Genomic DNA, 288,358 nt, shown 5'->3' with positions numbered 1-288,358 from the left:
TTTTTTATAGTGAAACTACCAGGAATAAAGCGGCAAAGGCAATTTTTTAAAAATTCTATTAGAAAAAGGATTTATTTTTTGTTTGCTAGTTTAAGAAATATAATAAAAATAACAATTTTTAGCAGATTTCCCGCGTTAAAGCAATGGAAATTACACGATACACTGTAAAAGAAGCACCCCTAGTGGTTTCTAGAAAAGCACAACGGAATTTAGTAGTCGTTCTAATAGAAGATGAGTTCTCATTTAAATTATATACAGTAAACAATTGCGTTGAAAAATACTGGCATTCAGGGTGCCGTTACTTTTTATCGTAAAAAATCTTTTTTATCGGAACATGTTGCGAGCAAAAAATCTGATATACCGTCATTTTTACAGTAATAATTACCATAAAACCACTGAATTCTCATAATTCTCATTACTCATCAAATAAATATTACAGTAAAAATTATGGTGTAATATTTTACGGTTTTTTTTTAAAATTTGTTTTCTGAAGTAATTATATTAACGTAATCTATTTCAAATCTGAAAACAGTTTATTAATGCACTTTTTAGTATTAACCGATTGCATCTTAAAACTAGCATTCTGCTTCCTTCATGGAAAGTAAATAAACGTAATCTGCTAAAAAAACTGAATCTACATCACAAATGAATATAGTTTATTAAGTGTATTTTAGAACTAATTCTAATTTTTGTAATTCTGTAAACGTAAATAAGCATAATCTGCTACATAAATGTGCTTAGTTTATTTACTTTGTCTTTAATATCTGCTAACTCTAGTTAAAACTAATTTAAACTAATTTCCTTATAGTTTTCAAATAATTTTATTCTATTAGTGTTTTTGTAAAAACCAATAAATGAAGTTTGTTATCAACTAAAATTTTCTTTATAACGTTATAAACGTAAACTATTATATTAACGTAAGCAACGTATTATACATCGTAAAAAGTTCCGAATCAAATAACGTTGAAAATTATTATAAAATCCATTTACGGTAAGTTTTAAAGTAAAATCCATTCTTATCTTTAATATTTCATTACCTCGTGTTTAAACTCAGATAATTTTAAATATGATAATTTTCTCAGATAAAAATGAATTGATCAAAGGGAACTAATAACATTATAATTTAAAAAATAAATAAGTACCGTAATACCAACATTTTCACGATTTACAATTTTTATAAATCGTATTAATTTAAATTCCTTTCCTCTGGCACTTCCTTTCTTAAAATATTAAAAAAAGTAACTAAACGCTATGAAAGAATATCACTACATCGTAACAAGCTTTTGATACGTATTGTTATACAAAAATATATTTTAAAAAACTATGGAAAGCTGGTGTAAGAATTGCAAGACGTTTTAATTTTCATGCCTGCTTCGTTAAGCAAAATTTAGCGAAATTATACAATCTAATAACTGCAGAGTAAATAATGAATATTTCTAACAGTAGTTTAGCACTTTCTTCTGTATAAAATAAAAACGCAGTATACTTAAGCTTTATAAATGACATTTTTTAATTGTAAATATTTAGTAGTTAGTTTTAATAACTAGCAATATTTAATTTATAATTTTCACATGAAAATTTAATGTTTAAATAAGAAAAAGATGCAAATATCACATATCTTCTTATAATTCTTTATAAATTCGTTCAAATATCTTGATTTATGTACGACATTAATTTATATTTTGTTATATTAAATAGAGATGCAATTTGTAGTAATAGGCACAATATATTTTACACAACAAAGAAAATAACAGCTTGTTTCTAAATTTCCTTTTTACTTAAGTTTTGAGTATTAATTTAAAAATGTTATCAAATGCTCACCTTAATCATTTATGTTCTTAAAATATGTATTTGAAGGAAGTATAATAACCTCTCATGAGAAATGAAATGTATTTTTTTCAATTTTGATTTTCTGGAAAAATACCATTTAGTTCTCTAATGTCATACTATATAAAGAATAATAACAGAGCTGTTAAATACAACGCAAAAGTAAATGGAAATATTATATTTCCATTCAATCCGTTTTAAAAAATGAACAATTTTTAAACTATGACATTACTTAATAATGGAATCTAAATTTGTCTGTGGTAAGATCCGACACAAGTTCGATGTGTAATGCACGTGTTGTTGCACAAGTAAATAGTGTTATGTAGGCTGTGTCTCTTGATTTCAAACATCGAATATTCACGGGTCCAGCAAAATCAATTCCTGTGGTAGTAAATGGAGCAGAAGGTACAACTCTTTCAGGAGGTAAAGAAGCTTCGATTTGTTTTCCGCATTTCGCTTTGAACAGCTTGCAAGGTAGGCATTTGTGAATAACTTGCTTTATAGCTTGACGTCCTCTTAAAATCCAGAAGGTTGAACGTAACTCGGACAGGATTATACGCACACCTAAGTGGTGAAGTCGTATGTGTGCATGCTGGATCAAAAGGTGGACAAAATAGTGTTTACCATCGAGCAATAAAGGGTGTCGAGTGTCAGAAGAAATGTTTGAAAATTGCAGCCTTCCCCCAAGGCGCAAATAATTATCTTCGAGAAAGGGATTGAAACAGGAAATTTTGGATTTTTTCGGCAGGGGACGTTCCGCTTTTAAGGCATTTATTTCAGCTGAGAAACATTGATTCTGTACAGTTTGTATCCAATAGTTTTTAGCTTTCTCTATTTCATTACAATTCAGTTCATGAGTTATGCGTTGCTGAGTCTTACAGTTGTATACAAAACGTAGTATCCAGGCAGTCACACGAAGAAGTTTCGTATAAGAACTATAACGAGATATGTCTATGATGGGTTCTGTAGTTGCAACGTAGGAGGATTGAAATTAGGTTTTTCGGGATTCAGCTTCAACTAAAGGTTGTGTACGTGTAGACAAAACTTTGATAGGCCAAGTTTCTGGATCATGTTTCAGCCATTTCGGACCGTGCCACCAAGATTCTAAAATCGATAACTGTGATGGAAAGGTACCACGAGTAAGATGATCCGCTGGGTTATCTGTACCGGGACAGTGGCGCCATTGTGCTGAAGTAGTGTTTTGAAGGATTTCTGTTGTTCTGTTGCAGACAAATGTTTTCCACTGGTTGGGATTTCCCTTTATCCAACTTAAAGCTACAGTAGAATCGCTCCATAGTATGGCAGTGTGGGTATTCATGTTCGTTTCCCTGCAAAAATACTGGAGTAGGCGTGCTCCTAGTAGTGCAGCTAACAATTCAAGTCTCGGAAGGGTGACCCTTTTGAATGGGGCTAGTTTATTTCGACTGCAAATGAGATGGATCTCTGTAGAAATATCATCTGCGTGACGCGCGTACAAGCAAGCACCATATGCACGTTCCGAAGCGTCGCAAAACACATGTATGGTAACGTCGGAATTTTCGGAAAAGCCAATCCATCTTGGGATGCATGTTTCATTCAGATAGTGTAATTCATTTATCCACTTGTGCCACTGCTGTGCTACAGATGGAGGTAATAGTTCATCCCACTGAATACCACTAAGCCATGTATCTTGAAACAATATCTTCACAACTACTGTAACTGGAGCAAACAAGCCTAGAGGATCGTAAAACTTTGACATCAGCTTCAGTAGTAAGCGTTTTGTTACTGGTTCTTTACATGCTTGAACAATTTTTGTCTGCACATCAATTTGAAAAACATCCCTGTTAGTATCCCATTTAACACCCAAGACTTGCGTGATATCCTTAAACGAGACGTTTTCTTGTTTCCACATATCTTTCAAAATCTTAGAATTTGTAGTCCATTTATCTAATGGTAGGCTAATAAGTGATGTAAGTTGCTGCAGTTCTTGGTAAAGAATCAGAGCTTCAGTATCCGTAGACGTTCCCGTAACAAAATCATCCATATAGGTGTTATTCTCAATGTGTCTAGTTGCTGTAGGATATGCTTGTTTGTGTTTTGAAGCCAATTCGCGAAGAGAAGCTGCTAATAAAAATGGACTAGAGACGAGTCCAAATGGAAGACGTGTGAATCGATAGGTTACAATTTTATCTTCAGTGCAGAGTTTCCCATCAGGAGTATATGTAGTATTGTTCCAAATAAATCGTGTTGCATCTCTGTCTTCTTCTGCTAGAATCAGCTGCAGAAATGCTTGTCGCCCATCACTAGTGATTGCTATTTTAGAAAGTCGAAATCTCAACAATATGGCTAAGATATCAGGAAGAAGATTTGGTCCTACTTCAAGAGCGTCGTTCAAAGATGGGTGACCTGGAGAATGTGAAGATGCATCAAAAACTATACGCCACTTAGTTTCTCCATTTGTGATTTTCTTTACTGCGTGATGGGGCAAGTAATATAAACGTTCTTCATTATGTGTTTCTGAAACAACTTCAACGTGTTTTTTATCAATGTAATCTTGCATGTGCTCAATATATTTTTCTTTGAATTCTGAATTTGCATGCATTTTCCTTGTTAAAGATTTAAATCGTTGAATTGCGACTTCATAATTGTTCGACGAAAGTTGAACTTCTGGTTTCCAAGGCAATTTTACAACTCTTCTACCATCGATGATTTCAAAAGATTGATGAAAGTTCGTTAAGAGTTCAGAGTTGTGAGGACTTATTTTTTGTTGTGTTGGTTGTATACCAATGCTCTCTAAGTTCCAGAAATTTCGCACCACATTATCTAATTCCTGAGTTGAAGTATCCACATCAACATTATGAACCGTTGAAATGAAGGAAACTGTTGCGTGTGATCGAGTTCCACTAAGTACCCAACCAAAACTTGATGGGACCAAGGCCAGAGAATCCGACAACCTGACTGGAGCTTCAGAATTCATAACAATCCAGTAGTAATCTGCACCGATTAAAATCTCAATTGGTAAGTTCGACAATGAATCATCTGGATCAGCAAGTTTCATTCGCTTGTTTTTAGCAAAGAGTGAAAGATCCGTTGATGAAGGTAGGTGTGATGCATATTTGTTGGAGCTTTCAAATGCAGTAACATTAACTTTAGATTTGTCCCAGATACTTGATAACTGAAATTTGACTTGTCTTCGCATGTAGCCAACATTAGCTGGGGATTTGAAGGCTTGAATGTCCAAATGTCTGGTTGAAATTACTGGAAGTTTTAAAGTATCCACAAGATTAGAAGAAACGAAACTAGATTGACTTCCACCATCCAGTAGACAACGTGTCAGTTTTGTAATCCCAGTGGGCCCAGTAATGAAAACTCGTGCAGTTTGCAAATGAACGAAACTGGAAGACGATACATCAATTTTGTTTGTAGATGTAGCCGCAGGCTGCTCATTGGTTAGAGGTTTGCATATTGATGTATGGTGTTTTCTCTTGCATTTGGAACAGACAAATTTTTCTCTACGAGGGCAATTTTTTTTGTTATGTCCTCGGTTAGTGCACAAAAAACATCTATTACTGGTCTTCAATTTCTGTATGCGCGCGTCTATGTCCGTTACAACATTGCACTGTTGAGGCCAATGTCCGACAGTTTCACAGAAAGGACAAAATGGTGACATTATTTTACTTTTGGTAACTGATTTAGAATTCACGTTAAAATTTTCTAAGGAGGATTTAATAGGATAATCTGGAGCAAGTGAACCTTTAATATTACTTGCAGTAATTGATCCCTCGACCTCTTCTGATAAAAATTTCATTAATTTTGAAATATCGGTTTCACCAAAATTTTCACGTTTGGCATGTACAATCCAGTTACGACAGATTTCATGAGGAAAAGCACGAAGTATTTTAGGAGCCAAAATTCTTCCGTATGATTGAGTTTTTTCTCCTAAAGCATCTAAAGCCTGTATTCTTCGATTACAATCAATATATAACTCATTTATTGCTGCTGGAGAATGATTTTTGACAGGTTTTAGGTTTTCTAAATAATCGAGATGAGCCTGTATTATTTTATCTTTATCGCCATATTTCGATTTCAAAATATTCTTTGTTGTTGCATATGTTTCTGCAGTTATATTAATTCCATCAACTATTCGCTTTGCTTCTCCATCTAAATATCCCCGCAAAAAAACATGCTTGTCAACCAGCGATAAACTTTCGTTTTTGTCGATACAGTTTTCAAAACGCTCCCAAAAACTATGGAATTCCTCGATTTCGCCGTAAAACGTATTTATTTTTATTGTAGGCAACTTTACTGTAACATTTGAAGGCGAAGCTGAAAAATTATTTATATTCGCAGCTGTTGGCGATGTTTCAGAGATTGAATTCGTGTTCCGATTCACTGTTCTTTTGAAATTAAATAACGCCAAATGAGCATTTTCTGTGTATCTTTCGCATTCTATTATGTCTTCCTGATATTCTTCATCATTTAAAAAATTATGTATTTCATCGTCTGCCAAGGTTAATTCTTTTATTTTATCTTGTAAACGTTCAATATTGTATTCTTTTTCAGTTTGTGTACTAGCAGCATCGTTCAATTTCGTCGTTAGTTTCGTAATGGCGGTACGTAGCGTTGTTCGTTTGCGTTTAAATATTACAAGTTTTTCACTACCGGTAGCCATTCCAATTCAGATTTTTGACGAAAGTAATTATAAAAGGTTCAGTATGACTTACCGAGTTATTTCGGCACCAAATGTTGGATTTTGTTGAGAGCAAATCAGACTGAAAGTCACGTAGAACAAACTGAAAACTTAACTTTTATTTACATAAAAAGAATATAAAAACAATAAGACGTTGCCAGCACAGGAAACTCAAAACTATATCTAATCTCGAACTCAAACCTCAACAATGGAATCTGTATAAAATATTTATATGTTGAAAAATGCAATGTAGATCATATATTTTTGTAACATTGTTTTGCAAGGGTTTTAGTTATTGCGTTATTAGCTACATTTTGTTAAATAGTATTAAATATTCATATAACATTTGAAATTTAAGTTTAATATCTTGAGTTCTGATATAAATTTAAGAACAGTTTTTACGAGCAAAAATGTATTAAATAAAGAAAAAGAAATACAGTTTAAAAAAAAAAGCTTTTTTCTCTGTTGAATATATTTTTATACTATTATATAAGTCTCGTGTAATAATATAAAAAAAAGCTTTCAGAGTATATGATATCTTTCAGCCTCGTAAAAAAATATATGTGAAAGAAAAATAACAAGCATTCGTCAGAAATGAAAAGAAAAATAACTGGTCACATAGAAAACTCCTGAACTTAAGTTGAAAGAAAAATATGACATTTTCCGAGGAAACTTACGAAATTTTTTGACCGACAAAAAGAACAAACTTTCTCTTAGCTCAATAGTAATAAGGTCAACATTTGATCTTTTAGGATTTTTCTGATACCCGAAGTACTGTTGTGAAGAAAAGAAGAAAAGATTTATTCAAGAGCTTAGGAGTTAGAAGAAAAAACATTTGCTGCATTTAACGTTTTTTCTATTTTATTTTGAAAGAGGCTAATTTTTCTTTTGCAACACATAAGCTTATTCGTCATATTTTCCTTTAAAAAGAACTGCGACAAATTCTCAGATTAATTTTTTTTATGGAGATTTTAATTTAAAAAAGTTCAGTTAAATGCTAGATATTTAAATGCCCTTTACTAAAATAAATATTTGCATAATAAATAAGAATAAAAGAAAAAAAATTTAAATCTAAGAAAAAACATTGGTGGTAACCTATTTTTGGAAAGATATTTTGAATTTTTAAGAAATATTGTAGAATAAACTTAATAAAATATTTAATTTAGTTTAAACGAAATTGTTTTTTTATAAAACATATTTAATTGTTGAAAATTGGTTTAAGAAATATAAAACAAATAATTTAAAACGTACGCAGATAAAGTTATAATAATAATAATAATAATAATAATAATAATAATAATAATAATAATAATAATAATAATAATAATAATAATAATAATAATAATAATAATAATAATAATAATAATAATAATAATAATAATAATAATAATAATAATAATAATAATAATTATAATAAAAATATACATATTATGTATATATAGCACAATAAATAAATACCAAAAGGATAAGTAGTTACGTTTATTTATCCAAAAAACATTATTTTTAAAATTTAATAAAAAAAACAACTCTTCTAAAATTTAATAAAAAAACAATGGATACCCAACTAAAGTAATTAAACTCTATATAAAATCATTGAGTTCATTGCATGCTATTATAAATACATTTTCTAAAATATTCCTTTTTAATTTATATAATTTTTTACTTGTGCAAATCCGTTTCGGGCAAATCCGTGGTTAATTATTTAAACTTATGCTACGCTGCAGCCTTTTTACCATATAAACTGAAACCGAAGTTTGTCGAATTTCAATTACTACTTCATTGATTGCAGTAGCTGGAAGTTTTCTGTTTCACTTTCTCGTGACGATAGCCTAGAATTTTCGTTATTTGCTTTGGCCTCCCTGAACATTTTCGTGTTTCGTATTTCTCTTAAACGGGCCAACGTATACGTAATACTTCATCTCTGAATCTTCAACCTTTTAGCATTATAGCCTTTTTATGATGAAATTGGTGTTTTTCTACGCAGTTCATTGAAATATCCTCGTCTTTATGAATAATTAGTTACCTTACAGGAATTAATAACAAAATAATATTAAATCATATATTGTTGTTGTTGTTAATTTACGTCGCACTAGAGCTGCACAATGGGCTATTGGCGACGGTCTGGGAAACATCCCGGAGGATGATCCGACGACATGCCATCACAATTTTGATCCTCTGTAGAGGGGATGGCACCCCCGCTTCGGTAGCCCGACGACCTGCACTCGAAGTCGAGCACTTTACGGTAGCACAGTTTAACGAGGACCAATACCGCACACCCTCGATCCCTACGCAGACTGATCCAAGTGGTCACCCACCCGCACACTGACAGTAGCCAGTGATGCTTGACTTCGGTGATCTGCTGGGAACCGTGTCTTAACGATCAGTTCACTGCGGGATAAATGCAAAATGAAAATTAGTTTCATGTAATAAAAAAGCAATAATATGATATAATCTTTAATATACTCACCAAAATTTAATCTTAAATATTAACAACTTGAATTTTAAACTCGCAATAATTATGCAAATAACGGATTAGTTTGCACCTGTTAATACCTTTGTTCATTGATAGAAGTTTATAAGCCCTGTAAATTGAAATTTTGGATAACACAAAATGTATTTTGTTATGTTCATCAATGTTATTTATGAATGTAACACAACGTGTTTATATTCATTAATAACATTCCAAAATTAAATTAAAAAAATGATATTTATTTAAAATTTATAATAGAAATTATAAAAAAGGGTTTGGGCAAAGATTTTTGCGCGCTGTGCAACAAACTTTTACAAGATAAAGGGTAAGAATTTTTTGTTCTTTCTCATGCATTTATTAAAACATCTTACTTCGAAATTTATAAAAAAATAATGTTTCGAAAAATTTAATAATATTATAAAACAAATAATACTTCGAAAAAAATAATATTTAAAAAAAATATTTGATTAACAATTAAAAGAATATCAAAAATAAAAATACACTGCCATACAGGGAAGTATGTAAGCCTTTGGATAATTTTAATCTCAAACGCCATAACATATTTGACCAAAAAATGAAGAACTAAAATATTCAAAATCTGCACATTTTTAAAAATTACGAAACATGAAAACAAGATTTTTATGCTCAATATACATAAAAAACACTCTCTCATTTTAAAGAATGAACTACATTTTAAAGACGTTTTAGGTCAACTTCTGATCCATTCATTTTAATGATAAATGAATCTAGTGACGGCTCATCGAGTTTCCAAAGAGCTATAAAATTATGTCAAACTGATAAGAACTTTTTCGTTTAAGTTACTATTAATGATCTTGTTAGTCACAGGGTCAAAAGATTTGATACAGTGTCATTTTATCTATCTCCAGCTTATTGCTATTTGTCTTAGAAGTATTATATACTACTTGCCTTTTTATTTCTATTATTTGTTAGATATTTTTGAAAGTGTTAAGCTCAAATATTGTTTAAGTGTAATGCAATTCTAAAAGAGAAGCTATGTTTAACCACATTACTGAGAGAATAAGTTCTTATGCAGGAAAAATATTTTTCTTTCAGTGATCTATTAAGTATGCTACAACTAGAAAGTGGTAAAAAGTAACTTGGTTTCATTTATGGTGTTTTATCAAGAGAATGAGGTAGGACAAATGGGTTTGAAACTCTAATACTGTTATCTAGATAAACTATGTATGATTTCTATGCATTTTTTTAAATGAGTTGAACGAATCAGATTACAGGACGAATAGTTCTAGGCTACAAGCTTGCATTGCTTTTATGTACAAAGAGTACAATGATTGAATTATGCCTATTTATATTTTTGACACCTCGTTGCTATTTAGGCAAATGAGATATTGTTTCTTGTTTATATTTTTACACTCAATTAAATAAGACTAAATCCGAGTTCTGGACAGGTTACCGCTGAGTGAAATGTTTCATTTATTCATTTCCATATTTTTCATACATTAGAAACTAAAATTTTTAAATAACATAACAGAAAAGTGTGACATATTTTTAACAGCATATAGTAGCTGTGATACGTTTTTGTGGGATTAAAAGTCTTTTTAAAATGGAAATATGACATTTTTTTTCTTTCATCATGCGCGTAGAGTGTATCAATTTTCAATTTTTTGTCACTTTTTCATAAGAAAAATATAAGCATGTTATTAAATTGTGAAATATCCTTGCGAGAAATTTTAATTTTTTAAGTATTTAAAATACAAAAGAAAAATTTTGTGCTAAAATCGCGTCTATTAGATGCCTTACAGGATATTTATAAAAAATTTACCATTTGCAAAAGTTAAGTACACTTGGTTTTTAATTGCGTTGACATTTTTGTTTCCTAATTTGTTATTTGCTTCAGTGCCAAGAATTATTTAAAATTTCTGGCAAGTTTAAATTTTGAATAATTTAAATAATTTCTCAAAGAAACCATGAATTTATGAATCGCGTTTGCTGCTTAGTAGAAATGAATAAGGTTTCCATGAATCGATTGAATGTTATATATAGTAGGGAAAATTTAGAATAAAAATCAATCCACTTTTGAAATTTATATGGAATGAATGGAATTACTTGAGCGGAATAAAATTGAATTCCTTTATGGTTGAATGTATTTATATGAGAATCCCATGGCATCTTCAAAAATTCTTGGAAATATAAAACCTCTCTGTCGCGTCATATGTTCCATTCGAATTAGTGATTTGTCAGCTTAGAATTGCTTAGAAAACAAATTACTACAAAATTTCATTTAAAATAAATCATGCAAGATTTTGTGGTGATTTTAGCTTCAGGGGATCTCATATTCTTTCAGAAACACTCAAGTGTATAAATTTTGTGGAGAATTTTTTAAAAGTCTCCTTCAAATAATCTGTAAAGCTAATTGTACTTTGTGGTGTAAGTATTAAAGTAAAACTATAAGTAATCGGGTAATACTTTTGTATAAATTTAAGAATTAGTTATTTCGTAATGACGGAACACGTTCACTTAGTTTATTGATGGCAATTAATTTAATTGCTTCCTATTGCAAATATTGAAGAATTATTTGCAATAGGAAGCAATTTCATCCGCCTTCACAAATTCATTGCTTCACTACATTAAAATTTAAAAAAGATAATTTGCAAAAAAAAAATTACGGGAAAGAAACAGGAATTACAGAAAAGAAACAGGAATTACAAGAGAAAGCAGTCCGTAAAGAATCGTATTTTGTTAAAAATTCCGAATCAATTTAAATTAAAAAATCCAAATTCCAAATTAAAAGTACGGCACTCATGATGCCAGTACTTTTTGCCGTAAAATGTATTTTTACCGAAACATGTTACGGTACAAAAAATCAGATAAACTGTAATTTTTACAGCAATAATTACCGTAAGATCACTGAATCACTCTATTAAAATAAATATTACTGTAAAATTTGCGATATAATATTTTATGGCATAAAGAAAGTTTACGAATCATGCATCCGAGATGCCGGTACTTGATACCAGGGCTCGAAAAACCGCCCGTCCGCCCGTCCTCGGCGGTCAAAAGTTCCCCGCGGACAACAAATTTCTCGAATCCAGCGTCCGCGCGGACGGCCATTTTCCCGTTAATGTTCGTGATACATTTTCAATTTTTGTTATCTTACAAGAGTCTAGCGCCTCACTTCTAAAATGACCCTCTAGTCTCGAAATACAGCAACATGCTGCGCATGGTGGAATTGATGTTTTCTCTGTCTGGGAGTACTGCACCGGTTGAAAGGGGCTTTTCAGCAATGAACTTACAAAAAAACACATTACTTACTGGTCTTAAACAAGAAGCGTTAAACGCATTAATAATTAGGTTTTCCATCTACCTAAATGGAAAACCTCTTTCTGATTTCTGTGCAGAAACCTCTGTAAATCATTGGCTTGATTGTGGAACTGGCAAACGTCATATTTGATTCATTTAAAAAACGCTGTACCCTCGGGTAAATTGACATGATAATTGACAGATAACTTAACCTTTGTTATTTAAATTATTTCATCAAAGAAATAAATTATTTCATTATAGAAATACTAGGCTTTACTATTAGTAACCTAGTATTTCTCTTATTACTGTGTAATGTAATCCTAGTATTTGTAATCCTAGTAACTACTAATTCATTGTACAATTTATATAAATGTTTTTTATTTTATTTTATTTTATGACCGCCGTTGAACAGTCGACCCAATTTTTGGGTTTACGACTACAAATGTTCAACGCCGTAGCCTTGTAATTTTGAACCAATCCAGAAGACAAGGAAACTTCTGTATCGGTACCCCCAGAGGTATTGATTTGTTATGGGAACATGGAGGACTTTGAGACTCGACAGATTTAACGTGCATCAGTCACCATTTACTACACGGGGAGTCTTCGACCAGCAGGGACCGTACCCACGAACTCTTGGACATGGGCCCGGCACCCCACTGACCAGGCTATCCCGGCCTAGTAGAGACAATTTAATTTTACATAGATAACTAGCAGCGTTACATTACAGCCACAAAGAATGGACATCGACAATAACAGTACAATATAAAATAGCTAGCCACGTCACAGGTATTATTTTTTTTTCTTTTTTTTTTTAATTTTTAATTTTTTTTTTTTTTTAAACATTTAACATAAATGGCCATCACGGGTAGCTGAAAAGCTCCGGACTCACTGTCTGTCCCCAGGGACTGGGAGCAGGGTCAGTGGTGAGGCTTGTGTGGTATGTATGTTTTGTTTATGTTGTGTTGCGTGTTTTACCTATTTTTCTTATGAGTAGTAGTTGAGGCAGTGTTTTAGCGGATCATGATATAGATTACTGTTTTTTATTGTGTGTGCGTTTATAGACAGTTAAGCCATCTCTTGTTTGTGTGGATCGAGCTTAAGTTTTTTTTTTTTTTTTTTTTAAAATTTTATTTGCCTCACGGACAACAGCTTGTGTTGACTGACTGCCTGCCAAATGCTTGCTGGTCAGGGGTGGGGCCAGAGTGTGTTTTTATGCTGCAGCAATGGTTTGCCTGGAGCCCTGACACCTCAACATTGTATTTGCTGCCAGTATTTTTACAAAGTTATTATAAGGTTTATGACATATTGTCTGTGATGTTTCTGGTTATGGCTAGAATATTTATTAGTTTTTGCATAATATGCTTGTTTTTGAAACTGTCTGCAAATATCGTTCTGCCTTGTTCATTGGGTTTTTTGAGGTGGTATGATTCAGTTAGTGGGCAGTCATGTAGGTAGTGACTTGGGGTACCTGTGTCATCGCATGGGCATGTGTCTGTGTTTATTCGCTGCATCCTGTGTAAGAATGAGGGGAAGAAGCCATGTCCTGTAAGGAATTGTATTGCTGCTGGATGGCCTATGAGTCGGTCTGTGTCTACTTTAGGATAATATGATTTTGTTGTATAGCCTTTTTCATTTTCGTCCCAGTATGCTTGCCAAGTTTTTGTGTGATGTTTTTAAGTTTATTTCTCAGGCTCGATGGTGGAAGCAGAACACCGCTGGGAATCCCGTGACCTGCTGCTGCGTCTTTAGCCGCTAAATCCGCTGCTTCATTGCCTATGTTACCTGTGTGCGCTGCCACCCAGTGTATTTGTGTGTTGCATTTTCTGACTAGGTGTTCTAGTTGTCTTTGTGTTGTTGCCACGTGTGGGTCTTTTTGTTTCGTTTTTCTAATAGCGTGTATACTAGCCAGACTGTCTGTGAAAATTGTTGCATCTTTGCAGCTGTGTGTCTCTAACCAATTGATGGCTTCTGTGATGGCTAAAACCTCTGCTTGAAACACTGTGTTTTCTTGTTTTAACGTAAATTTGTATGTATCTGTATGTTGGTTGTTGTGGTAAACACAGAATGCAGCTCCCACGCCATTGTCTGTTTTGGAGCCATCGGTGTAGATTTGTACCGTCGTTGTTTTGCTAGTATTAGTACTTGTTGGTAGGTTAGTGTATTTATGGCTAGTCTTATGGGCCGGGTGGACCATATGTGTTTTTATCTTTTGTTGATAATCACCCGCTTTTATATTGTATTGTGTGTTTTCTTGATTGAATCTTAGTGTGTTAGCTAGTAGTGCTTCTTTTTGGATTTGCAGGTGCAATGGCGGTAAACCTGCCAGAACATTCAGACCTGGTGTGGGTGCTGTTTTGAATGATCTTGTTATTCTGACTAGTAGGGGCCGCTGCACCTTGTGCAGTTCTTTGATCGCGGTTTTATTTAGTTCCGTACCCCAAGCTGCTGCAGCGTACGTAAAGGCCTTTTCTGCTACAGTCTTGTACCAATGCTTGAGCATTTTAGTATTAATGCCCCAGGTCCTTGGGGCTAGTTTTATGAGATTGTTGTGTAGTGTTGTGGCTTTTGTTCTTAGTGATTTAATGTGTTCTAGGTAGTTTAGATGATGATCCAATACTATACCTAGGTATTTGATGTGATTTTCCGGTTTTATTGCGTTACCGTCTATTTTGATTATTGGTTGTCTCTGCTTGAAAGGATTATTAAAAGTGATGTAGTTACACTTGTTAATTGACAGCTTTAGGCTTTGTGCCTTACAAAAGTTGCTGAATTGCGTCATTGCCTCATTAGCATTTGATTCTAGGTGTTTCCTTGTTTTGCCTGAGACAATGAAGCTGTAGTCATCTACAAAAGCTTGTGTTTTAACATGGTCGTGTTTGAACTGTTGTAAAAAGATATCCGCAATGATAAGCCATAGTAGAGGTCCTAGGCAGGAGCCCTGTGGACAACCCTTGTAGATATCGATTTTAGTTATATCGGTACCACCGTTGAACTCAACTGACCTGTGTGAGAGGTAGCTGTTGATTATGTTTGTGAGCTGAGTCGGACAGTTTATAGAATTTAATCTGTGTATTATGTGTGTCCACTGTATGGAGTCAAAGGCGCCCTTGATGTCGACCGATATTAGAGATTTATAGTATTGCCGTTTACAATTTTTATTCTTTTTGGCTGTTTTGGCCTCGCTAATTACAGTTTTTAGAGCCGACTCAGTCGATCTGCCTTCTCTGAAGCCAAATTGGCAGTCGCTGAGTTTGTTGTTTTTTTCCAGGTGATGGATCAGTCTCTGATAAATAATTTTTTCCAAGAGTTTCCCTATTGTTGGTAGAAGACATATGGGCCTGTAGGCATCTGGTTGTGTTAGATCTTTGCTTGGTTTTGCGAAATAAACTACTGTTGCTGATTTGATGTTGTTCGGAAAATGGTTAAGCACCAGACATTTATTGACCCAGTTAGTTAAGATTGTTGGGTCGGCATCAAAGACCCTTCTCCAGATCATGAAGTCCAGCCCGTCTGGACCTGGGGCTTTTGTTGTTTTGAATGCGAATAAAGCATCCTTTACCTCGTTTTGCTCGACCCTGGGTTCTGTGTTAGTGTTGTTTTGTATTCGAGGAGGCTGGTCTGATATGTTTGCGTCTTTGTCAGGGAAGTGATGTTTTGTGAGGAAGGTCATTGCCTCTTGTTTGGTTGGTTGACTAATATTAGGAATATGTAATTTAAGGTCGGTTGGCTTGAAGAGTTTATTATGGGCCATTTTAAACGCAGCCCCGTAGTTATTTGTTTGAGTATTGCAGAATGTCTTCCATGAGTGCTCTTTTGCTTTGTTGATTTGTTTTTTGTAATTTGCTTTGCTTTTGCTTAGTTCCAGTTTTATTTGTACTTTTAGTGTGGGGTCCTGACAGTTGTTGTATCTCTTACATAAAGCTCTTAGTCGGTTCCTATCGATTTTTAGCTTGCTATTAAACCATGCTGGCTTGGTTGGAGCCTTGGAAGTTTTTAGCTTGTAGATCTGCTTTGAGATTTTGGTAACATTATTTATTAGTTGTTTGGTGTAATTATCTAGTTCTGTTGCTGTTGCAGCTGCTTCGCATTCCTTGTTGAGACTGTATGCATTGTTTTTAATTAGTCGTGTGAATTTCTTATGGTTACCGAAGTTTGTTTTAAGTCTGTTGGTTGTTGGTTGAATAGTTTCTCGGTTTACGTTGAAAATGATATATCTATGGTCACTCGCAGTATGTTCGTCACTTATGAACCAGTCATTGACTAAAGTTGCACCCTCGCGGTTACCAATAGTAAAGTCCGGGTTGCCTTGTGCATTGCTTGTATAAAAGGTAGAAAGGTTACTGTGTGTGTTTAGCCTGATCAGGTCGTGTTGGATCATATGATCGATTAGGATGTCGCCTCTACTGCCTGTATGTTTGTAGCCCCACTGTGTGGACCTGGCGTTGAGATCTGCACATAGAACCAGGGGATAGCCGGTTATTTGATCTTTCCACTCATCCAGTGCTGCGGACAGGTCTGCGTGGGGTCTAACGTACTGCGAGCCAATGACAAGATTGCCTGATTGTGTTTTTATATTAGCAAAGACAGCTGTTTGGGTGTTCGGAAGAAAATTGAGTGGTATGCATTTTGTGATTACCAGCCATGCCTCCTTATTTTTAGAGTGGTACGTTTGCCATTGATTAGGATAGCCATGTAGGCGGTTGTTTTGTTTATATGGGTCCTGTAGAAAAGCTATTTCTATGTTGTTGTCCTGTATGAACCTGGCTGAGAGAGCAGTTGCTGCTCTGCAGTTGTTTAGGTTTATTTGTATGCATGTGATGGACTTATTGTGCATTTTTTGTGTGTTGTTTGCCATGATGTAAAACTAGAGTGAATTTGTAGTGTTTGGTTTTTATGGGTTTGCAAGTAGCTTAATGCAGATTTTGGGACTGGATGAACTTGTGTGCTATTTAGTGCTTTGGAGGATTATTGATGGGACATTAATTATTATGGAGAAGCTGGTATGAGTGACTGATCTTAGTCAATTAAGAGTTGAAAATGATTATCTAGCTAATGGGGCAATTAAGGTAAAATGATGTAATAATAAGGGATTGCAATTGATCAGGATTAAATTGCCAGCAATAGTAAACAGTAGTATTAAACTTGTTTAATACTAATTAACTTATTAATGAAACTAGTTAATTAAATTATTGTTATTGAGAGGACTATTTAGGTTAACAATTTAAATGATTGAAGTAGTTACTTACCCATTTAAGTAAACAAGATCATTGAAGACCACAAGAAGGGGAAAAAATATATTGCTGTTATTAAAAATAAGAGTGGGTCAACATGTGGAGGCGTTCATCATAGAGATTGGCATTATAGTGTGTTATTTTAGTTATCGGACTGATGATGATTAATTGGTAATAGTAGGCCTGATCTGGGAAAACAAAGTTAATTGATAAAGGATTAAATAAATTAGAGAACAGTAATAAAGGAGTAATGATTTAGATTGATAAGAATTAGATTGATATTAATTGATTGATAACGAGTTTAATGAGGAATGACCATTATGTCTTGATTATGGCTAGTAGCCATATTTTGATTGTATGTACTATATAAATGTTTGTAATAAATAAGAGAAAATTATAGTTTTATTTATTTAGAAGTGGCAGGTTAGTTTCGAAGGAGGACGGGTACATTGTTAGATAAGCCGTCCTCGGGAACGGGTAAAATTTCTGAGTTTTTTCGAGCCCTGCTTGATACCATAATTTGATTCGGATTTATTTAACAGTGTATGTACTAAACTGGTCACTATGGTCATTACTAATCTACATACTCAAAAAACATTGAAACATTATACCATTACCTTAATACTCTGCAGAGAATTACTGCTACCTTAATAAGGTGTTAAATAGAATCATATTTCCTCTCAAGGTGAACCACTGTATCATGCAAGCAAGTTTAACAAGTGCGATAATTGTGGTTCAATTTAGCACCATACATGCTAAATTGAACCATAAGTTTACAGAAAATTTGAAAGATATTATTGTTTAACATTACCGAAAATTTCTAACCATGTACTTAATTCTAACAGTTTAACTTTTGACCAGATGGTCAGTGGTTCACGCGATGAAAGATCACTTACATAATATGAAGGAACTGCATAAAATATGCGAAAAATTTAGCAACGACTATGATAAAAAATTGGAAATAGTACGCAAGAACGTAATCATCTGATGATATCATGTGTCTTCACAGTTTGGGAAAACTCATCTCATTTTATGCAATACCTATAATCAAATCTACTATAACTTGGTGTAATAGTGCAGTGGATTCGACATTATGAACATGTGACTCCTTTTCCTACATTGCAAAAAAATTGTGGATCAAATTATGGTTTAAAGTACTTTGGGTGAATCATGCGTAATATCTTGGTCCTAAAATCTGTTTTTACCATGAAATATCATAAAGTAATTTTTACAGTAATATTTTTTTTTTAATTACAGTGTTTCAAGTGAATCAAAAATTGGGAGAAGAAGTATATTTTCAATAAAAAAAGTGGGAGAAGAAGTATATTTTCAATAAAAGAAGTGGGAGAAGAAGTATATTTCCAATTGAAAAAAAAAAAGTGGGAAAAGAAGTATATTTTCAATAAAAAAAGTGGGAGAAGAAGTATATTTTCAATAAAAAAAAAAAAAGTGGGAGAAGAAGTATATTTTCAGTAAGAACAAAATATTTAGTAACCATGTAAGGGTTTTCGAATCCTATAGATATGCATTAGGAAGGTTTTGTAATTGTATCTAGAAAAATAGATTGATTCTGCACTTAAGTCAATGTTGTGTAATGAAAAGAATAAAGATAACAGATAAAAATTATCTTTATTCTTTTCGCTAGAAGGATAATTTTCTTAGAAGAATAAAGATAAAGATTTATATATTTTATTTATTGAAAGAAAAGATTAAGGGATGTACTAATTTAGGTTTTAAATGATAAGAAAGGTGTTTTGTATATGTTTGCATGAAATGCCATAGATTTGGATGGTAATGAAATTAAAGTAGTTTGGAAGTAATGAAATTAAACTATCTAAGCACATTTTTATAAAATTGTTTGATGAAAAATAGATTAAAATATTTTTTAAAAATTATTAATGGAGAAATTATTAATGTGAAAGAATTTTTAATTGTTTACTTCAATGATGATAAAAATTCTTGTTATTTTATTTGTAAAAAAATTAGTATTGACAATTTCATAATTTGCGAATTCAAAAATAATTTGTTTTTATTCGATTAAATTGGTTGAATAATTTCTAAATTATCTTTCTAAATTACCTTTCTGAATTTTACTTTTTACTTTTCCAGTAAGTATTCTTCCGATTTTGTTCAGATTTTAAATTTTTGCTTTCAAAATTACATTTTTTAGAATTAATAAAAATTGTGTATAGGGCAAATGAACCAGTGAAGGAACACTCCCCAGTGAAGGAACATTTCATATATATTGATTAATAATAAGAGTTTGAAGGTTTTTCTTTAGATTGATTGGTAACAATAGCTTACTGCCAAACAATAGGAAGTCATCTAGCAATATTTTGGATTACCTGGTCAAATAGACTTCTCTGGAAAAATTTTTGAATTTGTTATTATCTCTGCAACACCTTGTTTCTTTGAAAAAATCATAAGGTGAGTGTTTGTATTTATATGTTTGAAGTAGAATTAATTGCATGTAGTAGTTTTATTTTTCTCACTGTGAAAAAGAGAATTCAAAATATAGTTATTGAAGTTGCGCTTTTTTTTTTTAAGCATCATAGCATAATAAAGTACTGAGATAAGGGGGTGTTTATTCACTGGTTCACCAAACGATGAAAAACCAGTGAAGGAGCAAGTGTTCCTTTACTGGATTTTTTTCTAAGTTAATGAAAATAAAAGATAAACTTTAATTTTCTTGTACCTTTAGTGATGTTCCGCATCAAAAGTATGTTAAAAATACGAAAAACCACTTCTAACCAGTGAGGGAACAGGCATGTTCCTTTACTGGTCATAGATTTCCCAGTAAATGAACAGTATGTGTTAATATGTTGACACTTTAATTTTCAATTCATGATTACAAAAAAAAGTTAACATTTTCCAAGTATTTATATGTTATAATTTCGAGAATAGGCTTGTTTTTAAATATTTACTACTTGTTATTTGAACCTCCAAAGCCTTAAAACAATATTATGTAAGTTCTCTACAATTTGTTTTTACATAATTTGCAATTAGTAACAAATATGCTGACACTGTCATTTAACTAAATTTACGAATTTTGAAATTAATATGATTTTTTAAAAGGCAAGCGAAGCTTAAGTGTTCCTTCACTGGTTAGTTTACCCTACCTCACAATTGAATTTTTTTAAATTAATCGTTAAATTAATTAATAATAACATAAAATATCTTAAAGGTCCTCTCCCCTTATATTTACGACTTATAAGTCTTAAATTTTATTTCTTTTAATGCAACTGTTTGTTTAGAAAAAGTACGCTTTAGAGTTATTTTCTTATTTAAATTATCACAACTCTAGTTTTAATTTGCAACATAATCTCAAGTAAGTCTTTCAATACATGGCATTGTAGTAGGCAAAATCTCACTATAGATTTCTATTACCCGACGCAAAAATTTTTTCATTTCTTTTCGATGTTATTGAAAAAGAATTGAAATATCTAGTGTGGGAGCTGTCATAAGCAAGAAAACGTAAACATACAAGTTTATAAATTTCCGAATTAAAAATCTTTTCTCATGAAAACAAAGAAAAGCTTAAACGAAGTGTGCTATAAGTTGGAAGGAATTGAAATTTTAAAAGCAAATAGTTCTTATCAATAGAGTGCCATGTTTTAATTACAGGTCCAATAATAATTTATTCATTGTAATTGTTGTTTGCAGAAAAATTAGTATTAGTCGTGTTGTTTTGCTTTTAAAAGCAAAATTAACATTTATTCTATTACAAGGCATTAATTTCAATTTAACTTTATAACAGTTATGTTATTTGATAGCTTTGCAGTGGCAGCTCAAAGTTCTGAAATTTATAATTGTGTTTCTAACGAAGTTCCGAATTTTTAATAGTAATTGTTTTTAAAAGCCATAATTTTTGTTTTATTTCTCTAAGTTCATCTAATAAATCCTTTATTTTAATTTTTTGAAACTCTTTATTTGCACAACTCATTATTGACGAAATATTTAATTATTTAAAAAATAATTAAGTTTAAAGATTTTAATAATTGATTTAAATTTTAAAATTTTTTCATTAAAACACATTTCTAACGAGTTTATCTTAGTAGTGAGTGAAATAATCATGGTTTGCTAAGTAAACCATGGATGATTGCATAGTAATCTTCGGGGTTGGGGAACGTCAGCGAACAGGGGACGGATCTCACTTGTTAAGGAGTGGAGCCCACTTGTTCACTTATTACCCAAAATGATATTCAATAAAGTTTATTGAGATTTCTTGTAAGCACTGCATATACAATTTTTTCTTTTAAATTTGATCTAATTTATTAAATCAGTTAAACTTGTCTCTATTCTTGAAATATCGAACAAATTGAAATAAAATCTCCGAATATAATCTCATTAAAATATTCAAGTTATCTAGCACTAAGTTTTAATTATATGACTTATATTCCAATGATATAACTCGAAAAATGAAATAAATAGCTATCTGAAGAGTTTAGAAATGCGATTTATTCATTCAAATGTAATCCAATTAAATCTCGACACGGCAGTCTTCAATAAAGTCAACATTTAAATTAGAAGCACATAATTAGTGAATGCTCATTAGCTTACATTTTTCTTTGAAGTGTGCCTACTCCAAAAAGCACATATACATAACTCATTAATAATGTAATTCAAAAATATCTGCTATAGGAAAATAATAAAAAAAGCGTCTAATTAGATTACAACAATAACAAGATTCCTAATAAAAAAAAAATATACATGTGCTGTTTTAAAGAGATTTTTTCGCTTTTTTTTAACGAACAACTTTAATTAATTAATTGCAAAATACAGAAGTATGATGCATAAAGAATACATTTTTACTATTTTGCTTTTTAAAAAAATTACATGCATTTTTTGATTAAAATTAATTACGAATATAGCAATAATAAAAGAAAATACGGAGACAATTTTTGCTGTACAACTGTAATTGTAAGTTATCATTCAATACTTAAGAGTTTAATATTGTTTTATTTTATTTCAAAAGTAAATACATGCTTCATCGCATTTAAAATGTAAACACATACATTACTTTGAGTGTAATGCTTAAAAAAAATAGGCATTTTAAAACCTCGAATTCTTAATTTCGTAATATCCAGATAATATTTAAAGGTCCTGTTCAATTAGTAAAGAGATTCAACATCCTCCATGTTATTCCTTGAGGAATTATCTATAGGAAAGTTTATCTGCTTTTTAGTATATAGTTTTACATAATTTTTTAATATTTTTGTAATATTTTGTAATATATTATATTCGAGAAATATTTTTGTTTATTTTATTCATTAAAATGTGTTTTATTGATCTTAGCTATCAAATTTTAAATTTTAAGGTGGTAGTGTTTTAATCTTTTAAATATTTAAATATGTTTTAAAGTTTAAAACTTAAAAATACTTACAAGCTAAAATATAAAATTCGTATACTTTCGTTCAATAAAATAAATTTCAAAGAATGAAATAAAACAAAAAATATTCAACATTTTGATTAAATACTTAATAAATAAGGGAATTACGGGCATATAACATGGAGGAACAAGATATTGAAGGGGACCCTACAGTTTGAAATACTTGAATAAAATTTTATTTTCGTAAGCCTAGGAAGTGTTAAAAAATGAATTCTGAGTCTCAAAACCACTGTGTTTGTCAATGCTGATGTGCCAAAAATGACCGTCAATTTAATGAATGAAGAATGGAATGTTTCTGCGTTCTGCTCAGGGAACCTATTTTTCCATTTGCACTAATTTTAAAATAATTTACAAAGCTCGTCTACAGATGACGCTACTGTCTAGAAAAACTTGTCAACAATGCCCATTCCTAATCTAGGAGACCATCCTCAATACATTTTTGTTCGGACGTATGGAAATGTTTTACACAGACTGCGTCAGACCGTTAATGCAGGTGGCGGTTTTGCCGAAATCCTTTTATAGTTTTCTTTAGATAGCAGCGCAATTTGTTAACGAACTTTTGTGAGAATAAATTATTTAGTTTGTTATGTAGTATTAAACCGTAACTATTGATCTCCTTCCGTTCTTCTTTTATTGTTTTTCAAATCCTCTTTCATATTTTGGACACTCTGTACTGCTGGAAAAAGCATCCTTTTTTGCAATCTTTTTTCGTGTTTTTCCATTGTTTTCTATATTATTTTACTACTAGAAGAAGAATAATATTAGTTCATTTTGTTATTTACTAATTGTTCGATATTAAATGAACAGGTTAAATGAACATATATGAAATTCATTAGGTATAAATTTACTGTTACATATACACCGAAGAGCCATTACATTATGACCACCCTCCATCTATAACAATGAGCTCACCAAGGTTTTCATGATTTCTCGCCCAGGAACAATGTTTTCATGGGGCACAATAGGACCCATAATACTTATAGAACACACCCTGACGTCTGTAAGCTACTTGAACATAGTTGCAGACCAGGTTCACCCATTCATGGCAACAGTTTTTCCTGCGGGGGATGGTGTTTACCAACAGGATAATGCTCCATGTCATAAGGGTCTAATCGTCATGGATTGGTTCGAGGAACACTCCAGTGACTTTCAAGTCATGTCTTGGGCCCCAAATTCACCTGACCTTAATGCAATAGAGCATTTGTGGTCCTACTTGGAAAACCAAATTCGTGCAGCCACCCTACCCCCTCGCAATGTGAGGGAATTGCAGGACCAGTTGGTGAGCGCTTGGTACCAGATACCTCAGACTACCTATCAGCACCTTGTGGAATCAATGCCAAGGCGGGTGCTAGCAGTTTTGAGGGCTAAAAGTGGTCCTACATGTTATTAGCAGGGTGTTTATAATGTAATGGCTCTTCGGTGTATAATAAATAAAGTATTTTATACCAATTATTTAAAACACATTTTGATGATTAAAAAAATGATTAATTATTATATGGAAAGTTTTTAATGTTCATTTGATTCGGTAAAACATGTTTAAAACATATGCACCATCTGATGATTAAAAAAAGATTTATTATTAGAGGATAGTTTTTTTATGTTGATTTACTTAGTTAAAATATATTTAAAACAAATGCACTTAATGCTGATTAAAAAAGTGATTAATTATCATATGAAAAGTTTTTAATGCTGATTTAATTAGCTAACTTTAAGTACTTGAACCTTAGATAAAATTCTTCTTGGAAGCAGCGACTATGATCTAATAGTAAACGACACAAAATTCACAAATATATTTTATTACTGTAGTTAAAGTTGTTCATAAGTTTTGATGTTTCGCAAAAAAATGGTCATCGAAGATTATGGTCTACTACTGCATTAAGTTTTGTTTGTTTTTTAATTAGTTTTTAACGTGGTGTTTCGAAGCTCTGTCACCGAGGAAAATAAAAAAAAAAGCCGAAGTTTAAGTGCCTTACATTTAAAGGAAAACTATGATTTTAAACTACCAGCGGGTGACCGAGCTCCGCTCGGAGAAAACAGGTATCGAAGCTAACTCGAAGATTTAAATTTTCAATTGTGATTTATCAAAACAATACATGCCATAAGAAAATTTGTGAAACCATTGGTGAAAAGATAACCGGTTAAAATGCATCATTGTAAACTATCTAAACAAAGTTTGGAAAGGGGAACTATTCTATACAAAGGTAAAGTTTGAAAAGTCATAGGAAATAAAATGTAATTGATAACAAAAAATTATACAATTAAAGAAATGGTACAAAGTGAGCAGTGTAAAGATTGAAGTGTGTTCAAGTTCAATATTTTTGACAAATTTATTTAGAAAAATCAAACATATATGCATACATAAGAAACATATTATAAACCTATAACAGCATAAACATAATAAACATTAATCATCGATTGCGAAGTTTTCCATGTTGTCCAGGTAGTTTCTTGTCGGAGAGGCAGGTGCGGCTGGTGAGTTTCTCTTGTTCAGGACTTCCTTCCATACGACGTTTCGGGTGTGGGTTGGATTCTCAGGAGGCAGCAGGACCTTCAACGCACTTTGACGCTTGACTCTTGAAAACGCGACGTAGAGCATTCCGTGCACGAAGACCGTCGTGAGGAGAAGCACGCCGACGAATTCGAATGTTTGGCCTTGTGACTTGAGTATCGTAATGGCGAATGCTGGAGTAACTGGGAATTGGTGCCGTTGCATAGTTGCGCCAAGCTATGATTTGCTGGAGTCGAGCGTGATCCTTGGAAGGTGTACTTGTCGGCCTGCGTGTTCACCGGTGATGATCTTAGCCTTGATGATGTTGTTGCAAAGTTCGGTGACAATCAATCGTGTTCCGTTGCACATTCCTTCAGAGACGTCCAAGTTTCGGAGAAGCATGATGATGGCGTTCTTCTTGAGCTTCAGATTGTGTGGAGGCAAGTCGGCGATGTTGATCGAGTTCAGGAATTCAGGCGCGAATTGAATTCCCCCTTCATGTTGATCCTTTACCGAGTCGAAACTTGTGTATGTCTTCTCTTCGCCTGGAAGCATAGCGATAATTTGCTCGTTGATCTTGTCCTTATCGTCGTTCAATGGTGCAAGAATAACGCGATTCTTCATTGCTTCGTAGTTCCCACTTCTGAGGCATGGTCCGAAGATTTCATCGATGAGGTTACCACCAGAGCGAATTTCTTCTGGGACTTCTATTTCACCGAGTTCATTCGAGTTCCCCGTCGCCGAGCTTTAGCAGGTATTTCGCGAATTCTTCTTCTTCGGGATCAACGCGCATGTTCTTTTCGAGCGAATAAGTCTTGAAGTGTTGCCACAGATGGCTTCTCTTGATCAAAAGGTCGAGTATTTCGCTTTTGTTGGCACGTTGTTGAACTGGACAGCACTGTCGGAAGTCGCCACCAAGCACCATGACTTTGCCTCCAAACGGAATGTTGTTGCAAATCGCGCGTAGGAGTTCGTCGATGTTGTGCAAGCCGAATTTTGACATCATCGGAGCTTCGTCCATCAGACACATGTGGGCTCCTTTGAGTGCGTTCGCCTTCGGTGATCCTGGTTTGATGGATGATCTTGAGTCGGATGTAAGCGGGACTTTCAAGCCAAAGGTTCGGTGGGTTGTTTGACCACTCGGTAGAAGAATCGCTGCTATCCCGGTGTAAGCCATGCATTTCACTTTCTTAAGCCTTCCGGTAACGATGCGATACAGCGTGCTGTAGACGAATGTCTTCCCGGTTCCTCCTGGTCCATCTATGAAGAAGCATTTCGCAGCAGGAGTCGGGTCTTCAAGTGCTTGGATTATGGTGTCGACGATTTCAGCTGCTTCTCGTTGAGTTGCTGGTACATGCGGTCTCCGATAGCTGCTGATTCGTCGACGTCGATCATATCGTGTTCCAAATCTTGCTCATAGTTGTCGATGTCTTCCATGCCATGTGTCTGCACCCAGTATCGGAAGTTGCGGCCTTCGGTAGCTTCGGTGTTCAGCTTATGCGCGATGATTCGGTAGGCACGCTTTATCGCTTCTTCTATGGAACCACCAGTGCGTCTTGCTTCTCGAATGAAATCTTCCGCGAGGTCCTCTTCAAGTATCAGGATTGATTGAAAAAATTCGGGTGATCCAAATCTTCGCACTAATGCCATGGAGTCTTCGAAATTCTCGGTGTATAGTTCGTTCACCAGGAGTTGAGACTTGGCTCCACCTTCTCGGACGCAGAGTTCATTTCAGCGCTGGAGTTAGAAGAGAAACATCTCCATTGTTGAAATTGAGACAACCCTTAATTTGCGCCAAACACAAAAAGTGAATTCTTTTTCAGTCCCTTACTTTGCTTTATCATCTGCTATTATACCTTTTGTTACACCAGCTAATTAAATATACTTTAAATTTAAAAACTGTTGTTCTCCCAGCGAAATGTCTCATAAAGGACAAACTATTCACTCAAAAGAAAGAAATATCATAAAAAATGGCGCAAAATATCATCAAATTTATGAAATATTTATTGTTAAAAAAATGCACATAAAGTTTACGAAATAATTATTTTTGCCAAACGATCGCCAAATAGCAAGATTGTTCAGGATTGCTCACAACCTTCTCCCAAAAAAAGTGAAATAGTATCGTCCCATACCACGTGATGAAGGCGGAGCCAAGTGCCAACTCCTGGTGAACGAGCTATACCAGCGCGTTGATCCGGGAAAAGATGACGGTAAGATGGTTGTTTCGCCAATTGCAGCATCTTTTTGCGCAGCCAAGCTTCTGAGCATGTTGTGAACTCCGGCGTATTTCTCGGCTTGAATTTCACGCTGATGGCTCTTTTTCCACTGTATGCGATCTCTTTCGACGCGAATGTAGGTGTCGACCACGTATTGCTGGAGTAAGCGTCCGCCAAAGTGAAGTGTATTAAACTCGACCAATCGTTGATCTATTCCTGCATTTGTGCAATCGATCGGGAGTGGCTTGGCATAATTCGGACGGTAGGCGAGTCGGTTACAGTCTAATTCTGCGCGTGTAACATGATTTCTTGATGGATAAGGCGTGTGCAGCGGCATTCCAACATAGAATCCAAAAGTTCCTCTCGGGTAGAAAAGCTGGTAGGTAAAATGCTCGACGCGACCATCGATGTTGCTTAGCTGCGTGATTTTTTTTCCGCGTTCTCGCAAGACCATTTCATTCTCTGGGATGCTTTGATCGGCGTTGAGAGTCAAGACTGTGGCTATTTCGTTTACAACTGGTGCGTTGAATCGTCGAGGATCGTCGCCTTCACGGTTTGTAAAGACGAGGTGGACATTGGGCGGTTGTACTCCGGCTGCGATTGCGCGTTGGTTGGTTTCTTCGATCACTTCTCTCATCATCATAAACGATTGGGCGAACGGGTTGTTAAAGCGCATGATCTCCTCGAGTAGTTGCAATAGTTCTTGGCTGAACTCTCGGTTGAGCTCAGATCGCGCAGCTGTAGCCTCGTCCGGGTCCATGAAGTACATTTGGGCAAACTTCGGCTGTTCAAATCCACCTTGCGGGTCTTGAGTCGGGAGCGTTGCCAGGTTGATCTTGTGATGGACTTGACCACCGGCGATAAACGCGTAGATTCCATGTTGATTGACGGTTCTTTCGTCGTCGACTTTGAATGAGGCAAGTGCAAAGCAGGCGTCGATGTTGCGGATCCTTCTGTGGAATTCTTCCGATAGGCGGTGTTGTCGTGCAAATAGAAGCGCTAATTCGTTTGGAAATTCAGGCATTGGTAGTTTGATTCTTCCATGTAAGCAGCAGTCGCCAAATGAATCTACGTGTATTTTGTTCTTCACTCTTTCTTCTGGGAAATGCAAAGCGCCATCGTGGATGCAAGCGACGTTAAATGGACCAAGACTTTGATATTCCACGTCGGAAGCTGCAGCATTTTTGTAGGTTGACGCAGGCCGAGATTTCGCAGCTCTACGGAGTCTTTCATTACGGCGGAGTTGTTCCTCTAGGCGAATGTTGCGGCCCCTCATTGTTTCGTTTTTTCGTCTACGTCTTTCATAATCGCGGTATTTTACTCGTTGAGATGCATTAAGTTCCATCAATATATCCGAGATTCGTTCCTTGCTACGCTGCTTGACTGCTCTTGTCGGGCTCAACGGCGTTATCATCGGGTCTTGGATATTCAAAGCGTGCATATTGGTCGAAGATGTGAAAGATGCGGCTTGAGATGGTCCCGACATGTTCAATTGGTCACTGTTCACAACGAATTCGTAAATTTGCTTCCGTTCATCCGCTTCTTGAAAATTCTTGTCCAGGAAAAGGCGTCGATGAGAGAGGTATTGTCGAGCATAAAAGACGATGTAAACTCCGCAGGAAGACGCGTCATCTTGGTGGTTGTAAGCGTTGCGAGGTTTCACGATGCATCCTTTCAGCTTTTCATTCGTAATAACGGTATTCAAAACGTGTCGCAGTATTTTTCTCAAAACAGCATCGATGGGCAGCGGGTTGTCGACTGGATCGCAGACTAATAGTTGACGTTCTCCATAGCTTGCTTCTTAAATTCCTAGCATCCAGTGCTCGCCTCTATCCATTTGAGCTCTCTTGTGAATGGGAATGAGTAGCACGTCGAATCCTTGTTGAACGCCGTATAGATAGTTGGAAGCCTTGTTCTGGTCGCTGATATCGTTGAGAAGAGCCATTCCTTCATAAGCGCCATTCGCTGTTGTAACGTAGAAGCGTGCGACAAATTCAGGGTGAAGTACGGCAACTTTGACGGTCGGGTAAGCTTGTTCGGCGTAATGGAGAAGCATTCTGACAATGACGGTATCTTCTAGTTGTCCATTTGCGGGTAGAATTGAGTTTATCGCTTGTTGTTCCAAAATTCCGGCTCCTTGAAGAATTTCATGTAGAGGTGCGTTCTGCATGTTGAAAATGTAGCTTGAAATCTGATGAATGTTGAAATGTCGGACTTTGTTGACGGTGATTTTAACACAAAAGTTAAACTTTTCTCCACTTTGATAAATGTAAACTAATGCGAACCTTACAATTAAATTATAAATTCCTTCGTATATATTATTGGTTTAAGTTGTCGAAAATTAATATTTCAATTGTAAGGTTCGCATTAGCATACATTTATAAGAGTGGAGAAAAGTATCTATAGCCATTATGACGAACTAATAAAGTTTGAAAATATCCTATCTGTAACTCCGAACTGCTCGACCGTAGCGTTTCAAAACCGGCGCCAATCGATTCCTCGTGGCCAAAAACCCCAGACCCCCAAGTTTACCGGAGTTTATTAATTCGGGGCGATTTTCGACTTGGCAACCATTCCTCGTATTATAGTATAAGATACATATAATTTTGCTGTAAAGAATTATCTGGGCTTTAGAACGAAGAAATATTTTCAAAGTTATGAAACTTTTTCCAAAATTGCCAATTTGGCTTCATTTTCGGCGTGTCGAAGAAAATTATCAAAATAGCTACCTTATTCTTTGTTATTGCAAATTTTTAGGAGTTCATATAATACAGCATTAGAGTAAGTTTTTAAGTGCTAAAAAATTAGATCACAAACCTTTGTTCTCTTCACAAAGCTGTGGCTGTTCTCCACATTTACGCTCCGCGACATTTTCAGAATAACCATATATAGTGCTAACTTTAGATAGGCTGAACTTGTCCTTACAGTCAAGAGTAACTGTTACAAACTCACAGCAATTATGAAAATAGCATATTATTCGCAAATAAAGTATAATTTCCTGTGACGAAGCCATCAGAAAACAACCGTAGTGAATTGTAATTATAATTTTTAATGTTATGTTTTTCCTTTTTTACAATGACCATACAAAGTTCAAATCTTCTCCTAATCGAAATCCAATAGTTTAGCTGTTAGTTAAGACTATTTTAAAGTCAGAAATTATGAAATATATTATTTAAACAAGTTCAAATAATCATCAGTCACTAAAGTCTGCATAACCTAGTGAGTTGTTTAAATCTATTGTATCTAACAGCTAATCAAGACCTTGAAATATCTATCAGGTAATAAAATCTATTTCTGATCTTGGAGCTATTTATTTTTAAAATAACAAATAATACATTTTACTTGTCATCAAAAATTATAGTCTATGTATTCCAATAGTAATTTAAATTTATGATATCTGTAAGCCAATTAGTCAATCAAATCTATTAGAATTATTTCCATAAGCAATTGACATAAAGGAAATTTAATGTGAGTTGCTTACAGCCCTTAAACTTGAACTGATTCAATTATGAATATTCACTTTCTATTCACAATGATTCAATTCTAATTCTTCTTAATTATGAATAATTATATCCATTTATGATCTATAAATCGGATCACTATTTTACTATTATAATTCATAAGAAATAAATAACTGAAATATCTGATAATTATAACGAAATTCTTCTTAAATAAGTTATCACTATTTAAAAATCATCAATCAAAATTTAATAAACTAATGACCTTTAATCCTAATTGATAAAAGGTCATTGATATATTTATTATTTAATTGCCATACTAATCAATTAACATATATCATTTGATGCTACATTTTGTACTGTTTGTCAATTGAAAATTGTAAAGCTTTTAAAACTTTGAAGTTTAAATATATTGTTCTGAGTAGTTTATAAGTATGTGTAGAGAAAAATACGAAGTACTTTAAATTCTGTTATGGTTTGGGACATAAGGTGGTTTCCGAGTTAGCCCCTAAGGTACTGTTTCCTGCGAATTCAATTTCACGGAGATTTCAACGATCAAGTAACAGGCCTTGAGGGGGAAACAGAAAAATATATAAAAGGATATATTCTTCTTAAAACTTAACTATTGTATTTACCAGACCTGAATTATCAATGAATAAGGGAAAACTGAAGTTTTGATCCTAGTGCCATGGAGTAATTTGGCTCATAGATGCTTTTAACAATTTTTCCTCTTAATTTTCGTCTTCACGTGTTCAATTAAAATAAGTGATTATAAATGAGCAACCGAATATTAAGTGTTTAAAATTAATTAAAACTTATTACACCAATTACAATAACAAATACACACGAAGAGATAAGTTCTGGTAAAATTATCGTGCTGTATTACTGTTATTATATTTCTGGTAAAAAAAACTATAATTCTGGTAATAAAAAGAGCACATGCGGTAATTAAACCATTCATCCGACAATTTCTTCATTCATATGGTATCTTCTGGCCGAAAATTCTGCTTTTTGAAATTACAGTTCTTATTATCACTCATTCAATAAAAAAATACATAACTGAAAAGCAAATTTTATTGAATAAATGGTTTTTGCGCCATGTTCCAGGGTGTCAGGAGTAAATTACTAAATTTTACCAAATTTATAAAATTTTATCACATGTTGTAAAATCATATTTCATTGCTAATTTCACCAAAATCATTACCAAAGCGCCATTTCAAAAATTACTCCGATTTTTGGTGTTCCCATGCATACCAAAACACGCTACATTTCACCATATTCTGGCAGTTTTTTCTCAGTGAATGTTACGAATTTCTGCCTGACGAACTGAATTGGTAGGCAATGGATTTGTATGGAAGGCTTATTGGGTAGCCTAACAAATATCACATTATCATATTGTTAATTTTTATTATTTATAACTATTAAATTCGATTCTTTTTAAATATAAGCTTTTTATTCAATGCACCATTCTTCCTTGAAACATTCTGCAACAGTGCGCGAAATTAAGTAAAAATATATTACTTTTTTAGTTCCTTATGTTTGATGTTTGATCTTTTTGTAACATGACACAATAAAGTTGATTCAAAACATTTTGTAAATTCACACTGTCAACATTTTGTGTCACACTGCACGAATGCAATCCTCAAATATTTGCAGTGTTTTCGATGGTTCATAGTAAATGCCTTTAATGTAACTTTATGAAAAGAAATAACATGGTTTAAGATTAGGGTATCTAGGTGGCCATGTTATTAAGAATAAATCACTACTACCCGCACTCCCAATCCATCCGTTTTGAAACCATTTGTTTAAGGAAGCTCAAACACGGAACAATCAATGAGTTGCAAATTAATAGATCTATTTTTTGATTATGTGGATGTTTATCGATCGAAGGTGGAAAAGAAATGATTATTTTTTTTTTCAACAGAAGGATAATAAAACTGAAAATTTTAATAAGGAACTTAAGGAAAAATATTTTTACTTGTAAAAATTTTTTTACTGGATCATATCTCGTGGGCGGAAATGTGTGTCTAAATAAGGGGCAAATTTTGGTTGTCTCTGTTACTTTTTTCAGTAACTTAAGACGGATAAGGTTGCTGTTCGTCCACAGAGAAAAAAATTCTAGAAAAATTATCGTACTGTATACTAATGGCATTATTGATAATGAAAAAACATCTGAAATAAAAAACCTAAGTATACGATATTTGAATCATTCATTTGGTAAATTTTCCGTTTATATTGTAATGGTTAGCCAGAAATTCTGGATTCAAAATTATAGTTCTTATTACCACATATTTAGTAAAAAATGCAAAACTGTAAAGTAAATTTAATTGAAAAAATATTTCTTATGCGCTAAGAAATCATGATAAAATTACTAAGTTTTACCACATTTACGAAATTTTATCACATTTACCAAATTTTAGAAGATATTTATTGTTTAATTTAGTACCAAAAAGCAGTATTCAGTACCAAAAGCATTTCCCAAGCGTTTCAGTAAAAATTTAGGAGCTATTTATCGTTCCCCTAGTGCCAGAAACACCGTAAATTTTAGCCTATTCTGATAGTTTAGATCACATTTTTGTTCTCAGTGTGGAAACACCAAACAGTTTTCGTGTATAAATAACATATTGCTTAAACAAGAATATGAAAGCGGCCTAGCGTCTGGTGAGCAAGTGAAATGAGCTCTGGTCATGAAACGTTAAAAAAAAAAAAAAAAAAAAAAAGAACAGCGGAAGCTGTTCCGGTGGATTTGGCAAGCGATATCAAGCAGGATGTGGTAACTGAAATTTAGGGCAGAAATGGAGGAAAATACGAAATATTTTGATGAGAAGTTCTGAAGAAAATTTTGATTCCAAGCAAAGACGCAGCAAATGAATAATATATGGTGGTATTTGTATTGTGTTCAAAGAGTTGGCCTCGTACTATTGGAGATCCCGGTTTCGAATCTTGCCTCGGACATTATCTCTCTGTGTTCTATCTGTCCTCGTGTTGTTAAAGTGACATTGATCTACCCACGATAAAGTGATTATTAGAAAAATAAGATATATTAGCCACTACGAATTTTTTTTTCTTTTTTGGAAGAAAATAGAATGACGGAATATTTTTTTTCTGATTTTGATGAAATTCGTTTTCCTGAAGAAAGGAAGATAATTATTTCATCATTTTGATGAAATATTTACTCGGTGCATATACCAGAAAACAGTTTCGTCAAAAGCGAAGAATGATAAGAATAAGACTTCTCATGACAACTGAACATTTATTTTTTACAATTAATTAGTAATTCGGTAATTTTTTACTTACTATATAACACATAACTGTAATTTATTCCAATATTTTAGTGCAAAAAATCAGCATATAGCTTTAGAGAGAGGTTTTCGTAAAGAAACCGAGACTCTCTTATTTTAAAAATCCAGCATTTTTCATAATTTATTCTCTCCTACACAATGTAGTCGTTCTAAATTCTGAACTACTAATTTGAAATTTAATGTTTAGATTAAAAATATAATGTAAAATCGAAACATTGCGAAATAAGAGAAAAAGTAAGATCAAATTTTCTTTTCTTTAAATTTTTCAAATGAAGCCTGTTGCTTGTCGTAGGAAAACAAATTACCTTTCTCATTATTTTAAAAGAATTGTGTTTAAAAGAAGCCTCCAGTGAAATGAAATTTCTTCAGACGATAAGAAAGTTTAATTAAAGATAACTAGATTATGAAGAAAAATTTTGAAAAGGCTTTGGTTGTGAAACTTAATTATTATGTTCGATACTACCCGAAGGGATATATGACTTAGTTTTGGAAGAAATATATCTGACTAAATTCGTATATTTTGTATATTTTTTTTTGGTTAATGTTTTATTATTGAAAATTTTGCAAATTGCCTTCGAAAATTTCTCTTGCAAACAATTATCATTCTAATGCCATCGGCATTCACAGAATTCGGTATTTTCGGTAACTTCAGTTTTAATATTATACAGAAAGGTGAACTTATTTATAATACCTTAATTGCTTTCTTATTTTCACGCTTTTATTGTTAATGAGTTTTTAGTGTTTATTGAAACTCAAGTAAAGTTTTCGAAAACAAATACTTGATTTGAAAGAATTATTATCGAAGATTTTGAAAAGATTATTGTAGCTAATTATTAAAAACAAAAGTGAAGAAACAGTTTATTCAAATAATAGAAACACTTTATAATAATTATATGGAATTTATTATAATTATTGGAATTATACACACAATTTATAAAAATTATTAAAATTGTACCGACAATTTACAAGATTGCACAAAAAATTTTAAAACCATCAAGTTTTTCCGTCTACTTTGTTACCAGAATTCTCTGAGTTCGATTAAATCAGTAAATTTAGATTGGTTACTTTATCATTTTAAGGAATTAAGAGTAACTTTAAAAGTTTTTGCAGTTTTTATTGCATTAATATTTTATTGTGCATATTTAAAACTTAAATGGATTTTCAGAACAAATTTAACAGATTAGTGTTTGAATGTTTTGTCATGAAATAGTTCGTAAATTAATGGTTCGTAAATTAACTCAATTACCTTTTTGAAACTTTTTTTACCCACATTATTATCAGTATAATCTTATATCGGCTTGTAGCAGAATACGAGTGGTGGTGTAACTTCAGTTTGATTATTTATTGTTCTATAGAAATGCTACTTTTAATTTTACAACCACCTTATTATCTTAATATTATTTTTTTCAAATCAGTTTTGCTATTTTCAACTCACTTACAAAATTTTGATTTATATATATATTAAAATAATTTTAAATATCATACTTTTTAATTTGGAACTTCACGCACAGGCTTTTGCACATAATATTCTACCTAAAAATATCGTCTGCACAATTCTGAAAATTTAAGGTTAGTCTCACTAATCCGTAAGATTGCTTCATTGTACAAGAAAGCAAACTAATAATTAAAAAAAAGTTAAAGTGCTCTCTTTTATATTTTGTGCTCCATCCATGATATTTGTGGATATGAAATGTTTTCAAAATATTAATCAGTTTATCTACAAGTGTATGAAACAAAATTATCAAGAATTAGAACAATACAGTCCGAAGTTTAAGGTATTAGTACAAATGGAAGAAAGGCATGGACAAAACTATCAGAATATGGTAAAATTTGCCACGTTTATGGCTCTATGGGAACACCAAAAAGCAGGGTACATTCAATCGAAGCTCTTTGGTAAAGACATTTACTAAAGACATTTACCGTAAAATTAATAATAAAATATGGTTATAAAATAAAGGATGGAATTTGTTTAATGTATTAAACTTTGCTAATTTTATCACTATACCTTATAGTTTTGCATAAAAACCATTTTTCGGTTAAGCTTACCTTTACAGTTTGGTAATTTTACTAAATGTCTGGTAATAAGAACTATAATTTTGGAAACAAGAATTTTCCGTAAACCGTTATCATACGAACCGAAAATACTAAAAAAAGGGTTTGAATACCGTATATGTATATATATATATATATTACTAGAAATGTCATTACAGTACAAGTACGGTATTTTCACTAGAATATTTTCGCCAACTAGCTAATTTCAAAATATCTTTATAAAACTGGAAAACAGCATCATAGCAACATTATTCTAAGTAATATTCTTATTCTAAATTAAAGTTTGAGAACTATTTATATGTAAACTACACGGTAAGAAATTCCAGATCAAATTATATTAAAAAGTATTGGCCCCCTGGGTGCATCATTTGTGAAATCCATTTTACTGAAAAAACTATTATTACCGTAAAATTTTATACCGTTACTTCTACAGTAATATTTATTTAATTATAGTGATTTATTTATTTTACAGTGAATATTACTGTGAAAAGTATGGTATATCAGATAATCATGGTACATCAAATAACCATAAATAAGATGGCATTCAAACTGTAGACTGTGAAAAAATTCATTTATTAACTGCCTTCTCCTAATACGATTTAAAAACCTGAATTTATCGTACCAACAGGGTCTACCTTGTGAAGCCATTTTGTTCCTTAGCAGATGGGTACATACTAGAGCCGAGAAGGCTTATCTGCCAATCTCATTTACTCATAGATGGTAGTGCCATAAATTTGCTTAACTCGAAAGATATTAGTATTTGCCATCTCTAACGATAGGTGAAACAGTCAGATAAACTCATTAAAGCGTATTCCACGGCTCACTTGATAAAGCACAACTCATCCTCAACTTAACTACAATTCCCATGACATAACGAAAAGTATAGTTTCAATGTCCTGCTAAAGTTCGTTTTTTTTCATGGTTTTGAAATCATGCTAGTTGTAAATGGTTGAAAAACAGTATAATTTTGTATTCATGGCTTTTAACCATACTAGTTGTAAACGGTTAGAAAACCGTAAAGGAAAAAAAATCTTCTTTACCGTAAACTTTAAGGTTAATTGGATTGACAAACTGCATCCGGTTATTTACCTTAATTTCAAAAGGAAAAGTCTAGCAGCGTTGGATATTAGAGTCAGCATGATTTTAAATAAATTTGATTATGAAGTATATCCAAAGTGGATTCAAGTGGGAAAAAATGGATTCAAGTAACCTAGTTTTATTATAAGGAAAATAATTTAACGGTGTTACATGGAACACCTTATGTATTTCGTTTGAAAAAAATGAGATTGGATTTAACTAACTGAATCTAATGTTTTTAGAAACTTTGAGTGGATTCACTGATTGAAAGTAAAAAATCGTGTTCTTAGTAAAAAGCAAGCAAACATACGATTGAACTTAGAAAGAAATGTTGATTCATTTACTTCAACTCCTACCTCAGAAGAAACTCTGGAACAAAATTAAATTGCTTCTGGTTCGTGATCATACTTAACATTTTAGATCATCGTTTACCTTTCCTTTAAAATACTTTTTTTCTTTCGGTATCTGAAAGCTCAGTATGCAACTTAAATTAGGATACTTAATTTTTTATGCAAAGAATATCTCATTTTTATCCAACAAAAACAAAGTTTCCATCTTAAAAACATCCTTTAATTAACGATAATTAGTTAATCAAATATTTATCATAGTACCTTATTCATTGGTGCATATTTAATTATTTTTACGTATGTTATCTTATTTTATTATTATGTTATTTTATTGTTATGTTGTCTTTTATTTATTATTAATACTTAGGCCTAATTTTAAAGAATAATTTTTAAAAATAATGAAGTTAGAGAAGCCTGCTTTGTATTATTATAATAGTTGATTGAAAGTTGATGTGTTGTTTTAATTTTATTTAAGTAATATTAAGTTTTAAATACTTTATTTATTCGTTATAATTGCGTTAATTCCCACACTGTAAATTAACAAAGATATTAAAACATTACAAAATAGAGAAGCATATTAAAACTGTTTCGCTAATTTAAGGTATTTATAACGATACATGATTAAATAGTTATCAATTCTGAAATCTACCGTTTGAAGGAAGTATAAAACCACAAATTTTTTAAAAGCGTTTCTAATTTTGCATTACTTCAAAGCTTTGCCTTATTTTAATATGATATGATTGGTACGCTGATGTAATTGACATGATTATGTTCTTTATGGAAGAGCTTAGTGGATAAAAGATTTCAATAACATTTTTGAAAAAAAAAAGAAAGCTATTTCCTGGAAAAAGTTCCTTTTTTTACCATACTTATAGATCATATCCTTCATAAAACTTTAAGTCTTTAAATTTTCTACTAGAGCGTCGTACAAGAGCTGCACAATGAGATATTGACGACGATCTGGAAAACATCTCTGCGGGTGATCTGAAAACATGCCATAACAACTTTGATTCCCTGCAGAAGGGATCTCATTTCTGAAGTCACTTCTTCAATTTAGACATTAATCTGAAGGGGAAGAAAACTTTCTCCAGATCCAATGGTACTTTTTAGCAATAGACTGCAGGAATTTCGATTCCACTGATTTTACGAGCACGTATATCGTATGTACTCGGTGATTCTTAGAGGAATCGAGGATCAAATCTATGTCCCTCCTGATTGGAGTTCGGGTCTCTTACCATTGACAAGTAACCACATAAAATCATTCTTTTGTCGACAAATTAAAATGATTAGCGTGTGAAAGTTTTAACACGAACAGTTTGAATCACTGTTAGGGATTTACAGATTTTTTCAGTTGAAAAGTTATACATAAAAAAAGCAAGTCATAATTTTATTTCCTATTTTTTTTAATCTTCATTTCCTATAAAGAAAACCAACTCAAATTTACTAAACTTTCATGATACATTAAGAATTTGTATAAATATCATGGTTGTCGATAAGTATAGCTGTTAAAAACTTCAATTCTGGTGTCTGCTCTGTATTAATGATTTACATGCAATGGGTATAACCATATTACATTTCTATAACTCTAAATTACATCATGCACTAGGTGGTTTTAATGGAATTAAGCGGCTCAGTTAATCTTGACCGACAAGAAAATTAAATTATTTTAATATAGGTTTTCTGCAGCCCAATGATGTTTCGGTACTAATTATATGTTTGTTATACATTAGTGGAAATTTTAAAAGATCAAATTTGTTGTAAATTTTTTTTTACTAGTTCAGAGTTCACCATAACTGTTAGTTAGATCCTCGAACTATTAGTAGTCTGTGAAAAAAAGTTTACTTATGCGAAAGAATTGTTAACGAACGATAATTTTTGGTTTAGTAGCATCAGTTAACATTCAATCAGCGTGTTTTCACAACTTATCATTAGTCAGATGGAAAGTGATTTATTACGCTTATTTTAATTCAAACAAATTTTAATTTGTTTTTTTTTTCTTCTTATCCTTGGTTATTATGTTTATTAAAAATTTCATTGAAAATATACAGTGTTTTCATTCAAAAATTTGTCACTTCGAATAACTTTTTAATTAGTAAATTGAAAAAAAAAACTCTGATGCACTAGAATTTTTTTTGAAGGAGGCATTTAAAAACTCCTATTAGTTGGAAAACAATCCCTCTTCTCCAAAAAAATGAGTTGATGCTCTGAGTATTTATATTTTTATGCTTAGTAGCAGTTTGTGAGAATCTAAATATTGGCAAACTTTGTACTAGTTCGTTAAAAGTTTCTTGCTCGATAAGCGATTAATTCTCGCAAATTTATGTTTATTTATATATTTCAAAAACATTTTATTTTTTATTACGCTGAACTAACTCTCCATCTCTTTCACAAACGCATTATAATAAAACAGCTCGTACGATTGGGCTGTTAACAGTGAGGTTAACATTGATGGTTAGTGTGGTAACAGTGAGTGTTAATAGTTAGGGCCTGATAGAAATAAAATCTCGCAAAACCTGGCCTTGATAGAGTTAAATTCTTTTTGGACAGTCTGTATTATGTTCTGCATTTGGTTTCCTTATGCTTAGTAAACTGTTCTCTTAACTAGTTATGCTCTATCTATGTAATACAACCCTGTTAAAAATTGCAGACAATGCAGAAATTGCAAGTACACTGTTAGAAATTTCTCAGAAAAATAGTTGAATAACAGTTTATTTAATTGTTATTTTACCATATTTAAACAAAATAGTCAAATAACCATAAATAAGATGGTAATCAAACTGTTAATAATGAGAAAAAAAACGTTTATTTACGGCTATCACCTAGTACGGTTAAACAACTAGAATTTTATCACCTTATCTAAGCCTACCTAATAAAGCCACTAAGTTTCTTACAACTGCTTACATATTGTAGCCGAGAGGGCTAATCTGTTGGCTTCATGGCCGATAATACTGGGGTTTGAGTTCCATCGTTGACACCACAATATTCCTTCCATCCCTTCAACCAATGAAGATAGTTTCCAGTGTTCTTTACATCCCAATTTGTGTCCTGCACTCTTTAATGCCCATTACCTGACGAAAATCCCAACTTCTGTTTTTAGCTAAAATCCTTTTTATGGTTTTGAAACCCTTCCAGTTGAAAATGGGTAAAAACTGCAAAGTTTTGCAATCATAGTTTTATAACCGTATTATTCATGAACGGTTTTAAAATCGTAAAAGTAAAAATATGTTCTTTATCGTAAACTTCACAGTTAATAGAATGGACAGCTGCCAGTTATTTTATCATAATTTTAGAATAAAAATTCTAACTTTTTATATTTCAAATAGGTAATGCATATTTTATGAAGATAAAAAATCATTAAACAATCAATAAAATCAATAAAAAATCAGTTAAACACCTAACTCATTTAATATATTCTATTTTCCATAAAATATGTTAAATAGACAGGTGCTTGATGTTAAATAGAATTCTAAATGCATAATAACAGGTGTGGGTACAATATACAAAAGTGAAACTTTTTTAAAATGCTATGTTTTCATAGTAAAGATCATTGCATTCCATTATCAATCGTCATAAAATAAAGAAGAATATGCAAATTTGAAAAGTATCGAATTAAAAAATATTTTTAACAACATACAAGTCAAGAAATACGTTGAAATTCCAAATGTCCTGAATTATTATTTTCCTTTTTTTCAATTATTTTTAAATGCAGTAATCCGTTTTGATTGGCATACATTGCAAATTTAATCCGTTAAACACTTTGCATTCAAAAGGATTATTTCCTCTCAGACTTAATAGCTTTCATGAAGCTAAAATAAAAATAATTGAAATAAAGCAAAAAACATATTTAGTTTTTTTTTATTTCATTGAAGTTAATTGCAATTAAACAATTTTTAAGAAAATGAATTTTTAAAAATGTAAACACTTCTTTTCAAAACTTGTTTTTGCTCATTCTTCAAAAAGAAATATAATCTCGCAAAATATTTTTCTTCGGAATTAAGAATTTACTTTTTTTTCTGTTATTTGTTTACATTTTATTGATACTCAAGAGTACTTATAAATACCTTTTAAAGTTTTCACTTTTATATGTTTAATAAAGCATGCATTATTAATAAAAGTAAGGCGCAAATCAAAATAACTAAAAGCGATACCTTAAAGAAAAGTAAATACCATAAGCTATCCTTTTTGCAAGTGGATTTTTTTTTCGTCAGAATAAATATTTCCTAGTTTCACTGCTTTTCTTTCAGGCAATTTTTTTTCAAACAAAATTTCTTTTTATATGTTAATATTTCATTATGTATTTACTTTCTTTTCATACATAATTTGCGTTTCAGTTTTATTATAGCTTCAAGTTTGCTTTTCAATCTTATAAGCATATAAATGAAAATCAAATTAAAAATTTGAGAAAGCAAAATTCTGCTTCTCTTTCAAATAAAAGAAAACCCCACATTCCAATTTTGAATTAATTTTCTAATTTTTTATGAGAAAATAATAGATTTTAAAAGCATACATAATATAATGTATTTAATCAGCACTGTAATTACAATTCTGGTAAAAAATCGTAGTTTTGATTAATAAACCAAAATTTATAGTATTTAAAGCATTCATTAAAATTCATTTGGAAATTCATAAGTTTGGACAGTAACGGTTAACCAAAAATGTTGGTTTTTAAAATTATACGTCTTACGAAACTTACCACATTTACTAAATTTTATCCCGTAATATAAAACCATATTTTACAAAAAAAAAAAAAGAAAAAAAAATCAAAATTATTACTGATGCACTTCGGCAAAAAATTGCCGGTTTTTTGGTGCTCCCATAGAGCCAGAAATACAGTGAATTTTACTATATCCTGGTAATTTTGACCATATTTGTCCTCTCAGTGTTCTAATAGCTTTAACTACAAACTACTATTAAACTAATATTATAATACCTGTTAATTTTATCCTATCTTTTGATTAATAATTAAGGAATACTTTTGTCTGAAAATATCATGTAAAAAGAACAAAATATAAAAGAGAATACCTTAACTAATGATTAGTTTTACATGTACAGTGCTCAAATGATTATCCTTATTAACTTTTGATTTAAAGATCGGATCTTCACGTTCAGGGAAAGGACACAATCTTAATGACTCGAGAGGGAAATTTGAAGTATACTAATTAATTAGTGCAGACTATATTTTAAGTTACGAAATCAGACACAAAAATATACTTTCTCTGAATAAATATATATTGTTCAACGGATTCGGATTTTTAACCCCAAAAAATAGGGGTAGTCACAATCTGGGAAATACGGTTCCAGTAGTTTGGTCGGGAGAACACTCCCTTAATGTTAATTTTACTTTTTGGGTATTTCGCCCTATCTCGAGAACTTTTAAAAGTGAATTGAAAAATTTCTGCATGCAGTTATAAAATTCGTTTATTCAAAGATATATAATTCTAGTATAATATAATTAATATAATTTTATGATATATAATTTTCTTATTACTTATCAAAGATATATAATTAGATGAATAATTTCTGGTAACAATTTATTATTTTTCATTACTTTATTTAATAATGATCGAATATTTTTTTAATTGAAAGGTATGGAATTTTTACACCATTTCAAAGTATGTAATTGTAAATGGCAAAGTATAAAATTTGAGAGAAATCGGTTTAATAGATATCAAATTTCGAATATCTGATATTTTTGAAGTTTAATTTCTCAAGACTATTTCATCAATTTTGCTCAAATTTTATATTTTGTCATGTAGAATTACTTTCAAATGGTTTAAAAAATTGAGCACCTTACACTTCAAAATTATTTTGACCAGTTAGTTTCTGGAGTCTTTCAAACTACCTCTGAATACCTTTATCTCAAAGATGATAGAAATATTAGTCCTTTTACCTTGCGCTCACGCTGTAAAAAATTCTGAATCGACTTACTGTAAAAAGTATAAGTAACCTGAGTTTAGCAACAGTAAAATCCATTTTACCGTAAAATTTTATCAGTTTATTGAGAGTAGCTTGAAAGAAATGAAAAAAAATCCTCAGTGAAAGTATTTCTTCCTCTTTTTTCCTCTTTTTCTTGGAATTTCTTGTTACAGACTACTCTATCAGTGAGACTTTAGAAACCATTGATTAATCGAAATCGTTCGGACATCGGAGATGAATGACCAATTCTATAAATTTGTTTGATTCCCCCAGAGGACACTTGACCAAGATAAATTCTATATCACTGCTATTTATCTAGCATTCATCAAGGGAATATTCTAGATAAAATGTTAAACCTTTCTAAATTTGTTACATTTAAAAGGACACATTGATTCCTATTAGGGAGATTTCATCTTAAACTTACAGTAAGCGTGCTTTTGTCGGTAGAGTTTCAAATTCTGCTCGCTACCTCCCATAAACCACACAATTGCTTCGCGATCGTTTTTGTTTCTTGAAATCAAAATTGAAACTTATATAAAAGTATGGATTTTGATATTAAAAAGTTAGAATTTTTTGTGGATTATTTAAATATTTCTTTTTTCACAGACATTTTGTTTCAAAAAACTTCATCAAATTAGTCAAATTCAGAAATTAATAATAGGTTATTGATTGAATATTAATATAACTACATGCTTTTAAAAAATTTTCTGGTTAGAAAAAATCGCTAGTTATCGAAAACTAGTAACCTTAAGGGTTCCATGTTGAATTAAAAAAAGAAAAAACTCCATAGAATTTGCCAAATTAGTAAATTAATAACGATTTATTGATTGAATATAAATATAATTACGGATATTACTCGGTTTAAAAATGGCAATCGCTTCAAAAATATATAAATCGAAAATAAAAATCGACATGCTTCAAGTGCTTAAAATCAGGCTCCTTTTAAAGACTTGCCAGATGTAAATAAGAAGAATTAGTAGTGATTTCAAATATAAAACGCAAAATTGCCATTGAAAAATGGAAAAATAAAGGTGAGAAAAACTAAAAAAATCCGCAGTAGTCAAGGAAAAAAAAAAATGAAAAACAGAACAGACATAACCTCAACGGCGGAGGGGGGCAAATCAGGGAAAATTGCCCTTCCACGCGCTACGGAGAGTCGGTGAGAAACTAATGTCGTTAGCATGATTGTTAATGTGAATTCTTACTCCTTTGATAACGACATTAGTTCTTACCATATCGTATGGAAATAAATTTTACTATGATTTGTCCTCTCTCTGCCACTGAGGCTTTTCCTGTTCTTTTTTTTCATTTTTTCTCTCTCTAGGCTACTGAGGATTTTCTAGTTTTATTTCTAACCTTTATTTTACCACTTTTCATTGGAAACTGTTATATTATACGCAGAAGAGCCATTGCATTAGGACCACCCTCCATCTATAACAATGGGCTCGCGCAGGAACAATTTTTTCATGGGGCGCATTGGGATCCATAATCCTCATAGAACAATCCCTGACGTCTGTAAGCTACTTGAACATAGTTGCAGACCAGGTTCACCCATTCATCGCAAACAGTTTTTCCTGCGGGGGATGGTGTTTACCAACAGGATAATGCACCATGTCATAAGGGTTGAATCATCATGAATTGGTTCGAGGAACATTCCAGTGACTTTCAAGTCATGTCTTGGCCCCCAAATTCACCTAACCTTAATCAAATATAGCATTTGTAGCCCTACTTGGAAAACCAAATTTGTGCTGCCACGCTACCCCCTCACAATGTGAGGAAATTGTAGGACCAGTTGTTGAGCGCTTGGTACCAGATACCTCGGACTACACCTATCAGCACCTTGTGGAATCAATGCCACGACGGGTGCTAGCGGTTTTGAAGGCCAAAGGTGGTACTACATGTTATTAGCAGGGTGGTCATAATGTAATGGCTCTTCGTTGTATATTATATTTTAATTATTAAATTATAGTTTTCAAAATTATTGCTAGTTATAAAATATCGTTAGCTGTAAGAATTTCCTTGTATCTTACCCGGAACCACATTTTGAAAGACGATGATTTAGAAGCCTAGTTATTACGAATAATATAATTAATTCTTTGTGTAATTGAGATTCTTAAAATAATATATTTTTCAAAATATTTACATTCCTGAATAGTTGAAGAAAACTTCCTTTAGAGGCTGGGATACAATTTTCTTTATCGTTCATGAGTATTTTAATTTAGTACATTTAACTTCAACATAAACAAAACTAATTTTTAAAAGGTAAATACATATAAATATTTGTAAAGTAATACTTGTACACGCATAAATATTACGGACTACACAAAATTCTTCACTTTATTTTTCTTGAAGTTATCAAGATAGTTAATCTTCCCCATTCTTTGTAGACTTAAGGAAATGTTTCTAATTTACTCAAATTTAAAGGATGGATAAAAATATTACATTTTCTCTCCTGGAATATGTAATTAAGTAGAAAGGGTGATAAATTTCCACAGCATCTTATTAGCTCATTTTCTTTTAACATATTTCATTCTTTTATCTCAGCAGTTTGTACTAAAGAATGTACTTTTCATCATGTTAAAAAGTTAAGAACATAACTTCATTCATTTTGCGTCACACGCGCATAATTTATAGTTGCATTCGAAAAGGCTACAATTCACAGGATAATTACATTACGAGAAAATGATTCATAAGCTTTTTGATAGCATAATAGGGTATATTAATTTAAACATTTCTGAAAATAAGCGTCGTTTTTATATAATTTTTCTTCTTAAACTTAACGAGAACTTGCCTTTTAAGACTCAGAAGGATTTAAGAAAAATAGTTGCTCTAAAAACACATTATTTTAAAAAACAGAAAATAAAATAAATGCAAGTCAAATTAATTTTTTGGTTGAAAATTTGTCAAGTTCACAAAAAAGAGCTTGTGTTTAAATGTATTTTATTAAATATATTTTGCATGTTTTTCTTTTCATACTTAAAAAATGTTGGGGTAAAATCGGAGCTGTTTGAAAAAAAAAACGAATAAAAATGATCTTTATATTAGTTATCCATTAAACGCTCGTTTCAATATCAGTTTTTTTTTAAATTAATTAATTCTAAAAAATATTTTATAAAAAAAAAATGTGAAATGATAGTATTATTTTCAATAAAATTTTTTACGGAATTAAAAGTCATTAAAAGGAACGCATATTATTCCTTTTAAAACAATTTTTTCAAGCTCATTAGAAAACAAGCGTATTTTTCTATCAATAATTAAGTTTAAAAAATAATTCCTAGATAATTTTTGTATTCTGGTTTTAACAATAAACGTTTATTAGATTCAATTCGTGCAGAGCACTTCTCTATAATTTTTGATGTGCGAGGGCCTGCTCATCCAATTTTAAAGCTTGATCTTGATGAATGATCTGAGGCTTTGGAATCGTGTTTCATTCTTACTGGGGATTCCCTTACTAATGACATGTGTTTTTCATTACCACACTAAAGCGCTTGGAAATGCAACCTGTCATGATTTGCCTTTCTTGGCTACTGTGATTTTTCGATTTTAGTTTATCACCAATATTTATCTTTTTTCTTCTTCGACAATTTTACTTTTTCTGCATAAATTTTTTTCCCCCTCATTCACGTGTAGTGACATTTAAAAATGGTTGGATACACTTGAGAATAGGCTCTTCAAATACACCACAGAATATCTCATTTACGTGTTGTTGCCATATCTATGACCCCATGACTCATCTATAGGCTGTTGCTTCCTAAAATGTTCTTGATAATGCCTGAAACATTTTTGTGTAGCATTTTCTGTTATGTTTCGGTCAAATACAGCATTTAACTGAAATATATAATTTTGCAAAATATTGTGAAATATTTCATCAAGACTGCAGAATAATCTTTTGAAAGTCCCTTTTCGATGAAACTAAGAACAAACTATAAATGAAAGTTTTTAATAAATATTTAAAAATATCGTTGATATGTCTCATTTGATGTTAAGATAGATTAGAGCTGTTTAATTTCGAAAACTAAAACTCGAATCTTTCTGATAGATTGAGATTTGACAAGACATCCATTCATAAGTAATTTGGGAGCAGAAATTTGGAAATCTGGATGAATGTTAATCGAGATTTTATGCAATTATGGTAAGATCTGCACTTTAAGAGATGTTTTCGACTCAAATAAATAGATTGGTGTCCTAGAACATTAAAAATAGATTTAAATTCTTTTTTAATTCATGTTTTCAATAACTCGAGATGAAATTATTTCAATAAACGCCTTTAAAATATTGTCACTCTTAGACATTATAGTTGAAATAAAAAAGTTTCCAGAATGTATTTGCGCAGTTCCAGGTAGTTTTTAGCTAGTTTCTGGATTGTAAATTTTTAGGGATGTACTTGTATACTGCAAAATTCTAAAATGTTAAATTCTTACTTACAAATATTACATTACCGTATTATTCTTACACGGAAAAAATTCTGGTAAAATTACCGTACTGTACATTAGTGTCATTTCTGGTAAAAAAAATAAGCAAACATAATTCTGATAAATGAAACAAAAATATATTGTATTTAAAACACTTATTTGATAATTTCCCGTTAATATACTTTTACCACACATTCAACAAAAAATTCAAAACTGAAAGCTAAGTCTAACTGAATAAATCGTTGTTATGCTCTGCTCTAAGATATGAAGAAATTATCGAATTTTACTACATATATTAAGTTTAATTCAATAATATCGAATCATATTATATTATCAATTTTACCAAAATCATTTTCAAAGCTCTTTGGGAAGTACATTTGGTGTTTACATCCATCCATAAACAAGATAAATTTTACCATATCCAGATACTTTAGACTATGCTTTTTTTCCCCAGGATAGAGATTAAGAAATCTAAATGAAGATTTCCGACAAAGATTCAGAAATCTTAAAGAAAGCCAAAACATATTTTGTTTGCCGTCGCATTACAAAAGGGTTATATTTTATGATGATGTAACCATTGTTTCAATTTTATAAATCACCAAATATGCCATTATTACAGAAATACCTTTACGACCCTTTTCAGCGGCTAAAATTTCTTTTCATACAGATTAAACTATGAGACTGATTTAAAAAAGAATAACAATGCATATGACTGCATTTTCTAAACTTCATATATCTCAGATCCCTTTCATGATCTCCTATCGAAATGTATGGATAACTTGTTTTTATTCCCTTTGGGGACTTAAACATCCCATATATCCTACGGTTACATCGGGAAAATGGGTTTTTCGTGCCGTGTCATTTGAACATAAGGCAAATGTTTCTGCTGCATTCGACGAGAGAATGAAACTTGCTTCATCTATTTTTGCATTCCATTTTGAATAATATGTCTTGCGTGGAAAAATGCGGAAGAATCTTTTATTTACGAATTGAAAAAGGAAAGATATATTTTTGAAAATGTATTATTTTCTTTTGAAAGAATATTCTAGGTCTATATGAGTTTACAAAAAAGAAGAATAGTCAGAAACATGTTATTAAATAATAACTATACATTCGAAAAACTGCATCTTTATGCAAGCAAGTTATTACGAGTTTTTTTAAACTCCATGAAATTCTAAAATGATTTTAGAGTTATTGCTAATTTAATTACTGAATTTTCAAGAAATTTTTTTTAAATATAAATTTTGGTTTAAAAGTTATTTGCATATTAAAAATAGGAAGAAAAAAAATATTCGTATGGAAAATTAATGTAAATAATGATTGCATAAGAAGACCAACTATTTATGTAATAAGGACTTTACAATTAAAAATATTTAAAACGGTTATATTTTTTATCTTATGTCTCTGAGCCGGAATAGCCTGGTAACTAGAGCGTAGGACTCGCGTTCGTGAGAACGTGAGGTCGAATTCTACCAGCCGAAGAATTCCCGTGTATTAAAATGGTGACTAGTGCACTTGAAATATATCGGGGTCACAAAGTCCTCCAAGCTCCTATTACAAATCAATACCTCTGGGGAAACTAAATTGGAGTTTGATCGTTCACTGGTTTAGGTCAAAATTACGATCCGATGATGAATGAATGGAGTATGGTATGGTCCTTCCTGTACAACGGGCTGTGACGTGTGTGTGTGAGTGGCTTAAGCCATATTCTTAGACATAGATGGCGCCAATGCAAAACACGAAACGCCCCCTCTGCCATAAAAATTTCGGTTGATTTACAGCCGGTTTGCTAGTATTGGCAAGTGGCATAAGTAACAATAACATCTTACGTCCAATGTCTTTTATTTTTAACAAAGACTAATATTTGAAACAGTTGTATTTTAGCTAAAGCTGCCTTAATTCAGAGCCATGTTTTTATTTGTGTAAACACTAGGTATGCTGAAACAATATGTCCCTTTGTTTTATAGCATACTTTTGTAACTTTAATTTAGTGGACAAATTTGGAAAAGAATCCAGTATACTTTTTTAATTAAATATATCAATTTAAAATAATTAATGTAGTTAAATTTAGAAATGGGGTAAAATAAATAAAATAAATATTAGTTAGGTAATATATATATCCTTAATATCAAATCCTAAACTGTAAAAAATTCCGGACCTAATTACGGTAAAAGCTACCAGCAACCTGAATGAAGCATCTATAAAACTCATATTATCGTAAAATGTATTTTGAAGGTAAAATTTTATGCTGCAGTTTTCACAGCAATATTTACTTAGTTAGAGTGATTAAAAGATTTTACTGCAAATAGTACAGTATATTTAGATTACGGTTTATCAGATTTCTGTTCCGTAAAACTTTAAGGTAAAAAATACTGACTTCCGATATTTTCCACCATAATTTAATGCATAATGTTTTTGCAATGTATATAGAAACAAATATGTCACAATACAAAACTACTCAGTTAGGGCTGTTTTTCGAAAGCTCCGTCGTAATATGAAATGGTGTAGTTTTGGAAATAATATGCTATTTTCATACTGCTGTGAGTTTTCAACTGTTACTCATGACTGTTAAGTCAAGTTTAGCTATTTGAAGCCAGCGCTGCCTACGCTTATTTTAAAAATGACATAAAATGTCAATATGGAGAATAGCCACAGTTTTGTGAAAATGGAAAGCGTTAAAGGTCTAATTTTGTAATATTTAAAAATTTACTCCAATGCTGCATTGCCAGGGCTCATAAAATTTATAAAAAGGGAGAATAAGACAGTGATTTTGATAATTTTAATCTAGGTGAAGAAATGTCGCCAAATTAGTTATTTTTTTAAAAAAAAAATGCATAATTTTAAAATATTTAATTTATTTGTCTGCTTTAAAGCCCAGATAATTCTTCAAGGCAAGATTACACCGAAGAGTCATTACATTATGACCACCCTGCTAATAACATGTAGGACCACCTTTAGCCCTCAAAACTGCTAGCACCCGCCGTGGTATTGATTCCACAAGGTGCTGATAGGTAGTCTGAGGTATCTGGTACCAACGCTCACCAACTGGTCCTGCAATTCCTTTACAATGCAAAGGGGTAGCGTGGCAGAACGAATTTGGTTTTCCAAGTAGGACCACAAATGCTCTATTGTATTAGGGTCAGGTGAATTTGGGGGCCAAGACATGACTTGAAAGTCACTGGAATGTTCCTCGACGATTCGACCCTTATCACATGGTGCATTATCCTGTTAGTAAACACCATCCCCCACAGGAAAAACTGTTGCCATGAATGGGTGAACCAGGTCTGCAACTATGTTCAAGTAGCTTACAGACGCCAGGGATTATTCTATGAGGATTATTGGTCCTAATGAGCCCCATGAAAACATTGTTCCTGAGCAAGAAACCATGAAAGCCTGGACGAGCCCATTGTTATAGATGGAGGGTGGTCATAATGTAATGGCTCTTCGTTGTATATATATAGTTTAAAATCATTGCATTGCTTCAAGTGTAAAACTTAACTATGGATTTTTTATTTTCTTTGGTGACAGAGGTTTGAGAAACCATCCTAAGAAAAATTTCGGTCAATGAAAAAGATTTTGCATTTTTCATCGATTATTTTTCTGTTCTCCATAAGTAAGATATGTAAGATGACTTGTTGACGCTGCTGCCTTCAGCATCCTTCACCAGGTTTTCTCTCACAGAATCATAACTACACGGCTTCCTATTGCGTAATCTCATTCAATGGGTGGATTAAAAAAAGCATGCTGTATTCAAAGAACAAATAAAAGGGTAAAAAATCATAGCCAGACTTCACGCTTTGCGTCACTGATTTGCTTCATCCGTAAAAAAATAAGTGAGAGAAATGATTTCTAAACAATTTCACGAAGGTTGGTTCACAGGTGCCCACTGGGTAACGTAAAATGAGTTGAATAAGTTCAGTGGCGAAGAATAAAGTTCAGTGCCTGCTATTTGAAAAAAAAAGTTGTTATTTTAAAATTACGGTGAAGCACCCGGCAGTAGTCTGTCCATCCAACTAACCGTAAAGTTTACGGTAAAGAGCAATTGTTATATTTATGGTACGGGTTTGAAATTGATTACGAGTACTTTTGTTTAAACAACATGAACACAGAACTATGAGTTTCTTTTACCATTTACAACTACTAAGGTTTTGAAACAGGAGAAAATAAATTTAACTAGACATTGGAGATGGGCTTTTCATTAGGTAATTAACATTAAAGATAGGCTGTATTTGAGTTTTCAAAAATTTTGTTTAAATGTAACGTAGAATGCGGTTTAATTAGTTTATATGTTTACTTCATCCATTGTAAAAGATAGGAAATACTAGACTTTTTTGTGTTAAGTGGCTTTATGATGTTGTCATCTGTGCGTGAATGAAAGTATCGCATTCTAATAGTCTAGGGTCACAATTTAGGGAGTGCAGGATACAGGAAACTCTTCCCGTGTTGAAGGGAATGGAGGAAATAATGTGGTGTCAATGTTGGGACCCATACCTCTGTTCTGCCAGATTGACAGATTAGCCTTCTCGGCTGTAATATGTAACAGACTGCAAGGTTATATATTGTAGGTCTAGTTGTTGCTATAAAGTTTCGGTTATTTAACCGTCTTTGGTAAAGGCACTTAATAAACGGTTTTACTCCCAATTAACAGTTTGATGACCATCTCATTTATGGTCATTTGACTCTTATGTTCGAATATGATAAAATAACAATAAAATAAGTTATAAGCTATTTAACCATTTTCCATTGGAAATTTCGAATAGTGTAGTTTGAAAGTGATTAAAGTTTATACTTAAAAAAGTACTGTTTTTTAATTATGCCTATATATACGTGTCCTATGTTACCGTATGAAGAAGAGAAGTATTTCATCTTGTGTATTATTTTAACGCTGAATCGAATGAAATCAAAATCAAATTAGATAGGACCAATAGTTTAGAAGTAATAAGAGTTATAAAAGTTCAATGTAACTATACCTAGTTGTGTGATGGCATGGCTGTTTACACAGTATTGTTTTTAGTATCACTGTTTCTTATGTATTTTTTTCCGCTAAATAAAGTTTTGAAATTATAAGGTGTTTATGCATAAAGTACTATAAACGAAAAATTCAAATTCACTCATAACTTTTAAACTTATTAGTCTAATTTACTCATGATATGAAAGCATAAATTCAAAATTGTACTTTTTATGCATAATATTTTTGTACTTTCATGTGCATAATATTTTTGAAAATGTACTTTTTATGCACTTATTCATAGCTTCCGAACTATTCGATCTACTCCATTAACTTTAATGTTATCTCATTCAATTTCGTACAGCCAAGTCTGCAGAAAATAAAACGTCATTTCATTTGTTTAGATGTGTTCAGACGTATAATCAAATATTGAGCATTTTATATTCCATATTTACTAATTCCGTACCTGCAATTTCGATCTATACATACAATTAAGGTTATCTTCTAATTATTAATCTATTTTTGTCCAAATATTAATGTTATTAAATATTTGTTAACAAATAGCTGGCATCGGAATCACTAACATTTAACAATTTTAGAATATATTTTTTTTCACTAAGAAAACTAGGTCAGATTCGAGTAACAGAATGAGGAAGATTTAACTTTGACGTGAAGATAAATAGTGTAATATTGAACAACATTTCTAAACTCTTTTTTTGAATTCGCTTCCAACATCAGAAGACACAATTCAGATGAAAATCACGCTAGAAAGAGTGATGCGGATGGAGCTACGTGTACTAGATATGCAGATATCTGTAAGATATGCACTGTATTTCCATTTCACTTTCAACTGTTATTTCGGTTCAATGTCATCATCAAAAGCTTTAAGACTTTCATACTGAATAAAGAAATAGTTCAAGAAAAAGGATTTTTCGACTAAGTACAAATCTTTGCTTTAGAATATGGAAATAATGTTTTATATTTGAAGTTAATTTGATACGGATGAATGAAATTGATTTAAGAAATAATTTATTGGTGGATAAATGAAGTGAAATTTGAATTTTATACACCGAAGAGTCATTACATTATGACCACCCTCCATCTATAACAATGGGCTCGCCCAGCTTTTCATGGTTTCTGATTTTAAAAATTGTAGTCCCTATTTCCAAACATTTAAAATACAAGACTAAAAAGTAAAATAAATTATTTTTATGCCATGCTCAAAGACATCATGACGAAATTACCAAATTTTACCACATTTACGAAATTTTATCACATATTATAAAACAATTTTATATATTTCATTTTACCAAAATCATTACCAAAGCACTTCGGTAAAAAAAAACAAACTTTTTAATGTTTCCTTAGGGCGAGAAACACTGTAATTATTTTTCACTATTCTTTTAATTTTGACCATACTTTTTACCTCAGTAAAGGATATCAATCTAATATATATTTCATAGATATGCTGTAATCATATGCGACTTTTAGAGAGAATAAATGCCAAGCAGTTTTAGAGAATTTTGTTGGAAAAGTAATTTTACATGGAAGTAATAAGTTGATTTCGTTTATTGTGGCGCCATCTGGTTGAAATTTTAATCGCATATCAAGGGCATATCTGGAAACTATACTAAAGAAAAATTTAAAAAAGCAATGTTAATTTTGGTATGAGAGTCCCTTAATACTACATTTCTTTAAGATCTTCAATTTAGCATGCAATATTTTATAAGTAGAATTCTAATAATTAATATTACTTATCAGGAACTATAATAAACGAAGAAAGTTTCTTTTATAAGAGAAAGAGCTAATGAACGTTTTATGAATAACAAAACGTGATTTTATTTACTATATTCTTCATTTATTTGTTATATATATTCTTTAGAAGTTTAATAGTTATGAGCTCCAAAAATGTCTGCCTTAATTATTTATTTTATGACTCTTAAGTCTAATCAAAGGAATTTCATCGTGATATAATTGTCCCAGTTTTTTAACTTCCAAGAATGAGAAAATATTTTTTAAAAATTTTCAGTAATTTTTATCCGAAAAATATTTTTTTAAGTACAATTAAATTTATAATCGTTCTGTCATACTTATAAAAAAAATTTAATTATTATTTACACAGTTTTTACGATGGTCTAGCTTACTCAAAATATTTTGCATTATTCAACTATGTATTTTATTTTACTCTTAAGCCCTTCCCTCTCTCTCCAGCAAAAACTACGGGGTTAGCTTTCGTCTCCTATTTCTCGTGCCCGTGATATTTCCTCATTAGAGAGTTCAAAAGTAATGCACCACAAAGTTTTAAATATATCCATATCGTGTGATCGATTATGTTTATTTTTTATTTTGCCCACTAACAGGCTGCACCAGTGTAATTTGAATGTTACTGAAAATAGTATTTTACTATCCATATATATGTATTTGTGATAAGTATTTCGCACTCTTAGCTCTGTTACTTACACTCTGTGATTACATGTGGTTTGTGTTCTGTGCACAATATAAAATTCTTTATTGTACACATTATGGAGTCACAGTTACATGGATATTTTAAGTACCTATGGAGTTTTAAATTTCAAGCCAAAAATAACGAATGAATGTATATATTGTACATATGCATTTTTCTTATATAAGTTTCTGGATTTAAAATAAAGAGCACTTTTATTACAGTTTTCTGAAAATAATAAGATTGTTAACGGGTTTTAAGGGTAGTTAACGGGACTTTTTGACTTTTAAATTACTTACTATTCTTTAAAACGTATTTTAAAACTGTGATATCAAACTGTGGTATTTCAAAAAGAAAAATTCAATGACTATTGAATTGCTCATCAATATTCAATATTATAATATAACAATTCAATAACTTTATTCAATATGATTAGTCCATGTAATTAATGATCAATGTAACTAATTCAAACCATTTATTCAAAATATTTTTCAATAACAGCTATTCAACTATGTACTTACTTTTACTCTTGAAATTCATTTTCAAATAACCTTTACCTTTTTTTTGCTTTTTTACTTTTCTTTAAAAAGTTTTTCAAAACTATGGTGCAAACTGTGATATTTCAAAAAGTAAAACTCGTTAATTATTGTTTAGAAACTGTATTTGATATTATATTCTCCAACCATAGCTTTAAAAAATGCTCTTACTCTTTTAATAATCAAAAGTGCTCAAATTACTTTTAAAGATATATTGCACCACATAACAGGGTGTGTTAAAAATGTTAAGGATATTATCTTTAAAAAATACTTAAGAAAACCTTACGTTATAAAAATTTTATTTCTATTTTGAAATTTATGGCCAGATTAACAAGCTCAGTTGGGTAAATATTTTACTTGTTTTGACGTAAGAGACGTATTTATGAGAAACTGCTTCCCAGATGAGCAACCCGTCATTATGTTTTGGTCTTAAAATTAATCAAGACAATATTTCGTTATTATCTTTATTGAATAAATAGAAAGAAAATCAAAAAATGCATTAAATTTATTTAGCAATTTCAAAGCAGCACACCATTTACACGTATGCAAACAAAAATAAATGTCTGTGATATAGTATATTGCTTAAAATCAAGTAATCAAATATAACTAGTGAAAACTAGTTAGCGCATTATTTGAAAATTTAGAATTAGCTTAAAATTATATTTAATTATATTTAGTTGACATTGAAAGCAACATTAACAAAATACAAAATGAAATTGATTTAATTTATTTAATGAATTTACTTTAGTTAGTTAATTTACTTATTAGGATGTAAGAGACGAAATAAATGTGAAACTCTTTCCCATTTGAGCGATTTCTAATTAATTTTGCATTATTAATTTTTCATTTAAATATAATGCAGGGAATATTATTAATATTATTATCATTTCATGAATAAATAAAGAAGCAAAAGCTATTACTATTGCCTTTATTTCACATTTTTAAAAACAACACAACAATTAAACTTTTGCAAACAAATACAATCGCGTATAACTATGTCTAATTTGAAAGAATTAGACAAAATAATTAGCATTTAATAGTGTCATAAATAAAATTATAATTCATTTTAAGATGCATTTAGTTGAACATTCAAAACATCATTTACATTCTATACTCATTTGAGAATTGGAATATGTTTATTTATGCTATAAAGGATATACTAAAATTAGTTTTAAACTGCTTTTGTTTGGCCTTAGAAGCAATATTAATCCCATTAATCTCATTACTAATCTCATTTGTAAAATGGATTACGTTTCCTTAAAAGTTATGGTTTCTTTAATAGTTTATACATTTATTTACGTTCTTCGATAGCTTATACGTGGTGTTAAAAATTAGAAGTAGCTTTAAACTAGTTTTTTTTAAAGTTTTTATTTAAAATAAGATTAATAAAATGTTCTCATTTGTAAAGTATTATGATGTCAATTTAATAGTTTACTTTATAGTGCTAATTAAAATTTATTAAATATTATATTTATTTGCCATTAAGGCAGCATTAATAAATTACACTGTTTTGAGAAGTATATTAGTTTTACATAACTGTTTAAGTTTATTTAAGGTTAATAGTTTTATGTATTAAATTTAAATTAGTTTTAAATTACAATTATCTGATATTAAGGGGAAATTAATAAACTAAACTCATTTGTGAAGTAGATTGCATTTATTTACGTTCGTAGAATTAAAAAAAAATTAGTATTATCTTCAATAAACATTTAGTTGGCTTTAAAAACAAAATTAATGAACTACACTTATTTGTGATGTAGATTCAGTTTATTAAGCAGATTAGGCTTATTTACTTTCATAGTGTTATGAAGGAAATTAGAATTGGTTTTAAACTGCAATTGGTTGTCATTAAAAAGAACATTAATAAACTGTTTTCATATTTGAAATAGATTACGTTAATTAAATTACCTCAGAAAAACAAATTTTTTGAAATGAATGCAAACGAAGGTAAAAGTTTCGGAGAGTTATTTTAAATGTCACTTCCTTTAATTGGCTTTTAACTTTAATTGTAAAACTATCGTATATGTTTAACAACTTTCCTCGCCTCGTTCATCTTCTCTGCTGGAGTCATTGAAGTTTTAAAAATATACGAGTCTCTGCAATATTGGATAAAGTGCCTGAGGAAACGGGCCATCCAAATATTTCAGTGTTACGCAAAAATAATTTTTCGTCATTAATCTATTCTTTCAAAGGATATGCATCTTGTATTGGCAAATTAACTCGCAGATGCATCCATCAAAAATATTTTTTCGATAATTTCAAAAGACGCTAATGTGAAAACAATTGGACGTTCAGCTAATGGCAGAAACATATGTTTTTTTCTTCACTTTTTAAATTATTATTTTCATCGATCAGTGATAATAAAATTCATATGTGATTTAAAAAAAATGGTTGACTGTATTTTGTTTTTTTTGAAATGTGTTAATGTAATTTCAGAAGTTCCGTGCAAGTAACAAAAAAATTGTTTTGAATGGTGAATTGCTATGCTTTCAATAGGAAATTCAATTCAAGAAAAAATGTGATGAATTAAATGTTTGAACAACAGGAAATTATTCTAAACGAAGGTGTCTTTTTTATGAAAAGTAAACCAGCTTACCGAAATTCATATTGATAGTTAGAAAATTATTTCTTCAGAAAATACACTCTAGCAACTAGATAATCATATTCGATTTTCTGATTACGCTTTTACCGTATTTCGTTATTCATGAAGTAAATATTTCAATTGTAATGAACGAAAATGATTTAATTTAATAATAAACTGCATTTATTTATTTACAAAACTTTATTATATAAATAATTTCGTATTTCTTTGCCTGAAAAAAATTATTAACTGAGTAATGATTGTTTTGAAAGGTGTTTAGATACGTTATATTGAAATACATGAAATATTTTTAATTGTGTTTCGATTGAGAGTTTATAAGAAATTAACTCATAGAACAACAGTAAATCCTAGGTGAGGCTTTAATTTCGGACACATATCAAATTGCGCTTTTAAGAAAATGGATACAGTTCGAAAAACGTGTTTAAGGAAACGGATTCAATTCTAAAAGTGGTTTTAAGAAAATGGGCACAGCTAAAGATGTGCGTTTTATAAAATGGACAATATTCAATTTGTGTTTTAGAAAATTAATTGAGCTGACAATGCGGTATGACAATGCATTATTAGAAAAATATTTTCCTTCACTTAACACGTTGAAAAATTTCGAGACAATAAAAAGGTTAATAACTATTTACTAAGTCGCGATGGCTCGCGGGATAGAGCGTTCGCCTTCCAATGAGGCGAGCCGGGTTCGAATTCCTGTCGATGCGAAATCCACATCCAGCTTGCACCGACCACAGTGCTGACGTAAAATATCCTCAGTGGTAGACGGATCATGGGTTAGAGCCCCCTTGCCGTCAAGCTAACCGTGGGAGGTGGTCTTCCTCTCCATGTAACGCAAATGCGGATGAGTTCCGTCAAAAAGCCCTCCACGAAGGCAAATTTCTCCTAATACTCGATCCAGGAGTTCCTTTGTTTTCCGCATTGGGTTCAAAATTACAAGGCTACGGAGTTGAACATTAGTAGTCGTAAACCCATAAAATTGGGTCGGCTGTTCAATGATGGTTATAAAATAAAAAATAAAATAACTATTTACTTAACTGTTTTTTTTCATCATATTCAATCAAAACAGTCGAATTACCATAAATAAGATAATATTCAAACTGTTAAATGTGAGAAAAATTGTTTATTAGCTGCTTTCGCTTTGGTTTAACCAGAATTTTTTCCGACCAACTAGGCTGACCTGATGAAGTCACTTAGTTTTTTGCGGATGGGTACATAATGTATCTGAGAATGCTAATGTGTCATTATCCTGACCGACAGAACGGGATCCGAGTTTCAGCGCTGACATCAAAATATTTCATTCCATTCCCTTTAACACTAGTAGAGTTTTCAGTGTCCTTTCAATTTTTGACCCTAGGTCATTAAAATATGATACTCACAATAGCAGCACAACAAAGGTGTTCAATTATCTCAAATGTCCAATCAAATTTTTTTTTGCAGTTTTGAATCCAAGCTAGTTGATTGTGGTTAAAAAATTGTATAAATTTGTATTTATGTTTTTTAACCATACTAATTACAAACGGTTTTAAAACTGTAAAGGTAAAAAACTAAGCTGTTAAATAAACAAAGTTAATTGGGCGGACAAACTGCTGCCGGTAATTTTACCATAATTTCAGTATGAATATTCTAACAGTGTAATTAAATATAAAGAAAGATTTTTCTTGATATTTAAATTAAAATATTTTTTTAAAATATTAAAATAAAAAAACCCCTTTGGGTTAACATGCAGATTAATAAATACTTAAACGATTTTATTTAAAATAATAGTTATTTAAAAATGTAATAGCGTCATGTTTTTGTTAAATTAACTTTTTTATTATTTTTGATTATTGGCTTCAAATTCAAAATGAATCTTTTTGATCGCTAAAACGCTAAAAATAACAAATAATTTTAATTAATAAAATTACACTAGGTGAAGTGTCAATTAGCAAAATACAATTAAAACAGTGTTTTTAAAATTCTTAAAATACAAAATTGTTCATTATTATAAAAAAAAGAATTCAGTTTACATTTTAAAATATTTGCAATTGAATTATAAACTTCGTGCTACATTTTATTATTTAAAACTAAATTATTAGAAATGATGTAGCCTTACAATTCAAAATTCGAATATGAGAAGGATAAAATATAGCAAATAAATCGAATGATAAAATATAATGAACCATAAGTGAAGAGCTAATGATTTTTATAATTTTGTGCAAAAAGATTTTGATTTGCTTAATTGAAGCACAGAATTCTGTTAGTTTCAAAGACTGAGACTACTATATATGACAACAAAAAAGTTTACTTTCATATGATTATAAATTATAATATGCTGTCTATGTTCATTTATGTAGGTTTTCTTTTCAACATAAAGTTTCTGAAAATTCATTTAATAAACAAAAAGGAGAAATATGTTAATGTTTTGGAGTATGTAAACTAATCAGTTTTCTAACTGATAGACTCTGACTAATGGTTATGGCAACCAAAGAAAACTTATACTTATATAATAATTAATTACCATTTCATATATATATATATATATTAGAACTTAATAATTTATTTGAAATAGTTTCCAAAATTAAGTTTAGCATGAACTTTTAAATAAAAAATAGTTTGTAGCAGAAAAAGTTAGGAATAATTCATTAGTCTTTTTCAATTGAAATGTAACAATGTATCAGGAAAGTAATGAATGAAAAATGCATCGATGTATAAAAAATCTTACTAATTATATACTTTCATTGAAAACCCATTTAGCTTAGCGCCACAATCGACATTCGTAAATCATCGTTTAACTTATGTTTCAAAAGATTAAAACAAATAATGAAACTTAAATTAGTTTTTCGAAGAAAAGTAGAAAAAAAATTAAAACGTTAAACGAAATGTCAAAATAAATGTTTAGTCAAACTAAAATGAGCATTTAATGGAAATTATATCAATTTTTCTTGATTATCTGTACAAAAAAAAATTGATCTGACTGAAACTACAAGCTTTGCTCATTAATCATTTTTCTTTCTAATTTATTCAAATTTTATGCGATGGATTTCAAAACTAGGCTTTTAATTACTTTTACATAAATGGATATCTATGTTCAATATTGTACTTTTAAAATTTTAGGTCATAGATATATATCTCAAATGCACTTTTCAGTGCTGCTTTACCTACAAAAAATTTTTTTATATATATATTTTGAAAATTTGATATGTTGAGAGAATAATGCAATACAGAATTAAACAACAATGTATCGATATCTTTAGCTTTTAATTAAAAAAAATCTTACCATTCTGTGGATTGTAACTTTACAGAGAAAAAAAAATCTGGTTATATTACCGTAGTGTATGGTAATGACACTTTTAGTAAAATAAACCATAATTTTGGTTAATTAAATTAAAATGTGGGCAATTTAAAGCTAGTTTTTGGTATTGTTTCTATTCAATTAGTAAAGATTAACTGGAAATCCTGGTTTTCAAAGTTATAGTTCTTTCTATCACACATTTAATAATGATATGAATATAAAAAATTGATTTAACCGAATAAATGGTTTTATGAAATTTTATAAAGCGTCATGATAAATTTGCTGAATTTAGCTACATTTTCCAATATTTATCCCTTATTATAAAACTACATTTCATTCTTAATTTTACCAAAAGGCTTCGGTATAAATTATCAAGTTCTTTGGTGTTCCTATGGAGCCAGTACCATAGTATTTGTTTTCATATTCTGGTAGCTTTGACAATACTTTTTTTTTAAAGTGTAGTATTCATTACTGACATTCATCCTAAATTTATTTAAATTCTGTTAAACTGTTTGATCATCAAGAATTTATAAAAATATGGGTATTAAAGTGTTAAGACGTACTTTTTATATGTATGCATTTGATGACATATAGTTAATTTAATTCCGTAAACAGAATTTTTATGGAAAACTGCAGGTTATGGCAAATAAAGCTTAAAATTAATTTTTTGTTTAAGAAAATTCTTAATAAATTTTAATATTTGATGAGTCCGCATAGATTATTTCTAAACCTTTAACGAATATCTGTCAAGGAGAAATACTAAATTAAACATGTTCTAAAATAACGTTTAATTTTGAACAAGTATACAAATTTTTAAATTGTTTCCTAAATATTATAGGGCATAAAATGATTTGTTAAAATGAGTATCTAAAACAAAACTGAAATTTTTTTTTTACAAACAATGAAAAAATAATTAGGCAGTACTTTTGGCTAACCCAAGTGTACCGATTACTCAAGGAATTAAAATTATGTAATAATATTGGCCTTTCCTTATAGTTGTCCTGTTTATTTTCTTTTACATATGCTAATTATAAATGATAGTTTACAGCCTAGGTATCAACCGTTTTTTATTCTGTGTTTTTTATTTCTTCTATGACAACTCTGGTATGGTAGCTATAACGAAGGTAAAGACATGACTAATGGCCTAGCTATTTTGGACACAATTGGGTATACCGATGGGATTTAAATATTTAGATATATGTACGACAATTAATCAGCCACTTATTTTGGAAGGTGCTGAATTAATTTCTATGACCTTTTCTTCTCGGCAATTTGGATCTTGGCTGCTTAAATTATTACATTTAAAATGTTTGAGATAAACACAAAATTATTACATCTGTTACCTTCTGAAAGCTAAACAAGAAGTTGACGTTGCACAGGAGTTGGGTGACAACAAAATGAAATAGGTTGAAACGTTCGCTAAAATGAAGTTAAATCTCTTCAGGGGGCAAGAGTGAATAATTGTTGAATAGATTGTGAGTTGCTACTGCTATACTTCATATCTAATACGCAAGTAACAGTTGCAGCAACTCGCAAGTTTTGGACTTTCTGGTAATGAATAGCCAACGCTATGCACTTTACTCGTTTACGACGCCAGTGGTCCTAATCAAAATTCTGTTTTAATGGAAAACCAGTTTTTTTTAGTTTTTTTAAAACTCTTTTTGGTTGTTGAATTGTCTGATAACAACGTATTTGTTTCAGCAAAATTTTTACTGCTACTGCAGTTGACGCAATTGAACATTGGTCTTTATATTGAGAGAGAGAATATTTATGTCAGACATGACAAGGAACATCACAATACGTATTCCTGATATGTGGTCACTGATGACAAACATTTCATGGAAATGGATTTTTTAACCAAAAATTTTAAACTCTTTTTTTACTTGCATAGTTGCATAGATGGGTATACATCCAATATGGAATTCCAATTATTTCCCAATACTAATTCCTAAATCCTCCACCCAATATTTCTGGGTTTCGTATTTTCAATTTTTATATCCTAGTTTCTATATCCTCAATTCTCAAAATTTCATATCTCTTTTCGTTTATTTATTTTGTCACTCACAGTTAATTTCGCTGTTTATTAATTTATTCTTCAAATTATTTATCCATTTATCTGTCAACTTATCCTATTAAAATGAATTTTGCTTCTCTAACTCACTGTTCTACTGATACATTCATAAATTTACTCACCCAATTATAAACTAAGTAAGAATATCTTCCGCAAATTAAAAGTGTATTTTATACTAAGTGTAATTTTGTAGTAATTTTCTCTGTTGGTTCTCTTATGGTATAGTAAGTTCAACCAAATATTTTACCATATTTAAACTAACTGATACTTCTAGAAAATTATTATGCTTTTTGTTGCCCACTGAGTAGCATTTTATCGACATCTATTTCTTTTTTTTCCATTTTAGGAAATTAAATACTGCATCAAATTATTATAAAAAGTACTGGTGCCATGAATGCAAGTACTTTTCACCGGGTGATTCATTTTGCCGTTGAAGTTTAAAGATAAAAAAATTGATCTATCGTAAGTCTTACAGTAGTAATTTATACAGTAGTATTTACTGTAAAATCATTGTAATTGAATAAATATGTATGCAAAAATTTCAGTATAATTTTATGGAAAATATGAATATTACTGTAAATCAGATTTCTGCAGATGCTGTATTCTGGGTGCCAGTATTTTTTACCTTAATTTGATCCGGAAATTTTTACAGCTTACTTTTACCTAAATACTTTTTTAGACGTTTTCTCACATAGCATTTCACTTTCTTGACAATTTTATAATTATAAATAATATTTATAAAATACCCTGAAAATATCTGATGAATGATAAGAATATTTCTTTCAGGATTTAAGGTATTATCAGTTGTTAAAATCTCTGAAATATAAATTTTATGTTTATCTTAAGACGTGAATGATAAGTTTAAAAAAAGTGAGATTTAGGTATTTTTTTGATGTACATTATGAATTTAAGATGCTGCAAATCTTATTTTTTTATAAAGCTGGCATAAAAAAAAACTTTATTTGTCAACATTGTAGACATGATAAAAAGAAAAGATTTTTCCCTTTAATATTTTCTCGTGAAAAGAGTTATTCGATATGTAGGAATAACTTTATCCTTTGGTATCAGGTGCAGAAGAATGTGAGATTTGAAAAGAGGATAAGGAAGAATCTAAAAATGTTTGTGTCTTTCAAAATGTGTTTTTTATTTATTTTAAAGCATTAAATTTAAAGGAATTTGGGGAATTATATTAAAAGAAATCAACTTTGAAGTAAATCTATGAAGTTTTTGAAATAACGCATTTCAAATAACACATAATCCCTTTCTGCGCAAAATGTATGTCCTGCTTCAGAACCAAAAACACGTAAAAAATATTTATGTCTTAAAAATATAAGTTTTGTGGTATAAAATTTAAAGAAAATATAATTTTTCTCATAATGTGAAACTGTTAATTTAGTTTCTCCAAAATAATTTTATTTTCAAATATTATTTTACGTTAAAAGTAAAAATTCTAGTCCAAAGCGCATAGCACAATTTTTAAAAAAAAAATTGGCGAAAACTATTTAAATTTTAAAAATGTAGGTTTCGTTGTGCAAATTTAAGAAATTATTTTTGAAAACGTTTATTTTAGCAGAGAAAGCAGTCAGAGGGATATTTTTATAAAAACAATTGATTATCAATTGCACTGTAAAACTTTTTATTTCAGTTCAAATTACGGTATACAGTACAGTTTGGGTTATCATCCGTAAAATTCATTTTAATGTAAAATCTATTTTTTTCATAAAATATACCGTAATTTTTACAATGATGTTTATTAAATTCGAATGATTTAGTGACTGTAAGATAATTATGATTGTAAAATATACAATATATCATAATTTGTGTTAATATGTTCTAGTAAAAATGTATTTTAGGGTATAAAGTATTAGCACCCATAGTGCTGGTACTTTTTTCCATAGTTTAATTCGCAAAAATGTTTACAGCGTGCCTTTTTTTTTTAAAAAAAGAGCTATAACACAAACAAAAACAAATAACCCTTTTTTAAAGAGCGACATACCTTGAAATATTTTAGGGCCTAAAAATAGAGGTTTTGTGAAGCAGACTTGTGAAATCCATTTCGAAAATCTTCCTTCTAATAATGTGTAAAGTGACGACAAGTTTTGATTAAAAACTATATTTTTGAATGTCATTTATTTAAAAAGTTATTGTTCTAGACCATTGTTATGGTACGATTTTAATGTTTTCGAAAGTAAGTTTTTTTCTCCATTCAAAAATTCATTTTAACTTCTATATGATTTCTAAAATGCGTCATCTCATTTCGATATTTTTGTAATGTTAAATGTTTCATTTCATGTTTAAATATTTCATTTTTGTTTCAAATTTAATCTTGTTCAGATCTGATAAAAGAAAGTAAAAATAGCATTAAAATAAGATTTCATGAAACAAATTTCTTATGGTATCTTAGACTATCTACTTTGAAAGGTTTAAGTTGCGTTAATGAAAGCGATCTTCATTCCTGATAAAGGAATGTTTTGCGCAATAGACTGATACGTAATTAAATTTATATTGACAAAGTCTCACTAATAGGAATTAGCCTCAAACACCAAATTTGTTGGTGGAATGGCTATTAATTTTTTTAAATGAAAATCGGTTTGGCGATTATGTCATTCAGACTTACTGCGAACACATCTAGTGATTGCCAGGCAGAAGGTTGGGTATAGATTTGTAGTAGAGTTTTGTTACAAGTTAGATTTCTTTAGGCAGAACACTATTTATTCAAGATTTTAAACTATTAATCAGGATTTATGATATTATTCAAAATCTTGTTTACACTTTGTTCATTTTCGATTAATTTATGTCGAAAAAATAGGTAACAGCATGCACGACTGCAATTATATAATTGCTCTTAATCGTAATGTCAAAAGAAACTTTCAAAAACGCAAATTGCCTTTGCAGAACGGAGGACATTTCCGAGTTTTAGGAAATTTTTTATTGGTTTAGAGCTTTTAGTAAACAGCAATTCTTCAAAAATTAAAATATTTGAAAAACTTCGCAGTAGGAAACCTATACATAGTATATATGTCGGACATTTTCCATAGCGACTATGCGATTGTCAACGTTCAGTGGTGGAAGTCAACAACCACCGATTTCTAGTTTAAATATTTACTGAGATATGGTCATTTTTATTAAATACTAATTCTTTTTGTCTTATGTTTTTTGCTATAACATTTAAATATTCTATGAAATTAAATATATTTTTTATAGAAATTTAAATTCAATTATAAAATTTTTGTTTTAAAATTTGAAAATAAAATTTAAAACTGCTAAAAATATGAGTAGTTAAAGTAGTTATCTTATACTGCACATGAGAGGAAGAAAATTAAAATGTGTTTCTTATAATGTTTCAGTAAATCAAATTTGGCAAATGAAAAACAATTCATTGAAAAGTTTCAAGCAATTTACCAAGTAGCTCTTGTACTTTCAAAACGAAAGCTCTAAACGATAACGGGTTTTTCTCAAATGTTATTTTGTACTATTACACGAGACATATTAAAAATGACACCGACATTGTGAGAGGTCATTCCTATAAAAGTATGTTTTCGTTCTATATTTCTTTCCTTATACCATCATATTTTGGTGTCAGGGCGATAATTAAAAAGTATTATAATTTGTTATTGAACTTTGTCTTATGTGTTTTGTCTTGAAATTTATGGAAAACCTCTTGTAATTTTCAACTTCTTTTTAAAATGCACTGAAACTACTTAGAAATTGGTTGACTTTTTTATGTTTACAAGATATTCAAATCAGAGTTTCTTCTACTACAAAACTATATTGTCATTATAAAATTATAAAAAAAATAAATACGTTTTTGGGTATAAAATTATACGCAATATAAAAGAAGTACTTTAAGTATTCATATCTTACGCTGTTTTTAACGATTTTTATCAAATATCACATCAACAAGTTTGAATTAATTTTAAATTTCTAAAAAACTTTTAGCAGAATTATATTAAATAATCTTAAAGTAGTGGCAAAAAAAAACGTACGACAAAAAATTTGCTTTTTTTGATAAAAATGTCCTTATTTAAAATTTTTAGAATATTTAAATTTACATATTTACTTTGATATTTACTACATTTCTAGCTTAAATAACTATATTTTTAAAAAAAATTCTGCAAATTTTGCAATTAAGTAGACGGTTCAAGTTACAAGCTTATTTTTCGATTTTCTGGTTCAGTGTGCTATAAAATTTTGGTTTCATGATTTATTTTTGTAATTTATTGTCTGTCTCTCAAACCTCTGGATGGTCTAAACCTTATTGTTAAGTATGAAAAATTGTCTGAAATAAACTTGAAAAATAATCCTTGAAGCATTTTGAAAAAAATGTCAATAACTGAAAGTGTCTTTCCCATTATTGTAGGGTTCTGTATTAAATGTCTCATACGTGTTTTTAATACTATGTCATATCTTTTCCTTAATAGCTAAGGGCGTAGAAAATCGGCTTCTTACAAAGAGACATAAATATTCAATTTTTCAGTTAAAAGATTATGTTCAGGGTTTAGGGAAACAGAACTCATTTAGGCAATCTCAAGAGTTCCCTAGAGACCATATGGCGTTCTCTGTTAAAACGAATCTATATGGTTAAAGTTCTCCTTTTGGATGACGTTCGCTTTCGTAAACGAAAATTTCACAACCAGCTTTTTTTCAACCTTTTCTTTGTTCGTTGTTTCGCTATGTGACGATATTTTAATTTTTTCATAGCTATTTGCGATGCTGGAAAACGTCAATTGAACTATTATATTATCAGATATGAACGTAAATTGGCGAATGAAATTTTACCTATTTTATTGAATTAGTCCAATTTTATTGTAATTGACAGCCGTTGAATGACATTTAGTAATAAACCGGTAAGAATCAAACCTGAGCGGAAAAATCCCAATGGATTTTAAACTATATTGAGTTCATTGGCAAAATTTCACAAAAATTTTCCCAAATGAAACTTTTCGATTTTTCAGAATTCGGTACAAACAACTCAATATTTTATCTGAAAACGCATTCAATATGTAACAAATTTGTTGTTCAATGGTATAAACTAGCAACCTTTTGCTTTGTTTAAAGCTAACAATAGCATATCTAGCGCTTTGTAATCGACTTTCGATGCAGTCTTTCTCCAAAGTTAAGTATCATAAATGACTCAAGTTGAAGAATGCAATCCAAACTTTTGTTTAGTCGAGAAGGAGTAAAACCGTTAAGGACTATTGGAGGATTGTCTCGCTTTGCTGATGCTGCAATTAAAATTGATTTGTTTTCCAATATGTATTGTTGAAGTTCTGTTTTAAGTATGTAGCCATGTTTAACTTAATTAGTATTTTCGTAAATAACATGGTTCATATGTTTCTAATAACATATACTGAATATACTTATAACTTTTTATTTAAAAAAAAATTAAAAAATAAACTTTTTTTCATATTTTCAACAAATTTGTTAGCATATAAAAGAGTATTTTTAGAAAAAATATTTATTTATTCATAAAATATGTAATTCATACCACAGTCATGTTTCATATCAAAAAGTAGATAAAATTTAAGTATATGAAAAATATTTCTTATTACATAAAATTTTAATGAAATTATGACCATTTCGTGCATTTTTATTTTATAGAAGCCGCAATGTGGAATTTTTAACAAACAAAGCAGCTATATGTTAGAAATTACTCTGAAAAAATGGTTAGATTACAATTTATTTAATTATTATTTCACCATATTCAAGTGACATTGTCAAATAACCATTAAAAGACGGCATTCAAACTGTTAACTGTGACGAAAACAGTTTATTAACTGCTTAGACTTAACGTGGTTAAAGAACCAGGATTTCATAGCACCAATTCGGCCCACCTCTTGAAGACACTTTGTTCCTTACAGATGGGTACACATTACAACCGAGAGGGTTAATCTGTTACTCTCATGACCGACAGAACGAGTGTTTGAGTCCTAACGTTAACACCACAATATTTCATCCATTTCCTTCAACACACGAAGAGTTTCCAGTGTCATGCACTTTTCAATTTGTGACCCTGGACTATAAGAAAATGACACTCCCATTCACGCACAGATGACAGCACAATCATGTTCCTTAATACAAATTCCACATTCCTCGATTGATGTGATAAAACAAAACTCAACCACATCCTTACTCTAATTCCCATTACCTAACTAAAAGCCTAGCTCCAATGTCTTTTTAAATTTATTTTACTAACCATAAAGCAAATTCAGAACCATACTAGTCATAAATGGTTTAAAATCTGAGTAGTTTATATTAATGATTTTTCAACCATACTAGTTGCACATGATTTCAATATCATAAAGATAAAAAATGCTCTTTACGTTAACCTAATGGTTGATTTTGTGGACAGACTAATACTGGTTATTTTATCGTAATTTTAGGTGAAAACTCTAAAAGTTACCCACCGAAATATGTTAAGTTGTCATCAGCAAAAACTAATAAAAGTTATTAATAACATGATATTCTCTTAAGTATACGAATTTGCACTTGCGTAATAATTTAAGCTTAAAATATTTTTATTAAAAGTTCTATTTTGTTTATTATTGAAAATTATAAAAAGTTACTTGTTATTATAAGGGATCCTGCTTTAATTGTCCAAAAAAAGGGTAAATTAACTAAATATGAGACAGAACAACATTATTTTATCCTTTTTCAGAGTTAAAGAGAGTTATTAATTATTTTAGTTCTTAAAGATCGTTTTATGCTTTGAGTCTTAAAAAGTTTTTTAATTAGCAAAATTATCTGAACTCATTAAATACGTTGTTAAAGTTATTAAGGACCTGAGGTTCAAATTTTATCCCAATAAATGTGGAAACAAAATTTGCATTAATACAACAGAAATATGGTATTTTAATTCTTAATTTTGATGTTACAAACTTTTTAAGGAAACAAAATTAATTGCAAAGCCCTTCTAGTTTTTTTTGTATTAGTAGAGATTTGGTTTCATAGATTTAGTTTTTGATTCTTGATGGGATAAAATCATTATCATTTTACGGGGGGCTAAATTACTGATTTTACTTTGCATTTTACTTTCATCATTGCAATTTTATCCATAAACTTGCTTCTATTTAAATTTTTATTTCCTATTTTAATACTATAATAACTCGGTAAATGTTTCCGCCAAAAATATTGTTTAGAAATAGTCCAAAAAAATAATTGCTTACAATGATTTACAAAAGCAGCAATTTTTAACAGTTATATTGTAATTAATATTTCATTAAAATTCCTTGACTTAATACAGAAAAATATTAGTTTGCTGGCTGAAATGTACAGTGGTTTTATTAAAAATTAAAAATATATTTACATTTTAATAATTGTAAAACTGTAACTAAATGTGCGTATCAAAAAAAGCTGCTTAATAAGGATGAACAACCCTTCAAAGGAATAAAAATTTTTTAAGCTCTTATATTTGAATAATAATAAAATCAGAGATATCAATAAAATAACTGAGAATAATAGTGAGAAGGGATAGTAAATAAATTTTAAAGATGAACACCATTAAATGAGAGATAAATAAACAACTCGCCTTTAAATACCTTGTACTTGTAACTTTACTTAATTTTATGCGGTAGGGAGTCAAAGATATTTAGATATTTCTCTATGATACTACTTTATGTTCAATGAAAGGAACGTAACGGTAAGACTGCAATTACCTTTTTATGATATATAAAGAATCATTTCTTAGTCTATATGTCATTATCTGTGAGACTTTTTACCCTTAAAACATAAACATCCTTTTAAAAGCAGCATTGTCCCATGTTTGATGATTTGTTCAAAAATAAATATTTCATCATAGCGTCTCATATTAAAACGAGAAGGTACGAATTGTACTTACAAGGGAAACAAACTTAAATAACTTTCGATGTTAAGATTGGTTTCGATGTAAGTAAGTCAAGTAAAGAGCTCATAGGAAGAACGTTCTAAATAACAAGATGGTGAAATTAATAATATTAGTCTTAAAAATATACTTTAACATCAGAAAACTGTTTTGAAAACACCTTTTTCCGTTAAAAATTGTCTTAATGTCATAGCATTAAAAATTTATCATAGGTTCAAAAATATATTATAAGTCCAAAATATATTATGTGATCAAAAAATATTATAGGTTCAAAAAATATATAGGTTCAAAAATATGAAAATATTATAAGTTAAAAATATATTATAGGCTCAGAAATGTATTATAAGTTCAAAAATATATTCTAGAGGTTATATTCACTCAGCATACCGATTTTTATTCCTTCAAAAATTTGTATTTTTTAGGCTCTTCCTTCATATTAAGCTCTTCATTTATTCAACCGAAGTTTTCTTAAAATTTGAATAAATATGTTGTATACATGTCAAAATTGGATATTGATTTTTGGATTTGAATTTTTTATTTTAAATATGTATTCCGTGTAGTTTGGAAGTTTTTATTAAGAATTACCACTCTTTTCTCATTTCTTTTCGGTTCATACTTCTTCTAATTTAGATAAACCACTAATTGCGCAGTATCCAACCTGCACGAACAGTTAACGGAGGAAATTAGAAACAAAGTTTCTCAATTTTTTCTGAATGATTCATGCAAAAGAGTCATTTTTATGTTATTTTTAAGTTTTGTGATTTTCAGAAGATCTTTAGAATTAAGTGCAAATTAGAATAAAAAATATTGTATTTTATTATGAAAATTTTATTAAAAATTTACTGCCTTTTTTTCGACTATTATTTGTAACGTTTAATTTAATAACGATTGTAACAACTATTATTGAAACTTAACTATGACTATCTTCTTCTTTAAGTGTCATGATAGGAACGGTGGTTTCCGTGCTATCTCAAATAATCTTACCAAGCCTAATCATTTGCTGGTAAAGAACCTCCAATTTTAGGATCAGGTCATTTTTGAGATATTATTTAGCTGATGCTTTCTTTAAAATCAAATAAAAGTACATTTAAATTAGGATATATTATTATTGGGACTGCCTGAAAAAAACTTCAATATGGTCGTTATCTACGCAGTTTATTGGGTTTGAAAGAAACAAATTGACTTTCTATATGTTGCATAACCGCACAGTTAGAGTAACGTTAACTATCGATGAAAATTTAAAATAGAGAAAAAATGTTAATAAAATGACTGGAGACTCAGCGGAAACACAAAGAAGAAGTTTAGATAAAAAAATTTCAGTGGTATTTGAAACAAAAAAATACTTCAGTCTACGAATATTTTCTTAGACAAATAATAAAACTTGTCAGTTGTTTCCAAGAATAACAATTTTGAATCGACGAAAAGGGTAAGTGTATTCAAACCAAAACCTATCTGTTCTGATTTTCAATGCATGCAAAACAGTTCTTGCTAGAAGAGATTTGCCTCACTATAAATTTAAAAGAATAAATTCTCTTTTCTTTAAGAAAATATTTACATTCTTGAACAAAGACGTGTAGTTTTTTTTATATCGAAATTGATTGCTGCGAAAACATTTTTGTTAAATGTTGATATAAAGTAAAATGTCTATTTTATTTACTGGTGACAATAAAAAGTGTACAATTTCCATATATTTCCAACATTCAATAAATCCCGCTTTCATTTTCAGATATTAAGTTTTTGAATACTTCCATGACTTTAAATTTCAGTTAACTTTAATCCACTCTGAATTCACATGAAAACGTAGTATCCTGAACGTTTGATTCACGTAATGTTTGTTTTTCTAAATGCAGTTTTTAAAGGTTTAAAAAATGAAAGTATTCATTGTTAAAAAGTTACGTTTTCTAAATGTAAATGATTGGATTTGATAATAATTAAAAAAAGGTGGAACTTTTTTAATTCTCTTTAATTCCCTTTCAATTCACGTAAAGACGTTGTACCCTGATAGTTTGATTCATTTAACCTTTTGTTTACTGCAGGTACAACATGTGAGCAACAGGTGGTGGTACAACATAATACAACGCAAACAAAGGGTTCAAGTTTGTTTTACAAAACGTAATTTTTCAGCGTTTAAAAACATTTATAGTATTTTATTGTACGCATCGTTTAAATACGTTTCATAAATATAAATTATAGGTTTTAATAATAATAAAAAATGATGGAAATTATGGAATTTATAGAAAAATAATGTTCACGAAACTAAATATTTTATTCGTATCTGATAGAAGTAGTTCTGATATATTATTGAAAGTTTTTGAGCAATCTGTTTAATCTCTTCTATCTAAGCTAATACCTTTAATTTAAATCTAAATATTATGATTAATTTCATTTCGGTATCTTTTACACATCAATTCACTTTGTTAAGTATTGTCTGCGTATTTGTTTAAAGATACAATGAGATATAACTTTCGAATTTACATGAAAGAATGATAAGCCAACCCTTCCAAATAATTCATTCTGCGTTACGATAGTCCCGCAGGTGCGAGTTGTCCACACTAAAGCTCATTACTGTTACTTAAAATTAAATGCAAACATAGATTGGGGTGTTATTTTATGCCAGAAGTGATATTTGTTTGGATGTCGTCACCGCAAGCGTGAAGGGAGCCCCCCCCCTTCCGCCTCAGGCTAATTTTCCTACTACGTGCTTAGGAATTATTTTAAGAGTAATTTCAGGTGTAAAGTGTAGTTGGTCTTGCACTCATATGAATATTCAAAAAGTAACTTAAGGAGAGCTGGAATGATGTTCTTATGGCATAAAATAACCATATTTGTATTATTTAGCTGTAATTTTGGTGCAACTTTACATTTGTAACGCACTCAGTTAAAACTCTATGTTAAAAACTCTAATGGTGTCATTGAAAATTTCGAAATATATAAATTTAGGGATGTAGACATTTTGAATATTTTGAAATTTAAGTGAAATAGCGATGTTTTTAATTTAAAAATTACTACGTATCGCTTGTTTAATTCCCCCAAAAATAATAGCATTTAACTAATTATTAGGAATAATATCCAGTATTTATACACAAAGGGGGTTACATTTCACAAGTGTACACGATCATAATGATGAGCAATGATTCTTTTATAATTATTTCTGAAAACAAGATATTAAAAACTTCTTTTCTTTTCTAAGGAAATATTTCAAGTGCCATTAAGGAACGATTTTGTCAAAAAATAACTTATTTTTTTTACTGTTTAAATACAAAACGCGAAGGTTATTCAGAATGTTTCGCAATATCGAAAAATTCGTAATTTCGAAATTGAATAGGCTGTAGTTAGACAATTGCTTAGTAAATTGTTTATTAATTTAACCTTAAATTTAAAAATTAGGGACTTCAATTATACGGCATTAGGCATAAAGATTTGTAATTGAAATTATTAATTTTGAAACTAACTAAGTATGATATTTTTGTGTTGAAAAAACATTTTGTTTTAAAATTTAAAACTCCGTGTTCATTTTAATATTTATAGTACAACATGTAATTCGCATATTTCATAACCCTGTTCTTTTATGTCAAATTTCCCTGCGTTTCAATAAAAATAATTTTTGTCTGTCTATATTACATTAAGGTGTCTATAATATATAATACATAATTAATAATATATAATAATAATATATATTACGTGTAATTAATATTAAGGTGTCTAAACTTTATACCGCTTTCCTAACTAAACTATCGGGACCCTATTTCCCATAATGCATCTTCTTCTTATATTTTGAGGATTTGAAATCAAAATCCGTCCTAAAAATATATGTTTATTCAGAGAAAGTATGTTTTCTTGTCTTATTTCATAACTTAAAATATTGTCTCCACTAAATAATTAGCTTATTTGAGGTCATTTCTTTAAATCATTCCTTCTAGTTCGCGATGATCCTACTACTAGATCAAAAGTTATTAAATACTGAACATAGCGCATTGCCTTCTTTCTTTTTGGAATGACGGTAAATGCAAATAGATCTTAATCAGTTACAGTTTCGTAACTATAACGTATATTGCAAAAAATGATATACACAAATAAGAAAAAAATATATGTCAAGCGCATGGTTTTAGTCGTTATTATAATTATCTTATTGTAATGTTTGTATATGTTATATTGTAGTGTGTTGTAGTATGTTCAATATGAGAGCCTTATGTTACACTACAAACTTTTAATGTATAATCAAGCTCCTACAGCAAATTTTATAATTTTACGCAGCTAATAGTTTCTTCCTAATGAAACAAAAATATATGAATTAAATCTTTCCATAATTTTTGACATCAGTGATTCATAACCAGTGTTTTTGATGAAACCCTAAGAACGTAATGTCCAAGCATCTTGGTGATCATGCATGAAATTACTATTATCCGCACGCAGAGGTTACTGAACGTGTTATTGCGATGTTAAGCGCCAATTAAAAACATGAAAAATACAAAATTGAAAAAATTATATGAACCTGATTACAGATTAGATGTTTTCTATGCAACAAAATGATTCAATATTGAGTATTTACTACTAAAAAAAGATCCTTACATATTTTTCTCAAATTCTAAGTATTTATTGTAAAATGTCATTATTGAAAATATAAGCATTCAAAATCTGTTCATCCATACAAGCTAACACTGTATATTGAGGGTCATAATCACAGAATACCCTGTAAAACAAAAAAGAGATATCTCTAAAATGCTTGAACCTCGTGATAAAATAAAGACATGGACTTGTAATATTTATTTAGAATTCGCTATAAACTAACAAACATATCTTGTTTCTTAGCGCAAAACTAACTTCAAAGTAATATTTATTTTCATATCCCTCAGGAGGTCTCTATAAATGTTGTTATAGCGGTCTCCATTCATCTCAAAGGTCGTAACGATGTCGATTAATCAAGGGATTGTTAGGAATCCCCACCCTAATACTCAGAAGCTTGAAACAGTAGATCCGAAGACAAAAGATTTAGGGAGTATATCTTCCGCTACTAAGTGGATTTTTCCCTCTCCCGCGAGGCTTGCTTGACTGCAATAAATTGTATACAGTGATATTGTTCCTGTTTCTGGTGAAATCATTGGACTAAACGAAGTTTATGTATGTGAGTCCTAAAGGAATATCTCTTGTAATAAATAAGTTGTTATGCAAGTAGCATTCCCACACTTAAGAAATAAAGACACATTTATTATTAAATATTAAAGTGTTTAAATGTCTATAAAATAAATGTATACTGTTATTTCATTTTTTCAAATTGTATTTCATAATGTCTGGCAGCTAAATGGATGGAAAACTCAAAATAAGGCAACTTTAACGTTTGGTATATATATATATATATATCTATATATATATTTTAGTTGTTCGTATCATTGTCATAAATAAGTAGGGCAGTTTTTATGAATTTTATGAGTTTCCCTGAAAAGGTTCTCTTTAGTTCTTAGAAAACTAATTTATAAATAAAACTAAACTATTAACACGAAATTTTTTGTGTTTTGTTACTTAAAAAGGCCAAAAAAATTATATTTTTCAGAAATAAAATAAATAATAATAATTTAGTTACATACGATTGAGAGTAAAGGAAAAGATTTCATGCTTTGATTAGAATTTCTGAATTATTTAGTTCAATCGAATTAATTAAAATAAATACCCCGCATCTTACAAACACAGTAAAAGCAACTTTCCATTTTAGTAAAATATGCATTAAAGTGCTTGGAAATTTCCGAAATATTATTTTCTTTAAAACTTCACGACTCTCCTAAAGAAGAATTTTCCCTCGAAATAGTTTGGATAAAATTAAGAATTCACGTTTGATGTAATGGGTGAGAGGTACTTGATCTCATTAAATATGAATAAGAGTTTGAGCTCAGCTGGCATAGACTTTGAGTGCCTTAAGTGTTCGCTTTTTTCTCTCGTTAATTTGCAGCAGCAAGAAGTTGGTAATCCTTGAAAATTTGATTTAGCTTACTTTTAAAAAGTTTACGAATGATTTCAAATATTTCAAAGACGTTTCGCTTAACGAAATAAAAAGTATTTTTATCATGATTAGCCGTTTGCAGTAAACTTGAATATTTATGGACGAAGAGAGGAATGTAAACTAATTAAGATATTATTACAAACAGCATTAATTTTTCTTATTACTTTTAGTTGATTTTCTTACGTGTTTGCATGGAATAAAAATCAATGCGAGGTGGAGTTTTGAATGTTTATTACTTTGTAACAAATGTTTATGTTGTGACGCTAAAAATTAATAAAAAAGAGTATTTTAGTTTGATACGAAATATGTATGTTAGCTTAAATAAAATTTTATTTTAAAATTAGTGTTCACGAATAGCGGTAGAAGAAAGGGGAGTATATCAAAAAATTTTTTTCGATTACAAATTTTATTCTGATTAAAGCTATTTTTTTTACAATTTAAAAATTATTTCGATAATTTAATTGTTAAGAATTATTGAATCTTTGTGATATTAATTGATTATAAAATGTAAACATTTAAAAAGAAATCAAATTTAATATTTTATGAAGTAAATAAAACCTTTTGCACTACTATATGCAAAACTTTTTCTTATCACTCAAAAATTTGTGATATATCAAAATACGCAAAAAAGTGAAATTGACATTACGGGTTCAAACTTTGGTCCGCTCTCCTGAATACAACTGTGACCATATTTCTCAGATTATGACCACTCCTTATATTCTGAGGGTCAGAAATCCGAATCCATAGAAAAACAAGGTATGTTTGTTAAGGCAAAGTAAGCTTCTGCGTCTGATTTCGTAATTCGTCTGTGCTAATTAATTAGCATATTTGTGGTCACTCTCTGAAGCAATCAAGATTGAATCCTAGTACGTGAAATTCCGACCATTAACTGATAACTTATTCAAGATGTTTCGCTTATTTTTTTGAGCTGTATAAGTCCATGATGAAGCAATTTGTGTGTGTGTTTTATGCTTGTATTTTCAAATTCAAAAAGTGTTTGATTAAAAATCTCGTTGCCTGAGCAGCATAAAATATTACAATTTCAGTGGTTCGTATAATTGCCGATAATAAATGAGACAGTCTTTATCTTACCACCCCTGCAAAGGGTTGTTTCTTATAATTTAAAAACTAATTTATAAGTGGAACTGAATGTCAACACAAAATTCGCTGTCTTTCATTCCTAGAAAAAGCAAAAAAAGAAAATTTTTAAAGAAAATAAATAAATTATGTCTTAATAATTTAGTAACATACGATTGAGAGTGAAGAGAAATATTTCAAGTTTTGATTAGAAATTCTGAATTATTTAGCTCAATCGTATTAATTAAAATAAATGTCCCGCATCTTTCAAACACAGTAAAAGTAAATCTCTATTTTAGTAAAATATGCATTAAAGTGCCTGGAAATTTCTACAATATTATTTTCTCTAAAAGTTCGTGTCTTTCCTTACCTTCCTAATTTTCCCTCGAAATAGTTTGGATGAAATCAAGAATTCACGTTTGATGTAATGGGTGAGAGATACTTGATCTCATTAAAGATAAATAAGCGCAACTGGCATAGAATTTAAGTGCATTAAGTGTAAGTATTTTCTTCTGACGTTAATTTGCAAGAGCAAGAAGTTCGTATTTGATTTGACTTGCTTTTAAAAAGTGTACGAATGATTTCTGATATTTCAAACAGGTTTCATTTACCGAAAAGAAAAAGTATCTTTTTATCATGATTAGCCATTTGCAATAAGCTTGAATATTATGGAAGATGAGATGAATTTAAACTAATTAAAATGTTATTTCAAACAACATAAGCTTTTTTAAAATTATATTTAGTAAATTTTCTGTTAATTAGTTTTGACAAGTAAAGTAAGGTAGTATTAAGAGAGGAAATATGAGTAGCTTTTTTAAAATTTAAATCTTATAGTTATTGGAAATAGTTTTCAAATATCATATATTGTCTTATTTTATGATGGTTCCCGCAGATGATACTTCACTTACACTGAAAAATCTAATTTAGAGAGAGAGAGGGAGAGGGAGGAAGAGAGAGAGAGGGAGGAAGAGAGAGAGGGAGGAAGAGAGAGAGGGAGAGAGAGGGAGAGAGGGAGAGAGAGGGAGAGAGGGAGAGAGGGAGAGAGAGGGAGAGAGGGAGAGAGGGAGAGAGAGTGGAAGAGAGAGGGAGAGAGAGGGAGATAGAGGGGAAGAGAGAGGGAGAGATAGAGGGAGAGAGAGGGAGAGAGAGGGGGAGAGAGAGAGGGAGAGAGAGGGAGAGAGAGGGAGAGAGAGAGGGAGAGAGAGAGGGAGAGAGAGGGAGAGGGAGAGAGAGGGATGGGGAGAGACAGAGAGAGATTTCATCACACCGTGGTTTTGAATTATCATATAAAATTTTATGAATAAATATAGGAGTACTTAAATAAGATAATTTAATATAGGAGATAATTACTCGACCTTTTAACATCAGATCTCCGTATTTTCTGATTGCTATAATATTTCTAACATGTCTGATTCTAATATTTTCTCAAAGCTACAACTGATGTTTATCAATCCGGTAAATGAATTTTCAGGCTTGATAACAAAAAGTTTTCTTCTAAGGTAAATCTTTTCATCATTGATCAAAAAAAATTGTTTGCGATTAATTTTCTACCATTTTGTAATTTAATGTTCCAAAAACGACATTGCTTACATTCACTTAATATATTTGCAAAAAAGATGAAATTAACTAACTAAACCATAAATGTAATAACAAAATTTAAAAAAGGAGAAAATAAAAAATGCAGCATTCTGATTCTCTTAAAAAACATTAGATACTTAAGGTTATCATTCACCGAGAGGAGGAGCAACGAACAATGTTATAATATTCAATTTTGTTCAAATTTGATGAAATTTTAAGTTTAATATTGATAAAATAATAAACAAGAAAACTAAGTAACAAAAATATCGAAGTACATAAAATTTTGAAACCGGAATATCAACCTTAAATCAATGAAATAGCAATGCATATTATTTTCTTAAAGTTTGTTTTAACAAAGTTAGCGTATAAAATTACAAAATTAAAGAATAATTAGCTAATAATTTTAATTTAAATTGTAAATATTTGAAATCTCCAAAAATAAAAGAAAACGGAGTAAAATGAAAATTTTCGGGAAGAGAAAATCAATACGATTCCAACAAAATCACATTATTTCATACTAACTAAAAGGAAAACAGGTATGTTTAAACTAAAGTAGAAACACTTTAAAGAAATCATTTACTGATAAAATAAAATAAAATAAACTTATTATAAATATCTCGAAAATAAGTGCATTTTAAGTGCTATTTTCAGCAAGCAAGCGAGAAAAAAATATTTTAGAAAGGGAAAAAATAGGACCGCAAAAAGTTTTTCTTTCAAAATTGCCTTACCAGACTCCGGGGAGTTCCTTTTATTCGGCGCCCTACCCAGCCGCTTACCAGGTTTACACTTCGGACTGGTCCTGATGATAACTAAAACTGATAATAATGTTTTACAGAAAGAGTTTTATTATTTTAAAAACCACACATCGTTCTGAAGAAAAAAAAGAGAAGTTATAAAAGTTAAATTGTAATTTTTAATCAGTATCAAAATATAAAAGAATTCTGGTCAGGAAAGATTCAAAAACCATAACAAGAAAACAATTGTTTTATTAAATGTTTGTTTCTAAATACATTCACGTATAAATAATAAATAGTGAATTAACAATCAACCAGGTCTATAATCAGAATCTTGAAATCATAAAATTAATAAGAGACGAAACCTTTTTCCTCTTGATGCAACGTTAGGTGAGAAGTATAAAGAAAAGTTTAACAGCATTAAACATCGAAATAAACTATTTTAGAATACATAAAAGAATTCATATCGATTTAGTTCATTATAGTATCTTTTATAAACCAAAGGAAATAAATAATATTAATTTAAATCCTTACTTTCAAGCAGAAAATTTAAAGAAATAAAATTTGTGAGTTAATTTGCATGCTTCGTAAATTAAATTAAGGTGTTATTAATTTAAATTTTCGAGCATTTTATTTCAGCACTTTATGTCCTTCGTGGTCACTCTTTGTATGTTAATAGAATTTTGTTTCGCAAACAGAGTGGAACAAAATTTCGTGCAAAGGAGTATAATATGCGGTGGAACTTCGTTCGTGCGGATTTACTTAAAATTCCGTGAAATTTCAAGTAGGAGAAAAATATATTTCAGTAAAGAAATATCTTAATTTAAAATGAAAAATGTTCCGTGCAAATAAAATGGAGTTTTCTGCATCACAAACATTCGTGAGAATGTCAGAATTTTCAAAGTAAAACAACACTTATGCTATTCTTCTTTAAACTCATTTTGGAAGAAAAATGTTCTTTAAGCAATCTCTAGATCTGTGCAAGCTTTAAGATGCTCACGGTGCATGCAGATTTGGAGAAGCTATGAGTTCATATTTTTGGAAGAAATATTAAATAAGACGTTCAGAAAAGAGATGGAGTTTAATTGAGCTGTACAGTGGATTAAAAAAAGAGAGAGATATTACCCTGAATAACTTTCGTTCTAATGATCGGATTTTCATGTACTAATTGTCAATCTCAATGGTTCTTGGGGTGACCTCAAATATGCAAATTATTTAGTGTTAACTAATAAATAAGAAACGGGATAGGGCAAAAAAACGCTAAATAAACATATACATATATTTTACAAATTTGAATTCCTGACACATAAAACAGAGGAGGGGTAGATAAAATTTTGAAAAGATTGGTGTAAAAAATAGGTGGAGTGGAGGCTAATGAGTTTTACAGATTTGGCGACAGTCCAAAAAAAAGACAACAAAAAAAAACAGCCAACCAAAGTTGCCTCCCAAATGAATGTTTTAAGATAACCCATAGACTAATTCAAGATAAGAATACTTAATTTTACTCTGTTGCTAAGTAACCAAGTTCAGACTATAAAAAAATTGAGATAATGTTCTGTGATCGCTCGGAGATCTTTATTTATTAATAGTTATTAGAAAATATCTCGACGTTTCCAGGCAACAGACGATTTTTCAGCTGATTACGGACAAAAAAGCAAAGATTTGTTTCTTTTTTTTAATCTCCTTTAAAATGAAAATTTGAATCGATTTGTAAATTATTTATGATTTGCTAAGGTTTTAAAAATTGAATATATGAACTTTTAGTCTGACATTATATGGGCTTTTTATGTTGTTTTTACTTTATTTATACACACTAAAATCAAATTTACAAAATTTATTATAGCCCTATACAAAATTTTAGGTATAATCATTTTTACAGTTTTAATCGAGTCTTCTAAGCAAGAAATATTGAAGAAACAATCTATTTTACAGCTTGGATTGAGTTTTTTAAGCAGGTTTAAAGAAATAAAAAGGGGGCCTGAAAAAATGTAGATTGTATAATAATTCTGATGCAGATTCACAACGTTTTATACAATTTACGATATTTCTTTTTTCTATAAATGTAGGAATTACTGAAATTTAAGTGGCATTTTAAAAACATTAAAATATGTTATGTTTATGAATGAATTTGAAATAATATGTTGCCTATTGCAGTATTCATTGTTTAAAAAATCGGTTTATTCTGCCAGATATTTGGGTTACATGGGTTTCTTTGGATGACGAAAATTCGCAAATAGCATCCTGATTTTTCGATATATTCTGAAATTTATTTTCGCAAATTCACCATAAAAGGTTTCACAACATGTTCTTCAATTACGATAAGCTACATTTATCACCAAATACAGCTACTAAGATTTCTTTGTTTTCTTACATATATCTGATACAATAATCTCCTTTTAAATAGAGTTCGCAAGGTCCTTTAGATACTGCAATGGTGGCACAAAAACTTAAAAGATAAAATATTCAATTTAATTAACTCAAAATATCTGGTCAAAAAATTTTAATTTTAAAGTTATGGAAAACTTCATAGTTACAATATTGATGATACGGTTCTCTTACTGTTTTTTAAAGACCACATGAATATTAAGATTATATTTACTTTTGCGTGTATAAAATCCTTATCAGAATAATGATCAGGACCCAAACGCAAAACAGTATAATTGATGATAAAAACTTCACCGACTTCAAAAAATATGAAAAGAGAAATAAATGTTGACATGTTTCCAGAATTCAAATATAAGCGCCCATTTTCAAGACTCGTGAGGTGTGAATGACTTGTGACGTCAATTATTTGACGCTCAAAACATGTCTACTTTTATTATCATCTTCTTTAAATAAATGATGTTTTTATCTTTTCGATTCAGTTTCTTGGGTATATTCATTTAGTAACACAGTATATTAAATTACTTCACATGATATGAAATTAAGCTTTACGTAAGATAAAGGCATAGGCTCTTAGAGTGAAAAAATAATAATTAGTCACTACTTTCTAAAAAAAAAATTAAGCAGTATAATTTTTTTTACTGCTAGTCTTAACATTTTTTAAGAACATAAAAGAATTCCATTTACAATTGAAATTTCAAAAGTTGAATGTGAAAATGGAATGTTCCCCAGCACCAGGAATCAAAATTAAATAGTTAAAAGGACAGCTATTCAAAAAAATTAGCGTTGCCGTCCTACTCGAAGTTGTTTGAAAATGTATTTTTTATTTATCGATTCTGAAGTTTATTCTACATATATTTTAGGGCATACTTTAAGCACACCTCGATTGAGTTTATTTTTACACCCTTATTTGCTTAAAACTATTAACTAATTATCTTAAAATAATTTATTCATCTATATGATTTGATGCATTTATAGTATAATAGTAAATAGGACTTCCTTAACCTTGATACCGCTGTCATTAAATTAGTGAAATAAGCTTAGATAATTAATAATAGTTCAATAGTTTCTCGCTATAGCTTTCAAGGAATAATATGTTTCGTCGAAATACATTTCACTTCTGGAAATAACGAAACTATTGAGTAGGTTCCTCAAAGCAATATCATTCTTATTCTCTTATGACGAAATATTGGAAAAATTAGTATTCACAGTTTCTGTAAAAAGTATGTTGACCTTCTCGCAGCGTTTTTTTTATCTAAATAAGTTCAAAAATTGAATATTTTTTATTGCATTTTATTAATCAGATGATGATTCTAACACTGGCTTGACTTCGGACTCCTTTTACAAATTTCAATTTTTAGTATTTGCTGTTTAAAAAAATAAGGCATTTTTCTAATGACAAATTATGCTATAATAATATCTTGTGCTAAAAGTTGAATTGTGAATGTTGTAAATTGTGCATAAGTTGAAAAATAATTTTAACAAAAGTACATTTTTTAACATCTCTTTATAAAAGATCAGCTTTCTTAAAATTAACGGTGTAATATATAAGTTTAAACGTCAAAATAAAATTGCGGTTTGAAATTGTTCATTTAAAAAACAAAGCAAATAGTTGTGGTTTTTTTTGAGTTGCACTAATATGTATTTACTTTTCACAAACCAAACAAATAAAGAACAAAATAAAGTAAATAAAAAAATAATTAGTTTGTTCAATTTTAGAGAAAAGGGTGAACTCAGTTACTACAATCAGTCAGACGTTTTACGCTGAGTAATTTTAGCATAGAAAATGTTCTTAAAATTTTATACAGTAAACTGACAATAGTTCTGAGACTCGAAAAAAAACTTATTAATTACTTACAAAGAGTGTTAATTGAAAGAAAAACTTTAAGTACCAATAAAAATTAAACAAAACAGTTTAGTATATTATCGGAAAAAATCTACGCTTTAGCCTAAAGAAAGAATTAAAAATGTAATGAAATAATTAGTTGAATAATTCTGAGAATCACACGTAGACAGGTAATTAAAAATTTAATTTAAAAATTGAGATATTAGTACAACATTTAAGATACTAAGAAGTTTTAAGACGATAAAAAATTTTGGCTACGTATTCGATAGCTCTTTAGGTTCGGTATCTTTATACTCCTTGTAGTGACTTATAAAACATTAATTTTATTTCAGATAATCTATGTGAAAGTCACCAGAAGAAATGAAAAAATTCAAACAATAATTTATCTTAATTTTTCTAACAAAATAGTATGATCAGTAAATAGTCAGCTGTTTTGCGTGGAATAATTTTAAACAACAGAATGTTTTTTTTTAAATTTCTTAACAAGATTTTATTCTCAGCTAGCAGGTGACAATTCTAAGTTTTCTTTTAATAAAAACTTGACAATAATTTAAAAAGAAAATTTACTTTAAAGGAAAACCTAAATTAGAATACTAAAAAAATTGATTAGTTCATAAATGAAAAGCTGACATACGTAGTAGCGTAAGGATTAAGAGTTTTGAAAATATTAAATTTTAATTGAATAGTTAATAAAATAGTTCTGAGAAACACGCGAGGACAGGTAATTAAAAAATTTCTTGTTAGATTAAGACGATATATAGGATGTTGAGAAATTTTAAGATGCTTAAAAATTTCGACTACGTATTTGAATTAATAATTATAAAATATATATTGAATAAATTGATAACTATATTATTCAAGATCTGAGCATACGTTAGTATATTTTTTAAATTGTATAAATTATTGGGAAAACAAGCTGAAAAAATATAATCACATTCTGTCAAAAACATGCTTTTATAGAGCTCAACATTCATTGAATAAAATGTTTTTCATTCACTGAAATGTCTTATTCAAATTACTTTACAAAATTTCAGACGACTTAAAAAGAAACATCGTACTTTATAATTTAAAAAAAAAGGATTAGCAATCGGTTATTAGCAAAAAAAATGTGTATGAAATTTTACGCTACACTGGCGGAAGTCAAGTTCCTCGTAAGAGAACCACATTTAAATATTAATCGCCCCATTTAAATATTTCTTCATTATTGCCAAATTATTTTTTTAAAAATAATAATTTTGATTTTTCTCGGCTTCTACTAAATAAGGACAATTGAAACTTTAAATTTTTTAATAGAAAAACATGTAGATTTATAAGGTATAAAAAAATTCATACCTCATAATTCAATATTTTTTCTTCTTTAATGAAATTAAATAATAAAAATTAAATTTATTAAATAATTATTATAAATTATTTTTTGCATGAAATTATATTTTGGTAAATTGGATTTATGACTGGATGCATTTTTTTAAATTGCTTAATTAGTTTTAAAAATTTGACTAAAAACGAAAAATGTGAAATTAAGATTTAGGGGTTCCGTACTTTGTTCGCTCTCCTGACCAAATTATGGAGACCATATTCCCCAGATTGGGCTACCCTTCTTATTTTGGGGGTCAAAAATCCAAATCCGTTGAAAAAAGATATGTTTATTCAGAGAAAGTACATTTTTGTGTCTATTTTCGTAACTTTAAATATTTCCTTTCCTTAATCAGTTAGCATATTTGAGGTCAGCCATTCGAACCATTCAGAATGTGTCATAGAATGTGAAGATTCGATCTTTAGATCAAAAGTTATTCAGGGTTGTCCGTATTTTTTTGGCTCACTGCATAATAATTTGTTCTCTTCTTAATCGTGTTATTGAAATTTGCATGCGGAGAAAAGAATTAAATTCGTTGTTATTCTTAAATTCTTAACTATACTCAACTTTGTAAAAAAAATCCATGTGAAATGATTTTGAGGCTTATTTTTTTTCTTCTCTTCTTTAGCATTGAAAAAAAATATTCATTTTAATTTAAAATGATAAATAGCAACCAGAATGTATTACTCGGATATTTGCTTTAATTAAAAATCATCGCTACTTGAAACTTAAAATGAACAATGGCTGCCAGAGTAAACAAGCAAGAGATCAGATCACATAACATGCAAAACACAAAGAATTAATTTCATGTTTTTGTCTGTTTGCCTGATTTAATAAAAATGACTTTGAATTCTCCAGGGAAATTAAGTTAGCTCTTTTATTTTCTTGTTGATACTGAAAAAAAATGAAAAGAATATTTAACAAGGAAATTAATCAGAATTCTTTATTAGCTTGTTTTTTAAAGTTGCATATGACCTTTGTTTTCTCGGAACAAATCGGATATTTTTTGCTAAAAAAAAATTCTGTTTTTTGTTGTTGCTAAAAATGATGCATTAATTGTTACATCAATTAACATTAATTCTATAGATGGAGTTCTATACATGTTAACATTAATTTGTTTTTCTCATTAATAATCTCAGTTATTCATTTGTTTACTATAAAATGAGTATAAATATGTGAGAATAAAAGTATATTTATTCGTAGCTAAAATTTGTATCCCATTTTATTTATACACATAAAAATCGCAAACTTATGTAAAAGCATGAAGCAATAATTTTTTATTTATTTATCAGATACTCTTTCCAATTAAGAATTGTTAAAAAAAGTTTTAGTTCTAAACATAATCAAATTATTTAGTTTATGTATTAACCGTGTCAAAAATACAACGCTTTGAAAATTTTAATTCTTGTTACAAGTTCTATTCTCAAACTATTCATTTGATTACGTAAACATGATTTATAGAAATATTTTTACAGTTAAACATTAGAATGCCATTAACAACAAATAATAATATTACAATAAATAATAATATAACACATTTTTGTGTGCATGTGCTGTTTACCGAGCTCACCATCACCCTCTTCTACTCCATTTCCTTTATACTTCAAATATTTTAAAAAATTGTTCTTTAATATTTAAAATGATTTGTTCATTAGGAAATACTAAAAGATTTTACAGAGAATTGTAGTGTAAAGGAAGATTTTGTTGTGAGTGGATAAAGGAAGAGTATGCAGATTATTCTTATTGTATATGTTAATTATCATTTATTATAGAAAAATTGGTTGTTTGTTGGAAAACAGTACTTGAAGAAATATACTGATGAAGAACCAATCGTTGAACAAAATTTCTGTCAATTTGTCCATTTTCCTTTTAACAATGATAAAGATAACTGAATTCAAGAGGCAAATTATTGTAAATGACGAGTCAGATTGGATTATTGATAAAATAAAAAAATTTGTTTTTTACTAATCTGAAGATCCAAGCATTTTTTCCTATAAAAACGGATATTATAACAATGAAATTAGTAATTTTGAAAATAGCCCAGATGATGTGGCGGCAGGGGCAAGTCCCACAAGACACCTCTATCCGAAAAGAAATCAAAAATAAAAGTGACGTTAGAATGTCTTTTTAGAGAATGAAAGTTAAGGGAGCCTTGGTGACTCAAGGTATAGAGCCCTCGTCTCCCAATTAGTTGTCCTGGGTTCAAATACCAGCAATGGCTAGTCGGTACGAATTTCGCCCCCGGTTCGCACCGACCACAGTGCTGACGCAAAATATCTTCAGGGGAAGACGGTTCATGGTTAAGAATCCACCTGCCGTCCGGCTATTCTTGATGGATTTTCTTTCCATGTAACGCAAATGCGGATTAGCTCCACCTAAAAGTCCTACAAGAAGGCAGATTTCTCTTAATACTTGATCCAGGAGTTCCCTTGCCTTCTGGATTGGTTAATTAGAAGGGTATGGAGATGAATATTGGTAGTCGTAAACTCAGAATTGGGTCGGTTGTTCATCGCCGGTTATAAAATACAATAAAATAAAAGTTACGAAAACCATTTATTGATTATTAATTGTTTTAATTTATAGCCAATATTCTTTTTCCCAGCTTTACGCCTTTAAGTGAGTTGGCGGAAATGAAAGAGGGAAAAATAAAAACAATATAATGAAAGTAGAATATTTTTCAGCCATGAAACGGATTTTGAATTCTATGCTTATGTATAAGGAAGATGTAGTAGGATTTTCTAAAAATAGGTTTTATTCTGAACTCAAGTCAGAGTTATTGAATGAAACGTTTACCGGTTAAATTTATGATTTTTATTTATTGAGAAATAATAATTGAAGTGAAACAATAACTGAATGAAATGAAATAATAATTTCGATTTTAATTGTTCTCGACACGAGGAGTAAAATATTTAAAAAATTAAGTATTAGTATGAATAAGGCATTTAAAATTTCCTTTACACATGACATGCTGAATATTTACAGATTCATAGAAGATGAAATCCAACGTTTCCTTTAAAAAAATAAAGTATTTCATTATTGCGCTTGATTAACATTACATGACTGGAATTTCAATAGTTTTTTAATTTTCGAATTTATGACTTGCTTCCCAAATACGAAATAGAAGAAAAATAAACATTTCTCTTTCAATTGTAAACGTTCGATGCGATACCCCTTTAATTAAAGAAGAGAATCTAAACTAGGTTATTGATTCTCGAAGTACAAGATTTAGCAGCAGTTTAAAGAAAACAGTCAATTATAGTTTTTTAAAGAGTGCGTTTCAAAAATTAGCTTTTTGTTTCATCTTATTTTTACTTATTTAATTGCTTATCTTAGATTTTTTTGTCGCGTTAAATCAAAATACTCTTGCACACAAATAATAAACTTGCGGTATTAAAGACAATTGGAAAAAAAAATATATTTTAGTACTTTCTTAATGTTTCCTTAGTTTTACATTTAAAAACTTTCAAAATATCAAGAAATTTAGAATGTACAATTTTCTTATCAATGCTTAGTTATATGACTAATTTGATTTCGTCTTTTGATAGTATCTTGAAATTAATCTTGATCTCTTTATTATACTAGGGGTGACCCTAAATGTTTTTTTTTTTACGAAATTTAAGGAGTTTATTGTACTTATCCAGACAAGCAATGTTTACTATGGAGCATAAGGTTGCATTCTACTCTAAGAGGCAGTAAAGAGTTAAGTTGAATTGTGTCAAGCAGGAATTACTCATCGCATCGGAAGTAGCGGACTCACCGGACCTCAATGAATACCCCCTAGAACAGACAAGGTCTCAGCCAGGGTTTCTATTAACAAGAAACTTGGAGCCATTATGGCTCAGGGGACAAAGCGCTCGCCTTCCAATCAATTTGTAGTGTATATGATTTTTTAGGTGGGTTAAATAAGTCTGTTTAGTTTGTAAATAAATTTAGACTCTCTCCGTACAAAACTAATTAAGCTTCTTTTATTTATCTGATGATCAATAATTAAATAAAAGAAAAATTTGAATTTTATTGAATTTAGTTAGTAAACTCGCAACTCACAATAATTGATATTTATTGATTTATATTTAGCTACAATATTACATTTAACTGCAGCATTGTGTTTTGCTTTAATGTGTCCTGCTTACGATGGATGGCTTATTGTTGAATTTTTCTCGTAATTAGTTCTTACTTCCAATTTCTCTTAATGATACTACAAACAACAATAATGACATGCAATAGAATTTATGTCTTCACTTCTGAATGAGCAATTTAAAATCATTTATCAGCCAATCGGTATAACACATAGTATTGTTATTATTTAGTTAAGGTTAAACTGTTAACTTTTAATGAAAAGTAATACCATGAAATTAAAAAAAAGCACATTTACTATTTTTATTACTGTTTTTATCGAAGGTGAAACATAACAGTTATATATTCTTTTATCGAACAAGAGTAAAACTTTCTCTTTACAAGCATAAAGTAATTTTTAGAGCTTTATAACATAAAAACTCACAAACCATTTATTTTTGATTTCATTTTCCACCTCAGCTAGAAAAATAAGATGAAACAAAAAAATATGTTTTTTTCGTCGGCGTACCATTATTAAATTCCGAATGTTATGTTACATTTATTTCTTTTCCGTATATTTTTTTCATTTCTCTCTTTCGCCTAGCTTTCATTCACAAACTTTCTTTTTGGGCATTCTCATTGGAATGTAACCATTTTATCAAGAGGCGAAATTTTTTCGTTTGTGAAACATCATATTAGAACGTTACTTGAACTAGAAAACATAAGTTTCTTTCTGTTATTTCTTTTCTAGTGTAAGAATAATTTTTTTCCCAAGTAAGTGTTTTTAAAACTTATATGCATTTTAAAATTATATGTGCATATTTTTTGTGTGTTTATTCCTTATAAACGCAAGAAAGTGATTAAATAACCTATGTGCTTTTGACTTGAAATTCTATACTATTTTACCTGTTTCATTGTTGTGCGTTTGACTTGAAATTCTTTACTAGCTATTCGACCGATTTATATGATTTTTTTTGCCATGTAAAATTACATTCTTTAAAATGATGTAAAAATTGTGTAGCTTACAATTCAAAAGTTTTCTGACCATTTTTAAGTAAAATGATAAATATTTACTTCAAGTCACACTTTGCATCAAATTATCTTTCCATAAACGAATTTTATAATTGCGTGCAATTTTTTTTTAATTCCCTTAAAAAGTTTCGAGATAAGGCAAAATACGCAAAAAATAAAATTAACATCAAAATTAGCTTTAAGGGTAATTCAAACTTTGACCATACTATAGGGAATATATGTCGCAGATTGCGGTTACCCCCTATATTTTGGGGATCAGAAATTTGAATCCGTCGAGAAAAAGGTGGGTTCATTCAGAGAAAGTGCGTTTTTGTGTTTGATTTCGTAACTTAAAATATCATTTGTACTAATTAATTAGCATATTTGAGTTCATCCCCTCGAACTTTTAAAATTGAATCCCAGAACGAGAAGAGCTGATCATTCGATTAAAAGTTATTCAGGGCGATCCGTTTTTTATTTTGTGCACTGTACACCTAATTCAATGTGGAAAAAATTGGGATTTGCGTGATATAAAGCATATACACAAACACCCAAATACTCTGCCTTTTTTGCATAGATATGTCACCGGTGAATTGGAATGTCTCTTTTCATACCGTGACGTCATTTTTGGGGCTTATTGCTATGGGCATTGTATTATGCTTGTAAGAGCATTTGAAAGTGACATAAGCATTCGTGAGCAGTTCTCGTTGGCTAATACGTTTTTCTGATTAGCCGTTGTAAGAACTGAAACATTGTAGGTTAGTGATAGTTACCAGAAGTTGAGACCTCTATTAAATTAAGAAAATAGTAATAGGAATCTATCAAGATTTATAGATTTTAACTGAAGCTTATAAAGTGACGTTTTTAAATTAAAGGCAGCTGTTTCTCTAGCATTAAGGTAAAAATGAAAAATGATCCTTTTTTTAAAATTTAAATCCTTGAAAATTTAAGAAATGGCTGTAATATTATCATTCTCCCTTTAATGCTTTAATAGACACGAACAAAATATTTCGATAAAGCTTTGTCCTTTTTAAAAAAAAAAATTATTATCAGGGGTGATAAACACCTAATTTTTCTAATTCATATAGCTGACTGGTTTAGCTTATCAAGTTTAAGAATTTTATGTTCGCGGCTATACCTTTTTATCAATAGTCATATCAAAATTATATAGTCTTTGCAACAGCAGGATTCTTCTAAGATAATATGTAGGAGTGAATGATAAAACAAAATCAAATCTAGAGCTTTAACTTTGCAACGTAAAAAATAAATAACGCGTCATCTGATTTAATTTTGTTTGGTTTCCCCAATCAGACTTAGTGGTATTGGCAAGTGGTATTATAAACAACAACAGCAAGAATAAAATCTTCTAATTTTACATGCCATAGGGATTTTATCCTATTGTTTTATCTTAAAAGCGGATCAGTGCTCTAAGAATTTTAAATTCAGATATTTGTAATGTTTGCAGAATTATTTTTCTCCAACTAGTATCAATCTAGATATCAGTCTACTTTTCTAGAGTATTTGTTTAATTTAACATTTTGTTATTTCATATAGATACTCTTAAACGAAAGAAAAATTCAAGAGCAAGACGAAAAATTAGTTATTTTAGTCCAATAAATTGAATTTAGGTTCAAAAGAATATAAATGTGCAAGTCGAACTAAATTTACCTAATTGTTCATAGTTTTAAATAAGACTAGTTTTTAAAATTAATTGTACGATGTAAGAAAAAGAAAGTGAAAGAAATATAAAGCAGTACCAAAGACGTAGTAATTAAGAATGACAAACGAGAGAGTGACGTTAAATGTTATTTCAAATTGATTTATTGGCGGGCATAACAGTCTATTTTTAGTAACTTTACATTAATTTATTTAATAGTTAATTACAGTTAATTTACTTAATTGTTATTTTCAATATTTAAACAAAACAGTCAAATAAACATAAATAAAATGTTGTTCAAACTGTAAACTGTGAGTAACACCGTTTATTTAGTGATTTCACCTAATACAGTTTAACAACCAGAATTTTATCGTATGAACTAGGCCTGCCTTATGAAGTCACTTAGTTCCTTGCAGCTGGATACATAGTCGTTAGGGCTAATTTGCCACTCTCATAATCGACAGAACAGGGGTTATAGTCCCAGCTTTGACACCGCACTATTTCTCTATTCCCTTCAACCCTTACCAAACGAAAAACCTATCTCCAATGTCCAGTTAATTTCTTCTTTGCGGTTTCGAAACCATGCTAGTTGTAAATCTGTAAAAATCCGTAAAGTTTAGTATTTGTGATAGATTTAGCGATGATAAATGTTTATATAAATGTTCAATAAACGGTTTCAAATCCGGGAAGGTAAATTATTACAGTTAAATGGATTGATAGACTGCTGCCGTTCATTTTAGAATCAAATTTGACAATTATTATAAATATTATTAGATAGTAATTTCAGAAAGAAAATTCTAATATATATATAGTTCAAAATGAAGATAAAGCAAAGGAAAATTACAGACATATGAAAAGAAAAATAATAATGAAAAAATTACAAACAACATAAAAAAAACCTAAATTTTTTTTAAAAAATCCGGAAAATAAAGGATAAAATCTTTTCATCAGCCCACACAATTATATCCGCAAAAAAGAGTGCTTTCTGATATTGTATCAATATAGCCAAAGCAAGAGATATCAATACAATAGTGTGAGAAGCACTGAAATTTTTTCTTTGCAGAAATTACATCAAATAAAATAGAACACAATAAGTAAAAATAACACTTAAAAACAGAAATAAGATCAAATAAAAAGAAAAAATAGAATAAAACATAAACATAATCTATAAAGCGAGTAGCGAATTCAAATGTACTTACATGAACGGGAAATTTTTCAAGAATAATTTAAAAAAATATTTTCGTAACAAGATTGCCAGATTGCAAAATATGAAAAAAAAGCGCTAATTGAGCGTAACTAGAGGAGTTTTGTTGTAAAGTGCCGTTCTTACTGCATTGCTGCAGTTCGTTTGATTTGTTAGTTATCAAGGATGGGCCCGAAATAGATGTGCACAAAGGTAATATTATACTGGATAATTTTAAGAAGTTGACCGTAAATAATTTTAGAAAATAAATATTTATTTAAGAAAAAAATATAGAATAGAAAAGAGAAACATGAATTGCACATAATGTTTTGCACATAATTTTAGCCACGGATTTGCCCGAAATGGATTTGCAAATGGAAAAATTGTATAAATTAACAAGGAAATTTATTAGTAAATAATTTTGGCCACGGATTTGCCCGAAATGGATTGGCTCGCGGAAAAATTATATAAATTAACAAAGAAAAATTTTTAGTAGATAATTTTAGCCACAGATTTGCCCGATATGGATTTGCACATGGAAAAATTGTATAAATTAATAAAGAAATTTTTTGAAAATAATTTTAGCCACGGATCTGACCGAAATGGATATACACATGGAAAAATTATTCAAATATATATGTATATATATATATATATAAAAGAAAATTCTAGTATATATATATATATATATATATATATAAAAGAAAATTCTAGTATATATATATATATATATATATATATATATATATATATATATAAAAGAAAATTCTAGTATATATATATATATATATATATATATGGGTCATTCTCACAAAAACAGTCATTTTCATGTCCCCAGTATATTTTATGTTTGTTTTACAACTTACGAAAAAATTTTTTTCAGGGAAAGTGTCCTTCAGAATGCAAGCTAACAAAAGAATAAAAATAAAATTATCAATTTTTATTTTTTATTGATTTTAGGTAATAAAAATATACCAATATGTCATTCCCTCACTTGTCCCCACTGCTGATTTAAAAAAAGAAAAAAATTGTTTCTGAAATAAAAAATTTTTTTTTACTAATTTGTGTTTTTTATTTGAGAATATTGAAATATAGAATTCAGAAAATAAATTTTAAATTTAATTTCTGATAAAAATATTAACACAGCACTATTTTAAACTTTGTCCCCAGTGTTTCGCGTCATTCCCTCACAACAATGTTCTTATCACCTGCAATCATCTTAGAATAAAAATATTTTAATAAAAACTTCAGAAGTTATATAACAACTGGCATCATTGAACAAAATTGCAGTATGTTTCCATCTTCTACTTAAAGAAGCTTTGCCGTGGAATAAATTTGAATGAATCAAACCGGGTAAAATTTTTTACATTTGTCATTCCCTCATGTCGTTTTTTAGAGTAAAATAAAATACAACTTCATCGAGAAAGTGGATAATTATATGTTGCTTTCTTGTATGAATATAATTGTATGTGATTGACTTCAGAAATTAATAAAGCCTAACTGTTATTTTTAAATTTTATTGAATTCGTCATTCCCTCACTAGTGTATAAAGTGAGGGAATGATTCAAGATGAGTATATTATTAAATTTGTTTTTGTTCAATCGTGCCAGCCAATTTTATTTCCCAAACCTGTAAAAACTATTAAATATATAAGACTAAATTATAATAAATATTAGATATACTTAGTATGTTATCATTTTCAAACTTTAGGTAGATGTAACTTAGATAAAAACATGTATTAAAATAAAATATCATTCCCTCACTATTAGTGTCAGTCCCTCACTTTTTAAATAGTGAAAATAATTAATTTACTTATTAATTAATTTGAAAAATAAATTAATAAATTAATTTATTAAACTAATTAATTTATTTATTAAATTAATTAATTAATTATTAATTATTATAAATTAATAATTATAAATTAATAATTATAGATTAATTATTTAAAAAATTAATTAATTTAAATATTAAGTATAATTTATAGGATATATACTTTCTTTATAATGCCATTACATATTTCTATTAATATAGAAAGTTTCAGAGCTTTTTATTCACTTTACTTTTTTGGGATTTTATGAACTGAAAAATGACAGTTTTCGTGAGAATGACCCATATATATATATATATATATATATATATATATATATATATATATATATATATATATATATATATATATATATATATATATATATATATATATATATATATATATATATATATATGTGTGTGTATATATATATATATATATATATACTGTTGCTGAAATTTGAGGTTTCATTTGAAATTCAAATCACTTTAAGCTCTATTTTATCTCCTACATTACATTATTGCTTTACATCCATCATCGATTTGGAAATCTTTTTTTTTTATCTCTTTTGTTTTGATATCAAGAAACAAAAAGCGGAAACAATGTAACCACCGACAAAAAATCTTTTATCGGAAAACATTTATCATCGGCCATCTTTAGTGAAAGTAATTTAGGAACAACAACAAGTACTAGGAAATTTATATCGTTTTTTTCTCTTAAGGGATAAAAATATCTGAAACTATCTCCACCTGTAGGACAATTTTTATCAATGCAGCAGATTTTATCTAAAAATTGATATTTGTACTTTTTGCTAGTGTTGTACACGTGAGTTATTCCGAGAACAAAATGAATTTCTGGATTGGTATTAGAAAAAGAATATTCTGATATTGTCAGAAGAGCTGTGAAACATCTCATGTCATTTGTTTCAAGCTATGCATGCGGATTTGTATTCTGCGACAAAAACAAAATACTGGAACATATTGGATGCTGAAAATGACATTAGGTTGCCTGTTTCAACAGCTATTCAAGATGGAAAAATATTTTGTAATAAGATATAATCACAGACAAATTATTGAAAAAAATTTTTTTTTATTAACTTGTTATAATATACTTTTGTTTATTAATTTAATGCTGAATGTATTGTAAATTTAATAGTGATTCCTAGTTAGCGTATTTATAGTGTAGTTTAAAAAAAAGAGAACCAATTCTCTATCTTACAATTCGTCCTCTTATTATGTGATAAATTAATTCTGTAAATTTAAGTTCAAGAATAATTGAAAAGTATTTTCAAATTTAAGATTCCAGACTATAAATAAAATAAAAAAATAAATGGTGGCATTGGGATACTTGTTTTAAGGAGCGTTCATACTGACATTTAGAACATTAGACTTGTATGTTAACTTTAATTGGTCTGAAAACTGGATTTGACTCATAATTAATAAAATGCTGAAATTCAAATATGTGATCAATTATGTGATAAATTAATTTTGTGAATTTAAGTTCAAGAATAATTAAAACGTATTTTCATTTTCAAATTTAAGATTCCTGACTATAAATAAAATTAAAAAATAAATGGAGGTTGTGGAATACTTGTTTTAAGGCGCGTTCATACTGACATTTGGAACATTTGACTTGTCTGTTAACTTTAATTGGTCTGAAAACAGGATTTGACTTATAATTAATAAAACTTTGAAATTCAAATAAAAATTTTAATTTATAAAAAATATTAACATTTATTGAATAATATTAGTTATTAAATTGAATATTTAAGGATTTTTGTTAGTTAAAAACTTTTTAGCCATGGACAAAATGGAAAAAATATTAATCTATATAACAAAAAGATTTTATGTATATGGATTATTTCCTTAACTTTAATACATGATTAAAACCAGTTTATATCGAATTTAATTACATTTCTTGGATATCCGCTGTCTTTAATCAAATTGTGGAAAAGTAAGTTTATTTGCTTTTTGTCTAAATAAATATAACTACAAATTGTTTTCATTCTATTTATTTGATTGAAAATGGTATATAAATGAAAGTTTTTTTAAACATTTGATTTCCATGTGATTAGTTTTTTTAATATTAAATTTAAAGTCATTCGTTTTATCGTATATGTCCGCAATGCAGGTATTTCCTTCTTTTTTAATGTTTAATCCAAAAAATAAATAAATAAAATTAACTTTATAATTATGATTATGAAGCAGTATTCATTCCCCGTAATAAATATTATTAAACAAAATCTCACAGTTTTGAAATTTAAAGTTAACTAAATTAACAACAAATATAAAAAAATTGATATTTAGAGAATAAATTGTTTTTTAACAAATAAGAACAAATGAGAAAGAAGTGACAAGGCATTAGAAATTAGAACTGTATGGTGATATATATATATATATATATATATATATATATATATATATATATATATATATATATATATATATATATATATATATATATATATATATATATATATATATATATGTATATGTATATGTATATGTATATATATATATATATATATGGGTCATTCTCACGAAAACTGTCATTTTTCAGTTCATAAAATCCCAAAAAGTAAACAGAATAAAAAGCTCTGAAACTTTTTATATTAATAGAAATATGTAATGGCATTATAAAGAAAGTATATATCCTATAAATTATACTTAATATTTAAATTAATTAATTTTTTAAATAATTAATTTATAATTAATTAATTTCTAATAATTAATAATTAATTAGTTAATTTAATAAATAAATAAATTGATTTAATAAATTAATTTATTAATTTTTTAATTTATTTTTCAAATTAATTAGTAAGTAAATTAATTATTTTCACTATTTAAAGAGTGAGGGAATGACACTAATAGTGAGGGAATGATATTTTATTTTAATACATGTTTTTATCTAAGTTACATCTACCTAAAGTTTGAAAATGATAACATACTAAGTATATCTAATATTTATTATAATTTAGTCTTATATATTTAATAGTTTTTACAGGTTTGGGAAATAAAATTGCCTGGCACGATTAAACAAAAAAAAAATTTGATAATATACCCATCATGAATTATTCCCTCACTTCAGCGTCATTCCCTCACTTTATACACTAGTGAGGGAATGACGAATTCAATAAAATTTAAAAATAACAGTTAGGCCTAATTAATTTCTGAAGTCAATCACATACAATTATATTCATACAAGAAAGCAACATATAATTATCCACTTTCTCGATGAAGTTGTATTTTATTTTACTCTAAAAAATGACATGAGGGAATGACAAATGTAAAAAATTTTACCTGGTTTGATTCATTCAAATTTATTCCACAGCAAAGCTTCTTTAAGTTGAAGATGGAAACATACTGCAATTTTGTTCTATGATGCCAGTTGTTAACTTCTGAAGTTTTTATTAAAATATTTTTATTCTAAGAAGATTGCAGGTGATAAGAATATAGTTGTGAGGGAATGATGCGAATCACTAGGGACAAAGTTTAAAATAGTGCTGTGTTAATATTTTTATCAGAAATTAAGTTTAAAATTGATTTTCTGAATTTTATATTTCAGTATTCTGAAATAAAAAACACGAATTTGTAAAAAAAAAAAAAATTATTTCAGAAACAATTTTTTTATTTTTTTAAATCAGCAGTGGGGACAAGTGAGGGAATGACATATTGGTATATTTTAATTACCTAAAATAAATAAAAAATAAAAATTGATAATTTTATTTTTATTCTTTTGTTAGCTTGCATACTGAAGGACACTTTCCCTGAATTTTTTTTTTCGTAAGCTGTAAAACAAACATAAAATATACTGGGGACATGAAAATGACTGTTTTTGTGAGAATGACCCATATATATATATATATATATATATATATATATATATATATATATATATATATATATATATATATATATATATATATATATATATATATATATATATATATATATATATATATATATATATATATATATATATATATATATATATATATATATATATATATATATATATATATGTATATATATATATATATATATATATATATATATATATATATATATATATATATATATATATATAACATTCAGTTGCAATATTAGTTTAAGTGGTTCGGATTGATTGTTCTAATTTGAACTAAAATTACGTTTTGTCTGTAAACTTGAAAATGAGCTTGATTCATTGATTGTTATAATGGGAAATCTTACTAAAGGTCATGGACCTTATTATAAATTTAATATAAATAATTTAACATAAATTTGACGTTTGAATAAATTACACGATATATTATATAAACATAGAATATTTATTATATCATGTATTGTGATGCAATAATTGGCATTACATATTTCCTACCTTATAAAATATATTTAATTACTTAAACTTTTTTTTTCTAATCATATTAATTGAATTATATTTAAATTAAATCAGTACGTTAATCCTTATAAAAGAGAGCATTGGATTTTATTCTTTTCTTACTGATCAATGTAACTTCTTATTTCAATAATATTGTAGACTCATTAATTCACTGCCGCTCCTAATCGAAAACAAAAATATGTTTATAACTCTTTATTGTTAATTTTTTACTGTAAAAATGTTTCAGTTACATGGTTATAATAATTCTCACAGTCTTGTTGGTGATCACCAAGGTATTCTTGAGCCTAATATTGATTATGCGGGGTTGGTTTTATTTTGGCTATGTTATATTTCGATAATTCGCCAATTTGGGATCTTATCTCCGTACTTCTAGTGTCCGTTAGGAATAAATTCATTCACTTTCAATTTAAAATTTATCTCCCAGTCCCAACCATTGTATATCATGCTGACAAAAACTCTCGATCTGGGAGAGTGTTTTGTCTTGATCCTTTTAAGGGATTTTCTTTTCGTTATGATTTTCATATTTTGGATATGGCCATTTTTTTAAATATACTAATTCTTACTTTAATAAATCAAATTTTTACTTAAACGATTTTATTCATTTCTCTGAAGACAATATTTCAAACACCACTATATGGCGATCATCAACATCATAGGTATTATAATGATTAGAACAAATTATTCGACGCACTGTAGTGTTTTAATAATTACATGTCTTGCACGAGTTTATAAGCAATACTTTTGTATTTAAACTCACATGCAATGGGTTCTTATACAGGTGATTTTTTATATAACTCCCATTTTGATTTTTTTAACGTATTGCATTACAATATTAACCGATTGATACACTGATGTGAAAACCGGTTTCAACCTAGTAAAAACAATAAAGTTGTATAGTATCAGCTGATAATTAGGATTTTACATAGAATCTTATAGTGCGTCTAATTTGGCGAGTGACTGTAATGTTAAGAAAATTTTATTCAATTATTAAATTTTATTCAAAAGTTTACAGTTTGAAAACCAAGAGCTATTAAATAATACTAGTGGGCTGAGCCCCCTGATCGCTAACGCTCGCCAACCCCCCAATATTACTACGCAATCTTATATGGTTTGTTTCGCTCGCTACTAGCTTAGGTACATTGCAAGTACACTAAATTCTAAGAATTCAAAACAATCATTCAAATCCATATAACAACTTTTTTTTAAAAAAAAATTACATCTTTTTAGTAAATATTAAGTCATTAAAATAAATTTGAATTCAAATAAATGACATATAATTCGTTAAACTTACTAGAAATATGCTATAGAATAAAATCTTAAAGCGTAACAGCACGACTGAGACTCATTTTTCAATGTATAACTAATAACAATAATAAAACAAATAAATTCGTGATATAAATCAAAAATCGTGAAATAAATTCGTAAAATATAAATTCGTTAAAAAAGCTCCTTCGACAAAATACTAAAATAGCGACGAAGACTACTCACTTCTGCCTAGTTTAATGTTACTTCAGTTTCCGTTTTTAAAAGCACTATACGTTGAACCATCTCACCTAGATTTGGCATGTGACATTTTTAGTGGCAATCATTGGTCGATTTTCTAGCGCTGCCATTCGGGGAGTTGTAATGAGGTTTTTTTTGTCGCCGTCTAAGAGAAATATATATATATACATTTTAAGTTGGTGTAATGGTAATAAATCAGTTTATTTTATTTTTCGCTTACCACAGTCAAAAATCGTATTTTTCTTTAAAATCTAATTTGTAGCATATTATGCCAGTCGAAAAAAATTTCGCTCGGTCTCCTTTTTACAGATATGTTATTGAAAATACTAAAAAGAATTGAAGTCCTGTAGCAGATCTTTTACGTTTAAAAAAGCTCTCTTTCCGTTAAACTTTTTATTGCAGTTATTTCAAAGCAAAACTTTTGAACTTCCAATCCAATCTGAAAAAGAAACTCTAAATTGATTTTTTTCCCTTTTTCTTAAATAACATCATTTTTCGGAAACAAGGAAAAGCATTCATCCGATGAAATTTATTGCGAGCAAAATCTTTTCTGACAGGAATCTGTTTTGCATGCATTGAAAGTTATAAAAGACGAAGAACTGCATTTAATATGTTCTGGGATTTATTCCAGATTGAATACGTTTCTTTTATCAAAAATAGAAGTTTATTAAAGTAGGAAGAAATAAAAGATGTCTGTATGCAACTTAAGTTAAGTATATAGTGAGTTTTTTTCATATTTTCTTAAAGTTTTTTTTAAAAGTTGATTTCTGATTATAAAGATATGAACAGTGTGGTTCATAACATGAATCGTATTCACATCTTACAGAATTTGAAAAAAAAATTAAAGGAGATTTAAATTAATTATTATTTTCAAAGTAATGTATTCTCAAAAATATTTTAAATATTTTCTATATGAACAATTTTTTTCTACTACAAATGATGAAAAATTGCAAAAAGACAAACATTTTCAAAAAGTCGGTTTTATGATACCATATATAGTTCCACAGTTGCATATTCAGAGGCTTCCTTCATAATTAACTTCGTTATTAATTTCTATTAACTTCAGTGTCTATCCTGCACTGTCAGAAACTTCGGGGGGGAAAATAAACTAAATAGCAATTTATTTATTCGTCATTTTAGCATATTCAAGCAAAACAGAAAAATCACCATAAATAAAATGGTATTCAAGCAGTTTTGTGAGAAAATATGATTAAATAACCAGAATTTTACGGTACTAACTAGGCCCACCTAATGAAGAAATTTAGTTACTTGCAGTTGAGTGCAAGTTATAGCCGAGAGGGTTTACGGGGGTTTCAGTACCAGCATGACACTACAATATTAACTAATTTTGATACTACCAAACTTCAATGGTCCATTACCTAACAAAAAACTTAGTTCCTATGTCCAGTTAAATTCTTTTTAACTGTTTTGAAACCATGCTAGTTGTAAATAGTCCAATAACCGTATAGTTGTGTATTCATAGTTTCTAAACTAAGCTAGTTGTAAGCGGCTTAAAATCGTAAAGGTAAAATGCTCTTTGCTATTAATTTTGCGATTATTTGGATGGACAGACCGCTGCCGGTTATTTTTCCGAAATTTGAGAATGAAAAATCTGACATCGTAGTTTGTCCCTATGGTACGGAAAGGACAATTGAATTGTTATATATAGAAAAGGCTTCAGTTCTGCGAATTACTCTTATTTTTGAAAAAAGCTAAAAAGAAAAATAATTACCGCTTTTTCAATCAAATATTTCCTTAAGAATTAGTATATTAATTTTAATATCAGCCTATACAGATTTCGTTTTTGCATTTTCACTTATTGTGGAAACAAAAAATCGTTTCTTTTTTGCTTTGATCGAAAAGTAGCCAGAAGGTGCAGAGTTCTTTCTCTATACACAAATTCAATTATTGGTCTCGCAATATTGTCGTATTGTTGACAATGAGCTCTTTGCGAAGTACACTCCTTATTTTGGGTTTTGAGTTGATAATAATTTTTTTAAGTGCTTTCCTATCATGTGTCATGCTTGTGTAATCATTCGCTTCAAAGTTCAGCTGCGGAATGATGTCATGAACGAGGAAGAATGATGTAATGAAGACTAAATCTCGTCTTGTCGATCACTATAAATCTTTGTCAGAGGATTATGATGAAAAATAAGTCAAAAATTAGCCATCCCTGCTATAAAAATATTTTCCAGACAGGCAAAATACGTATTTGTCCGAACGGATTAGGGCGAGATATTTATTTCTTTACTAAATATCGAGACTTGGTGAGACTATCTGCAATGGATCATGCATGTTGACAGAAATGCTCCATACTACTACACACCTGATTGGTTCAAAACTAACTGCCTGTATGAAATTCCAGTTGTAACTTATTTCACAGTAAGTAGTAACTTCATTAATTACTTTTTCTATACTGTAAAAACAAACATGGTAAATCTTTTACTTGTATTTGGTGCAAAGTTTCTCCTTTTCCCAAAGTGAAAGTTGTTAAGTTAGTTAAGTGAAAGATCATTTTATTTTAGTTACACCGTAAAGTGTGATGTATGACCAAGAAATACTTGCATGGTGCAACTGACTGCACCAAAATTTGGTAAGAGACATAAAACTTTTACGGTGACTGTAAACTGAACTATATTTGCTTACGGCGCCATGATTTCCTTACCACGTTGTCTCGGTATATCGGAACATCTACGTGTGTTGTTTCAAGTATCAACTTATTTAGGTAGGTAAAGGTTTTATTTGCAATCATTAAACCTTATATCTTTTATGTTTGCTTTTTAAATTTGTTTGGCTGTATAAAATGGTTAGAGGTGTGTCATAAGATAACATACTTCCGGAAAATAGTTTTGTTATGGTAAATAGCAACCGTGATCTGCATTTGAGTGGTTTAAAAATATCTAATAATGTTGCAACCTTCCTCCACTTCTATAAAGGAAAAAGAGGAAAGAAAATGAAAATAGGTGTTTTATTTCTTCCAAACACCGACTTTTGGTGCAACCATCTACTGATATTCAGCCAAAAATATACCAAAATATGGTAAAATATGGTATGAATACCAAAATATGGTAAAATGTGATATGAATACCAAAATATGGTAAAATATGGTATGGATACCAAAATATGGCAAAATATGGTATGAATACCAAAATATGGTAAAATTGAGCTCCATTCTATGCGAAAGAATACCAATTTCTGGTGTAACGTTACTCAGAATTTTTATCAGTGTACATGTGGTTCTATGGTTCGTTGGTTAAGGCTTGTGGACGAGTCCCTATTTTAGCACACATGGAATTTTTAAATCGCTTGACTAATATCTCCAGCCAAGTGAGAAAAAGTCTATATTTGTACTGAATTAATGATCAATAACTTCCGGAAAAGCCATCACTATCTTCTGAAATATATTTAATTTGATTCATGAGGAATACAATTAATTTTTTTAACGCATTTTATCGCTGAAAAATATGACTTTTGCAACCTAACTGAAATTTGTAACAATTTTGGTATTTTTATTCGAAAATTCAAAATTTTGGAAAAACACTTTGCACACCAGATCTTAATGGATTTGAAAAAAAATATCGATAGTGTTTATGTTGATAGGTCTCTTTTGCTGGTTATTAGTTTTGCGCTACAAAAAAGTGAAAACGAGAAATCCTTGTGTATATCCAGCAATGGTCCATTACTTCACAAACAGAGCGTCAGTATGGGAAATACCGGGCAAGTGTATACTGGGAAATAGGATTTGCAGTTTTTATAAATAATATCTGGCAATTTCTAAACATTTCATTGTTTTTCTCTCAATTCAAAAAATAAAAGTACGAACCTGTTTGTTACACCAAAATATTACTTTCAATTAATACGAATGAATCATAATCATACTAATAGCAAAATCATATTTCAAAATTTACTGCTTTTTTATTTTGGCTATAATCCTTTCCTACTTTTAACTTTGCAGGTAACATATACAAATTAATACGAACATTATAACACTTTTGAATCCATCATTTGTTTTAAATATATACCTCCTGAATTTTCTGCATTAAATTATTCAAAAAAATCTTTATTTGATAATTTATACGGCTTATTTGAATAATGTTACTTAAACAAAAGAATTACAATCATATGTAATCATTTCTGAGATGTAGTTAAAGAGAAAGGGTGATATATTTTCAAGGTATCACCTTTTCCTTTCACCATATTTTACTCCTTTAATCTCTAAGAACACAAGGCGTGTTCTTTTCATCCTGTTAACTTCCACTCCATTTCCTCTGCCTGGCACGTCCATAAATTAAAATCACCATACCTGAGAATCATATGCTAATTTTCTTAGAAGGACACAATTCATAACCTTTCCCGAAAGATTTAATAAGATCTATGATCAATATGTTAAAAGCTGCAAAGGTTTCATGAAAAACTCTCATTTCCCATATTTCTTTATGAATTGCATTTGCTGTAGAATACTTTTTATGCAACAGAACGAGTTATAATCTATAAAAATAGTATTGTGTATCGAAGAATAATATTTTAATGGTGTGTAAGAAATTGAATACTTAAAGGGAATACATATAGATATTTAGTCGTGATGATTAAGTGCTGTACGGTACAAATATTATCGAATTGAATACGAATTATTTTCGAATCATCTTAGCTAAACCATCATTATCTTAAATTCATAAAATCTCTCCAGTCTTACAGGGATCATGGGTTAGAATTCCCTTTGCAGTCAGATTAACTACGGGATAAAATTTTCGTGGTTTCTCTCTTCAAGGATCAAAAATGTGAGTTAGTAACATCAAAATTCCTAGTTTATCCCAATGCATGATCCAGGAGTTCTATTGTCTTCTGAGTTGGGTTCAAAATTACAAGACTGTGCAGTGTAACATTGGTAGGTGTAAATTCAGAATCGGGTCTGCTGTTCAGCTTCGATTATAAAATAAAATAAAATCTTCATCTTAAATGTTTCTTAATTTTTCTTTCGTTTAACATAAAGGTTAGAATTTCAGACTGCATCAACAGATTAAAAAATAGTTTAATGTAAGAATTAATGAAAGTATTTTTTCCGTGTATATAAAACTTAAAGCGTAGTTCTGTCTTTTGCATTTTTATGTGGCAAGTGTTTATTTTTTCTTCAGATACATTAAGACGTATGCATACATTGAATTCACGTATTTATATGTAAGCATTTGTGCTAAAATATTTAGTTTTAATTTTACAAAGACGTATCCTCCGTTATTATTTTAAAACCAATTAAATGGTAGCAGGGAAAAATTGAAAGAATTAATTTGTTATTATAGTCGGTCATTATACATTCAATGAAATGCATTCTGGTACGGTATTATTGACGTATTATATTTAATTTAACTTTATTCCAACTTCACTTGAAAAGTGTTAAATTTTTAATCTGTGATCCACCAAAAAATTTGGGACCAGGATAGCCTGATCAGTAGGGCGCTGGGCCCATGTGCGAGAGTTCGTAGATTTGAACTCCACCGGCTGAAGACTGCCAGTGTAGTAAAATGGTGACTGATGCACGTTAAATCTGTAGAGTTGCAAGGTCCTCCATGTTCCCATAATAAATCAATACCTCTAAGAGTACTGGAGCTTGATCGCTCTCTGATTCAAGTCAAAATTAGGATCTGTGGATGAATGAATGGATGTATGAATGGGTCCACCCTATAAACGGGCATGACGCATGGGTGTGACAGAGTCAAATTCTTGAAGTCAAATTCTTGGCCATAGATGGCGCCATTGCAAAACAAGAACAATCGTTCCCCTCTTCCTTAACAAGCATACGTCAACAACAACCAAAAAATTCACGTATGTATAATTTAATTTTAGCTTCACATTATTCTGTTTCTAAAACCAAGTTTAGTTTTTAATTTCCCAAAAAATTCAATAATTACACTAAAAAACAATTATTTTTCTTCCTGGTTTTAGGATTTGTAACAAATCGTAGATACTTTCGTATCGCTGAAATCAAATTACTTTCTCTTTCCAGTTACAGTTTTTTAAATGATATTTCAGTCTATTTCTTGTCGAATTATACCAGTTTAAAAATTTTAAATTAAAGTTTGTTGCATTAATGTAGCAACAAACTTCAAGAGGAGTTAGGGCACATCATCAGGATTGAAATTGTCTGACCGGAAATGTCATAACATCTCTCTAGGGGCACTTTCTTATAATGCCATAAAAGGGGAGCGCCACAAGCCATGTATAATGACATTCCCGAGTATGGGTTCCTATACAGTTCTAATTCGGGTGATGTACCCTATCTCTCCTAAAAGTTAATCGCAACATTTACGTTACTCCACGCAATATATAACGTTTTTAAACTTGAACATTTCGACAATAAATAGACTAAAATATCATTTTAAAATCTGCAGCTTTAAGAGTCAAACTAATTTGAGATATAAAATCCCCACACCCGAATTAAGCATGATCAAGCACTTGTATAAATGCAACAAAAAATTTGTTCCCACCTGTTATTCATTCAAAGTATTAATGATTAATATTTTGTTTTCAAATTCATAAATTTTATAGCTCCTTATGCTGCACCCGCGAAAATATACCGGCATTTGGAATCATTTTATTTGGCTACTCAAGAGGAAGAAAAGGTATCGGCAATCCAGCCGGAAGCTATTAATTAAATTTTAATTTTTATAAAATATTGGCTTTCCCTTTCCAACTGGTTAAGATGCATCTGATTTTAAATCTGTGGCTTTAATATGGAGGGAATGAAATCTATATATATTATTTAGCGAAACACTTTGTATAAAATGGACAACAGTAAAAGAAATCAAGGGCAGAACTATTTTCTGTTGTCCAGATTATATTAAATTACTAATTTCAAATGAATAAATATTTCAAGGCATTATTTATATTAAATAAAGTGAGAATATCAATCGAAATTCTCGCAGTTGTCAAATAAAAGCAATAAATGTAATGTTTCCTTTCTTCAAAACTCATTTAAAGAGTGAGAAAATGTTTCAAGACGAAGTTAGGAAAATATTGACACTTTAAAGCCAGTACTGAGCAAAATATTTATTGGAAAACCAATCTGTTTTAGCTACAATAATGATTAAATTGACTCTCAACAGAAAGAGAGAGAGAGAGAGAAACAAATCCCCAATATTCCCTAGGAATTTTGTTTTAAAGCTGACAGTGCATTTCTCTTGGATTTATCCAATCTATAAGCCTTTAATTTCATCGTAAGTCTTTAACGAAATTCGATTTCCAAGTGCTACATTCTGTGTTATTAACGTCGGTTCGTGCTGAATTCTGTTTCTAAAATGAGGCTGGGAAATATTTACAATTGAATTTATTTCATAAAATGATATCGATTGAAAACCAAGTGAAGTTATTTCGTAAATAAATAACGAGCATCCGATATCTAAGGGGATAATTTAATCTCATCAACTTCTAAAGAATCTACATCCCGTATTGATGAAACTTTTGAAGATTTGTGTAAAGTTTCGAATCAGGAATTTAACTAAATTTTGTAAGGAGTAAGAATATGAATTATTTAAAAGAACATCAATAAAATTCTTATTCGATGTATGATAAGTGAACTTCTTGATGTTGTTCTGAAAGGTCATTGTGATAAATTTCATTTATTCTTTATTATCAACTATCCTTCGGAAGTCAATTGAATTTCTCCACATTTGGAATATAAAGTTTCTATGAGGGTGTTAAAGCCTTATTTAATTATTAAAGTAATTTTATTTAATAAAAATGAAGTTAAGAAGTTTACATTTGTAGTCGGGTAACGTTTTAACCCACTAACTGTTTGGAAATTCGAAACATGTTGAACCACAATAAGGTTCAAATTTGCAGTAACCGTAATATGGTGTTAAGTAGAACTATAAAATTTTTATTTGTAAACTAGATTAAATATTTCTGTAGTTTTAGTTGAATGGAACGTAGTTCAATTTTTTAACATATTGTTAAAGTCACCGCATTGGAGTAACTAAAAATTGTAGCTTGTCATGACTCAAAGTCAAAACATCAGGGTTCACATTAAACTACTATTAAAGGCCCTAGGGTACATTTGATAAATACCACTTTTTTAAATGGTGACATTTTTATTTATCATTTTTATTCCTTAGTATTGATATCATATATGTACCTCATAGCTTTACAAGATACACCGAAGAGCCATTACATTATGACTACCCTGCTAATAACATGTAGGACCGCCTTCAGCCCTCAAAACTGCTAGCACCCGTAGAGGCATTGATTCCACAAGGTGCTGGTAGGTAGTCTGAGGTATCTGGTACCAAGCGCTCACCAACTGGTCCTGCAATTTCCTCACATTGCGAGGGGCAGCGTGGCAGCACGAATTTGGTTTTCCAAGTAGGACCACAAATGCTCTATTGGATTAAGGTCAGGAGAATTTGGGGGCCAAGACATGACTTAAAAGTCACTGGAATGTTCCTCGAACTAAACCATGACGATCCGACCCTTATGACATGGTGCATTATTCTCTTGGTAAACACCATCCCCCGCAGGAAAAACTGTTGCCATGAATGGGTGAACCTGGTCTGCAACTAGTATGTTCAAGTAGCTTACAGACGCCAGGGATTGTTCTATGAGGATTATGGGTCCTAGTGTGCCCCATGAAAACATTGTTCCTGGGCGAGAAACCATGAAAACCTGGGCGAGCCCATTGTTATATATGGAGTGTGGTCATAATGTATTAGCTCTTCGGTGTATATAACAGACGTTAAGCTATTTAACATTTTATTTTCTACATGCAATTGGGGTGTTGTTAATTGAAATAAAGTATTTAAAAAAAACTAAATGAATTAAATGTCATACTAAAATCTTGAACTTTGATGGGTAACGCTTTAACCCATGGACTTACTAATGTTTTCCTATTGAAATTAATATTATACCATTGAATAGATCGATTTATAAGCTTTCCAAAATTACAGTATATGTAATGGCATTCATTGACAGAAGGAAGAATCACTAAGAAAAACCTACAGCTGTTCATCCCATCTCACGACCGGTAATATAATAACTTAAAAGCTACGACCGGCTGTGTGATAACGGTATGAGCTAAAAGGTTAATTTAAGCTTTCAGAAATCCTTTAACCTGAAAGGTAGAGCAATTTTATAGATTTTGATACAAAATAGAGATCAATGCTAACACTAGTAGGAATATAAAATTGTATAATCATTGCAATCCTCTCTAACAATGGAAAAAAAGCTTTGCCATAGCATATTATTGCAAAAACAAATATTTCAAAATGCTAAAAACCTTTAAATTACGTTGAAATGAAGGTTGCAAAACAAAATCAAATTCTTGGTAAACAGACAGTACTTCAACGTAATTAACATTGCATGGCCCCTTACTTCATTCGTCGATAAAATGGAAAATATTCATTATGTGTTCATAAAATTTCTATCTGACAATTGTGCTTAATAAGCAATTTTAAAAACTAAATTTTTACTATTCGAAATGTATGTACTGTTATATATATAAAAGAGAACTTTCAAACTTTTTAAAGAATATATATGATTTTCTCTTTCATTAAAAAGCATGCATAATGACAGAATAAAGTAGTAAAAAAGATGTATTTTTTTTAAATCCAAGAAAAAACCGATATAAAATGTTTTTTTCTCCTCTTTTTCCTTACAGAGGCATATATTTCCTGCCTAATCAGATAGCAAAATCAGAAACTACAAATGAAATGTAGTCTCTTCGTAGCAGAATCTTTTTTATTTGTTTTAAAAAGGAATTGTTTCTCTCTCTTCGTTATATTAACGGGAATCTTGGGAACAATTTATTATCTCAAAAAACTCTTTATCTATTTCTTTTACACAGATTTTTTTTTGGTCGAGTTAGTTTTTCAACAGCCTTTTCATATTTATGAATCCTAAATGGGCAATATAATTTGGTATATTGCTAGTTTTTCATAACGTATAGTTCCTTTATCTTGAGCAAAGATAATAGCTATGGTTCCTTCTTTTGGTAGTTCTTTTTAATTCTTTTAACACATTAAAAATGAGATGAGGTACAGAAATGCTGAAATTTGTTTTGTGTTTCAAGCGCTATTACTGGTTAGAAATAATCGATGTTGATTGAAATTATTAAGATTTTTATTTACTTTCTTATTAAGTAATTAGATCTTAATCATTCCATTTTGGAAACATATAATTTAAAAAAAAATTAAAGCAATTGACTAGAAACGTTTTTTTCGTTTTTTATTGTGAACTAAAAGCTTTTTTTACACAGTATGTTAAATTGTAGGAAAAAGCTGCTACCAACTGGAAGCAGGTGTGCCGTTATAAAACTATTTATTTCCTTAAAAAATACTGTTATTTGAAGACAGACGTCCGTTTTTTAAAGCAGATAAATACTGTTTTTTTGACAAACAAACTCAAAAAAACTTCTTTAAACAAAAAATATATTAAATAGCAAAGCAGTATTGTGCTTTTCTCGGCTTAACAAGTTGTAACTAGTTTGAATGAATTTAACACAGGGATATGATATTTCACATTTTTGAAAAATGCAAGAAATATCTGAAGAATTTCAATTGGAGACATTTAATATCAGAGACAGTAAATCCATTAAAAAGAAACAGAAACGAAACTAAAAGAATTGAACCGTATTTATAAATGTTATTTTAAAAATAAACTTAAAATGTTATTTTATTAGATCCATTGAATGTTCGTGTTTATGTTACAGAACTGTCGATGTATTTTGCTGTATCTTGAAATGTTTTATATTGTACAAAAAAGGTTACTGCATGTTATGAATCATTATCTAAAACTCTGAGTAATAGTTTACTAAATTTTTGAGAAAAATAAGACTGATTTTTTTTATTGTATCATTCGATTAGTTTAAATATTTTTCTGTTTCTCAGCTAATATTGCTCTCGATGTTTATTTCTAGCAGCAATTCATTACATTTTTTTCTATTATCTAGTAACTATGATAATTAATATTGTTTTAGATTAAAACAATTCACATTCGTGGCTTTTATTTTAACCACAACACATGCTTACTAAAAACTCCTTATGCCATACGTTAAATTAAAATGTGTTCATAAAATTATTTAATTTTAACAAATTAATTAATTATTAATTAGGATCATTCCAAATAATTAGGATACAAATTAAATAATTAGGATCATTCCATAAGCATAATAACTACTGTGCTAATTTTTTTAAACATAAATTGCAATATGTCATTTTATTTGTTTTAAAGATCTAATAGGAAGATATGGTATCAGTGTGGGTATATATAATTTAATACTCATGTTTGGAATAGAATAACACATGGTTATGTCAGAAGTCTGAATTCAGGTAAAATATGTTACAAATATTTCTGTTATTTTTTATGAATACTGTTAACTAATTTTAGACTCTGTTTTTTACGAGAAATAAGTTTTAAATATAATACTTTTTAAGTCACTTAAAATAAAGTTTAAAAAGAAATACAAAACAATATAATTATGTTCAAATATTATATAGTTTTTGGTGCTCTGTTAGTCGCCAAAATGTCATTTTTTCTATTTAAGGCATTCTTGCTCTTACTATTTCCTTATTTGATAGATAGTCAATCGATACTTATAAAAATAATTATTTTATTGTAATTAAAATCTGAAATTAATGTGTGAGTAGTGAGACAAATTAAATTATGACTAATGTAACTTTGATACACTGCTAGAAAAAGTATGATCAAAAGTACCGGTGAAATTTTCCATGCTTCTGTCACTATGGACAGCAAAAGAATGCGCAGTGCCTTGGTAAAATATGGTTTTATAACATGCGATAAAATTTGTTAAATGTGGTTAAATTTGGAACTTTTATGATGATACCTACGAGCATGACACAAAAGCATTTATTTTCCAGTTAAATTTTTTTATCGGCAGTAAAATTTTTAGAAACTGTCCAATTGATTTCAAGATATTTAATAGTGAGCTACAGCATAGTGAACTACAACTACATTATTGCAAGCTCTTACTTTTGCTATTATTCCGTATAACTAATACACTGGGGAACAATTTTTTTTTGTTTTCTGTTGCAAGATTTTTTAAACATATATAAGATACTTTTTCACCGCTGAATTCAAATCTTCAATCAGTTTCTCTTCCAAAGTTTAAGTTTTTTTAAAATGACATTTTTAGTCTATTTTTTGGAGAAATGTTTAAAAAACGTTATATAAAGCAAGGGCCCTCACAAGTTCTTGGAGAATAGGTTTGAAGGTGACATAGTTTCAGGAGAAATAAAATTGCATAAGAACACATTCCAAGAAATGTCGTCATATGCTACTAGCGGCTCTTACCTATTATAAATTGCTTCTTCATGTGCTTCTGAGCAGGCCATGGTGGTAAAGCAATGATAGCCGCTTACAACGGTAATTTGGGGCATGGGTTTATAAATAATTTTTATCCCGAAGATATGCTTAACTAACCTAGAAATTAGCAGCAATATTTACTCAACCAAAATTTAAATATAAAGGACTAGAAATAGATTAAAATTGTCTTTTATAAAAAAAATCTGTAGTTTTATGAGCAAAGTAAGATTTGAAATTCCCACACTAAATAAGACAATATCAAATTTATGTAAAATGCAACAAAAAATCAGTGCTATTATATATTGTAACCAACTTTAGTTTTAGAAACTGTTTCGTGTATGAAAAGACATAAATATGAATAGATATAATAATCTGTAGTTGTTGACTGCACAAAACAATTAAGCTAGAACGTTATCTTCTGTAATTGTGTCTCCTCATCTTTAAACTCCGAAACATCTTGGTTCACCAACCCATAAGCATTGTTAAAACTAGCATTTCAATAATGCTTTCTCTTATAGTAAGTTTCCACGTGAATGAAACTTAACATTCATTTCTGTCACATTGCATTACATGTTTTACGACGTAGAACGGGATAACGGCGCGTACAACTGGATACTTTCGTGAAACTAAGTCATCTTTTACGACCTCCCATTGGAATGTGCCTGCATAGCGAAGATGCCATTTCATGGCCGACCTCTCAAGAGATATTGAAATGTCGTGTAAACTTTTGGTAATAGAAGAACGGTGCGTTTTTGAACTACGGCACTTTAGTATAAGCGATATATTAAAAAATCTGATTTAAAAAATAAAATATAATTAGGTTTCAGGTTCAAATTAAAGATTAATGCTTATCTTGTAAACTCGTAAAAAAAATCTTAAAAATAATAGTATCTCGTTTTTTTTATTACACGAAAATCACACATTTTTATTTATATATATATATTAATATATATATATATATATATATATATATATATATATATATATATATATATATATATATATATATATATATATATATATATATATATATATATATATATATATATATATATATATATATATATATATATATATATATATATATATATATATATATATATATATATATATATATATATATATATATATATATAATAAATAAATAAATACAGGAAAACGCTAAGAAAGTTGAGAAAAACAATAAGTACTTTTTATTTTATTTTATTTTATTATCTGTTTTTACATGTTTTTATTATTTTTACTTTTTATGATCTATTTTATTTGTAGTTATTTTATAAAAAAATTTTTTGAGTGCTCCTCACACTATTGTATTAATATATTTTGCTTTGGCTTTATTGATACAATATCAGAAAGCACTCTGTTTTGTGGATATAATCGTGTGGGCTGAAGAAAAGATTATATCTTTTTTTTCCGGCTTTTTTTCCGGTTTTTTAATTAACATTTCACTTTTTTTTTTTTTTTTTTTTTAAATAAAATGTTGTTTGTTACTTTTTTTACTTATTATTTCCCACCCCCCTTTCTTTCATATGTCTATAATTTTTCCTTGTTTTATTCTTCATTTTGAACTTATATATATATATATATATATATATATATATATATATATATATATATATATATATATATATATATATATATATATATATATATATATATATATATATATATATATATATATGTTAAAATTTTAGAAAACAATATGCAAGGAAAGAACTCTACGAAAAACCTTTTAAGCAATGCTTTTAACTTCCTTAATGATGCAATTTTTTTCGTCCCAATTGATGTATTTATAAAAAAATATAAATTATTGAGAAATCAAAGGACAAGTAAATAAAAAAGTCATATGAGGGAAAGAAGTATAAATGTAGTAGACATATAATAGAAGTTTAAATATTTATAATTATTGCTTAGGCCTTTTCTTCGCTATTTTGATTTTTATCTGCTCCTTTATTTTTTATTTCAATCATGAGTGACTTTGAAAATAAATACCCTTTAGTTACTGTAAGATTTTTCTTTAAAAAAATAATAATAAATTTAGTTTTGTTATAAAGCTGGTTTACTTAATTTAGCGTAAAAAAATATTCGACGAAAATGTTGTATTGCTAAAAATTTCAGCTTTTAAAATGGTTAATTTTGGAGTTTTGTCATTTATATTAAGAATCAAATCTAGCAAAAAAGTAATCTTGCTCTATGGACTAAATTTATCAGAAATGTTAAGCAGCAAATTGCGCTTAAAATTTTTTATCGGAAAGGCTTATTAACTAAACACGAAAATAATGAGTTTATTATTTGATTTATATTTGTTGTTGTAGTATGAATTTGCCGCAATATTTTACCAAATAAGTTTCAGTTTTCATAATCTTTATTTTTTGTTTTTTTTCTTAATGGAAACTGGTTTTCACATTCAGAAATAAATTTCAATTAATTCAATTAATTTAATTCATTAACTCATCTCTGAAAATATTTATTAATTTTACACGAAAATAATGAGCTTATTATGACATTTATATTTTTTGATGTCTCATTAATTTACCGCATTAGTTTGACAAATAACTTTTAGTTTTTTACAATCGCAATATTTTGTTGTTTTAATAGGACTTTGTTTTCTCATCTAGAAAAAAAATTCAATTCATTTAATTTATTAATTCAACTTAATCACTTCATTTCAATCAATTCAACTAATTCAATTAGTTCAGTTTGATAGTTAATTCATTAAAAATAATGAAAATAGGAAGCATAATTTTAACAACACACGTAAAAGAAAATGATGAAAAAACATAAACTAATCTGTAGTTCCTCAAAAAGGGCACAGAAAAGAAATATAAACTGAGTTTTTAATAAGAATAAGATATAAAAAAACATATATTCATTTAACTTTTTGCACATCAGTAAATTCTCGCTGCTTAAATTTTCTTTATTGAAAGCCAGAAAAACAGAAATAAAAATTAAGGATATTAAGTGCTGAATTCATTAACACTACAATACACGAATCATTCTATTTTTCACGTGTAAGATATCACGCTTTTTTATTTGCTCCACAGGGAGTCTTCTCAGCATCGACAAATATTGAACCTTACTTTGAATGCAAATCAACTGAAAATGTTTTCATTATGATGGTTTTTATTCTGCTTCCTAAATTATTAAATTTTTTCTTCATTTGAATATGCTAAAACTTGAGTATTAAAGATTCGCCTTTTCAAAAAAACTTGACCCTATTTAAACTTACAAATAGGAGAAAAGATTTGAAATAGCTAAGATTTAATATTAAGTAAACTCAAAAGAAACTTCAAGTTGTGTGTGATTGTTGTAACAAAAGAAATGAAATGAATGAGAAATAATATTTGCCACTAAATTTGCATTAAATTAAGAACAATTAAAGTTACAAAACAATTTCAAACCATATAAAAAAGTTTTTTCATTAAATCCAAAAAGACAAAAAACAATTTTGTTTTTTTAAAAGTACTTCCGATAGTCGAACATTTTAAACGTAAGTTATCTTTGTATGAAAAGCTTTACTTAAAAAATTCGAAACTAAACGTCTAACAATAATACAAAAATTAAGACGCAAGGAGCATAAAGAAAGAAAAATACAATAAAAATATTATTAAAAATTGAACGTTAGTTCAAATTGCTTCAAACGCAAAATTGTTAATATAAATGTCAAAGTATTTTTGAAAGCTGTTTTATTGATAAAAATTTCAATATTAAGAGTCGGATATAAGTTTTCTTTACTTTTTAGAATTTATTTTTTTGAAAGCGTGATTTTCAAAATTTTGTGCACCCTTGAACGGATTCTTTTTAAAACTTATAGACTCTTTGAATTAATAGGATAGATCAATGCTATTTACTAAGAGCATATCAAATTGTTAAGTTCCGCAGTGGACTGATCGTTAAGACACGGTTCCCAGCAGATCACCGAAGTCAAGCATCACTGGCTGCGGTCAGTGTGTCGGTGGGTGACCACTTGTATCAGCCTGCTTAGGAAACGAGGGTGTGCGGTATTGGCCCTCGTTAAACTGTTCTCCCGTAAAGTGCTCGACTTCGCGTGCAGGTTGTCGGGCTACCGAAGCGGGGGTGCCCTCCCCTCTGCAGAGGATCAAAATTGTGATGGCATGTCGTCGGATCATCCTCAGGGATGTTTCCCAGACCGTCGCCAATAGCCCATTGTGCAGCTCTAGTGCGACGTAAATGATCAACAACAACAACAATCAAATTGTTAAAACAATATGTGTTTTAAATATCACTTAGCAAATCTTCCACCAACTTCTTAATTCTGCCATGAATCTTTAAGGGAATTATTTTGTTTGAATGAATTATGCTTTCATTAAACAAAATATGTATTAAACAGGGATACGCTATTTTTTATTTATTTCTTCAATGCTAACAAGAATTTCAAATGGAAAAAGCTGAAAGTGCTTGAATTGAAAAAGCTCTACATTTACCACAATCTAAATTTTCTTTTAAGCAAAAGACTTCAATATCCGAATTTAAGAAATAATAAAGCACCTCATAGTAATACAATTCCTGAAAATATATACACATCTTTTATTTAGAACAGGAAGACAAATGTGACTCAGATGATTGCTTCAGATTGGGTTGATGTTTCAGAAAGAGAACATACTTACCTATTTGGAATTCTTTTTTTTAAAGCAGTGTCCACTTAGATAAAACCATCTCCCGGGATTTCTTAGTGTATAAAATTTATTTTGAAAACATTATTCCTTCTCGTCTGTGAAATAAGAAGTGAAGAGATGATTTAAAAAAAAATAAAATGCATAAATTTCGAAAGAAAAATTTTCTACAATAATGTCATTATCAGTGTTTTGAACTGAAATTTAAACAAATTCAAAAGAAAATGAAATAAAACTATATATGTTATGTAATGGTGGATTTTCAAACAGAAATTCGAAATATTCTTATTTAAAGTTTGATAAAAATGTAAAATTTCACAAATAGATCTTAGTTTTTAATCTAAAACATCGCTAACATTATGCAAAATCTATATACAAAGTTTCAAAGAATTTTATTATAAACTAAATTTGTATTGCGTGTTATCGTTAGGAGATTTTCTCAAAATAAATGTTCTTCAAAAAATATATTTAAATGCAATAAATTTCTGACAACGAAAAAATTAGAAAGTTTAAAAATAATTTTTGAAGGCGAATTTCATTTGTCATAAAAATATAATTATAATAAAACTTACTAAAAACTCATTATAATATATTATATATTATATAAAAGCTTAAAATGCTCAAAGTAAAACAGAAAAAATTTTTGTTTCAATTTCTTAGTTTCGGTTTTTGGTCTGTCAACATACGATTAAAAAACTATAACTTAATTTTTAAAAATCCGAGTGAACATTTCTAAGGGGTTTGTAAAATGAATGAATTAAAATTCAAATATAGATAAAGAAAGTTTTTTTTCCTTAGAAAAAAACAATTTTCTCTCAATCGGATATTTTAATCACGCTGAATATTTTTTCATGCTAATAAAATACAGGTAAATGAAAGTTTGTATATTTGTCTTTGGTTGCAGTGATATAGATAGTTGGAAATTTAAATGCAAGCGTAATAATTTTCAAGGAGTCGCAGGAATTTTCCCGAATGTTTCACAACAAATGTAGTTGAAGGAATCGTGTTTAAGTTAGTTAAGGAACATTCATTCTAAACTATTACTAGTTCGAATTCCATTTCAGCAAATACATTTTTATGTTAAAATTACCTGCAAAACTCAGTGTAATATCGAAATTCATTACTCAAACCAATTGACTTTTTAATATTTATTTTAGTTTTTAAATTTAATCTTTTGATTTGTAAAATGTAAATATGTGTGTTTCAAATAAAGAGAGAAGCGATAAATGAAATCAACTTCTTATACAACAAAAAAAAAAACAACTGTAAATTCTCCCTAAAAAAACATATGCGTTAACAAGAAAAAAAAACTGACCACATGCTGCTGCTTTTTTACATACTTTCTTAGTATAATTGACTTTTTAGCTGTTCTTAACGAAACAGCTTTTCTCTGTTTTTAAGCCTAATCAGAAACTGATTAAAACTGTCAATTCAAATTCTTGTTTTTAACATGCAACTTTGCTTACCATAAAAGAATTTTTTCTATATCATTTTACGATTATTTACTATGCTAACTTCTACTTTTCAAAAATTATTTTGTGATTTTGAAAATTGTGATTCGACTTCATTGTCGAATTGATACTCTGTCTGATTATTATCTGTCTTTAAATGTAATTTTCTGGTAAGTTAAATTGCTACACATATTATTATTGTGGACCTGTTCAGTTATAAGCGTTTTTACACTTTAATACTATTTCAATAAGACTTTTAAGTTGAAGACAAATTAAGATTTTTTTTTCATAACCCATCACTGGAGCTGCCGTGGGCTTCCATCACTCGCCTTCCAATGAGCTGACCCAGGGTCAATCCCGGACGTGCTTGGTCAATTACATTCTGCTCTCGACTTGCACCGACCACTCTGCTGAGATAGTCTTTTTACAGACTTTTTTTAATTTTCTTATTAAAATGCAAAAAGTTTATTTTTACGTGACTTAGTTTTTTGCTAAAATAACAGCATTTGGTTAAAATAACAGATTTATTTTTTCAGTGTACAGTTAATATTAATTTATGTCCGAAGGATGATTACAATTATGAGACACATTCAAATTAAAAATTGTAATATTTTTGATAATTTATAATAAATTATTAAAAAGAAAATTTCTGTAGACACTTGGTTGGACATTTTATCTTTGCATTGCTAGCGAAGTAGTACCGATTTCAAATTGAAAAAGCTTTGAACCTTCCTTGCATTTTACCATGACAGATCTTCTTTAAATGAAAGACTCAATTCTATGTACAAGTTTAAAAAGTAAAAACACGCCATAGTAATAGAGCTTATGAAAGTAAATAAATATCTTTTTCATAAAACTGGAAGACAAATACGGCTAAGTTAAGAGAAATTCCATAATAGCTTCAGTTTGGTTTGATGTTTTAAAAAGAGGATATACTTACCTTTTGAAATTCTTATTTTAAAGTAGTGTCCGTTTAGATTAAACAATTTTGAGATAGTTCTTTCAGTATAAAATTTATCTTGAAATTATTATTCACTCTTGCCTATTAATCCTTTGATGCAGATGGGACACCGGTGTCTCTCACATATAGATTTTTTGACGTTCTAATTAGAAGTAAAAATATGCTTTGGTATTTTTCAATTTATTTTGAAAAAACAAGTAGAATTGTTACTAAAAAACCTGTAGATTATCGGAATTACGTTTGTATTATATTATAAAATGCAAAAAACTTAGTTAGAATTTTTTAATTAGTTAGAATTTAGAGTAATGGGTAAACTAAAAAATGTTTACTAATTTATATTTAAGACAAAAATAATCCATCTAAATTCGTTTAATACAAAGTATAATATTTATATAATTCGTTGATACAGATTTCAAAAACGCTTTCAAATCTTTAATGTCAAACTTGTATTTTAACCTAGAACGTAAGAGGGATAATATATTATGACGCTCCATGGTTACTTCATCGCAAACATTTTTTAAACTTTCCTCAGATTAGCAGTCGTCCTTAGCCCTAACGTTTTGCTTATATTTTGTTCTACATGAGATTAACTGGGTTACAGCACACATGGGATTTACTGGCAGCAACGAGGCGGATCAGGTGGCCAAACACGCAACTGAGCTCTGCTGGGTGGATGAAAGCACATATATAGAAGAAATCTCAATCAAGCAAAAAATCAAATAAAGTACAATCAAACAACGGAAGGAAGACTGGAAGATATCAGAAAGGGGTAGGCAGACATGCACATTTTCCAAAGATCCAACATTAAGCTATCTGAAGTCCGACTTCAACCTCAATCAATTACTAACTGGCCACTGAGTATTCGGGTATTCAGTGCATGTCAACAAAAACATTTTGGTAATACAACATCATGCTATCATGCTCATATTGTGGAATGGTTCAATATATCACTCCCTTGTTAAGACATTGTTCAAAATACAACACTTCCTGGAAAATATATGATTGCTACTGACCAACATCAATGGATCGCTAAACTGAACCGTCTACTAACCGTCTACCGAAACTGAACCGTAGTAGGGTAAACCAACCAGTGAAGAAACACTACCCAGTGAAGGAACATTTCATCTATATTGATCAAGAATAAGAATTTGAAAATTTTTCTTTAGATTGATTGGTAACAATAGCTTACTGCCGAACAATAGGAAGTCATCTAGCAATGTTTTGGATTACCTGGTCAAATAGACTTCTCTGAAAAAATTTTGAATTTGTTAAAATCTCTGCAACACCTTGTTTCTTTGAAAAAATTATAAGGTGAGTGTTTGTGTTTACATGTTTGAAATGGAATTAATTGCATGTAATAGTTTTATTTTTCTCACTGTGAAAAAGAGAATTCAAAATATAGTTATTGAACTTACGTTTTATTTTTTTTAAGCATCATAGCATAATAAAGTACTGAGATAAGAGGCTGTTTATTCACTGGATCACCAAACGATGAAAAACCAGTGAAGGAACAAGTGTTCCTTTACTGTTTTTTTTCTAAGTTAATGAAAATAAAAGATAAACTTTAATTTTCTTGTACTTTTAGTGACGTTCCGCATCAAAAGTATGTTAAAAATACGAAAAACAACTTCTAATCAGTGAGGGAACAGGCATGTTCCTTCACTGGGCATAGATTTCCTAGTGAATGAACACTTTTGTTGACACTTTAATTTTCAATTCATGATTACAAAAAAAAAGTTAACATTTTCCAAGTATTTATAGGCTTGTTTTTAAATATTTGTATGGCGTATAAATTTATAAAGAGTATTAAAAAATAACCAAAATTAAGTGTTCCTTTACTGGGTGTTCATTCACTGGTAAGAGTTGTTCCTTCACTTGGTCTTCTTACTACTTGTTATTTGAACCTATAAAACTTTAAAACAATATTATGTAAGTTCTCTACAATTTTTTTACATAATTTGCAATTAGTAACCAATATGTTGACACTGTCATTTAACTAAAATTACGAATTTTGAAATTAATATGATTTTTTAAAAAGCAATCGAAGCTTAAGTGTTCCTTCACTGGTTAGTTTACCCTAGAATAATACTATTTATCTACATACAGGAACAGTTCCTGCGTGTATAAAAAATTATCATTCTACGTTTTTAACATCTTTGTATAGACATACTTTAATTTAAAAATGTCCCATGTTTATGTAAGAAGTACGAAACACCAGCGTAAATAGTGATGAAAGTCAAAACGTAAAATAAGATTTTCTGTCCAGAGATGCGCAAATTGACGTGCTCCTTATAATGAAATATTGACTTCCTCTATTTAAATATATAAGTTCTACATTTTGAAAAGTCCTATTATGCAGTTGTATATTTTAAAATTAAGAAAAAGCTTTAATATTTAAAAAAAGATAAAACGCATTTTAGTTCCTGCGTCTAGACGAAAAGTCTTATTTTACGACTTTACTTTCTTATCGTGGTACTCTATTTTAAGAAGTCCTATTATAGTCCTAAACTTTAAAAAATAAGAGAAAACAGCCTTAATATTTTTAAATGAGAAGCTTATCTGTTTCGGTGTCTGGACGAGGAATCTTATTTTACGAGGAAAAAAGTACCACTTGATGTGGCAAACGATAAATATTCCAGTAACTAGATCCTTTCTATTTTCCCTTATCCTTTATTCCCTCACATCAAAAGGATTGTAACAGGCTGTTAGATTTGTTACGCCTTTTCCAAACCAGTTGTCCTGATTAACGAGCACGAGGGGCAAAAAATAAAAAGGAGATAATGAACCATGACTGAAAGGGGTTATTCTTCTGATCTCCAATAAGTAAGAAAGTATAATTCTCGCATAAAATGGATACTCCATAAATTGTTCCCTGGGGAGAACATATATAAATCTTTAGTATACATTTACCATACTGATTTCATATTTATATGTTGTATGTTATGTGCATTATTTGATATTGGAGAAAACTTCATTATGATAATAGTTCTATAGCATGATAAATATAATGTGTAGGTTTTGTTAAATTATGTAAAAATAATCAAAATGAAAGAAAATTATGAAAAAGCATTTAGAGCTTAAGTATTATGATATTGAATATTAATTTTATTTTGCTGAATGTACTGAGATTATATATATCCATGATAGCAGTGTAGGGTAGAAAAAATACAAAATATTTTTCTGTTTTTGCTTTTTAAACATATTAAAAGTATACATTGTTGCAAAAGTACCGGCACACAAGGTGCTAGTGCTTTTCACAGTATTATCCGTTTTTAACGCAAAATTTAACTGAGTGAAACAGTTGATATGTCGTAAATGTTGCAGTATCTAAGTGTAAAAATACTATAAATAATGAGATAAAAAAGAATTTTAGGGTTACTACACTTAGGCTGCTAGTACCTTTTACCGTTATTTGATCCAAAATTTTTCGCAATGTAAATAAAAATTGCTGAAGCATTTTCATTGGGTAAAATTTAATCGAATTTTTCTCATAGAATTATAAAAATGCGATTCCTTTATGTGCAGTTTTAGAAAGTTAGTTTCGTAGTTCGTTTAGTGTATTGATGAACATCTTAGAATAAGTTTTAGCGTAATTTATCTTAGATTTTAACAGCATCATCCGAATCGGGTTTTCTCAGTTAAAACAAAAATTAAAGAATATTTTAAAAACTCTAAAAGGAGACAAATGCAAATCTAAAATTACTTACTCCAAATTATTCAATGCATCATTTTATTGTATTTTGATTTTTAGGAAATATCTATGAATTTTTTTAGAATTTAAAATTTTTTTACTAATCTTCTAAAACAGTTCCTTTACTTTTTAGTAGTACTGTTGAGTGACATTATGTGATAAAAAATTTTTTAAGAACAAAAACAACGAGAATTTAACATCCAAGATTGATGAATAAGACAATTATCAAAATACGCTGATGAGCCATTAGAATACGGATGGACAATGCTGTAAAAATTGTGTAGCATTGAGCCGCAATTATTTATATAAAAGTGCTGTAATAAATACATATACAGCATAAATTATTTCCAATGAAGGCATGAGATAAGCATTGATTAACATGCCGTCTATCGCAAATAAATAGCTGGGAACTCGATGTAGGGACCATTAAATTTATAAAAGTCACAGAAAACTTAAAATTTCACTTTCAAGAAAAATTGTGGAGGAAAACAAAACTAATAATTAAACTTATTTTCGCAGCTTTTTTTTTTAAAAAAAACTGACGTTTTTAATCTACTTTCGGTCGAAATATACAAGTTTAAAAACGTTAAGTATAACAGAAGGTAGTATTAATGATGCAACAAACTTCTAGGGTAGTTAGGGCGCATCATCAGGATTAAAATCGCGTAAAAACCAATGTCCAGAAATAACGTCATAAACATAAGGGAGCTCTTCTTCATTATGGATAGTTTGTCAGCTTCTGAACAAGTTATAGAGAAAGTGTATTTTTTACAAGTTATAGTTATAGGGGAAGTACTCTTTCTCAGCGTTTGACAACATTTCCAGGCGTGGGTTCCTGTGCAGTTTTGATACCGATGATTCCCAATTCATTTTACTAAACCAAAAACTTTCCTTGAAATAACAGTAATTGCTACAACTAAAAAAATGCACACGAAACAGTGTAAGTTTCTATCTATGATTGTACAGTATAGTGTTTCGTCGTCTTCACTCTCTATATGTATTTCCAGAATCTTAATCAGAAGTAAAAATTAAAAAAAGTATACACATAAAGGTGGCAGATTAATATTTTAGTGAGGTAAATACTAAACTACTGTCGATATCTGATAAATCAGAGTAAAGAAACATGGGTGTAAAAAACACCAAAGCTAATTTATTGGAGGTTGAAAATTGAAGGCATTTCAAACAATTATTTGTCTCCATCTTAGTTTCCTCTCAATATCAAACCTGTTCAATGGTTTATCACATTCATTTTCCTACTCTGTGATTTGTCAGATTTTTACAGTTTTTTTTCTCACTTAAATATTAATTTGCTACCCTCAACGTGTGTACTTTTCTTTCTTCACTTTTGATAAAGAATCTAAAAATACGGATTATGATTCGGTAACGAAAACGAATTATGGTATTTCAACTGTTAATTAAAATACTTAATATCTTAAAAAAATTAAGTAAGACGTAATCTAAAGTTGAAGTGTTTGAGGGTATGTAATATAGAATATAAGAATATAAGATTTTTCTGCGTATTAGACTATGTTGTTAAAGATATGTGTTCTTAATCTAATTTCAAATAAGTCAAACCATTTTAATTTTTTTTTGTCTTTTTTTTTGACAACACAATATTTTATTAAAGGTCAAACAATAATATAAATCAAATTTTGGTACATAATAACAACACAGTGTTTATAATAGCAACGTTCATATCGACTCAGTAAAGTTTATCATGAGTCAAAAAAGTTCATAATGACTTAGAAAAGTTCATAATGACTTAATCAGGTTTATAACTACTCGTCAAAGTTCAAAATGACTCGGAAAAGTTCATAATGACTTTATAAGGTTTGTAGTTACTCATCAAAGTTCATAATGACTCAGGAAAGTTCATAATGACTTAAAAAGGATTTTTGGAGACGCATCAAAGTTCATAATGACTTATAAAAGTTCATAATGACTTAATCAAGCTTATCAACTCATCAAAGTTCAAAATGACTCGGAAAAGTTCATAATGACTTAAAAAGGGTTTTTGGTAACTCATCAAAGTTCATAATGACTAAGAAAAGTTCATTATGACTCAATAAATTTCATGATGACTCCATAAAGTTCATTATGAAATAGCTAAGTTCTTAATAACTCAGCAAAGCCATAGTTAAGTCTGTTAAAGTTGTCAAAGCTGTTAAAGTCGTGCATTTATTGTCTTGGTCTGGTGATGACTCCATCTAGGATAGTCATAGTCATATAATTCACATTCGCTTATAACAGCCAGTAAATAGCTGTCTTATGAAGGAGCGAAAGCCCTTCTTTTTCTTTCGCGCCAAGCGCTCTTCAAAGCTTTCTTCTCTCGCCAAGTTTTTCTTCACTTTGGAAGACTTAGCTAAAAGCTTCTTTTCTCTCCCATCAATAATATAGGTATGAGGGCAACCATCATCGCTGAAATTAAAGGGAAAAAATATAAATTTTCTTGGGTTAGTCTTGATTGTTCTATTTTGTCAGCCCTTGTGTAAAGTGCTTTCAGAAATTAATAAATATAAATTGTACAATTTTCCTACTTATTTTATTAAAGTTTTCTAATTTTGTTTAAGGAAAATCAGTCAAATTTACACTATGTAAACATTTTCAGCTCTCGAAACCGTTTTTTCAAACATTTTCTTCATTCAAACGTAATAGCGTACAATGGTGTTTTTTCATTAGTTTATTGCTGTTACTCCTGTTTAAAGTATCATTGAAATACTTTCCGAATTATGTCAAGTGAAATTAGTTATTCAAAATTGGATACTATTTCTTTTTTTTATGCCGATAAGTAATGAAATCTCAATATCTTTATTTGGGAGCATATACCTTTTGCTTACTCATATATTAAAACTTTTTAAAAAGTAAAAGAAAAAAGTGAGAAAAAGAAATGTATGCTTTGACTTTGTACATTAATAAATTCATCAAAATATCTATTTTTTAAAATATAAAGTAAATTTAAACCTATCATATATGTTTTTGATCTGTAACTACCAAAGTCCTGACAGTGTTGATTAGTTTGAGTTTGCAACTCAATGAAAAAGAAGCAGAATAGGTTTGAATTCATTTCAGAGTGAAAAACTGCATGCATGATAAGAATTATCAAAACATATAGAAAATTCTATTTATTTATAAGAAAAAATAAGTTAATTTACAGTAATTCAAAAATTTTGTTATAATTAATGATATTAATTATTCAATATACACACATAAAATTTGTAATTATGATTGAAATAATGCTATAATATTAGTTTAAATTACCTCTTTATAGTAGTGCCGATATTAATTGCACCTGTTATTTCCTTTGGTTCCTCTAAAGTTGCCTCAACCTGCTTTATTTCATTAACCACATCATGAGTTTCAGAGCTAAAAGTGTGTAAAGAAAATTATCTTTATGTATAAATATCTAAAGATAGCAAAGTTTTTTCATCATTTTGATTTTGTAACTCGTATTCAAAATATATGATGGTAAATTCATGTCTAATGTAAGTTTATGTTAACGCTGTTAAGTTCAATATTTTTTTTTATTGTTTTACTAAAAATTAATAATTAATCCGATTTCTTATGATGATTTTCAATTTCTGTTGTGACACAATTTTTATTCTTTTAAATTTTAATATCAATAATTTTTAAAGTATTAAGCGATTTAAAAACTATTTTTCAAATAATAATTTTTAAAATAATGAAGTAAGAGTTCTATCTTTTTTCTTAAAAACAGTTTTTTGAATTTTATAAAAACTTGTTGTTTTTATTCCAAACTATTTTTCGTTATATTCCATGAATAAATAGAAAGAATTTAAAGCTGAGAATTAAATAGAAAGCGGTATTTTAAATCTACAACGTGTGTGTAAATCATAATAATGAATTTAATAAGATACTCTTTGTATGAAATAAAACCAATTGAAATATTTAATACACATTTTTATTTTCGTTGATTCTTGTCTTTCGTTGATTCTTTTAATTCAAATTGTCGTGTTGTTTTTTGCGTTTTCGTAAAATCTAGACTAATCGAAGGTAATCAAATGAATATTATATTGAATACTGTTAAAATTAATATTGAATATTGTTTAAATAAAAATTTGAAAATAATAAGTTAAATATTTTTAAAAACAACCTCCTCACAGTAGGATAAGAATCATTCGAACCATTTGTTTGATTTTGACAATCCACAAATGCCTGAGTAGTTTCATGTTCTGTTTTAATTTCAACCTCCGTGTCAGACATTATATCACGGAAATTATAGAGAAAAAACAAAAAGTGTCCTTTTTTTAATCAAGATTTTGTTGCAAATTATATTTAAAAAAAGTTAAAGTGGATTTCGCTAGCATTTATTCAAATGTTTTATCATCTTAATTAAAAAGAAAGATTATTCTTTTTTAAATTTTTTAATATTGAGCTTTAGCATTGCATTTTATTTAAAAAAAACTTCGCTGTAAAACAAGCTACTAAAATTCGTGAAACATCGGTATACTCTAGAATTAAAAGAAAGTTTTAATATTTTTTTAAAAAAACTTCACAAAAACTTATTTTTTGTTGAATAAAATTTTTATCTATCAAACTTAGAAATTTGAATTAAGAGAAAATGACATTTTTAAACAGTAATACAAGCTATATTTAAACTATAATATATAACAATAATAGTAAATTTATTGAATACATTTTTGTTTTCATAAGTAATAATCCAATTAAAATCACTCATGTCCGTTTTCCTGCCGTAAAACTAAGGAATTGAAATTGAAGAATTTTGTCTTATGGCAAGCTATGGAAATACGTTAAACATTTATACGCTCTTATCTACATACTTAAAAGTAATTTTTTTAAGACATCGCAAAAATTTGTTTTTGTTGAATCCTATTCTTATCTATTCACTTCAAAAATGCGAACTTAGTGAAAAGTGGGGATTTGTTTAAGAAAACAGTACTATTATATGTAGCCAAACCATAATAAGTAATAGTAATAATAGTAAATATAATACGAATTCTGTTTTTTTTTCGTAAAAAATAAATCAATTAAAATCATTCATGTACGTTTTTGCTTTGTGAAAATTATTTTAAATTCATACTGAGTTGATTCATATGTATTCATATAATGTTCACAAATAAAACAATCAGATAAATGAAAAACTCAGAAAATTATATAAATACTTATAAAACTATTTAATTAAATATTACGATAAGAATAAGTGCCAAAAATATAAAAAAGTTACCTAGTCATAGCAGAATCACTTTCCTCAGAACCATTTATTTGATTCTGTTCCTCCACGACTACCTCATAAGTGTTTTCTGCTGCTTCAGTTTCCTCATCTGAGTCAGACAATTCCTCACTAAAATTATAAGAGAAAAACAACAACATATTTTTTTTCTCATCAGGTTTTTCTTGTAACTTATATTCTACTTAGAAAATTATATAAATACTTATAATATTGCTTAATTGAATATTACGATAAGAATAAGAGCCAAAAATATAAAAAAGTTACCTAGTTATAGCAGAATCACTTTCTTCAGAACCATTTATTTGATTCTGTTCATCCACAACTATCTCATAAGTGTTGTCTGCTGTTTCAGTTTCCTCATCTGACGCAGACAATTCCTCACTAAAAGTATAAGAGAAAAACATCAAAAAAATTTTTTTGCCATCAGGCTTTTCTTGTAACTTATATTCTACTCAGAAAATTATATAAATACTTATGAAACTATTTAATTAAATATTACGATAAGAATAAAAGCCAAAAATATCAAAAATTACCTAATCATAGCAGAATCACAATCCTCAGAACCATTTATTTGATTCTGTTCATTCACAAATGCCTCATAAGTGCGGCTTTCTGCGTCAGTTTCATTATCTGAGTCAGACGAATCATCACTAAAATTATAGGAGAAAAACATCAGCAAATTTTTTTGTCACATCAGGTTTTTCTTGAAACTCATATTCAAATTATTGTTAAATGCTTTTTTTTTTGCATTCATTCAAATGTTTTAAAATGTAAATTTTTAATAACGAATTTTTTCTTTTTAATTTAAATTAATAATTTTTCTCTTAATAAATAGTTCAGTTGGTTTAAAACTCAAAAAAAAAAAAAAAACAATAAAAATAAATAGAGTGAGAAAGAGAGAGAGAGGGGGGGGGGATATAGAAACGAAACACCTTGAATAACTTTTCATCCACAGAACAAAATCATTCTTAATGGTTCGAGAGGGTGACCTCAAACATGCTAATTAGTGCAGACTATATTTTAAGTTGCAAAATCAGACACAAAAATGTATTTTCTCAAAATAAACATATCGTTTATTCGATGGATTCAAATTTCCTCTCCTAAAATATAGGGAGCAGCCGAAATTTGAGAAATATGGTCCCGATAGGGTGACCAGGAGAGCAATTCAAAGTTTAGATGTTAGATGAAAATCACCAATGCATCTTTTAGTGCCGCACTTGGCAATAGGTTTCTCGAACCGATTTTGTAAACCGGTTTCAAACCTTCCATTTCGCAATTTGGTTTATAGTCTTGAGTTGTTGTTTCAAACTTTTGATGGGTTAGATAACACTGTCAATTCTGTATAACTTGTTCTGTTGGCTGGTCTTTTCAAATATTATTGCTAGTCATTTTCTTTTTCAAATATATATTACGAACTGAATACAAAAAGGATATTAAATAAAATTACCTATTAGGATCAAGATTAGGCTTTTTGGAACCCTCTGATGTAAAAGGTTCGTCCATAAATGGATGATAACCAATAGATCCTGATCCTTTTTCATCATCAAAATTGTCTGCTCCTTCACTATAATTATAAATGCAGAAAAACTTTAGTGTTTTATTCAGTTTAATATAATAACTCATTTTCAAAATAGTTTAAAGTATATTTCATTCGATAATTTTTGAAGATTTTAAAGTAACACTAAGATTGTTAAAGTAACACTAAGATTGATAAACGCTAAGATTGCTTTCGTTTTAACTTCACTTTCGTCGGAATAATGTAAAATGTGTTTCTTCCGCTATCATTTAAGGGCTTTAAAATGTATAATATAGACTAAGATTTCTTTCGTTTTTACATTATTTTATTTAAAAAATGTGAAGTATATTTCATCTGCTATAATTTAAACGTCATTAAGCTTATAACATAAACTGAAATTTCTTTCCTTCTAATATTCTATGTTAGATATTTAAATTTCACAGAGTTATTTTAAATTCGAAGTGTAAATTGAACTGCTTCAGGAAAATTTTTTTTTTTTGAATTTATACAAGCGCTAATCTTGCCTAATTCGGGAATAGTAATTTCCAATCTGAAAACGGTTTTGACCGGAAAATCACTGTATTACTTTTTCAAAATGATATTTTTATTTTATTTTTTGTCTGAATGTACAGTGCAAGTCTAGGTAATGAATGTCGCGATTCAGGTCTTCCAAAATTTATGATCACACTCCATGGTAACAGCAACCCCTGAACAGAATATTAAGGCCAAGCAATCCGGACTCTCAAACACAAGGAACGGTGCCACATAAGGTCGATAATATGTTCTTATAGTCCTTTGATAGACAAATCCGTGAAAATCCGTGAGAACTTATAGGTTTATACACTTACATTCACACTTGTCTGTACCTTCAAAAATAGCATTTTAGACAAACATGTGATAGTAAAGTATGGCATCTTCAACTGAAATATATCATCATTCTCTTCCTACGTGGCAGAGAAGTGGAAGAAGCACTTAGTAATCACTTCGGTGATTAAAAAATTCTGAATTTATTTTTGAATTACATAAAAACTCTTGATTGTAGAGAGAAACCGATATCAGATTTGAAATCAGTGATGCAAAATTAAGCAACATCCGTTCAAATATCTCATGGAATCATTTCTGAGTGTTATGTTTTGAATAATTTTAAACATTAAAATTTCTGAAAAATAATTATTTATATTTTTGAATTGATCTGCATTTTTAATCAAAAAAATTGTTTAAAACTAGATTTTGTACTGCATCATTTCTTTGCGGAGCATCAATTTACACGAGATACATAGCGTTTACATTGGAATATATTAATCGATAACACTTTCTATAAATTTTTTGACTAGTTATTTAATTTGTAACAATGTTTTGAATGCCAAATAAATTTATCATAAGACTGCTTTTCTGTGAAAATATTTATATCACAAAATTGCATTTTGAATAATTTTTTTAGAAAGTATATATATTTTTACATACCCACTATCAGTTCCAGAAGAACTAGAGCTCGTATATCTTTCCTCAACCTCTTCACTAGCTGAAATGACAAATCAAATTATATTTTAACTTAACTTGTTTAAAAATGTAAAGAATGCCCAAATTAAAAGTAGATAGAGTCAGAAATGTCGCAGTGATAGCATCACCCCCTTAAGGCTATAAATCGATGTAGGAGATGCAAAACATAGATTGCATTTAACTAATTTGGCAGTCACCTGGGAACTTAAGAATGAATGTAAAGTAGTTCTAAGAAGGATGGACAAAGGAAAAAACCAAGAATAGTAGTGATAGTTTCATTGAAAAAAAATTATTGTAATGCAGACGCATATTATTATGCCATGTTTTTTGTCTATGGCAAACACTGCCAAGGAAATATTGCTGTAAACAGTGTATAAACTTTTTTGAAGAGCGTAAGAGTATGATCGGATATGTCAAGAATCAAACAAGAAGAAACCTTGATAGTCTGCAAATAAGTCTATTGCCACAGTTGCTGAAATGATTAGAGGAACTGAAAGACTTATGATTCGTGACAGCTTCGCATCACTTAGTGCAAAAATGATACTATTCCTTTTTCTCTCTACAAGTTGTCGCTTTCTCTCTTTAAATATACTTCGAATTTTTTCCTTCTGGGTGCATCTTTCTAAGTTCGACTTGACATTCACGTTAAATACTTTTATTAACTCCTTATTGATACGCAGTTTACGGAACACTTCTCTTTCCTTCTTTTAAAAACATCAATATTAACTCTGGCATCGTTTCTGCGTATTTCTTCATAACACTTGTCTATCTTTCGTTTGAGTTATCCTTATAAATTTTGTTTTGGTTTCAATATATTTCCAAAATTATAAAAATATAGCAATTGGAAATAATTGAAATGAGATTTTTCTTTAAGAAAAAAAAAGATTTTTTAAAGAAATCCTGTTATGTGCAACATGCCAAACTTAAAAAACTCCAGCAGACAGAGTTTTTGGGGTGTTTGATGCTAAGGAAACATGAAAAAACCCATTTTAAGGGGTGGAGTTTCCAATATTTCCTTCACCGACTCCTATCAAAATTGGCCTTAATTTTTTATCCCATATTCCTACTTGAAATAGTACTATCTCGTAACCATAGTTACTCATAATGTTCCAGACGACTGGTGAGGGAGTTCTTTAGTTAAGCAGACTATAATGTTTATTAATATCATTATTGAACAGTTCCCATTAACAAAATTATTTTCTAATAAGAAGAAAATTTGTTTTTATTTTCTGCAAATAAATTAATTTTAAAGACTAAGAGTTTTAAACAAAATTCGAGTCAGAGGCAAGCAAACAATGCCCCTTGGATTTCGCTCTGAAACTTGAAGCTTTTACTGTATATAAAATTGTCCCCTATCCTATTATTGTTCTCCCGATCGCCTAAGATTAGAAATTCTCAGTTTTAAGTCGCTTTACTTGCTTTCGTCAAAAATATATACATAAAAAAATAAGAGGGGAACGTTATCGCAATTTTTTTTAGAACCAAAATTCGAGTTTAAGACAGGTTATTACTGATTTAATTATTGATTTAGCTACATAAAAATATTTTAAATGCTTTTTGTTCAGAAACTTCATTCTCTATTTTCATTTGAATACTTTTATTTTGCGTTAAAACGGACATTCTCCAAAAGCTTTCATTAACTAATTAATGCTTTGACGCAGATGAGACACCGGAGTCTCTATTATATATTTTTTCTGACGTATTGATTACATGCAAAAATATATTTTGGTACTTTTAATTATAAAAAAGCAATCCAATATTTACTAAATCTATTAGATTATGAAACTATTAGATTAACTGACTTGAAACTTTTACAAATAATAGCAAAAATTAAAATAAAATTTTAGATTTAATGATTTAGAGGTCTTTCGCACAAAAAATTAATCATATGAATATTATAATTTACCATATGCTAGTTATTTTCAATAAGTTTTATATTCATCCTAACGATGTTCCAGTAAATTCTTAAAACAAGTTTAAAATTGCAAAATCTATAAAAGCACAATTTTAACACTTACGAAAAGGTCTCGGATGTTCTCTAAGCTGTTTTTGCCAATAATTAATCAAAGCAAAGCGATATAATTCACTCATTTTAGCAAAGTTTAAAGCAATTTGCCAAAAAGACGCTATTCACTCAAAGTGGCTTCAATAAGAATGATTAAAAAGTGTTAAATCAAAAACTAATTTTACATATTGTTGCTGGTTATAACAATGACTTTTTTAGGAAATAAGTTTTATTAAGAACCATTCAACAATGTCGGACAATACACATTTCGATTAAATTTTCCAGAGTATTGTTGGTAATAATTTGAAATCTAGTTGTTCTAAACAATGAACACGATATTGTAAATAGAAATATATAAAAAGTAATGAACAGTATTTTTTAAATTTTTCTTAAATAAAATATATATCTAATAATAAACGAAATAAAGAGAATATCTGAAATAAATCGATGAACGTGATGATATTAGTAAAATAATGATATAAAATTGTTAAAAAAGTTAATTGTTGACATTTTTAATAACAAAAACATCAATATATGTAAAGATATTAGTTTAAAAAAATAATTTTCAGCGCTAAAAAAAACATTTTTTATAAAGAATTTTTTTCTTGAAAAGAATGTTTATTTCAAAACATTTGAGTTAAAACAAAAGGAAACCTTATACACTTTTGATCACTGAAATGGATGAAATTTCAAAAATAATAATTATTACATATTCATTGACATTTATAATATTGATAAATTTTAAGATAACAGGCTTGAATGAACATGACAGAACCTGCTCTTCAGTTTCTGTCAAAATCACCTGATGTCCTATAAAATATATTTTCATGTGCTCAATCGTTTGATTAATTAATTAGAAAAGTCTTTGTAGAAGAAAAATAATAGTTTACCAGCACGTTTCACGTGTTTCTTGTGAATTATATTAGAGATAGTATTTCTGTGAATTTTGTACTTCCGAGAAGCTTCTGCAATCGACATACCACCAGCAACTGCTTGCAAACATTGTTGCAGCTTTTCTAAAGTGCAATAACGGTAGTTTCTCGTTCTAGGTACTTTTTTCTATAACGTCTGACAATTTTTCTGTCGAAAAAATTCGATTTCACGGTGATTTCAACGATAAAGGAACAAATCTACTCTCTTAAAATGAAAGAGTTATTTCCCCTACTCAAAAAAGAGTTAAATTTTTTTAACTCCACTTGAGTGAAATACATTCTTATTTGAGCGAAATTCTTCCTTTGCATTAACTCAAACTTGAGTGGTATTTATTAAGCAATATTTGAGTGCTTTTAGCTCAAACTTGAGTGATTTATTTATTATTTAATTGTGTGCGAGATATAAGCTGGAATTTCTATCGTTTTATTTTAAAAAGTAAACGATAATAAATCTAAATAAAATTGTTATGTTCTGTGATCTAAATAGATTATGTCTTCCTTTTTATTTTACGTTTAATTCTTTTTTTCTGGAGAATATGTCATTTAATATTTTGAATTAAGAAGAATTAAAACAACTTTTAGTTCACAGCGGTATTTCTGAAGAAGACGCTGTTTCACTTTTCAGTAAGTAGATATACTTTGTTGTTTTTATTTTGAAAATACTTTTATTTTGAATGTGTTATATACACATTCCATTTAAATTAGCTGTTTTTCAGCGTTTTTTAATAAAATATACTATTCTTTTTAATTATTTGTCAAAAAAAATTTTTTAAATTGAAAGTGTTAAATGTGGATGATTATGAAATATTAAAAAAAATTGATTCCCTTCTAGAATTTTTGTCAAAGCATGTGGGAATATATTATATCTGATAAGAGTTTTAGAATTTTTTCAGATTTCATATTAAAGTTTTAACATTTTATTTTAATATAATAAATTTATATCCATGTTTTAGTTTTTTTTATGTATAATTTTGGTACAAAACATTTCTGGATAATTAATTTCATATCATTCTATACTTCTTTTATAAAAGATATTTACGAAATTATTGCTCATACAGTCTATAATTGCTGTTATTTAAATTGCTTTCTATTAATAAAGTTGACTGTCTTCCTTTCATTCATATTTAATTGGAATTCAGAATCAATACTATCTTCTTATTTCATAAAGTATTTATCGCATTATACAAACTATTTTTCCTTTGTCGCTAGCATAAAAGTTCTTACCACTTTTCTTCAAATTCAATTTTCGAGGCAAAATTGAAAATGCAGAATTAATATTTAATTAAAAGTAAAATGCTAATTAAAGTATTTGAAAATGCAAATGAATTAGAATTTTACAATAGTTATAGATTAATAGTAAAAAAATAGGAGCAAATTTAAAAGTAATATTTATTATGAGATATAGTTCAATTTGAATTTATATACCTATATCCCAGCTGAAAATAAACTGTAGTTATTCTACAGAACTGAAGTAATTTCGTAGTTTTTCTAGAGTTATTAAATTTTTATAATGTTTTTTCTTTTTGATTATATATTAATTTCTTACAATTAGGTAAAAATTCTAAACATATATATTGATAACGGAAATAACGTATACTATCTATATTCATAATGTAACGGGTAATTTATTTGTAGCACTAGATGGCGCTACCCCTCTATCCAAAAACGGACGAGCTCTGTGAACCATCCTGGTTCCCCTTTTCCTACTCATTTTGAGTAAAAACTTTCTAGTTCTTTTTGTTAGTTAATGTTATGTTTTTTTTACTCTTTATTGTTAAATGTGATTTTATGATTAAAAATATTGAGCTCATAGTGATGATATTTTTATTTCATCCTCTTGCAATTACCATGCAAATTTTACCTCTTGCAAATTTTACAATTGGTGCCCCACGTTGGGCGCCATTTATGTAGTGTAACGAAATATCGGCTAGCTCAAATATGCTGTAAATTGCGACAAAAGTGACTAAAAGTGCACTTAATAAAGAATTTTAATTAATAACCACAGACACAAACATAAATTACACTTAAACAAAAAGTAAACGAAAGAATTAAAATTTAAGAAATCTCGGGGATAGGGAAAAAGTCATGTTAAAGGTTTCATATCTGAACTTGAACTGAGTCTCGGTGGTGAGGACATAGGTGGCACCACAGGGCATCGCTTGGTTGCTACAGATTTGCTACAATAATAGTTAAAATTCATAAAATACATACTTGATTTAATTGTAATTATTTATAATTCAGAAGCGATACAATTTAATTAATTTAAAATGTGCCTAAAATTAGGTATTTAAATATTTCTGTATTTTAGTAATTTTATTAAAAATGTCGTTTTCATTAATTTTCATTATTTATTTCTTTTTGACTTAAGAAAACTATGTTTGAGCAAAGTTTATGGTAAAAACAATATTAAAGTAAAGTCAAGTAGCTAATGTTAATTAGTTAATTTTTTTATTCGAATTCATACTAAGCTAGGATTATTGCAGAACAAAAATTATACTTATTTTTTTCTAATCAAAACAAATATATAGTTTGGATTTTAAACAAATTTATATCAAAAGAGTTTGCAAAATTGAGTTTGAAAAAGGGTATTTAATCCAGATTTTTTAGCTTTTAACGTCCTCTTCAAAAATTTATTAATTTCACTTAGTTTCAGAAATTTTTCTTAAAAAAATTTAGGCAATTTAAAACAATATACCTTTTTTATTGCTTGAAAATAAAGCTTTATAAATTAAACGAATAAATTTGTTCGAAAAAAAATGACTCATAGTATTTTCAATTGAACCTAAAGGAGCATAATATTTATAAAACTGCTTACTTTAAAAATTCGTTTAGAGCTCCTTTCTTTTAAAAATTAAACTTCAAAGAAAAATGACGTAACTTAGGGGAAAGAAGAAAAAAAACTCAAATCTACAGTGGTTAAGAATTTTTCATAAAAGAAACCTCTTAAGTAATAATTCATTTAATTGTTGTTTTACCGTATACAATCAAAATAATTGGATAACCACAAAATGCTGCTATTCAACCTGCTAACTCTGAAAATTTTTTTTAACTGTGTTTTCACCTTATTTGATTTAACAAATTAAAACTTTATCCTCGCCAACAAGACCCAGCTCATGAAACTAATTAGTTCTTTGTAGCCGTCTTGTCACAGGACTGCAGCCGAGATGGTTAACCGGTCATTTTCAAGTCAGACGGGAAGCCAGTTCGAATCCCAGCCAGTGTCGATATGCTCACAGCGAAATCTTTCACAAGTACTATATTATCTAATTCGATATTTAAATTCAATAAACGTTAAGATAAAAAAAAATCCTATCTAAGGCTTTCTCTATCAAAAGGAATTTTTTTTGAAACGAAAACTATAGTATTTTTTATCGCTTACGATAGATGGCACCACTATATACAAAAATTTCGAATATTAACAGTAAAAATTTTGACTGCAATTAACAAACTGAAATACTGAAAATCGCTCAAACACGAGTTAAAATCACTCAAGTTTGAGTGAAATTTTTTTCACTCAAATTGAGCTATTTCCATATAACTCTTTCACTTGAGTGATTTTAACTCAAGATGAGAAGGCCGGTTTTTTCTAGATGAAAGAGTTAAATAGCACTCAAGTTGAGTTATTTTCACTCGTTCATTTTAAGAGAGTAGAAGGTCAAGGAGAACGATATATTTGAGGATATTCCTTCTTATAACTTCGTTGGTGTATGAACGTGACCTGACATTCAATAAAAACAGAAATTTTTTTTTTATCTCGGTTGTTACAGAGTTATCTGAGAATTCATTCGAAATTTCATTTGCTTCAAATATTATTGGCCTGACAAAATGAAGCAAATAAACAGAAAGCAGAGAATAGAAATAAAAATAGGAATTTTACTAATATTTACTCATTAAATATCTAATAAGTAGGTTTAAAAGTAATGGTTGCACCTATTTTGAAAATCTACGGAGCTTATAGGATTACAATTTAAAGTTTAAAAAAAATTTTGATAAGTTTCGGATGAAAAGAAAAGTAAAATATATTAACTATAATTATTATTTAAACAAGTGTACTACCTCGAATAATATTCTATTGCTAAATGAAAAAAAATTACATTAAGAATAATTAAACAATGTTAAGCTATCAGGATATAATAAATTTTATAATAACGATATAATAGCGTATTTTCATACTCATACTAATGACATTAGGTTAAATAAATTCGTTAAATACTGTGATAACGAAAACAATAATTAAAAAAAAAAAAAAAAAAAAAAAAAAAAAAAAAAAAAAAATATATATATATATATATATATATATATATATATATATATATATATATATATATATATATATATATATATATTTTATTTATATAGAAAATTGAAAAAAATGATTCAAATAGACTTTTTTCGTTTCACGTTTTGAACGTAGGAAAGATAGTGAGATGTATAGAAATAAAAAGATGGTAAACCCATTTTAGGGAGAGGAGTTTAGATGAATTAGATGAGTAGAGGAAATTAGATGGTAATTAGATGGTAAACTTGAAAATTTTATTTTTACATAATTAATTTTTGGGAGTTTTGCCTTGAAATTTTAAACTTGTGCTAAATAGCGAAGTAATATGTAGTTTGGTTTGGCTTATTAGCATGATTTTTCGAAACTCTTTCGCCAAAGAAAATAAAAATACCTTACACCATGAAGTACCTTACACTTGAAAAATAAACTGACATTTTACTTTTATAAAACATAATGCCGTGAAGAATTATCGGATCTTGCGAAAAGAATTATCGGAATGTGCCAACAACTAAATTATCTAAAATTTCTGAAAATTTTTAAGAATCACCAATTAGGCGACATTGTTTTAACTAGATGAGAGTTTCAAAATCTCTGCCTTATTCTGAGTTTTTGCAATTTTTTATGAGAACAGATAATGCAGCATTGAGTAAGTTTTTAAATATTAAGAAAAATTAGACCTTAATTATCATTTTCAATCATCTGTGATTTTTCTAATGATTTTGAAGAAAAAAAGACAGCTCTGGCTATAGGTTGGCTGAATTAGACCCAGCAGTCATGAGTAACTGCGGCAAACTGACAGCAGTTAAGAAAATAGCATATTATACAAAAAAAAGCATTGTTTCATAAGACAACGTAGACTTCGTAAAACAGCCTTAAATTTTGACTGGCCAATAATGGAAGGATAAAATTACATCAGAAGATTAATTTTTGCTGAAAGTATTTGGTTGAATAAGTCAAAATAAAAGCTAAATCTGTTCAGGAAATGAAGAAAAAAAATGTTTTATTTAAATTAAATATAGAAGCGTTATTTTGATCGAATAAAAATTATTTAATTTAAGTTAAAGTGAATTAACTGATTAAATGTGGCAGAATATTGTTTCAATACCAGAATTGGAAACATTTAAAAGTATGGTAAGTATTACGATAGCACATTTATAATGGTTTTATGGTAAAATTGGAGGAAAAGAATTGTTTTATTATCATGATGTTTGATAAGAAATTTTATACTGTTAAAAATTTCTAGGAAAAAATAGTTTAACAACGATTTGCTTAATCCCTAATTTATTATATTCAAACAAAACAGTCAAACAACGTTAAATATGAGGGTATTCAAACTGTCTACTGTGAGAAAACCGTTTATTAACTGCTTTCATCTAATTTTAATGCTCCAAATTTTATTAAGAACCTGAATTTTATTGCACCAACTAGGCTCATCCAGTAAAGCCAATTAGTTCCTTGTTAATTGGTACATATCAGCATTGGAACTGGGTGTTAAAATTTCTCATTATCATGACTTACAGAGGGGGAGATTAAGTCCCAGAACCCACCCTCCCTGAGAGGAAACGGGCGATTCCACGAAAAGTGGTCCTGAGTGACTAAATTTTCAAAATTATCGTAAAATCAAAAACGACACAATTTCGGAATCTAGAAGATGTACATTTTTTAATAGTTATGATAGTTTTTTGAATTACAAAAAATATTTATGTGAATTCTAACAAAAGGTGGAACACTATGAATTTTAACAGGAGTTCTCTTCTTTGTTATGTTATATTCCAATGGAGTTCTTAAAATATTAAAGAGCAATAAAATAGTTTTTAGTAATAAATGTAACTATTTTACTCTTTTATCATTGTTTAATGTATTTTTCTAATTTGGCATAAATTTTTTTGCTTGTTTGAAAGTCGACTAATCAAGATAGTCTAATTTCCCAGTAACACACGTAACATAATTTTGCATTTTTTTTCTGTAAAAACTTTAGTAAAAAAGAAAATTTAAAAATCTTTTGTTTTATAAATTAAGAAGGCAAGATATGCAACGGAAAAAATTCTCGAATTAAAACTGCCAATAGTTAAAATTTTATAATTAATTTTATTCAAGGTAACACACGTAACGAAAAGTTACGCGCGTTACTGTTATGTGTGTTAGAGGTACTTATACACTTTAATTATTTATTTATTTTCAATAAAAGATTTAAATCATGTTCGGACATTTTTTATAACCGCCGCGCAACTTCAATGCCACAAATACGGAATTGTAAGATTGTGGTTTTTTGTAAAATCAGGTCGGTATAAGCATTAATAAAAAAACAGCATAGTAAGACGATAATTTTGAAACTTTTGGAAATTGTTTTCCCAAACTTCTATTTGTTATACGTTTATGTTTAAGTAGAAAATTTCGACTGCATTTGCTAGATTATTATAAAATGGATAAGCTTAAAATAGTGTCCTTATCTGGATTTAAAAGAATAAGAAGATGAAGAAAAAAAGAAAAGAGCATAAGATTCTGGACTTCAAAGGAAAGAAAATAAAGAAGTAATGAAAGTTAGACTTGAACTTTCAAAACAGATTGATAATGATGTAAAAGGTTCACCATTAAGTATTTCAGATGAACTTAATTATTAATAAATGGATTTTCTTCAAAAGTTAGATTGTTTATACTATGCTTGTATTGAAACAAGAGCTGGTTCTCTGGATTATTACGGGGAAAAACGGGCAATAAAACGAAAGAACTATCTAAGAATGTTTCTAAGAGAGGCTAATATTGATTTTTGTCAGTTGCATCCTAAACATTGTTTAATTTTCCATATTTAGTGCTTTATGACTAAAAAGTTATTGCTACTGTAAAACTTAGAATCAAAACAAATATCATGAAATTTTTATTCTTTAACTGGAAGGCTAAAATTAAGTTTATGACAATACATGGTGATGGTAGAAGTATTTATGTATATAAAGTAAAAGAAATTTTGGATCTAATTGCTGGAAGGGTGCTTCTGATACTTACAAAAATTTTCATTGCTTGTTATAGGTTTCTAACCATCATTTATTGTAGTTTGGTAACGATGAGAAAAAGATGACAATAGCTCACAATAAAAAATATATAATGGCAAATGTGCAAGAAGAATGTTTTGAAATAACTCTTGAAAATTGGACTAACTTTCAATAATACGTAAGAGTTAAAAGAATCCGAGGTTATATTTTCCAAACAAACATATCTAGCATTAAAACCAGGGAAATTCAAGTTGACTTTGCAATGGCATTTCTCTTTTGAATATCAAAACGAATTTCAATCAACATTATGCTATCCAGCCACAGTTCCATTATTCACAGCAGCTGTTGTGTTAGACGATACTCTCCTAAAGAGTTTAAAATAGAGTCCTTTACAATATTTTCCTAAGGCAAAGACAAAGGTGAAACAATGTCTGCACTTTTATTTTAAGACTGTTTAAAAACGATTCTACTTCAGAAGATGAGCTAACAGAAACCTTCTGTAGTAATAAGTCAAGTTAAGAATTTAAAAATAAATATATGGTTGAATTATTTCATATTTTGTCAATCAAAATATAAAAAAAGAGATTAATTTGGAAATATTTTACGATATCACATGCAGAAGTTCCTTCTATGGGATAGGTGTGTAGTACAAAATCTTGAAAGCGAAGCAGAAAGCAAAGTTATTTATATCATCGTGTTGTTATACAAAAAAATTTCTTTGCTATCCTGTGTTGTTTGCAAAGCTAACCAATCAACTCATGCCTAATACAACAGTATTATATATTAGCCAAAAGGAAATAAAGATATTAATTGAAAAGATCAATACATGGCAACGGTAATATAAAGCATAAAATCTATGCATAAGTATCGTTAGATACTTGAATAAGATGCATAGATGCACATTGTGGCACACAAATAGTCAGTAAGTCAATTTCTGTACCCTCCTGATCAGAAGTGCGCCTATAACTGAAATTAAAACGACATATGCTCTATCTCGGGAACATTATTGACGCAAATGCACATGCTTGTAAACTTAAAATGCAATATTTGCATAAAATAATTGGAAAATATGCATATTTTTGTTTCCAAACAGAAATTATTTTGAAGGAATAGATGTGCCTAAGATTTGCTATGTTTTACTCTCTAAACCAGTATAAAGAAGGGCTACAACCATCTTTCCAGACCATTAACTATTTTATTTGCTAAAATAAATTGTTTTTCTTCTGCTAAATTAAAATAAATAAATGTTTTAGTGCATCATTTATGACTTCTCAGTTGAAATATTCACAGAGGGTAACTCACGTAACGTTCAGTTAACACACGTAACGCACCAATTTCACCAAAATAAAGAAGTTTTTACTGTTGCAAGAAATTTTTAAAAATCACTAAACACAGCTTCGATATTGTATCTCTCTATAAAAGAAAATATCTTAATTTTTTGCCTTTATACTTCACAGAATTAAATGAATATATTCAAAGTTTTAAATATCTAGCATTATAAAGGGTAACACACGTAACAAAATTTCAGAAATTTTTTTTTTCAACATCAAATTAATTTGCGCCTTCAATCTTCGTTTTGAAAACTTACAACACATATAGATTTAACAAAAAATTAAGAAAAACATAAAAAGTATCTAGCAAGTTTATTATAATAAGTGTTAAAGTTGAAATATGTCGTGTAAAAGTAACACACGTAACGAAAGAATCGCCCAAACATTGACACCACAATGTTTCCTCTCTATAAAACACAATTGAACCACAACCTAATTCCATTGCGTATTACTTAACGAAAGGCCTAGCTCTAAGGTCCAGTTAAATTTCATTTTTACGGTTTTGAAACCCTGATAGATGTAAATGGTTGAGAAACCGCATAGTTTCATATTTATGTTTTTTTAACCATACTATTTGTAAACAGTTTCGTAACCGTAAAATAAAAAAAACCGATCTTTACTATAAACTGTGCTGTTATTTTTACGGACAGACTGCTGCCTTTAATTTTACCGTAATGTTAGAATGAAAATTCTAACAGTGCATAATTTGATAGATGTAATTGGAAAAATAAGAAAAACTTGCAATGAAAAAAATGCACGTAGTAAAATTACATCAAGAATACAACAAAAAGTAGAATAAGTGCATAATTACAATAAAAAATTCTTATAAGAATTTGTGCCAACTGCCGGCTTTGAACCTCCGTTTTGTTTGATTTCAAGCATTTTATGCCCACATGGTGTCAGTTTCTCTTTAGATATAAAATTTGTTTTGCTATGTCGAAGTGAAACCATACCGAATTGGCCTTTTTTCTCCCATTTAAATTCGAAATATTTAAACGAAAAAAAAATTAACTATCATTTAACTCCGAATAATAACTTTAACGGAATAATGATTTTTCACTGTTTTCCTTTTAAGTAAATTATACCATAAACATATTTTAAGAACTATTTCTATCCTATTGGGAAAACCATTGCCATCAATTTGATGAAAAAAGAATTGTAAAATAAATATAAAAAACCTAATAATTTTCTCGTAATTTTAACACGATTCTTCCGCAAAGAAGAAAACCATGTCGTAAACCATTTTTTTTAAAAAATTTACTTTTGAGGGTTGTATTTTTACTAAACGTGTAGTAATAAGAACTACAATTTCGGAAAACAAAATTTCTGAAAAGCCTATACCATGTTAACCATTAAAAGTATCAAATAAATGCCTTAAATACCGTGAATATTTGGTGTATTTTGATCTGAGCTGCGTTTACTGTGCGTGTGTATTTTCATCTCAAAAATTTCGTTGTCGAGTTTTTTTCTATCCGATAATATTTCAAAAATGCAGTGATTTTAAAATTCCGTAAACTGAGTATTCTCCCCGATGGAGGTCACGGACTGGAATTCTTAATTTTCATTATTGGTATTTTTAATTAGCATTTTATTTTTTGCTTATTAAAATAAGTTAAAAAAATATTTGCTTGCTTAATTTTTGCTTAGAGTGTTTTGAAGAAAATGCGAAGAGCAACTTTTTTTGTGTTTTGTGAATATGTAATGTATAAAGTGAAACAGACAATATCGTGAACATTTTACGTGTCTGAAAAATATTGAAGAAAACAAATTATATATTAAAAAAGGAATGCACTTTATTAACAGTGCTGTGACTACGTCCACAACGCTCATTTTAAAGTGATATTTTAATAGCGTGTTTTTAGTGCAAAAATACAATCATTGAATAGTGATTGAAAAAAATATCACATTCGTTTTATCAGCATTGGTGTGTTAACTTATGTTTTTATTTCCTTAAGCATTTGTGAGTTTTAATTTACAATTACAGCTTTTATAAGTTCTAAATTTGGTATTATGTACAGTAATTATTTTTTATTCTATATAAAATCTATGAAACAGAACACATTTATTCGATTTTATTTTTTATGAAATCCACTCAGAAGAATATATTTTTATCGGATGTGCAAAAAAAATAATAAGTATTTACAGTCAATGAATCTAGTCTAGTAAATAATTCTAAAGTATTTCTTAAACTTCAGTTTGGTTAAAAAAATATGATTTCTACTTGTCAGGAAACGCTTGGCTACAGAGGACTTTTAAAATATTTTTGTACCTATATGCTGTGGAAGGACAAAATAATGGATACACTTCTATACTAAAACATCAGATCTCTCACATTTCTACATATTTCTCAGGAAATACTTAAAGAATCATTTTATAACTTCAGAAGTATTTAGATCATGCAATTTCTCGCAATAATCAATAAATTTTAAAGCTTTTAGAGGCGTGAGAGCCCGACAGTAAATTGCAAATCGAAAATAGTGTTTTTGAACAATCTATGCCAAAAGATGTAGCAGTAAATTTGTAACTTATAAAACTTGTTTGGCCCTTATATGCAATCATTGCACAATATTTTGCAAGCCTATGTTAAATGTTTATGGAGCTATGGACAATTTTTTTAAATATCTAATTTTTTTACTTTACTTTTTTCTGCTACGACTTTAAAAAAATACTATAAAAAAAAGAGAAATTTAAAATTTATTACAGAATCTTTGCTTTAAAATGTTTAAAAAATTTGTTGGAAACTGTGCAATATATAAGTAATTAAAGTAGTTATTTTATACAGCGCATGCACTCAAAGAAATTAACTTTTTTTTCATAATTTCGTAGTGAATCGCATTTGACAACTAATTATAAAAATTCGATATGAATATCTTAGAAATTTAAAAAAATTCATGAAATTTTTTAAGCTGTTTCTGTACTTTTTTTAGAGAAAATCAAACTCATAAGAGGTTTTCCTACAAATATTATTTTGTATCATTAGACAAAATTAAATTACAAGTAATAATACCTTACAATAAACGTATTTACGGGAGATGATCTCCAACAAGAGCGAGGGTGATATTTAATAAATCCTGCCTAATAGTACAAAATGAAACTTGTGGAATACCCCTTATCATTTAGAGCTTTCTTTTAAAAAACCCCAAAAACTACTTCCAAAATTTAGCGAGTCAGGTGTTGCCGAGCGGTCAGCATGACAATGAAGCCAATGAATGTGGGTTCGAATCCCGCTTAAGGCATGTATGTTTCCCTTTGTGTGTTTTTCTCTGTTGTGTGATGTGTGAATCCGGCCCACCATATAAACGGGTATCTGTAGCAGTGTGGAGTGTTAAATGTTGCTCGCCTCCGAGACTTAAGTTCACAGGTGCCCACCGGGTAACGTTAAATGAGCAACGCTTCCGTCATCTTCCTTGGTGAAGAACGTAAAATATCAGTACCTGCCATTAGAAAAGTAAAAGAAAAATTGCTTGAAACTTTTCAAATTTTTAAGGTATTCAAATTGGACTTCTTTTTATTAGTTGTCAAATATGATTCGCTACAAAATTAAGAAAAAGACACATTTAAATTTTTACTGGTCATGCGCAATATAAGAAAACTACTTTAAATATTCATATCTTGAGCAGTTCTAAACAAATGTTTCTCAAATTTTAGAGCAATAATTTCATAATTAAATGTGAATTGATCCAGAAATTTTGTTTAATTTTATTGAATATTTTTAAAGTTATAGCAAAAAAGGTAATACATTTTCTTTTCTATTAAAATGTTCATATTTGCAGAAATATTTGAACTAGGTGTTTACAAAATGTTGTGCTATTATTGCATGTTGTAACTTAAATATTTATTGTAAGTTATAAATTTATTGCTGCTCTTTTGTCATAGGGTGTTCAAAATACACTATTTTCCGTTTATAATTTATTGTCGCTCCCTCAAACCTCTGAAAGCTTTAAACTTTATTGATAAGTATGAAAAATCGCATAAATTAAATACTACAAAGTTCGTAAAATGATTCTCCATTTCTTTTAAACCATTAAAAAATGTGTTAGTACAGAAGCGTTTCCATTATTTTGTCCAACCTTACCTTAAACTTAATTTCGACGTCTTATGCTGAATAGAAACTTTTTAAATCCATAAATAGTTTTGATATTCGCTGCTTTTGTAATATTACGTTTACTTAATGATTTTTTAATTTTTTTTTCTTTCGCCTTGAGATGCCCGGTTTTTTAAATAACGTAATAAATAAAAATGAGAGCTATCCTATCGAGAATTTCTCCAGAGAAATTTGAAAGGAATTGAGAGAAATAATTACTACTTTATAAATATCAGCCTTTCATTTACTGACATAATACATTTTTATGATTGTTCCTGTTTTATTTTGTCATTCGAAAAAAGAATTGCTCTTTTTTTATCTGAGACTGATTTAAATTTGTTTTAAACTTGTTTGTTAAATTTTTTATATAAATAAGCTTAATTTATTTTTAGTAGAAAATTATAGTATTTCATTAAACATTCTACTTTAAAATAGTTTTGAAATCTTTGCTATTTAGTTGTTGCTCTATAATCTTATCTTAAAGCTTTGTTTTAATTTTACTGTTTGTTTACATTATTTGCTCATTTTATTTTTTGTCAATGCCTTTAAAAGAAGTCAATACTTTCTATGGGAAAGTAATCTAAATTAAAATCGATTGAAGGCTATAATAACTTTTGTTCAATTTGCTATGCCGTTAGGATCCGTTCTCCAACATATTTTTTTGGTGTTTTTTAAACGTTCGGATATTTTTTGAACTCTTTTATGGTAATAATGTCAGTGAGCTAGCTTGCACTGAGGAAAGAGAAAGTATAATCAAAACTATCAGAATATGGTAAAAATTGACGTGTTTCTGGCTCTGTGGAAGCACTAGAAAATTCTGAGAATTGTTACTGAAATGCTTCAATAAAAAATGTTGGTAAAGTTTGATAATAAATATAGTTTTATAGCATGTTATAAAATTTGTTAAGTGTGATGAAATTAGTTAATTTTAATTTTATCATTGATACCTTAGAGCATGGTACGGAAACCATTTATCCCATTAAATTTATTTACTCTTTACTGTTTTGTTTTTCTAAATGTGTTGCAAAGTGAACTATAGTTTTGAAAACAAGAATTTCCGGTAAGTAATTAGTATATGAACTGAAAATTACCAAACGAATGGCTTAAATATAGTATTATTTGAATGTTAATGCTGGAATTCTTTTCTTCGTCTTTTCTTTACCAGAAATATTCTTATCAAACATTACGGTACTTTTATCAAATTTTTCTTCTCTGTATGGAATCAGACTTTCCGAATTTGATACCTATTGTTCTTTTTGAACACATATTATTAAACTGTTTTTAATAACTTCCAATTAGTTAATGTTAATATTCTTGACAAAAATCTCGTTTAAAAATCATGCATACCTAATTATTTTGAATAGTCATATTTGGAAATTCGTATTCTTAATGCATAAATCTATAAATATATTTTTCCTCGATTTGACGAACTTTTGGATTGAGAAGTTCCCAGAAAACAGTTTTTTTGAACTACGAAGAAAAATTTTAGAATTAATTCTTCACAATGCATTATTGCGTAAGGCAGGAAACACAAATTCTCAGGTATACATGCTAAAACTTATTTTGGAGTATAGAGCGCTACGTAAAATCAAATCATTTTATTTATTTTAATTATGTTATAACTTTCTAGTTTATTTCTATAAAAAATTTTTTTTTTGCAATCTTAGTTTTATTTTTTACACAAATCCTTGATGGATAGTCAAGCAAATTTATTAGTTACAGCAGCTTTAATATAAAGCAAGCACAGTATCGACAGCTTTCTCACCGTTAAGAAAAAAATAAGGTTTTTAAAATAATATTTTACATGCAAGATGATAAGATTCTTCTCGGAATGGGGAAAAACGTAATTGTTTTCCTGCCTTTCATAGATATTTTAATATTGGCATAGAAGCGAATATTTTGCTTTGAAAAGCGAAGAATAGTTTACTTTGTATAAAATAAAATGTATGTATCACATGTATAGAAAATTTTTTGCGACAAGAAAGTGTCTGAAAATTACTTTTTGCTTTCAAACTATGCAGATGAATGTTGAAAGAAAGTTTGCTTGTGGTTATATTGCAGATTTCGTCTTACAAACTGACAATTCAAAAATAATCAGAAAACTTAAGATTTGTTTTCCTTATATCAATTTTTATGTTGAACAGAAATACTTTATCTGAGATTTTTGTATTTCTGATTCGTATGATTTGTATTCGTCCTAAACAATGCATTAAGCATTAAATTTGAAAAAGTATCGAAAATCATTTTAATATGTTAGTACACGGGGAAAACAGTACTGGTAAAGTTACCGTACTTTACGGTATTGATATTAATGGTTAAATGAAACATTTATTCTGGCTGAAACATGAGATATTTTAATTATGTATATTTTCCGCTCATACGGTAACAGTTTTCGCTGAAATTCTTGTTATAAATACAAAACAGAATAGTTAATTTAACTAAATTAAGGGTTTTTTATGCCATACGTTTAGGTAACATGAAAAAATTACCAAATTTTAAAATATTTCCTAAATTATCGCATATTTGAAAACCATGCTTTATTGTTTATTTTGTGAAAATCATTACGAACGTGATTCGGGAAAAACTTACTGAGTTTTTTGGTGCTCCCATTAAACAAGGATAACTCTAAATTTTGCTATATCTTGGTAGTTTTGTCCATACTTTTTTCTCAATGTTCTAAGAAACCCTTACACTCCTCTGTAAATGACGGGTTACAAATGGATAGTTAAAGGAGGAAAATACAAGAAAGAATGTTGTCAATGTATAACGAATTTTCGACGAGGAGGCTGGTTTTAAAAAAATTAAAATTTATTTGATTACTGAAGGAAACTGAGTATGCGAAAAAGGGGATGAAATTACTACAAATGAGAAAATACCCTCAAATTCCATCTGAATATCTAGATCGAATTGATGTTTTTGAAAGCTCTTTCCTCAATTGTGATTCATTATATTTGAGATTCATCATATTGCGATTCATGTCCTTTTTTCTTCGTTACATAAATATTATTTTGACAGCAGTTATAAGTACACTTTCTTACTTAAATTTCGGCAATATATACTTATCTTAATTACATTACGAAAAGAAGAAACATACGAATAAAAAGCTCCTTTAAACTTTGTCTTATATTTTAAATAATTAATTTTATTTTTTTTACTTGTAAATTTGAGCTTATTTTTTTGTCTAACTTTGTAAGAAATGCCTGCACATTGATAAAAAAAATATCAAATGCTTCTTGGCTGATAAAAATATTTTTTTTGCTGATACAGCTTTAAATATTACATTGCAAATTACAAATCAAGCATTAGTGGTATAAGACAGGGAACGTAATTAAATTCTTGATATACTTTGCATGTTTTCCTTAAAAATTGATGTCGACTAAACGTTCTCAATTACTGTTTATTTAATCAATAAATTTAAGTAAATGGAGTTACAGAAACCATCACTTATAAAAAATAATAGTTAAATTAAAATTAATATCTTAAAATCCAGTTTTCGCTTTATGAAATAATTTTTCGGTGTTAAAAATCACTTCCAATTGATCTAATATTTCTCTGAGAATTAAAAAATGAAATATCTTTTTACTTCATTCACGTTTTAAACTACTAAATCATGGATATTTGGGTATATTTAGAATTCTTTTGGATTATCTCTATCAGTACTGAGAAACTTCTGAACTAATTCCTTGAAAGACAAAAACTCATTTGGTTTATATTGCGTAAACTTACTTGTGGTCTGCAATTTCCTTGGGGTTCATGGCATCTTTTCCCTAATATATATGAATATGATATCCCTAAATGATTATGCCCCTTTAATGGTAATTTTTTTGTATACAGAGTAAATACTAATTTAGATAATTTAGTAAATACTATTTTAATGCAGAATACATTTTACCATATTCTCGTAGTTTTGGTTATACTTTTGCCTCTGTGCAATATTTTTTATCAATACATTTTATACTACATATGGTAAAAATTCGGGTACTTTTTTCGAAATTAAAATTTTTTGCAATGTAAATAAAAAATGCTCAAGCATTTTCATTGGGTAATGTTTGAATCTAATCGACTTTTTCTAATAGAAAGAGTCCCGCAGTGGACTGATCGTTAAGACACGGTTCCCAACAGATCACCGAAGTCAAGCATCACTGGCTACGGTCAGTGTGCGGGTGGGTGACCGCTGGGTCCCTGCGTAGGGACCGAGGGTGTGCGGTATTGGTCATCGTTAAACAGTTCTACCGTAAAGTGCTCGACTTCGCGTGCAGGTCGTCGGGCTACCGAAGCGGGGGTGCCCTCTCCTCTGCAGAGGATCGAAATTGTGCTGGCATGTCTTCGGATCATCCTCAGGGATATTTCCCAGACCGTCACCGATAGCCCATTGTGCAGATCTAGTGTGACGTAAATGAGCAACAAGAACAACAACAATCTAATAGAATTATAAAATCTATTCCTTATTAAGCATTTCTTGAAAGTAAGTTTTGTAGTTCGTTTAGAGTATTGATGAACATCTTGGAAAAATTTTTGCTGTAATTACCGTAGATTTTAACAGCATCATCCGGATCGGGCTTTCCCAGTTAAAACAAGAATTAAAGAATATTTTGAGAACTCTAAAAACAGAAAAATGTAGATATAAAATTACTTACTCAAAAATATTCATTGAATCATTTTATTACATTTTGATTTTTATGAATAATTCATGAAATTTTTTTGAATTTTCAAATTTTTTATACTAGCCTACTAAGGTAGCTCCTTTAACTATTGAGTGGTATTATGTTGAAAAAAATTTGTTAAGAAAGAAAAACGAGAAGTTAATATCCAAGATGGCGCAATAAGACAAATTTCAAAAGAAACTGATGAGCCTTTAGAATAGGGATAGACAATGCTGTAAAAATTGTGTAGCATTGAGCCACATTTGTACATAAGAGTGCTGTAATAAATGCATTTACTAATACGAAAATGTATACACTAATAAGAAAAAAAACTAATAATTGAACTTAATTTCGCAGTTTCGTTTAGGAAAATGACATTTTTCGTATATTTTCGGTCGAAATATACCAGTTTAAAAACGTTATGTATAACAGAAAGTCGTATAAATGATGCAACAAATTTCTAGGGTAGTTTGATTCAGGATTAAAATTGCATAGAAACCGATGTCCAGAAATGGCGTCTTAAACATCAGGGATCACTTCTTTATTATGGACAGTTTGTCTGTTTCTGAACAAGTTATAGGGGAAGTGTATGTTTTACAAGTTATAGTTATAGGGGAAGTGTATTTTCCCAGCGTTTGACAACATTTCCAGGCATGGCATTCCTGTGCAGTTTTAATCCCGATGATTCCCAATTTATTTTACTAAACCAAAACACTTTTCTTGGAATAACAGTAATTGCCATTACTAAGAAAAATGCACACGAAACAGATTAAGTTGATATCTATGATTGTACAGTATAGTGTTTTGTCGTCATCACTCTCTATGTGTATTTCTAGAATCCTTATCAAAAGTAAGAATAAAAAAAATGTACACAATAAGGTCTTAGATTAATATTTTTGTGATGTAAAAACTAAACTACTGTTGATATCTGGCAAATCAGAGTAATGGAACATGGGTGTAATGAACACCAAAGCTAGTTTAATGGAGGTTGAAAGTTGAAGGCATTTCAAATAATTCTTTGATTCCATCTTAGTTTTCTCTCAATATCAAACATGTTCAATTGCTTATCACATTCATTTTCCTGCACTGTGATATATCAGATTTTGATAGTGTTTTCGGTTTTTCTCTCGCTTGAATATTAACTTGCTACCCTCAATGTGTGCACTGATTTCTTTTCGCTTTTGATGAGGAATCTAAAAATGCGTGTTAGGACCTACTAACGAAAACGAATTAAGGTATTTCAACTGTTAAATAATATAGTTAATATCTTTCAAAAATTAAGTGAACCGTAATCTAAAGTTGAAGTGTCTGATGGTAATCTAATGATTAGTCAAATATTTAGATTGTTGATTATTTTCAGACAGATGAGGAAAAACACTTGTATTTTCATGAAAGATAAGAGATTTTTCTGCGTATTAGACTAAGGTGTTAAAGATAAGTCAAACCATTTTTATTTTTGTTTGTCTTTTTTATTTTTATTTTTTGACAACACAATATTTTATTTAAAGGTCAAATAATAATATAAATTAAATTTTGGTAAATAATAACACAACGAAGTTTATAATAACAACGTTCATAACGACTCGGTAAAGTTTATAATGAGTCAAAAAAGCTCACAATGACTTAGAAAAGTTCATAATGGCCTAACATGTTTCGCAGTGATTCAGTAAATTTCATAATGACTTAATAAAGTTTGAAGTTACTCATCAAAGTTCATAATGACTCATCAAAGTTCATAATGACTTAATAAAGTTTATAGTAACTCATCAAAGTTCATAATGACTCGAAAAAGTTCATAATGACTTAATAAAGTTTGTAGTAACTCATCAAAGTTCATAATGACTCAGAAAAGTTCATCATGTCTTAATTTAAGTTTGTAGTTGCTAATCAAAGTTCATAATGACTCAGTAAGTTTCATGATGACTCCATTAAAGTCATATTGACTCAATAAATTTCATAATGACTCAATAAAGTTCATTATAAGATAGCTAAGTTCTTAATAACTCGGTAAAGCCATAGTTATGTCTGTCACAGTCATTAAAGTCTGTTAAAGTTGTCAAAGCTGTTAAAGTCGTGCTTTTAATGTCTAGGCCTAGAGTTGACTCAATCTAGGATAGCGATAATCACATAATTCACACCCGCTTGTAACAGCCAGTAAATAACTGTCGTATGAAAGAGCGAAAACCCTTCTTTTTCTTTCGTGGCAAGCGCTCTTCAAAGCTTTCTTCTCTCGCCAAACATTTCTTCACTTTGGAAGACTTAGCTAGAAGCTTCTTTTCTCTCCCATCAATAATGTAAGTATGAGGGCAACCATCATCGCTGAAATTAAAGAGGAAAAAATGAATTATTTTGTGTTAGTCTTGATTGTTCTCTTTTTTATCAGCCTTGCTGTAAAGTACTTTCAGAAATAATTAAATATAAATAGTAAAAATTTCCTATTTATTTCATTAAAATTTTATAACCTCTAAAATTATTTTTTTAACTATTTTCAGCTTCATATAAGCCTTACTTTTTAATTAGATCCATTTTTTGTTGGATAAGAAGTCAAATAACAGGCGCTTATTGAGAATCGAAATTTTTTAAGGACGATAGGATTTTAAGCAAAGTGTTTTTTATGTTAGATGAAAACAATACGAGTATGTGCTATCTCAAAAATTAATTTTAACGTTAGAATCTTAGAAATTTAATCTGACGAAAGAAATTATTCCCTAACAGACGTTTACAAGCTAAAATGAATTCGTAAAACATAAACGAATCCTAATATTTAAATAATTTAACTATTTTTAGCAAACGTTTTTTTATTCTCTATAAAAACAATAAGTGTATTCGTTATCTTAGAAACTTCTAACGAAAGAACTTGTTTCATCAGGGTATATTAAAAATATTTTTATTTTGGCATATCATTAATTTCCGCAAAATTCGCTGCTATGAAGTTATGAAAAGTATAATGTTTAAGCTATGAGAAGAATAACTTCTAAACTTTGCAAAATATAATTCATTTAACAAATAAGGATTTAAAGAAGTCTATTTTTGCTCTAGAACAATATAATTTTCCTACTAGAATAATAAATCTAATTATTTTAGGGATATCCATAAATGATGACATACATTGTTTGAACTTTTTTGAAATTTTTTCCACATGTCTCAAACTTCACCATACCTCCTTTAATTCTTTTGTCGCACGTCGTGCTACATAACACAAATATACTTTGTAGTACGGAAACTAAGCACATCGTTAAATATCATAAGTTTTTGTATTAATACATACATAGTAATATTATGATACACATGTGTGAACATAGTAGTATTAAGTATTAAATGTATACTATAAAAGAGAGGATTATGACAAATATCACAATCAATGAATTTTGCTTAAGTTCATTAAATTTTGTTTAATGTAAATCAGTCACATTTACACTACGCAAATATTTTCCGCCCTTGAAACAGTTTTTTTAATTCGTTTCTTCATTCATTCAAACGTAATAGCTTACGATGATGTTTTTTCATTAGTTGTTGTTACTCCTGTACAAAGTGTCTTTAAAAATTCTTCCTGATTAATGTCAAGGGAAATTTATTCTGCGAAATTGAATGCTATTACTTTCTTATTACCGATATGTATTGAAATCGTAAATTATTTATTTAGAAGCATATACTTTTTAGTTGCCCACATATTAAAATTTCCTTAAAAGTAAAAAAAGGTTTATTTTTTAACATTGTAAATTAATATATTTATCAAAGTAACTATTTTTTTAAAAATAAGGTAAATTTAAAACTATTATATATGTTTTTGATATCTGAATATCAAAATACCGACAGTGTTAATTAATGTTAGTTCATTAAAAGTACACAATGTAAAAAGCAGCGGGAAAGTTTTCAGTTCATTTCAGAGTGAAAAGCTGCACGAATAATAATTTTCAAAGCATATCGAAAATTACATTTATTTATGAGAAAAATCATTTAAATTATAATAAATTTAAAAACATTTTTACAATTAGATATTATTAGTTTATAAATGATATTAATTATTAAATATACACTTATTATATTAACAATTATGATTGAAATGCGATAATGTTAGTTTAAATTACCTCATTGTAGCAGTGCCGATATTAATGGCACCTGTAATTTCTTTTGTTTCCTCTAAAGTTGCCTCAACCTGTTTTATTTCATTACCCACATCATGAGTTTCAGAGCTAAAATTGTATAAAAAAATTATCTTTATGTATTGATCACTAAATATAGCGATTTTTTTTTCATTATTTTGTTTTTGTAACTCGTGTTCAAAATATTATGATGGTAACTTCTTGCTTAATGCAAGTTTATGTTAAAGTTGTTAAGCTCAATATTTTTTTATCTTTTTACTAAAAATTAGTACTTAATCCGATTTCTTATGATGATTTTTAATTTTTTGTTGTGGCGCAATTCTTAATGTTTTTAACTTTAATATTAATAATTTTTATATTATTATGCGATTTAAAAACTATTCTTAAAAACTATATCTTATAAACTATTCTAAAACTATATTCTATAAAAACTATATCTTAAATATAGTAAGTTGTTAATAATAAAGCCGGACACTATAATTTTTATTTATTCAATTTGAAACTTTGAATTCAGTAAAAAATGATTAACGCTTTTTCTAACTCATAATGTTTGTACAAGCAATAATAATAAGTAATATTAATAAGAACTGTTCTTTTTTTTTCATTAGAAAAAATTTGAAATTTTTGCACACTGCCTTACTCTGTAAAACTCCTATAAATGCATATTGTTTTGATTCGAGAATTTTCAAATAATTCAGACACTTAAAACATAAGTAGATGCTATAAATGGAAATGCATAAAATATTATGCAAATATTTATAATTATAGTAAAATAAATATTTAGAACCGAATAAAGGGGAAAGAACCGCGAAAGAAAGAACCGAATTCTTTCTTAAAAATGGTCTTTTGAATTATATAAAAATTTGTTTTCAATCCAAACTATTTTTTGCTATATCCAATGAATAAAAAGAAAGAAATCAAAGTTCTGAATTGAATAGAAAGCGATAGTATTTCAAAATCACAATGTGTATGTTTATCATAATAATACATTTAGCAAATTTTTTTTTTCATATGAAATAAAGCTAATTCAAATCTTTCATGTACATTTTCATTTTTTCTCATTCGAAATTCTTTAAAATCGAATTGTCGTGTTGTTTTTTATGTATTCATAAAATTTCGACAAATCGAAGGTAAACAAAAGTAAGCATGGAATATTATATAGAATACTTATGTGGTTAAATTAAATATTCAGAAAATAATAAGTTAAATATTTTTTGAAAATAACCTCATCACAGTAAGATCACAATCATTAGATCCATTTGCTTGATTCTGACCATCCACAAAAGCCAGATTAGTTTCATGTTCTGTTTCAATTTCAACGTTCGAGTCAGACATCATATCACTGAAATTATAGAAGAAAAATATAAAGTTTCTTTTTTATAAATCAAGATTTTGTAGTAAATTACATTTAAAAAAATTTAGAGTGGCTTTCACCAACATTTATTCAAATGTTTTATTGCCTTAATTAAAGATAAAGTTTATTCTATTTAAAAATTTCTAATATTAATTTTTAACATTACATTTTATATCAAAAAACTTTGGTGTAAAACTAGCTACGAAAATTCGTCAAACATTAGTATACTCACATCTCCATAGTTTACATTTTTTTAAACTTTTTTTTGTTTGAAAAACATCACAAAAATTATTTGATGAATAAAATTTTTGATGAACAATTTTTGATGAATAACATTTTTATCTATCAAATTTAGAAATTTGAATTAAGAGAAAAATGGCAGTTTTTTTAACAGTAATAAAAGCTATATTTAAACTATAATGGATAATAATAAAAATAAATTTAATGAGAATTCTTTGTCTTCATAAGAAATAAGGCAATTGAAATCATTCATGTAAGTTTTTCTTTCGTAAAACTGAAGAATTGTCATTGAAGAATTTTGTAGTATAAGAAGCTCTGGAAATACGTTAAACGTTGATATGCTCATATCTCTATACTTAAAAGTAATTTTTTTAAGAAGTCACAAAAATTTGTCGAATCCTATTCATTCACTTTAGAATAGTGAATTTAATGAAAAATGGTGATGTTTTTACGAAAACATTAATATAAAATATATTCAAAATATAAAAAGTAATAGTTAATAATTGTAATAATAGTGAATTTAATACGAATTTGATTTTTTTTTTCATATGAAATAAGCCATTTGAAATCATTCATGTATATTTTCGAATATTGAAACCTATTTTAAATTCATACTGCCTTAGTTCATATGTATTCATACAATGTTCACAAATAAAACAATCAGATAAATGAGAAACTTAGAAAATTAAATAAATACTTATAAAACTATTTAATTAAATATTACGATAAGAATAAGAACGAAAAATATTAAAAATTACCTAATCATAGCAGAATCATAATCCTCAGAACCATTTATTTGATTCTGTTCATCCACAAATACCTCGTAAGTATTGTCTCTTGTTTCAGTTTCATCATCTGAGTCAGACAATTCATCACTAAAATTATACGAGAAAAAAAATAATTGAAATATTTTTTTTCTCATCAGGTTTTTCCTGTAACTCATATTCAATTATTGTTAAATGCATTTTTTTTCTGATTTCATTTAAAAGTTTTAAAATTTAAATTCTTAATGAAGATTTTTATCTTTTTATTTTAAATTAATAATTTTTCTATTAATAAATAGCAATTAAAATGATGCTTATCAAGTGAGGATATGTACTTACGTTTGATATACTCCTAAAATTTTGATATATTCGTTGATATACACCTAAAATTGCTTTTAAAAATAATTTTAATAAAATACAACATAAAAACTTATTTTTTGCGGCATAAAATTTTTATCTCTCGCATTTAAAATTTGGAATAAAATTTTTAGATTTTGAAATTTAATTTGTTTTTGAATAATAATAAGAACAAATTTAATAAAAACTCATTTTCTTTAACAATAAATCATACTAATTTGTAACCAATGTGTTCGTTTTGCCTGCATAAATATCTTTTTAAATTCATAATATTGTTCCGTTTGTTTGCAAATAATTTGTCCTAGTCAAAACTAACCGTAACTAAAAATCGGAAAAAATAAAAAAAAATTATTATCTTGTTTAAATAATTAAGAATGAGAGACCCGCTCTGAAATATACTGCGCCAATATGGTACGTCGTCCACAGAAATCTTGTCCCAATAGAAATAGATGCAGAAGTGTTTACGTAGTTTAGTAGGCACAATGAGTGAAAAAATAGACTTCTTTGAATAACTTTTGATCTAATGATCGGATCTTCACGTTATAGGACTCCTTTTTAGAGGTTCAAGAGAGTGACCTCAAATATGTTAATTAATAAGTGCAGACAATACATGTAGTTACAAAATCCGACGCGGAGAGATATTTTCTCTGAATAAACATATCTTTGATTCGACATTTCCGACCCTTTATAGGGAGTAGTCGCAATTTGGGAAATGCGGTCCCAATAGAGTAATCCAAAGTTTTGATCCTTAATGATAGATGAAAATCACCAATACATCTTTTAGTGTCATCACTTGGCTGCGGGTTTCTCGAACCGGTTTGCAACCCGGTTTTGAACAGATTTGTCTTTATCTATGAAGACACACCTTGTGTTCCATTTCTTAATTTGATTTAAATTCTTAAGTTGTTGTTTTAACATTTTTAAATGGTTGGGTGACACCGCCAATCCTTTAAATTGTTTTGTAGGCTGGTCTTATTAAATAAATATTATTGCTGGTCTATTTCTTGTTTAAATGAATATTAGGAGCTGAATACAAAAAAGAAAGTGAAATAAAATTACCTATCAATATCAAAATTAGATTCTTTTGAACCTTCTGATGGATTTGATTCGTCGATAAATTGATGATAACCTATAGATCCTGTTCCTTTTTCATTATCTGCTCCTTCACTATAATTATGAATACAAAAAACATTTAGTGTTTTCATCCGTTTTATATTACAACTCATTTTCAAAATAATTTAAAGTGTATTTCATCCGCTATAATTTTAAGGTTTTAAAGTTTATAATATAAACTAATATTTCTTTCTTTTTTATATTATTTTATTTAAAATAATGTAAAGTGCATTTCTTCTGCTTTTTTGTAAATGTCATTAAGTCTATAACATAAACTGAGATTTCTTTCCTCCTAATATTCTATGTTAGATATTTAAATTTCACAGAATTTCAAATTCGAAATGTAAATCGAACTATATTAGAAAACAAATTATTTTTGCATTTTTGCAAGCACTTAATCATGCCTCATTCGGGGGTGGGCTTTTCCAATCTGAAATCTGTTTTGATCGGAAAATCACTGTATTATTTTGTCAAAATGATATTTTTATTTAGGTTCTGTCTGAATGTACAGTGCAAGTCTAGGTAATGAACGTCGCGATTCACGTCTGAAAGGTCCATTCGCCAAAATTTCTGATGACAGACCAGGGCAACATCAACCCCTGAACAGCATATTAAGACCAAGCAATGCGGACTCTCAGACACAAGGCACCAACTCACGCACTGGATGGTAACATAGCGTCGATAATCTGTTCTTATAGTTCGCCGATAGTCAAATTCAATATAGATTATAGTGCATATCTATAAAGAACTTATACGTTTATAAACTAACATTCACACTTGTTTCCTCCTTCAAAAATGGCACTTAAGACAAACTTGTGATATTAACGTGTAGCATCATAAACCGAAATATATCATCATTTTCTTCCTACCACGCTTAGGAAGTGCTTCGTTATCACTCGAGTGTTTAAAAAATTCTGAATTTTTTATTAAATTGCATAAAAACTGTAGGTTGTAGAGAAAAACCGATATCAGATTTGAAATCAGCGTCGTGAAAGTAAGCAAGATAAGTTCAAATATCTCATGGAACAGGAAACAAAGAAAAAAAATTCCTGAGTGTCATGTTTTGAATAATGTTAATTATTGAAATTTCTTAAATGTATTATTTATATTTTTAAATTGCTTATCGTTTTTAATCAAAAAAAGTTTTAAAACAAGATATTGCTCTGCATCATTGCTTTGCAGGGCATCTATTTACTGAAGATACACTATGGTTACATTGGAATATACCACTCAAAAACACTTTTTATGTAGTTTTTTGATAAATTTTTTAATTTTTTAACATTAACTTTTATGCCAAATAAAGTTACCATAAGCCTATTTTTCAGTGAAATTATAGATTTATGTCACAAAATAGCATTTCAAATATTTATTTTTCAAAAAAATATGTTTACATACCCACTATCAGTCCCAGAAGAGCTGGAACTCGTATCTCTTTCCTCAACCTCTTCACTTGCTGAAATGACATAATAAATTATATCTCAACATAACTTGTTTAAAAATGTAAGGGAGGCCTTAATAAAAAGTAGATAGTGTGAGAAATGCCACAGTGACAGTATCAGCACCCTAAGGTTATAAATGGTATAAGTGATGCAAATCACAGGATGCATTAACAGTCACCTGAGAACTCTTGAACAAATGTAAAGTAGTGATAAGAAGGGTGGACCCAAGAAAAAAAAACAAGCATAATATTGATAGTTTTTTAGAAAAAAGGGAAACCCTTATTATCATGTTATGTTTGCTGTCTTTGGGAAACACTGTCTAGAAAAAAATGGCTACAAACTAAAAGTGTTAAAATTTTTTGAAGGATGTTATGACCGGATCTGTCAAGATCAGAGTAAGGAAATACCTTGATAGTCTGCAATAAGTCCATTGCCACTGTATAAATGATTAGAGGTACTGAAGGATTTTTGACTCGTGACAACTTTGGAGCACTTAATGTAGAAGATGATTCATCCCTTTTTCTCCCTAAAAATAGTAAGACTTCGGGTTTTTTTCTTTTGGGTGCATCTTCCTAAGCCTGACTTTACATTCACTTTAAATGCTTTTATGCGAACTCCTTAATTATGCGTAGTTTTTGGAACACTTTTCTTTCCTTCTTTTAAAAATATGTTCATTCTGATTCATTTTTGCTTATTTCTGACCTTTTATCCCTTTTCTATCCATCATTTGAGCTACTCTAATAAATTTAGTTTTGGTTTCAATATATTATTCAATTATTAGTTCTAATCTGCTGTATTAGTTGAAACATTTCATGAAAAATATTATTTTTTTACTACTTATAAGTATACATTCATTAAAAAAATTCAAAGCTGTGAAAAAAAGTTATCAATTTTAATAATGACGTTTACTTAAAAATAACTCAATTTTAAAAACAACATGAAATTGTTCTTAATATTATTAAAAAATTTTAAAAATGCACGCTAGTAGAAAGAATACTTTTTTCGAATTGATCTCGTGCTTCTTTTTTCCTAATACTTAGGTTAGTCTAATTTTTTATGACTTTTGCAAATTTTTATTTGTGATTGTGTATGGAGATGAAAAAAATGTGAAAGTGTATGGAGAAGAAAAAGCTCAAACAACACCCATTCTTGCAATGGGAATTATATGATACATTAACTTTAACTAAGACCAATCATTTGGTTACCAGATTACTTTAATTACCAAGAAACATACTTTTGTAAAAAATATTAAACTGTTTATGTCTTTTTACTACGCAATAAAGGGACTCATTTTGGATTCAGAAGAATGTGAACACAATTATGGAAATAAAGTAATATAAAGCAAAATAACAGATGAGGCATTATTACCAATTAAGTGATCAGGGCAATTGGTATTTTTACTTATTACGATGGTAAATCGTCAACGAATTGCAAAACTGTTATATGATTTTATGTCAAACTTAGCTGAAAGTTACATTTAAATATCTTCTCGTGTTTACTTTTAAAATTCTTATAATAAAAATTACATTTCCAACTATTAATTTTTTTAATGATATTTTTTCATTCACTCACTGTTTAAAATTTAACTTTTCCTTTATATTTAGAGAAATGAATACTGTAAGTTTAGTGCAATTATATTTCCTAGTATTCAAGGAAAAAATATATATTGTTCTTTCCCTTTATATTATCATTCATTATTAAAAAAGAAAAAAAAAGAGATAATATACCACATTAAAGTATTATACAGGCCTTTTGTTTATGAACTTCCTCCTCTATTTTCATTCGAATATTTTAATCTTTTTTAAAATGTACATTGTCCCAAAGTTTATATTATCTAATTAATGCTTTGACGCAGATGGGAAACCGGTGTCTTTTTATGTATTTACTTCTGACATTAATTACATGCAGAAGTATGTTTTGGTACTTTTTTATTTATAAAAAAACAATTTAATAATTATTAAATCTATTAGTTATAAATATACGTAATTATCGAATTTGAAACATTTACAAATAGCATCAAAAATTAAAATGGCAGTTTAGATTTAATCATTTAAAGGTCTTTCTCTCAAAAAAATTAATCATCTGAACTACTATTATAATTTACCACATGCTAGTTATTTTCAATAAGTTTTAGGTTCATCCTAACGATGTTCTAGTCAATTTTTAAAATAAGTTTAAAATTACTGAAACTTTAAAAGTACATTTTCAACACTTACGAAATGGTCTCGGATGTTCTCTAAGCTGGTTTTGCCAATAATTAATCAATGCAAAGCGATATAATTCACTCATTTTAGTAAAGTTTAAAGCAATTTGTCAAAAAGACGCTATTCATTCAAAATGGCTTCAATAAGAATAATTAAAAAGTGTAAGGTAAAAAAGTAATTTTATACAATGTTTCTGGGTATAACAAAGGCTTTTTCAGTAAATAAATTATATTAAAAATGATTCAATAATGTCTGACGATACACATTTTGATTAAATTTTCCGAAGTATTGTTGTCAACATTTTGAAATTTAATTGTTATAAAGAATGAATAAAATATTGTAAATATAAATTTATGACACAGTAATGCACATGATTCTTAAAATTTTTCTTGATTAAAATATATAACCAATAATACACAAAATAAGAATTATATGTGAAATAAATGTATGTACTTGACGTTTCTTGTAGTAGGACGTATGTAATATGATAATGACGTATCTTGACGTAAACGTCGTATCTTGTTACAAGACTTATGTTATTTGAGAAAGTGTCTTTGTGATGCAAACATCTAGGTTTCCGTAACAAGCAAAAATGCAAAATAAAATATTATAAAATAAATCAAAGTATCAGGTCTGACATAGTAAAAAAAGACCAACTAAATTAACTGTAAAACTTTATTATTGTGATTAAATTGTGAATCATGATAATAAGAAGTAAAAATATAAGTAGGATAAAATAAAAAATAATGTGACAAATTGTCCAATGCCTTATGGTCATGTACTTTTTGGAGTAAATTCTTCACTACACTATCTGGCTTGCCCTGACCACAGTGTTGACGTAAGATATCCTCAGTGGTAAACGGATCATGAGTTACAGTCTCCTAACCGTCAGGATAACCGCGGGAGGTTCTCGTGGTCTTCCTCTCCAATTAACACAAATACGGGTTAGTTCCATCAAAAATTCCTCCACGAAGGCAAATTTCTCCTAATACTTGATCCAGGAGCTCCCTTGTCTTTTGGATAGGGTTCAAAAATACAAGGCTATAGATATTGTTACATTACAGTTACAACTTTAGTTGTCGTGAACCCAAATTTGTGTCGGCTTTTCATGAAATAAAATATAAAAAAATGACTGTTACAAAATGTTGTTTTATATCACAGTGCCGAAATATTTAAATCCTAATAATAAACGTGACGGGTTATACTGTTCACCTAAATAAAATTTGAATTTTGTTCTAATTTTTCTCCTTTCATTTTTTCGTTTTTTTTTGGTGATAAATTGCATTTATTTTAGTAAAAAAAATTAGTTATATCACAGCCTTTATTTTAGTTGTTGATTTATTTTTACCATGATGCATGTTTCTAACAACCGGAGTTGTTTTAAATTTTCGAATAAGGAATTTTTATACTCTTTTAAAATGGTTTTCGAATAAAAAAAAAACATTTTATAGTTCATTAGAAAATTAATTTTCACACTAAACCTTTTAACACAAGGTTGGAAAGATTATGAGACTCCTCAATATAGTTTTTGAATCTTTTACTTAGACATAAAAAACATAACTTAGATTACACATATTAGATCACACATATAATCTAAGCTACATAAAATGTGACTTAGATTACACATTTTTCTAGTTCATTAGAAAATTAATTTTCACACTAAACCTTTTAACACAAGGTTAGAAAGATTATGAGACTCCTCAATATAGTTTTTGAATCTTTTACATGGACATAAAAAACATAACTTAGATTACACATATTAGATTTAAAATTATTGATAAGTTTACTAACTATATATTTTAAGCTCTCAATTTTTATAAAATTTTAATTTTTGTGCTATAACTTAGAAAACTGCTATAACAGAGAAAGAAAGTAAAGACAGTAAAGCGTTAATAGAGTTAAGCGATATAAATGAAAGGAAATGTGTACTTTTCCATAAAAAGTGTTATAACCTGTCCTAAGAATCATTATCCAACTAATTATACCAAAATAAAGAAATGAGTATTTTCGTGATGTAGGGTTTTGGGCAACTTTATTATTATGTCTTTAGCTTGGAAGATAATGATACACTCATAAAAACTACGTCAGCCTACACTTCATTACTTTAGAAAATCATGTCTCTTTTTTTTTCTCCTCAACAATATTTTTGGTACACTTTCAGTTATTTCTCATGTATGTTACAATGTAGAATGTAACTCATTATGTTACATGTAGAATGTAACTCACACGCATGTCATTAAGGATTCTAATCGTAAGAATTAAAGTTTTCGAAAAGAGTATTAAAAATAAAGTTTGTCTTTTAATTTTTTAGAAATAGCAATTTTTCTTGAATTGAAATTGTATTATACGTTAACATTTTCAATTATTTAAACTTGCACAGTAAATAACAAATTATAATGTAAAATTCCTTTAACTCTCAAAGTTATAGGTGCATTCTTTTCAAAGAATTCTATTGTGTGAAAAATATTTTTACATTTTCTTTTATCTGTTGAATGTTGACGAACTAAATTAAGTTCAGTGTTTTCTCCTAAATAGGTTGCATATTGAAATAATAAATTAGTTTGTCGGAAAGTAGAAAACATATTATATATTAAAAAAGGAATGCACTTTATTAACAGTGCTCTGACTGCTTTTGTAATATTCATTTCAAAGTGATGTTTCAATAACTTGCTTTTAGCGCAAAAATATAATCATTGAATAATGATCGAAAAAATATCGCTTTTATTGTATAAAGATTGGGGTGATCATGTCTTTAGCTTCTTAAACATATTTTAGTTTTAATTTTTGCTTATAGATTTTATTAGGTAAAAATTTGGCATCCTGCACTGTAATTATCCTTCATTCAATGTAGTGTCTATGAAACAAAGTACATTATTTGGATTTTAATTTTTAAGAAATCCACTGAGCAGAAAATATCTTAATTGGATTTGCACAATAGATAAGTATTCACAGTTAATCAATCTAGACTCGTAAATATTTCCAAAGTATTCCCTGAACTCCAGTTTGCTTAAAAAAAAGCTATGTTTTCTACTTTACAGAAAGCAATTTGGTAACAGGGGGCTTTTAAAATGTTTTTGTACCAATATTCTGCATCATTTGCTACTTTCAGGGAAGGACAAAATAATGAATACATTTCTTCATAAATCTCAAGAAATGCTTAAAAAATCATTTTATAACTTCAGAAGTGATTAGATCATGCGATTTCTCACATTTATCAATAAAATTTAAAGCTTGAAGGACCGACAATAAATTACAAACAGATAATAGTGTTTTTGATTTATCTATGTCAAAAATTGTAGCAGTAAATTTATAACTTATAAAATTATTTTGGCTTCTATATGCAATAATTGCACAACATTTCTTTAGCCTATTTTAAATATTTATGGAGCTATGGACATTTTAATAAAAAACTAATTTTTTATCCAACGTTTTTCTGCTATAACTAGCCTGTTATAATATTCAATAAAATAAAGTAGAAATTGGAGAAATTTGAAATTTATTACAAAATTATTGTTTTGAAATTTAAAAAAAAATCATTGAAAACTATGTAATATATAAAAAAAATTTTACGCAATATATAGTAGTTCTTTTATACAGCTCATGCGCGGAAAAAAATAACCCAAATATACCGAAGGAAAATTAGATTATGAAAGAGCGGGGCTGAAAGTACTAAAAACGAGAAAGTACCTTCAAATTCCATCTCAAAAATCCAGCTAGAATTTGATGCTTTTGACCTCTCTTTCCTAAATAGCGATTCATCATATTTTTCTTACATTTTTTTTACTTATATATTATATATATTTTTTATATTTATATATTATGATGACAGCACTAAAACGTACACTTTCTTACTTAAATTTCGACACTATATATGTATCTTAATAACATAACAAAAAAGAAATATGCGAATAAAAAGCTCTTTTAAACTCTGTTTTATATTCTAAATAATTAATATTTTATTTTTTTTATTTTAATTTTGAGCTTATTTTTTGTCGTCTAACTTTGTAAAAAATGCCAGTACATTTTTAAAGAAATATCAAATACTTCTTGGATGATAAAACTATTTTTTTTTTGCTGATGCAGGACTTAGGATTAAGACAGGAAACTTAATTAAATTCTTGACATACTTTGCATATTTTCCCTATAAATTGATGTAGACCTAACGTCATCAATTGTGGTTTATTTAATCAATATGTTTAAGGAAATTGAGCTTATAGAAAATATCACTAACAAAAAAAATATTAAAATACAATTTAAAGTCAAATCCTATAATATCCTGAAATTCAGTATACGTTTCATGAAATACTTGTTATATACTTTGTTCAAAATTGCAACCAATTGATCTAATATTTCTTTGACGATTGCGAAGTGAAATATATTTTTGGAATAAAGATCATGTTCCCGAAGAATGAGAAGTTGCAAAAATGTACAACCTCGTAAAAGAAAGATTATAAGTAATATTCTTAAAATTAGATTCAAAATTGTCTTAATTTAGGATTCAAAGAATTATACAACGCTAGAAATTTTGAAAGGTGATGCGTTCAACGAGTTTCAAAATTTCTAAACAATTTGAATCATAGTTTTCATGTGCCATGAATCAAATTTTTTGCAACTTTAGTACTGTGGACAATTGAACTAGATTAAATTAAAATTTAATATCCGTTTAGTTCTTTTAACTATAGTACGCGATTCCGAAGTTCAGCTAAAACAGAAGAATTTATTAAAGATGCATGAAATTCGTACAGAATATGACTAATGATAATAATATTTTAACCCAAAGCTGAACTTACTTTTTCTGCGTTTGTATCTCTGAAAAAAAAAGATTATTTTTTGAAAATAATTTAGTATAACATTTGGCATTATAGTTCATAATGTAGTTTTTAATGTGAACATTTACGAAATTTAAGTCTATAGTTTCTAATTCACTATAATTTCATTTGGGATCTTTTTCAACTGAACTGTTAAATTGAATCAATGAGTTTAAAAACCGGTCATCCTGAATATACTTATACAGGAGAGAGAAAAAAAAACTCAATTGTTTTATATCAGCTTGATATATAGAGCCTCATTTTTATTTTTTGGCGTTTAAATATGGCTGGATATATTTGATTTAAATTGAGCGATTAAGTTTTTAATTTAAAAAATAATTAGAATTTGGAGATGAACGGTTTTCGGACAAAACCTTAAAGCGAATAATATACATTATTTTTAACACGCAGAATTATTAACAATTTGTCACTTAGAAACAAAATAAAGACTTTATACGAGTTTTAAACTGCATAATAATTGATATTTGTGTTGATTTAGAATTCTTTTAGATTATGACTATCTGTACTGGGCCACTTACAAGGTTCTTCATTGAAAGACACTAACTCATTCGGCTTATATTACAAAAATCTTTTGGTGGACTGCAATTTCCTTGATGTTCAAGACAACTTTTCCAGCATATGATTCCTTAACTGATAATGCCCTTTAAGGGTACTTTTTTGTACAGAGTAAATATTAATTTGCATAAACAGCCAATGAAAGGAGATACCTTAAACTCTCAATTTTTTGAGCTTTTATAAGTAAAATTGTTATAATGTGGCACCTGAAACTGTTGTTTCTTTTTTCTTGATTTCCCACAGACGCATTTTGATTATGCAGTTTTTCTATGAGGCACCGGTCGCTTAAGTGTTTGTAGTCCCCTTCTTTACTGTTCATAGTTACTTTTATCCCACTTTATTTACTTGCATATACGCCATCTAAAGAACTACCCTCTGAATCACTCATTGTGTGATAAAAAGTATCAACAAATTAGCAATCCTAAACTAAATATTTAATTGCTAGGTAATGCAAACAATTTCATAAGCGGCAACAACAGCTTTTTTCTAGATCGTGATTTATTTATTGATAAACAGTCCTAAGCAGGCTTCTGAACTCATCATAATTTTCAGCTCAACAACCCTAATTTCTTTGAAGAACAGATTGCACAATAGAGAGAAGAAATTGTAAAGCTACTTAAGAGGTAATAGAGGTGATTTTAAATTTTACCAAAATCAATAAAAACGTGTTTCGGTTAAAATTACCGAACTTTTTGGAGTTCCCCTAGAGTCAAAAATAAGGTAAATTTTACCATATTCTGGTAATTTTAGTCATATTTCTTTCTCTGCTCAACATTATTTTATCAATATATTCAATATGTTTTATACTACATGAGATGAAAATATGCGAACTATTTAAAAATTAAAATATTGAATTTTAAAAATATTGAGAAACAAGGGAATTAAAAATGTCCCTTTTGTAAGTGTGTTAGAGAATATATTACAAACTCAATTGAGTTTTGAGAGACATTTTTATAACTATCGATAATATCTTCTTATCTGAAATTCAGTTTATTAAACAAAATTTTAGCAGGCTTATAATTAACTATACAGGTTGCAAAGTATTTACTTAGACGAAAATAACAAATATAATATTTGTTTTACGTAAAAATGTAAACATAGTCATGTAGTCAAACATGAAAGACTACGTTAACACAAAATGAAAGAATGAGAGTTTATAATTTAACATAGTTGTGTAAATATAGATACTGTTTGCTTTATGCTAAAATATACAGTCTATATTCTTTCAGAGCATAAAATAGTTCAATTTTTCACCCAACCGTCTTTCTTTCAAATACTCTGATTTTCATAACTGAAAAATAAAAACTTTGAAAAAGAAAATGCTGATTTTAAAAACATCAGTGTGTCCCCATATATATACGTAATTATAATTTTTTACTTTATAATTGAAAGTCGTTTGAGTTTCAAGTAAAGCGAGTAAACTATGTTCATTTTTAACTATTAACTAACTTTGCTGACAATTAAGAGAGGATCTTGTGAATATGAAACTTTTTTGAAAAATAAATTGCTTATTTTCTTGATCTAGAAATAATATAAATTTTTAAACCAGAATGTACATAATAAATAAATAAATAAGTTAGAAAAAAAGTTGAAAAATAGATTACGCATGCAGTATCTCAAGTATCTGATTGTAATTTTTTGAAACTCATTAACAAAATGCAATATTTGTTTTAATATTTTTTTCTGTTTTTGTAACATACTAAAAGTATACAATGCTGAAAAATCATCGGCACTCAAGGTGCCAATGCTTTTCACAGATATATTCGAAATTTCCCCGTAAAATAATTTTGCTATAAAGTAAAATTTTACTGAGCAAAACAGTTGATGTACCGGTAATTTTGCAGTATTTAAGTGTAAAAACACTGTAAGTAATAAGGTATAAAAGGATTTTAGAGTTACTGCATTTAGTATGCTAGTACTTCTTACCGTTATTTGATCCGGAATATTTTGTATTGTAAATAAAAAATGCTCAAATATTTTCATTGGGTAATGTTTGAATTTAATCGTCTTTTTCTAACAGAATTTTCAAATACCATTTCTTAATAAACGTTTTTTGAAATTTAGTTTAGTATTTTATACATTCGTTGGTTTAGTGTATTGATGGATATATTAGATTAGTTTTTAGCGTAGTTTACCGTAGATTTTAACTGCGTTATCCGATTCGGGTTTCCTCAGTAAAAACAAAAATTAAAGAATATTTTAAAATTTTAAAGGCAGACAAATGTGAACATAAAATTACTTATTCAAATTTATTCAAAGCATCATTTTATAGCATTTTGAATTTTATGAATTAATCATGAAATTTTTACGGCTTTTAATCTTTTTTCTAATATTCCGAAACAGCTAATTTACTTTTTATTAGTACTGTTGAGTGGTATTATGCCATAAAAATATTGTTAAGAACCAAAAACATAGAGAACCTAATATTCAAGATGGCTGAATAATACAACTATCAAAATACGCTGATGATCCGTTAGATTAGGGACAGACAATGCTGTAAAAATTGTGTAGCATTGAGCTGCATTTATTTAAATAAGAGCACTGAGATAAATGTATATACAGCATCAATCATTTTCAATGAAAGCCTGAATTAAACTCTAATTAACACTCCCTCTATCACAAATAATTAACTGGGCACTCGGTGTACGGGCAATTAAATTTTCAAAAGTCTTAGAGAACTAAAATTTTCACTTTCAAGAAAAATGGTGGAGGATAAAAACTAATAATTGAACTTATTTTCGCAGTTTCTTTTTAAAAAATGACATTTTTAGTGTATTTTCGGTCGAAATATACAAGTTTAAAAGTGATATGTATAACAGAAGGTCGAATGAATGATGCGACAAATTTCTAGGGTAGTTAGGGCGCATCATCAGGATCAAAATTGCATAGAAACCAGTGTCCGGAAATGACGTCATACATATCTGGGAGTGCTTCTTTATTATTGACAGTTTGTCTGCTTCTGAACAGGTTATAATAGGGTAAGTGCCCTTCGTCGCGTTTGATGACATTTCCAGGCATGGGTTCCTGTGTAGTTTTAGTTCTGAAGATTCTAAAAACTCTTTCACTAAACCAAGCATTTTATTTAAAATAACAGTAATTGCTACTACTAAAAAAATTGCGCACGAAACAGTAAGTTGACGTCTATGATTGTACTGTATAGTGTTCCATCGTATTCCCTCTCTATATGTATTTCTAAAATCCTTAAAAAATATTTGAAAAAAGGTATACACATAAAGGTAGCAAATTAATAATTTAGTGGGATAAAAATGAAATTACTGTCGATATCTGACAAATTAGAGTAAAGGAATATGGGTGTAATAAACACCAAAACCAGTTAATTGAAGGTTGAAGACATTTCTAATAACTGTCATTGACTTCATCTTTGTTTCCTCTCATTATCAAACCTGTCAAATTGTTCATTGCATTTATTTTTCTGCAAATTGATTTGTCAGATTTTAATAGTGCTTTTGCTTTTTTCTCACTTGAATATTAATATGTTACCCTCAACGTGAGTAATTTTTCGTTCTCGTTTTTAATAAGGAATCGTATAATAAAGAATAAGGAATACGTATAACGACCTGCTAAAGAAAATGAAATAAGATGTTTCAATTGTTCAATAATATAATTAATACATTTCAAAATTAGGTGAAAGGTAATCTAAAGTTGAAATGTTTGTGGGTAATCTAATGATAAACCACATCTTGATTGATCTAGATTGTCTCTAGATTGATATTGATTCATCTTCAATGATCTAGATTGTTGATAATTTTGAGATAGATTGAGAAAAACATCTGGATTTTCATAAAGGATAAGAGATTTTTTTACGTATTAGGCAATGGTGTCTAAGATATGTGTTCGTAATCTAGTTTTAAATAAGTTAAACCATTTATATATTTTTTTGTCTTTTTTATTACTTTTGACAACACAATATTTTATTTAAAGGTCGAACAATAATATAAATCAAATTTTGGTAAATAATAGCACTACAATGTTTATAATAGCGACTTATAAACACAGCTTAGAAACACAACTTACTCAGTAAAGTTTATAATGAGTCAAAAAAGTTCATAATGACTTAACATTGATCACAGTTATTCAGTAAAGTTCATAACGACTTAATAAAGTTTGTAAACACTCATCAAAGTTCATAATGACTCAGAAAAGTTCATAATGACTTTATAAAGTTTATAGTTACTCATCATAGCTCAAAATGACTAAGAAAAGTTCATAATGACTCAAATTTAACAGAGTTCACAATGACTCATTAAATTCCATTATGACTGCTTAAAGTTCGAAACAAAAACCAAAGTTTATAGTGGCTCAGGTAAGTTCATGATGACTCAATTAAGTTGATAACGACTCAATGAATTTCATAATGACTCACTAAAATTCATAAGAAAATAGCTAAGCTCATAATAACTCAGCAAGTTATAGTAATATGGCAAAAATTGGCAATAACTCAGTAAAGGTCATAATGATAATGCCTCGTGTAAAAGTTATCTTTCAGGTAAAGGTCATAAAATCATGCATATATTGTCTAGGCCCGGTTGTGTCTCAATCTGGGATTGTGATAAACACATAATTCACATCCGCTTGTAACAGTCAGTAAATAGCTGTCTTAGGAAAGAGCGAAAAACCTTCTTTTTCTTTCGCTCCAAGCGCTCCTGAAAGGTTTCCTCTCCCGTCAAACTTTTCTTCACTTTGGAAGACTTAGCTAAAAGTTAATTTTCTCTTACATCAATAATGTAAGTATGAAGGCAACCATCATCACTTAAATTAAAGGGGGAAAAAATCAATTTTTTGGGGTTAGTCTTGGTTGTTGTCTTTTTGGTCAGCCCGGCTGTAAAGTGCTTTCAGAAATTAATAGATATAAATTCTAAAATTTTTCTACTTATTTTATCAAAATTTTCTTACTTTTAAAATTATTTTTTTAACTATTTTCAACTTCATATAAGCCTTACTTTTTTATTAGATCTATTTTTTTTGTTAGATGCGAAGTCAAACAACAAGCATTTATAAGACAAACCAAGTTCGCAAAACATAAGCGAATCCAATTTTTTAATCAAAGCATTTAGTTTAAACAACGCGTTTTTTATGCTTGATAAAAACCATAAGCGTATGCTTTATCTTAGAAAGTAATTCTGACCAAAGAAATTGTTTCAGTAGGATATATTTTTTACTTTTACTTGTTTAGAAGTCAAATAACAGACGTTTATAGGGGAAAACGAGCTCGTAAAGTAAAATGAATCCAAATTTTCAAATAATTCAACTATTTTAGCACTAGAAAGACTGAAATTTAGTATATACCTACATTGCCCAAAAGCAGTCAAAATGACTTAATTGTAAAAGAATAAATAAAGTGTAAAGAAATTTGCTTAAAATTAATTTAACAGTATTAACAAATTAATTTTAGCAATAATATAACAAGTTATTAGTAAATATTAACAATAAAAAAATATATGTTGCACAAAATTCTATGAAATTGTGTCATTATATACATCATTGTTTTTCGAATTGAAATTAGAAGCAGTCAAAATGACTTCCTCAGGCAATCTTGAGTTATGCAACGCGAATTTTATGCTCGATAAAAATAATAAGTGCATTCGTTATCCTAAAAACAGATTCTAATGAAAGAAATTGTTTTACAAAGAATTTTACTTAACATTTCATTTTTATCCATTAAATTTATTGTTATGAAGTTAAGAAAATATAATTTTTTGCTTGTGAAAAGTATAATTTTTAAACTTGGAAAAATGTAATTCATTTAACAAATTAGGATATGAAGCAGTCTAATTTTTCTCTAGAAAAACATATTTTTTATACAAGAATAATAAATCGAATTTTTTTAGGGATGTCTATAAATGATGTTATACATCGTTGCAACATTTTTGACATTTTTTCACTTGTCATAAACTTCACCTTACCTCCTTTAATTCCCTTGTTGCACCTTACGCTACATAACACAAATATACTTTGTAGTTCGGAAACTGAGCACTTCGTTAAAGATCATACGTTTTTGTATTAATAACATGTGTGAGCAGAGTAATATTAATTTTATTTGTATACTTATTTTATACAAAATAAGAATGAGGCGTATAACAGATAACACAATAAATGTATTTTACCTTAATTCGGATAATTTTGTTTAATGCAAATCAGTCAAATTTACGTTACGCAAATGTATTTTCAGCACACGAAAATGTTTTTTCAAACCGTTTCTTTGGAACTCAGTAGCTTACGACATTTTTTTTTTTTTTAGTTTGTTGTAACTCTTGTACAAAGTATTAATAAAATACTTCCTGATTAATGCCAAGTGAAGTTAATTATGCAAAATTGAATGCTTTTTCTTTTTTTTAATACCTCATATGTTTATTTATTTATTTTATTTTTTATGAAATCGTAAAATCTTTATTTGGAAGCATATAATTTTTAGTTGCTCATATATTAAATTTGTATTAAAAAACATAGTTTACTCTTACGGTTTTGAAACCATTTACAACTATGAATACAGTACAGATTTTTAACCATTTACAATTAGCATTGTTTCCGTAAAAAACGAAATTAACTGGACATTCGAGATAAGCTTTTCGTTAGGTAATGGACATTGAAAACTTTACATATGTTGAAGGGAATAGTGAAAATATTACGGTGTCACCGACAAGACTCGAACCACTGTTCTATTGTTTATGATGTTGATACAGAAGCCTTCTCGGCTATAATATATTTCTTTCTGCAAGGACCAAAGTGGCTCCATTAGGCGGGCCTAGTTGGTGTGATAAAATTCTGGTCGTTTAACTGTCTTAGGTGAAAGCAGTTAAAAAAGCATTTTTTCTCACCCTTAACTGTTTAAATACCATCTTATAAATGGTCATCTGTCTGTTTTGTTTGAATATGTTAAAATTAAACTTAAATAAATTGTTATTTGACTATTTCTCCTAGGAATTTCTGACAATGTATAGTGCAATCAAGTAAAATGCTTTGAAATCATATTGCAAAAACAATTTTTCTAAACTTTTTGTTCAATTTATTAGAAACAAGGAAAACATTATGACCACAAACAACTATAATATACGAAAAAGATTTATTTTGGAGCTTAAAGAAATATATTGTTGGACTTACAAACAGTGAAGTGTAAGATAAGAAGCTTTAGATTTCGTTATAGATGGTGGTATGCGTGGGTATTCTTGGAGTTAACCCTAGGGGCACTATTTTCTACGAATTCGATTTCACGGTGATTTCAACGATAAAGGAACAAATCTAGAAGGTCAAGGAGAACGATATATTTGAGGATACTCCTTCTTATAACTTCGTTGGTGTATGAACGTGACCTGACATTCAATAAAAATAGAAATAAATTCTTATTTTGGTTGTTACAAAATTATCTTAGAATTCATTCGAAATTGTATTTGCTTCAACTACTATTGGTTTGACAAAATGAAGCAGATAAACTAAAAGCAGAGAATAGAAATAAGAATAGGAATTTCATTAATATTTACTTATTAAATGTGAAATAAGTAGGTTTAAAAGTAATGGTTGCAGTTTGAAAATCTAAGGGGTTTATAGGATTACAATTTAAAGTTTTAAAAACTTTTTGATAAGTTTCGAAAGAAAAAAAAGTAAAAATTATTAACCATAATTATTTAAGCCAAAGTTCTGCTTCACTTTAAATAATATTCTATAGCTAAATGAAAAAAATTACATTAAAAATAAAAAAATAATGTTTAAAACTACAAAGAAACGGTATTATGTTATATAAATTCTTTAAATAGCGTGGAAAGGAATACAATAATTAAAAATAATAAAATATAATCTTATTTAAGTAAAAAAATTGTACAAAAAATCAAATTGGCTTTTTCCGTTTCACATTTTGAATGGAGGAAAGATAGCGCGATATTTATAAATCAAAAAGAAAAGAGTAAATTAGATGGGAAACTTGAAAATGTTCTTTTTTTTTCATAATTAATTTTTGGGAGTTTTGCCATGAAATATTAAACTTGTGCCAAATGGCGAAGTAATATGTTGTTTGGTTTGGTTTATTAACATAGCTTTTCGAATCTCTTTCGCCTAAGAAAATAAAAATGCCACAGTTGAATAAGTTTTTAAATATTATGAGAAATTAGACCTCAAATATCATTTTCAATGATCTGTGTTTTTTCTCATTTTGACGTTTCGTGCCAATTTCAAAAACAAAACAAAACGAAGACAGTCTGGCTATAGGTAGGCTAAACTAGACCTAGCCGTCATGAGTAACTGTTCCTATCTCATAGCAATAGCATATGAAAATAACATATGAAATTATTATGAAAATAGCATATTATACGTAAAAAAGCATTATTTCATAAGATGGCATGCCCTTCGAAAAACCTTCTTAGGTTTGACTACCCAATAATGGAAAGCTAGGATTACACTCGAAGATGAATTTCTGTTGAAAGTAATCGGTTGAATATGTTAAAATTAAAATTAAATCTGTTCAGGAAACGGAATAAAAGTTTTATTCAAATTAAATATGAAAGCATTACTTTGACACTCCTTGATATAGATTGATATGCCTTAAAAAATAATTTATATGCCTTAAATAAAGAAGCATTATTTTTATTTATTTATTAGGGAATTTATAATGGCTTTATGGTAAAATTAGAGGAAAAGAGTTGTTTTATTAACATGATGTTTGATAGAAAATTTTACAATGTTAAAATTTTCTAGGAAAAAATGGTTTATAACAATTTGTTTAATCGCTATTTTACTATATTAACTATATACAAAACAGTCAAGTAACCATGAATAAGATGGTATTCAAACTGTTTACTGTGAGAAAATCGCTTATTAACTGCTTTCACTTATTTTTATACCACCTAATTTTACTAACAACCTGAATTTTATTGCACCAACTAGGCTCACCTAATGAAGCCACTTAGTTCCTTGTAACTGGGCTTGTAACTGGGTATTACAATTCCCTTCATATCATGACTGACAGAGTGGGAGATTAAGTCCCAGAAGAGGAAACATTGACACCACAATGTTTCGTCTCCATAAAACACAATTGAACCACGACCTAACTCCAATGCCTATTACCTAATGGAAAGCCTAACCCTGGTTTCCAGATTAATTTCTTTCTTTACGGTTTTGAAACCATGATAGATGCAAATGGTTAAGAAACCGCATAGTTTTGTATTTATGTTTTTTTCTTTAATCATACTAGTTTTAAACAGTACCGAAATTTACGGTTATTTTTATGGACTGACTGCTGCCAGTTATTTTACCTTAATTTTAGAACTGATGGAATTATAAAATTCCAACAGTGTATAATTTAATGGATGTAATAGAAAAAAATAAGAAAAACCTGCAATGAAAAAAAAAACTACGTAAAAAATATATCAAGAATATAAAAAAAGTAGAATGATTGCATAATTACAATAAAAAAAATGTTTTATGAAAATTTGTGCCAACTGCCATTTTTGAACCTCCATTTTGTTTGATTTCAAACAATTTCTGCCCGCATAGTGTCAGTTTTTCATTTGATATAAAATTTGTTTTGCCCTGCCAAAGATAAACCATACAGAATTGGCCTTTTTTCTATCAATTAAATTTGGAATGTATGAAAAAAGTTAACTGTCATTTACACCAAATAATAATTCTAACGGAAAAATGACCTGTGACAGTCGCACTTTTAAATAAATTATACCATAAACATATTTCAAGATCTATCTCTATTCTATTGTAAAAAGCATTGCCATCAAATAAAAAAAATTTCAAGTTAATGATGATTAAGTTAATGATGATCAAGTTAAGAAGAAAATCATGACATAAACCATTTTTTTTTTTTAAAATTTACTTTTGAGTGTTGCATTTTTAATAAACTTGTAGTAATAAGAACTATATTTTTGGAAAACATAATTTCTAAAACCCCTTTATAATGAAAACCATTAAAAGCATCAAGTATATGCCTTAAATAACGTACATATTTGGTGTATTTTGATCCGAAATGTGTTTACTGTGCGTGTGTATTTTCATCTCAAAAATTTTGTTGTCGACTTTTTTTTCTATAATATTTAAAAAAATGCAGTATCTTAAAAATTCCGTAAGATGAGTGTTTTCCCCCAAAGAGATTAAATACTAGAATTCTTAATTTTCTTTATTTTTTATTTTTAATTAGAATTTTACCGATTGTTTACTAAAATGAATTTTAAAAAAAATATTTGCTTGTTTACTTTTTGCGCAAAGTGTTTTGAAAAAAATGTGAACAACAACTTTTTCTGTGTTCTTGTGAATATGTTTTATATTCATCGAAACAGACCAAACAGTTAACACATCTGAAAAATATAACTCAAAACATTTTGAGAAAAATATTTGCTAAATATATCGCAAAATAATTTAACAAAAATTTAAATCCTACAAATTGTTGGTTGAAAATATGTTCTTATTTAACGCATAGTCTTAAAATATGCTAATGATATCTAAGTGTCGAGGCAAAAAAACTGCACAAAAAACTGAAGAATAAAAGTTATTTTTCATGACTGAATTATTAAAATTTTTCAATTATATTACAAGTTTTGAAAATCTATGTCAGAATTTCAAACATAAATTTTAAGTTTTGGTTTTCGAAACTATATATTCTAAAAAAATACTACTCAATAATTAATAAAAAAAACTTATTATCAACTAGGATCTTATAAGAAAAAAGTAAAAAATTATAAGCAGGCATTGCTCGAAACAACATATTGATTTATTAAAACCATGTAACATGCAATTAGGTTAGAAAAAATATTAAAAAAAGATTTAACCAACGATTACATTATCTCATACATTGTACTTTTTCTTTCTTTATTTTTTTAAATTTCCACTAATTTAAAAAATAAGAAAACATTATTAAAGTCCAAAAATTGTGTAATAACTTGTCCTTGAAACAACTTTGAAACAGGTGAGCCAGTGATGGCTGAGAAATTTAATTTCGAATCCGATAAAAAGTTTATAACATTAATTTCTAACATTCATTTTCTAAGTTTGAATGCGAGACATTTTTATAGGATAAAGAGTTAATTTAATCCAACTTGTAATGACGAAATATATTTGTAATATTGAGTGAAATTTCAAATAAAATTTCAATCAAGCAATATTTAAAAAAAACATTCCATGTATTCTAAGCATGCTTTGCATGAAACTTTATAGTAGGCGCCATTACATATGCTAAAAATTTTATGTTTTTTTCCAGCACAGCAAAACTTCTTTCCTCAGGGTTAATTTTTTTTTCTATAATATCCAAAAATTAATTCTTACTGAGTAGTCAAGAGCAGTTCATAAGTCATGGTCAACAAAAAAGACGATTTTATACAGTTGTGCATAAGGTACATAAATATCCAAATGAAAAATCCTTAAATAATTATTTTTAATTTTAGGGCTAGAATCAACTTGAGAACACATGCAAAAATTAATTCGTAGCATTTACGTAGCATTCGTAGCATTTTTGTAGCATTTACGATTATTAGAACATTAATAAATTAATAATTAGTCATGTATACTTATAGAAAATATTGGTTCAACATTGAATCATAGTGCAATTCAAATTGGTTGTAACCATTATGAGGCTCTAAAAGGAACTGCTTTCCTGGACCCGATTTAACTTAGTTGAATCGTATAAAGGTTGAATCTGTAATGTAATGGTGCAAAATTTATAAAAATGATCTTAAGCCTAACAGCTTAGCATGCTCAGCAGCTTAGCAGTTTGTGGTTTGAGGAAATTACATGAAATACGCAAAAGTTCTTGTGCAAACTATAATTAAAATTTACAAGTACGCAAAAACGTATTTCTCTCTCTCTCTCTCTAAGGAAAAAAAAACGTGGTACACTATTTACATGAACTTAAGACACTATGTGCAAGACAGATAATGAAATTTACCATAACTTGGTGAGATAGTAAAGTTGATTCCACATTACGAACATAAAATTTTGAGAACAGCAATCATACCGAACCGATTGGAAAACAAACCTAATAAGACTTTAAAATGATTCACGTTCCTTTCAAAATGAACCATACTTTCGAACTTAAGTTGAAGGCCAATAACATAATTCAACGTTAACAATTATAGGATATTTAATAACAATATATAGGATTATAACAATTTATAGGATATTTTACTTCAACATGGTTTCTCTTGTGAAGTAGGTTAAAGAAAACAAAAGAAAAAAAATTCAAAATTATTTTAATTGCTGTTAAAAGTTAGTGTGGTGCAAATTTTGTGCTCTCTTAGCAAAGTAAGGATATGCATAATATTAAACCATGTTTTTGTTCTAGTTGAAATAAACTTTAATTATCTTGTAACTATGGTAAAATTTGTCAAAATATAAAAATCACAACAAATTTTATTACGTATGAAACAGAAACTTTATGCTGTTAAAAACATTTTAATATTTAGTACTGTCTTTAAATACTAAAGCATTACTTTAAATATAGAATACAAAGAAAAGCAAATATGTACTTTACAAATGCCGTGATAACCCAAGTTTTATCTTAAATATATTTCCATGAAATTCTTAAACATATTGTTTATGGATTTAACAAGTACATGAAAGGAACGTTTGCATTTAAAATAGTTTTTAAAGATGCTTTGAATGTAATATAATTGTAAGTTAAAGCTCTGACAGGAAATTCAGATGTCTCTTGTCTAAATAATTTGAATGAAGATGGCGCTACTGATTATTGGACACAACGTATTTGTCGACAAATAAAAAAAAAACATTCATTATTTATTCGAGAACTGAAGAAAATAGAAATAAATATTTTCAAAGCTAAGCACCCTCTTAATGCAAAAACCAATTGCTGTCAGGCTCTGTGCACCATTTATCAGTGGTAATGTTTTCGTATGCAAATGAATTTGAACCTCTAATGTTCTTCAAATCATCAATATTGCCGTGTTTTTGTGATACGCTTCTCATCAAAATAATTTATCGCTGTGTATTTTTTCTTTAAAAAAAAGTCTTTCCAAATTGAAAAATCCATTGATATTTTTGTTAGGTTTGAAACAAAAAAATATATTTAAATAAAATGATTTACGACTTTTAAAATCCAAAATATATTAGGGTATGTCATAATAAATTGCCTTTGCCTCTTTTGTGATATTAAGGATTTTCATTTCAAATAAATCATATATTTCCCGCAAAAAAAATAAAAGCAATTTTATATTTATCTTCAAAGAATCTAAGCATTCTGATTTTAATTATAAAATTATAATTTATTTTTGAAGCTAATCTACTGTGCATTGGTGTCCTTTTATTTTGTTAAATTTTCAGTTAGGAAATTTTTTTAATTTCGGCAACAACACCCTTACAATAGTAGTAATATACTTTGTAACTATGTTAATACTTTTCTAAAAAGAGTAAGAAAATTGTAAAAAAAATACTTTCTTTAAAAAGCGACCGAAATTTTAATGATACAAAAAGCACTAAAAAATTTATTTGGCAAATTTACAACTTTCTAAAAATATTTACTTGAATATAACGTTGAATTATAACTTTTCTCTGATAATGATTTACAAATAAAGTGAATCGTGAAATTGTAATAACGTGCATTGCAGATCCTAAATACTTAGGATATGGATAATTATTATAACACATCAATCTTTAAGATACACTTCGCGTTTCCGGCTTGAAATTTTCTGAATTTTGCATCATAGAATAATTTTAATGTGTTAAAAATAGACAAAAATTTTAATTACATTAGAATTTTTTTTAAAAATGTATACTTATACTTTATCTTGCCTAATTAAGGTGTTGGGATTTCAAATATGAAATTAGTTTTGCTTTTACAAGTATAGATTTTCTTAGAAAGACATATCTATTCTTTTTTTTGCAGAAATGTGCACGTTTAAAATTATTATATAAAAGGGGGTCACGTAAAGGTTGGTACAAAATATCTAGGAGAGTTGGGGAACAACGTCGGGATTAAACCTGCATAGGAGCTGATTCTCGGAAATATCGCAAAAAGCGGCAAGAGGATACTTCTCTACTACGAACTACTCAGAAGCAAAAGGAGAAACAGTTCATAATAGTGAAGTGCTCTTAGAGGTGTATGATATTTCTAGGAATGGGGTCATAAGCAATTTTAATCCTGATGATGCTTTCCAACTCCCCTACAGATTTGTCATAACATTTAAGAAACCCTTTCCGCTATATAAGCATTTTTAAACTAGTATTTTTCGTCAAAAAGCAGGTTAAAAATGCAATTTTTTAAAAATAATTTGTAGTTTGGAATTTGATATTAGCCGGTATCAGATTTGAAGGTATCAAATATGCAATCTGTTTGTCTTTTGAAAAATCACCATAAAAAAAAAAAAATTGTGATCGCTTTATTAGGATCACTGGTTAAACATTGGTGAAATACTTTTTTTTCTGGTTTGACTCCGATAAACGCCACAAAATTTCAGATCATGGGTTACAAAAACTGCCTCAATTGATGTTTGTTGTCGGATTGATCTTCAAATCCTGGCTATATACTGTTTGTCTACGATAGGTACTCTGCCAGACATTCGTCTGGTGCTGTGGCGGTGACTATGGTAACGATGTATGATTATTTCAAGTAGGGATGCCGGGTCCCTCTTTAGGACTGGTTTCGGCGAAAGAAAAGGAGATCTCTTCATCGAAGCCACCCTCTCTAAAATGCCTTCTTCTTGTTTCCATAGCACCAGACTGCCGCAGACTTAGTGGTGGTCAGAGTACTTATCTTAGACAAACAATACGTGTTTCAAGACGTCACAAAGTATTTTTCCTTCTTCAGTATTCATGTTTGCATTAAAATCACCGTCAAGAGAGTAATTGTAAGTTAATAATGAAATAATATAAAACTGCTATAAATTATTATCATGTAAATTCATTAAGAATGACTACTGGTGAAAAAAAAAAAGAAAAAAAAAAGAATTATAAGAAAAATTATGAAACAGCAGCGGTCACCATAGCAACGCATGCACACTGTTTACCATTACCCTTGAACGCGGTTGAAAAAAGTGAAGACGTCCAAATAAAGTGCACACGCCATAAAACCCAAAGCAAAACCCATTGTGACAATGGGTGAAAAAAATCCGGTGTAATTTAAAGAACATTTAAAATATCCATTTAAGAAATATTGATTTTTTATATATACATCCAGCTATATATAAAGGAAAGTTCTTCAAAAGTAACGTCTTTGAATAAATCTTTGTTTGAATACTTGTTTAATTTGTCTAATTTTGATTTCAATAGTATTTTGTTCAGTGTTTTTATTGGATATAATGTATTATTGTCCTTTTATAATCTTTAATAGTATTTATGTTAAAAGTAATTATGCATTTTCTTTCCTTTCATTAACATTTAAAAAAACAATGCTTTCGTTCTCTCTCAAAATAAATAAATAAGTATAAACCTAACAGTACAAGCAAATTTATTTATTTTTTGCCGTTAGAAAGTACATTTTCTTTCGTAAATGTAATTACTTAATAATTTTATAAGTCTGATGTTGCTTAAGATGCTTAATGTTTTTATTTGAATCTTAAATTAGGCGAGAACCATTGTTAACTAGTGTCATGTTATTCAAATTTACTCAATCGAATAATAATATTAATTTAATTATTTGCATTTTAAAAGATTTAATTAAATAGGTCATTCAAGACACTAATGTAATTTTTATTAACTTAGTTTTATATACTTTAGTAAAGTGTGTTAAGTCTTCTTTAACTTGAATATTCATTGCCTCGCATTTACTTATATGTGCGTTATAAAAAAAGCATTCATATTTCTGCTCAATTTATGAGGTTAACTATTAATCAAACTCTTTTAAAAGGGATTATATTAAATAGGTAAACAAAAAGTTCTCTTTTGAATAATTAAGTTTTAAAAAAATTTAGAGACTTAAATAGAGGAAACGACATTGCTCAGGAGCTTTATATCCCTTTAATAATGAATGGTAAATGCTTAGTATTGAATTTACTGTAATAAATGAAAATGCGTATAATTAGTTAAAATTATTATCTATAATTAAATAAGTAAAAGAAAAGAAAAGAGAGCATTATTTGTAAAAAAAACAAAAACAAAAATAACAATAATCTATTTATTCAGAATACGAGCCCAACTAAAAGAATTTTTTAAACCATCAACATGAATTATTATTTAAATGCAAAGTTAATAATTTGTTGTTTAAGAAATGACTATTATTATTCTATGCTTATTATTATTATAATGACTATTATTATTATGGTGACCATTATAAATGACTATCTTCTGACTATTATTAAGGAAAATAAAGTATTTAGGCTATTAAGACTTATTAAGTCTTTAAGCTTCTTGCTATTTTTTCCACAATGTATTTACGACATCAAAATGCAGGGCATGGCACAATGCACAATGAACAATGTTCAATCAAATGCGCAATGTTGTTGGAAGTCGTCTCTTTTCTAGTTGAAAATAATATACAAATAGGTAAATTCACAATTTTAAAACAATAAAGAAGGCTTCAAAGACGGTATGTAAATATAAATTGTATTTAAATATAAATATTATGGTGTATTTAAATATAAATATTATGGTGTATTTAAATATAAATAATACGCTCTCTTAATTTCGAGCGCATTTTCAGCCACAGCACATCATGTAGCTTCTGTTGACTTTCTTAATAATATGTACAAGGTGTATCATAGATTATATCGATAGATTATTATCGATAGATAGTATATCATAGATTATTTCTTAGACTTTAACAAAATCTTTGCTTTCGTCTTAGTTTCGCAATGGCCGCCTTTGATACATATTTCTAGAATCTTTGCCAAAAATTGCGTGAAGAGCACACACGCATGCAGGTTCCGAATAATAAAAATGAAGAGGAAGAAATAAAGGGAAATGCTTTCAAGATATAACGAACGACCACTGAGGAAGGCGGGAAGCGTCACATTACTCGGGGGAAAGTTATCGATGAGGGTTATATATATATATATATATATATATATATATATATATATATATATATATATATATATATATATATATATATATATATATATATATATATATATATATATATATATATATATATATATATATATATATATATATATATATAATTTGGACTTAGTTTTTGGCTTTGTCACATGCAAACAAATAATTCCTCTATTTTAAAAGGCTGTTTTGATAAATGGGCAAAAAAAATTTTTTTGACACCCTTACGCAATTGCAATTAATAAATTCTCTTCAACAAGGAGTAAATAAAAGGACTAAATACACGATCATACTAAGAGGGAAATTTTAAGACTTTGTTAAATTGGAAGGAGAAAAAAAAGTGAAATAATAGCTAAACGAATAGAAATATTATTACCAGTTGTTCCAGTTGAAGATATTTTAGTACCGTTTAAAGTTTATGTATTGCTTAGTGACGGTTCAATTATTTATTTTTTGATGTACTATAATTACGACATAAACTAAGGATGAAATAAATAATGTTAAAGGATAGTGCTAAAATGATATGTCAATATTACTATAACTTTAAAAAATCATTTAAAAGAAATAACTCTTTGTTTCTTAAGATTCTTTTCTTGCAGATAGTAATTTTTTTTCTGTGGAACACTTTTTGGTATGGTAAATATACACTTTCCTCGTTATTCCAACTATAAAACTTGAATTTATAGCTAGAAAATTGAAATTATGAAACTTATTACCATGATAGATTACTAAGAAACGTTTTATGTTTTTTTTTAAGGTTTTAGTTTTCATTTATTCAGCAGAAAATCCTTTTGTGGTAACCTCATTTAAACATGTTATGTTTGTTACATACCATAATTGGTTGCATAAAAATATTTATTTTTGCAACTGAATAATTTTGTGGATTTGATGAATTTAGTAAACTAATTTTTTTTTCAGAATCAGCTTCTCGATGTTTTGTTTGTTAAAATTTACATCCAGCACTTATCTTTACTATATAAGGTAAAAACATCACATTTCTATTTTTTTCAGATACAATATATGTCTAATAACAAAAAAGTTACACTGGAAGTATATTTTTCCTAGTATATTTGAAAATGATTAAGATTTTGGAAATAGTTATGAGGAGTTTCATTGTATTAGTACAGAAAGTATCAAATAAAAATAATAATTATGGTAAGTTATAATTTATAACTGTATGAGAAACATTTCAATAGCAAAAAAAATATATATACGTTCAAACATTCTTAGGAAAGTCATATTTTTATACAAACTAAAAAGGAAAAAAAATCACCACTGGATAGATGCTAGTGACCAATAAAAGTGCTTCAGTCATTAACCATCAAAATAAATTACTGCTCCTGAATTTGTAAAACCAAAATTACAGATCAGGCTGTAAATTTTTCTGGTAAAAAGAAGGATTTGTTTGTCAAATCATGGTGAAACGTGAAACAAGACGAAATGATGTAGTCCTGCCATCTGCCGAGGAGAGAGTGAATTACGTGTTCACCAATTTAAACAATTTCGAAGGAGATGTTTTTTAGCTTCAGCTTTGTTTAAACACCGGACCTTTGTACTCGTTGCCTGATGTTGAACCACCATTCCTGAATTGAGTTATGAAGCTTTATATAATATCTGAAAAAGATAACGGTCAACTCTCTTTTTACTATTAAGTTCATGACGTTTACGGGTACTTCATTTTTCCTCTAAGAAAGGAGATGGTCGCATTAAATAACGGCCAATTCTCTTAATTATATGAAAATTTCTTAGTGCATGAAAAACTTCTTTTTTATTTCCTTACAACTTACAGAAACTACTTAATTACTTCAATTTACGAATGACACCAAACAAAAACAAACTAGTTTTAAAGGTAAACCAAATTAAAATAAATAAACGAATAAAAAATGTGGCTCGAAAACAAACACTAAGGTAATTTCTTGAGAAAAAAAAATAAACTATTATTTTTTATTATTTAAAATTTGTTGATATATAGTAAGAATAGGAATTAAAAATTCGCCTATTAACTAATTGAACTCTCTTGTATCTAATTCTTTGCGCTGTCAATGAAAAATATTTAAATTCATCCAATTATTGTAACATTAAATTAAAATTTATTATGACTTTTAAATACTTCTATTCGAATTTACAGTCTGAAACAAGTGACCATTTTCCTAGGAAACAATAGAAATCTGTAATTAAGTATCCTAACTAGTTCAATCTTTGCATCGAACAGATTTAAATCTATAATCGTTACAAGCACTCAATTACCTAAAACCTTTATCTGAGCCCATACCAATTTTTATAAGGAATAGTCAGAGTGTATTTACTATGCTGGAGATGAATTTTATTAATTATTTGGTTGACTTGGCATGAATTAAATCCAATACTTAAATATTACATTTAATTAAAATGCAATCAACTGTGAAGAATTGTAATTTGTTCGCACAAGCGTGTTAATCATTTTTGAAGAGCGAATTTGAAATAAAAGGTAATGTATTGTACCTTAAATTTAATGGTTTAACCTTTATTTAATAGGCGTAATTATTAAACTGTAATTTAAGCATTTATCACTAAGTTAGCATTTATAAGGAAGTTTTAACATAGATATTCTTGAAATTTTTATTTTGTCATAATATGTGTTTTGTAATAATATGTATCAAAATATTTTTATGCGCAAAACATTAAATTCAATATTTCAAAAATCTGTACTGCATAAAACACTTACAATTGTACTGACGCAATACCTTTGAAAGGTATTTTCTCATGTTGGCTAAAAAAATTAAAATAAACTGAGCTATGTGTTGAGTAGAAAAGAAAATATAAATGCAAAAAATTCATAGAAACAAACTGTTCTACATTTTGTTTTAATTTGATACATGTTTGTGATGTCCCGCGTGAATCAGCCAATCAGGTATGATATACACGCGTAATGCAACTTGGCTTCCAAACAGGCCTGATCTGAAAATTGATTCACCTTGCTAATAAGCAGAAGTCTTAGAGCTGTAACGCTAATACATCATGCCCAATCACGTGATTAGACTCAAGCAAATGATAAGTAGCAATTACATAATAGTGCTTATTCATTAAATATCACTTTAAATAATTATATTTTAACTTTAATAAAGCTTAATAATTAATATAGGAAAGGCATGCGTTTTATAAACGAAAATGGAGAGAAAAACGTTTCAAATAAATAATGAATTCATCTGTACCGATTGAAATTTCCACGTAACATTGAAATGTGTATAAATAAGATCATAATGTACATAAATTAACAGATATGTTTCTAAATTAACCGATATATCTATTAAAAAATGTTTTACGGGATATAACTGTTGTACATAATTTCTCAGTATTTTTTAAAAGCTTACTAGACTAAAATACAGATGCATCCATTGAACAAGTAAAGTGAGCTTGAAACGCGCGGCCCCCAAGTTATTTTTAAAGGTTTTTAAAAAAAACGTTAAATATTTTTGATCAATCTTATGAAATTAATGGCGAATTATTCATTTGGAGCTGCATTGTCTCAAGAAATAGAGGGTTCACCTCCCAATGAGGTGACCCTGGTTTAAAAAACTGCGGTGGATGGTTGATACAGGTCCTGGTCCCGGCTCGCACCAACCACAGCGTTGATGTAAAATATCCTCAGTTGTATACAGATCGGCCGTTAGAATCACCATGTCGTCGGGTTAACCATAGGAGGTTATCACAGCTTTCTTCTCTACGTAACGTATATGCGAATTAGTTCTAAAAGCCCTCCACGAAGACTAGATTGTCCGAATACGTGATTCAGGAGTTCCATTGTCCCCAACATTCATTCATTGTTTATTTCATTGGAGTTCCATTGTCAAACTACAAGGCTACGGAGTTGAACATTGAGAGTCTTTAACTCAGAATTGGTTGTGCTGTTCAACGCTGGTTATTAAATACAATTTTAGACCAGGAATCCACTTAATGAATTCAATAGGAATCCACTTAATGAATTCAATAGGAATCCACTTAATGAACTCATTAGGAATTCACTCATTATCAATCACCCATAATCAATATATCGCAAGCATATAATATGACAAAAAATGGCTTGCCCCTTAAACAGACTGTCTGCTACTCCTGTGGTTTTAAAAACAAATCAAACGTTAGTACTGTGCCAAACAATGAATACAAACACTCTGGGTAATTAGCATTGTTTAAAGACTGACATTAATCATACTATTCTTAAAACTTCATTACGGTACATTATGGTACTACATTATGATACTACATTATGGTACTACATGGTTTTAACAGATTAAGTGTTTTCAATACTTTCTAATCACTTTTTTATTCAACTATTTTCTTTATTTTATAGTAGGTATGGTAGATACATGAATTTTTTTCATAAAGTTTTGGTAAAAGTTTGTACGATGTTAATATTTTAAGCGTTATGAATAGTGATCACGTTTTTGTTTTTGTTTTATGAGCACTAAATCATGGACTCATAATGTCAAGAGTAAACAAACAACGTTTACTTGCTAACTATAAGAGTTTGCATCAAGTTGGAGTAGTTTAAAGGAATCATAACAACATATAAAAATTACAGAAATATTCCTTCAAGCCTTACAAATATTTTCAGGTCTAGTGATAGACAAATTTAATAATATAAGACAAACGGTGCAAAGTTTTTAGTTGTTTAGATACCTCTTTAGAAATATTGTTGCAGAATTCGATTACATTATTCCCCAATCCTAAGGCGAAATTTATTTTTATGATACTGAAATGTTGAAGCAATTTTTCCAATAATGTTCGACGAATCGTGATTTTGGAAAATATGACTGCATACCTCATTCGTTAAACATGAATTCATGCCGTATTCGATGGAATAGAGGAGGATAGTAACTTTAAAAAGATTCAATATCACGAGTTCTTTGATTCAATATTTTGATTAAACAAACAAGAGTTTAAGGCGTCATCTTAAAAGATATTTTTTAAATTTTTTTAAGATGCAAAATCTCTTTTTTTCAAAAACTTTTTTATTAGTGACTGTTGCAAGAGTCACGATGGAGTTCTCCCTCCAATGAGGAAAACCGGGTTCGTATCCCGCGATGACTGGCTAATACGTATTCCGTATCCGGCTTGCACCGACCACAGTACTGGCGTAAAATATTCTCAGTGGTAGATGGATCATGGGACAGAGTCCTTTTGCCATCAGGCTAACTGTGGGATCCTGGAGTTCCGATGTCTTCTGGATTGGGTTAAAAATTACAAGTCTACGAAGTTGAACATTAGTTGTCAAAAACCCAAATTTGGGTCAGCAGTTCAACTACGGTTATAAAGTAAAATAAAAATAAATGACTGTTACAAAATGTTGTTTCATATCACAGTGCCAAATTATTTAAAAATCGTAATAATAAAAGTGACGGTTATACTGTTCGCTTAGGTAAAATTTGAATTTTGTTTTCTTTTTTTCTTTTCATTTTTTCGTTTTTTTGGGTGATAAATTGCATTTATTTTAGCAAAAAAAATATTCACATCAAAGCATTTTTTTTAATTGTTGATTTATTTTTTGGCATGATGCATATTTCTAACAACCGGAGTTATTTTAAATTTTTGAATACGGAATTTATACAACCCTTGAAAGTTAGGCTGTAAAATATTTCCTAAATCCTAAATTTCACCTTCATAATTATTTTATTCGTTTTTAAAAACACCTTTTTAAAGAGGTTTTCGAATAAAAAAAACATATTAAAGTTTATTAGAAAATTAATTTTCAAACAAAACTTTTTAACTCATGGTATGAAAGATTATTAGAATCCTCAAAATAGTATTGAATCTTTTACACAGGTATAAAAAATATAACTTAGATTACACATATTAAATTTAAAATTATTGATAAGTATTAAAATTATAGATAAATTTAATTTCATAATTATTTTATTCATTTTTAAAAACGCACACTATTAAAGAAGTTTTAGAGTAAAAAACACTGTATAGTTTATTAGAAATTTAATTTTCAAACTAAACATTTTAACACATGGTACGAAAGATTATGAGGCTCTTGAAAATAGGTTTTGAATCTTTAACGTAGACATAGATAAACATAGCATAGACATTAGATAAACATTACATATCATAGACATTAAATAAACATTACATATTATAGACATTAGATAAGCATAGCTTAGGTTACACATATTAGATTTAAAATTATTGATAAGTATTGATAAGTTTAACTTCGTAATTATTTTATTCGTTTTTAAAATCACCCTTTTAAGGAGGTTTTCGAATAAAAGCACATTTTACAGTTTATTAGAAAATTTATTTTCAAACTAAACATTTTAACACATGGTACGAAAGATTATAAGGCTCTTAAAAATAGTTTTTGAATCTTTTAAGCAGACATAAAAACCTAACTTAGATTACACATATTAGATTTAAAATCATTGCTAAGTTATCTTATTATATATTTTAAGTTCTCTTACTTTAAAAGATTTCATTTTTGTGCTATAACTTTCTTAGTAAACAGAGAAAGAAAGTAAAGAGAGTAAAGCGTTAATAGAGTTAAGCGATATAAATGAAAGGAAATGTGTACTTTTCCATAAAAAGTGTTATAACCTGTCCTAAGAATCATTACCCAACTAATTATACTAAAATAAAAAAAGAGTATTTTCGTGATGTAGGGTTTAGGGCAACTTTATTATTATGTCTTTAGCTTAGAAGATAATGATACTCGTGAAAACTGTTAGCCTACACTTCATTACTTTAGAAAAATCATGTTTCTTTTTTCCCTTCTTAACAATATTTTTGGTACACTTTCAGTTATTTCGCATGCATGTTGCAATGTAGCATGTAACTCATTATGTTACACGTGGCATGTAACTCATTATGTTACATGTAGCATGCAAGAAATTTAGTTTTCGAAAAGAGTATTTAAAATAAATATTTTCTTTTAATTATTTTCGAAATAACAATTTTTCTTGAATTGAAATTGTATTATAAGTTAATATTTCCAATTTTTTAATACTTGCACCACAAATAACAAATTATAATGTAAAGTTCCATTAATTCTCAAAATGATAGGCGCATATTTTTTAAAGAATTCTTTCATGTGAAATATATTTTAACACTTTTTTTTCAACTGTTGAATGTTGACAAACTAAAATAAGTTTAGTGTTTTCACTTAAATAGGCTGAGTATTGAAATAATAAATCAGTTTGAGGGTAAGTTGAAAACAGATTATATATTAAAAAAGAAATGCACTTTATTAACAGTGCGATGAATACGTTCGTAATACTCATTTTAAAGTGATGTTTTAATAACGTGCCTTTAGCACAAAAATATAATCATTGAATTATAATTCAAAAAATATAACTTCTATTTTAAAAAGATTGGGGTGTTATCTTACGTTTTTAGTTTCTTACGCATTTTTTTTAGTTTTAATTTACGATTATAGATTTTATAATGTCAAAATTTGGTATTCAGTACAGTATATGAAACAATACACATCTATTATATTTTAATTTTTTAGAAATCCAATTAGCAGAAAAAATCTTAATTGGATCTGTACAATAGATAAGGTTTCACAAAATATCAATGTAGTCTCGTAAATATTTCTGAAGTATTTGCATAACTTCAGTTAAGTCTGAAAAAAAACTGTGGTTTATATTTTACGGAAAAACTTTTGGCAACAGAGGACCTTAAAATGTTTTTGTATCAATATTCTCTACCATTCGCTAATTTCAGTGGAAGCACAAAATGAGTTTAACATTTCTTCACATTTCTCAAGAAATACTCAGAAAATCATTTTATAATTTCAGAAGGGTTTAGATCATGCGATTTCTCACATATATCAATAAAGTTTAAAGCTTTTAGACGCTTGAGAGACCGATACTAAATTACAAACGGAAAACAGTGTTTTTGATTTATCTATGACAAAAAATGTATCAGTAAATTTGTAACTTATAAAATTATTTTGGCCATTATATGCTATAATTGCACAACTTTTCGTAAGCCCAGCTGAAATTTTTATGGGAATATTAACATTTTTATAAAAAACAAACTTTTTTGTTCCACGTTTTTCGACTATAATTTTAAAAATGTGCTATAAATTTAAAAAAAATTAGAGAAATTTAAAGTTCATTTCAAAATATTTGCCTTCAAATTTAAAAAAAATTCGTTGAACTTTTTGCAATAAGTAACTAAAGTATATAAGTATTTTTTTTAAATAATTTTGTAGTGAATCATATTTAGCAACTAATTAAGAAAATTGATTTGAATATCTCAAAAATTTAAAAAGTTTCATGCAATTTTCTTAGTAGTTTTTGTACTTTTTTAAAGAAACTCAAAATCATAAGGGGTTTTCTACAAATATTATTTTGTATCTTCAGACAAAATAAAATTACAAGTGATAATACCTTACAATAAACGTACAAAAATAATAAACTTATTAAAATATTTTATGCGGGATGATCCCCAACAATGCCGGTGTGATATTTAATAAATCTTGTTAAATAGTACAAAATGAAATTTGTGGAATACTACTTATCATTTCGAGCTTTCCTTTAAAAGCCCGAAAACTACTTCGAAAATTGCTTGAAACTTCTTAAATTCTTATGGTTTTCAAATTGGACATCTTTTATTATTTATCAAATATGATTCGCTAGAAAATTTGGAAAAATAAAAATTAAAATTTTTTTCGCGCATGTGCAGTATAAGAAAAATACTTTAATTATTCATATCTTGATCAGTTTTAAACAAGTTTTTTTCAAATCTTAAAGCAATAATTTCATAATTAATTTTGAATAGCTTCAAAAATTTTGTTTAATTTTATTGAACAATTTTAAAGTCACAGCAAGAAAAATGTAAGAAAAAAATTTGCATTTTATAAAAATGCTCATAATTGCAGAAATATTTAAACTAGGTTAACAAAATTTTGTGCAATCATTTCATGTAATAAACAAAATAATTGTTACAAGTTCCACATTTATTGCTATTGTTTTGGCATAGAGTGTTCAAAAAACCCTCTTTTCCGTTTATAATTTATTGTTGATCCCTCAAACCTCTAAAAGCTTTAAACTTCATTAGTTTCTTGAGTTTCAAAAATCGCACTTCTAAATTTATAAAATGATTCTCTATTTTTTTTCGAAAGATTAAAAAATGTTTTAGTATAGAAATGTTTCCATTAATTTTCCCAACCCCTGTATCATAAACTTAATTTCGACGTTTAATGCTGAATAGAAAGTTTTATATTCCATAATTTGTTTTGACATTTGTTGCGTTTATAATGCTTCGTTTATTTTATGATTTTTTAAAACTAGTTTTTTTCTTAATTTTGCCTTGAGATGCCCGGCTTCTTTAAATAACGTAATCAGTTAAAACGAGAGCTATTCTTTCGAGAATTTCTGCAGAGAAATTTAACAAGAACTGAAGGAAATAATTTCTACTTTATAAATATCAGCCTTTTATTTACTGACATAATACATTTTTATTATAGTTCCTGTTTTATTTTGTCATTTCAAAACAGAATTTCTTTTTTTATCTGAGATTGTTTTAAATCTGTTATATAAATAAACTTAATTTTATTTTTAGTAGCAAATTATAGTATTTCATTTAAGCATTCTGCTTGGAAATAGTTTTGAAATCTCTGTTATTTAGTTGTTGTTCTATAATCTTATCTTAAAGCTTTTTTTAAATTTAATTGTTTGCTTACATTATTTGCCTATCTTATTTTTATTCTTTTTTGTCAATACTTTCCAAAGAAGTCAGTACTTCTTCCGGAAAAGTAATCTAAATTAAAATCAATTAGAAAGTATGATAACTTTTGCTTAATTTACTATGGCGTTATGATCGGTTTTCCAACATATTTCTAGGGTATTTTTAAACAGTTATATTATGAACATTATATTATGATATTAATTATGGTATTATGGTGAGCTCCCTTGCAAAGAAAAGTATGAGAAAAAAAAGTGTGGTTAAAACTGTCAGAAAATGGCAAAAGTTACTGTGTTTCTGGCTCTATTAAAGCACTAAAAAATTCGAAGAATTGTTACCGAAACTCTTCGATAAACATTTTGTTAATGTTTGATGTTAAATATAGTTTCAGAACATATTATAAAATTTGTTAAGTGTGCTGAAATTAGTTAATTTCATCATTGACACCGTAGAGAATGCTACAAAAGCAATTTATTCGGTTAAATTTACTTCCGTTTTGTATTTTTTACTAAAAGAGGAGCAAGATGAATTATAATTTTAAAAACAACAATTTCAGGTAAATAACTAGCATATTAACGGAAAAATTACCAAATGAATGATTTAAATACAGTATTTTTTTATGTTAATGGTAATTCTTTTCATCTTTTTTTTTAACCAGAAATGTACTTACCATACATTACGGTAATTTTACCAGATTTTTCTTCTCTGTGTGGAATCAGACTTATCGGATTTTATATCTATTGTTGGCTTTGAACTCATATTTTTAAATTGTCCTTAATAACTTTAAATTAATTAATGCCAATCGCTATGTTGCATTTATATTTTTGGCAAAAATCTCGTTTAAAAATCATGTATACTTAATTATTTTGTATAACTATATTTGGAAATTCGGATCCCTAATGCATATATGTTAAATACAGTAAGTATAGCTATTTCCTCGATTTGACGAACTTTTGGATTGAGAAGTTTCTAAGAAACGGTTTTTTGACGTTTTAGAATCAATATTTCACAATACATGATTGCGTTAGGCAATAAAAACAAATCCTCTAATCAAATAATATTTAAATTAAAGATGTTATAACTTTCTAAATTTATTTTTTAAGAAAATATTTAAGAAGAGCAATATTTTTTCAACTAACAACAAATACACTTACACTATAAGGAATTTGTTGCACTTCTATAGTAAGTTTTCGCAAAAGATCTTTCTTTCTATGCTCTTAAGCTGGTATTAATATTTAAGATAATATCAACTTCAAAACTTAGATTACTATAAATTTAGAATTTAAAACTACATTAAGAAATTTGAAAAGTAAAATAAATTACTACTAAGTTAATCTTCGAACTCAACCATTGCTATTATAGATGATACATTTTTCTTGCATATTTAATTTATTTTTTGCATAAATCCTTGCCTGATAGTCTAACAAATTTATCAGATGCAACAGCTTTAATATAAAGGAAAACGCAGTATCGTCTGCTTTCTCACTGTTAAGAAAAAAATAAAGTTTTTAAAATAATATTTTATATGCAAGATGATAAGATTCTTCTCGGAATGGGGAAAATGTAATTGTTTTTCGGCCTTTCTTAGATATTTTAATATTGGCACAGAAGCGAATATTTTGCTTTGAAAAGCGAAGAATAGTTTACTTTGTATAAAATAAAATGCAAGTATCATATGTATAGAAAATGTTTTATTCCAAGGAAGTGTCTGAAAATTACTTTTTGCTTTCAAAATATGCAGATGAATGTTGAAAGAAAGTTTGCTTGAGGTTATATTGTAGATTTACTCTTACAAACTGACAATTCAAAAATAATCAGAAAACTTAAGATTTGTTTTCTTTATATTCATTTTTATGTTGAACAGAAATACTTTATCTGAGATTTATTTTTGAGTTTTTGATTCGTATAAAAAAGAATATTTTAATGTTCATAACAATGTATTAAGTATTAAACTTAAAAAAAGTATCGAAAATCATTTTAATATGTTATTACATGAGGAAAACAGTATTGGTAAAATTGTCGTGCTGTATGGAAATGATATTAATGGTAAGAAAATAAACATAATTCTTTTAATAAAAATCAAAACATAGGATATTTAAATTATTCATTATGTAAATTTTCTGTTCATATGGTAATGGTGTTCTCTGAAATTCTGGTTTTAAATACAAAATTGAGGAGTAAATTTAACCAAATGGTGATTTTTGTGCCATGCTTCAAGGTAGCATGATAAAATTACCAAAATTTAACACAGTTCCTTAATTTTATTACCCTGCTTTATTGTTTATTTTGTGAAAATCATTACCATCGAGTTTTGGTCAAAATTACTGTGCTCATAGAACGAGAAACACGCAAATTTTAACATATTCCGGTAGTTTTCCCCAGACTTTTTTACTTAGTGTAGTTAAAGATAAAATTAAAATAATTTTTTGTTTATCAAACTATTCTAATGAATGGCACTGCTGTTTTCTTATTACTTCTTTTCTCTATGCATATAGTAACCTATAAGTAACCGAGTAACTTATAAGTATGATTAACCTGTAGTAACCGATCCCTTCATAATACATTCGCCTAAAACACAAGTCTGCAATTGATTACTTTATTCACGTAGGTAAGAAGCACTACTTGTATAATCTCAGCAAAAAACTCTCACCTTTAATGATTCAACAATTGTTGAGTTGTATTTTGTAAACATTGACATTAATTTTGTCATAAAATCTCGCGAATGTTGAAGAAACGCGAATTCTCAAATATTTGGCTAAGCTGTTTCGTCACTAAACTCAAGTCAATTGGAATATTTTGTGCACTTTTTTAAATTTGACAGAACGCAAATGGCTTTAAATAAACTTAAAGATGCATGACTGAACAGAAAATACTAATAGATTCTCAATTAGCTTAACGTATTGGAAAATCGAAATTGGTTCGACATTTGCAAAGAGCCAGATTTTCCAATTTGTCTAAGACATTGACAAGTAAGGATTTGCTTTTGTGCTAATGAGAAAATCATCGTCAGTAAAAAAATTCGTAAGCTGCGCAATAAATTGTCCTCAGACGCAATTGGAAAAATATGCTTTATATAGCATGATTCGTAATTGATATGCGATTGTCAGAAGTTTTATATTTTAATTGATAAGCGATTGTAAGGATTTTATTTCTAATAAATAAGGTATTCACCCTAGTTAGCAACAACCTTTCAATGCGGACAGAAAATAAATCAAAATGGTTCGAAAAAAAAAAGAATTGCTTTATAAGACTAACGAATATGTAATGTGCCGAAACATTACTTCCGGTCCCCCTAATATATATATTATTAATTAAATATTTTTGTCCCACTTGCTTCAAATAAGTTTTGTCCATACTTTGAAGAGAATAAATATTTATGAATGATTAATTTTAAGCATTTCGAGATAGGTTTTTATTTTATATGGTTTTCGGAAATTGGGGAGTAGGGGAGAGTGGGGTCAATTGTAACATTTTTTACTTAACTATTTTTAACTAACAAAAAATCCAATATATTATTAGTATTAATTGACAGACGAGTAAAGTAGACTATCCTCTACTAGAAAAAAAATAAATACCTGATTTTAAATATTATTATATTAGTTATTAACAATTTTTGACAGTCGTGCACTTGTTACAATTGTCCCCACTTACGGGGTCAATTGTAACAGTTCATGAATTCAACTAAAACATAGTTAATTATACATATTATCATAGTTGTGATATATTTTTTATTGATCAAAATAGTAGTGATATTTTAGGAGTAAAAATAATACTGAGCAGAAACCTAAAGGGTTAAACTTTTAACTTTAAGGGGTTAAAAATTTTAATTTATCCTGTGAAAGGTAACAAATAAAATAATGCACGTGCAACATAATATAAATGATATAGGAAACTATTGGTGGTTCTTAAAGAGTAAAGTAATGGTTTGTAAACATAAGATTATTTATTTTCAGCTGTTACAATCGTCCCTTTACTTATTGTTACAATTGTCCCCAAGACGCCATTTCAGCTTCATTTGTAAAAAACAATGCTAGTTAATTAGCAAAACTAATCTTTTTTTTTATTGAAAGGTTAATTAGGGTCTCCACTTACATATTCGGTTACTAATTTTTATTTGTTTAAACAAAATTACTTTGTCACAATATAATATTCTAATACCAAAAAAAGTACTTGCGTGGCGTGAAAATATCTTTTGTGATGTAACTCTTTCAAAAGTACATAAAAATGGTTGCCATCAGGGGTGTACATGTAGATTTATTAAATACACCTTGTGCACCACCTAGGAACCAAATCTAGAACCCGACACTCGAAATTTTTGCTCTGTTACAATCGTACCCTGTTACAATTGACCCCACTCTCCCCTAATATGAGATCTGAATATAAAAGGATATAAAAGAACTTTAAGGTTATAAAGAAACTTAAAAATGAAATTTTAAAAACGTCCATCTGACCTTAAAGATTGATTTTTACTTCATTTTACTCCCCAAAGTTCGAAAAACATATAAAATAAAAACCTATCTTGAAATGTTTAAAATTTATCATAATATGAGTAATATGAGATAAGAATATAAAAGAATATAAAAGAATTTTAAGGTTATAAAAGAACTTAAAAATGAAATTTTAAAAACGTCCATCTGACCTTAAAGATTGATTTTTACTTCATTTTACTCCCCAAAGTTCGAAAAACATATAAAATAAAAACCTATCTTGAAATGTTTAAAATTTATCATAATATGAGTAATATGAGATAAGAATATAAAAGAATATAAAAGAACTTTAAGGTTATAAAAGAACTTAAAAATGAAATTTTAAAAACGTCCATCTGACCTTAAAGATTGATTTTTACCTCATTTTACTCCCCAAAGTTCGGAAAACATATAAAATAAAAACCTATCTCGAAATGTTTAAAATTTATCATAATATGAGTAATATGAGATAAGAATATAAAAGAATATAAAAGAACTTTAAGGTTATAAAAGAACTTAAAAATGAAATTTTAAAAACGTCCATCTGACCTTAAAGATTGATTTTTACCTCATTTTACTCCCCAAAGTTCGAAAAACATATAAAATAAAAACCTATCTTGAAATGTTTAAAATTTATCATAATATGAGTAATATGAGATAAGAATATAAAAGAACTTTAAGGTTATAAAAGAACTTAAAAATGAAATTTTAAAAACGTCCATCTGACCTTAAAGATTGATTTTTACCTCATTTTACTCCCCAAAGTTCGGAAAACATATAAAATAAAAACCTATCTCGAAATGTTTAAAATTTATCCGTCATAAATATTTATTCTCTTCAAAGTATGGACAAAACTTATTTGAAGCAAGTGGGACAAAAATATTTTAAACTCCACTGATAAGAAGAACACAACTATGCTTTAAAATGACTTACTGAAGTGAATACAAATGATCGAGATTTCCATAAGTTCCAAAAGATCTTCAGAAACTGAAATCTTATACGATGAATTTCTTATTGGTTACTCCAATCCTCATGATGCACCATTAGATCTTTCTTCTTTTTTTCTTCTTTTGAGGAAAAGAAGATAGAGAAATTTTAGAGTTATCTTCTAACATAGCTTGCAGCTTAAAATTCAGAAGAATCCCTTTTTTTAAAAAAGAAATGTGTCTGAGATCATATACCAACCAAAAAGGTGAATTGTTTAGATTATAAAGTGGTTTATATTGTGCTTTGTTTAATTTTTTTAAAAATTGTTTTGTTGTTTTAAACGAACTTTGGAGTTTGGTATTGAACGCGATCATGTTATTGCAGTAAACTTCAAGTTTTAATTCTTTATTTAATTAGCAAGAAAATAAGATAACTTAATTTGAAAAAAAAATTACTTAGAATTAAGTGCTCATATTTCACTGCAAAATTAAGCACTAGTTCGAAATTTATAAGAAAAATATCCAACCTGTAATTTATTTATCATTGTGTAGTTTTATAAGTAAAATTATATTTTCACAAGCATTATGACTTTGTTAGTTTTGACCAATTATAAAAACATTAATTATTAAAATATTACAATTTGAGTGATGATTATTTTAAGGTGTGGTCACTTTTGTAGGATAACGCTCACTCTTTCAAAACGAGTTTGTTATAGTATTTCTGAAGACGTCAGTATTAGTGCAATAATAATAAGCCAATTGCAGAACATAAATTTGATAAAATTGGTCGGTTCTTGCCCAAATATAAAGCGTCATCGGTAGCGGTCAATATTTAAGAGGGTGACCACTTGAAAACACCGCTTGACGTTGGAAATATTTTTTAAATGAGTAGCAGTGAGTCATAGTCACCGAGATAAAAAAAAACCAAAAGGTAGATAAAAAACCAATTTGTTGAACGGAAATGAAATTAGGTGAAAAAAGCAAATTAAAAAAATAAGAGGCATCTCTTAGCTTAAAAGGAAAATGAAACAAAAAAAGGAGAAAAGAAATGGAAAAGAAAACTAAACCGATGTCAATAACATGAAAAAAAATAATAAAATGAAGACAAAAAAGATGCTTATATTTACGTAGATGAAATTTATCAAAACCAATTTATTGAACGGAATTGAAATCAGGTAAAAAATACAAAATAAAATAAGAATCTTCTCTTAGTTTAAAAGGAATTTGAAAACGAAAATAAGAGGAAAAAAATTAATAAATAAAATGAAAGCAAAACTTATAGTTATGTCTTTAATGTCCCCTTTCGTGTAAATAATCTGGCAAATTTTCTGTCAGATGTTTTCATTTAAACCAATTAAAATGTTTATTTTACTTTAAGCAAGACCGGCGGCTAAAAAAGATTTTGTGTGTACATAAAGGGAAATATACCTATTAATTTAACTTAAAATATATTACATTTATAGAACTAGATCCAAATATACTACAATAATACTTTTCAAAAATAGTACTGTAAGTTAAATTTTTGTCTTATTCTCAAAGTTGTGTTCTTCTAATATTTACCGCTAGGTTCAGACATGGTTATTTGTAAAGTTATCTAGAATACCAATTAGTTACATCATCTAGTTACACCAACTATACCCAGATCATAAAAAAGTGTGCAGAACATGAAACGGAAAAAATATCGAATCTTCTAGTTATAGTACTAAATCCTTGAAGCAAGAGAACAAATACCATGTGATATTTATAAATAGCATGATTAAAAATTTAAGAAATAATAAAACACAAAAAGAACTCTGAACGAATTTACATTCATAATTTTCAGTATCCTTAGAACAATCTTGTTCGATATCTGAAAGAAAACAAAAAAAACTCGGAAAGAAAATCTTTTTCTAAACTTTCAGAAACTTTCTGATGGTGTCACCTTTCGGAAGTACTTGATACAACAAAGTTACACGAAAGAAAGAATCTAGTTAAACAGAAAAAGCTACAAAAATTTGGGTCTGAAGTGTTATTCTCGACGATGTTAAGTTCCCCCTCTCTCCCTATTTAACTACTATTCTCTAGTTGGATAATTTACTCTTTTTATTTCTATCATTCTTCATTATCTTTTGGCACAATTGTAGAAGGCGCCTAAGGATTTTTATTTAAGAATAAAGGGAGCTGCTTATGGAGATGTCGCTTCAATATTTGATGGATAAGATTGAATTTGGTATACAATCAAGAAAATATACCTATTTAAATTATTAGATATTAAACTTTCATACTCTAGATGTTTTTCTTTATTGCCGTTAATCCAAAATTGTATTTTTTAATAATTTTATTTAATTTTCCGTGTACTTTTCTGTATAGAAAAAATATGCATTTGGATAGAACCCGGCCTTTCCCCCCTCGCTTTACATTTTATTTGGAAGTCAATAATTACTTAAAAAAACTATAAATATCTAGAATGAAAAAATATTTAGAATTTTATCATTTTTTATCACTTAAAAATATCTTAAAGGAAAATTTTGAATCAAAAAGTAAAAAAAATGTGTCATTTATAAATTTATTTTAAAATTGCATTGTTATCGTCGATTTTTTTAATAAAATGATTTTTTTATAATGAAATGATCATTAGAAAATAATAAACAATTCTAGAACAAAGAAAAAAACCCAAATAAATAATCATTTATACTACCGGCCTTTTTAAATAAAACTCTGTCTGACCGTATCAATGCATTAAATAAGATCAATGAGAAATCTGTTCCAATCAGCTTGAAAGTATCAATATATTAAATAAGAACAATGAGTAATCTGTATCAATCTGTGTGAATGTATCAATAAATTAAATAAGATCAATGAGTTGTTTGTTTTAATTTGCTTGAAAGTATCAATGGATTAAATTAGATCAGTGAATAATCTGTATTAAATCGTTAGAACGTATCATGTATTAAAAAAGATTAATGAGTAGGAAAAACGTATTATTCAAACTTCGGTCTTTGTCTTGTTAAAGAACATTTACGATATAATTATTTTGTTTCGATAATTATACTTATTTTAACTTTTGATAGATTTTTTATTAAATTTACAAAAATTATCTTCGTTTCTAATAACTATTTTTCCCTTCGAATAATTATTTTAATTTTCTCATAGCTTTTATTGTTTTCATAAAATATCTTTTCTTCCAATAATTGCTTTTAAGGTCTTATAAAAATATTTTCAAAATTTATGTTCTTTCCTAATGACTCTTTGCAAGTTTGGTAAATAACCATATTTTCTTATAGCATTTTGTTGTTATCTAATTAGTAAAAATTAGTAGAAGTTTTTTTTTTCGGAGGTCTATGTAGTTCGTTCTTAATAGAGTTCTCTCTTAAGTTACTCTCTTTTCCAATGGTTATTTATAGTTTTCGAATTTCTCTTGTTTCAAAAAACTATTGCAGATCTTCGAAGATAATCTCCCATTTTAAAATATTTTTTTCAATTTATCGTAAAATTCGTAAAATTAATTTGTGACTTCACTATAAATATTAATGTAAAAATCATTGTATAGTAAGTTTGGTGATCAATAAGGCTTTACGGTAAAAAGCATTCGTACCCTGAGTGCCGGTACTTAATACCGTATTTTAATCCAGAATTGTTTTTAGTGTTTAGTCGTAAAAAGGTGACTTTAAGATTTCGAAACAACTAACTATTCTACAAAATCTCTAAAAACTAGTAATTTAAAAAGTATTTAAAGAAGTTAAGACATGTAAGAACTAAATCGATTGATACATATAATATAATTCGATATAATATTCTACATAATATTCGATATAAAGTCCCAAACTTGTCAAGTTGCTATAGAAGAAATACTTTCCACCTTATTCGCGGAAATTTAATCGCGTGTGAAGCTGAATATTTTTCGCATTTTAAGAAATACGAAATACTTCTTTCAAATCATTTATAGCATTCCAATTTGAATTTCCATAAACGGTGAATTATTCATCCATGATCAATACTTATCTACGAAACTAAGTAGAATTTTCTCTGGAAATTCCAATATTCCGCTTATCACTGTGTAACTAGTTTTAAAGACTAAACATTAAACAGTTAATGTATCATCATTATAATATTGTTGGAAAACTTCGAGAAAATATTTTTTAAAAATTTCATAGATAGGGGAGAGTGGGGTCAATTGCAAAATTTTTTTCGTAACTATTTTTAACTAACAAAAAAATCCAATATATTATTAGCATTAACTGACAGACGAGTAAAGTAGACTATCTACTAGAAAAAAAAATACCTTATTTCAAATGTTATTATATAAGTTATTACCAATTTTTGACAATCGTGCATTTGTTACAATTGTCCCCACTTACGGGGTCAATTGTAACAGTTCATAAATTCAACTAAAACATATTTAAATATACATGTTATCATAGTTGTGATATATTTTTTATTGATCAAAATAGTAGTGATATTTAAGGAGTAAAATAATAATGAGCAGAGACCTAAAGGGCTAAACTTTTAACTTTAAGGGGTTAAAAATTTTAATTTATGCTGTGAAAGGTGACAAATAAAATAATGCACATGCAACATAATATGAATGATATAGGAAACTATTGGTGGTTCTTAAAGAGTTAAGTAATGGTTTGTGAACATAAGATTATTTATTTTCAGCTGTTACAATCGTCCCTTCACTTATTGTTACAATCGTCCCCAAGACGCCATTTCAGATTCATTTGTTAAAAACAATGCTAGTTAATTAACAAAACTAATTTTTTTTTGAAATGTTAATTACAGTGTCCACTTACATATTCGGTTAATAATTTCCATTTATTTAAGCAAAATTACTTTGTTACAATATAATATTCTAATACCAAAACAAGTACTTACGTAGCGTGAAAATATCTTTTGTGGTGTAACTTTTTCAAAAGTACATAAAAATTGTTGCCAACAGGGGTGTACATGTAGATTTATTAAATACACCTTGTGCGCCCCTAGGAACCAAATCTAGAACTCGACACTCGAAATTTTTGCTCTGTTACAATCGTACCCTGTTACAATTAATCCCACTCTCCCCTAAATATTGAGCAACTTGAGCTAAATAGTATAAGTATTCATTCTCGAAGATGTAATGACTGCTTAATAATGTTTTGCCTTTTAATAATATTTAGAAAGATGTTTTGTCATCCAAAAAATCAAAAATATTTTTTGCGAGTTGAGAATAAGCAATGTTTTTATTTATTTAAGAGCGTACTTTGACAGCTATTTCTAAATTTATTGTTGAAACGAACTAATTATCACCATTTCCACTATTTAAGTAATCTGTTATACATTAAAAAGTATTCGGGGTCAAAGTACGGAAAAAACTTTTTTCACACAAAATGCAGCGTCTGAGTATAATTCATTTTACCGTAAAACCTGTTTTCATCTTAAACTTTTATACCGAAATTTTTACAGTAAGATTTATTTAATATAATAAAATTTTGTAGTAAATTTTATTGTAAAATTTGCGGCTAATCAGATTTTTATGTATCGTAAAATTTTAACTGGATAAAAAGTACTGGCACCATGAGTGCCGGTACTTTTTACCGTAATTTGATTCGGAATTTTTTTAAGTATAAGCTGAATCAATAAAATGAAGGGACAAAAAATTGAATAATCAAAGAAATATGAACGAAGATGAATTGGAACGTGACAAGACTGTTGCACAATTTTTTAAAACTTAACCTTAAAAATGTTGAAGGTGTTGAAATTTTAAAATATATTTTAAGTCAACAGGTTCATGTGATCCTTTATTAAAAAAGAACTAAAGAAACAATTGAAATTCTAGTTTTATCAATAACAGATTCCTAAATTTATTATTTTGTCATTTTCACTTAGGATATTTGGAATATGATAATTATTTTTTTTTCTTCAAATATATAAGAAAAAATATTCATTGAACTCAATTTAGTTTTTCGTTCTCATGAATTTATATTACTTTTTGGAGTTCATTTTACATGGAATGAACTTCATAAAATGAGCTTTTTATTAATATTTGATATCTTAGATGTGATTCATTCTATTTTTCTTGTTTTACGTACGTAAAATAAATTAATGTTTTTCTTGAAAACATTTTTAATAAAGTATTTCAGTGTCATTATGCTGCATATTACTGAAAGATGGAATGCTTTTAAGGAGAAAAAACAGTTCAGTCTTTGACATAGATTTAAATAAATTGAATAATAGCACGTTTAGGATTCAATAACGAAAGAGGAAAATGTAAATTAGTAATTGCTCTTTGAAAAATCAATCTTTTCATACATTTCATGAATAAAGTGAAATATTTGTTACTGTGCAATAATTTAGATACTAGAATTTTAAAGGAAAATTAAATGTTTGGTTACTGGTTATAATAATGAGTTTTTTTAAAATTATTTTTTAAATAATTTTAACATATTAATTTTGAACTGAAAATATAAAAATATTGTTTAACGCAATGTTGCATCAAAATATTTAATTTTTATTTAATTTTTCATTCGCTAAACTATTTCTTAAATATTTTGACTTAAAGAATCATTTTGTAAAAAATTTTGTAGAAATGATAAAATACTGAAATATAGTTTTTTTTTTACCTCTTCTTGTTTTTCTTTCTTCCTCTCTTTTTGTTACAGATCAGGGTCTGTGTTTATTCATGTAACTTACATAGGTTTCAACTTTTTTTTCTTCTGAAAATTAACCATTAAATCAAGTTAACATGATATTTCATTCACATTAGTAACATTATACCACAAATTGCGTTTGAAAAATTTGGAAAATTAAGACCTTAACGCTTTACTTACGGTATACCATATTTGTACCATCACATGTGGTCCACATGTTGTACCAGCCGTAAGCAAAAGGTTAAATAAGTGAATGCAATTAGAGAAAAAGTGAAGTTATTATGTCTAAGTATTTGATTTATATGATATCACCATTTTATATTGGATGGAGTTTTTATTCTTTTTTAAATTCTTGAGGATGGTTTGGTGTTGGAGTGCATTGAAAGCCTCTGCGATATCAATGGAAAGGATCATTGTATATAGTTTCAGATTTCTGCAGGTATTGACTTCCGTAATTATGTTTAGCAATGCATCATCCCCAGAGGTTCCTCTCCTAAATCCAAATTGGTTGGGATTAAGTAGATCATTGTGTGCTATAAAGTATGTTAGTCTATTTGTTACTATTTTTTCTAAGAGTTTTGCTATGATTGAGAGTAGAGGGATGGTTCAGATGGGGAGTAGGTTCATATTTACCAAGTTTATGAAAAAGTATGAGTGAAACTTGTTTTAATGTCCTTGCGAACTGCTCTAGATTGAAACATTTCTGGATTTATTTATGTAGAATGTCTGAAAAAGCTCTGTGGATTGTATTCAGAATTTCATTATCAACTAGTGGGCTGCGCCCCCTGCTCGCTAACGCTCGCCAACCTCCGAAAATTGCTACGCAATCTTATATGGTTTGCTTCGCAAACCAAGCTCGCTTCGCTCGCTACTAACTTAGGTACATTGCAAGTACACAAAATTCTAAGAATTCAAGACAATCATTCAATTCCATATAACAACTTTAAAAAAAAAAAAAAAAAAATTACATCTTTTTAGTAAATACTGAATCATTAAAATAAATTTGAATTCAAATAAATGACACGTAATTCGCTAAACCTATTAGAAATGTGCTATAGTATAATTCGTCATATAAATCAAAAATCGTCAAATAAATTCGTAATATATAAATTCGCGAGAAAAAGCGCTTTCGACGAAATACTAAAATAGAGATCTATCGACAAAGACTATTTACTTCTGCCTAGCTTAATAGTATGAGATTGCCACAGATTCTCTCTGGTTATTTCAGTTTCCGTTTTTAAAAGCGCTATATGTGGAGCCACCTCAGCTAGATTTGGCATGTCGATTTTCTAGCGTTGTCATTCGGGGAGTTGTAATGAGGCTTTTTTATCGCCGTGTAAGAGAAATAGTAACGTAAAGAAAACAAAGCAAACGCTGCCACCGGCGGAAAAGAAATACAGCCAAAATTTGGGAGCCACGTAAGAGAATTATATATATTAGATTTTATCAGGGCCAGTTGCTTCCTGGTTGGCAATGAATCGATATTTATATATATTTCTTCTGCATTATGAGTAGATTCGTTACATGTGTTACCGGCCAATCTTGTTTATTCCTTTAAAATCACGCTTTGCTAAACATCTGTAATTTTGCATGACGATTCATTATGTTAAAAAAATTATAATGAGTTCAATTAAAGTATATTTGCATTTTGACTGCCAAATATATACGCCTCACATTTCCTACCAGACAAAAATCATTATTTGTAAGAAAAGAGTTTGTTTTTTCATAAAATTAGTTACTAGCATATTTGAAACTTTGATTTGTTAAAGCTAATTTTTAAATCTAAATGCGTGATATTGACGACTTGAAATTTTTAAATCAATAAATAGTTATGATTCAAAACAAAATTCAGTGCTTATTTAACATAAGTTATACCATAGTCAGGCAAACAGTTGGACATTCCAAATTCATTGATCATTTTAAAATAATGATATTATTTTTAGAATATTTAAATAAAGTATGCTCATTTTAATTTAAAATCAAACTAATATAATTCCTTTGTACTTAAATGTTCTGAATATATTTCAGGTAATCAGATATTTTGATCTCTAGTTTTATCTACTGTGATAATGTATTGGACAAAACTTTAGAAAATAGCGGCATATTCTAAAGAGTGCAGAGCATAATGCTTATTGGAAAATCAATCTGTTTCATCTTCAATGAACATTAAACAGACTTTCCTGAAAATGTGAAATATTTCTTCGATAATTCCTGGAAACCTAAATCACATTTACGCAATGAATTCTTCTCAAAAGTTGCCTGAAATATAATCATCACGTTCTCTGAATGCCTTTGACGAAATTTGGTTTTAAAGTGTTGCATATTTTGCTGTTGACTCAAAGCGCAAATAAAGCTTATTTCGATTTCTAATGAATTCGCTTCATAAAAATATTGATTGAAAATTTAAGTTAAGCTTCTTATGTTTGACGCAAAGTTATTTTCAAAGATATTAGATTGCTTTTATAGTGCCGGAAGGAAACTTTATAATTTTCTAATGCTGGATTGAAAAGGTGAAATAACTTTAGGGACAACTAATAAAATCAAACTTATAATGCCATTTTTTTATACTTTGTGAGATTGCATGGCACATAATATTGCTTTTTAATATTTTTTAAGCTTTTTTTTTGCTTCATTTCCTTAAAATTGTTGAATACATATAAAATTGACGTAAATTTGCGTTAATATTTTTATTCTTTTTTGCATCTTAGGTATTCGTGCACTAAGGAAATGAGTGTGGTCAAAACTTCCAGAATATAAGGAAGTTTATTGTGTTCTGGATCTATAAGAGCACCAACTAAAGCGTATTTCTTTCTTAAGCTCTTTGATAATGACTTTATAAAAATAAACAATTAAACTCAGTTTTATGATATGTGGTGAAATGCGGTAATTTTATCATGATCGGTTAATTAATCTATTAATTTTACTTTTCAGTTTTGAATTTCTTTCTAAATGTGTGGTAATAAGAACTATAATTTAAAATTCAGAATTTCCGGTAAACTGTTACTTCATGTTAACGGAACTGTGCGCCATATTAAAGGAAAAATTATTGAACTAATGGTTTAAACACCGTATATATTAGTTTTATTAACAAGAATTACGCTCTTTTTTTACCAGGAATTACCATACAGTATGATGATTTTACCAGAATATTTTTTCCCAGAGCGCAGTAACAAAGAAAATTTTCCCAATAAATTCCAAATCTTTTGTCTCATATTGTAGCCTTGTTTTTTGCAAACTGCGCTTCTTTCATATTTTAATTCACTTCTGTTTATTTCATTCGGTTGTATTATGAAATCTATTATAAAAAGTGCAATGAAAATAAATCTAAATTGATATGTTTTCATAAAGTATTTATTTCGTAATTATAAGTGAAAAAAACATATCCTTATTCATTCTTCTATTAGTTTAAAAAGAATTATGGCGCTTGCCAATCATGTTTATGCATTGTTTTCAACCAAAGTTGAACTGGATTAGCAATTGACCTATTATTAGCAGATTATTCTAATATTCATGAATGGGCTGTGGTTTCAACTGCCTCCCACTCTTAGTCAATAGTTCCAGTTTTGCCTTGTCAAAGTCAACTTATTAAAAGATAAATTTGAGATTTCAAGTTATTTTAAAACATAAATTATGATGCTGGAGATGGACACATACAAATGGAATGAAAGATCTGTTCATCTTTCTCCTTCGTCAATAAAATTATCTTCATTAAAATAGTTATTATTCGCAGAACTAGATTTATAATTGACTGTAACTGCTTGCATTGTTTGATTCTCTTTTCTCGAAACGATGCATTATTTGGAAATTCAACGTCCTCAACCTCATCTTTAATAGTCTGAATATCACATGAAGTTAAATATGGGGTTTATCAGTTGGCCAGTCTAAGGCTACTAAAGATGGATGCTAAGAAATATCTGGAGCATCATACACTGCAAAAAATTCCGGATAAAATACACTATAAAGTACCGGAATTTCATGGGAATCTGAAATTCATTTTACTGTAAAATATTACACTGTAATATTTAATTTTTGCTGTAGTATTTAATTCATTAGAGTCTCACGGCGATTTAACCGTAATTAATGCTGTAAAAATTGCTGCAAATTAGATTTTTGTTCCGTAACATGCTCCTGTTAAATGGATTTTGTTGTAAAAAGTATCGACACTCTGCACCGTACTGTTGACGGTAAACTGTATTCTTTTTACCGTAATTTGATCCAGAATTGAAGTACAAAGTAAACATTATACTTAAAAAAAACAGAATTCACTCTGAAAATACAGTAAAAATACTTCATTTCACAACAATATCTCAAATACGAAAATAAATAAATAAAACATTTTTTCTTACTTTTTTTGTTGTTACGGCAACTGTAGAGCACATTTCTTGATGACCAGATGTTATATAACATAAGTAAACCCCGCTTAGTTTCGGTGGTAAACTAGCACTTCCTTGAACAGTAGAGTTACTTAAATTTAGGTAATTAACTAACCTGTTTTCAAGTGTTTCAAAGTTCAGGTTATCTTAGTATAGAAATAAATTTCAGACTAAGAAAAAGCAGTTAAAATATTTAAAACAAATTGTAATTTACTACAGGAAGTAAAACAAAATATTTTTTTCACCACGATATCGTTAAAAAAAGCAATAAAATATTTTAAAGAAATAAAGAATAAAAATAACAAGACGATTAAACAGAATAGTATAGATTCAATAAAATATAATGAAAGAATAAGGTAAGTTCATCGCTTGTAATTAATTCCTTTACCGAAGAGCGGTGCTTGACCAAATCATTCAGAAAGTTATTTAAACTTTGCCACGCTTTAAAGAAAATGCGTTTCTTTAATACATGCTCTAACATCAGTGTGAAATCTTTATCATTTGCATCAAATATTAAGTACTATTATTCTTGGGTGAATCCATCTTATTGTACATAATGAAAAAGTTATAGATCAAGTTTTTCCTTGATTTCGGAAAAATTAAATTCATGCAAGGTAGCGTATGATTTTGCACACGAGTATTAAAAAAATGGAACATAAATTCTAGAAACATCTTTGAAGTTCGGTGCCGTGCTTCTAACTTTTTATACGAATTCTGTTGGAATGAAAACCTTCGAAATTGGCATTTTGTTTGCTCAGTCGTAATGCAAAGATGGACAAAAAAAAAATACAAGAGGACCCACCGCTTAAAAAAGAAAAGAAAATGGATGATAAGGGAAAACCTTCAGATAAAAAACCCAGTGACAGAGAAGATAAACACGAACATTCACTAAGAAAAAAATAACGTAAGCTTGCTTTATTTTATTTCAGGTAGAACAGGAATGGCTAGAAAATATTTCCTTCAAATATGTGAGATTTTGCATATGAAATTTAGTATCCATAAAAAAAAATTATTTAAATATATTTAGATTTTTCTTGACGAATTTGATAAGATTTCTGTAAAAATGTTTATCATAATGAATTAAAACCTGAATATTATTTTGATGAGCTGTTTATTATTATAAAAAGATTTGCAAACTATATCAGACCTATTAATAAGGTCTGGCATTGCTTGCACTTTTATAATAATAAATAAACTATTTTATAATAATAGACAGCCCTTCAAAATAATAATTAAGTTTTAGCTGATTACGAACTGACCATTTTTAAAAACAGAAAAATTTTGATTAGTACATTAGTAGCATTGAATTGTTTCAGCAGTCTGAAAAGAAAAATAGTCAAGAGATAAGTTTTATTCATAAATGCTTGATATATTTAAATATTTCTTCTATTGCAGGATTAGAATTTAAATATAATATATATATATATATATATATATTGATTGTTTTGTTTTTTCAAAATATTTGTCTTAATAATGGGAAATGAGCTATTTAATTGTGTTTTTTTATTTTGTTAATAATTCTTAATTTTGCTTTCAAAATTTTTTTTTAGATTATGTGTTTTACGGGGGAAACGAGTTTTTTATTTGCTGTGAATGAAACATTTTTCTTCCTTTTAATAGAACTGTTGGATCCATTATCGAAAGTGTTTAAAAATCAAAACCACACCATTTTTTTCCTTTAACACAATGATTACTGTAAATGATTAGGCAAAGCAGAACAAGGGAGAGAATTGAAAAGAATTAAATATTTTATTATTGTAATTTGTGTTTTGTTCTCCAAATCAAAAAGTACACTGCCGTTTCAAGTTTTATCGACAAAAACATTTTAACGGCAGCTGAAATTTTGATTAGTATAAATTAAAATTTTTTTAAGGAACATTTTTCAAAATGTATCTATATAGTTGAAAATAATCTAGATATTTGAAAAGTAGAGTGGATTCAGATTTTCGCTAACATTTTTGGGAATTTGCGTAAGTTAGGTTTAAGATTTATACGTTGATAATAAGAAATAAAGATAAGCTGAGCATTCATTTCTTAATTTATTCTAATAAATGAATCCTAAAAATTCCTAATTTCTGTGCAAATTGCTTGTGCCGTAGTTTTTGTTTGGCACTTTAATTTGCAGCCAAACAACAAGTTCTTTTCGGTTATCCGTTGACTGTATTTGGCTAAATGCATTTGAAAACTCTAAAATATTTTAAACGCCTTTATCTGCTAAATTTACAAATTTGAAAAGTAGTAATAATTAGTTAAGATTAATGTAAAGCTTAATTTTTTTTAAAATTTACCTTCACTTATATTCTTTCAATAAAATACTCCGTTTCAGGAATGGCAATTTTCTTTGAACTTATTAACCAACCATTCCGACAAAATTTGTTATAATAGTGTCACCCTTTTCATTTAAATGAACATTTTCCATTTAATTCAAGTAACGAGATAACATATTATGAAAAAGTTTTTTCGTTAGTTAAATTTTAAAAGATTTTTTTTCTCAGACAGAGTCTAAGTATTTCTCTTTAAAAAACATTTGCAATTATTTCTAACTTATTGAAAATATATTCCTATCCCATAAAAAATATAATAAGAAAATGAAGAATTATTTTCGTGAAAAACTTCTATCTCAAAGTTGTGGATAAAATTTAATTGAAATTCTTGTAATCAATGGAGAAAATATGCTCGTTTTAGAAATGAATTCTCACTCTTTTTAAATTGAACAGAATTTTTCTCTTGTAAACGGTATAATGCCATAAGCTAAGAAATATATATATTCAATCAGAATTAATTGGAGCGTGAAAACCAAAAGAGAATTCAATTATATTTGACGGTGAGATTTTATTTAAAAATTAAATTTCTTTTCTTTAAAGTGATAATGTATAAAAGCAATTTCTATTATAAGGATAAAAATTTTTATTTAATCTTAATTTTCACATCAAAATAACAATTAATTTAGTTTTTAGTTAAATTATTGAGTTTTGCTATTGTTTAGATTAACGTTTCTTGACTTTTAAGTTCAAAGCTTTTTTTTTATTTTTCTTATTGAGAAATGAAAGTTTTATAAGAGTTATTAATGATTCTTTTTTAAAAAGTTTATTAAAGAAAAAATGAAATTTAAAAATGACGTTAAGTGATACGATGAATTAAAAATAAAAAAATAAACTTGTCATAGATTATAACTATTATTTTAAGTCGACAATTTATAAGTTTTAATTTTACCATAAGTATTAAAACATCAATCTTGAAAATGAGAAAGAGGCTATTTCACAGTTATATGATACATATTTATATTATATAATTTTTCCGTTCATCTTATTTCCTTCATTTTTCGTTAATTTCTTCGATCAGTTCGCAAAAATAAAATTTTGGAAATAACACTGCAAAAAATTTCTTTTTGAAAGGAATAAAAATTGATCTTATGTTCTTATATAACGCAGCTTATTTGTAGGGAACATCCCAGTATCTGATTACATTGACGTGCTGTATGATAATGACATTTTTGGTAAAATAAATTAATAAATAACAATAATAGTTCTGGTTAATAAAACCAAAATGTGCGGTAATCATTCTGTAAGTAATTAAATCATTCTGTAAGTAATTTTTACGTTCATATAGTAATGGTGTACCAGAAATTCTGCTATTCAAAACTATGTTTCTTTATACCATACATTTAGTAAGAAATACAAAATCGAAAAATAAAACAAAACGTAATAAAAGTAAATTTAACCGAATAAATTGCTTTTATGCCTTGCTCTAAGGTATAATAATAAAATTAGCACATTTCACGACACTAATCAAATTTTATTATATATAAAAAAATCACATTTTTTAGTTACTTTTTACTAGAATCATTACCTAAACTCGTTGGAAAAAACTACCGAGCTTTTCGGTAATTTTTGCCGAAGCCAGAAATACGGTATGTTCATAGAGCATGGGAAATTTTTTCATATTCTGGCAGTAATCTGTAGTACCATATTCTGGTAGTTTCACATTTAAAACATTTAAAACTTAAATAACCTGAAGTTAATTAAATAAACAGCGACCTCGCACATCAAATTTGTTGAAATATAATTCTTTTTCGTCTTCCACTTAACTTAGATTTTTTTTTATGCATCTTATTGTAACTATGTTATATTTTTTTGTGTACCTGGCAACTTTGATGCGTGACTAACTTGTTAATGTTCTACATGACTTCATGTCTGTTTTTATTCAGTAAGAAATGTGTGTGAAAGAATTGTTAAGTGAAAGAATTGAAATCTATGTGAAAGAATCTCTGCGAAAAAAAATAGAATATCACTTAAGCTAAATGAGACTTTGCGGGTTTGGCTTCGTCGAAATAGCATGGGAAGGACATTTGCTAACTTAAACAGATGCCATGTTTCAACAACCAATAGGTATCAAGATACTGACACTACGTCACTCGCAATTGTCACCATTGAAAACAGTTTTTAACTCTCTTAAGTCTCCCGTGACTTTAAAAATTTCGATCTAAATACTAAGTTTATAAAAATGTCTAAGATTCTGGCAACATCTAATTTTTCATTCTCTTATTTTTAATAACATTTATTCTTAACTTTCGTTACTTCAGAAGTCTAAGTGCAAGATTTAGAGCAGCGCAAAGCAAAAATAATAATAATAATATTAAAAACACACGAATTGTAATAACTTTTAGACAATTTCGAAAAAAAATTGCTTTAATCGTACAATAAAATTAGCCTTTTTTTTTCAAAAAATGATAACCAAGATATTTTTATACCCCAGAATTTTCATTATTATAAACTGTACGTTTCTCTGTACGTATTTTATAATTTTTTTGAGGAAACGAGGGTGATTTGAGAGGGGGCATTGAATTTTTTTCTGGACAAAAAAATTGATATAATAGCTATGATGTATTTTTCTCACACTGAATTGAGCACGATACGATCGAATTGAAAGTTTCGAAGTTATACCTTTTCGCCACAAAAAGTAAAATCTTGTACCTATTTACGCATTCCTATCTATACAAATTATGCCTTGTTTCCTATGAACTTCTTCAAGCTGAAAAGAGTAAAACTACACACAAGTCAATAGAGAAGATGTTTATAAAGTACTTCTTTTGGCACGTATTTAAGTACACACTTTAAACTGCTGTTCAGATTCTCAATGAACATGTAAGGTACAGCGTAATTTTTTTATGCTGAATTTCATGAGAAAAAACAAAAAATCGAAGACATAAATAGTGAAGAAATTAAAAGGATTTTGTGCTCAAAAATTATAATTTCAGTATTTGTACTTATTTACTCATCTTACATTTTTACACATATGAGTCATATTTTTGCTTAAATGATTGGGTCTAAAAACAAATAAAAGAGCTTACATTTCAAAAAATAGATTTTTTTTGTGCATGAAAAGTATTATTTTTGAATTGCATTTATTTTATTTTATAACCTTCGTTGAACAGCTGACCTAATAGTACGACTGCTAATATTCAACTCCATAGCCTTGTAATTTTGAACCCTATCTGGAAGACAAGAGAGCTCCTGGATCAAGTATTGGGAGAAATTCCTTCGAGGTTAACTTCTTTCTGCATGTGTATTTCGATAACTATTTCTTTATGTATCTCTTTAAAAGTAATTGTTATGTGAAAAAAACCTTTTTTCAAATTGCGTACGTGTCATTTTGTTTTTTTAACATACATATTATTTTTTACTAATAAGCAATTAAATTAAGAAATAAATTTTTATGAAATGAGCTCTTGCCTTATAATGGTAAACATTGGTACACATATGTATGCAAGTTAACTGAAGACTGGTGAAACATATTTCCTATGACGAAAGCACATTTCCTATGAAGTGAAAACGCAGTTTAAAAGCATTTCTAACTGCGAACAGTGGAGGATAAATGATTATGAATTGATTATAATATTGGTCAATAAACACGTGAACCGATATGCGTCAATGCTTCTTCATTAGCATATCTATATTATATAAAACGTTAATACGTACGTATGTATCAATAAAACCGATAATATTTCTTTTCTCGGGTTGGCAACAGTTTTCATTTTTAATTGTAGGCGTTTTGTACAAATCTCTAAACTTTTTTTCGTATTTATCCACATAATTAAGAAGTTGTGAACTCATTACTAACACAATAGCATTTGTCTTCGATTCTCACCGAATTCTAACCGAATATGGGTGTACCACATCTCCGATTGTCGCAGAGAAAAAAAAGGTTGGTTGGTTTTGAGTTCTGAAGTAGTTCCTTTTCATTGGTAGAAATGAGAAGTGTTATGCTATTGCTATTTTATTTTGTGTTGAGCGCTTTACTATTCCACGTTTTGTTATATTATTAGATGCCGTTTTATTATTTCATATTTTCAGAGAATTGAAAATACAAAATTATCTTCATCGGAGCCGACGCCTTACATCCGGCGTTCAGTGGCAGACTACTATTTCATTTTGTTTTACAACACATGGCTTTAAGCCCTCTGGTGGGAAAGACCTTAAAACAAAACTTACAACAGTTATTTTTCTCCGCAACTAAAATTTAGAATAATGTGATTAAGAAAAATATATGAACTGCTTGCAATTTCAAAATAATATTGAAATGTACAGGTTTGGAATTTTCTACAGAGAAAAGTTTTCGGAACTTCAGTGAAAAGTATACAAAAGCTAGACGTTAAGATCGCATCCAATGAGCGAGCAAAGCGACCATCGGATTGCTAAGCATTTTGATATGAGCTGCGAAAGCAGTTCCGGGGGATGGCGAGCGCCAGCGAGCAGTGGGCGAAGCCTCCTAGTATATTTTAGAACTATTTCTTAATATCTGTCTGCAAAAGTAGCTGGTATGAAGAAAAAATATTTTCAAAATTGCGTACGAAATGTCTCTTTAAACATAAATAATTTTCTCTTTATTTACAAACAAATAAATTTAGAAATATATTTAATTAAAGCTGCCCTTGTTAATTATTTGAAACGTTGATAAACATATGTATATAAGTTAACTAAAAACTAACGAAACACATTTCTTATTTCGAAAACTCGTATCTTATGATGTGAAAATGCATTTCGAAAGTCTTCCTAAGGGTGAACAGTGACTGGTAAATAGTTAAATTAATTATATTAGAACCAATATACATCAATACATCTTCTGCAGCATATATATTTCTACTAAAACTATTTCTTACTATCTGCCATTAAAGGTAATTGATGTGAAAAAACATTCTTAAAATTGCTTACGCAATGTTTTTTTTTCTGAACATACACATTTTATTTTACTTACAAGCCAATAAATTTAGAAGTAAATTTAATTAAAGCTGCTCTTGCTTAATTATGTGAAACGTTGATACACATATGTATATAAGTTGACTAAAAACAGATTTAAGAATAATTAATTTAATCTTTATATGCATATTTCTTTCTGTTTAGCAGCGAACTTATTAACACAAAACCACAGATTCAAGAAAAAGTTTCATTAGCTTGATTTATGCCTCTATTTTAACAAAGCTAATCGGAGAAACAACATTATTTTAGTATTGCCACAAATTAGGCGTGTTTGAATAAAGTTTCGCTGATAAAAAAATATCAGTGCCTCATTAAGTATTCAAAAAGAGCTTCGAAAATGATGAAAGCATTCATTTTTCTGCTAATTGAAGTAATAAAGCACGCGTTTTCCTAATGGAGACTTTTTTTTTACAAAGTAGCATTTTTTATCTGCATGTAATGCCCTATTATGTTCCTTTGAAATATTAGAGTTCTCAAAATTAAAAAAATTTTATTTTCTTTATGGTGGAATGTTTTAAGTTTTATTTATGAATTTCATTATGCAACTTCGTTTGAAGACACCTAAAAGATTTTAAAGCATTTAAAGTATACAAATGCTTCAGATGTGTTCATAATTGATTTTAAAATAAAATATTGTTGTTGTAAGTTAAATAACGATTAAAGAAATCTTTATTTGTTTCCGAATCGCTTCGAAATTCTACTATTTGAAGAATGTAGTGGTGAGTCAAAAAAATAAAGCAAAACGAAAGGAGAGAATTCGCCACTTTGAATAACTTTTATTCTAACTATAGAGTTTCACGTACTAAAGTGTAAATTTTAATGGCTCATGAGATGAACCTTGCAATATCTAATTAGGGTTAAATATTTATAAATTGGAAATGCACTTCTTCTAAATAAATACTCCTCTTTTTTGGATTTTTAACTATCAAAATTAGGCGTTTTGCCGTAATTCAAAAAATAGGACCTCATAGTTAGATAAATAAAGTGGTTAAAAGTTTGGGTTCTTAATGATAGTTTCACTAATTACGCACTTCGTTTTTTTAATCTTTTTAGCAAACAGGGAACTTTTTCGGCCATATTTATTAAATTCAACTTTTATTAAAGCTGACATTTTATTAATGGGTTCTCTATATTATTATTAGATGCAGAAGTGATTTACAAAAGTTATGTGTCTTACAAAGAAAATATTTCGACATTGTTTTCAAATAGCAAGAAGATATTCGTATCACAAGAAAGAAAATATTAAGGAGGATATTTATTAGGGAGGATTTATTAGATTTAATATTCACATATATAAGTTACTAATTTTATTATGAAAATATTTCGACATTCTTTTCAGGTAACTTAAAAGATATTATTATAACCTTAAAGTACAAGCGAATATAATAAATGTGTGCAAAAATTTTCCAATTCGTTTAAAAAGTTCCCAAGATATAGCGAAATACGCAAAATGTAAAATTAGCATTAAGGGGCCAGAACTTTAGATCGCTTTCTAGACTTAACTATAGGGAATATCGTTTTCAGATTGTGGCTACCCCCGGTAATTTGGGGTCAGAAATCTGAATCCATTGGGAAAAAAAGGTATGTTTATTCAGAGAAAGTATATTTTTGCGGTTGATTTTGTATTTTAAAATATCGCCTGCACCAACTAATTAGCATGTTTGACGTCACCTCTTCGGACCATTAAGAATCAGTCCTAGAAATTAAAAATCCGATTATTAGATCAAAAGTTATTCAGAGTGGTTCGTTTTAAATTAATCTATATTTCGGCAAAAATGGTTTTTACTGTAGGCTCCATTTTACGGATGAGGCACCCAAAGTGCCTGTAATTTGATCAAGAATTTCTTACAGTGTAAAAAAAGTTGGTGGCTGGGGGCTCTCTTCTTAAGTTTTTTTTTTCTAGACTTGCAATTGCTGGAAATTCAGCTTAAACTTACATTTTAATTAGTTTTTTAGCAATCTATGTAAGTTGAAACAAATCACATAAATTTGAAGCTTATATCTTAATGTAATATCTCGAAATTTATTAATTTGCAAAGAGCGTAAAAATTATTAAGAAATCTGAAGGATAATATATTTGTGCGAACTTATCTATTTAACACAATGTAATATTTCTACCTTTTTATTAATGAGTTTTTTTTTATCAAAAACTTGTGATTATCAAGAAAAAGTCCTTCAACATTCATTGCAATATATTCTTGAGACGTGTTATCCAGGTTTATCGCATCATTCTCTACGATGCCAATATTTTTGTCAATAAATAACACTGCCGGTGACAGTTCAATTTGAACGAGACTACGCGAGTATCTTAGAACTCTATTCTTCACGAACGAATCCTCACTTATGATATGATAGTCACTAAAAAGACATTTTAGTAGAAAAGCCTCGATAGCAGAGAAGATGGCACCTTGTTTAAAGGTAAAAGTAATTCGTATCCAGCTCAAAGTTAAAAAGAAGAGAATTATAATAAAAAGAAGTTGGTTTTTGAAGAAATTAAAATGTTTTATATCTTACCATATGAAAGGGGAAGGGTAAATATATCATTTAATAAAACTCTTAGTCATTATGTGCAATACCAAAAATCAATCGAAAACGAGAAATGAATAAGAGTTTTACACAAAGCCTAGGCATTATATACGGAGAAAAAAATTCTGGAAAATTTATCGTATAATATGATAATGTCATTTCTGGTTTTAAAAAAAACAGTTATGATAATAAAACTGAACTATAGGGTATTTAAACCATTAAACAATTCCCTTTTAATTTGTTCGTCCATGTGGGAACAGTATCAGAAATTCAGGTTTACATAATTATAGTTCTTCTCGTTACACATTTAGAAAAAATTACAAAACTGAAAAGTAAAATTAACCGAAGAAATGGCTCTTATGCCATGTTCCTTTAAATAAAATTATAAAATTTTATCACAGGTTAAGTAACCATATTTTATTGTTTTCTAACCAAATTCAATGCCGAATTCCCTGGGTAAAAATCGCTGAGCTTTTCGTTGTCACGGCCATTTTTCTGGTAGTTCTGACCATACTTTCTAACCTCAGTGCATACAATGCCAAATTAAAAACCACCAAGTCATGAAATGTGATTATTCCATACTTTTATTTAGTATGATATTGATTTGTTAGTTGAAAGTATCATATTGCTGCAATACATGAGTTTTATTTATTTTTTGATTTTTGATTTTTATGTAAAAAAAAACATATATTTTTAGTTATCATCACTAGATATTAATAATATCCAGATTCATCGAGATAATTACCAGATTGGAATGTTTGGCCTGTACCTGGTGCTCTGAGTACTGCTATTTTTAAAGGTAGAGAGATTATTACTTGATGAAGTTTTTTTCCCTTATTCTCGACGCTGAGGATTTATTAAAGTCAAATACCATAGCTGTGTTATTTTTCCTGACATTAGTGTTCTTTTTAAGACAAAGATATATTGTCCGTTTTACTAATCTCTAGCTTTCTTAAATTTTGTACCGTTGAAAGATGAATGAAATTTGCAAATAATTGGTCAAATAGTTTCTGAGTTATAAATTTAAAAAAAAATGTCGAGTATTTAATAATTTATTTCTCAAGAACAATTTGACTGATTTTGCTTAAATTTTGTATTTTATCATTTAAAATTACGTATTTAAAAATGTTATAAAATTTGTATGCCTCAAGATCAAGTTCTTTTGGCTAATTTTAAATAGAATAAAAAAATATGACAAATGATTATGAAAAAATCTTTTGTTTCATTTGAATTATGTTTGGACAAACAAATCATTAAATTGTGTTCAAAAACTTCACTTAAAAAGTTCTCGAAATATGGCACAATAGGCAAAAAGTAAAATTGATATGAAATGTCAAATTTTCGATCACTTCTTTGTCTAAACTATTAAGACTGATTAGTTATTTTAATCGGTATTATTTATTGTAATCGCAAATTACATACCATATTTAAGATTATGTATTCGTACCATTAAGATTTATTCCTTGTACGTGAAAATCCGCACATTATGTAAAACGTTATTCAGAATGTTTGTTGTACATCAAATGGTTTTTATTTGATGTATTTCATTATATTATAATATTTTTCATTCATCTGAATTCCAATTTATTATGAATTTAATGAAGATAAAATTTCCCTAATTAAAAAAAGCATTCTTTTTTATTTTAATTAACGTTACATAGTAAAATCCCTTTAAAATGGCTACACATTTTAATTGATAATTTTTGTAATGACATTTTTTAATTACCAAAATATTTCTAGATTAAAATACCGTCTACTTGATCCAATCAGTAACATTATTCTTAATCATCTTTTCTTTGTTATCAATATCAAAATCATACTTTTTCTTTTTTTTCTTCTTCCATTTGGGTAAAAGCACAATGTGTTTCTCAAATTTCCAAAAAACAGTGCATCGATACATGAACTCCACGTTATTGAGTGACATAAAATTAAATAAGCTTCCTAATGAAATACGGAAGAAAATCAAATTAGACAAATGAAGATAGAATATTTTTTTCTAAAAATAAAAGAAATAAAAAATCGATAAATTATATTAATTTACAGTCATTTTATTAAGAAATATACCACCATGAAATATGAGACGTAACAAAATAGTAATAGCTGATAAACTTAGAACTAATTTAGTTTACTTTAAATTAGATTTGATTTATGTAAAGTGTGTCAAAAAACGGACCACGCTGAATAACTTTTGATCTAATGATGGGATAATGATTCTAGAAATCATTCTTAATGATTGGAAGGGATGATCTCAAATATGCTAATTAATTAGTGCAGATGATATTTTAAGTTGCGGATTCAGACACAAAAACATACTTCCCTTGAATAAGCATGCCTTTTTTTCAATGGATTCGGATTTCTGACCTCAAAGTGTAGAGGGTAGCCGCAATCTGGAAAAGATAGTCTCCATAGTTTAGTTAGGAAAGCAATCCAAAGTTTGAACCCCTAAATGTTAATTTTACTTTATGCGTATTTCTGTGTATCTCGAGAGCTTTTTAAGCGAATTAACAAATTTTTGCACATAATTCTAAAATTCGCTTATCCAAAGATAATTACATGCAAAAAATAAATTTTAATGAATATTTCTTATTTCTTACTTTTTTACTTAATAATAGTGAAAAATTTTTTAATTTTATGAAATACAATTTTTTACCTTATTTTAAAATATGTAATTTTACATTCTAAAACACAAAATTTGGGCGAAATCGGCTGAATAGTTCTTGAGAAATCAAAATTTTACCATGCTACTTCTTTAACTAACTACATTTATTAACTATACGACTAGTCGTACAGTTAATAAATAACATATATAACTATATATTATTTACTAACTATACGACTTCTTCTATTCAATCGATTTCTCTCAAATTTTGTATTTTACCATGTAAAATTATATATTTTGAAATGACATAAAAAATTATACCTTATAATATAAAATGTTCTGGAATATTATTTATTGAAATCATAAAAAATATACTCATAAATATACTCATACTCATACTAATAATCATAAATATATACTAAGTATTTGCAAGTAATATATTTAGTATTTGCATGGAATTATCTTTGGATAAACTATTTTTATTATTGTGTGCAAAACAATTTTCGAATCACTTTAAAAGTTCTTCAAATCTATCAAATTACAAAATTTTATTTCAATTTCTTAGATTTATTTCCGTATTGTTTCGAATTATAGTAGTAGAATTTTGTAAAAAGATTAGTATTATTTTTATTGATTGTTCCGTATACTTTAAGACTCCCATATTGGAACCGACGAAAAGGGAGATCGTTATCAATTACTTAAAATTGTAATAAAATTTTTGTATCAAATTTTGACATGTATTAAAGATGATTTTCATCTAAATATTTTTTGCAATTATAGTGAAAATTATTTTTAAAAATTGTGTTTAAAAAAGTGAATGGAAAAAAATTTACAATTTTCATCTTCTGCCTATTTTTATTATAAAATTTTAATACTTAATAAATGTTTTTCACTGTCATAATTTTTTTTTTTTTATTTCCAATGCAGCAGGTGATATAGACATTATCCTAACGCCGTACAGAGATCAAAAGAAAAGAAAAATACAAATACAAAAAGATATCAAATATACAAAATACAAAAACAAAAGCAAAACATCAAACACAAAAATTAAATCAAGAACTTAAATTGAACAAAAGTTCTCTGGCCTCCCAGTATAGGGAGTAGATGCAGTTCTTTGTGAGAACTGAACAGTTGAGAAGATGTTCAGCATTCATCGTCGCACCACTGAAGCAGAGGGGGCAGGCAGGATTATCCACTATTTTAAGACGGAAAAGATGGGCGTATAAGCAATCGTGCTTCGTAGCAAGACGAAAGGCAGGTACAGCACTGCTTCTTGGGCAATCGGGGAGATTAAGGATGTCATTTCCCCACGATTTTTCTCTTGTCCGTTCTTAAAAACTAAGAGATCTCGGCTGCAGAGTTGTTACTCCTTTAGCACCACCCAGGAGGCACGTGCAGCTTTAGGGATGCTACGGTCGCGAGTAACTTTGCCTCCCATATAGGAACCGACTGTCATAAAATTAAATATAAGATTATCATAGAAATCAACTAAACCACTGAAGAGAAAGCAATAAAAATAATGAGGAGACTTGAAATAATGCCTAAAGAGTAAAATTAATCCTTTTTAATAACTCGTACCTTCGTAAAATATTATTACATTTTGCACTTTGAGAAACTTGAATGAAGATAATATTAATTTTCCAGTTACATAACAAGTATTGGCACATCTTTTTTAATAATTTAATTTTGACTAATATTTAATTTTAACAAATATTAAGGCGTATAATTTAATTTTAACTAATCATTGATCTTGAGCAGCCAATTTCATATTGGATTTGTGACTATCACCGTCCCACTCCGTTGCATTGTAATTTGAACCCAGCTCATGATGAGCCATCGAAATTCATGTATGAGCCAGCTTGGTAGATTCATCTTCCCAAATAACATTTCACTGTTAAATTAAATTCCATAAACTTATCAGAGGCGTAAAGTGAAAGTCCAGAATAACTTATCAGTACCTGTTACTATAATGAACGTCTTGGGTGAATCGGCTTGAATTCCCCCAATTTAATTTACGTCTTAAAAAATTATTAGAGACACCAACAAAAAAATAAGAGGACATATATTCAGTAAAACTGTACAAATAAAGTTCGTTTTTAGGAAAAATTACCACGAAGTCTAAGACCGTCTGCTGCTATGGAAACGCATTTCAAAGAGGGGAGATTCTCTCTCCCCCAATTTACTTTCTCTCGTAGAGCCGAGCCGAAACCTGTCTTGAATATTTACCAAACACACCCACTTGAAATAGTTAAACCTTGTTACCATAGTCACCGCCACAGACTATATATGCTTTTGCTGATTACATTTATATTACAGCGATAACACCAACAGCCCTCAAGCAAGCATTCATTTCTTTGGAACCATATGAAATTAAAATGCAGCTTAGCATTATGCAAACCAAAATCAAATATATGCTATGGGCTAAATCTAAATTTAATAAACTTTCCTTTAAAATAGATAAATATAAATTCGAAGTGGCTACACATTTTACGTATTTTGGCTCTGAATTCAACTAAAAAAAACGTAACAGCGGGATTTCAAACCAGAATAACACTTGTCAGCTAATTCTCCTTTGTGCGGAAGATAGGTTTCATAAGAAAGGAATAACTATTTATATTATTTTATCAGATATATTTTAACATTGTTTATCGAAGCCCTTTCGCATAGGGAATCTAAAAAGCCAAATTCTATGCACCTTACGTTTGAAGCAAAGTTATAATTTTAAACTATTTATACTGTCTTGTCATGAAAAATTTTTGGAGCTTTCGAAAAGAGATAAGGCAAAAATATTTTCGAAGTTATTAAGTTCTTTTAAAAAGTGACAATATAGCGGCATTTTTCTTCGTAGATGAAAATTATCAAATTCTTTAGCAGACTGTTATGAGCCTAGGCAATGCAAAATTGGAGTAAGTTTTTTAATCATTTAAAAAAATAGACTGCAAACACTTTTCCTTTCCACAAAACTGATTTTTTTCCCATATTGACGTTTTGCGAAATTTATAAGCGTATAGAACACTGGCTTTTGATAAGCTGAACTTGACCTAACAATCATGAGTAACAGTTGCAAACTCATTCAAAATGAAAGTTATGAAAATAGCATATGCAGAAGCAGTTATTAAAATAACATACGCAATTATGAAAATAGCACATTATTCCCAAAAAGCATCATTTCATAACTGGAAAAAAAATGCTTCGAGTGTTCGAGAGGAACTACTTAAGATGTACTTTTAATGACTTTCCAAGTGGTGGTATTCCTCTGAAGAATAAGTACAAATAGTGAATTATGCATAATTAACGAAGAATCGGATAAAATAAATTTTACAAACATCCGAAAATTGAAATGGGGTGGTACCAAGCCTAGAGATTGGGCAGCTTGGAATAAATTTCTGTGAGAGGCCAAAGTTCACACTAACTGAAAGAAGAAAGCTAGAAAGATAATTGAGCAAAAACTGAAATAATTTTTCACATGCAGCTAACATGCATTTGCTTTATGCTAAAAAATCCCGCAGTTAGCCCGATTGCATATGATCATGCCCTTTTTAATGAATGAATTTGTTTAAAAAATGATTTAATCTCGGTAAACTTAAATGCAAATAGATAAAAGTTCTTTTATTTCTTCCTTTTGGAATACCGAGTTTAAAAATACATGTTAATCTGTTGCATACAAGATTCATCTAATAAATTCAAATCATTTAATTATTTCATGTCCCATCACAATTGGTTAATCAGAACATCATATTAAGTTTACTGCAATTTTTTCACTCTAAAATATCTGAAAATATTCGAAGTTTGTGAATATTTGGTGAATTGTTGGTAAATAAAAATAGTCATCTTGTATTACTTTTAGTGATTTGTAATAGTCAAAAATACCAGCAATAATTTATCTTACTTAAATATGATTCTTATTTTTAAAAAAAATTAACAATATTGTGCGAAATCCAGTTGCGCTTGGTTCAAATTAATTTAAAGAAAATTTACAGGTTGCTAATAAGAGTAAAGTTCAGAAAATATTGCACAACAATGTACGCTTTCAGTGCCTTATGTAAAAGAAGAGAATTAAGTGAGTTAACTTGACTTCAAATCCTTTGATTAGAGACGACAGATGCCAAGGAAGATACCAGAAATCTCTTCATTCCTTACGGGATTGACGATATTGTTTGGAGGGAAAAGATTCGAAACTGTTTTAGCCATTAGAAGTTCGAGTCTGTTATTCATTAGTAAGTCGTTGCCATTGTCTACTTTAAGAAAGAGAGTTTGCAAACGCTTTTAAGAGTTTAACATCAAATTAAGACTTAGGCTGGTGGAATGCTTAAGAGCTGACATTCTCTAGTTAGTTTAATTAACAAAACTAATGGAGTGCCTAGGGAAGGAATAAATCTCAAAGATGGAGGCTGTTTTAATCTTTAAAATGAGGTTTTGTCTGAGAAGTTGACTTACTGATTTAATCAGAAGATTCTTATTTTTATAATGAGGTTTATAGAGCGCATTGTTCGAAATTTTGTTTCTTAGAAAACTATTCTCTGGGATTACGATTACGTCATTTAACTGCGGAGAAAATGTAAGTCGGTAATTCACCAATAGCTTATAGAGCTGACTTAGTTCAATGTAAATAAAGTACCAAAGTACCTAATCGGTAATTCAAGAATATTATTAAATGATCTTTGACAAACGAAAATTATAAGTACTGTTATGAAATTTGCGTTTTAAAGATCATAAGAGGATACTCAAAAAGCCGAAATAGCCTGCTTGGCAGGGAACTGGACCCACGTTTGTGGGAACGGGAGTTCGAATCCTGCAGGCCGAAGATTCCCCGTGTAGTAAATGGTGACTGGTGCACATTAAATACACAAAGTCGGGTCACAAAGCTCTCCATGTTCTTATAACAAATCAATACCTCTGGAGGTACTGAATAAGAGATTACTCATTCTCTGGTTCAGGTCAAAATTACTATATGTGGATGAATGAATGGGTGTATGAATGGGTCCGTCTTATAAACGGGTGTGGCAAAAATCGAATTCTTGGCCATAGATGGCGCCACTGGAAAACCAGAACAATCGCACCCCCTCTGCCTTAATTTCTGAAGACAACAACTACTACAGCATTATAGCCATTAGTTTCTTAAGCCATACTCCAAGTTCGAAGTACATTTAGTGTGATGTAAAAATTCGTATATTTAAAAATGCAAAATTTTTTCTTTCATTAAAGTTAATAGTAAAAAGTAGCAAACATTCTTCAATTAGTTTAATTAACAAAACTAATGAAGTGTCTAGGGAAGGAATAAATCTAGAACATGGAGGTTGTTTTAATATTTATCACGAGGTTTTTCCAAGAAGTTGACTTACTGGCTTAATCAGAAGCTGGTTACTTTCATGATTAGGCTAGAGGGTATACCGGTTATAGAAAACTATTCTCTGGTATCACAGCTATGTCATTTAACTGCAGAGAAATTGTAAGTCGCAAATACGAGAATAATATAAAATGACCTTTAAGCCTTAAATTATATGCACCGTTGTATAATTCGTTTGTGCGTTATATAGTTCATGTGATGTAAAAGTTAGTAAATCTTATTCATTTTTTTCTTTCTTTAAAGTTAATAATAAGAAAAGCAACAATCTCAAAAATATTTTGCATTTAAAGCAGGACATTAAGGTCCCACAGTTTTGGTCCCGTTTCGGTTTCGTCATTTCTGTCTTGTTGCTGTTTCAGTCTCGTTCACGTTTTTCCTTGACGTGTCATTTCTGCTTTCTCTTTTGGACATTATTTCTTTTAAAAAAATATAAAATTTGCAAAACATATCCTGCAATGTTCCTTGTTTCCATTTTTTTTTCTGCTTACATTTACCCTCTTTTGAAACGTTTTCTTTCTTTCTGGGTCAGAATTATATAAAAAGGTGTATTCTAGATTGCACCAAGCTGGGGTAGTTAGCACAGAACCTCTTATTTATTTACCTAACTCTGCAATCATAATACATTTTTACGTAGTAATTAACATAATTACGAAACAAAAGATAAATTTTATTGAAAATTAAGAGCAGTTTTTTGCTATTTCATTAGAAAATTGTGAGCAATCCCTCTTAAATGTTCTAAATAATTCAAAAAATTAATTCTTCACCAAATAATTTTTAAATAACCATTTAAAATTCGTGATTTTTCTGTCACCAGAAATAAAAATAAATAATTTAATGAACTAAAAAAAGTGTGTTTAAGAGTGTGTTAAAAAGTGTGTATTGAAACATGACCACTGTAGTTAAAAAAATCCTAAGAAATGTGATGGAATGTCTATATCAAAAGATGCGAATCGAATTAGTTACAGGACTGAATTCAGAGATATTCGTCCCTTTCCGATTTAACGGACAACGGGACTGAAATGGCATGGCTGGATCGTTATATCATGGACCGGTTACATTTAACTACTTTTGAAAGAGCAAGTTTTACACTTGCTTACAATTTTTCTTTTGATCTACTACTACTTAAATGCTTTACAGATATGGTGAAATACTTCCTTCTTCCTTTGTTCTCTTTTTTTTCGAAAAATTAAAGGAAAACACTAGGTTGAAAGTAAATAAATTGAAGTATGCAGATTATTTTTTTTCCGTTTTTTATAACTGTGATAAATTGTTGGTCATAAAAAGGGTATTTTTTTCAAATGTGAGTAAGTAAGCAATTTAAGCTTGTCCTCCACGAATACGCCGGGCATGATTGTGACTCTCTTGGCGTGGGCAGCTCGAAGATAAGTGTCTTCGAAAAGACCAACCAAGTAAATTTCGCTAGCCTCTTCAAGAGCCATGACAGCAGAGATTTCGAAACGCAAGTCGGTCTTGAAATCTTGAGCGATTTCTCTCACCAAACGTTTTGGTGGGAATTTAGGGATGAGTAGTTCAGTTGATGTTTGGTAACGAAAGATTTCTCTCAAAGGTCTGTAACCCTGAGGTTTCATAGCATTTCCGGTTGCAGGGGCACTCTAACGAGCTGACTCGGTGGCCAGTTGTTTTCGAGGAGCTTTGACTCCAGTACTCTTACGTGCGGTTTGTTTGGTATGTGCCGTAGCGATACAGTTAAGAGCGTCTTTAAGCCTCAGACAGAAATTATTTTGATTTCTCTGAGGTTTGAATAGAGTTTTTAAAACAATGGGGGTAAACGAGAGCTGATTGGTCAGCGAACTTCACAGAGGTAGCTCAGTGATCTCGTTTATATTAACTGAATACTCAAAAAATTAAGTTAACATTAACATTAGTTAACTTTAGTCAACTTTCCATCTCTTTACTCAACTATTGGAATCATATTACCCAAATTGAGGCAATTTCCTTACATATTTTGAAGGTAATGTTCTTTGATCTTCTTAAAAGTTCAATAAGAAGAAAATATTGCTTAAAAGATATATAATTATTATAATTTTATGTAAGCACAAATTATTAACGTGTTAATCGTAACAGAATGAAAGGATTGCTGGATCTGAAAAATAATCAAATATACTTGAAAACAAAATTGAACTTAATACAGAATATGCGACAAAATAAGCTGTAATAAATGAAAAGTAATTATACTTGATTAATAATAAAAGCCTTTTATCGTTAAACTGTTGACATTAGAAACAGTTTTTATCTTTATTCAGTATTTATATTTTTAAAATTTTTTCTACTTATGTCAAAATGTATATTTCACAACCTTTAACCTCTCTCTTATTTTTATTTACTCATTATTACTTTTTTTTACTATTGACATCAAGTCAAGCGCAAGATTATGAAACTAATACTGCGTGAGAAATAAGCTGCTTTATGTTATAAAGCTATAAATACTACTGCTTTATGTTACATAACTGCTAATAAATAATGTTATAATGAATAAAGCTATAATGAATAATGGATTTTTGTACATCAATGGATAATTAAATATCATTTTAAGAAAAATATACAAGAAACTCTTAAAATCGCAATAACTTTGAGATTCCAGATGTGATAAAGTTATAATTAAAAATAAAGTTATAATTAAAAATAAAGTTATAATTAAAAATAAAGTTATAATTAAAAATAGAGTTATACATAAAAATAGAGTTATACATAAAAATAACGTTATAATTAAAATTAAAATTATAATTAAAAATAAAATTATAATTCAGAATGCATTTCAGAAAGCAATGGGTCAACAGACACGTTTTCTTTTACTACAAGTTCAATTGCTTGCTTATTTTTCTACTCGCCATCAAGTTTCATGTTTCTAAATCTTATAGATTTTGAGCAGCAAAGCAAAATATTACATAAAGCAAAAATAAATAAGAAAAAATTCGCAGAAAAAGCACTTAAAATGACAAGAAATTTGAATTCGAACAAATTGGAATTTTGCAACAAAATAAATCTATGTCTAGTTCCTAAAAAAATTTGGTTCTTCCAGTATGCCAAATTTTATCTCCCTAGTTGCATTCCTGCTGTCAGTGAAGTGATATTATTCTTAACAAGTTTAACAGTTAATGATATTCAAACTAAATATCGAGTGTTCATTTTTTATTCCATATTAATACCCGAGCACTTTTTTCTACACCTTATAAATTTCAATTGCCTAAGTCTTATAGTTTTTGCGTACAAAAACAAAATGCTACATTAAAATGAACAACTAAAACAGTGGTGGCATCGATAATTATTCTTACGATTTTTTAATATCCAGAAATAATATATACCACCCTTATAAATCTGTTACAAGCATTAATGCATGTTAAATAATTGTTATTTTATGGGTTATTGAAAACACTTCAAAAGAAGATGTTAAAAATGCAAAAAAAGTCCTTTTATACTCCCACATATCAAATCATTCTGAAAATATCCAGAAAAAGATGTAGACATTTATGAGCCATGTTTATTCTGAGGTCAAGCATGTGGCTTTTATTGAGTTCAGAGCAATAACTTTCGGATAATATAACATTTCGGATATTTTTTCATTTTATTTATTTAAGTATTTATAATATTTTTTTGCAATTAAATTAAATTTATGAATGTGTAAAACATATAGTTGCCTCAGGCAATAAACGAAAGTCATATAACTTCATTTCTTGTATTAGGACAGTGAAAAGAATAAGTAACTCTTCTCGTCGCTTTAAAGACTATTAATCCAGAAAAAAATATTGTCAGAATAATTTATACATTAAACAGTAATTCATTTAAGTAATATTAACAGTAATATGAAACAGTAATAAATTCATTAAATGGCGCTATTAAAAAAGTAATTATTGAGTATTTCAAAAATGACCGATGATTTGAAAAATCAGTTAAAGAAAAGCGGAATGAGATAAGATTTTACATCTTGCTGCGTTTTGCTTGGGAAATTCGAAAATTTCCTGTTAATTTACTCCCAAAGTTTACTCAAAGCTCAGTTATTTACAACGTTTGTCAACAGAATGTGCTATTAAATGAGAAATATTATTAAAATTGCTTAAAATCATTAGCAGAAATAAGGCAGTGCTGTCAGTATTTCAGTTGAAATATTTCTGTACAAATATTTCAGTTGAAATAACCTGCAATATAGAAGAAAGGCAGGAAAAATAGTTTCATAGTTTTCACTTATCAACGCCATCTGTTCAAAAATCTCGTAACTAATTTTGAGACTTGGTGGAAATAAATTATCGAGTTTCTCAAACAGATTATAGCAAAATGAAATTTTTTTTCTCCTTGTGGAACTTTTTTAAAGGAAAACTGATTTTTTAAGTTGTTAGTCAGTTTTGTAACTGTAGAAAAAACCTTTCTTAACTCTCCAGAAGGAACCACTCCTGGCTTGGTGATATTTGATAAATGTAACATTTGTTTTATTTATGAATTTTAATTATTTTTCTTACCGGGGGAGGGAATGTATCTGAAAAGTGTTTTAAGCAATGTTGGTAAAACTCCAAACTGCTTAGGTAGGGTAAACTAACCAGTGAAGGAACACTTAAGCTTCGCTTGCCTTTTAAAAAATTATATTAATTTCAAAATTCGTAATTTTAGTTAAATAACAGTGTGAACATATTTGTTACTAATTGCAAATTATTTTAAAAAAATTGTAGAGAACTTACATAATATTGTTTTAAAGTTTTGGAGGTTCAAATAACAAGTAGTCAGAAGACCCAGTGAAGGAACAGCTTTTACCAGTGAATGAATACCCAGTAGAGGAACACTTAATTTTGGTTATTTTTTAATGCTCTTTATGAATTTATAAGCCATACAAATATTTAAGAACAAGCCTATTCTTGAAATTATAACATATAAATACTTGGAAAATGTTAACTTTTTTTTGTAATCATGAATTGAAAATTAAAGTGTCAACATATTAACACATACTGTTCATTCACTGGGAAATCTATGCCCAGTAAGGGAACACTCCTGTTCCCTCACTGGTTAGAAGTTGTTTTTCGCATTTTTAACATACTTTTGATGCGGAACATCACTAAAAGTACAAGAAAATTAAAGTTTATCTTTTATTTTCATTAACTTAAAAAAAAGCGCAGTAAAGGAACACTTGTTCCTTCACTGGTTTATCATCGTATGGTGATCCAGTGAATAAACACCCCCTTATCTCAGTACTTCATTATGTTATGATGCTTAAAAAAAATAAAACGTAACTTCAATAACTATATTTTGAATTCTCTTTTTCACAGTGAAAAAATAAAACTATAACATGCAATTAATTTCACTTCAAACATATAAATACAAACACTCACCTTATATTTTTTTCAAAGAAACAATGTGTCGCAGAGATAATAACAAATTCAAACTTTTTTCCAGAGAAGTCTATGTGACCGGGTAATCCAAAACATTGCTAGATGACTTCCTATTGTTTGGCAGTAAGCTATTGTTACCAATCAATCTAAAGAAAAACTTTTAAATTCTTATTTTTAATCAATATATATGAAATGTTCCTTCACTGGGTAGTGTTCTTTCACTGGATGGTTTACCCTACTCCTAAATTTTGTATGTTTGTTGGGGACAATTTAATTTTTAATTACTTGATAATACCTCATTTTTGCAGAAAGAGCATTTTCTTGTGTTTTTTTTTCTTACCTTTAAGTGGAGAAGCAAAAAATTTGAAAAAAATTCTCTTTAACGTTGGTTGGTAAGATAAGATACATTTTTGCGCCGCATTTTTATTCTTTTTAAGTATGAGGTGGAAAAAAAATTCCGCCGGAAAAAATAATGGATTAAAGGACAAATAAAACAATCTTAGAAAATATATTTTTTCCCTCATGTTATAAATAAACGGCAGGTTGTGTGAGCTTAAACTGTATTGAATGATCTGCTTTAGCTAAGTTGGAAATCATTATGGAATTATTAATTTTGTTTTTGTTTTAAAATTGCATATATTTATATATCTATATCGATATTTATATATTTTTATTATATCTATAGATTATAAATAAACGTCAGTATAATTACTTTTTTGTCTCTTTTTTTACGCATAAAAATTTAAAACTATTCATCTTTTCTATTGCATATTTAGAATTCTGTTCCGATTGTAAAATGTAAACAGTGTAATGAAAACTGGTTTCCGATTTAAGAAATTTCACTACTTTCAAATTTTAAGTCATTCATTTGCGTCTTTTTATTAAAAGCTAAAAATGAATGGAATTTGAAAAAAGATAAATAAAATAATCACTAATTCTTTTCAGATAAATATTTCAATAAAGGAATTCCTGTGTAGCTTCATGTGAAAAGTGAAAATATAAATTTTACGTGTAAAAGAAAATGATTTCAGTAGCAGGGGAAAAAATGCAGTGTTGACAGCCAAAAATGCAATTTTACTTGCACGCCATCTATTTATCTAGAGTATTATAAACAAAATATCGTTACCGAGAGAAAGCGCTTGAAGAAAGTAAAGAAAGTTCCGAAGAAAAAAATTACCTCTTCGCACGCTATCTAACAATATTCTCTACATTTTATGATTCCTTGGAATTAAATGAGACTTTGATTCAAATATACAACAGGGAGATAATAAAATAACGCCAGCTGCTTGAAGCCTAAATTTTTTTTATCTAAATTATATATAAAAAATACTATAATCAAACCCAAGATCGGTGACGAATTGCGCCATCACAAAGATAAATATCGATCTAGATATCTATCTACACAGCCAAACAAATAAATACAATAAAAACACGAAGAAAATTAAGAAAGCCAATAAGTTCCATTTATTACGCATAAGCTGCAAGTAAATAAAACTCATAAAATAAGTTCAAAATGAAGATAAAAGACAGGAAAATTACAGACATATGAAAAAAGGAGGAGAAAGAAAAATAATAATAAAAAAATAACGAACAACTGGAAAATAAAAAAAAAATTCGGGAAAGAAAAGGATAAAATTTTTTTAAAAAATCCTTAAAATAAAAGATATAATCTTTTCATCAGCTCACATGATTATATCCACAAACATATATATATATATATATATATATATATATATATATATATATATATATATATATATATATATATATATATATATATATATATATATATATATATATATATATATATATATATAACATAGAGGAACATGATTTTTCCATATTGCACAGATTTTCAACCACGGATTTGCCCGAATTAAATTTGCACATGGTAAAAATAAAAATTAGCAAGGAAATTTTTAGTAAATTTATTAATAATAACATACAATTAACTCGATGATTTTATACAGAATTTAATTACATTAGTTGGGTATCCATTGTTTTACATTTTCTTATCATAGTATTGAAATAAAAAGTTAGCCGTTACACCGATTGTTAAGAAAATAACAAAATATTTTATTTTCACTTTTCATAAAATCTATTAAAAAATTAAATGATCGGTTTAATTTAATTAAAATTCGATTAAGAATGATTAAAGAAATAAGTTTAAGAAATTAAAGAAATTTTAATAGATAGGAAATATGTCTATTGTGGCATCACAATAGCAAATAATAGAAATATTAGAGACAAATTAATATAACTCTCATCTTACATTAGATAAAAAAAATGTGAACAATTAATAACTTTCTTTCAGAGGATATGAAAAGAAGATCTGGTAAAGAATATTTGTAGGTTGAAAGAACTTCTGGAAATTTCCCAAAAAGTATAAGATTTAAAAGAGAGTATTTTGTTTCCACCGTTAACGAAAAATAATTTTTTTGAATCGTTGATAACCGATTGTACTGAGATCAAGTGCTCAAGAGAAAGTTTTAGAAACTTTCTTCTTAAACGAATCATGTATTTCCCTTTTTCATTCATTATTTTTCTTTCAATTGTGTTTCAAAAAATCTATCTGTATTCATTTAAACTACATTCAGTAATAACATTCAAATGAAATTGTCTAATTTCCTTGTCATTTTGTTTTAAATTGGTGATAAAAATGTTTAACCGCATACGAAGAAATAAAGTAAGAAGATACATTTTTTTTTTATTTACTAAAAGGTTATAAAGCAAGCAAATCTTTTACAATGTTGCGAACATCTGGAATTCATAGTGTACAGTTTAAACACTATAATCACTGTTTTGTTTAAAATTAAAATCACAAAATGTGTTAAAATTTTATGATTTTATGATGAAGGTTTATTAGTTAAAATTTATCAAATAAATTTCTAGAATTGTATATTGTAAGTTGCCTGTTTTCAGTGTTGTTAATTAATTTAATTTATTAAAAAAGCGCTGATATTACAGTTTTAAGGGAGCGTAGGGCATATTTTTTTATCTATAATTATGTTTTTCATATTTAAATTTAAAATTGCAAAATATTAATTTTTTTTAAATTCGACCACAAAAGTGCAGATTTCGCCTTTTCCCTCATATTGATGCTGATATTTTAAAAGTTTCTTCGCAATGATCAGTTTTTCATGGTTTTCCTAACTATGAAACGAATTGCGAAGTGTTGAAGACGAGGACATAGATATATACTTTCATGTGTATATACTTTCAATTTTTTTTCTTTTGATTTTTCTTTAAAAATTATGCATTGTTCTTAAATTATTTTAATTAAAAATATCTTAATTTAAAATATTTTTAAGTAATAAAAATATGACATTTAAATTTTAGAGAATTTCAAAATTTCTAAACCAAGTAGTAAAAAAATTTTGAATTCAATTGAAGAAGAGAGATTTTTACTCACGGTAAACAAAAAATTAATATTGAAGGATATTTCGAAATATATAGTATTCAAAGCTATTAACTCAAATCTAATATTCAAAGCTATTAATATTATTTTTCATTTTTTTAAAAATTTGAATGAAGGAAAAATTAAAACTTGTAAGCATAATTTGAAGGCCTTTTGTGTAGTTCAATAGTAAGATAAATTTAAAACACTAAATGCAATTCTAAATAGATCCCAAGCGTTTATAAGGATTTATACTGCAAAATGATCCATGGAGCAATATAAATATCTCCATCAATAATTTTTAATTGGATCAATTAAGAAAACTAAGAACTTAGGGAATATTCTATCCCCTGAATCACCACAGCTCAAAACAAACGTACGCTATTTTTTATTTTATTATATAACCATTATTGAGCAGCAGACCCAATTTTTTGGTTTCAAGACTACTAATGTTCAACTCCACAGCCTTGTAATTTTGAAGCCTAGCCAGAAAAAAAAGGAACTCCTGGATCAAGTAATGGATAAATTTATCTTCGTAGAGGACTAACCTGTTCGTTTCACATGACACTTTCTTACTTATATTAGAGGAAAACAACAAAATCATCCCATGGTTAGCCTGACGGCAAGGGGACTCTAAGGATATTGTCTGCCCCTGAGGATATTTTACGTCGGAACTGTGGCAAGAATGAGCCGGGTGCGGAATTAGTATCGAACCAGCCATTACCAGGATTCGAAACCTGTTTACCTCATCGGAAGGCGAAAGCTCTATCTACGGAGCCACCATGGTGCAATGATATTAGTGGGTCTTTTCTCAATTTAAATCTGGAATTATATTACCGTTTCAAGATCAGTTAGATTCCCTTATATATATATATATATATATATATATATATATATATATATATATATATATATATATATATATATATATATATATATATATATATATATATATATATATATATATATATATATATATATATATATATATATATATATATACAGGGTGATTCTAAAAAGATGGGTAAAATTTTAGGAACTGATAGTACACACCCAAGCAAGCAATTTTTATCGAACAATGCATGGACGAAAACAAAACGCAAAACCGCTAGAGGGCGTCAAAGTTTATGTTCTTATATGAGGAACACACGAAGAACGATGAAGTTAAGTTATAAAAGCAAATTTAATGGCATGTGATTACAATAAGTGTTCAAAACAGTGGCCGACAGCGGCTATGCACGCAGTACAACGGCGAAGAAAAGATAGGCGAACATTCTGAAACACACCAGGCATATCACGAACTTTCCCTGCCGAAAGCTTGGCGAACTTTCCCAAAGCTTGGCGACAAGTAACGCAGCGCAGTAACTCGCAACAGGAATGGAGCTTTCACGTTTGCATCAAACAACTTTCCAAATGCGCCAGCACCTTTGCGTTTTGTTTTCGACCATGCATTTTTTGATAAAAATTGCTTGCTTGGGCGTATACTATCATTTCCTAAAATTTTGCCCTAAAATAATATATGTTTTTTTGTTTTAAATTTTAGAAGCGTAGTTTTAATCATTTTTAAGAAATTCAACTATTGTGTTGAAGGATCTATTTAAGATCAGTAACGTGAATATTTCCCTCATTAAAGCATTATTGCCCTTCATCTAAAACTTAAAAGATTCTTTAAACTATTAAAACAATGTTATTTTTTTATTAAAACTGCAAAATATAAATACTTAAAGAAACAACTAGTTATATCATATAACCAAACACGATAGTTAAACTCGGAATTTAAAGCAACAATTTTCCTGCAAGTCTTTGATAAATTTGTCAGCCTTTTATTTTAGGTTCTTTTCAATAAACAAGACAATGTTTTCTTTTCCTTTGTTACATTTCGAAATGATAATTTATTCTTCGTGACTGCGAAGCTGATGTAAAATCAGTACCACGTAATAAAAAAAATCTTTCGCTTCACATGACACTTTCTCATCTAACTTTCCCACGGAAAAAAAAACATTCTTTTCTAATGCATAAATGATATTTTGGAACGAAGGTTGTGGCTGAATACAAATTTCGAAAAACCTATTAATCTTAGAGTTTGATTTCTTTCCTTACCTTCTTTCAAACTATACTTCAAGCATCTCGAAACAGATGATCTGATTTCTTTGCTTAAGAAAACAGATAATGATCACGCTAATGCAATCTATCATTACTTATTTATGAGGTCATAACATGTGTTCTTTCTATTTCAAACCATGCAGCAAAGGAGTTTCAAGAAAAGTAATGAAATTGGTCAAAAATAACATATAAATTACGGTTCGTTTTTCTAATTTGTGCTGAAAAAGTTGAAAATACTGCATGGATTAATTTGTTATGTATACAGTTGTCTTGGATGATGCTAGGAAATGAAACAACAAAATAATATTGTTTTTCTACATAGCCAGCAATTGTAATAGATTTATAAAAAAGTAGTAATCTTGTTAATCTAATTTGTTTTTAAATTTTTCAAAATCATAAAATGTACTGGTATTTCGAGTCCAGATTATATGCACTTTTAGAAAACTTCGTTAAACTTGAACCATAATAATTTGTTTCGTAACCATAATGCCATGCAAACATAAAATTTCGGACGGAATGATTTGTACGATTATTTGCATGTTTCAATTTGGCAATGTTTTAAGGTTGTAACTCATTTAAACACGATTCAAAATATTTAATATTGTTGAAAAAGCAGTCATAATTAATGCAATGGTCATAATTAAACATATTTCAAGTTGATTGTAAGGATATACAGTTTAACAAAAAAAAAATCATTTAAATTAAGATTTTTTATACAATATTGATTACTATTACTGATAATAGTAAATGCCTCATAATATAAACACTTTTAGAAAACACAGCGAAACTTGAACCATAATATTTTTAAATTTTAACCACACATAAAATTCAGGATAAAATTATTTGCACGATTATTTGTTTGTTTCAATTTGGTAATGTTATAAGATTGTAACTCATTTAAACACGCTTCAAAATATTTGATATTGTTGAAAAAACAGTCATAAAGAATGCAATGCCGATAATGAAACATATTTCAAGTTGATTGTTAGAATATACGGTTTGACAAAAAAAATCATATAAATTAAGCTTTCTTATATAATATTGATTACTGGAAATAGTAAATAACATATAATTTTGACACTATAACTAAGGAGAATGCAATTCCAATTATATAGACTGAAAAAAAAGTATAGTCCAAACTTCCAGAATATGGTAAAATTTAAAACTTACCCTGTTTATTGGCTCTATTGAATGCCAAAAAGATCGGTAATTTTTATAGAAGCGTTTTAGTAATGATTTTAGTGAACTTATCAAAAACACATGGTTTTATAATGTGATGAAATTTTTAAATGTGGCAAAATTTAGCAATTTTTAAGTGATACATTAGAGCTGGCATAAAAACTCTTAATTCGGTCAAATTTATTTTTCTGTTTTATATATATGTATTTTTTTTACAAAATGTGGGGTAGTAAAAACTATAATTCAGAAGAACTAACAATTACTATATGAACGGAAAATTACCAAATGAATAGTTTAAATGCCAAACATGTTGTTCCTTATTACCAAAATTATGTTTTCCTTCCCTTTTCCTTTTTTTTACTAGAAATGTCATTTCATTACAATACTTTTACCAGATTTATTTCCTCCGGAAAGGAAATATTTCCTTTTATATTTTAAATACAGGAAGAACTAATAAATAATTAGATATTTTATTGATTGGATCCTTCTATTAATATGGTGTCTGAAAAGTCGATTTATTGCATATGTGATTTTTAATAATATTTCTGTCACATTCTAAATATTTAAATTTTCTTAATATTTAAACCAATGAACTTTTACATCTCTATTGCAACTGGTCAATCTCTAGCAAACGAAGCCTTCAACTGGAAAATATAAGAAAAAGAGAACTTTTCTTAAGGAAAAAATGATCTTGAAAAAAAAGCGAAGTAAATAGAAATAAATCTAAAAGCGACTTTTTTCCAGATAAACAAAGAGTTACTGAAACATATAATTCAGGAAACGGCATGAAATACAATTTCTATTGTCCAATTTCTTTTCACAATTTCTCCTGTATACAACTCTTATCAAAGAGAATTCCAGAAATGGGCAGTGGGCTTTTCTGATCTTTTTGTGAAACTGAGTTGCTTACGCCCAAAACTAAAATATTTCTAAAAATAGGTCAATTCTGTTCGGGGATTTGTGATTCCATTATGGGTAGACAATTGAGAGTCACTCATGACTTACTGCTACATCTCTTTCAGAATAGGAAAGTAAAGATTTACGATCCGAGCTCAAAGAAGATGTCTTGATGTGATAAGGAAATTGCGTCCTCCGTAAAATCGATGAATTAAAGAAAATTGAACATTAGATAAAAAGCATTTGTCTGACTGAAATGCTGTATTATTCATTCAAAAAGGATTGAACAGTATCTAGTTTAACTAAAAATGTCATTTTTCTTATTTAAAAGTATTTTTTATAGCAGAAAAAAAAATTTCGCGTCGAACCAACTAATAGTAATGCAATCTATGTATGGTATCGAGTTATCATCCATCATGTGCATAATGTGGTTTTCAGTTAAAACAACCATATTATCAAAAAATTTGTTGCATCCGTTATATAATGTTAAGTTGATCTAACCATATTATCATGAAAATTAGTTGCACTCTTATTCTGGTGTCAAACTGAACAAACCATATTATCGTTAGTGTCGAATCCTTTATAAGATGTAAAAATGCGCAAACCATATTGCCGTGAAACTTTGTTGCACCCTTAACATGTTATCGAGTTGAATCAACCGTCATATCACGGAAACGTTTTGCACTCTTAATAAGATGCAAAGTGCACTAATCCTTTTACTGTGAAATTTATTGAACACATAATATGTTATCAAATTCAGTCAATCATATTATTGTGAAAATTTGTTGAACTCTTAGTATTGCGTAAAGTTGAAACAGTCTTATTGTCGTGAAAATCTGTTAAACCCTTAATATGGTTTCAATTTAAGCTAGGCACACTTTTGTGAAAATTTGCTGAACCCTTAATTTGATGTTAAGTTGAACAAAATTACAGTGCTAGGTTGACATTTTGCACATTATTAAGCAATGCTTTGAATAATCTTTAACAAAAGTATTGAAGTAAAACTAAGCATGTTGAAAAATATATTCAAAATATTATGGTTAAAACTACAGATATTATTCTTAAATAGTATGGAATTTATTAATTATTAATAAAATCAAAAGTAATTCCAGATATGTTTAGTATACTGGTTCTTTATTCTGAATTCGACATATTTGCTTAAAAAATTGTGTTATGTCATTATCTGCTTAAAGTTATAGTTATTTATCAATTTCTAAACTCTTATCAAATTGAATCACTGGAGCAATACTTTGCATACTCGGTGACATGTGAGTATAATTCAATGCATTTTTTCTAATGTATTTTACTAGATGAATAATTAACTACATTGATAATCTATATATTTCTATATGCTTAGAGAAGCATTAAGAGAAGACACAAGATAACAATTTCTAGCACAATTGTGAACAAGATTACTTTATGACATTTTTCTCATTTATCATGATAATAAAAATCGTATAGTAATAGGTTCTTACTTTAATTGTTTCCTTTAAAAATATTTAGATCTGATTAAAATAAATTTGAAAAAATATATTACACAAGAATTTAACAATCTAAACAAAGTTAATAAAAATTTGTCATCTCTGAATAAGATTTTACATTATGTTCGAATTTTCTAGCATAAATTCTACCCTATAATTCCTCATTAATCAGAACAAAAAATGGTTTAAGTTACGAAATCAGACATAAAAATGTATTTGTTTACTCTAAACAAGCAAATATTTTTAATATTGTTAAATCATAACAATCTTTTACAATTCATAACACTTTGTCGCCTTAATTCATAAGTCAGTTGAAAAAAACTTTGTTTTTATAAATTGCTTGCAAAAAGTAATCTAATAAGTAAATTTTTTTCGATTACTCGATTGTCGATTACTCTTAAAAAGTAATTTTAAAAAAACTTTGTACTTTTATAGATTACTTTAAAAAATTAATAAAGTTTTTCTTTATTTTATAAATTTTACTTTTCCACAAATTCTCTCCCGAGAACATTTTACGTGTCAATTTTTTAAAGATTTCCAATTTGTTAATTTGATTTTTTTTCTGCTTCTCTGGCAAAGGACTGGGAATTATAGGAATAGTTTTTTGGCAAGAAATCTGATTAATAACCATGTGGAAAAATCTGATATGACGGAAAGTAATTTTCTTTATCAATTGAAAAAAGTAATTTTTATGTATATACAATGATAATTTCATAATTCTATTATTTTATCGATATATTTAACGCAGAAATATTATATTTATTACTCACATTGCTAATATTTTTAGGTAAATACTTATTGAACTAAAATAACGATTATAATATATTTTAATCCTTATTAAAAAAATATTTTCGAATCTCGAATGAAAACAATTCTTCTACAGCATTAACACTTCCATATTCTGCAAAAACTTATTACTTTTTATTGTAGTAAAGCAAGAAGATAATTTTAAATGTCACGATATGACGTGATTTGGATGAAACACGAACTCTTAAATATATCATGAACTCGTACAACTCGACGTACTTCTCAACTCGGTACCTCATTGCAGTTCATTCTGGGAGATAGTTGACTGGAATGACGAAACTTGACTCAACACTAGACAATCGAAATTATAATGACAAAATACATCTCCTCAAAGAAGTGACGATTGTTTTTTTGCCACTTTGGTGAATTTTCCATCAAATCGGCTCAATCGAGGATTCGGCTCCATCAAATACGTTTCGTGAAATTTGAGTATTAATTTTTTACAATGTGGGTTTTATTAAATTATTATAATAGTTTAATTTTTTATCTGTTATTTAATCTGTTGGGAGACACAAACCCTCGATCACTGACGAAATGGTAGTTACAAAAATAAATTACCTTTCTTATGTTATGTTATGTTATGGATAGTATGCAGACTGTTTAAATCCAATTTATATTTCTAAAAATTACAAATTAATTTATTGGGTTTATCTCTTTAAATAACTCTTATACTCAGACTTTCGTTCGGTTATTATAAACTGACAACATTAAATTAATTTCTCCTGAAAAAAGATTTAATAGGAATCTAACAGGATTATCCAGCATTTCTTTTAAAATTTTACACACTTAGGTTTGCTTACTTATTGTTTTTATATTGTAAATTTATTCACATTTCAAATAAGTGTTTTGTACCCAGCTTATAAACACTGGCGGTAAGAGGAAAATTTTTTCTTACCTACTTATGGATTAGTGAAAATATATGTTATGATAAAAATGTATACTATCTAAAAAACGGGAGAGAAAAAAACGAGTACAACAAAAATGTGTTTGGAATATTTTCTATGTGAGTTACTCATGTTTTTTAAATTTATTTTCAACACAGATTTCGAATACTTCTATCTCAAAACAAAATGCAAACTGCTTTCTTCCTTTGCGTGCATAAATGCAATTTTTCAAATATTTTATTCAAGATATGCTTCTTTTCCTTTTTCAACTTCTAGAAATATTTTCTTGCACGATAATCTTGTCTTATTTGTATTATTCCGTGTAAATTTCTAGCAGCTGATTTGCAATCTATTTTTGAGATCAGCACTACACTTGTAACAAAAATTACTCTCTCTGATTGCTAATTACGTTTTTTGTCATCACACCCTGAATAAATTTCATAGAAATGCATGGAATTTCATTACCATACAAATTTGTAACTAAAATAATCTATTCACTTTATGTGTAACTAAAATAATCTATTCACTTTATGCGCAACTAAATTAATCTATTCGATTAATGTTCATAACTTTACATCAGTGGAATAGTAAATAAAAGAAATGCTCTTACTTTTAAATTTAATTAATGCGATAACACGATTATAGTTTATAAATTTATATCAGTTGAATCGTAATTGAAATTAATGTTCTTACTTTTAATTAGAGTCAGTTCAATAATTTGATTAAGTTTCTTAACTTCTCATCAGTGGAATAGTAAAATAAATAAAGGATCTTACTTATAATTGGAACTAATTCGTTAATTTGATTAATGTTCAGAACTTTACTTTAATAGAAACGTTCTTACTTTTAATTAGAATTAATTCGATGATTAAATTACGTTATGTAAAGTTATTAATAACTTTACATGAGTGGAATATTAATAAAGAGAAAGGTTCTCAATTTTAATAAGGATATTACTTCCAATAATTCAAATTATTCACGCTGTAAAAAGCAATCATAAGCAAGATCACATAAAGCAGAAGTTTTGATATATATATATATATATATATATACTTTACTAATTAATTATAATTCGTGTTTCTTATTCTGACATTTCTTTACATGAAATTAGAAATTATAACATTTTGAAGATGAACACCGTTTAAAAACTTACATTGAGCATGGTTGTTTTCAAAGTCGATAAAAATATTTACAACTGATGCGTCTGGATTTAGGATGCTTTTACATCTTCTATATGCATTGATGGTTATTCTATTTATCATTGTATATTGAGTATATTTTTTTAACTAAATAATTGTAAAATGCAAAATTTAAAACAAAATAACGTAATTAATGTCAAATGTAATGTCAACGTCAAAATACAAGGATCCCAGTGTTTAAAAGTATATAAATAACTGACATTGTTGAACGTAATAGCTCAAATAGAGCTTTCTAATCAATAAAACATAGCCAAATAATTTATTAGGGCAAAGTATCTTTATCTTTAAATTTGAATACGTAGCTGGGTAATCCAAGGCTTTAATTGAAATACGTAGGTTCAAAGGATATCATTAAAATTTTGCATGTTTTTCATAAGTATATTTTGCACACTCACTATATTTTACATACTGGCAATCCAAATGATTCTCAATTTTTAAGCCAAATTTGCCATGTAAAACTATAAAGGTTTCTATTAACATTCAAAGAAAAAATCGTATTCATAGAAACACGTAACTTATGTCTAGTAATAAACATTAAGCACAGTAATAATTAATTTTAGTATTTTAATTTATGCATTGAGAAAAAGTATAGTTAAAAACACCGGAATATGGTAAAATTTACCGTGTCTCTGGCTCTATGGGAGCACCAAAAATTTTGATAACTTTTTACCACAGCGCGTTGAATCATTTTGGTAAAATTAACTCAAAAATATGTTTCTACAATGCGTAATAAAGTTTAGTAAATATGGTAAAATTTGGTTATATTTCCATGATACGTAATACACCATGAGAATGACCTTTATTCAGTTAAATTTACTTTTCAATTTCACATTTTTTTACATAATGAGTACCAATAGGAATTTCTGGTTAACCTTTACCAAATGAATGGATTAAAAACTGATATTTTGGTTTAATTAATCTAAATAATACTGTTTTTTTTCTACCAGAAGCGTCATTAGCATAGTATCTAGTATTTATACCAGAATACTTGACTTTGTGTTTTAAATAAGCAGCGGAAACCCTTATTTATTTCACTATTGCAAACAATAACTTTTGAATATTTTCTTAACTTTTGAATTTCTTCATTTTCTTTGTTTCTTCTTCTAAGATTCGCTTTTAAGAAAATGAGATGTGGAATTGAGCCACGTGACATTGTAAATTAGAGCCCCTATGAAAATTGTTTGTATCCACGCAAAGTACTCATCTCCATAAATTTCTCGTTTACTACTTAATTAGACACCATATGTGTCTCATATGAATTGTTTCTATATTTTATTCTGGACTTTTTTTATTACTTGAGAACTCTTATTAACGAAGAGTTAAATAAAATAGTAATTCATTGTAATGAAAATGCTTTAAAGTAAAAGAATATTTCAAAGTAATTGAAAATACAAATTTAAAACAACAAAAAATATTATTTTTAAACTAATTTATAAGTTAAAATTTTTTTTTTAAAAGAAACCTTAGAAGAATGCATGGTTAAATTAATAAAATATTAAAAAAATCCATAAGAAGGTAATGTATCAAAATTGTGTATCTGAAGACAGACAAAATTGGCCTAATATTTCCAATATCTAAATTTTGAGAAGCAATTGCCGTTTTTTTAAGCTCTCCCCTTGCCTAAATGGATGATCTAAAAGCGTATTTTTTTAAATAGTTAGCATTAACATTTTGGAAATTAAATTGAGAGAATTTTAAGAAAATTCTACAAGAAGAAAAAAAAATTCTGGTAAAGTTACAGTACTGTATAGTAAAACAATTTTGGTAAAATAAAACTAATAATTCTTTTGGAGCTTTTTTTGTTCCTATGATAATGGTTTATTGAAAATTCCCGTTTACAAAATAACAGTTCTTATTACCATACATTTAGTAAAAAATACAAAACTGAAAAGTAATTTTCAAAGAATAAATGGTTTTTATACCACTCTCTAAGTATCATGATACAGTTACCGAATTTTACCACATTTACAAAATTTTATTACATATTATAAAACCATATTATATCGTTATTTTTTCTAAACTCATTACCAAAGCGTTTCGGTAAAGATTTCCGAACATTTTAGTGTTTTCATAGAGACAGAAACACAGTAAATTTTATCATTTGACAGTACTTTTTTCTCAGCGTACGTGGGTGAGTTTCTACTCCACCAAATATAAAATATCAGTGAAGCATTTAGAGAATTTGTGTACACGGAATTTAAATATAGAGTTCAAGAGACAGAGACTTAATTCTCGAATATTTAAGCCTTAAAATTTAACCTTGAAAACTTCATCCTTGAATCCATGGTTAAAAATTTTTCTTTCGACTGCCATAATATAAATATTTGTTAATAATAACGTGTTTTAAATTGACCTTTATTTTTTAGTTAAAATAAAGTGTTGCGTTCGCAATATTTTACAAATTTTAAAATTAAACTAAATTGCTTTTGAAATGCTGTTTACTGAATTTGCATCCCATACAAGTTAATAACTAAGCAGCAAATATAGTTATAAAATACATTTCTTTAGTTTAAACTCAAATCAGGAATTGAAAGATTATTTTCAAAAACAAATATAGCAAGTGGTACGCTGGATACCAGAAAGAAATTAACTGTGACATTACTGATTATTTTTATCTCTACCCTACGACATAATAAAATTAAAAATATATAGTTAATTTTAAAACAAACTATCACTAATGGCCAAGATTAATAATTGTAACAATTTAGTATTGTAGTTTGTTTTAAATTTGAATCAGTATTCCTTTATTTGGAAGTTTCTATTTTTTTCGAAGACAAAAATCTGTTCAAATATCAATAAAACCACAATCTCGCCAAATTTCCTCCCATTATTTAAAAGATAATTTTTCGAGCAAAAACATCTTTAAAACAGGAAAAATAAATTAGAACAAAACTAATTTTTTAATTACATTATTATTGTCCCAAATTTCGTTAAAGAGAATGTTTCGATTTAATTTTAAAATAAAAATCCTGAAATAAAATGTTCGATTTGTCTGTTAAAAAAATCTGTGTATAATATAATTATAATATTCCATAATTATTATTTAGCATTCTCTTGAAGTGTTTTAATTATATTAATTAAACGAAAATTAAAAAATGCCAAATTTAACGCTAAATAACGTATTATACTTAAAAATTGCTCACATGAAAATTATCGTGCTCTTATTGAAGAAAATATTAGTGGAATGTAAACATTTCTAAGGACTATTCTCTTTTGGCATTAAAGGTAACAAAATAATGTCTCAGAAATAATAAAACCCATGGGAAAAACTGCACTTAATTTAATTTGTTGGAAATTAAAGCTCAAGAAGTTTGTAGTTTTCCTGTTTTTTAAATCTTTATTTGAATACTTAACGAGGATGGGATTTTTACTTAGAAGCTATGCATTATTTAAGGATGCCCTATTTATGCTAATGCTTAAATAATTTCCATTCTCCGATTAAACTTGTTTAAACAAGATCATAGATCATACTAATGAGATTCCTTTTTAATTTTACTTCAATTTATTTTGTAATCTAGTTTAAAGGTTTTGCGTAAAAGAATATTTAGAAGCTTTTATTAATGTTTCGTAAAATGTTTTTAAACATGCAATTAATTTTGAAGTACAAACTGCATTTAAAGTAATCCATTTTTATTTAAAAAAAAACAGCTGAAAGTAGAAAATATACGTTGTAGTTTTAATGTGAGCTTAACATTTTGTTGTAAAGTTAAGTATAAATTAGCTTTTTGATCAAAAATTTATAATTCCACGTTTATTATCATAACCTCCTCCAAAATTCGAAACAGTATGTTACTGATAAATATTAAAAGACTAAATTAGCAGGTAAAAAAACTTTTTTAAATATGTTAAAAAAATTTTATGGTGCTGTAATAGAAATTTTTTTTATTCCGTTGCTCAGCAAAGATTTTAATTAAAATCCTTAATTTAGGTTACCACAATTTAAAATAATGTATTTATTTTAAAATTTTATGCTTTTTAGTATTATACTTTCTAATTTTATACTTTTAAAAGTTTATAAATTTTACACTAATAATTTTTTATACTTTGGATGATTGCATAACGTAGCTTTCTTTGCCGATTTAATATTCTTGATTAATGATAGGAATAATATTGATAGTATAATTTAAACAGGTGAGAAAATTAAAAGTAAAATTTTAAAATTAGAAAATCATTAAATTCCTAAAATCAGGCAAAATTTTCATTTTACCACGCTTGTAAACACAAATATGGGAAACTAGAAGCATTGTTTACAAAAATATTAGCTTCATTACAAATTATTTTTGAAATTAACAATTAATTAAATATAATAGGTTAAATTAAAATTAAAAAGAAGCTTTCATTTAAACTGTTTAATTAATAGAGGATAGGCTCTTATTCGTATGCATAAAGGTTAGAAAAATTCAATATCCTTATTGACTACAAACATGTTTAAGTAACTTTCGTAATAGGAATAAATTAAAATGAAAAAAAAAGCTAAATTAAAATGCTGAACTAATAGAAAAAAAAGTACTTAATTCTCGAGAAAAACTATAAAAAAATTACTTATTATTAATAATGCCATTGCAGTTTATTTAATTTTAGTAATCTACTATTAGTTTTAGTAATCTTTAGTAGTAACTAATTTTTTTTTTTATAACTGTCATCGAACAGCCGACCCACTTTAGGGCTTACTGCTACTAATGTTCAACTCTGCAGACTTATAATTTTGAACCTACTCCGAAAAATAAGGAAACACCTGGATCAACTATTGGGTCAAATTTCTCTCCGCGGAGGACTTTTTGATGGAACTAAACCTCATTGGCGTTACACGACGAGGAAAACCACGAAAACTGCCAATTGTTTGCCTAACGGTAGGGGAACTCTGCCCCATCACCCGTCTACCGCTGAGGAAATTTTGCTTCTGGACTATGTTCGTTGCGAGGCGGGAGCGGTATTGGCATCGATCAACCAGCTCTGGGATTCGAACAAGGTTCACCCCATTGGGAGGCAAGCGCTCTATTCCCTGAGCCACCAAACATTTTGTTTTATAACCGTCGTTGAACATCCGACCTAATTTTATGGGTTTACGACTACTAATGCTCAACTACGTAGCCTTGTAATTTTGAACCCAATCATAAGGGAACTCCTGGATCACATATTGGGAGAAATTTGCCTTCGTGGAGGTATTTTTGATATAACTAACCCGCATTTGCTTTACACGGAGAGGAAAACTACGAGAAACTCCCACGGTTAGCCTGATGGCAAGAGGATTCTAACTCATAGTCCGTCTAATACTGAGGATATTTTATCGTCAGCACAGTGGATGCAAGCCGGATGTGGAATTCGTATTGACTGGGATTCGAACCAGGTTCGCCTCGTTAGAAGGCGAACGCTCTATCCCCTGAGTCATAGCGGCTCATACTACTGCTGTTGGTGTCCAGATACCTTGGTGGAAATAGGTCTTTTTGGTCCAACAAAAGGGATATGAAATATAGATTATTTTAATTTTTGACTATCAGTAGTTGACATTGAGTAATAGCATTAACTCAAATTTTACTGAATATAATTAATCTTAATATTGAAGGAACGAACTTCTAAAAACATGCTTTGCTTAATCAGATAAAATATAGCTACAGGGAAAGAAACAATTAATAAAAAAACAAATAATTTGTTTTATCTTGATTATTTGCTTCAGTATATATCAGTATTGCAATATTTTGTAGTGTTGAATAATACTTATTTATTGATCCCTTACCTTTTTTACACCTTGTACGAAGAACACGTTTATTCAGATAGCTCTCAATAAAATTAAAAACATTAAATGTGTAAACACTTACTTTCTCAAATTCGACTTTCTTTTTCTTCTAAAATGCTTCAGAAGTAGTTCAAAATGTCCCCGTACTACCGTCGTTGATTTTGTTTCTCTTTTAGCATCCTTGATTACATTTTCCATAGCTTCAAATGGATTTGAATATAAAATTTTCTGACGAGATATATATTGGTTATTCAGCATCTTAGACGTTCTCTGATCTCCATTCGTAAAATAAAATGATAAATTACATGTTCCTACGCTTTTTGTGATCCGTAATTCGCTGTTCCTGAACCTGCGCTGTATCGCAAAGGAGTAACTTAAAAAGGTTGGCTTTACCGTTAATGTAAGGTAAATCTTATTTAAAAGCTTTCTAATTAACATATTAATTGACTGATCTCTTGATTGGTTTTAATTTCTTTTACGATTTTAAATTTTATGTTATCATTATTATTAAGATGCAAAATCGGATATTCTAACTATTTATAAATATTTCATATTGTATACATTTACTAAAAAGCGACATCAAATGTTCGAAACATTTATTTTAAAATATTTCATATTTTATAGACTTACACTATTACACGTAGTTCCTCACAATTACGTATGTGATATTACATCTTTCTTACTTGAGACTTACTCTAATTACCATTTAATATAAAAAAGCATTTTGTTTCAAAATATTTCATATTCTATTGATTTTGTTTTTAAAAAAAATACTATATACACATTTTTCAAATAATTGATTAAAATAAGTAATATTAAATAATCTGAACAATTAACTAAAATATTTTATATTATACACATTTTTTTACAAATTATGTCTAACACATTTTTGTGTACATTTATTATTTGCATTGTATGCATGTATTATTGTCAACTGATTCATGGGAGCGGGGTATGCAGCTTCAAAAAGACCAGGACTCTCTCTATCTCTTCCTGGCGACAGGCAGACCAACACTTGCTTATCCCGACTGGCCGGTGGACACCTGAAAAGTCTCACATTTTCTGCTAATCAGAAGATCTTTCCTCTTTGCTCTAAATGCCAACAAAACCAAACATCACCTGAGCACATCTTGAACTGTTTAGGGCTGGACTGGAATGACATTCCTGTCCCCTTTTAGTTTCGGACTTCCTAACTGTCGACGGATTTATTGATCTAGTCTGACTCCGTCAGACCATATGGGAATTAGCAACAACAACATGTATTGTACATTTGTATACATTTATTAGATACATTGTATGCAGTTATTATACATTCGCATGCATTTATTACGAGATTACTACGATTTTAAAATAATTAATATTTTATTAATTTTTAAAGAAATCTAATAAAAACTGTTTATCACTTTCAATTCAAAATCATTTAAGTAAATAAAAAAAAAGATATCTCTAACTAAAGATACGACAACTTTCGAAATATTTTAATCAGTTACGAGTAAGAGCCAGAGGAAAAAATAATAATAAATACAAATAAAACAGTAGGAATAGAAAAAAAAAATTGCGGTAATTGCGGGGTATCAATTCATCACCCTTTCCTTAGAATTAAACGAACTGACAAAATAAGCGTCAGAACCACTCCAAGTGATAATTAGGGAAACATGAGAAATCCCAAAGTCTCACCAATGAAAATACTTTTGGGTAGATATCGTTAAAAATTCAATTAAAAGTAAACAGATATGACACATACTTCAACGGAGTTAATTTAGGCTTTAAATGAAAATGACACTTGAAAAGGTGGCGATAAAATATTCCATTCAGATAAATAGAGTATTAAAACTAACTCTTAGAATGTTTCTAATTATTATGACATTAAAAGAAAACTACGTATAAAGTACTCTGAAAAAATTCTTCTCCGACAAATTTCAAGAGGTGTTATTAAGTCTTTTATTGAAATATACACTTTATCGAAAATAAATCACAATAAATTGATTTACTTACGTAATATATATGAATTGCATAATTGTTTTAAAAATAATTATGTTATATCTAACCTAACAGCAAACTATACGCATTTTTATATTTGTACGCATTTTTATATTTGTACGCATTTTTATAACTATGCGCTTTATTCTAAGCATTGGATTTAATATTTTTAACTTTATATTTAATAACTTAATGTATTTTAATTTTCAATTATATACGTGATTATTATTTTTCGATCTCGAAAAATTTTTGCGATCCTATGATATATGCGTATAGGGCTAGCGTGAATGATTTCCTATAAATTTACTGAAGAAACTAACGAATTATTATTGTGTATATATGTGACTAATTTTTTTAATTAAAATTTGAACATTGGCCTGCATTTTGAATGATCCAGAAAATTAATTTGGATGCTTATTTTTTTTACAATCTCTACTTCAATAATAGTTATTTTTAAATCTCTACTTCAATAATAGTTTAGTTAAACGCACTACCCGTATTAAGGAACTTGACGGGACACAACACGAAGACTGTCTAAAACTATACGACGAGAAAAGTTCTTCGGAAATGTACACAGAAGAGCCATTGCATTATGATCACCTTCCATCTATAACAATGGGCTCGCCCAGGTTTTCATGGTTTCTCGCCCAGGAACAATGTTTTCATGGGGCACATTAGAACCCATAAATCTCATAGAACAATCTCTGACGTCTGTAAGCTACTTGAACATAGTTACAGACCAGGTTCACCCATTCATGGCAACTGTTTTTCCTGTTGGAGATGGTGTTTACCAACAGGATAATGCACCATGTCATAAGGGTCGAATCGTCATGGATTGATTCGAGGAACATTCCAGTGACTTTCAAGTCATGTCTTGGCCCCCAAATTCACCTGACCTTAATCCAATAGAGCATTTGTGCTCCTACTTGGAGAACCAAATCCGTGCTGCCACGCTACCCCCTCGCAATGAGAGGGAATTGCAGGACCAGTTGGTGAGTGCTTGGTACCAGATACCTCAGACTACCTATCAGCACCTTGTAGAATCAATGCCACGGCGGGTGCTAGCAGTTTTGAGGGCTAAAGGTGGTCCTACATGTTTTTAGCAGGGTGGTCGTAATGTAATGGCTCTTCGGTGTACATACTGTATGGTACTGACATTTCTTTTAAAAAAACAACATAGTTCTACTAAATAAATAAAAAATATGCGGTATTTGAAAAATTCATTTGTTAACTTTACCGTTAATAGGGTAACATTTTGCCAGAGATTTTGATATTCAAAATTATAATTCTTATTACCTTACATTTTGAAAAATATATCAAATTGAAAATAAACGAAACCAAATAAATGCTTTAAATTCAACACTTTAATAATGCCATGCTTTAAATTTTCATGGTAAAACTATCAAGTTCTACCTCTGCGAATGCTAATTTCTCCCATTACTTGATCCAGGATTCCCTTGGTTTCTAGATTGGGTTCAAAATTACAAGGCTAAGGAGTTGAACATTAGTAGTCATAAACCAAGAAAAAAATTGTGTCGCTGTTCAACGACGGTTATAAAATTGTTCAGTAAGAGCCGTGGTGGCCCAGGAGATAGAGCGCTCGCCTCCCAAGGAGGAAAACTGGATTCGAATCCTGTCGAAGGCTGGTTGATTCGAATTTCTCACCCGGCTTGCACCAACCCCACTGCTGTAGTAGAATATCTTCAGTGGTTACGGGAGAATGGGATTGACACCTCTTGCTGTCAGCAGGCTAACTATTGGAGGATTTCGTAGTTTTACTCTCCATGTAACGAAAATGCTGGTTCGTTCCACCAGAATGTCCCTGAGAAGGCAAATTTCTCCTAATATTAGATACAGGAGCTCTCTTGTTTTGTGGATTGGGTTAAAATTTACAAATCAAAGGAGTTGAACATTGTCAGTTGTTAACTCAAACTGGCTGTTTAACGATTTCTATAAAATAAAATTATTTAGTAAATATTTTCATATTGCCTTAAAATAAGAAATATCAGAATATATAAATAAAATAATATTTCTAATTAATCCAAAGATTCGTCGAAAATTATTGTTAAAGTAACTAGAAACTTTATCATTTTATAGATTATATTTATGTTTAAAATTACTTATTCATTTAAAAAAACATTTTTTTTAATCATTGCATTGGATATATAACATGGGAATTTATTCAGCAACTCTATATATTGAGAATGTAGGATTTATTTGTGAATTTAAAATATTTGCAGCGGAATTATTCCTTTTTCATTTGCGTCACCAAAATCTTATATTTGTTCCAAATAAATGCCTTGAGACACGTCAACTCGAAAAAATAAGAGATTAGTTTTCTAAAATCACGCGATCAGCATTAGACTAGTTCTTACTACTTGAATTTGTTTTTCTTTTTTATCGAGAAAATCGCCTCCTCTGAATAAACTTACCATTGGTGTAAAGAACGAAAACACTTAAGAGAAATCGATAATACCTTGATATAGTTTTTTTTTCTCTCGTATTTTTAAGTCATTTTTCTCAAGCGTAAGATTGAATCACTATGGTATGATTAAAAATGTATGTTCCGAAACACATAAATACTTTGTATTGAACCATTTTTATATTACCGCTTCAAAACGAAAATTCAAGGAAAATTTAAATTCCAGATTTATTTCTGATTTTTATATTTAGTAAAGACAGTTTCTTTGAGCTATTGAAAAATATCTATTTCTATAAATAATTTATCTGATTTAATGCATCAGGGATTTTCTTGAGTAATAGGACTCTATAATATAATAACATTTCAGTGTGATTCAGGCAGGACTATTAAGCAGGTTTGGTAACTATCTCCATTTTTTTCAAAGAATTTTAGATGATAATCTAAAAGCCTATTATAGCAGTTTTATTTTAAACCCAAGTTGCATACACAAAGTAAAATTTAATTCAAAATTGTGAAAGAATAGAAAAATGTGCCATTTTTGGCCAAAACTCACAAATACAAATTTTTTAAGAAACTGAAAAATTATATCTAGATGATGCTCCATCAGTAAGTATTGAAAATTGTATGATGCTGTTTTTCCTACCTTTATTTTTGTGTTGTTTTTTCTTTCTTTTCTGAAATCTGTATTTTATAACATTTTCAGCAAAACAGATCATTCTTTACCATTGAGTCTTTCAAGTTTATAATTTTTTAAAATAATTCTGCATGTAACTAACTATAGGAGTATGTCATTAAATATTTTAATGAAAAAGAGTGTTTAGAAATGTAAAAAATATGGAAGCATAACGGTAAAAATTAGAGCAAGTCTAAATTAACGAGATTAAATTTTCAGGCAAACTATGATTTTATTGGCTCCTCCTCTAAGAAGACTGTTTAAAAAATAAGACTATAGCGTATCTACAAAATGTTTATTTAAAGCAGTTTCAGTTTTCACAGCATATTATTAAGGTCACATCAGATGAAAATTGTCTAACAAATAATGCTTTGATGCAAAAGGAAATCATAAAATAAGTAAAAATTCTTTGTTTAAATCGATAATTTATTGCAATCTTTAAATGTCACAAAAATATCTGGTGTAAAACTTAAATCTTTTTATAAATAATTCTAGGAAACACATTTCTAAGATATTGTTCGTGGAAAGTGATTAATTTTCTTCCCCTCTTTTAAGGGGCATAAAATGGAAAAAATTTTTTTAACCATTTAGTTAAGGGGTTGATTACGTTACCTTTTTCATGACTAATAATATTGTTTTTCTTTCAATAATTTAAATAAACATGATTTTTAGAAGAAAACACCAAATTTAAAAGTGCTGTTTCTGAAAAAAAAATATAAAAACAAATTGTAGATATTGAAAAGCGTCCATAATAAAAACGAAACTTTATTTAAAAATAAAAAAAACCTCATAGTTAATTAATGCTTCGCATTGTTACAATAAGCATAAAACCTTATCCAAGAATGGAATGTTCCATTTATCAGAAAGAAATTGCTTTCCACAACTTTCTACATTAGCTTTTTCTTTACACCTGCAAAAGACAAGCAGGCATAAGTCTATTCTTTTTTTTTCTTCATTATCACTCCCTACAAGATCGGGAACTAAAACAGCCCCCAAAATAAATAGAAAGATTTCCGATTGAACATTTTATCCAGGGCCCGACTTCATTTTGGGAAAAAAAAGGAATGGTTTTTCTACTCTTTTCTCCTTGTGGTAACCTAGCAACAGGTCTTGAGAACATAAAATGCACTTTGTATCTCTTTTCCGCTGTTAGATTTTTGAGACTCAGATGGGAACCTCTCATGGGAAAATAGAGTCGAATTCGAGGCTGATAGAAGGAACTGTAAATGATGTGTTCACAATTTAAAAGAGAATGTTTTACCTAAAGACTGTATTTTTAACAAAAGCAATCTATTTAAGCACTTCTGAGCAAAGGAATCTTATTGTTTATTTTTACGTTCATGTTTATTTATTTATTTTTGAGTTGGAATGTTATTGAAGTGTTATATTTTTTTTCTTAATGTGCTTAGACATATTATAATTTCAATTCAATGGATTCTGTTAATAAGTATAATTAATTAAAATAGTTTGCCAGCTTAAAGATTAATAAGATTAAAATTATTAATAAGTCGATCTTATTAAACGAAAACAATTTATTTAATAAGATCAGTAAATAAAACTTTTTTATTTTTTTATTTTCAAGTTGTATTTATTTATTTTTTTAATTCGAATATTTTAGAGAAATGTTAGATTTCTTTTTCAAAATGGGAAGCGGTTTATTATAAATATAATTCAATGGATTTCGTTAATAAGTATATTTTTTAACTAAGCTATTTTGCCTCCTAATAGACACTACATTTTTAACAAAATCAATCGATTTAAATGTTTCACAGGAAGGGGAACTTACTGTTTAATTCTATGTTCAAGTTTTATCTATTGATTTATTTTTGAATTAGAATATCTTAAAAGTGATATAGTTTTTTTTATTGGGTTGAGGCTTATTAATAAATAAAACTCAAAAAATTTTTTAAAATTTTTTTTTCAATAAGTATTTTAACTAACTTAAATATTTTGCTTGCTTTGCGACTACATTTTTAACAAAAGAAATCTATTTAGGTCACAAAGAAACTACAACTTATTGTCTATTTTTATGTTTATTTACTTTTCTTTTTTAATGAGATATTTTAGAAGTGCTACACTTTCTCTTTATATGATGTTTACTTATAAATAAGAAGTATGTAATGAATTTATTAATTATATGCAGAGGTATACACTGACTACTTTCAATATTAAGTTCAAAATAATCATTGTATTTATAACAAAAGAGCAACTAACTATAAAAGTTAAATGAATTGCTCTAATAAATGCAATTGAGGAATAACATTTACGTATGAGTTTTAGAAAACTAATATTTTGTGTACTTATGTACAACGCGGTGTTAAGTATTTTAAGAATAATAGCGTTATATTGAACCTTGCATCATTATTCATTTAATATGTTATTAACATTTGAAATACTTAAAAAATGCATAGTAAATAAATATATAATATGAATATATACTGATGAATGTATACAGATGAATATATATGATATGTTATACTAGTGCATTAGTTATAATATTTAGAAAATAGTTAATAATTTTTAAATTTTCGAGATTTGAAAATTATTTTAGAAACTTAATATTATTTTTTTGGGTATAATTAATTCATAGTATTAATTATAATAAATATTCTAGATCTTCATAATAAATCAAAATGATTTTTGATTGAGCTACCAATATTTTAAATAATCTATAAATTCTCTTATTAAGCAGTATAAACTCCGGTATTTCTAAATCGATAAGAAATGCTACAGTTATTCTTTTTTTTTAAGTAATTATTTAACAGTGCTAAAAATTTATTGTACGTTAAGTATTTAGATATGTTTCGCTAGATTATCTTAATTAATAACGGACTACTTATATACGTATTTAATTATAACGTTATCTTAATTAATAACGTAAGTACTGTTAAATTCTTAGTTATACGCTAAGTATTTATTAAAATTAATTTTGTATTTTTATAGAAATAAAGAAAATAGCTTACACTCTTCTCCTTTTTAAAACCTAACTCGGTACCAAGAAAATTAAAATATATCTATTATGCCTTTTACACATATTTTTAAAACTACTAAAACACCTTAAGACATTTTATATTAACAATGAACAATTAAAACATTTCAGAAAATAATTAAAATCTACATTACAAAGGTTTAAAAATAATTAATTTTCACTTCATAACACAAATATTATAAACCCAAAACTTTTCAAAAAAACGAAAATAGCTGTGAAATTCTGAAATTATCTGAAATGGCTAGGAGCATCATCACAATTTCTTTTCGGCATCGTGTAGTGATGTAGTTAGCAATGTAGTTACATAAGTGTGGCGTGTTTAAATATTTCATACATTGCATAAACTCTGGAATAAATTAGTTTTCGTCTGATCTCAGCACCACATAAATTAATTAAAATTAAATGTAAATCCCAGCGATAACTGGTAGATAGGAATTCCGCACCTGGCTTGCATTGACCACAGTGTTGACGTAAAATACCATGGGTTAGAATACCCTTACTGTCTGTTTAATTACGGGTGATTTTCGTGTGTTTCTCCTCTGTGTAACGCAATTGCGAGTTATTTGAATTTAAAAGTCCTCTGCAATACTTGATCCAAATGTTCCATTGTTTTCTGGATTGGGATTAAAATCTCAAGGCTGATGATTTAACCATGGATAATCTTAAACTCAAAATTGCATCGGCTGTTCTACAGCGGTTGAAAAGTAACTAATAACTAAACTGATAAACTTTCTTCAAGCGTCTTTTAAGAATATTATACTTCTTAACAAGCTTGCACTTTTGAGAACAATTTGAGAAGCGCAAGGAAAGAAATATTGGCATTACTTGGTAGACTTCAGTTTCATTCTCAAAGTATGTCAGACAAAATAAGAATGTTTAGTAACAGGCTGTGACGGAAGTTTTGTGTCTCCGTCAGTAGCCGCCAATTATCGTATAGTGTTATACATGAATGTTCATTTAGGCTACTGATAAAAGTAAATGGATGAAACAAAATGAAAGTCTCCAGGAAATTAACACGAATCGTGAATATGAAAATCCAATTTATTAAGCAATATTTCCTGAAGACTGTAGAGAATGGCCATCAATACAAATCATCATGATAATTACCAATTATCAAAAATAAATCCCTTGAAGGGATCAAGGAAATATAACTCCCACATTAAGAAGTTTTTGTTAGGATTGCATATCTTTTTGAACCGTTAGGATGACTGGGACAGGAACCCCCGAAAGGGGACTCCTAGTCACCACAAATTTTGAATTCCAAGTGAATATAATTATTCCCAACGGACGTAGAAAGTATGGGTAGGAGATCCATAATTTGGCGATTTTATCATAATATATCATAGCCAAAACAAAGCCAACTAGCATATCAATATGGGTTTAAAAGAATACCTTGGCGATCACGAGTCGCCAACAAATTTATGAGAATTATTGCAACCGAAACATTTAGCAGTTGGAAATTTAGATTAAAGTAAAGATTAATTCTAAAAAGTTATAAATAGATTTTTGTTTTTGATTAGAGTCGACAGTGAATTAATAAGTCGGCATAATAATGAAATAAAAAGTATCCGTTACATTGATTTAGAAGAGAAGAAATAAATATTTTATGTTCGTTTAAAAAGATTAAGTTTTTGATTTATTTTAAATATAATTCTTCTATTAATAAAAATAAGCTTAAGTAATGAAAGATATTTTAAAAGGATAGAAAATAAATATGTAATGCCAATTGTGGCATCACACAGGCTCAACGTAGAGTGGCATGTTTGATCACGAACAGTGCTGTTAAAGCATTTCTATTTTTTTAAAAAAAAGAAATTATTAATTCTATTGGAAAGAGATTGCATTAAAGCGAACACGACCTGATTCCTAAAGTCCCTCGTCTAAAAGCAAATGCTAACTTTGACAGCATTGATTATGCTTCATAATGTATTCAGTTATTCACGGTTGCCCTAGAAGTTATTTTCGATAAGAAAAGAAAAGCGGCCGAAGAAACTCCGGGGGAAAATGCCTTTTTCTTCCATAAATCCATTTCTGTAATCGGTGCTCGCAGGCTATTCGATCCATTCTGGAGAACAGTCAAGGTTATCAAAAATATTCCTATGGAGGAAAAGTAAATATCGAAAAATAAAATGAAAATCCAACGTCTTCTGCGACGTTTACCTTTCCATCACATAGATTCTTCTTTATATTGCACTTCCCACTGCCATATTTTATTTGTCTGTTATCATCTGACAGTTTTCGAATGAATCGAAACGTCCTGTTTGGAATAATACATTCCAGTCAGTGCCCATTTATCTTTGCACTTAAATTGTTCTTATTTCATTTACTGCTTCTTAGAAGTCAAAAGCGGAGATTTTCGCCATAGAAAAAGAAATTTGTATTCATTTATTCCTAATTCACGCTTGCAATTTATGACGGTATTTCCGTTTTATGGATAAACTTTTACGACATTGTAGGAAAAGTGTTTTATTTTTCTAAGCTATCACTTATTTTGAAGAAGAAGAAAAAAAAGAAACTGTTTCTTTGAGTATAATGCATTTTTCAATTTTAGAACAAACTAATTTTTTTTATAGATTTTCTTGTGAAAAAAGCATTGATATCATTCACATAAAAATCATGAAAACTTTCAAATTTTTTTTTATTTTCTTTTGATAAAAACAAGAAATTTCATCTTTTGCACTTTCATTAGGGTAAAATTAGTTGATGGCAATATTCAGTAAGATGTTTGATACAAAAATTGTAATCCACTTGCTTTTATTCTATTTAATTTTAAAGAATGTATACAAAAGTTCAATTTCTAAAATTTGCAGTGACTCTCTCACATTTAATTAATACTTCTTTATTTTTAAAATTTCCATTACCAGATAAGAACTATGTTTTGGTTTAGTTGTTGCTTTCTCGTTAGAGCTACGCTAATGAGCTATTATCAATGACATTGGACATATTCTTAATAATCTGAAGTACAAAATGGTGCATACGCACACTATTCAGTCAGAAAATTAGATCAGAGGGGGGATGGTAACCTTGTTGGTGACACGCCACTCTCTCTAACCACCAAAACTTGCTTGGACTTTTTCTCCCTGAAACTGCCAAGAAGACTATATTAGAAGACTATATAGAAGACTATATTATATTAGAATCGATTGTGTACCATTAAAATAACTAGAGAATTCCAGAAACATAAGTACTGTCACACACCCAGCACTTAGCCCAGGAAATGAAACCCCGTTCTCACCACGCCAAATGAGCATCGTGTTAACTTTGTTACTCATGGACGAAGGAAGAAACTTACAAGCCCAGAGAGAAAGGAGAAATCAAAGCAAAATCGAAAGAAGCATTGAAATCTGAAAAAAATTGGATAAATATGACAACCGAAGCTGACGTCTTCAGGGGGCACCAGCTCCGGAAGTCATAAAAGCAAAAAATTTTCTATCGAGAGAGCACGACAAAAAGTCTAAAATTGCTTCCTCTGTATGAGTTCCGGAGCTGGTGCTCCCTGAAGACGTCAGCTTCGGCTGTCATATTTATAAAAAAAAATTTGGGATTTCAATGTTTCTCTTGTTTCAATTCCTTTCGGATTCCCTGCTGCTTTGCGCGTTTTTCCTTAGGAAGTATTATTATTTTTAATATCCTTTAAAATTGTGAATTCTTTTCTTAACAAAATCAAAAGAAATTTAGCGAGCCCCTTTGGCTCAGAAGATGGAACATTCGTCTCCAAATGCTGACCCATGTTCAAATTCTAGCATTGGCTGGCCAATAGGGATTTTGTACCCGGCTCGCAAAGACCAAAGCGGGGACGTAAAAAGTCCACAGAAAGTAGAAGGGTCCCTTCTTACCACTATGCTAACCATGGAAGGTTTTCAAGGTTTTCCCCTCCCTGTATCGCAAATTCAAATTAATTCCATCGAAAAGTTCTCCGCGAAGGTTAATTTCTCTCAATATTTTCCTTTGTCATCCGGATTAGTATTAAAATTACACGTCTAGGAATTCAACATTGGTAGTCTTAAATTCGTCGATAGTTCAATGACGGTTATGCAATTAAATAAAAAGAGAACGGTGGTAGATCAGGGAATACAACTTTCACCTCTCAATAAATTGACCAAGGTATGAATCCCAGCTGTGGCTGGTTGATACAAATTCTACTTCCGATTCACACTGTTCATAGTGGTAGCGTAAAATATCCTCAGTAATAGACTGACTATGGATTATAATTCCCATGCAGTTGGATTAACCATGGAGGTCTTCGTTGTTTTCCTCTTCATGTAACGCAAATATGGGTTAGTTTCATCAAAATCCACGTTATCCACGAAGACTAGTATGTCCCAATGCTTGATTCAGGAGTTCCCTTCGATTATATAAACGCTAAACGTCGATTATATAAACGCTAAATGGTTAAAAGTTCAAATATGTGTTGCAAATTAATCTATTAATTACTTCAAAAGAAACTTTGCAGACACGAAATAAAGGTAATATAAAAATTCCTCTTCACTAACATACAAAACGAGTGCCATCTAAGCATTAAAGCTAATTACTCAAATTAATATAATGTTTTTTTTAAGTCTGCATTAAATCAATTCCTCAATCGAAAAGAGTCGACTATTACGTTAGAAAACTTATATTTGGGAGCAAATTAAAATGCGCAGATTGTGAACGCTATGACACGAGCTGTTTAAATAATTTGGAGAAATTTAAAATTTTCGCCAAACGGACGCTTGCTGATAGGAATTAAACACAAAAAAAAACAAATTTTAGCTTAGTTTTGCTTTGTCAACGTAGAAACTATTCAACAACGTATAAAAAACTTAAATTCAACACACTTAAATTCAATTGAGTGCTCATTAAAATGTCAGATGTTATTAAAATAGTATATGTTACATACTTACTGTTTGGGACATAATAGGATTTTAAATTATGTTATTCAATTTACGCTTGGTAGCAGGTTTAAATTCATATCCCGCCTTGTAAGCTTAATGAGTTTTTGAAAATTATTCGGTAAGCCATAGAAATAAGAATTTCATAGTGTAATCGAGACCAACTATTCTAGACTAGATTCTAGATAACTATGCTCTAGAACAATTTATTTCGTCTGAATTTCCATGGAAAAGATCTTAATTGGATTTCTCGCATTACGATTTTTCTACAAGATTGAATACAGCAGTGAAAACGAGATTAGTCAAGATGAGTTTTATTTACTTTGTCAAGGATGCTTAATAATTTATATTCATGAGAACAAAAAAATATTTTTATTTAATATTGAGATAAATTTAAAACTTCAATGAGTTAAAATTCATACTTAAAACTAAAGTACACACCAAAAAAAATCTTGCGTGTTAAGAAAAGAAGTAACTCAAATTTAATGAAAAACATAAAATTAGCATGTTTTTGTTTTCTACCAAAATAATTGGGTATTTAAAAATTCATATATTCAACTATATATACCAAATATCATCAAATTCTATATCTATCAGAATCTATCAAATATATACTCCGAAGAGCCATTATATTATGACCATCCTCCATCCATAACAATGGGATCGTTCAGGTTTTCATGGTTTCTCTCCCAGGAACAATGTTTTCATGGGGCACATTAGGACCCATAATCCTCATAGAACAATCCCTGACGTCTGTAAGCTACTTGAACATAGTTGCAGACCAGGTTCACCCATTCATGGCAGCAGTTTTTCCTGCGGAAGGATGGTGTTTACCAACAGGATAATGCCCCATGTCATAAGGGTCGAATCGTTGAGGAACATTCCAGTCATGTCTCGCCCCCCAAATTTACCTGACCTTAATCCAATAGAGCATTTGTGGTCCTACTTGGAAAAACGAATTCGTGCTGCCACGCTACCCCCTTCAGGTCAATGCCAGTTTTGAGGGCCAAAGGTGGTCCTACATGTTATTAGCAGGGTGGTCATAATGTACTGGCTCTTGTATATATATATATATATATATATATATATATATATATATATATATATATATATATATATATATATACACCGAAGAGCTAAAAAGACTGGTATACCTGCCTAATATCATGTAGGGTACCCGCAAGCACGCAGAAGTGCCGCAACACGACGTGGCAGGGATTCGATCAATGTGTGAAGTAGTGCTGGAGATAATTGACACCATGAATCCTGCAGGGCTGTCCATAAGTGGGAGTAAGAGGGGGAGGGGAAATCTTCTGAACATCACGTTGCAAGGCATCCCAAATATATTCAATAATGTTCATGTCAGGGGATTTTGGTGGCCAGTGGCACTCTTCTGAATTTAGACACTTCCGCTGGCCACCAAAATCCCCTGACATGAACATTATTGAACATATTTGGGATGCCTTCCAACGTGATGTTCAGAAGATATCCCCAACCCCTCTTACTCCCACTGGTTTATGGACAGCCTTGCAGGTTCACGCTGCTTCTGCGGCGCAAACCCGGCGCTTCTGCGTACTCGCGGGTATATACATACATATATACACATATATCTGGACAAAAAATTAGTCTCCCTAGTGCCCAAGCACCGATGAATCGTTAGGTTTCGTTAGATGACGCAATGGTCAAGTGACGTGCTCAATTGCTTGCACACTGCCTCAACGTGATAAATGGCAAATAGCTATCAGAAAGATATTTTTGTTTGAAGCGGAAATTGTTTGTAAATATAGGTAACTGTAAGGATGTGACAGAGTCGCAAAAGGGGAAATTGTGTTTGGCCATATCTATGGTCATACGGTGAATTAAGCAGCTGGATTTGTTGGTGCTTAAATGTGAACTGTTCAACGTGTCTACAAGCAGTGGTGTAATACACGTGTTCAAGAAGAAGACGTCAGAATTGTGGTCGGAAAAAGATGCTGCATGAAAGGGACCGGAGACGTGTTTCACGACTTCTCAATCGAAATCGCTTCAAAATCCGACAGGAATTGCTTCAGTTATTAAATGAAGGTACATCCCAATTCGTTGGTGAGAAAGCATTGTGACGGGAGCAGCAAGCAATGGACATTTGGAGTCGAACATCTCGTTAGAGGCCATTGCTCACACATGCACATAAAGCTCCGCTGCTTCAGTGGGCCAGAAGTCATCGAACGTGGAGAGTTGCAGACTGGCGGAATGTAACATGGTATAACGAATCACCTTTTCGCCTTTATTCAAAAGACGTACGTCGTCGAGTGCAACGGTGAGAAGAGAAAGCATTTCATCCTGACTGCGTGCAATGTCAGTTTCAAGCCGAGAGTGAGTATATCAAGTTTTGGGACGCTTATCTTATTATGGATTGAGCCCCCTCACAAAGGTGGCTACTAACACGAACCAGCATGTTTATTTGAACATTCTGAATGTTTAGATGTTGCTTTTCAGTCGACATCTTCATGAAGAGTGTGTTGTCGATACCCCTATTTTTCAAGAAGACCACAGCAAAGTTCATAGGGCAGGAAGAATATGTGACTGGTCTTATGAACACTCAATTTCATCTCGACTGGAATGCAAAGTCACCTGTGTTCAACCCCATTTAAAATTTGTGGGACGTGTTGGAACAACGGGTAAAACGCCGAAATCAACATCCTCGCTATTTGGTGGATTTGGGCGATCACATCCTCAACGAGTGGCTTACATTGGATTCGACGTACCTGCAAAACCTTGTGGACTCCCTTCCTAACCGAATCCAGGTGGTTATCGCATCTAAAGGCGGTGTTACATGTTATTAAAGGATATTTTTCATGATTTCTTGAAGGGTGAGTAATTTTTGTCCGTTGTGCTTCATATATATATATATATATATATATATATATATATATATATATATATATATATATATATATATATATATATATATATATATATATATATATATATATATATATATATATATATATATATATATATATATATATATATATATATATATATATATATATATATATATATATATATATATATATATATGTATATATATATATACTACTTTATACAGTGTTTCAGTAGAACGAAATGACATAAAACTCACCAAGTGAAGATAATTGCAAGTCAAGTTCCATTCACATCTTATTTAACCAACCATCCATCTTTTCCATGTGGTATTAATTCTTTTTTATAAAAGTATAAATGGAGTAAGATTTTCGAGTTAAATACGTAGTTCAAGTTTCTTTTTTATATCTACCACACATTTGTTTGATTTTTGTACAAATGGAGCATAACTGATCTAGTTTTAATTTTTTTTCGAGTATCCATCTGCAGCTTGATGCTCATATACTTTAGTTGAAAACTCTGCCCCAAGTTTGACGAACCTATCCTCAGCCTGCGAGTGACTTAAGTATTCTTTAATGCGGATAGTCTCAGAATGGGTGAATAATTTAAAACCACCGTCACTTAAGTCTAGCAGCATAGTGTTAAAATATAGATTAAAAGGTTATCTTCCACAGTGAGAAATTTCTAACAATCTTTTTCTTTGGGATGGGTTGGCTTGCTTTGACGTTCTGTACTACCAAAGTTCGCAGTTGACAACAGTTTGCTCTATAGAAAAGGGCAAGTAACGGTATACCTATTTGCCAAGTCTTCTGGACAAAGTACCAAGGGGATTATGTGATTGCAGTTCAAATGCGTAACACATACTTTTGGTTGAAAGGAATTTAATGAAAAAGATCAAATTTCAAACTTTTTTAATCAGTTATGCGTCATTTCTTCAAAAAACCGGATTTTAAAATTGTATTAAATTTTAAATCTACTTAATTCAGACTGAAATACTGACAACAGAAATTAGATACAAATATAAAACCATTCACTGATTTGCTATTCCTTTGTTGCACACTCACTTATTTCTTCGCTTTCTTGCGCTCCCATTTATTTATTTACATATTTGATCACTCATTCACAAATATTTCAATCACTTTGCTACTTACCCACACACTGCTATCCCATTTATTCAGTGACTGACACACTCATTCGCATAATTATTCAAAAACAGGTTAACTCATCTCCTAATTGCTTTCTAATTATTCAAATTTACTCATTCAAAGATTTATCTATTCATTCATATTTTCCCTCATTAACTCACTTTATCAAAAAGATCTATTCTCTCTTATATTGTATAAATTATAATATGGAATTTCAATATTTAAAATTTTGAGTGAATTTCTTCTTCAAAAATTTTCTAACATCATGACACTTTAAAATAAAAAGGGCTCATGTCTTAAAATTTCAACTCAAATATGATAAGACTACTGCCATTTGCCAGTATTTTTTTTTAATTTCGTTTTATGTCAAAATCTTTGTGAAACAATCTATATCCGCATGTTTACCTCATTTGTATCATCATCCTTATAAGGAGTGGTTGTATAAAATATTTTACAATGAATTTTCGTGCAAGATAGCGTACACAGCCATTTATTAAATTCAATTATACACTTCGTTTCACCCCTAAAAATGCAAACTAATTAATGTTGCCAAAAATAAAATGCATAGTGTGTACAAAGGAATGCCAATTTATTCTAAAGGTAAAACTTGTTAACTCGCGATCTTCAACTGCAACGCTAAGAAGCGTCATCTAATGTCTAAACTGCGTGTCTTAGAATAAATTTTAGGACTAATACTTCAGAGTCACATAATTTATATTCGAGAATTTTCTGAGAAAAATAGAATAATTACATTGCTTTTCTTAGGAAGTTAAAAATCATTTTCCTCCTTCCGTTTGTTTAGCGTGGCACGTGGATAAAAGTTGGTGATAATATAAGAAGCTTTAAATTTTTAAGCTATGAACAGAATTAAGTATTTTTGATTGCTCTTGAACTTTTTATGAAGAACAGTTCATAATCACAGGTACTCATTATTTTGTCTCACTAAATAAGCCAGAAAAAAAACTAATAATTATCTTATAAATTATAGAAATTTTTTTTTCAATTACACTGCAAAATATTCTGTATCAAATTATGGTAAAAAGTATCGTTACTTTAAGTGCAACATATGTAAAATCCATTTCACTTTAAAAGCCACCTCCACCTAAAAAGGGTATACCGTGATTTTATACAGTAAAATTTATTTATTGAGAGTGATTCAGTAGACAATTTGCAGTAATTGTTACTGTAAAAATTAGGGTACATCAGATTTTTTTGTTCCGCATCATGTTCCAATAAAAATGGATTTTACGATAAAAAGCAAAAATTACTGGCACTTTTACTGTAATTTGTTCCTGAATGTGAATCACTGTGAATTTTTCACTGGGTGCTTAAAGCGATATTTAGTTTTGATTTTCCCTCGCATGTGATATTAAAATTTTGAATGTATTATTCATCAATTTCTACAATATTTAATCTGAAGTTATATTGACAAATGTGGTTCTTAGAAAAATTGGTGACAAAGGATGATCGGCAGTAATAGGTTGCTTAGATTTGTTTTTTAATTTTCTATAGCAAACTTTTATATTAAAATAAAATAAGATATATTATCAAGATTCATGTGTGAGTTGTATATTTTAATAAAAACTTAATTGCACAGTATTATGGTTCACACTGAGTGTAAACATGCTTAAGTTTTTTTTTGTCTCAATAGCAAATAATTCTCTGCGAAATAAAATTGAAGGTATTGATATTATGGTTCCATGTTAACTAATATTTCTGAAATTCTATACTGTGAAGAAAAGTATACTTAAAACAACCGGAATACTGTAAAATGTGCTGTGTTTTGGTCTCTGTGGGAACATTAAATTGCTCAGTGCAATTTTTACCGAAGTGCTTTAGTATTGGTTTCCATAAATTTAACAATTTAATACGGCTTTATAAAATGTGATAAAATTAGTAAATGCGGTATAATTATTAATTTTATCATGAAACCTTAAATCATGGCATAGAAATAATTTTTTGAGTTAAATTTGTTTTCCCAGTTTCTAATTTTTTTACTAAATGTGTTGTATTTAGGAACTATAATTTCGAAAACCAGAATTTACGATAAAACCGTTACTATATGAATGAAAAAATTCTTAAGTGGATGGTTTAAATACCATGTACTTTACCATGTTTTTTACTGGAAGTGTTTCTTTATTTGTTTATTTTTAACTTGAACTGCTATAACCATACAGTATGGTAACTTGTTAGAATTTTGTTTTCCGTGTAGAAAGTTCGCTTAAGAATCTAAAATGACGGACAGGATAGCTGCAAGAAGCTTTTTCATTGTGTTTATATTATAATCAAAAACCACTTATTATGATCAAAATTTTGTAATATTTTAAAATTTTATTGTTTTTTATACAGGATGCTCTGTAAAAATTGCCTTTATTATGATTGCCATATGTAGAATTCTTATCAAAATTGAAGTAATGAAAAATTTGCTTAGCATGTGTTCCAATTTTAAAAAAAAGACAGTTAGGAAAAAAAAAACAGTTATCGAAATCTGCCGAATCATTATAGGGAGGAAGGTAAAATATTAAACATTAAAACCAGTTTTATAACCTGAAGGGAATCGGGAGTGTTTCTAGAAATCGTATTTGAGCACTTCTATGTTTTAAAATGAAACAGGCTTTTAAGTTCATAGTCTAACCTTCTATCAATAGGGATTCGTCATATTTCAGCATTGTTTTACTTCTTTTAATATTAAGATGCATCTTTTAATGGGCATTTCTCTAAATTCATTTTTCACAAGAAATTCAAAAAATAGACACGATGTGGTCAATACAAAACAACTTACATATAGCGTTTCTTATTTATAGATTTAAATAAATTTTAACCCTCAAACTGCAAAGGTTTAATAAATAACACAAATGGAAAACTGGGAACTCCACTTCCTTTAAAAATAATCGTAAGAATGTTATTATTATTATAAAAATTGTAATAAATTATTATTTGACCCAAAATAATTTTACTGAGACTTATGTTTTCCTCTTAGAGTAAATATAAATTTGCAGTGCTGATATTATTATGTCGTCAATGATCCCCCTCTATAATTTTCATTGTTTTTTCCTGAAAACAATGCTTTTTTAAATATTAAATACATGTTAGCAACCAATTTTTTTATTATTCCGAGAAATATTTATACGCATAGTACTGAAAAAAATAAGATATAGCAGAAAATTAACAAAAATGTTTCACGCCAATAACAAAGTGTAGATAATTATGAACTTCGAGTAAAAAAGTAAGTTTTTTTTTCGTCTGTAATGCTTCTTATTCACCAAAAACAATGAAAAATGCGGTTACTAACACATATCATGAAAATCAGAAGTTAAATAACTATTTTTAAGAAAATATTTTCATATAATTGAAGTAAGGCCCATAGGATCTCACTTTGCAAAAGTAAGGGTTAAACTAACTTTTAAAACTACGCAATAAAAAATACTGAAAACAACATAAGAAACAAAAAAAAAGTTAAAGAAAGCACTCACTTTTATTCTAAAGACTTTTTTCCTCTTTTACTTCATCCGTGACCTCATGTTCAGTAGGGAAATTTAAGCCCCAATCTATTTTTTGAAGATAACTGCATAGTTTCTTCATCTTCTTTTTCGGGAAAAAAAGATAAGAAAAAAATTCTAATGGTGCATCATGTGGATTGTAGAAGCAGATAAGGAATTCATTGGTTGAGATTTCCATTCTCGGGGAGATATGGAAATCTGAATCATTTGTATTCGCCCCACTAAGTCTTTTCTGTGCAATAGTTGTTCTCCTCCCTAGAAGAGAGCTTAAGAATTGTTTGACCCATTTTATTTTGAAAATAAGTTTTATTCCTTTCTTCAAAGGAAAGGGGAAAATTATGGCCGATAGATTTTAAATCTTATGAGAATTCTTTTATTTCATCATATTTTCGAGAAAACTTCAATTTTGAAAATATGTTCAGGGGAAAAATTTTTTGCATATTATCTAGATTCAAGTAACTTCTTTAAAGTTAAAACTGGGTTTTTTTTAAAAAAATATTTTATAGGTTGTATTTTCATTCGCTTTTGAAAGATATTTCTTTTTTGTTCAAAATGATATCACTGTGGATTCACTGATGCAAAACATTTTTCAGACCAAAAATGTATTATGAGAATGTTTAAGCATTCGTGTCTATCAGTAAAAAAATAATACAATTACCTAAACGAAATTTTAAAAACAATGGAATTATTTTTATTACAAAATCATTTATCAATTTTAGATCATTTTTTTTGTAATAAGTGAGATGAAACTGAATAATACTTTTTAATCGAAATATGGGCCAGGTAGACTGTTTGGTAGGGCGCTGGACTCACGTTTGTGAGTACGGGAGTTCGAATCCAGCGGGACGAAGACTCCCCGTGTAGTAAATGCACGTTAAATCTGTCGGGTCACAAAGTCCTCCATATTCCCATAACAAATCAATATCACTGAGGATATTGAATTCGAGATTGATCGTTCTCTGGTTGAGGTCAAAATTACGATCTGTGTATGAATGGGTCCACCCTATAAACGGGTGTAGCAGGAGTCGAATTTTTGGCCACAGATGGCGCCACTGGAAAGCATAAACAATCACATCCCCTCTGCTTTAATGGCCGACGACAACAACAACAATAGAAATACTGATATTTTAATTTTTTTTATCGTGATCCGCATTAGTAAGCAAAATTTTAAACATTTGATCATTTAACTGAGCAATTTCACAGTTACTTCATTTCTAGAAAATAAAGACGCAAAAAAGTTAAAAGAGTGTAGAAAAAATCAATTTGATTTTGAAAGATGCGGTAAGTTTGCTACACTATTGCTATGAATATCCAACCATTCAATGCATGCATAAAGAAGTTTAGTAATCTTCGTCATAGAAAACATTTGCTTCAATAATGAGAGGTGTAGAAATAATGCAAACAATAATGACCAATAGCAATAATATACGAAAGCCACATACACCTTACTTGACGAGCACATAGTCTCATTTTGTTAGGTACTATACTCTAGCAAAGCTAATATCTCACTTCATTTCAGTGCATTTTGGATGGCGTGTTGAGCTCGAACTCATGCTCTAAAATTTCGCAACAATTCTTTGTACCACAAAAGACGAAACAGGTACCTTTTTGCCAGTGCATGCCGGTTGTTTAGTAAGCCGCAAGAATCAAACTCAAAACAAGTGGTGCAAAATTTGCAACATTTTATTTAACTTATTTTCCATTAAAATTACACAAAATAAAATTACATAAATGTCAAAATAGCTAGGTACTGAAATATTTCTAAAACCTAGTAACCTAGATTTCAATACCTAGTAACAATATTGATTTTTTTCACTAAATATGATATTTACAAAGTTTTCTTGGAAAATCAATCTTTGATTAGAAAAGACAAATACAAAAATCATTATTCGTTGTTTCTTGTACGATGCACATAAATACGAAAGAGACGAGCATGTTCGAACCACGAACCTGATACACAACAAGCAATAACACACTTTTTATACATTGTTGATCAACAAATTGTCTATTTTCTTATGTTGCTATTTCATTACAATTACTCATTTATTAGTGATTTACATGGTAATAAAATATTAATACATAGGTGATCAAACTAGTATTTCAAATTTTTAAGCGCAGTAGCAACCATGTTTTTTCTCCGATTCTTGACATTATTGACTTTTAATATTCTGTAGAAAATCATTATGGAATGATACACAGTTATGTAGCGTATTAAAATTATTATAATTTAACATAAAATAGTTAATCAATTAAAAATTATTTCTGTCTTTTTCCTTATAGGATTTGTAAATGAAACAAATTGTCACCTTAGATGTAAATGAAGCTTTCTCGATGCACCTGAAAAATCTTTATAACCACAAAAATGTAGAATTTGAGTCAGTCTATGATCTGGAGAAGTAACTGGGTTTCTTTGAAAATGAAAAGTAGTTACTATCAGCGGAAAATGCCTTACACATGATCACTGATATTTTTTTGTTGCCATAACTTAGATGATTTTGAAATGAATGATATACGGTTTCAACAATATTTTGCAACATGCCTTAAATATCTTGATTTAAATCAGTTGATCAAGTTAAAAGTTCACTCAATGGATAATCTCCCAAATGCCGAAGAGAACTGACTACTGTGATCATGCAATATTACTAAATTGGATCTTTCCCTTGACTAATGTTTAATTATTCATTTGCACCAGGACATTAGCAAGACTGCAAAGGTGACACTTCAAGGACATTAAAATATCCATAAGCAGGACCACTAGATACTAATTCATACGCAGACACTGCCTCCAATCCCAATTAACGTCTTTTCAACTGCCTGGTCATTCTAACTGCATTGTTAAATTTCGGTTCACCACCAGAGAACTTCCAATACAGTTCTCAGGCTCCAGAACTTAAGAAAATATTTTACCAATGATATAGGCTAGACAGCAACAATTTCAACGACATCGCAAAACTTACTGACATCAAAAGGGAAATAATTAGCGTAGTATTATATGTAAAGAGTAGAATTATTTGGAAAGTTGTCCAAAAATTGGAGACTGAAATTTGATTCTTTTTCAAAAATAAAAAACGAGAAAAAAAAGATATCAAAAAAATCTCAATGATAACATATATCATCTTGTTTTTATTTCAAATTAAGATGTTCATATAGATGTTCTTTGTTCAAATTTTACATTTCTAGAGATTATTGAAATTTAAAAATGATGGTTTTTCACATCATTTGCCAATTTATTTATCATTCCTTTATCAAGTTGAAATTGTTATAAATCATCAGTTGGTCCAATTACTAAAAATTGCATTTGCATTTTATTACAATGATACTAAAATTCACTACTAAAATAGGTGTGTTATATTGCAAAGAATTATTGATCAAATTACGGTATAAAGTACCGCACTTTGGGTGCTTCATCCGTAAAATCCATTCTTACCGTAAAACATTATACTGTAGTTTTCTAAGTAATATTTATTTAATTAGTATGATTCAGTAATTTTAGGGTAATTATGACTGTAAAAAGTACTGTATAAAAGATTTTTTGATCAGTAACACGTTCCGGAAAAAATTGATTTCACGTTAAAAAGTACCGACAAACTGAGTGCCTCTACTTTTTAACGTTATTTAATCCGGAATTTTCAGAGTGTATAAATTTAACTTAAACTGATTTTCTATTTTTCAGTGTTAATTACATATTTCACACGTTTATTTCATCCAAACTTAAAAATTATACTTTCTTCATTAAAACGATTCAATAAAAAAACATTGTCTGAAATAGTGCATTAATAATAAACACATTTTATAAACCAATTTCAACAAAATCCTTTATTGCACCGTTATGGTTCTATAATGAGTTTGATTCATTTGACAAAGTCTAATCTCATAAATTCAAAATCACAAAACCCCTTTTCAAAAGGTTTATTTCAATAAAATATGATGTTGCAATTCCCTAGATTCATTCCGTACCCTGTATTGAAGTTACTTGTAATATATTAAATATCCATTAGACTATTTCTGTTTTCCTTTATAATTCTCAAAAGCTGAAATGTTCTAAAAGAAGTACCGATTCTGATAATGAGATTTGCAAACATCAGAAGACTTTCGTTTCACGTGATGGGGAATATCACTCCAATAATTAAATTAAGCTGGAATTTTGAATTTAGCTTCTCTGAATGATGATTTATTTAAGTGCTTTGCTTTTTGTCTCTGATTATTTATTCGTTTTGAGAAATCTAAGAAAATTCCGATCTTTGTTCATTTGAGTAATTACATACAATTCTTTACAAGACATTAATTTTATGGCTGAAAACAGATGCTTCTATTTATTAAAATATGTAACTAGCATCGAATTGTAATTTAAATGGATTATTAAAATTTAAATAAGAGTTAATACATTAAGAATTTGGTAACATTAGGGCTTGAAATTTTAAGTAGCAAATAAATGAATTTAATGCAAACAATTAATGCATTGCCATTTACTATTCCAATGTAATATGCTACCCGGTCAGAAAATATTTATTCGTTTTGAGTAATCTAATAAAGTTCAGACCCTTGTTTATTTGAATAATCAGATCACATTTTTCTCAAAGTATTATTTTTAAAAATAAAAACAGATGATTTCAGTTATTGAAATATGTAATTAGCATTGAATTGTAATTGAAATGTATTATTAAAATTTAAATAAAAGTCAATACATTTTATTACATTTGTTAACATTAAAATTAGAAACTAAGTAGCGGAATAATTAATTTAATGCAATCTAATATTTTATCATAATTAATTTTTACAGTGTAGTATATTAATGGGCTAAATTAGTAGTCAGAATTTTGGCATAAGACCAAACATATCTATTTATTAGATACTAATTATTTCATCTTCAAAATATTCTTCCCAATTTCTATGCTCTTCTAAAAACCTTTTTTTTATTGTTAAAACATACCTTAAAATAATTTTTCTAAGGCCCTTAAGAATTCGTACCAAATACTCTTTTATCGATTATTCTTTTTTTTAATGGTTTCAAAACAGTGTCCATGAGAGGCAAATTAAACCGTGGGAAAAAGTCACGTGGTGCCATATCATTAAATAAGGATCTTACGCGGGCAGTGTTTATTGAATGTTTTCTCCAAAACGGATAGTTAGTAATTGTGTGAAAAGGCGTGTTGTGATGAAGCAAAACACATGGGTTTATTCAACACACATCATTTTTGTGCGTGTTTTTGAAAAATAACTTTACACAAATACTGCAAAACACTGAACTAACAACCTTTGTAGACTGTTGTGTCCTGTCGATTAGAAATGACAAAGCAAGCCAATAAACTAATGGCAATCAAATTAAACAGCCATTTTCATTAATTTTTTCTATGTTTGTTGGTCATGTTTTAAGTCCGGAAACCAATTCACGTAGAACATTCCTACGCATCTAAACTTTGTTTCATTTGGCGTTTTATGATTGCATAGAAATTTATTACTAGCATGTAATAAATTTGACTTTTCTATTATAATGCTTGGTTAATTTGACTTTTCTATTATATTTCTAATATCTGTTGCATAACTCGGTTAGTTTTTAAAATAAAAAACGGAATATAATTTTTTTTTCAACTTTTTTTTTACTTTCCACCATTTTTTTACTTCCAATGCCCATCTCTGTTAACATTTCCTCAATTTAGGCACTTACAGATCAGATTTATTGGCTACTCTTTCAGGGGCACCATATTAGGTGGGCCAACGTCACTCCTTCAGTAAGGGCAGATAGTACAGAGAAGGAAGGAATATACATGCTTTGCCCGGTATTCAAACCCAGAAACTTTCTGAGGCAAGAGTAGTTTCCCGACCCCTACACAGTCCATCAGGCTTGATTCTTTTATTGTTATGCGCATTTCTCTTTATCAGGAAATGGATTGATGTAGATCTATGCAGCATATCTATGTCTACCTCTTTGTGTTGTCATTCCATTAAAAGAGTAACACACCCGACTAAGAACACATTGCACATACAATGGACAAAAAAAGAATACATTGAACATTGGAAATGCTAGAAGCAGTTGTTCTGTAATAGTTGGGAGAACAACAAATGGTCATAAATTCGCCGAACGGTAGTAACACACTTTCACAGGGTTCGTAGAATACAAGTTTATAGAACGGCAGAATATCACAGTTGGAACAGGGTTTATCAGGATTCATAATATGTCACTGATTAAAAAATTAAGCATCTAAGAGCAATAATCTCATACTTTCTCTTGTTTTAGCCTTGACGTTCGGAGAAGGTCTCATAATAACTGTAGAAACAAGATTCTCCATCAGAATTATATCAGACAGTGAAGATGAGTGCACCAGTGCAAGTGGTATCTCTACGTCTAAAACCGGGTATTCTAGTTCAAATATGTAAGAAAGGGAATCAAATATGTAAGAGTTAGAATGTCGGTTGCCCATCCAAACTTATTCCAACACATGTCAACCAGCCCAAATGAACACCTGTCAACAAGTCAAGTAAACCAGCCCAACTCTACTCAACTGAGCTACACACTGAGGAACAAAATGGAGAAAGAGACAACCGAACACCAGGCAATATTTAGCCTTCCACCCATTTTGTGTAAAACTGATGCCAAAAACAAATTTGCAAAGTTTAATTATGAAAAATTATTTAAAATCCATGTATGCTAATTTCCTACTTTACCATTTATGGAACAGCGTTGCCAACTGGTGAGCTATTGCGCGACTGTAAGAAAAGGTTAAAAAAAAGATTCCGATCGAAACAAAAATCGAATTTAGATTAAAAAGAAGAAGAAAAACGTCAATTAAGCGACGCCTTATAAGTTCGTTGAACGACAAAACGCTATTAAATCTCAGTTTTATGACTGGCATGTGATAAACATTACAAAAATTTAAGATGCTTTTGAGGTTGTTTTGAGGCGTCAAGATTGAATTAAGGTTTATTTGAAGTAGAATTCCAAAATAAAATTAAAAGATTACTCGAGGTACACAATCAAGGCGTATGAAGTTGTTTGATTCACATTTGAGGTTGTTGAGAGATTAATTTTGAGGTGTACAGTCTATATTTTTTTCTACACTTTAAACGAATAAATATATTTAAGATATGAATAATTTCACCCAATCTCAACTGAAAGTATTGCTGAGTTATGTATGAGGATGATTTTATGAGGTGTAAAAGGTGGTTGAAATTGAATGAGATTATTTTGGTGCAAAACATTACCTCAAACGCAGCTTACTTTTTTTGCAAGGGGAAATCTATAGCAAACGTTAAAATTATGATTTATTATTGTATCTATTGCTTACAGCATAATCAGTTTAATTTTTAAAATGAGAAAAAAATTGAAAACTGCATTTTTTCTTTTTTTTCTTTTTTGATAAATAATACTGCTCTTTTCTATTTCTTTTCGTGTTTCTGTGGGTCACGTAAAAATATAAGCACAGTTTGGAAAGAAATCCACTTGATATATCATTCATATTGACCTTCAGTACATGTTTCGTTATCACTGAAATCTCCGTGAAATCGAATTCTTAGGAAAGTGGGCTCTAGGGGTCTGTTCAAGTGAAATTCGGTGTGTTGTCTACCATAAAATTTTAAAGCTTCTTATCTTTCATTTTATTCTCCTTAAAGTTAGAAAAATAGTTCATGTAAAATCTCTGGCTTATATCTTTTTTTTCCATTTTAAACTTATTCGTTCGAATTATTTTCTAACTATTGCCCTGACGGTCTCTCTCAAGTTAATATTTCTCAAAATTTTTCTATTAACCAGATTTTGTGAGTCAGTTTATTTTAATATTTGGTTATTTCTCAAGATAGAAGCACTATTATAATAATTACTTTTTATATGCATTAAATATACTCTATTTTTGCAAAAGAACTTTCCTAAGTAAAATTGCCTCTATAATGGCATTTTTTTAAAAATTTAATTTGTGGTTTGCAGAATGCCTGAAACATTAAATTTAGGGAAAGTGGTCATCACATGATCTGAACTTCTCGGTCTCTCGTATGTGGATTTTGCAGTAAATATATTTCTACATGTAAGCCTTGGCAAAAATTGAAGGTATTTTTGAAGTATTTATATGAGGTTGTTTTGAGATGTCAAGGTTAATTTGTAGGTTATTCGAAGTTGATTTCAAAAACAAACTGAAAAGATAAATCTCCCAAGATGTATAAATAAGGTGTATGAACTTGTTTTATCCATACTCGAGGTTGCTTTGAGGTTGAAGGAAATCTACTTTAGAGCAACCTGCTTAGAGATGTTTTTAAGGTGTACGGAATATTTTTTCTACTCTTCAAGCAAATGGTATAATAATTTCACTCTATCTAAACTAAAATTATTTCTGAGTTATATATGAGGTTGATTTTGTGAGGTGTAAATGAGATTGTAATTGGAGTTTATTAATGAGGTTACTTTTGTAGCTAAACATAACCTCAGGTGTATTTTTTTACACCTGTCAACCTCAAAAACATCTTATAATTTTGTAAGGGAAGTAAAGTATTCCCACAACAGCCTGTTGTTAGCTAGGGGTTCATGGAGGATAATTTTCCACAATTTCAGTAAAGACAGCACTGCGCACTGTGCCGCCTTTGCTTCCCAGACAAGCTGGTACCCATCGATCAGAAACTGAGTGAGCTTCAAGCCACCACTGGGGATTAAACACAAGCTTTTCGCAATGACAGCCCAGTGCCTTAACCACTGAGCCATCACGTCTCATTTCTACATGTAATGCAGCAAAATTAAACTTCTTCAACAAAATTAATTCGCAACTTTTTTTTCTTTGAAAGCTTTGTTCTGTTATTATAAATGATACCTGAAAACTGCCCTACTCTCTTCAGTACACTTCCTTCTTTTTCGTGGGAAAGGGGACTATTTTGAGAGGGAGAATTGAACTTCTAGTATACTGGCAAGTTAAGCATATTTCCGGATATATTTTTCTCCGAGATAATTGGGTTAACATTTCAAGGGGTTTTATGCACATAATTTTGTACTTTTGAGACAAGAGAGGATATTTTTAAAAATTTGCTTTTTAACTACCTTGATCCCTAGCTCAGTAACATACACTCTAAAAACTGTACCTCTTAAATAAAAGGCACAAGCTAAATGTACCCTTCATTTTCTCGTGTTAAAGGCACATAACTAATGTGCCTTTAAAAATGAGAGGCACCACAAGAAATGAAAGGCACCAAAGCAAACGCGAGTCAATGCGCGGTACGAAAGGATTTTACCGGTTCCCTGTGCCTCTCAAATGGGCTTCAATTCTTTTTCTTCGGTACGATGTAACGGAGAAGAAGCGCATGCGCACATCAATGAAATATTTTATGACGAAATACAAATAATAAAAGCAGACGATAAAATTAGAACACCAGAAAGTTGTTGATTTTTTAGAATTAGTTTTGTGCGGAATTTGAGTTTTCATATTACCCGTTACGGGTTTATCTAGAGTGCCTTGATATTTTATCTATCCCGTTACTGGTGAGTTTTCATATATCCCGCTACGGGCACTTTTTCTAGTTTCCTTTATGAGATTTAACTATCCCGTTACTGGTACTTTATATTTGTTATTGTATTTGTTGTGGTGTGAAATAAATGTTTTTATAAAAAAACTCAACAGTTCTTTAATATAGCTTGATACGCTACAGCTATGTATTTAATTGGTGGCAGCGTTGGGATCCGTTCCAGAAATGTTTTATTAAGTTTTTGAAAGAATTGGTGACAAATATTATTGTTATTATGGATTTCCTACTTAAGAAAAAATTAGTGAATGAGATGTTTAAAATTGATGCCAAGAAGTTTGGAATTCGACGGTACTTCGAACTCTTTGAACAGAAAGCGAAGAGATTTAGTGTGAATTTCGATCTTTGGTTTTCGTGTGCTTTACAGCTTATTCCTGCTGAAAGGTCAGAAATTTATGATTATAATTATTATTACTTTAAAGAAAATCTCATTGCCAATTTTCAGTATGATCCACAAGATATTCCGTGTAATAACGATCGCCAGAAAGAACATTTTAATGAGAAATGGAATTCGCCAAGTATTGTGAAGAAATTTAGATCTGAAAGTGAATGTTTCTATTGTAGTGAAATAGGGCATTTTAAGAAATACTGTAGACATCGAAATTCGGATTATAGAAAAGAGAATTAAGATAGAAGTTTGAAGTTTATTAATCCTCAATCCGACTATAATCCGATTGTTGTAATTAAGTTGACGCACGAAAGTAATTCTTATTTGAATGATATTTATAAAACAAATGCATGTTTAATGATTGGGACAAAAATGCAGAATTTCACGTTTTTTAAAATACAATTAAAAAAAATTCTGAAACAAGTTTTCCAAAAAAATTGCAGAAGGCTTTTCATATATTTTGAGCTCAAATAAAATCATCGACGAAATAATATTAAGTACAGTTAGTTCTAAAAAAATTGAAAGCTAATGTTCCCAAAATGGGAATGATGGCGCCTAACGGGTTAATATTTTTCGCCAAAATCTGGATTTTAAAAAAATTCATATCAATGGAAGGAAATCTTTCATTTTACACTTGTTAAGTCATTTGTTTAAACATATTTTATGTTATAAAATATCCAAGTTGTCAGAATCTACGTCTATCATTTTAAAATATTCTATGTAAGTTTTATGTTTTTCCATATTTGTGTTTTCTATGTTTTCCATTTCCGTATTGCAACTGTTACTAAATTATGTAAAATTGTTCTTTATGTGTGAAAATAAAAGATATTAGATTTCATGATATTTAGTGTTTAATTTTGATCCTTATAAAACTATTTTATTAAATCTCTAAATATTTAAAAAATATCTAAATTTATAAGAAATTTCCATTTTGAGGATGCTTTTTGAAAAAAAAATCCATGAATTATTATTGACTTGGATTAACAGAGATAAATATTATCTTTTTGTACCTATATCTGATCAGAAAAGCACCATTTTAGTTGTTGAAGTATCATTAAACGCTACATAATTAAAGAAATGGTATAAATTTACATATTTTATAATTGTCTATGAAAAAGCCTTAGATGGAATCCCTTGAAATGATCACTTTCAAGTGGCCAATATTCAAAGAATGGAGAAATACTTTTCATTAAGAATTATTATAATTAATATCTTGGTAATAGTGTAAACCAAATAGGAAGTCCCTTTTTATATGAAGTGCTAGCAAATTACAAATAGGTAAAAAAAATGTGTTCAAATCTGGTAAACAACAGGTTTTGGAACCAGTAAATGCTTGTTTCAATGAGCGGTACACAAAAGCAAAATCTAAGGTACAGTGTACCTTTCAAGTTAAGAGGTACATCTGATTTTGCCTCTGAAATCAGAGGTACATTGTGCCTTTCATTTTTAAAGGTACGTTGTGCCCTTAAAATTCAGAGGCACAAACGATCCAAATGTGCCTCTGAAATCAGAGGTACATTGTGCCTTTCATTTTTAAAGGTACGTTGTGCCCTCAAAATTCAGAGGCACAAATGATCCAAATGTGCCTCTGAAATCAAAGGTACAGTTTTTAGAGTGTATGCACTTGTTTTTAAGATAATAGCTCGAAACATAAATGATAGCCTTCTAAATCAAAACCTCAGACTAATTTTTGTTTTCGGTCCTTACGAATCCTTATTTTTACCTAATAATGACCAATTAAAATAATAATAATAATGCTTTGCTAGTTTTCACACATAATGAAACGAATAAAGAATTTATTTTAAAATTTCATATTAATATTTTAAAATAGTATTCGAAACTAGTCAGATGCCTTAATAAATATTATTTCTTTTATGAATTTATGTTTGTGTAAATAAGTTACATAAATAGAAACAATCTATAATCTTTATACCTAAGTATACTAGAGACACCCAACTATTGTTTGATCATTATTTCATTTCAATTATTAACTCTATTTTCCATATTGTGGATATGGTCGTATATTTATCACCTCTATTATTTAATTATTGTTCGTTCAACGACATTCTTAAGACCAGAAGGACACATCTATGATATAGAAAAATCATATTTATTTTTCACAAGTTATTTTGTGTCTAATATTTTTATTCAGTGCAATGAAAATGGATAAATAAAAACATGTAATATATTCGAATTAAAAAAAAATCTTATGAGACAATAAAAAATAAGGACTACAAAAACTTAAAATCGACTTTTAAAAGAATATTTGAGGCTAAAAATAAAGTAAGAATAATATCCCCTTATTGGATTTGGAAACCACACATGAAATTTATTTTGAAAACCAAAAATAAGGACTTTTATATGCGAGCCTTGTGTTTTCCAATATTAAACTTCCGATGAAATTTCGAATGCATTAGAAGTTCATTTTCAATAAATGTGTGTGATTATTCACGAACGAAAGATTAAATATCCGTTATCGAGAAATTAAATGATAAGTTTGATTTATGTCAGGATGTGTTAAAAAGAGTTTCTGTTCATAAAATTAATTATTTTGATTTATTTTAGTCGAATCCATTCCGTGAAAAATAGATTTTTTTTTCGTTTTCGGTGTTATAAAAACGATATTATCATTTTAAAATGCGGGCACACATTGATGTTTAACTTATCAGAAAATCAATTCAAAATTTCAATATGTATTTTTATGTTTTTAAAATATATATAGTATGAAACGTAATGAGTGGTTCAGAAGAACTAAAACAATTGAACTAAAATATTGAGCAACATCGAGTAAGAGTGAACAAAATTTGAAAGAAAAGCGAAGAGAATTTCTTTCTTTTATCGAGTTTTTCTGGAAGTTTTTTTTTCTTAATCCATGTAAAATGGTGAGAAATTTCTTGTGTACAGTGCATAAAACGAGAACATAGTACTCGGGTGAAGTAGCCTATCAGATCGTCAGATTTTTAAAATATTGAAAAAGTAAAATTAAAAAACTGAATCGCTTTTCTCTTAATCATGTTATTAATAAGCAAGTCAGCAAAAGAACGAATTGTTGAAATGTTCAAAACAGCTAACGGTAGTAAGTTTACTTGTCCTGCTTCGGAAACGAGAGGTTTTTCTCTTCCCCTTCTGCATAGTTAAAAAGTGTGTCAACAGTTGGCGCAACTGTCTAGAGAAATTACTAAATTATGAAAAAAATTAAATTAAATTATGAAAAAAATTAAATGAATTCAGTTGCATGTAAATTAATTGCTACTGAAATGTTTACCTGGTTGTTTGTCCACAGAATGCATACCACTGTTATTTCAAGCAGTGCTTTTTTAATGTGTTTCAAATAACAGCACTATCTTTTGACTAACTTTGTATATAATTTTAGATCTGCTTGTTTTCTAAAAAGAACACAGCAAACTACTC

The 288,358-nt window shown here is 28.7% G+C and overlaps 3 protein-coding genes across 3 annotated transcripts; all 3 read right to left on the bottom strand.

Moving 5' to 3' along the window:
• Positions 1 to 25,590: 25,590 nt before the first annotated feature.
• Positions 25,591 to 25,977, bottom strand: LOC147806193 (ATP-dependent DNA helicase PIF1-like). The gene has a single exon (XM_087149582.1). It carries the CDS (start codon positions 25,975 to 25,977, stop codon positions 25,591 to 25,593), a length of 387 nt encoding a protein of 128 aa, XP_087005708.1.
• Positions 25,978 to 127,071: 101,094 nt separating this feature from the next.
• Positions 127,072 to 133,748, bottom strand: LOC107436344 (uncharacterized). The gene is made up of 7 exons (XM_043050403.3): positions 133,640 to 133,748; positions 132,107 to 132,223; positions 131,193 to 131,309; positions 130,924 to 131,040; positions 130,654 to 130,770; positions 128,709 to 128,813; positions 127,072 to 127,868 (listed from the first exon to the last, which is right to left on the bottom strand). The coding sequence occupies exons 2-7, from the start codon at positions 132,160 to 132,162 to the stop codon at positions 127,682 to 127,684; spliced, it is 699 nt and encodes a 232-aa protein (XP_042906337.3). The 5' UTR covers positions 132,163 to 132,223; positions 133,640 to 133,748; the 3' UTR covers positions 127,072 to 127,681.
• A 22,187-nt stretch (positions 133,749 to 155,935) lies between these two features.
• On the bottom strand, positions 155,936 to 275,124 carry LOC122271675 (uncharacterized). The gene is made up of 7 exons (XM_071180888.2): positions 275,041 to 275,124; positions 163,263 to 163,320; positions 161,814 to 161,921; positions 160,392 to 160,508; positions 159,265 to 159,381; positions 158,025 to 158,129; positions 155,936 to 156,255 (listed from the first exon to the last, which is right to left on the bottom strand). Exons 4-7 carry the CDS (start codon positions 160,397 to 160,399, stop codon positions 156,069 to 156,071), a joined length of 417 nt encoding a protein of 138 aa, XP_071036989.1. The 5' UTR covers positions 160,400 to 160,508; positions 161,814 to 161,921; positions 163,263 to 163,320; positions 275,041 to 275,124; the 3' UTR covers positions 155,936 to 156,068.
• Positions 275,125 to 288,358: the final 13,234 nt, after the last annotated feature.

Source organism: Parasteatoda tepidariorum, chromosome 8, assembly GCF_982258835.1.
Source record: "Parasteatoda tepidariorum strain Cologne lab strain chromosome 8, Ptep-v5.0, whole genome shotgun sequence".
NCBI lineage: Eukaryota > Metazoa > Arthropoda > Arachnida > Araneae > Theridiidae > Parasteatoda > Parasteatoda tepidariorum.
This window is presented reverse-complemented; position numbering and strand designations above follow the sequence as displayed.

Coding starts and splice junctions, on each gene's coding strand:
- LOC122271675 (XM_071180888.2), bottom strand. Junction 158,130..159,264: donor TGTGATCTTACTGTGATGAG/GTTATTTTCAAA, acceptor ATACAATTTTAG/CTCTGAAACTCATGATGTGG. Junction 156,256..158,024: donor ATCGGCACTGCTACAATGAG/GTAATTTAAACT, acceptor CTTTAATTTCAG/CGATGATGGTTGCCCTCATA.
- LOC147806193 (XM_087149582.1), bottom strand. CDS start 25,977: ATGAAGAATCGCGTTATTCTTGCACCATTGAACGACGATAAGGACAAG.
- LOC107436344 (XM_043050403.3), bottom strand. CDS start 132,162: ATGGACGAACCTTTTACATCAGAGGGTTCCAAAAAGCCTAATCTTGAT. Junction 130,771..130,923: donor AGTGATTCTGCTATAACTAG/GTAACTTTTTTA, acceptor TTATAATTTTAG/TGAGGAATTGTCTGACTCAG. Junction 127,869..128,708: donor ATCGGCACTACTATAAAGAG/GTAATTTAAACT, acceptor CTTTAATTTCAG/CGATGATGGTTGCCCTCATA.